This window comes from Cucumis sativus, chromosome 6 (assembly GCF_000004075.3).
Source record: "Cucumis sativus cultivar 9930 chromosome 6, Cucumber_9930_V3, whole genome shotgun sequence".
Lineage (NCBI taxonomy): Eukaryota > Viridiplantae > Streptophyta > Magnoliopsida > Cucurbitales > Cucurbitaceae > Cucumis > Cucumis sativus.
The window spans coordinates 26,999,685-27,244,073 of record NC_026660.2 but is presented as its reverse complement, the minus strand read 5'-3'; the positions used below and the strand labels follow the sequence as shown (position 1 = coordinate 27,244,073).

At 33.9% G+C, this 244,389-nt stretch overlaps 41 protein-coding genes, 2 long non-coding RNA genes, 1 other non-coding gene and 2 pseudogenes across 72 annotated transcripts; 28 read left to right on the top strand and 18 right to left on the bottom strand.

Moving 5' to 3' along the window:
- The first annotated feature begins 968 nt into the window (after window positions 1–968).
- Window positions 969–4,665, top strand: LOC101216659 (probable NAD(P)H dehydrogenase (quinone) FQR1-like 2). 8 transcript variants are annotated; one of them, XM_031886669.1, is made up of 6 exons: window positions 969–1,717; window positions 2,531–2,557; window positions 2,676–3,524; window positions 3,662–3,736; window positions 3,806–3,965; window positions 4,060–4,665. In XM_031886669.1, exons 1-3 carry the CDS (start codon window positions 1,134–1,136, stop codon window positions 2,902–2,904), a joined length of 840 nt encoding a protein of 279 aa, XP_031742529.1. In that variant the 5' UTR covers window positions 969–1,133; the 3' UTR covers window positions 2,905–3,524; window positions 3,662–3,736; window positions 3,806–3,965; window positions 4,060–4,665. The 8 variants fall into 8 exon arrangements, with proteins under 8 accessions (XP_031742529.1, XP_031742530.1, XP_031742527.1 ...); XM_031886670.1 differs by lacking the exon at window positions 3,806–3,965; XM_031886667.1 differs by having other exon boundaries at window positions 3,662–3,965.
- Window positions 4,666–5,218: 553 nt separating this feature from the next.
- On the top strand, window positions 5,219–11,986 carry LOC101216415 (aminopeptidase P1). The gene is made up of 16 exons (XM_004143450.3): window positions 5,219–5,405; window positions 5,622–5,685; window positions 5,914–6,053; window positions 6,538–6,822; window positions 6,969–7,091; window positions 7,296–7,607; window positions 7,892–7,978; window positions 8,146–8,213; window positions 8,413–8,479; window positions 9,026–9,160; window positions 9,297–9,377; window positions 10,617–10,671; window positions 10,751–10,855; window positions 10,929–11,000; window positions 11,292–11,416; window positions 11,504–11,986. Exons 1-16 carry the CDS (start codon window positions 5,313–5,315, stop codon window positions 11,663–11,665), a joined length of 1,974 nt encoding a protein of 657 aa, XP_004143498.1. The 5' UTR covers window positions 5,219–5,312; the 3' UTR covers window positions 11,666–11,986.
- A 1,673-nt stretch (window positions 11,987–13,659) lies between these two features.
- On the top strand, window positions 13,660–17,343 carry LOC101216172 (glycerophosphodiester phosphodiesterase GDPDL6). The gene is made up of 10 exons (XM_004143530.3): window positions 13,660–13,954; window positions 14,042–14,164; window positions 14,277–14,573; window positions 14,665–14,774; window positions 14,851–15,352; window positions 15,435–15,476; window positions 15,658–15,945; window positions 16,039–16,181; window positions 16,303–16,789; window positions 16,891–17,343. The coding sequence occupies exons 2-10, from the start codon at window positions 14,065–14,067 to the stop codon at window positions 17,202–17,204; spliced, it is 2,283 nt and encodes a 760-aa protein (XP_004143578.1). The 5' UTR covers window positions 13,660–13,954; window positions 14,042–14,064; the 3' UTR covers window positions 17,205–17,343.
- Window positions 17,344–19,819: 2,476 nt separating this feature from the next.
- Window positions 19,820–21,211, bottom strand: LOC101215927 (UDP-glycosyltransferase 72E2). The gene has a single exon (XM_031887048.1). The coding sequence runs from the start codon at window positions 21,209–21,211 to the stop codon at window positions 19,820–19,822; it is 1,392 nt and encodes a 463-aa protein (XP_031742908.1).
- Window positions 21,212–29,842: 8,631 nt separating this feature from the next.
- LOC101216171 (BES1/BZR1 homolog protein 2) lies at window positions 29,843–32,535 on the bottom strand. 2 transcript variants are annotated; one of them, XR_004217468.1, is made up of 3 exons: window positions 32,049–32,535; window positions 30,714–31,500; window positions 29,843–30,615 (listed from the first exon to the last, which is right to left on the bottom strand). XR_004217468.1 is itself a non-coding variant. In XM_004143449.3 (2 exons), exons 1-2 carry the CDS (start codon window positions 32,271–32,273, stop codon window positions 30,766–30,768), a joined length of 960 nt encoding a protein of 319 aa, XP_004143497.1. In that variant the 5' UTR covers window positions 32,274–32,534; the 3' UTR covers window positions 29,869–30,765. The 2 variants fall into 2 exon arrangements, 1 of the variants encoding a protein (XP_004143497.1); XM_004143449.3 differs by having other exon boundaries at window positions 29,869–31,500; window positions 32,049–32,534.
- A 6,319-nt stretch (window positions 32,536–38,854) lies between these two features.
- LOC101215684 (protein HEAT INTOLERANT 4) lies at window positions 38,855–43,010 on the top strand. The gene is made up of 14 exons (XM_011659698.2): window positions 38,855–39,176; window positions 39,482–39,520; window positions 39,614–39,667; window positions 39,822–39,885; window positions 39,986–40,044; window positions 40,192–40,316; window positions 40,423–40,482; window positions 41,097–41,155; window positions 41,389–41,462; window positions 41,650–41,688; window positions 41,813–41,875; window positions 41,964–42,011; window positions 42,102–42,230; window positions 42,617–43,010. The coding sequence occupies exons 1-14, from the start codon at window positions 39,009–39,011 to the stop codon at window positions 42,662–42,664; spliced, it is 1,029 nt and encodes a 342-aa protein (XP_011658000.1). The 5' UTR covers window positions 38,855–39,008; the 3' UTR covers window positions 42,665–43,010.
- A 206-nt stretch (window positions 43,011–43,216) lies between these two features.
- On the bottom strand, window positions 43,217–47,086 carry LOC101215454 (protein CPR-5). Its single transcript, XM_004143527.3, has 5 exons — window positions 46,519–47,086; window positions 45,673–45,729; window positions 45,052–45,087; window positions 44,180–44,914; window positions 43,217–43,921 (listed from the first exon to the last, which is right to left on the bottom strand). Exons 1-5 carry the CDS (start codon window positions 46,897–46,899, stop codon window positions 43,388–43,390), a joined length of 1,743 nt encoding a protein of 580 aa, XP_004143575.2. The 5' UTR covers window positions 46,900–47,086; the 3' UTR covers window positions 43,217–43,387.
- Window positions 46,143–46,669, top strand: LOC116404637. The gene is made up of 2 exons (XR_004217607.1): window positions 46,143–46,344; window positions 46,503–46,669. It is a non-coding gene; the product is annotated as an uncharacterized LOC116404637 (long non-coding RNA).
- Window positions 47,087–47,930: 844 nt separating the features above from the next.
- Window positions 47,931–52,220, bottom strand: LOC105436029 (protein CPR-5). Its single transcript, XM_031887047.1, has 6 exons — window positions 51,974–52,220; window positions 50,979–51,303; window positions 49,779–49,835; window positions 49,443–49,478; window positions 48,571–49,318; window positions 47,931–48,403 (listed from the first exon to the last, which is right to left on the bottom strand). The coding sequence occupies exons 1-6, from the start codon at window positions 52,192–52,194 to the stop codon at window positions 47,931–47,933; spliced, it is 1,860 nt and encodes a 619-aa protein (XP_031742907.1). The 5' UTR covers window positions 52,195–52,220.
- A 70-nt stretch (window positions 52,221–52,290) lies between these two features.
- On the top strand, window positions 52,291–62,375 carry LOC101215926 (protein ACTIVITY OF BC1 COMPLEX KINASE 8, chloroplastic). Its single transcript, XM_004143448.3, has 21 exons — window positions 52,291–52,960; window positions 54,901–55,036; window positions 55,155–55,321; window positions 55,461–55,581; window positions 55,683–55,783; window positions 57,042–57,140; window positions 57,325–57,435; window positions 57,524–57,603; window positions 57,691–57,760; window positions 58,420–58,493; window positions 58,816–58,885; window positions 58,997–59,085; window positions 59,584–59,708; window positions 60,429–60,509; window positions 60,588–60,648; window positions 60,758–60,812; window positions 60,900–60,998; window positions 61,100–61,189; window positions 61,490–61,549; window positions 61,637–61,761; window positions 61,897–62,375. Exons 1-20 carry the CDS (start codon window positions 52,481–52,483, stop codon window positions 61,751–61,753), a joined length of 2,286 nt encoding a protein of 761 aa, XP_004143496.1. The 5' UTR covers window positions 52,291–52,480; the 3' UTR covers window positions 61,754–61,761; window positions 61,897–62,375.
- Window positions 62,376–62,500: 125 nt separating this feature from the next.
- On the bottom strand, window positions 62,501–63,928 carry LOC105435931. Its single transcript, XR_969887.2, has 2 exons — window positions 63,123–63,928; window positions 62,501–63,038 (listed from the first exon to the last, which is right to left on the bottom strand). It is a non-coding gene; the product is annotated as an uncharacterized LOC105435931 (long non-coding RNA).
- Window positions 63,929–68,031: 4,103 nt separating this feature from the next.
- LOC101215683 (probable inactive receptor kinase At5g10020) lies at window positions 68,032–74,768 on the top strand. The gene is made up of 3 exons (XM_004143447.3): window positions 68,032–69,634; window positions 70,176–71,774; window positions 73,925–74,768. The coding sequence occupies exons 1-3, from the start codon at window positions 68,692–68,694 to the stop codon at window positions 74,500–74,502; spliced, it is 3,120 nt and encodes a 1,039-aa protein (XP_004143495.1). The 5' UTR covers window positions 68,032–68,691; the 3' UTR covers window positions 74,503–74,768.
- A 375-nt stretch (window positions 74,769–75,143) lies between these two features.
- Window positions 75,144–81,983, top strand: LOC101215211 (pentatricopeptide repeat-containing protein At4g19191, mitochondrial). Of its 3 annotated transcripts, none has more exons than XM_031887859.1 (2): window positions 75,144–77,272; window positions 81,655–81,983. In XM_031887859.1, exon 1 carries the CDS (start codon window positions 75,268–75,270, stop codon window positions 77,221–77,223), a length of 1,956 nt encoding a protein of 651 aa, XP_031743719.1. In that variant the 5' UTR covers window positions 75,144–75,267; the 3' UTR covers window positions 77,224–77,272; window positions 81,655–81,983. The 3 variants fall into 3 exon arrangements, with proteins under 3 accessions (XP_031743719.1, XP_004143574.1, XP_031743718.1); XM_004143526.3 differs by having other exon boundaries at window positions 81,647–81,983; XM_031887858.1 differs by lacking the exon at window positions 81,655–81,983 and adding an exon at window positions 80,598–80,737 and having other exon boundaries at window positions 75,145–77,272.
- LOC101214731 (cytochrome P450 CYP736A12-like) lies at window positions 79,012–81,391 on the bottom strand. Its single transcript, XM_031887860.1, has 2 exons — window positions 80,200–81,391; window positions 79,012–79,951 (listed from the first exon to the last, which is right to left on the bottom strand). Exons 1-2 carry the CDS (start codon window positions 81,067–81,069, stop codon window positions 79,337–79,339), a joined length of 1,485 nt encoding a protein of 494 aa, XP_031743720.1. The 5' UTR covers window positions 81,070–81,391; the 3' UTR covers window positions 79,012–79,336.
- Window positions 81,984–82,036: 53 nt separating the features above from the next.
- On the bottom strand, window positions 82,037–84,217 carry LOC116404651 (annotated as a pseudogene).
- Window positions 84,218–86,673: 2,456 nt separating this feature from the next.
- LOC101214489 (cytochrome P450 CYP736A12) lies at window positions 86,674–88,636 on the bottom strand. Its single transcript, XM_011660185.2, has 2 exons — window positions 87,752–88,636; window positions 86,674–87,501 (listed from the first exon to the last, which is right to left on the bottom strand). Exons 1-2 carry the CDS (start codon window positions 88,619–88,621, stop codon window positions 86,887–86,889), a joined length of 1,485 nt encoding a protein of 494 aa, XP_011658487.2. The 5' UTR covers window positions 88,622–88,636; the 3' UTR covers window positions 86,674–86,886.
- Window positions 88,637–90,831: 2,195 nt separating this feature from the next.
- LOC101204260 (cytochrome P450 CYP736A12) lies at window positions 90,832–93,609 on the bottom strand. Its single transcript, XM_004153424.2, has 2 exons — window positions 92,690–93,609; window positions 90,832–92,219 (listed from the first exon to the last, which is right to left on the bottom strand). The coding sequence occupies exons 1-2, from the start codon at window positions 93,569–93,571 to the stop codon at window positions 91,605–91,607; spliced, it is 1,497 nt and encodes a 498-aa protein (XP_004153472.1). The 5' UTR covers window positions 93,572–93,609; the 3' UTR covers window positions 90,832–91,604.
- A 781-nt stretch (window positions 93,610–94,390) lies between these two features.
- LOC101204017 (cytochrome P450 CYP736A12) lies at window positions 94,391–96,521 on the bottom strand. The gene is made up of 2 exons (XM_011659696.2): window positions 95,521–96,521; window positions 94,391–95,059 (listed from the first exon to the last, which is right to left on the bottom strand). Exons 1-2 carry the CDS (start codon window positions 96,397–96,399, stop codon window positions 94,445–94,447), a joined length of 1,494 nt encoding a protein of 497 aa, XP_011657998.2. The 5' UTR covers window positions 96,400–96,521; the 3' UTR covers window positions 94,391–94,444.
- Window positions 96,522–99,195: 2,674 nt separating this feature from the next.
- LOC101213764 lies at window positions 99,196–101,185 on the top strand (annotated as a pseudogene).
- Window positions 101,186–101,577: 392 nt separating this feature from the next.
- On the bottom strand, window positions 101,578–104,438 carry LOC101213527 (cytochrome P450 CYP736A12). The gene is made up of 2 exons (XM_004143520.3): window positions 103,472–104,438; window positions 101,578–102,285 (listed from the first exon to the last, which is right to left on the bottom strand). Exons 1-2 carry the CDS (start codon window positions 104,357–104,359, stop codon window positions 101,644–101,646), a joined length of 1,530 nt encoding a protein of 509 aa, XP_004143568.3. The 5' UTR covers window positions 104,360–104,438; the 3' UTR covers window positions 101,578–101,643.
- A 1,911-nt stretch (window positions 104,439–106,349) lies between these two features.
- LOC101213285 (cytochrome P450 CYP736A12-like) lies at window positions 106,350–109,338 on the bottom strand. The gene is made up of 2 exons (XM_031886709.1): window positions 108,362–109,338; window positions 106,350–107,111 (listed from the first exon to the last, which is right to left on the bottom strand). Exons 1-2 carry the CDS (start codon window positions 109,247–109,249, stop codon window positions 106,470–106,472), a joined length of 1,530 nt encoding a protein of 509 aa, XP_031742569.1. The 5' UTR covers window positions 109,250–109,338; the 3' UTR covers window positions 106,350–106,469.
- A 2,497-nt stretch (window positions 109,339–111,835) lies between these two features.
- On the top strand, window positions 111,836–114,206 carry LOC101215453 (cytochrome P450 CYP736A12). Its single transcript, XM_004143446.3, has 2 exons — window positions 111,836–112,774; window positions 113,497–114,206. The coding sequence occupies exons 1-2, from the start codon at window positions 111,884–111,886 to the stop codon at window positions 114,109–114,111; spliced, it is 1,506 nt and encodes a 501-aa protein (XP_004143494.1). The 5' UTR covers window positions 111,836–111,883; the 3' UTR covers window positions 114,112–114,206.
- Window positions 114,207–114,355: 149 nt separating this feature from the next.
- On the bottom strand, window positions 114,356–116,785 carry LOC101213043 (cytochrome P450 CYP736A12). The gene is made up of 2 exons (XM_004143518.3): window positions 115,541–116,785; window positions 114,356–115,105 (listed from the first exon to the last, which is right to left on the bottom strand). Exons 1-2 carry the CDS (start codon window positions 116,447–116,449, stop codon window positions 114,491–114,493), a joined length of 1,524 nt encoding a protein of 507 aa, XP_004143566.2. The 5' UTR covers window positions 116,450–116,785; the 3' UTR covers window positions 114,356–114,490.
- An 803-nt stretch (window positions 116,786–117,588) lies between these two features.
- Window positions 117,589–117,660, top strand: TRNAW-CCA. Its single transcript has one exon. It is a non-coding gene; the product is annotated as a tRNA-Trp (tRNA).
- A 64-nt stretch (window positions 117,661–117,724) lies between these two features.
- Window positions 117,725–119,898, top strand: LOC101212802 (pentatricopeptide repeat-containing protein PPR5 homolog, chloroplastic). The gene is made up of 2 exons (XM_004143517.3): window positions 117,725–118,122; window positions 118,381–119,898. The coding sequence occupies exons 1-2, from the start codon at window positions 117,787–117,789 to the stop codon at window positions 119,629–119,631; spliced, it is 1,587 nt and encodes a 528-aa protein (XP_004143565.1). The 5' UTR covers window positions 117,725–117,786; the 3' UTR covers window positions 119,632–119,898.
- Window positions 119,899–120,005: 107 nt separating this feature from the next.
- Window positions 120,006–123,742, bottom strand: LOC101215210. Its single transcript, XM_004143445.3, has 6 exons — window positions 122,536–123,742; window positions 122,071–122,409; window positions 121,920–121,966; window positions 121,661–121,723; window positions 120,404–120,536; window positions 120,006–120,298 (listed from the first exon to the last, which is right to left on the bottom strand). The coding sequence occupies exons 1-6, from the start codon at window positions 122,624–122,626 to the stop codon at window positions 120,282–120,284; spliced, it is 690 nt and encodes a 229-aa protein (XP_004143493.2). The 5' UTR covers window positions 122,627–123,742; the 3' UTR covers window positions 120,006–120,281.
- A 371-nt stretch (window positions 123,743–124,113) lies between these two features.
- Window positions 124,114–129,337, top strand: LOC101214973 (glutathione hydrolase 1). 5 transcript variants are annotated; one of them, XM_004143444.3, is made up of 8 exons: window positions 124,114–124,513; window positions 124,714–124,818; window positions 126,510–126,829; window positions 127,238–127,753; window positions 127,830–128,065; window positions 128,227–128,491; window positions 128,600–128,737; window positions 128,887–129,126. In XM_004143444.3, the coding sequence occupies exons 3-8, from the start codon at window positions 126,512–126,514 to the stop codon at window positions 129,124–129,126; spliced, it is 1,713 nt and encodes a 570-aa protein (XP_004143492.1). In that variant the 5' UTR covers window positions 124,114–124,513; window positions 124,714–124,818; window positions 126,510–126,511. The 5 variants fall into 5 exon arrangements, with proteins under 5 accessions (XP_004143492.1, XP_011657996.1, XP_031743432.1 ...); XM_011659694.2 differs by lacking the exon at window positions 124,114–124,513 and having other exon boundaries at window positions 124,550–124,818; XM_031887572.1 differs by lacking the exons at window positions 124,114–124,513; window positions 124,714–124,818 and adding an exon at window positions 124,873–125,166.
- Window positions 129,338–130,670: 1,333 nt separating this feature from the next.
- On the top strand, window positions 130,671–134,279 carry LOC101214252 (prostatic spermine-binding protein). Of its 3 annotated transcripts, XM_011659693.2 has the most exons (4): window positions 130,671–131,176; window positions 131,577–131,660; window positions 131,781–131,918; window positions 133,520–134,279. In XM_011659693.2, the coding sequence occupies exons 3-4, from the start codon at window positions 131,799–131,801 to the stop codon at window positions 134,003–134,005; spliced, it is 606 nt and encodes a 201-aa protein (XP_011657995.1). In that variant the 5' UTR covers window positions 130,671–131,176; window positions 131,577–131,660; window positions 131,781–131,798; the 3' UTR covers window positions 134,006–134,279. The 3 variants fall into 3 exon arrangements, with proteins under 3 accessions (XP_011657995.1, XP_011657993.1, XP_031743433.1); XM_011659691.2 differs by lacking the exon at window positions 131,577–131,660 and having other exon boundaries at window positions 130,672–131,176; XM_031887573.1 differs by lacking the exons at window positions 130,671–131,176; window positions 131,577–131,660 and having other exon boundaries at window positions 131,762–131,918.
- Window positions 134,280–135,010: 731 nt separating this feature from the next.
- Window positions 135,011–139,938, top strand: LOC101214008. 3 transcript variants are annotated; one of them, XR_004217669.1, is made up of 8 exons: window positions 135,011–135,400; window positions 135,882–135,967; window positions 136,430–136,576; window positions 136,686–136,794; window positions 137,946–138,069; window positions 138,464–138,734; window positions 139,153–139,331; window positions 139,472–139,938. XR_004217669.1 is itself a non-coding variant. In XM_004143439.3 (7 exons), exons 1-7 carry the CDS (start codon window positions 135,274–135,276, stop codon window positions 139,577–139,579), a joined length of 972 nt encoding a protein of 323 aa, XP_004143487.1. In that variant the 5' UTR covers window positions 135,018–135,273; the 3' UTR covers window positions 139,580–139,938. The 3 variants fall into 3 exon arrangements, 2 of the variants coding, with proteins under 2 accessions (XP_004143487.1, XP_031743780.1); XM_004143439.3 differs by lacking the exon at window positions 139,153–139,331 and having other exon boundaries at window positions 135,018–135,400; XM_031887920.1 differs by lacking the exons at window positions 135,011–135,400; window positions 139,153–139,331 and having other exon boundaries at window positions 135,898–136,002; window positions 139,472–139,752.
- A 1,858-nt stretch (window positions 139,939–141,796) lies between these two features.
- On the top strand, window positions 141,797–142,799 carry LOC105435930. The gene has a single exon (XM_011659690.2). It carries the CDS (start codon window positions 142,116–142,118, stop codon window positions 142,383–142,385), a length of 270 nt encoding a protein of 89 aa, XP_011657992.1. The 5' UTR covers window positions 141,797–142,115; the 3' UTR covers window positions 142,386–142,799.
- A 13,920-nt stretch (window positions 142,800–156,719) lies between these two features.
- Window positions 156,720–160,253, top strand: LOC101213763 (short-chain dehydrogenase RED1). Its single transcript, XM_004143438.3, has 3 exons — window positions 156,720–157,149; window positions 157,970–158,129; window positions 159,734–160,253. Exons 1-3 carry the CDS (start codon window positions 156,813–156,815, stop codon window positions 160,086–160,088), a joined length of 852 nt encoding a protein of 283 aa, XP_004143486.1. The 5' UTR covers window positions 156,720–156,812; the 3' UTR covers window positions 160,089–160,253.
- Window positions 160,254–161,684: 1,431 nt separating this feature from the next.
- On the top strand, window positions 161,685–169,543 carry LOC101212567 (titin homolog). 5 transcript variants are annotated; one of them, XR_004217576.1, is made up of 14 exons: window positions 161,685–161,938; window positions 162,251–162,314; window positions 162,986–163,711; window positions 164,971–165,108; window positions 165,208–165,360; window positions 165,462–165,539; window positions 165,679–165,771; window positions 165,851–165,970; window positions 166,399–166,476; window positions 167,569–167,748; window positions 168,278–168,379; window positions 168,460–168,725; window positions 168,841–168,866; window positions 168,957–169,543. XR_004217576.1 is itself a non-coding variant. In XM_004143516.3 (14 exons), exons 1-12 carry the CDS (start codon window positions 161,928–161,930, stop codon window positions 168,691–168,693), a joined length of 1,977 nt encoding a protein of 658 aa, XP_004143564.1. In that variant the 5' UTR covers window positions 161,686–161,927; the 3' UTR covers window positions 168,694–168,702; window positions 168,841–168,866; window positions 168,957–169,543. The 5 variants fall into 5 exon arrangements, 4 of the variants coding, with proteins under 4 accessions (XP_011657990.1, XP_031743521.1, XP_004143564.1 ...); XM_004143516.3 differs by having other exon boundaries at window positions 161,686–161,938; window positions 168,460–168,702; XM_011659688.2 differs by lacking the exon at window positions 168,841–168,866 and having other exon boundaries at window positions 168,460–168,702.
- Window positions 169,544–171,393: 1,850 nt separating this feature from the next.
- Window positions 171,394–180,991, top strand: LOC101213526 (protein CELLULOSE SYNTHASE INTERACTIVE 1). Its single transcript, XM_004143437.3, has 8 exons — window positions 171,394–171,587; window positions 172,171–172,329; window positions 172,803–172,876; window positions 173,462–176,516; window positions 176,642–179,186; window positions 179,433–179,887; window positions 180,310–180,426; window positions 180,524–180,991. The coding sequence occupies exons 3-8, from the start codon at window positions 172,812–172,814 to the stop codon at window positions 180,659–180,661; spliced, it is 6,375 nt and encodes a 2,124-aa protein (XP_004143485.2). The 5' UTR covers window positions 171,394–171,587; window positions 172,171–172,329; window positions 172,803–172,811; the 3' UTR covers window positions 180,662–180,991.
- A 1,513-nt stretch (window positions 180,992–182,504) lies between these two features.
- Window positions 182,505–186,566, top strand: LOC101212322 (aspartic proteinase-like protein 1). 2 transcript variants are annotated; one of them, XM_004143515.3, is made up of 10 exons: window positions 182,505–183,129; window positions 183,387–183,525; window positions 183,902–184,143; window positions 184,255–184,482; window positions 184,575–184,713; window positions 184,790–184,863; window positions 184,962–185,061; window positions 185,512–185,572; window positions 185,684–185,755; window positions 186,023–186,566. In XM_004143515.3, the coding sequence occupies exons 1-10, from the start codon at window positions 182,828–182,830 to the stop codon at window positions 186,265–186,267; spliced, it is 1,602 nt and encodes a 533-aa protein (XP_004143563.2). In that variant the 5' UTR covers window positions 182,505–182,827; the 3' UTR covers window positions 186,268–186,566. The 2 variants fall into 2 exon arrangements, with proteins under 2 accessions (XP_004143563.2, XP_011657988.1); XM_011659686.2 differs by having other exon boundaries at window positions 182,524–183,129; window positions 183,859–184,143.
- A 3,827-nt stretch (window positions 186,567–190,393) lies between these two features.
- Window positions 190,394–191,472, top strand: LOC101213284 (heavy metal-associated isoprenylated plant protein 23). The gene is made up of 2 exons (XM_004143436.3): window positions 190,394–190,814; window positions 190,910–191,472. Exons 1-2 carry the CDS (start codon window positions 190,658–190,660, stop codon window positions 191,206–191,208), a joined length of 456 nt encoding a protein of 151 aa, XP_004143484.1. The 5' UTR covers window positions 190,394–190,657; the 3' UTR covers window positions 191,209–191,472.
- A 463-nt stretch (window positions 191,473–191,935) lies between these two features.
- On the bottom strand, window positions 191,936–194,773 carry LOC101213042 (photosynthetic NDH subunit of lumenal location 4, chloroplastic). Of its 2 annotated transcripts, none has more exons than XM_011659682.2 (6): window positions 194,324–194,773; window positions 193,897–193,989; window positions 193,042–193,102; window positions 192,881–192,949; window positions 192,510–192,640; window positions 191,936–192,378 (listed from the first exon to the last, which is right to left on the bottom strand). In XM_011659682.2, exons 1-5 carry the CDS (start codon window positions 194,666–194,668, stop codon window positions 192,561–192,563), a joined length of 648 nt encoding a protein of 215 aa, XP_011657984.2. In that variant the 5' UTR covers window positions 194,669–194,773; the 3' UTR covers window positions 191,936–192,378; window positions 192,510–192,560. The 2 variants fall into 2 exon arrangements, with proteins under 2 accessions (XP_011657984.2, XP_004143483.3); XM_004143435.3 differs by having other exon boundaries at window positions 191,936–192,278; window positions 194,324–194,772.
- Window positions 194,774–196,779: 2,006 nt separating this feature from the next.
- LOC101212801 (L-ascorbate oxidase) lies at window positions 196,780–199,293 on the bottom strand. Its single transcript, XM_004143434.3, has 4 exons — window positions 198,776–199,293; window positions 198,600–198,692; window positions 198,106–198,504; window positions 196,780–198,013 (listed from the first exon to the last, which is right to left on the bottom strand). Exons 1-4 carry the CDS (start codon window positions 199,055–199,057, stop codon window positions 197,057–197,059), a joined length of 1,731 nt encoding a protein of 576 aa, XP_004143482.1. The 5' UTR covers window positions 199,058–199,293; the 3' UTR covers window positions 196,780–197,056.
- A 1,073-nt stretch (window positions 199,294–200,366) lies between these two features.
- On the bottom strand, window positions 200,367–201,296 carry LOC116404329 (uncharacterized protein At1g05835-like). The gene is made up of 2 exons (XM_031886510.1): window positions 201,150–201,296; window positions 200,367–200,756 (listed from the first exon to the last, which is right to left on the bottom strand). Exons 1-2 carry the CDS (start codon window positions 201,205–201,207, stop codon window positions 200,446–200,448), a joined length of 369 nt encoding a protein of 122 aa, XP_031742370.1. The 5' UTR covers window positions 201,208–201,296; the 3' UTR covers window positions 200,367–200,445.
- A 1,860-nt stretch (window positions 201,297–203,156) lies between these two features.
- Window positions 203,157–204,720, top strand: LOC101212566 (trafficking protein particle complex subunit 12). Its single transcript, XM_004143433.3, has one exon. It carries the CDS (start codon window positions 203,253–203,255, stop codon window positions 204,414–204,416), a length of 1,164 nt encoding a protein of 387 aa, XP_004143481.1. The 5' UTR covers window positions 203,157–203,252; the 3' UTR covers window positions 204,417–204,720.
- A 206-nt stretch (window positions 204,721–204,926) lies between these two features.
- On the top strand, window positions 204,927–207,392 carry LOC101212075 (protein NEN4). Of its 2 annotated transcripts, none has more exons than XM_004143431.3 (5): window positions 204,927–206,409; window positions 206,509–206,555; window positions 206,644–206,707; window positions 206,785–206,967; window positions 207,087–207,392. In XM_004143431.3, exons 1-5 carry the CDS (start codon window positions 205,948–205,950, stop codon window positions 207,138–207,140), a joined length of 810 nt encoding a protein of 269 aa, XP_004143479.1. In that variant the 5' UTR covers window positions 204,927–205,947; the 3' UTR covers window positions 207,141–207,392. The 2 variants fall into 2 exon arrangements, with proteins under 2 accessions (XP_004143479.1, XP_011657983.1); XM_011659681.2 differs by having other exon boundaries at window positions 207,048–207,392.
- Window positions 207,393–210,355: 2,963 nt separating this feature from the next.
- LOC101211833 (inositol-3-phosphate synthase) lies at window positions 210,356–213,222 on the top strand. Its single transcript, XM_004143430.3, has 10 exons — window positions 210,356–210,674; window positions 210,762–210,830; window positions 210,983–211,118; window positions 211,207–211,454; window positions 211,547–211,773; window positions 211,875–211,990; window positions 212,072–212,248; window positions 212,335–212,523; window positions 212,611–212,673; window positions 212,768–213,222. The coding sequence occupies exons 1-10, from the start codon at window positions 210,487–210,489 to the stop codon at window positions 212,885–212,887; spliced, it is 1,533 nt and encodes a 510-aa protein (XP_004143478.1). The 5' UTR covers window positions 210,356–210,486; the 3' UTR covers window positions 212,888–213,222.
- A 1,491-nt stretch (window positions 213,223–214,713) lies between these two features.
- LOC101212321 (FCS-Like Zinc finger 5) lies at window positions 214,714–215,866 on the bottom strand. Its single transcript, XM_004143432.3, has 2 exons — window positions 215,441–215,866; window positions 214,714–215,340 (listed from the first exon to the last, which is right to left on the bottom strand). The coding sequence occupies exons 1-2, from the start codon at window positions 215,755–215,757 to the stop codon at window positions 215,184–215,186; spliced, it is 474 nt and encodes a 157-aa protein (XP_004143480.1). The 5' UTR covers window positions 215,758–215,866; the 3' UTR covers window positions 214,714–215,183.
- A 4,296-nt stretch (window positions 215,867–220,162) lies between these two features.
- Window positions 220,163–223,285, top strand: LOC101211596 (2,3-bisphosphoglycerate-dependent phosphoglycerate mutase). 4 transcript variants are annotated; one of them, XM_011659677.2, is made up of 9 exons: window positions 220,163–220,450; window positions 220,662–220,933; window positions 221,040–221,263; window positions 221,613–221,749; window positions 221,842–221,998; window positions 222,065–222,166; window positions 222,270–222,389; window positions 222,767–222,827; window positions 222,932–223,285. In XM_011659677.2, the coding sequence occupies exons 2-8, from the start codon at window positions 220,663–220,665 to the stop codon at window positions 222,809–222,811; spliced, it is 1,056 nt and encodes a 351-aa protein (XP_011657979.1). In that variant the 5' UTR covers window positions 220,163–220,450; window position 220,662; the 3' UTR covers window positions 222,812–222,827; window positions 222,932–223,285. The 4 variants fall into 4 exon arrangements, with proteins under 4 accessions (XP_011657979.1, XP_031743847.1, XP_031743845.1 ...); XM_031887985.1 differs by having other exon boundaries at window positions 220,248–220,933; XM_031887986.1 differs by having other exon boundaries at window positions 220,249–220,933; window positions 221,631–221,749.
- A 931-nt stretch (window positions 223,286–224,216) lies between these two features.
- On the top strand, window positions 224,217–228,331 carry LOC101212076 (type I inositol polyphosphate 5-phosphatase 5). Its single transcript, XM_004143514.3, has 10 exons — window positions 224,217–224,814; window positions 224,931–225,030; window positions 225,132–225,200; window positions 226,134–226,221; window positions 226,318–226,422; window positions 226,527–227,112; window positions 227,212–227,405; window positions 227,500–227,608; window positions 227,689–227,837; window positions 227,939–228,331. The coding sequence occupies exons 1-10, from the start codon at window positions 224,722–224,724 to the stop codon at window positions 228,159–228,161; spliced, it is 1,716 nt and encodes a 571-aa protein (XP_004143562.1). The 5' UTR covers window positions 224,217–224,721; the 3' UTR covers window positions 228,162–228,331.
- Window positions 228,332–229,224: 893 nt separating this feature from the next.
- On the top strand, window positions 229,225–232,243 carry LOC101211834. Its single transcript, XM_011659675.2, has 6 exons — window positions 229,225–229,510; window positions 229,784–230,567; window positions 230,671–230,724; window positions 230,814–230,992; window positions 231,332–231,466; window positions 231,851–232,243. The coding sequence occupies exons 2-5, from the start codon at window positions 229,865–229,867 to the stop codon at window positions 231,419–231,421; spliced, it is 1,026 nt and encodes a 341-aa protein (XP_011657977.1). The 5' UTR covers window positions 229,225–229,510; window positions 229,784–229,864; the 3' UTR covers window positions 231,422–231,466; window positions 231,851–232,243.
- Window positions 232,244–238,396: 6,153 nt separating this feature from the next.
- Window positions 238,397–240,249, top strand: LOC101211347 (ethylene-responsive transcription factor ERF056). The gene has a single exon (XM_004143428.3). It carries the CDS (start codon window positions 238,908–238,910, stop codon window positions 239,946–239,948), a length of 1,041 nt encoding a protein of 346 aa, XP_004143476.1. The 5' UTR covers window positions 238,397–238,907; the 3' UTR covers window positions 239,949–240,249.
- Window positions 240,250–244,389: the final 4,140 nt, after the last annotated feature.

The following is a 244,389-nucleotide window of genomic DNA, read 5'->3' as shown; positions in this document are numbered from 1 at the left end:
ATGAGCATATTAGAAAACAAAACCAAATTCTAATCTTCAAAATTTTACATGATATGTATACAAAAGTTTGAAGTTTATGTATAAAAAAGATGGTATATAAACTTAATTTTGAAATATAAAAAATAAAGAATAGAAACAAGTATGGAAGCAATAGGAACACAGTGCCCTATATATTTTAAAACTAAATTCACGTCAACGGAAGCATGTGCTCTAACTAATAATAAAAATGGTTATCATCCGCTAAAGACAACTCAATGGAAGAAAAAAAAATAAATAAAAAGACTTATCTTTAATTTTAAATACAAAAAAATCAGTTGCGAACAAAAATAAAAGACAATACTTAATTTAAGAATAATTAGTCTCTGAATGATTAAAATTAAGATGGTATTAAACATCTACTTGTTTGATTTTCTTTAATTAAACTGTGTGTTACAAGTTACATAATTTTCCTTTTCCCAGTTTTCTGTTTTCCCTTATAACTAAAATTTGTTGCTTCCTTAAGGAAGAAAAAAAAGAGAGAAACAATATTTTGTTGTAGAAGAATGAAATTACGAAAAACACCATATGTATGCATAGCTGGCAACACACACAAGAAGAAAAAACTAAACCCCGGAAGTGTCTGCCATTAATTCCTACCATTTTTTCTCCATCTGCCACGTGTTATTTATTTAATCATTTTTTACTGTTATTTTTGTCAAATTACCTAATTCTTCAACTATTTTCATAATTTTTTACTTGTTTGATAAAGGATGATAAGAAAGTTATATTAAGGTAAAGATAGTTTTGAAAGATTAATATGGAAGTTTGGATGATTTTTATAAAAAAAGGTTAAAAGGGTTATTGGTTAGATAATATAAAAATATAAGGTGACGTAAATAATCCAAATTGTTAGCACCCGAAGTCAAAAGAAGAAATTTGGATGGGCAAAGCCTCCAAGTAGGACTGGTTTGGAGGCTTTTGGAAATTCGGATTCCACTGTGGGTCCTGAGGTTGAAAATTCATCCCTTTCCCCTTTACAGATACGAACGAACTCATCCAACTCATCTTCTTTCCCTTCTTCAATTCCTCCATTTCCTCCTTCCCCTTACCATTTTTACTTACCCCCATCATTCCGTAATTTCCTCTTCTTCTTCATGGGGAAGGGAGGAGGTTGTGTTCCCAGCAAGAAGAAGGTTCCTTCTTCTATTGCCGACGCCGACGCCGACGCCACCGATGATGTAAGGCCACGCGACACTGGAACAGCACCCCCGATCTCTATTGAAGAAGATCACCCACAAATTGCTTCATCCGGCAATGCCACTTCCGAGGCCTCTCTCTCCGTGTCGCATCCAGTTGAGAAATTGAAGATATTCATCGTGTTCTACTCCATGTATGGTCATGTCGAAAGCTTGGCCAAGAGGATGAAGAAAGGGGTTGATGGGGTTGATGGTTTTGAGGGGATTTTGTATCGGGTCCCGGAAACCTTGCCGGTGGAGGTTCTCGACCAGATGAAAGCGCCACCCAAGGACCCGTCTATCCCCGAGATTTCTGCTGCTGAATTAGTGGCTGCTGATGCCATTTTGTTTGGCTTTCCCACTAGGTTTGGGTGTATGGCAGCGCAAATGAAGGCGTTCTTTGATTCGACAGGGCAGCTCTGGAAGGAGCAGAAGCTTGCAGGGAAGCCTGCTGGGTTCTTTGTTAGCACAGGAACTCAAGGGGGCGGCCAAGAGACAACTGCGTAAGCCAATTCTTTACAACCCATTTTTATCTTGCCCGTGTAGCAATTGGAAATGCGAAGGCTAATTTCGTTTGTGGTTTTCATTGGATTGGATACCTATCAATTTGATTTGGCCTAGGGGTATATGGATGAGTTAATTATGGTTTCACATATAATGTAATGATCAATTCAAAGTGGAACTTCCAGCTTGTTTGCTTCATTAGGACTCTTAATGCACTAAACATTAGGTAAACGATGGAATTACCCTTCATTGTTGTTCCACACATTGCCATTCATTCGGTCTCTGACTCATAAAGAGGAATTTTGAGTGGAGGTAATCAAACTCTTTGAGTGTTATACATTTGTTAATCGTGATTTATTAAAGTTGAGATTTCAACTTATTGGATCACGAGATTACGAAGAAGCTTTGATGAAAGATAAGTGAGAAACCAGATATTCATGGCCAATCCTCCGAGTTGACTTCTGAATTAGGATGGATATAAGTACCGAATCACTAGTTTGTCTTCCTTTGACCAATAGAATCCCCTAGCCTTAGGTTTAACCTCTTGACCTGGATAAATTGTAGGCAGCTATGCTTTCATTAAATGATTTAGTTGTCCATGAGGCTTGTTTTGAAAAGTTCTGGAATGTCCTCAATTCATAACTTGATGCATTTCTTGTCCAATTTGAAGTCTGTTAGCACTTAGCAGCGAATCTCTTATATAGATTTTGACTTTTGAGATGCTATAAAATATTATATCCTATTTATTGTATATAGTTATCTCGATCATCATTTTAGGTCCTCTTGTAAAAGTGAAATACACTTCTTCTCAGGTCAAAGGATTATTTAACTCTTCTCAGGTCAGGTCTGTTAGCAATTGCACGACTTTAAGAAATGATTAGTTGGTTCAATTGACCATGGATTGATCCTAAATGATTCTTGCAGTCACTTTCTTTCTCTCTCTTTTTTCTGTTGCAGATGGACTGCAATTACCCAGTTAGCACACCATGGAATGCTGTTTGTTCCCATCGGCTACACTTTTGGTGCTGGTATGTTTACGATAGACACAATACGAGGGGGGTCTCCTTATGGTGCAGGAGCTTTTGCTGGTGATGGCTCGAGACAGCCAAGTGAAACAGAGTTGGCGCTTGCAGAGCATCAGGGCAAATACATGGCTGCTACAGTCAAAAAACTTTTTCCGGCTTGATGAAATGTCTTGTTTCTGTTTTTTTTTCCTTTAAAAAAAAATGAATTCATTCAAATTGCTGCGTCCCTCATCTATGATTGTTTCTTCCTTGTCCTGTCTCCATTCAAAGTACAGTTGTCTTGTGTTTGTTTGGTCATTCTTTTTTACGTTACGTGATTGTGCAAAATATACAATGCCCTGTGTGGGATTGTTTTTCTGTCGTCTCTCTGTACATGGTTTATGATTCATGGTTATGGTGTTTGTCAAATAATGTTGTGAAATGTGGAAATTTTTCTTACTAAACCTTCTTCTTTTGCTGGGAATGTATTTCAGTCGGAGGTTCAAATGGCATTATTGTTCTCGACTGTTCATATCTTGATTTTTCTTTATGGCATTTCACTGTTCCTATTACGTATCAAACAATTTTGTGGTACTTAGCTACGTCTATTGATCATTCGAGGTAAGAATATCCAATTTTTAGAGGGTTCGGATTGAAATGGTCACAGCTTCACAGGTCGGAGTTTCATGTTCCTTTCTTCAATTTCATAGAAACTTATCCAATTTCGACCATTCTGTTTCATAAAAGCAGCTTCAGATTTCATTACTCCATCTACTAATTCAAGTAGGGCAGTCATAATTTGGTAACATAAAAAGCAACCTTAATTATTGTCAACTACTTTCAATTTTCATAATTGTACATCTCCCTCTTCGCCAAAGACTAGCCATTATACAGATGTTTCTGATGAACTTTTCATTCACCTATCCCTCTTTCTTGCAGTGGTTCATCTATGATCCAAACATCAACTGTAGCAGCTTCAACATCCTCTAATTTTCCATCTGTCCCACATTTGAGGTCGGTGCTTTTTCTTTTTTCTTTTCCTCTTTCCTCTTCTCATATCTTAAATATGTTTTCTTGGATCAGATCTGATTGCAGCAAACTTTGAGAAATCATCAATTTTCTCTGTTTTCCTGTTGCCTGTTTGGGTGTGATTTTGTTGGCATTGTTCTTGCAAACTGTATTTGACCTTTGAACAGTCAGTGAATCTGATGAAACCGTGTTATACAATTATACTGCAAATTATGTAAGAAGAAGGTATCATTACTTTAGTAATACTTGTAACATCATAGGATACTTCTTCAAGTCCTAAAGTTTGAATATTTCAAATGTGAAAATAGTGTTACGTGAATGGACTCCAACGATCTCGGAGATGCAGCTGGCACATTATGACCATGACATCAACAACCAGGCTGAGCACGACTAGGACATCCAAAAATAGCAAGAGGAACAGGGCTAGTAATATTGATGCTGCTCTAAACCGTATTGTCAATGCCATGGAAAAGATGCCAAAAGGCAAAAACAGTGTTTGGCTACTGAATAGCTATAGTAAAAACTGATTCATGAATCCGAGGTTGGCGCTTAGGAGGAAGATAACCACCACAGCCCGTGTTGGATGAGGTATTGAAAGCTGGAAGCTCATGGTTTGACTACTAGCCAAAAGGTAGATGTTGGTGAGATGGGATGTCGTTCATCGATCGACTCGAGATGGATTATTTTCTGATGTTGCCCGACTACATAGAGGGTTTTTGCACGTCGCTGGATCATAAGTAATAGAGTCATGTTTCATCATGTTGATGATATGATTGTAGTTCCTATTTTCTTCAAGTTATAGATTTTTGTTTAGAGTGATTTAATTTTTTTGTTTGGTTGAACAAGCTTGTTAAGACGATCACTTGATTGATTGCATCTATTTGGCTTAATCCAAGGTGATTAGTTTTGTGAAACATGTTACTAGAAATCAATGCTGAACAATTAAACCTAAGTAGTCAGAGTAGAAGAATTGATTACCATATAGCACATCAATCTAGTTTAAAATTAATCAACTATAAACAAGGAAGACCGATCATTATGTTTTCGCCATAGAATGACTCTTTTCACGGATGACAGAATAGCGAAGTTATTTACCGAAATAACAAAAAGATAACATTTTGACATTTTTTTTCAAATAATAAGATGCTGGTTTTCTTTTTAATACGTTTACAGCTAACTTGGTTAAGTTATATGATAATTAACTTATAAATTTACCTTTCATAACTTTTCAATAGGTACATTTATTGTATTCAATCTAAATAAATTAGTCGGGTCTATAATCCGACTGGTACACTCACAAATATTAAAAAAAATCATAACATCAACGTTGAGAAAGCCAAGCCCGTTTGTGCAGTTTAACCCTTTTTTTCTTTTGTTTGAAAAGTTATTTGCACCTTTTTGCTTTGATATTCGTAACAGCCGTTCTGTTTTTTTTTTCTTCTGTTCAAATATTCGATTTAATTGAAAACAATTTGTTTATAAATGATATTTGAGAAATACGACTTGGAACAAACAAATAAACTGAGAGTTAGAGAGACGAGCGAACTACAGAGAGAGAAAAATGGCGGATACTCTAAGCGCTTTGAGAATTCTAATGGCTTCTCATACTCCTCCTCTTGACGCCTTGGTTGTCCCTTCTGAAGATTATCACCAGGTTTAATCAACTACCTATGCTATGCTGAATTCCCAATTTTGTTTCTCTTTTTCTTTATCATCATCGGTTTATTTAAAGGAGGATCTGAATTCAGCCATTTGTTGTTCTACTTCTCTAGATTAATCCGAAACGAATTATGTCTTTCTAATTCGACATTTCGCTACTTTCTTTCATTTAATTTCGTGGTTAATAATCGTTGTCTGCATGTTGTTGCAGAGTGAATATGTATCTGCGAGAGATAAACGCCGTGAATTTGTTTCAGGTTTCACCGGGAGTACTGGTAAATATTGTCTCTTTTCTTTTTGTTGCTACAGTGGAGTTCATGATATGGTCCCTAACCTTATTTTATCTTTAGTCCGTTCCAATTTAGCTAGAATTTTACTTGGCACGTTTAATATATAGAAGAAAATTATTTCTGAGTAGCGTAGTTACCATGTTTGATCACTGTTCATGGTCACTTTGATCCTTGTCAACCGCTGATCTTTTGGATCCTATTTCTTTCCTGAAGGTCTGGCACTTGTAACTCAGACAGAAGCATTATTGTGGACCGATGGGCGTTATTTTCTGCAGGCAATTCAACAGCTTAGTGATCCGTGGAAACTTATGCGGATGGGGGAGGATCCTCCTGTAGATCTCTGGATGGCAGATGTATGTGAAACTGTAACCATTTTTTGACGATTTCACTTCACATTAAAATAAAGGGAAAGTTTAAATATGCTGGAATTAATGAAAGTGAAGATGAACTCTTCAATCCTTCTATCTAGGTCGCTACTAGAAACTTCCCAAACTAGTTACACCAGAAATGTCTTTGCATTTTCTGTTTATTGTTTAAATTATTCTCAGTTGCGCCAACAAATGCAATATCTGACGCTCTTTTTGAACTTACTTACAATTAATCTGATCTACTGTGCTGTTATTTTGATGGTTGTTATGGTTGTTGTTCTATGTTTCTATACATGAGCACCTATGTCTGGTTAAATCTTGTTTTACTAGTCTTAAGTAGACTTTCGTGGTTTTAATGAGATTGTACAAGCTTTTATGATCCTTGTTGCAACCTTGACTTTTTCTTGATGAGTTTCATAATCTCCCGTTCTGTGTTAGGCTAAGTTAGTTCTTTTAAATCTTGTATCAGAATCTGCCAGCTGATGCAGCTGTTGGAGTAGATCCGTGGTGTGTGTCCGTGAACACATCACAAATCTGGATTCGTGCATTTTCCAAGAAGGAGCAAAAGCTGGTTCAAACCACCACAAACTTAGTTGATGAAGTTTGGAAGAACCGACCACCACCAGAAATAAATCCTGTTATGATACACCCACTGGAATATACTGGCCGCTCTGTTGAAGATAAGTTGAAGACTTTGAGAACAAAACTGTCACAGGAGAAAGCTCATGGTTTAATTGTGACTGGACTTGATGAAGTGAATTTCTCTCTTTCCAGATTGCCTTCTTATTAAAATAGTATTGTGCTTTTGTGTTGGTTTGTCTGATTTGACCACGGGATATCTACTTCTTACAAATAAATCCTCCTGTTTACTAACATGATCATAAAAATTGAAATGTGCAGGTAGCTTGGTTGTACAACATCCGTGGGAGTGATGTGTCATACTCTCCGGTTGTACATGCATTTGCAATAGTGACACTCAATTCAGCATTCTTTTATGTGGACAAGAGGAAGGTGTCTGATGAGGTGTGCCAAGCAAATGTACCATGTTTTTTATCTTTATCGAATTTGAGAGAATCACATTTGGATACCATTCTATATTTGATTTCAGTAGATATTCTCTTCAATTTAAGTTCAGTATTCAGTTTTAAGCTTTGTTTTTTTTTTTTATAGTCAAACCTCTTTGTTGGGGTTTAGACCTCATCCAAAAAGTGAATTTCTCATCTTCAGGTGCGCTTGTACATGGAGCGAAATGGAATTGAAGTTCGGGATTATAGTGCAGTAATAACAGATGTGTCCTTACTTGCATCTAATCAACTTAACTTGTCATCTTTTGTGAAAGGATCTGAAGTTAAGGCTAATGTGGAAGTAGAACTTAGTTCGATTGACATAGCCGGATCTAATGGAACTAAAGTAGAAAGCCAGAGTTCTGACCTCATATGGGTTGATCCTGCCCAATGCTGCTATGCTTTGTATTCTAAACTGAACTCTGATAAGGTTCTCCTACAGCAGTCACCATTGGCCCTTGAAAAAGCACTAAAGGTAGCATTTTGAGCTCTATTAACTAATTTTTCCTTTTCCTTTCCCCCCTTCAAATAATGGTGTGGTGGTGCTTGTTAACTTTCTTATCACATGCAAGCATTAAGCCATTGCACTGGTGTATGATGAATTTAATAAAACCCGAGCTTGTTTTCTGTTCCTGGCTGTCAACTTTCAATTTATTCAATCATCCTCTTGAAACTTGAACATGGTTAAAAGGAAATTCCTTTTCGAAGTCTTTTTCTTTTCTCCTTGCTTACTAATTCAATTGACCAATTATTGTATAGAACTCTGTTGAGTTGGACGGACTAAAGAAAGCGCACATTCGGGATGGTGTAGCTGTTGTACAATATCTTGTGTGGTTGGACAAGCAGGTATGTGAAACCTATAGCATTAAGCATCTAAAGTTTGCATCATGCTGATTGACAAAACGTTTACATTCACTTCAATTGACATTTTAGCCTTTTACAGAGCCCCAAAAAACAGATACAGATGTTTCATATTACGTTTTCTGATTCCTAGCTTGGTTTAAAAATTGCAGCTGCAAGAGACTTATGGGGCATCTGGTTACTTTCTGGAAGGGGATGGAGTGAGGAAGCCCAAACCATCGTGAGTTCTAAACTCATTTTTATGATTAAGCCATCAGCACTGTTGCAATTCATTGAATAAAATGTTCTTTTTCCCCATGAATACCAACTTAAACATGCTCACATTTTTTACATTTTGGAATGTTATTTTTTAATCATATTTGTCGTTCCTTCAAGTACATCCAAGTAATCATATTTTAATGTCAAACAAACATTGTTAGGGACTCAAAGAAACTGACAGAAGTTAGTGTAAGCGATAAGCTTGAGGCTTTCCGAGCATCAAAGGAGGTCAGCTTCCTTGTCAATATGCTTCACTCTGTGCACCTATGGATCTTTTTTCCCTTCTCTTCTTTAAAATAAATATGTACAATATGAACCAAGAATGTTGGGTGATTAGATTTATTCTGGACCCCAGGTCTAGGAGAAACAAGCATATCTATAAGTGCAAAATAAGTCATTGAAATGTAGCCCATTCAAGATTCAGCTTCATTGTCTATATGTTTCACTCTGCATATTGTTAATTTTGGAAATGATAGGGATTGACTATGATGAGCCATGATAACTGAAAAGTTTATCTCTCCAAGATCCAGAAACTATTCTAGCTTCTATTCCCTAGCAGCCTAACCCTTTCCCTTTTGCCTTCCCTATTGATACAGTTTCCAGCATGTGACATCAGCCACTTAACTTCACATTCTTTTGCTGACTTCACTAACAACTGACTGAATAGCAAAAGGACAATTCTTCCATAATTAACGACACATACTCTGCACATAATACATATACGTTCCCCCCTCACTTTAACATTTCTTCCTTCATTTTGTTTTTACTTTCCAGCATTTTAGGGGCCTAAGTTTCCCTACTATTTCATCTGTTGGTTCAAATGCTGCAATTATACATTATGGACCAAAAACAGAGACATGTGCTGAGTTGGATCCTGAAAGCATCTATCTTTTTGACTCGGGAGCTCAGGTTAGATGTGCATGCAAGCCTGAAATGATGCTTATGATCTTTGCTTTCTGCTCTGACTCCCCCTAAATCTAATGGTCGTACTTTCCATTGATGAAATCTGTCTCACTTCTTGCCTTTTTGTTGGTGAATTTTCTAGTATTTGGACGGAACAACCGATATCACCCGGACAGTCCATTTTGGATTGCCTTCAGCACATGAAAAAGCCTGTTATACTGCTGTGAGTTACTAAAGTTCATTGCTCTATTTATTTGTTCTTTTTCTGTAGTTGACTCTATGCCAACTGACTTTACAAATTAATGAACCTCAGTATAATTTGGTGTGCTTTTGACGGTTATTAAAATCTAGTTAATATTTTTAAAAAAGAAATTTCCTTTTCATTGTTACATGCTATGATATTAAATTTGCCTTCACCATCAATTTAAACTTTTTGGTCAATTGGTGATTTAAGATTCATTTATGTATGAGGAGAACAAAAGTAGGCAGAATGCTCTACTGTCAAAGGAGATTACAAAATTAGCTACCCTAGTTGGTCAAGGTCAGAGAAGAACCATGCATTTAAGTAGATCAGATGGTAAAGCAATCAGAAGCCATGAGAATGATCATTGTAAGCTATCTTGAAGGCTCCCTTGTTCCTTCCTTACTTTCCTTTTGAGCTCGCAGAGTTGCGCATCCTTTCCTGAAATGAACATCTTCCAGATTTCATGTGCTATTGGAAGGAAAAGATACTCTAGTTCCAAAGAATGATGACATCATTAAGCCATGACATGCTCGTAAAGTTTTCTAATCCTACCGTGTACTGTGAGTTTTTGTTTGCTGGTGCTTTTCTAGCACTTCCTAACTGTCCATCATGGAGAACATCAGACTGAAACGATGGACGCGATCAAGTCCGTTCAGTTTGTATTGTGATTAGGAGAGTGGTTTTCTGGAGGCATATACCTTTCTTGTCAGGATTGTTACTTTCAGTTAGGCAGGTTTTGAGTCTTTGGATCTACCATTAAAAAATTGGTGTTGACTGGGGATGTATGGAGTTTTTTGTTTTGTTTTTAACTCAAGATTGCTTTTTTTTTTCTTAACACATTGAAGTGAGAAGGATATTCTTCTATTGGGAAGCATACTCAATTGTGTACGGCGCTAGAATATGCTGGAATACGTAATATACACCTACATATATAGTTTTTCTGAATCCAACATCAATATATGAAGTGAAGGAACTTGAACTTTGGTTGAGGAAATGGAATTTTTTTTGGATGATTTAATGAATTAACAAAGAAATTGAAACCTTATACTTGCTGCTGCCACATTAAAGGAACAATAATTCAAATGGGTTTGAATAATATAAATGAAATAGCTGTTGGCTTAGGCTCCGGTGTTTAGCAAACTGTCAAAGTCCTATATGAACTACCTAAATTTATACTACTATTTTGATTTGTCTAAACCGAAGCAACATCTTTGACAGGTTCTCAAAGGCCATATTGCTTTGGGAAATGCAAGATTTCCAAATGGCACAAACGGTAGGAGTTCTCACGTTTTCTACTTTGTATTTTGCTTCCCCAATAAACTGATCGAATATACATGGATTTCTATTTACAGGCCACTCATTGGACATTCTTGCTCGAGTTCCTTTGTGGAAGTATGGTCTGGATTATCGACATGGCACTGGCCATGGAATTGGTTCTTTCCTTAATGTTCATGAAGGTAAAAAAAAACTACTGAAACTTCCACAATTAGTTGTTATCGAAGTAATGATTTCTTAGTATATTTTCATCAGGACCCCATTTGATAAGTTTCAGACCACAGGCTCAAAATGTTCCACTTCAAGCTTCAATGACTGTTACGGACGGTAACTAATCATTACACTTACTATCTATCGATCCCTTCTGTAGCATGGTTTCACCTTCCATATATAGTTGTTTCCTGATATCTATCCCTTCCCTCCCCTTTTTCACGGGAGTTTGTTCGAGGGTTTTTTTCTTTCTTTCTTCAGTATGAGTATTTGTACAAAGAGCTAACCGGATCTATTTTGATCGTTTCTAAACTTGGACTTTAGTTGGATTTCAGAAACATACATAAATAGCTTAGATTTCTAGTCGTAGAACCATTTCTTGTTGATATCTTTAACTGCAAATCTCAGAGCCTGGCTATTACGAAGATGGTGCCTTTGGTATCAGATTGGAGAATGTACTTGTAGTAAAGGATGCCGATACAAAATTTAATTTTGGCGATAAAGGCTACCTATCATTCGAACACATAACATGGGTAAAGCTTCTATTTTCATCAATCTTTATTAAAATCAAGCAAGTAATTTTTTAATCAATGTTAAAAGTTTTTGTTGTTGTTGGTCAGGCACCATACCAAAGAAAGTTGATCAACATAAGTCTTCTCACATTTGAAGAATTGAATTGGGTGAACACTTATCATTCACAATGTAGAGATATTCTCGCTCCATATTTGGATGAATCCGAGAAGCTATGGCTAAATAAAGCCACTGAACCCATAACTGCCTGATCATCTCTCTGGGAAAGTATTATTGAAGAAGTAGTAGTTTCAGCCCTTATTGCTCTGCTGCCCACATCTCTTTTCTTTTAATAATGTCATCTTTGCTCGTCGCCTTCCGAGCATTTCAAGTAGTCTAGGATTATTGCTTTCCTCTCCTCAACTACGCTATTTGGTTCTAAGTTCCTAATACTGGTGATAGTTATTTTCTATCCAACTTATGCTTACATTGGTAAGAAGTGAGGTTTGGAAATTTGCTTGATCAGTTGTAAAATCTTTAGTCTCATCTTTCGTTTCGAAATGCATATCCCTTTTCAGTTCTTTCTCTTTCAAATTTTTTTACTTGGTGGTTTGATGAAGTCTTAGTGGATTATATATGCTCACAAGAAAATACAAAATTTTGCACTATTTTCAAGTTCTTTAATTAATATGAAATATGCCGATATTCTTACTCCATTTTATTGAATATGCCTATTTTCTTATTCTGCGATTCAAGGTTTTCAAGTTACCTTCACAACCGTTGTTTTAATTGGGAGACTTCGATTGAGAGTATTTAAATTGACTCTTCTTATGCGTTATGGTGGTTTCTTGTTCACTGTGTTTTTAACCATCTTTTTATGATTTGTTTGTGTCTTGATCTTAAGTCGTAGATCTCATCTTTTTCAATCACATTTCAATACCTTAAGAAAAAAGAGGTTAAAATCTTAGGAAACTAATAACCAATCAATAATTTGGCACACTTAACAACTGTGGTTGAATGTTGTACCATTTAATTGTCTAATTAAATTTAAGACAACGAAGAACTTAACAGAAGTGTTTAAGAAAAACACCTGAAATTTATTACACAACATGTTACATCTTTATGATATTTAAGTTAATTCATTGAAGAGGCAGAGACCCTTTTGCCCAACCAACAATGAAACCACAAGCATTTATTAAAGTGAATTAGAACAATGCAATAAATACTTCATAACTATTCTTTATACGCTAAAAGAGTTATTATATATATATATTTCACCATTCAAATTTTATAGAAATAAACAAAATCATAAAATAGACATCCCTTTATTTTAAGTGTAATTATAACGTGTTATATGATACTAGAGGGAGGTTATATTAATTAATAATAAATGTATTTTTTAAGTTTCTCAGGCTTCAATTAAATCACTATTAAACTTCAAACTTTAAGTTTATTCTAAAAAACAACCTATAAAACTTTAAATGGATAGGTTACAATAAATTTATGGTTTTAAGTTTGTAATGGCTTAAATGACAAATTGTAAAATCAAATGTCTATTAATTACTATCCTAACAATTTTTATTAGACGTCAAATAAAAAAATTAAATTTGTTAAATCAATTAGCATTTAAAATTTTGATTTAGTTTAAGATTATATATTTAATACAAAACGTTCCTAAGACTATTTTATTTTTCTCTCTTTAAAAGAGACAAAACTCGAATGACCAATAAGACAAAAAATAGAAAAGTGGAAGCTAAAGTTTGAAGGGCAAAGGTGTAGAGATTTAAAAACTTATAAAGATAAAATAGAGAGAGATAATAATAATAAATAATAAATAATAAATAATAAGCAAAAAAGGATTTTATTTTCTCTTCTCATCTTTTCTTTTTTTTAGGAAACATTCCTATTTAGGAGAGTTGAAAAAAGTCGTTGAAAAAGGCGTTTAAGTTTGAAAGGTTGAGAAAGGTTCTGTTTTCCCTCCCAATAAACACACTCTCATAACAAAAAACTTGAGGATGAAAGATAATTAGAAACAACAATTAAATTCCTAAAATGACCTAATCTTTAATTAGTAAACCATTAGGGACCTATTAATTGTTCCAAATCTCTTTCATTGAGCTATTGGAGAGGGACAACCTTGAAGAACAGACATACCCCCCCCTCACCCCACCCCCCACCCCCCAAATAAAAAAACACACCTTTTTTTAGGAGTGTTTGTTTTACCTAAACCCCTTTATTATCTCACACACTAATTTTTTTCTTTTCTTCATATTTTCTCTCTTTGTTTTTTTTTTTTTTTATAAAGAAATTATCTTTCTGATAATTTTTCACCATTCCCTTGAGAGTTTTTTGTTCTAAAAACTTGACAGGGAATGCTCTTTCTGAGTTCCTTCTCTCTTTGTCTGATCTCTCCCTCTTCCATTTTCTTTTCGTTTTCTCCTCATTTTCATTTTTCCATGTCTTCAACTTGATTTTTTCTTCTTCTTTTTTTCTTTTTTCTTTTTCTTTTTTGTTCAATTTTGGTATTTGAAATCAGTTTTGTAGTAATCAAGAGATCAAAGGTAAACAAAACAAACCCATTAATTTATTTTTGTTTTTTTTTCATAAATTTCTTTCCTTTGAGTGATTGTTGTTTTGTGATTTTGCAGTTAAAACAGCGTTGGGACTCACAATGCTAAAGTGTTTTTTGGTCATAGCTTCGTTGATCTTCATCTCCTCCACATTTGCACAACACAATCTTCGTCCTAAAGAAAAATGGCTCACTTTGAAAGGTGATCCCTTTTATGAATTTTTGTTTAAGATTAGGAAATCAATACGAAAAAATCAAAAGAAAAATGATTGAATGAGACGGCCACTGACATGACAAATAAAATTTGAATGCAGGGGATCATCCACTCGTAATAGCAAGAGGAGGATTATCTGGAGTGTTTCCAGAAGCAAGCCCTTTTGCAAATCAAATGGCTGTGGTTACAGGTTTACATAACACAGCTTTGTATTGTAATCTTCAACTCACCAAAGATGGGATTGGCTTTTGCTTAACTGATCTTAGGCTTCAAAATTCAACCAATATTGAAGATGCCTTTCCTCGTGATCGCAAGTCTTATACTATCAATGGAAAGATTCTCAAGGGATGGTTCTCTGTTGATATCATGTCTAATGATCTCTTTGACAGAGTCAACTGTATGTTCAACTTCCTTCATTTCATTGCCTTTTCATATTCAGCATTTTGCCCATTTCTTTTAACTTGTTGGAATTGGATTTTCATCATCAGTGATTCAAAGTGTCCTCTCTCGACCTAGTCTCTACGACGGTACTTTGCCAATCGCGGCTGTTGAAGATGTCTTTAAAATGAATCCGAGTCAATTCTGGTTGAATGCCGAGGTATTTATAACTACCCTCTTCTGAAAGACTATCTTTCGTGTTGTCAAGGTCTCATTTGATAACGTTGTTATCACAGTACGAAGCGTTCTATGCAGAACACGGTCTGAGTGTAATATCGTACCTTCAAAAGGCATTGAGATTGATGCGAATAAACTTTGTGTCGTCTTCAGAGATTGGGATATTGAAAGGGATAAGTGGGAGTGTGAATAAAGCTAGAACAAAGCTGATATTCAGATTCTTAGAAGCTAATGAAATAGAGCCAACAACAAAGAAAACATATGGTGCCTTGGCTCATGAACTTCCTATGATTAAGACATTTGCCTCAGGAATTCTGATCAGAAAAGAATATATTTGGCCAATCGGTCCAGACAAGTATGTGCAGCCTGCAACAAACATTGTCATTGATGCTCATAAGCTTGGCTTGGAAGTTTATGCTTCTGGCTTTGCAAATGATGCCATTGTTGGTTACAATTATAGTTATGATCCAATCCGTGAGTACCTTCAGTTTTTTGATAATGGCCATTTTGCTGTTGATGGAGTCCTTTCTGATTTCTCTCCCGCTGCGTCTCAAGCCATTGGTTAGCATTTTCCCTATATATATACCTTATTTCTCATTCATTCTATATCAACTTACTCTATTCTTACCTTTTGTCCTTGCAGCCTGCTATTCGAGTTTTCATAACGATGGAAAACCTCAGCCTGGTAACGATCATTCTCTTTTATAACTCTTTTGTGTTTTGGCTTTGTAAAGATCCAGTCCCAGGATTCAGATTATGAATCATGGATGTGGGGGTGGGGGTGTTAAAGGCTTGAAGATTGTTTAGAGAGGAAGAAAACTAGTAATTATAAATGGTTTTTTCTTGTAATCGTACCAAAAAAACAGGATTAGAGCAAGCATTGGTGATAAGCAGCAATGGAGCAAGTGGGGATTTCCCAGGCTCAACTGACCTTGCTTACCAAAAAGCAATTGATGAAGGAGCTGATGTCATTGATTGTTCAGTTCAATTATCCAAAGATGGAGTTCCTTTCTGTATGGAAATGGCAGATCTTTTGACAGGTACAACTGTTATCACTGCTTTCTCAGCAAAAACTACAAGTATCCCTGAAGTTCAAGCTGAACCTGGAATCTTCTCTTTTGATCTTACTTGGGCTGAGATTCTTACTCTCAAACGTAAGCCCCCCCTTCTTTCTTTTTTAGTATTCACTTCAATAACTCTTCACATTCTGTTTCTAATTTAATTCTGTCTCTGTCTCTCTGTTTCAGCTCAAATTTCAAACCCTTTCATGGCCTCTTCTGGTCTTGCTCGTAATCCAGCCTTTAAGAACAAGGGCAAGTTCATGACACTGCCTGAGTTTCTTGAGTTTTCTAAAGCCAAAGCTGTTTCTGGGATTATGATCAACATCCAAGTAAACCCCTTTGTTTCTCTTTTATTATGATGATGATTTTCAATTTCGTATATTTTTAAAAAGGTCATTTCAAACGGACTCTAGTACTCTCTTCTAATAACCAATAGCCTTCGTATGTCAGAACGCTGCGTATTTGGCTTCAAGGAAAGGTCTGGACATGGTGGGAACTGTAGCAACAGCCTTAGTCAATGCCACTTTTGACAAACAATCAACACAACAAGTTTTCATTAGATCAGATGATACTTCTGTGCTGTCCGTTTTCAAGACTAAGTACCCAAATTTCATTAGAGTTTTAACTGTTGATTCAAAGATTGGAGATGCCCCAAAAGAAGCTCTTGAAGAAATCAAACACTATGCTGAAGTTGTGGCCATTCCTCGTGGCTCTGTCATTGAAATTACAAACTATTTCACTACTGGCCTCACTAAAGTTGTTGCTGAAATGAAGGCTTCCAATCTCTCTGTCTTTGTTTATGTCATGAGAAATGAATATGTTTCCTTGCCCTTTGATTACTACTCAGAAGCCTCCATGGAGGTTTCTACTTTTGTCGACTACTTCCACGTTGATGGCATCATTACCGAATTCCCTAATACTGCAAAACGATACATGAGTAAGCTATCGAGCTATTAGGGGCATAATTTAACTCAAATGGTTAAAACATATATTGACAATAACTTCTTTTGTTTGTTTGTTTCTTCTCGGTGATTGTAGCATGTCCATGCCGACCAACTCAGCTGAACCCGGATACTGCTCCATATATAATACTACCACCTGATATTGGTATGATGATGAATATGGTAGACCCAGAGGCCAAACCACCTACTGATCCTCCAATGCCCCCGTTGGATGCTAATGACATTGTCGATCCACCGCTCCCCGGGGTGAACAAAATGGCGACAACGACTCCTTCAGATGCTGCAGACATGCCTGCCGCGCCAGCCCCATCAGGCAGTGTATCAAATGTTGCTAACTTGTTTGTTTCTCTAGTCTCAGTTGTTGTGCTTACCTTCTTCATATCACTGTAATAATCAACACTCAATAATCTCCTCCATAATCATATGAATATTTAAACTCTCAAGGCCACCCATTTTCACATGTATTTATGTAGTTAATACACTTTATATATATATATATAAAAGTTATCCTTTTGTTTCTTTTTAAAAAGTGTTTTTTGAAGTATTGAAATAACAAAATATTCTATAAAGAATTTATTGGTGGTTCAAATCCTATTATGAAGATGTTGAAAGAGCAAGGCTAATCTTTTTTTTCTCCTCTTTTTGTTGTTTGTTTTTTTTAACCGAGTAAGGTAGTTCTTTTTATTGTTTTTTTTAAGAATAATGTAATCGTGAAAATTTTCGGAAGCAATTTTTAAAATAATAAAATAAATTAAAATATTTACAAATTATATAAAATTTTTGAATTCTATCAATAATAGAAACTAATAGACTTCTATCACTTTCTAAATGTTATATGATTAGTGTCTATGTATATTATTATAAAATCTGAAAAAAATATTTTGTCAAATTTGTTATACTTTTTGTACGATTCTTCAAGTTTTTATCTTTATTTCCTAATTATATAAAAAAAATAGACAGAATTCAACATGATAATTAGATAACTACATTAATAAATAATGTCAATACTATTAAAACAAATTCTTGCTTTGACTACATTATAATTCACTTTTAAACTATTCAATATATGACAATTATATATATTATTCATTCTTCCTGTATATTCTAACTCTTCATTTTCGACTCTCTCCATTAAAACAAAATCCTTATAGGGTTTCTCTCTCAACATTTTCTAAATGACCACAAAAATTGATAGAACAATAACAAAAAGACAAGAACACATAAATTGAGAAAATAAAAAAGAATTCATTACATTCAATTTTTCAACGAAGCCTAAATATTTTATCAAATCTTATATTTTTACCATTAAAAAAAATACGATTTTCCATATATGAAAATTTGATATTTTCTTAAAAACAATTATATTATTTTAACAGTTTACCATTTCGCTTAGGTTATTACATCTAAGAGTATTTGGTAAATGAAAATCGTAAGCATAATTCCTAAAAAAATATATCTATTTCTTTTTATTGATGAATGACTTGGAAAAAAGGATGAAAATGGAATGCACAAATAGAGGAATAATTTGAAAAAAAGAAACCAAAACGAGTTTAACCCAACTGCATATTAGCATGATCTTCTATTGCTACAATTTCAATCTCCCATGATTATGGTTGTACTAAAAAAGTATTAACTAAATTTGAAAAGAAAAAAAATTAGAGAGAATAATGGTCGTTCTTTCGTAATTCGAAATCTAGGGTTGATATGTATCATTATTATTGTGTCAAGAAATGTATTGTTGTTATTGTTATATTGTCTTGTGAAGGCATATGTTTTCTATTAATTTAAATGTGTCATTTTTATTTTCATTTCATTTTCAAGTAAGTAAGTGCAAATATCAATTTCAGTACATTTTAAGTTTAGGGTTTTACTTAAGTTGAATCTATTTTTTTAATCTCGTTTCAATAAAAAAAAAAAAAATAACAATTGAGTGAGTGGTAAAATATGAGTAGATGCATATATGAAGATTATCAATACTAATAACAAATAAAATATAAATATACGTAAAAAAATTAAAGTATAGGATCAGAGGTCAAACAGATAATAACCCTAGAGGGAAGCTATATTGTTTAATCTATAATTTTAAATGGGTTTAACGTTGAAAATTCTAATCCAACCTTTGTTTTATAAAAGTACTAATCATGCATGCTTTGACTAATTAATTATATTAGGATAAAAATATATCGAAATAATGGCCTAATTAGACACAGTTGTCATTTTGAGTCCTTAAAAGAATCTCAATTTAGTAATTAATGACCTAATTTTGACAATTTTCATTTTGAATACATATAATTGGGATTCATTTTCTGACTGATCAGGTGACGAAATGGACATGCATGCATTCACTCTCCCTTCATATCCTACAGAATTTATGTTGTACTAAGATGACTATATATTAATTATTCCTGACGAAATGTCGTTAACTTTTCAATTTAAATCTCCCATTTTTCATGGCCAATCAACTATATATATATGTGTGTGTGTGTGTGAATAACAAATTGTCAACTTGCAGCATAAATAGAGAGAGAGATTAGGGTGAGGAAGAGAAGGCAGTAACATGGGGTCTCATTGAACTTATTAAGATATAAAATTTGAGCATCACACAGATAGAAAGGTTCCAATATGATTCACTATTATACACTTATAATATGATCATATACGAGCTATTATGTTTGAAGTTAAATGATTTGTAGTAGTGACCCATAGGGGAAGTTCAAGTTATTATTAGAATCGCACAGTATTTAGATGCCAAATTTAATTTATAAGAAGTAAAAACATCAATATATAGTAATACATTTGTCTTATTGATATATATTAGTGTGACCATCCTCAGTAAAGATAGAAAGTTAAATTCCTTATCCAATAATTATCGTACGTACGTGCTTGAAAATATATATATCAGTACGATAATTATGAGAAGACGACTGAAAAAGGTCACACCAATTAGTAGTGCATGTAACGACTTTGGTTTTGAGATAACACTTAAAAAGCTTTCATGATGACGACTAATACCCTCCGTCTCTACGGCGCCGGAAAATATCGCATTCCGAAGCCACACGAGCCAAGGAATTGTACGAAGACCCACCCTTGGTGACGGCTTTTCCCCCACTAATTTTAAGCTCTTTAACCCTCTCTCTAATTCCCTCACCTTCTTTGCCTTCCATTATCATCCTCACCTTCTTCTCGATCTCCTTCCTCTCCACCACTCCCTGACCCTCCGCCCTCAACCTAACCGCCACACCCATTTCCTCAGTCAGCAACGCTGCGTTCATCTTCTGCTCTGCATACAACGGCCACGTCACCATCGCCACTCCGTTCACTATGCTCTCTAATGACGAGTTCCACCCGCAGTGTGTCACAAATCCCCTCACCGATCTGTGACTCAAAATCTCCGCCTGTGGGCCCCACATGGGAATCACTAAACCCACCTCTTTCGTTCTTTTTATGAACCCTTCCGGCAAGTATTTTGACGCCCAATAGTCCCTTGATGATCCTCTTCCCGCCGTGAAAAACGCTCCCGTGGATTCCGTCCCTTCCGGCGGGCGTATGACCCAAACAAAGCGCTGCTGGCTCAGCTCCAACCCCCACGCCAATTCCGTGATTTGTTCTTCACATAATGTCCCTCCACTCCCAAAGGACACGTATATCACTGACTCATCCGGTTGGCGATCAAGCCATTTCAACACCTCACTCTCTAAAGTGGGCTCGCCATTCCTAGTCAACGGCCCAATTGGATAAATCGGGACTTCGTTGACTTTCCCATAACCGAGGGTCCCAGCTTCGGAGAGTGCTTTTAGAGTTGTGGGCTCAAGATCCTGCCACGTGTTTGACAAGATCCCATCGGCCGTTCCAAGTTCCCTTGCGTAACGACCGAATCCCACGTAAACTTCCTCCTGGTTCAATTCGAACACTTCGATGGTATCTTCGAACCGGACGGGGGTGCAACCCGGGATCACGAGAGGATCGTGGTTGTACACGTGGGCGTCAACCATTGATTTCTCAAAGGAAGGGTAAAGATACGAGACAGAGAGGTACCAAGCATTAGTGGTCATGAAAACCAAGCCCAGCATGCCGAGTTCATGGGCTATTGACAGAGCTGGGGTTCCGAAAAGGTCTACGATGAGGGCCGCCGGACGAGGGTTGACGGCAGCGATGGAGGAGCGAAGGAAGGGGAAAGAGGCGGTCATCATGGAGATGATTATGTCGCAGATGGGGGCGTTTGGGTCCAGGGAGGATAAGGAGTGAGGAAGAGAGACGATGTTGACGAGGGAGGGTTTTTGGAGGAGGGTGGATTCTGCGGAGGAGGAGCCGGTACCGACGACGAAGAGGGTGGCTTGGAGGTTGTGGTGGAGGACGAGACGGTTGGCGAGTTCGAGGAAGGGGATGAGATGACCCATTCCGGGGCTGACTAGCAAAGCCACGTGGGTTTTGGATTCTTGGCCAGGCATGGGAATGACTGAAAAAACGAAACCAAGAAAGAAGGAGGAGGTAGGAATTGTGAGTGTTGAGATTTGGGGGTTTTGTAGGTCAAATGGTAATCATATATTTATATCATTTTAAAACCATCAATTTTATAACATCTCTTGCATTCCTATTGGCAGTGCCTTGTTGCTTGAAGATCACGCTCCAAAATTTTGGTTGTTTCCATCCTTTCTTAAATTACATACCCAGCAGCTGTTTACACCAACAATTGAAAATGTTTATTACCTTCTTATTCATGTTATCTTATATTTTTCACTTTGCTATTTGGGTGAATATGTATATTTCTTACCTTATTATTTGCTTCAACTATCTAATTACTCTATTTTATAATCATTACCAACTTAACTCAACTCTACTCTATAAAATAACTACAACCAAACACCCTTAATTTTCAATGGATTAAAGAAAGCAATGAAGTGATGGTAAACATTTGTTAAATAAAATCTGTATATACATGATAGATAAAAAATTTGGGCTCAAAAATCAAAGGTTGTAGGTTAAATATAAGGAGTAACTCTGAGAAAAATCCAAATTGACAATATATTAAAAAGATTTGAAAAGCTTCATGAAGGAGAGAATTGCTGGGATAGGGTCGTGAGATATGCAAAACACATGTAAAATGAAAGAATACAAAGAATTGAGTTGACAAACAATGTGTAAATTAAAGGAGTTGTTTAATTGTAAATAAGAGATGTGATGGTGTTGGCCACAGAAATGATTCTTTCAAGTAAATTGTGTAACCCAACTTTAATAAATTTTATTAGAATTTTTGGGATCTAAATCTAAAAACAAACGATCAGTAAACTTCAAGAACACAAAAAGAAAATTATAGGAATGTAATATTGAGTTGGGGTGACATTCAAGAAAGTAAATTGAGGTGCTACAGTGAATAAAATTTTCACTTCAGAAAATTGAATTCAACAAAGTACAAGGATTCTTCGAGAATTAAAGAAGCAAAGAACATTGGACACATTTTTTTTTCATCCATTCTCAACATAGGGTTGAAAAATGGTGGAACTGTAAAATCATGATTCTTGAGGTCAATTAATTCAACAATCAATAGCTTTAATTAATTTTTGAATTAATGAATCAATTTCCATGATTAATTTTTCAAAAAAAAAATCAATACTTTATTTAGAGTAAGCATTTAGTGTTTCCAACATTGCATTTTACACATAAAATTTCTTACAATGCACTAACATCAATGAGTTTCAAACCAAAACTTAATTACTTAAAATTGTCATGAAATTACAATCAATTTAACAATCAAATGCAATATTCAAACCTTGGAAAGAAAATTGCATGCATGAAATTGCTTAACCCCTATTTTATCAATTGTGGATACTAAAATTATTCTTGAGTTCCAAAGGTTAAATTGGCCAAATTTAAATGTAGATTGATCGGAGAAATCAAGTAATCACAAGATCATAATCATAATTGAACAATCAAAATTAAGGAAGAACCCTCAAAGAATAGAATCAATTGAAAGTAAGCTGACTGTCCTTTTTCTTAGTTTAGCCTACAAATTCCTTAGAGAAAAATCAGCAGGATTTTGATAAATAAAAGAGGTAGAAGCGAGATCAAACTTCCCATTTTATTGAATTGAAGGGAGTTCTTGGCAGAATTAAAGTGAAAAATGATGAAAGAATGAAATTGGGATGAATTTGATATGGTTTTGGAGGGAAAAGTGTTAATTTAAAGAAAATGAATGAAATAACCGCTCATGGGATTCGAACCGGCAACCTGAAAGTGCGCGCGGAAGAAGAAAGACGAGAACGACGCTGAGCTACGGAAAGTTGCATTTTTATTTGTCGAGCTGAATCGTAGCCCTTTTCAGACGGAGACGGAGGCGCGAAATTTCAAAAAGTTCAATTTATTTACAAGGTTTTGGTGTTTTTGTTGCGTTGTTCTGGTCTTGGAGTCTAGTTTCATCATCTCTATAAAATTACTAAAAATAATAAACATTTGTATGCATAAGGATCAATCAGGTGTTAATTGTTTGATCTATTCTAGTTCTAACATCTAAACCGATTAATACCAATCAATCGATCGACTGACCATTTGAACTTCTTTATAATCAGAGTAATTTTGAATATTCATCAAACCAATCATAATCGATACAGTGATAGTTTAACCGAAAAATCAACTTCAATCCAACGATGCTTAGTCCTAATATGCATAGTTATAATAATTTAGCATATTAAATGTCTTTAAAGTGTTTGAGATATAGACTATTTTAATATGAGTAGAAATAGTAATTAGTGTAACAAAAAAATAGAAATAGTAAATATTTGTAGGATTGCTTTCAAATATATAAATAAAACCAATTTATTTGCAATGTAGATATTCATAGACGAATGACGAATGACGATATCTTGATATATTTTAAAATATTTTCAACAATTTTATTATTTATAATAACATTTGATTAAATTTTATAATTATTGAACATATGAGTTGTTGAATAGCCAGTCATTTGATGTGAGGCCCCAGACACGTTGTGAAGGTTTAATATATGTTTACTCTAATCATGTTCTAATCTACATCTTTAACAACTTAGTCCTAAAAACTTGATAATATTTATAAAAGAGATAACACAGTAAATGTTTGCTCCTATGTATTTTTCTTTTTTGGCATAGAAACTAAAGTAACCTTTTTCTTTCTTAAGATAAACATTGTAGAATTGAAGAGATGGAACCTAAATTCTTAACTTTTATTTATTTATTTTTGGTGGAAAGATAATATATATACCTCAATAATTGCCTATGCTTTGATTTGCGGAAACTTAAAAGTCTAAGGAAGAGTTGAAACTTAGAGATGTATACAGAAGAGTTGAAAATCAACATATATATTCAACCATTAACACGTAAATTATTTGTTATTTTATTTATAATGTTTTCTAAGGTGACATTCAAATATAAATAATTAAAAAAACGTATAATGAGAATCAAACAGAAGATTTTCAACATAACATATTATATTATGGATTTTTGTCTTTTATAAAATATATATATATACTCCAACCTGATAATTCACATGACATATTTCTTTCAAAACCATTTATTAATCCATTTATATAATTATTATATTAAACACAAAAATTATATTAAATTAAATTGATTGATTAGCCAATATGGATTTGAAGTTAGTTATAGTTAATTAATTGTATATTAGGGTAGACGACATAATTATATTACAACTTAAAATAAAATCATTGACTTTGAGATATAGCTTATAGTGGTACATGCATAGACAACAATAATGACAAACCAATATATATATATATATATATATATATATATATATATATATATATATATATATATATATATATATATATATATATATATATATATATATATATAAGATGAAGGGAATGTGTATTAATTAAAGAGGACTCTTAAAGTCCACCAAAGATTCAAAGAGAGAGAAAAGAGATTTAACAAAACCAAGGACGTACGATATTTGCTCAATTCTGGACAAAATGAGAGCAAGATGGATTCTTATTCTTTTGCATGTCTTTTTATTTTGGTAACATTTATCAACAAATTATAAAGTTTCTGAGAGATGGTGATAATTTTCCACAAGGTCAGGTAGACACTTGAACCCACTTAGCTTTCCTAATTAATAAACTCTATGTTAATAATCTTGTTAAACTAGAAGAAAACATAATTTGAATTAACTGTTTTGTTGGTTAATGATGATTAATTAAGCTGATTTTTATACCATCAAAATAAATATTAAATAATTAAAATTATCTTTTAATATAGATGCATCAAAAGTTAAATTTAATCCATTAAATTTAATTTAAATGTAGGTTAATTATACAATTTTCTTTCTTAAGGATAAAAGATTAAAGTATGGTATTGATGGAGGGAAGAGAAAAGGACAAAGTTCAATGTAAATTTGCATTTATGGGAAAAAAAATTCAACACTATACTTACATCAATTGATTGTTATGTAAGCTAAGGATTGGCTATATAATAAATATTACTGGGGACTAGTAGAATTAAATAGTTTTTGTGAAAGAGAAATGGTGTTTATCACTTGATGGGTTTTCATCAATGCATGTGCTACAAATGCATGCAATGCAGAAATGATTGTTTTTCATCTAATAACAATTTTAATTTTTGTAAATTATTATCGTCACGCACCACGAGGCAGCCATTTCTTTGTTTTCTTTTCTTGAAATTTTGAAACAACGTCCCTATTTTATGTTAAAAGTACTTTTTTCAAAAGTAAAAAACGTCCAAAAGAGTCGTCTGGTTGTGTTGTTAAAGTCTACTATAAATGGGATGAAACGACTATATTCATGTATCTTTCTCTTTCAAGGTTTTTGCATGTTCACTTTAATATTTCTTATATGAATGTTTATCTCCTAGACGTTCTACCACTAAAGACAAAGTTTCTTTTGTCCTAAATTTGAGTATGACTGCATTTATTTCAGTGTTTATCTCTAACTGTATACCAATTTTTACCATGTTGAAAGAATATGATAGCGTGATTGAATACAACAATGAGATTCAGATAATTGTTACTCTTTTGTGCATATATATGGATAGAATATTACAATCAACATGCAGCAGAGAGACAGAATTAGACGCAGTGAGGTTGAGAAAGTACTCAAGTTTGGACCAAAAATAATAAAATAGATTCAGAATGAGCATAAATGAGATCCAAATCAATGATCTTAACCTCGACCAAGGTCAAGGTTAATTAAGTCTCTACATAATGAGACATGTCTCACGCATGTTCTAGTTCAAAATATCGTTGTAAGATTGAGTAATGAGATTTTTCACCTCGTTAAATCAAAGAATTACTTCAAACTGACTCCCAAAACTCTAAGTGACAACCTTATGCCAACCACTCCAATAAATAACTGCATCTATCTCGTGGAAGAGTGCCTTTCTTTTGGACTCCTTTTGATCCTAAAACAATATTATTAATTAGTTTGGCACGTCCCATTTAGGTATTTTGTTACATCGGTCGAGAGAGAGCATATAATTGATTTGGGTCAAGGCCAAAAGGAAAGGTACTAATAACTTTGACTCAATCTTATTATTTTCTTTATCATGTTGCTTATGTTTCTATAGTTCATATATACTCAAAATCATCCCTAACATAGATATTGCCAAAAATTTCTCTTAAAAGACTATTACTCTAATTTAGAGTTCTGAAGATATAAAATCAAAATAAAGAGTTTTTGTACAGACAAAAAGTCAAATTCATCAAAATATTTATTCATGATCAGTTGAAAATGAGTTTTCAACTTGTCTCTTATTTATTGTTTAAAAAATCCGGCCTAAAATTTAATGAAATAGTTTAAAATTGTTTGAACATCACAGTTTAACTAATTACACTGAGAGAGAACAATTCATAACTAAAACAACACTAATTAATTAATTGTTTATATGGGTTTAGGGTTTATTAATTAGTAGTGGGGTATGTATCTCTCTACTCATTTAGAAGTTATAAGATAAGAAAGGGAGAATAATGTAAAGCTATTTTTTATTTCATTTCCCGTAAAGCATATAATTATATTCTTGATTTTTTAACGTATATATTTTTTTTAACTTTAATAATAATAATAATAAATTCTTTAGCCAATTGTCTAATTTTCGTCCATATTCTTTCCATAAATTTCAAAAATCCTTCTATTACCTATCAGTATATTTTATATGTTAGTTAACTTCACATAATTAATATTAAAAATATATAAGCAAAAGGTAAATATTTAAAAAGTAAAATAATAGAATAAACTTCAAAAAATACAAAATCAATTTTTTAACTTTGTTTATCTTTTTTTCGAGTTTTGGATTTGTATGTTATCATTTTGTAAAATTGAATCTAGTTAAAAAATAATTAGTATATAATGGGTTGAAAGTTATTTTTGTTTATAAAAATTTGTCAAAAGAAGAAAACAAAATGCAATTTTTAACAGATTCAAACACAAATTTATTCATCACTGCATACTAGTTGAGTTATTATACTTCATTGTTTTCCTTATTAATTAATACATGAAAGTTCAAGTAGAAATATTTATATAATAATAATAATAATAATACAGTATGAAATTATTATAAGTAAATAAAAAAAAAAGAGCTAACATGTGGAAACAATTGAAGAGGCTATATAGAATGAGAAAATAGTCTAAAATGGTTTTCTTTCTATTTGCTCTTTTTCATTCGGCCTCATCGAAAGTCGTTGCTTCATTGTGGGCAAGTATTAAGGCATGGACATCTTTAATCATAGACATATGGGTAAAACAACTCTACATGACAAATTAAAATTCAATAATATGGTCAATTTGAACCTACTTGGATTATTTTACTTATCTATTTTCAAAACTAAATACTTAAATGTTGATTGATATGGTTATGAAAGCCAAAACATTTAAAATGAGTTATCGTATAAAATTTAAGGTAGTTGAATAGGTTTTTGTGATTAAATTTGGTATTAAAGAAAAGTATGGATCAATTAGGTGACAACGGGCAACACCACATATATGAGAGTTAAAGAATTGGTTGGTTTTCCATGTTAATTTTGTATGATTAAATTTCTGAACATATACTAAAATACTTCATTAGACATATGTTCATGTTCGAATACTTTTAAAACTAAGATACATTAATTTAATCATATTATTCCATTCATAGAATGAATGTCAAATGCCAGTGAATGTAATTAAAAACTAATGAGAATATTCATTGGATTGATAAAATATTTAAGGAAGGTTTGGATTAACTCGAAAATGACTAAAGTTATACCAACCACATACTTACGCTATTCAATTTAATGTTGGGATTCTTAGCATTTGGCCACAACCAACGATTACTTTGACCAATCTTTTTTTATTTTTTTTATACCAATGGTTAGCATTTGATTTTCTATACTATTTAAAGTACTCCTTCATCTTTTGTTTTTGTTTTATTCTTTCTAAACTAAGTCTATTCGTTTTTCCATTTCTTTTAATAGTTTTTATTTTTCTTTAATACTAATTAATTGTGCTAGAAAAAGAAATAAACTGTAGTTTGTCTTATATGGTAAAAACAATTCAATTTTTTTTTGCAAGATAATAGAAATTTAGCATAAGTATAATATCAAACCACATACTCCTCAATTCAACTTATTCAAGTAAGTCTTGAGTTTGTGAGCAACTTTAATTAGGAATAATGGATCACGATTCACTCAATTCTTAGTTAATCTTTGACGGGGTCATCCTTTAAGATGATTATTTTTAATTCAAAAATTTGAATGTATGAAGATAGAGGAATCAAACCTCTAATTTTTTGGGTCGGTTGAGCTATAAATCTATCATAAACATAGTATAATTAGAGTTCAATGAATAAAATAGATGACCTTAATAACTATTTTTTTATTATTATTTTTTAATAAATAAATAACTCACACACAAAGTTTGTTTTTTCTATGAACTACTTGGGCTTTATTGGGCCTATAGAGTTAGGCCCATATCTATTTTCCCTTTTCTTTTTTCGAATTTGTAGTTCACTAATATTTAACCTACATCCAACGGGTTATTGAAAGGTAAATACATTGGTGCGGCTTCTATAAATACATTGCATTGGCCCTTAAGAGATAAATTTTCACAACTTTCAATAATTCAGTCAAAAAAACTTTATTTCTTTTACAAAAATGTACTCGTGGGGTGTACTATTTTTTAAGATTAGCAAATTGCTAACATACAAAACGAGTTTCAGCTTTCAAAGCCATTACTATCTGTCAATGGCCAATTGAGGCTGAGAGAGAACCTTCATCTGAAAAACTCACGAGGGAGAGAGGACTGAGTTGAACAAATGTGGACCATCAAATCCTTTCTACCTTCTTAACCAAAATATGGCAGAAACAACGAAAAAATCCGTGAAACTCAACACCGTCTTCTTCAATATTCACTTCATATGAAGAACTAAAGAAAAGTTTAAAGTTTAGTAAGTGTTACTTCAAACATGAGAGCAACCAATGCCTTGGAAATTTCTTCCCTTTGATACGAGTGGTCAATGTCAAACCTATTCCAATACTTCACTGTATATAGTTAGTTTTGCCAAATTTCTGCATTGGATTGGACTTGCTTTTGTTAGAGTTTTGAGGAGAGTGATGCATTTGTATGTAGGCTTTTTGAATTTGCAGAAGATGACCCAGTTGTAGTAATGTATACATTTGCTCAAGTGCACCAGTAATTTGCTATAGTTACTTTCTATCCTCTGCCTAAAGTATCTGATATATTCCTCAAAAGAACTTGTTGTGCATAGTAATTGTAAGAACTGAAACCCTGTAAATAGAAGAAGTCACTGAAGCCTCACAATTGAAGTGTTCTTTTCCTCCACCTCGAGCACTTACTATGATATCGTTTTAAATCAAACTATCCAAAAACTTAAGATGATAGGTGAAAATAAATTTACTATCGAAAAACTTAAGAAGATAAGTGAATATAAATTTAATATTATATAATCAACTATTGAATTGAATGATGTCAGATACAAGGAGTGTCTAAGCAAACCATTGCCTGCATTGGGACGAGACCAGCTTTATCAGTAATCAAGGAAGAAGCATCGTGTTTGAATTGGCAAAAACGGCTCTGTTCAATTTGACAAAACGGATTGTTAAGAATTATGAGAGGGAAGTCATTGAATTAATTGGTCGGTACGTAAACAACCTGCCAAAAAAGAGCAACACGCAAAGATGCACCGGCCAGAAACACAGACTTCTCATCTTGCGGCCCTTCTAATGAGGCCCCTCCTGCCCTTGGATTCTTACCTCACCTGACACTGTGACCCACACCACTACAGGAAGGCAAAGCTCAGTCCCATATACATTGTATTTCAAGATCGTTCTTCAGAATTTCCCTTCCCCTATTCCCACATCTTCTTGCAATCTAATATTTACTTGATTATAGTCACAGTTCGATAGGTATTACGTCTAGCTCGGGAAAAAAACAGGGAGGCTATTGAAGTGATAGAAAATTGAATGAACCATAACTGATCAGGAAGAAAATGGGTAATGTTCATTTCACGTTCTGCAAAGGGAATTCTTATCAATAATGCCAAACAAGATGAATTAGAGATTCTATATACAAGAAATTTCTGGTACAGGTGGACTATCTCTAAGGATCATAAGATCCTGAAAAAATTGAAAGCGCTCCAATGGAAGGAAAAATATATAACCATCACAATTGAGTTTGTTCTTCTCATTTTTCAGCACCAAATGTTATCCTTTTCCTGGGCCTTGACTCAAATATTGATTTGCTCTTCCAGAATAAGATGTAACAAGTTCAGATTTTTGCAAGGGCTCCAAGGGAAAGGAACTGTTCAAATGAAGGCAAACCAGGATCGGTCTAATGGTAGCAGAAGAGCAAGACCAAGCTAAGAAAGTAAACATATTTTGTGAACATAAACCAATAACCTTTGAAGAGCAGGCACTTAAGTTCTTCAAGTAAATATCTTCAAGAGGATGCTTAACCACGGGCCTTCCCACCTCCAAGAGTAAGCTCCAAATCATCAACCCCAACTTCATGAATTCTCTCACCCTCCCATGGCTTCACCGTGCCACTCTCAAATTTCTCAAATTCAAACTCAGAGCCTCGTCCCCTATCAGATGTAGCACCCCAGCCCATTGCTCCATGTCTGTCAACTGCATCTTGGAGAGAGTTTTGCTGGCTAACTGGTTTCATCAGGTTAAATGTAGGCGAAGGAGGAGCCACAGAAGGTGCCACGGTCTGGAAACTGACCCAGCGGCCAGAATCTACAGTTGAAGCATCAGACTCATCACATTCTGGAATTGTTGCCGGTGTAAGATGGTGGCATCTTGTAGGACTTGAAGGAGCAGAGACAGCAAAAAGTGGATGACGGAAAGAGGTTACATAGCTATTTGGAATGGACTCCCAATCTGGCTTTCGCTTCGAACCCCTTGAAGTTGGGGAAGAAAGAGGTGGCGTGACAGGTGCACTGTTGGATATCCTAAGAGGAGGTAGATTAGCAGGAATAGAGGATATATTTTGAAGAAATGGCAGAAGATAAGAAGATGGATTCCCATCAAATCGAGTTGGGCTTGGAAAAGAGGATGAAGAAGGACTGGCATGGTAGGATGGTACAGGACTTGGGAAACATGAAGACTGTGGGCTTGGTTGAAGCGAAGAACAGGCGCTCATATTCGCAGATGTGCCTATATCAATCGGAGGTGGCTTGCATCCCTGTACAAGGTAACAACAATAGATAAGAAACATAGACAAGACACATCGAACATATTGCTGAAATCATAAAAAACTGATAACACGTTTCACTCCAACTGGTGCTACCATAAACCTTTAGCAGCAGACGAGCTACATTTAAATAATTAAAAATGGAACAATACAAATGAAAAACCTAATTAATGATCAAAAAATTGGGGATAAATGAACTGGTACGCCTTTCTTACGTACTACAAAACTTCGCAGATTTAGACAGATCAACCGCTTAAGAATTCTGGATCTAAAAAAGGAAATTACAACACTACTCTCACATATAGGCCTCCGTCACTTACTCATTTCATCAAAACAATAAAATCATAAATTCTCGATTCCCCATATATCCAGATCTAAGAAAATAGTACCACAGAACCAAAGACGAAACGCGCAAGTACTAACAAAAGGCCTAAAATAAAGACGGATCTGAAGGAGAGACCACGATCAACACATTTCAAAATCAAATAAACAGTAGGAAAAATCAAAAGCTAGTAATTTAAAGAGAGAAACCATATAACCTTGCGATAGGTTGTGCCATCTTCCTCAACCACCCAACCAGCTTCATTACAGAGTGCCTTTAAGACCTCGTTGTTGTCACAGTGCTTAGGAAGCTTATAGTTCCCTTGAGCTCTAAGGCCAGTGTAGATCTTGGCAGCAATGGCCCTCCGTCGCCTCTCTCTCCTCTTATTGTTCTCCCTTTCTTTCCATGTCGGCGTCCTTCCCGATGATCCTCGGCCCGTCATGACTTACTGAAACAACAACAACTCCCTGCGTTGCAGCTTCCGATTCTTCAGTTCCGACAATCCAGCTCCGGCGTGGAACTTCTGCTCATTCTCTCTCACCTACTAGGGTTTATTCTCGATCGGAGAGGGAATTTTCGATTGGGAAAGAGAGAGAGAGAAAGAGAAACAGAGCGTGTGAAAAAAGTACTGCAACGCACCACCAAGCTAACTTCACGAGAAGAGCGCGTTCTTTGTTGAACTTCTTCACAAGGAACCGCACTTTTAGATTCTTCTTTTCGGGGTAATCTTGTTATTGCCATCAATATTTAGAGGCATTTCCGTGAATTTACACAGCCGAAATTTTTTAAAAATTATTTTTAGTATATGTTTTGATTTTTTTTATTATTGAAAAAAATAAAAATAGTTGTCTCATTGGTGGGCCTACGTATAAACTCCTGTCACGGCACGTGGATCGGTTGGTTCTGCCCCCCCCCTTCACATTTCTTTCTTCCTTAATCATTTAACACATTCTCAAATTAACACTGACTTACCAAACACCTATTTACAAAATATTTGGGTAAGTATCTTTTTAATAATCATCATGCCTATTCACCTTATTTTACGTTAATTTGATAATTTTCATATTTATGTAACCTTTTTTAATTAATTTATAAAAATAGCTAAAAACACATTTAGTCGAGCAATGAAAGAGAGATATACAACTACCATCCTACTACTCTAAAGACTGTTTTTGCAATTTACCCATATTTTTATCTTGAGATTAGGGACAAAATAAACATAGGAGAATTTTAAAATACAAATAATTAATTGACAGAATCTCACTTAGGAATTTCTTTGAAAGTTACAAAAATATGTGTGTCTAAATGTTATATTTTAATGGGATAAAAGGAAAACCTTTTGAAAGAAAAATAAAATAAAATATAAATAATAAGAAGAAGGAAGAAATAAATAAATAGGAATAATTGGAATCTCCTCAAAATTGGAGCGTGAGAAATTTCGAGGCAAAGGCCAAAGCTGACATTGAAGTTTTCGGTTTTTTTTCCTTTTCGAAAATCACGTAAGATAATAACAATTGGACCGGTCAAAGGCATTCTATTTATTTTGTTGGATTTTAGCTTATTTCTCACTCTAAATTTCATTGTCACCCTTCAATTTTTCTTCTTATTACATTTCAACACCTACATCTTTAAATATTATGTCTAAATCCTTAAATTATAAGCTATTTCAAAATCCTTTTTTCTTTTATCTACAACTTCAAGTTTTTAACGTGATTATAGGCTAAACAAAAATACTTCTCAAAATGTATTTTTGAAGATACCTTACAATGCTTTTGTTTTTTTTAATACATATATATATATGTGACACGAACAATCATTCACCAATTTTTAGCTATTGTTGTAGTCACCTTCGACCGCTTCATTTGACACTCATCAAACGTCAATTTTTATATAATTAATTTTTTAATATAAAATAAAATTTTAACATCAGCCCTTGATTAAAGATATCTGAAACTAAAATTATATTAATTGTGTAATAAAGGGTTCTTAATATATTTTTTTTTAAAAGAAAAAGACACAGTAGAAGTGAGTGTGAACAGAAGATAATAAAATGATTCTCAAACTTTCTTAACATTATGTGAACCAAAGGGGTGATGACACATGAAATTAGTAAAAGTTGAAAGTGAGTTAGAGAGTTGTGTGGTGCAATTAGTTGATATGGGAGTGTAGAAACAATGATGGTTTGGGAGTGTTGAGGAGGTGGAGGTGTATGATTGACCAAAAGTCTGAATCAAAAGAAGAGGCCAACCTAAGGTATAGGCTGTAGTGGATGAGGCGCCACCGCTTGTGCGGTCCTACAAAATTTCCACCTTTTCTTTTTCTTATTTATCTTTTAAATCTATATCTAATACATTTTGGCTGGAAAGTTTGGGTTTCAACTCAATCCTATTGCATCTCCAACTTAGATCTATAATCTAATGATGAACTAAACATATCATATATGTTCCATTGTCATCTTCTTAACTCTTCTTTTATTATTTGGAATTTAGTTCCTATACCTATAAAAATATATATATATATATATAAATAATTCTACTAAAATCCCCTGAGATTAATTATTAGACAACTTATATAATATATATGTTCTATAATTAATAGCATGCTATATATATAGTTATTTACTACTATACTAATTGTGTAGTTACTCCTACTATTATTTGTTTCATTGTCATATTTAATGAGTCCATTGTCGTTAAGGATAACTAAAATAGTTGAGATTAAATGGTAGCGTAGGTTTAAAAACTCTCTATATGGATCATTTTAGTGATGTTAAATATATTTTTCATGATTAATATACCCATGTGTGTTAATGGGGGACCACTATCATCCATGTGTTGTATATGTTCTAGCTAATTACACGCGTGGATATGTGTAGTCCTTTCATTTTCGATATTTATTTTCAATGAATAGTTAATGTAGGAAGAATAACGTAATATCGACATTGTGTGGATTTTGGCTAAGTGTGTCCAACCAATAGTTCCTAAGCATGATTATGATTTTTAGCATCGACTTAAACATCTCACAGTGTATCACAGCTTAGCACTTAATAATGGTAGCTTGACAGTGAATCCTATAATTATTTTCAAAGTGTAATTAATAGAGAAATCATGTTTGCGGTTAATCAATTGCTTTCTTAACATAATATGGCTATACATATGTATTTTTTATGAAAGATCATAAGTTTGTTTTTTAAGAAAGCAATGGATCAACCAACAACATGAATATCAAATGATTCTATTGACGATAACTCTAATAACAATCTTGCTATATTTTATATATTAACTAAAAAAATATAACTAATTTGAATCATATGTGATTTCAGGGAGTATTATTAACATTTAGACTATGGGAAAAAATCTGAAGTTTTTATTAATTTTTTTCATCCAAGTGTAATATTCTAACGTAAAATAAATTTTCTTTTACAAAGTTTTGATTATAGTAAAGGGAGATGATTTATTAATTATGTAGATAGTGATTTAAAAATGATTTAGAGGATGGTTGCACATGTGGTGCAATCTGATCAATGGGAACACCGAAGATTTGCCTAGTTGCTAATTTGTATTAAAATATTTATATAAATATAAGATTATAAGGCACCCAAATCCAACAATGAAAATACTAATTAATTTCCTGGTGATTAATTGCGATTAATAACTTGTAATCCAAATATAAACATAAAACATGATAAAATAACCATTTATATCATATTTAAATTCAGTTTGAAATGCACATTTAATCCCTCGTAATTAATTCCATGTTTAATTTTGCAATTTAATTATATTTTCCGTACAATAAAAACTAACTATAATGATTAAAAGCATTTTACCAATTTTATACTCGCACCAACCATGCCATGTAGCTAAGTAACAAAAAAATTACTTGTGCTTTTCTAAAGAAGAAAGGTTCAAAATATTCTCTCAATTGCATTACTTGTTAAAAACGATACATATTATTGATTGTGAAGATGTGTGTTCAAATTTTTATACCTCATATTTATTTATATTAAAAAATGATGGTAGACATTTATATAAAAACCATATATTAATATCGATTTTGTATTTTATAAAAGTGTTAAAGCTGAGTTATTATTATTAAGTTGAGCTAAAGTTGTCAAAATAATAAAAATAATTTACATTTAAAATAACCTAAAACATGTTTAAAATATTAAGAAAAGGTTTCAAATATTAATCTTAATTATTTTTTAAGTTGTAACAAATTTCACTTTAAACTTTCTAACCTCATTTGTAACCGTTGGACTCATTTTTTTAATAGTTAAATTTATGCTAATTGATCACCAATTAGTTTTATTAGAAGAAAATACAAAAATATTCATAACTTACTGCATTTCAATAATGTCACAAGTTGGTGTTAGTTTGATTCCTAGTAAAAATCTTACCAATTTTGTATTATATGTGTGTGCTTACGATAATGAATGCATATAAGATTAGACTTTATTTTCCATCCTATTTTAAACAAGCATTTATAAAATAAAAAAGAAAGATAGACTCAATATTTTCAATAATACTTTTATTAAAAATTGAGATGTAATTTGAAGAGATTGAAAATTTAGTATAAAAGTATTTTTTTTCTTCAAAAGTTGAGTGTCGGTTAGTTATAAATTTTAATAAAATAGATTTAAAAAATCAATAGTAAAATATAATAAGCTCAAATTAGATAGCATATAAAAATTTAAAAAGCTGGTATACTAAAAGTCAAAAATTGAATTTTGTAAAGAAAATGTTTTGAAAACTATGAGTGCAAAAGTAAACAAATATCAAGTTGAGTGTCGGTTAGTTATAAATTTTAATAAAATAGATTTAAAAAATCAATAGTAAAATATAATAAGCTCAAATTAGATAGCATATAAAAATTTAAAAAGCTGGTATACTAAAAGTCAAAAATTGAATTTTGTAAAGAAAATGTTTTGAAAACTATGAGTGCAAAAGTAAACAAATATCACTTTGACAAGAACAATAATAAAATACAGGTGAAATGATAAGTCTACAAATTACAATAAGTTAACAACTATATATATTGATACGTGTAATAAATAAATGAAGCTCGCATAAAATAATGAGAGGGGGGGGTGGGAGAAGCGTGTGGAAGAAGGAAAAGGGCACGTGCGGGTATGAAAAGAAAAGTGAGGAGTGAAAGGGGAGGCGCACGTGGAAGGAGACAGAGAGGGGAAGCGTGCTTTATTTGTCGTGTTGGGGACCACATCTCCGTGTCTTGTCGCTTCTCTTCCCTTTTTCCCTTCCCTTCCCCTTGGTCGACCTTACGTTAACCACGTGGGGGACCTCTTTTCTCAATCCTCAATCTTCATTCTTCATTACTCATTGCTCCCACCACCACCCCCACCCCCACCAATAATTCATTCATATACCATACACCATACACCCTTCTCTTTTCTTCTCTTCTCTCTTACTATCCTCACGATTGCATTCATAAAATCATACATATTTAATTGTTTCGATTTCAATCTGATTTAACCCATGCCCAGAACTTATCTTACCTGGGTTATAATGAAGTTTTTATATATATGGATACAGAAAATGACCTTCGTCTTCTTTTTGGAGTAATAATGGTTTTATAATTTAATCTTTATTTTTCTTCATCTTTGAGACGGAGGCTAAGCGAAAGGTTGGGTCAAGGGCCCAACTCAAACCCAATAGTTGACTGATCCACCGTCAAAATGCGAGTTGGGCCTCTGAGGTCCAATTATCCTCATTTAGTCCGTTCAAAACCTTGTGTTAGTTTTCATGTCGTTTTGGTCTTTTACCTTTATGGTTCGAATTTATCAATCATCCATATACGATAATCAATATCCAATCTATTGAACTTAGGTTCAAATTGACACAATTTATTGTTTTTTAGTTGACTAACTTCATTGATTTAAGTTTAGTTTATGTATTTTTCGATTTGTGTTTTATTTTAGTTAAGGAAGATGTTGGGTTAATGGATTTAAATGTGGTATAATCTATTGGTTTAAGTTATGTCTAAGTAAACTAAAATTATTCTATACACTTGGTGTTACTATTATTTCTCTAAAATTCAAGAAAGGTTAATTTCAAATTATCGATGGGATTAAGCTCGTGACTCTTTAAAAAACTCACAACGAATAATAATAGCAATTGACTCTTTAGTTATAGTTAAATTTAATGAAATCCGTAATAATGATTTTAAAAACAATTAATTATATGGTCAAATTCGTCCGGAAAAATGAGCAAATTCTTAGAAATTTAGGTTATAACTCTAAATTTTCCTAAAAGTATGTTATGTAATAGAAGGCTAAGCCCATGGGCGAGGAAAAGAGAGGTAAAGTCCCAATATGTAACGTGGCTCAGGTCAATAGCCCAACCATTAGATTTCAAATTTGACTTTCAACACTAACAACTAATTAAATTGGTTGAATTTAAATAATAACTTAAATGGACTATTTTTTTTTTCTTTTTAATGAAACAGTCTACAATACAAATCATACCTTAAACTCATACTTCCCCATTAATTTATAGCCTTTATATATATATATATAAACCATTAAATTCTGGAGTACAAGTTATTTACACTTTATGGTGAAAGAAAAAGAAAAAAAACTAATTACACCCGATTTTACCATAAAATTGTAAATAATTTGTTCATTTGGACACTTTTGACAATTATTCTATAATAATATAGAACAGTAGCAAATAAGTATATTTGAAATGAGTATTATATATATTCGAAAAAAACTTGATATATACTTGAAAACAAAGATTTGTCAATAAAGAAAATAAGAAACAATTAATTGAAAAATAATCTTTAAATAATTAAATATAAATTTGTATAAAATATAATGTACTAGAAAGTTAAATTATCAAAATAAAATCTACAAAAATTTAGTTTGCTATAAAATATGATTATACTACAAATTTAAATAAGTTTATAAAAAAAAAAATGCTAATATTTATTTATGAAATATATTTTCTTTAGATTGTTTAAATAAAAAGAAAAACATTTCCTTCAAAATTTGATCATTCGCTCAGTTAGCCCCAACCGCCAACGGCCTCTCTCTCTCTCTCTCTCTTTCAAATTGGAACCGTTTTGCGTTAACTTTACGCTCATTGACACTTCTAAAATCTGCCGCATTGCATCTGTTTCTATGTATCTATCTTATCACCTTACTTCTTAGTCTTACGCCATGTCGAAAGGAACTATGGGGATAGCTGCTGAGAACGAAAATGTTCAATTTCTGGAGAATGAGAACCGTAAAGAATACACCTCCAGAACTGCACCCACTCGAGCCAAGCGAGTCGAGGCTTCCAAACCTCTTTCAGTACCGGAATACTTCCAGGATAAGCGCAATTTGGTTATTATTTTTATTCTGCATTCGTTACATTTTATCCCAATCTCGAGGGGTTTTCTTTTCGTTATTTTGGTTTTAGTAGCATAACTTTGTAAAGCTTATAGAACAGTAGTGTAGCAAGCAACTTTCTGGAATGTGCTTCCTCATTTTGCTTATTTGTTGTAGTAATTGAATGTTTTTGGTTTTTGAGGAGTTTGTTGCTCGTTGTAAACGTGGTAGATATGTGTGCGCTATTTTGATTTTAGTGCTTCGGGATGTTATTTGTACTGGATAATGTCTGATCGAGTTTACTTACTTGTCTTATTCAGGAAGACTTGTGGAAGGAGGTATTCCCCGTGGGAACAGAGGTTTGTGTCTTATTTATAATGTTGGGTTTTTGTTCTCTTCTGGGTGAGCAATTGAATTTTGTCTCTAACGCTTTATTGGTTTTATATTATCAGTGGGATCTACTAGATTCTGTTTATCAGTACAATTGGAATTTCTCAAATCTTGAGGTGAGTTATTATTCTATTGTCTTTCATTTCTTATTTGACTATGATGGTGGGTGTATTATTCTGAAGTATTATTCTATTGTCTTTGCAATTCTTATTTGATGATGATGGTGGATGTATATTTCTGCTAAGTAAAGTTCTGACAATTAATGTTCAGGAGGCATTTGAAGCAGGTGGAAAACTGTACGGGGAGAAAGTCTATCTATTTGGGTCTACAGAACGTAAGCAATTTAAAATTGGAGCCTTCCTTTTGTTTTTCATCTCTCAGAGAATCTGAACAATTCTATGCATCTATTCTCATGTGGTTTTTTATTACTGCAGCACAATTTGTTCCCTTCAGGGGAGAATACAAAGTTATCTACATTCCTGTGGTTGTGGCTGTAAGTTGTTCGGTATATTGATTGTCTTATAGTTATAGTGAATTAACATGTCTGCTTTTCTCTTTGGGTAACTGGCTGTGGTTTCTGTAAATTTTGAACTGTTAATGTTTATGTTACAGCAATTGTTAGTTGATTTATGCCATACAGGTTGTCTCACCTTTCCCACCTTCTGATAAAATTGGGATCAACTCTGTTCAACGGGAGGTTGAAGAGATCATACCCATGAAACTGATGAAAATGGATTGGGTGCCCTACATTCCCCTTGAGGACAGGTAGGTACTCTATTGCCTAGGAATTTCTTGTGTTTTTTTGTGATTGGTCACCTTTGGGATTCCATCCATAACTTTTGTTTCATGCCTTAATGCAATTCTTTTACAGGAATAGCCAAGTTGATAAGCTGAAATTTCAAATATTTATATTAAGTTGCACTCAACGAAGGTAAATGTTTTTTCCAAGAACTATCGTATTCCATCACATTGTAAATCTCCTCGTAAGAAGAAAAAAATAATGTTAAATTATAAGTCTAGCGCAAACGTTATTTTATATGTTAAATAGGTCTTTAGACTTTCAATTCTGTGTTATAGGTTTTTGATCACTTTCTACCTGCAAAATTGAATGTTTATACCCTATTAAACATAATGTTGAATTTTATATCTAAATTTAATTTTCTTATAAAAAAAAATTAAGATCAGTTGGACCCAAAGTTAAAGGACCTAGTTACATTTTTTAAGTCAGGGGCTCGTTGAATTCAAAGTTGAACATTCAAGGGATGGCTAGAAACTTTTTAAATTATTAAGAGCTTTTAGATACAAACTTCAAAGTTGAAAGTTTAAAGAAAAGCTAATACATAAAGAAGTGATGACTAGAAATAAAACAAAAAAGCTATCAAGTATTGTGACAAGTAGTTTGTCAATGCTAATTCTCAATCATATGTCAAACCTTTATTAGTCGATTGCAGATATAAGTTGGCAGCTACTGGTTCCGTCTATTTGCTGTAGTAGTATTAACTCTTAAATTTATTTTCTAATCTATGTCAATCGATGCTATTACAGGGCTGCTCTGAACCGTTTGAAGATAGTTCGTATAAAGAAATACGAATATTGTTTGCCTCGTAAGTTACTCACGCCTTCCTTTGCTTTCTGTCGGGAGTTCGCATACCAATTAGTACCTGTTTGAATCTTCTTGAAGGAAAACTTAGTTCCATTTACTTCTATGAGGAGGAAGCCCAATTAGGAGAATCGGCTAAATAGAGCAACTAGCTCGGACTTGAATCATTGATCTCTTCTGATTCTTCGGGCATTCTAGCTTTTGGATATGTTAGACCAATGCTTTTTTCTGTTGCAAATTTCTGCAATCCCCTTAAGAAACCAGAGCAAAGCACCGAGGTTCAAATAATATTTCCAGCAGAACCCAAGCCAGTAAGATTTTAGCATGCTAACTTTGCTAGTGTGCTGTTATTTTGGTGTTTTTACCCTTACCCACTAAATGATGACTTGATTCAAATGATTGAGAGGGTTCTGCCTTTTTGTGTGTGTATATAATGTTATATAATATATAATGTAAGATGTCCTTTGCTGATTCGAACCTTCTTGTCACGTACTGCAGATTTTCTGTGAATTTGATTGGAAGGAACATAAACTTCAGGTACTTGAAGTGGCCTTCTGGTTTAGGTTTTTAAGAGAGCTTTTCTTAATCTTTTTTCTTTTCAAATTTATTAGCGATGATAGCTGTTCAAATTTTACCATTAACATTTTCAAATCTTTTGTAGGAGTTAACAGATGATCTGATTGAGGAGGAAGAATTGTCTGTAGATCAGAAGGATGCCTTCAAGGTAGTATTTGATGGGAAAAGAAAGCACGCACTAGTTTAAGTTTAAACCTTATGACTAAATGATAACATTTGAGATTTGTATTCCTTAGGAGTTTGTGAAGGAGAAAGTTAGGGAGGCAATGAAAGCTAATCGAGAGGCAAGTTGTAATGAATATTCTATTTCAGTTCGATTTTACTTATTTTTTACAACTCTTTTAATGGAGTCTTGATGATTGTACCTCTTTCAGGAAGAGGAAGCTCGTGTAAAGGCGTGCCTAGAAATGAGTGAGGAAAGAAAAGCAGCATTTGAGAAAATGAGGTTCTATAAGTTCTACCCAGTTCAAACACAAGACAGCCCTAATGTTTCCCAAGTTAAGGTAACACAACACATTTTTAACGTTGGTTTTAATGGTCTGGTCTCACAAGGAAATCTGAAAAAATGTTCAACGCTCTTGATCCGTTCCTTGAGATAAACCATATCTAGTGTTTAAATTTGAAATCAAGATTTAAAATGTTCATACATGATTGAAGACTTGGGCCACTTGGAAGAAGGAATTAATGACTTACTGTTTGTCATGACTTTTAACCATTTACTTTGTGCTGTCTCTTGTATTGAGTCCATCGGCCCATAGTTGGTAAAAAACCTTTAACCAATAATTTAATCATTACTCTACGTGTTTTGCTCTCCGACTGTGAATATCTTATTTCAAATGCTAATACTAATCCTTTGCGTTAATTTTGTTTCCTCCGGTGTTACCTTCAGACTAGATATATAAACAGGTATTATGGAAAGGCTGATGAGGTTTTTTGATTTGCGGATCAGAAGGAAGGAAAGAAGTTTCGTAGGTTTGCTTGATGGTCATCCAACCAACAGTTCAAATATTCAAGTAGTACATAGTTCTCATTAAGAAAGTCTAGGAGGGAACTCATGTGCCCACCCATCTCATTATAACTCCATCGTAGGATCTTATTGCTGGTTTACACTGTAAAGCCCTTCCAACGATCAACCTCTTCAATTATTTATTTATTTATTTATTTTTAAGAGTCAGCCTTTCAATTCTTGTGATATAACACTGGAATAATCAATAATTGATGTTTGCAACAGATTGGTGAAGTTTCTGTAGTTCTTTAATGTTATATCTATGCTTTTCTTGATATAAATTTTTATTCATACATTGCTTAACACAGTGTAGACATCCTCTTACTATTCAAAGATTGATAATTTAACCTCATTATGCCATTCTCAACCCTTGAAAAAGATTAAAGAAAGTTTAGAAACTTCAGTTTTCAAAATCATAATTAATGCGAAACAAAGTAATATTCACCAAATTTTGACAGCCCAAGTGTTAGTATCAAGAGAGAATGAAGCAAGATAATGACTCAACGTACTGTTATCATTATTATTCATACATTAATAACAACAATAATGATAATGATAATAATAATAAATTAGCACTTTAACTCCAAAGCCATATTCTTTTGGGGTCTCCTATAGATACTAATACAAAATGCAATTCAGCTCGAACTCAATGCTTCAGTAGCTGTCTGCTGCAATCATTCCACTCACTAAAAGACAAAAATGGTCTTTCCATTCACTAATACCTGCAAATGGAATTAGCCCACACAACAATGGCATAAACACAAGTAGAAGGGTGTAGAATACAACACGGCGAAACCAATATGGCAAGATCATGTGACGATTTTTGGCCTGAGAAACCTCAATCGGACCATGTAGGATCAAAAACAGTGCAGACGTAAAAATGTTTGCAAATAAGTGCAATAAGCACAATGTTTCCCAAATCATAAGCCAATGATATCCGCTTCCTCCCAGTGTGTCAATGCACAACTTCCCAACTAAACCGCAAGCACCTCCCAGCAACAAGACGATGAAAGTAATTGGCATTGCCTGGTTTGAAGTTGCTGAGCGTTGGAGAAGCAAGTAAGCAATTGCAAGAATCATAATCACACCAAACGCCATCCGACTCACAACTTGAACTTGACACCTTAATACATGCCACCCGGAGTTCAAAGATGCCATAGGATTTAGCATCCACCAAGATTTTGAACCCTGTAATGAGCAAAGAATCTAAAATAAGTTCGTTGCATGAATGCTTTTAATCTGAAAAACATGAGATAGAAAACACATCTACAAAGAATCATAGAGGATGGTTCTCCAAAATTTTTAGTAGAAATGATCTGAACTTGGTTTCTGGAAAATTGAACGTGGACAAAACAATCAAATTCGTCATAACATATGCAGTTTTCAAGTTGCATATCTACAAGTATACGAAACGAACCATAACAGGAGGAAGGGTGCTAAACTTGCCTGGGTTGAAGGTGTACAAACTGCAGTAGCTTCAGAAATTCTATGGTATGAATAAACATATGCTCCGTAAGAGAGGGCCACGGACATTATAAGCAAACCAGCAACAAGACAGTCTATGCACTTTTTAAGCAGTTCTGAATGTCTTGTGTCTTCTACCTGATTCTTGAACTTCTTGGCCTTAAAAGAGGCTTTTGATATGCCCATTGCCAATTTTGACCTCTCAAGATTGTTTGAGTCACAGTTGATTGCGATCTCTCTCTCCTTCAATTTTATTTTCTTCATTTCAAGGCTAAGCTCCACTGTCTTAAGATCGTTTGCACGTGCCTGTTCGGCAACAGATCTTTCAAAAGTGCCAACTGCTAGCTCTTTTCTGTAAAAACCAACTGCCCGTGGGGAAACAGAAACCTCATCATTTCTCAGTATACTCAAAGCTAACTGATGAACAAATGAATCAGAAACGCTTTCCTTTACGTCTTCAATTAAACTTAATTGATCAACAGGTGTGTCGCTCCTAGAAAATTCTTCCAAGATACATTTTTCCAAACTAGAGCTACTTGTCACATCCCTTTTCCTATCAAGGGTCGAATCTACTGCGATTTTTTCTTCCTTGCGTTTGCTGCCAGAATACACTCCAGTTCTTGCAGATGCTTCACTGATTGATCTAAGAGTTCTTAATGTGCTGCTAAATGAACTCTCAAATTTCTTTAGAAACCAATCAAGCTTGTCCCCAAAAACCTGTTTCCATATAACCGGTCAAAGAACATGCATGTTGAAGAGACTTCAGCATCGAACTCTGGGCAATGCTGAATGAATAACACAGAACATGTAAAACTTGAATAGTTGGGAAGAGCTGTAGTTAGAGATCAACTTACATTGACCAGAGATTCTCTTATACCTGAAGTGCATATCTGCAGGTAGAAAAGATGATGTTCATCATATGGCTCAATGCATACAGTAATTTCAACACAAGGGAATAAAGATTAACATCACACTAATGGCTATATTGTGGAAATTAAGAAGCAAAACAATTAAGAATTCATAATAAACACGAAAATTTGAATGAGAATGGATTAGGATGGGCCATCTGCTGCTTCAAAATAATTCCAAGGAGTTGTGTGAATATTGAAGTCCTGTTTGATAACTTTTTGGTTTTTGAAATTGATCTTTCACTTGTTGATTTCTTTGCTTTGTTAAACTAACAAATTACTTTTTAGAAACTTGTTTTGTTTTCTGAAAATTGGCAAAGGATTTAAATGTTTATTTAGAAAAGATGAGAACCATGGTAAGGAAATTGAGAGAAAGCAACAAAAAATTATAAAAATCAAATGAATATCAAACAAGCGCTATTTGTTTTTTGTGTTTATTTGTAAATTTCAACAAGTTGCAAAACATTTCTCAGTTCACTTCTTTAACATAGCAAAAAAAAAAAAGAAGAAGAAGAAGAAGCTAAGTTAGTTTCAAAGCCATTCATATTATAGAGAATAGTAGCATACCACTGAGAGATGATCAACAGGCATCCTTTCACCAGACATGTCCTGCCTCTCAAGCACCTAAAGTCAGAATAAAATAGGAAAAAACAAACACTGAAATATCAGCAAGCAACTAAAATTAGTAGTTCTTAGAAGCACACAAACACGTAGTGGTTAGCCCTAAAAAACATAACATAATAATATGCCATGAAAGAGTCCATGAAATTCATAATTTTTAGTTTTAAAACATTTGCAGACAACTCCATTTATATCAAAAAGTGCATTACACCTAAAGCTATGTGATCATCAAAGTTCTACGATTTCAAACCATACTAGGAAGCCACTAGAATCGCTTTCCCACTTGAATCAAAGTTGGCAATCAGAGATAATGTTCAAAACAAAAGGCTCCCATATCAATGTTAACTTCCACCTATATCTTCTAACATGGAGCAATGTTAACTTCCACCATTATCTTCTAACATTAATATGGATGGTTGAATAGACTTGGGAACCCAAAAAGAATGCGCCTTTACTTCGTGTGCTACTCAAATTTGTAGAAATTTCACATTACTCCTAACAAATTGATGAGCAAGATAAACGCCACACGGAGGACTTAAGTTCCAGAATCTCTCTCATAAAATAGGTCAAAGACTCAAAGACACCCATCGGCGATTCGGCCATCACTATGTGATTCAGGTGACACTCAACTTTGTCTGAATACGGTAATCAAATTTGCAATATAAATAAACTTCTTTTTTCAATTAATTTGAAGAAGAAAAATCATAAATGATGCATAAGATTGAATATGAGAATGAAGCAAAATTTCCCCAAGCCTGAGAAACCCCATGAAACAGGAAAAGAAGAAGGAACCTGGGCAACAAAAGCTGCGAACGACATTCCCAATAAAAGCGCCACATTTTCAAAATCTCCATCAATACGCCGCGATTGAGCAATTATAACTTTGGGCCGTCGGCGTTTGCAATTGACGCCTCTCTGCAACAATCTGGCGGGCGAAGAACAAGAAGAAGACGAAGAAGACGAAGAAGGCAGTACTTGGACGTTATCAATGACAACCCTTTTCTTCTTCTTCTTCTTCTTCCTATTGCGATTTGAGCACGGGGGAGGGTCGTACAGCGTCCGGGTTGAGTTCCCCGGAGATGAATCAACCGCGGCAATATCTTCGCGGTCGTCGTCGGTGGTTTCATCAACAAAGGGGCTGTAAGTAGTTGCACAAGTAGGGGGTTCGTCCATGGCAGAATGCAGAGGCTGCTGGGCTACCAACTAGTCATGGACTGCGTCGATACGAATCCGACGGGGAGAGGAAGCGTATGATTTGAACTTTCCCTATTTTCCCTTTTCTCTTTGTCTTGAAGATACCTTTCGTTTCAAAATATTTTAAGAAAACACAAAATATCACATCCAAAGGTAAACGATACATACATAGATTATCTGAATATTAGTGTGATAGAAAGATCCAAAATATAAAATTTACAAAATATTTACAGTTCAATGTTTCTTATGATTTTTCGTATGGAATTTAAATAGTTTGATGTTTTTTTCCATATCTATAATTCTTTTTCATAATTTTTGTAATTTAAAATCATTTTTCTTTTTCTGACGTGATAATTTACTCTTCAATTCTCTTCCCAAACACACATACATAAAAAGCCCATCTCAAAGGTAGTGCAACCCCTCCCAATCGATTAAAAGTTGTTTTCTTTTTTTAAAAGAAATAAACTTGTAACAACATAAACTACTGCAGTGTTTTGTAAAAAAAAAAAAAGATGGTTCAATTGTAATTCACATGACTTTTGATTGGATGTTTTAGGTGTAGACAATAAACATATACAATAGTAATGGATAGATATGTTTTTCCTTTCTACAAGTTTTGTTTTAGTAAGACATAGGAGTGTGATTTTCTTGTAGTATTTCTTTTTACTCCTACAAAATGCATTTGAAGAGTTGGCAACAATTACGTAACAAAGTAATATTCACCTGATTTTTGACAATTGAAGCGTGAGTATCATCAAGAAAGAATGAAACAAAACAGTGGCTCAATTATTGTTATCATTGTTATTCATGGATTACTGATAACATCAATATGTTAGCAATTGAACTCTAAAGCCATCTCCTTTTGGGGTTCCTATAGATACCAATACAAAATAACCAATCTAAGAAATTGGATTCATAAAAGAACACATTTTGGCTAAAACTCAAAGTTTCAGTAGCCATTTTCTGCCATCATTTCACTTACCAAAAGATAAAAATGGTTTTTCCATTCACTAATACTTGCAAATGGAATTAGCCCACATAACAATGGCATAAACACAAGCAAAACAGTGTAGAATACAACACGGCGAAACCAATACGGCAAGATTGTGTGGTGATTTTTTCCCTGAGAAACGTCCATCGGGCCATTTAGGATCAGACACAGTGTAGACGTAAAAACGTTTGAAAATAAGTGCATCAAGCACAAGGTCTCCCAAATCATGAGCCAATGCAACCCGTTTCCTCCCAGTGTGTCTACGCATAACTTTCCAACTAAACCGCAGGCAACTCCGAGCAGCAAGACGGTGAAAGTAACTGGCATTGCCCTGGTTGAAGTTGCGGAGCGTCGGAGAAGCAAGTAAATAATTACAAGAATCATAATCACACCAAACGCCATCCGACTCACAACTTGAACTTGACACTTCAACATATGCAGCCTTGAGTTCAAAGATGCCAAAGGATTTGGCATCCACCATGGTTTTGAACCCTGCAGCAAGCAAAGAGTGTCAAATAAGTTCATTAAATGAATGCTTTTAATTGGAACAAAATGAGATGGAAAAACACATCTACAAAGAATCATAGAAGATGGTTCTCCAAAATATTTGGTAGAAATGATCTGAAGTTGGATTAACAATTAATCAATTTTAACATAACATATGTAGCCGAAACTATGAAAATTGTCGTATATACAAGTAGCAGATCTAAGGCTGTACAAAACAAACAATAAAAAGAAAAAAAGGACAACACTTGCCTGGGCTGAAGAAGTACAGATTGCAGTAGCTTCAAAAATGTTGTGATATGAATAAACATATGCACCATAAGAGAGGGCCACACACATTATAATTAAACCAGCAACAAGACAATCTATGCACGTTTCAAGTAGTTCCGAATGTCTTCTGTTTTCTAACTTATTCTTCAACTTCTCAGCCTTAAGATTGTTTGACTCACAATTGAGTTGCATTTGTGTTTCTTTCAACTTTAAATTCTTCATTTTAAGGTCAATCTCTTTTTCCTTGAGATTGTTGGAACGTACATTCTCAACGACAAATCTTTCAAAAGTCTCAACCGCTAACTCGTTGCCACGGGAACCAACTAGCCATGGAACAACAGAAACCATGTCATTTCTCAGTTTACACAAAGGTAACTCTTGAGTATACGAATCAGAAACGCTTTCTTGTATTTCTTCAATTAAACTTAATTGATCATCAACATGTGTGTCTGTCTTAAAAGGTTCTTTCTTATCAAGTGTCAGATCTACTGTGTTTTTTTCTTCCTTGCATTTGCTAGAGGAATGCACTTCAGTTTTGGCAGATGCTTTAGTGGTTGATAGTGGAGTTCTTAGCGTGCTAACAAATGAACTCTCAAAATTCTTTAAAAAGCAATCAAGCTTCACTCCAAAAACCTGTTTCCATGTGACCAGTCAGATAACAGACATGTTAAAGGGACTTCATCAATCCTAGATGAATAACATATAAAATGTAAAAACGAAATAGTCGGCAAGAGTCGTAGTTAGAGATCAGACTTACATTGACCAAAGATTCTCTTATAGCCGAAGTGCATATCTGCAGTAGAAAATATGAAAACAGATACAATAAATAAGCCAAAACACAACCAAACAAAGAATAAAGGTTAGCACCATATGTATGGTTACATCAAACTTTATTAAAACCAAATGGTTATCAAACAACACCTAAATCTTTTTTTAGATCTCAACAACACGTTTTCTGATTTACTTTAACATAAGCAACACAGAACATTAAGATCCAATTACTTTGTAAAGATTATTCTTATATTAATGAACATTGCATTAACATGCAAAAAAGACCTTTTAGTCATTCATATTATAGAGAACAGTAGCATACCGTTGATAGATGATCAACAAACATTTTTCCATCAGACACGTCCTGCTTCTCAAGCACCTAAAGTCACAGTAAAAATAAAAAAGAAAACACTGAATGTCAGCAAGCAACTAATTCTCAAAAGTCAAAAGCACAAAAACACATAAGTTGGTTAACCCCAAGAAACATAATATGATACTATGCCATGAAATTCATAACTTTAACTTTTAACTCATTTACAGATAACTCCATTCATATCCAAAAAAGTGCATTGCATCTAAAGCTTTGTAATAATCGAAGTTCTACAACTTTAAACCATATGAGGAAGCCACCAGAATTCACTTTATCCCACTTGAACCAAAGTTTGTAGTCAGATATAAAGTTCAAAACAAAAAACTCCGTCAAATTAGTTATTGAAATGTCTCTTACGAATTAGATTCGTAATCGTCACCAATCATCTTTGGAGTGTAATTAGTCACCTTAAAAAAAACTGTTTACAATGCATACATCTTTGGAGTGTAAGAGAGGACTACTTTTTACTTCCTTGATTTTGAAAATAAACTTCAATCAAACCTTAATTCGAGGAGTTCTTGTTTCATAAATCTGTTTCAATCGTTAAAACTCGGTTACGAAAAGTTATAATTTTAGAAATTCAATTTTAAAATCCTGATATTTTGTTTTATTTCAATCTTCATTGCCAAAATAATAATGCAAAAATAGTAAAATATATATAAATATAAACAAAGCCAGATAACATTTGACTTATTCAACCTGAAGACAAGTTTGCAGTGTTATTTTGCGTCCAACTTAAATACATTGGGATATACAAAAATGATCCTTCTTACCTTGAAAACCAAAATTACACTTTAGTATACTAAGAGAAAAAAATGTCTAAATTAAAATTCGAAGTTAAAATCATTTCCAACTCCAAATTAACCATCAAATTTAATTTAGAAATATTTAAAAATAAAGCTGAATTAAATTATATTAAAAAATCCACAATTAGAAATGGTGGGACCCGCCAATAAACTTTGATCTATTCTGCCATCACTCTGCTTTGCTACTTAGTACTAATCGTTACTCAACTTCTCTGTTTCAACCTCCCCTGTACTGTGTTCTCCCCTTCTTTCCCTAATTAAATCTCAACTTTTGAACTTATTTTTCTTAACAAATCATAAATTATCAACCTGGAAAATCCACGAAACAGGAAAAGATAAACGAGACCTGGCCAACGAAAGCTGCTAACGAAGTTCCCAGTAAAAACCCCGCATTTTCAATATCGCCATTGATGCGCCGCGATTGAGCCATTGCAACCTTGGGGCGTCGGCGTTTGCAATTCACTCCTCCTTGCCTCCATCTTACCGGCGAAGAAGGCAATACTTGAACTATATCGATAACAAGTCTCTTCTTCTTCTTCTTCGTCTTCTTCTTCTTACTAGACTTTGAGCCCGGCGGAGTGTCGTCATGATTCCGGCTTGAGTTTTCCGGAAATGAATCAACCCCTGTGATTTCTTTGAAGTCGTTGTCGAATGTTTCGTCAACGACAGTGCTGTTTGTACAAGAAGAAGAGCTTTCGTTCATAATAGAATCGTATGATTTGAATCTTTTTCTCTTCATTCTCCCTTCTTCTCTTAAGCCCCTCTTGAAATTATTATTTATATTAAACTTTGATCGGATCACTATAATTTAACTATAATCGTATGGGAAAACTATAACTTAAATGCAAGCATTACATAGATGCATTTATCATTTTGACTAAAATGAACGTTGACTTGAAATATAAAATATTTTCCTTTGATGAAGTTTCTATCTTTACATCTCATATATTATATAATATATATATAAAAAAAATTAACACATGTGATTTACTCTATACTTATTCCGCCACTAGCATGTAAATGAAATAAAATAATCATTAATAACAACAATATCATCACATACAAGAAAGCGTTCATACATATAAACCAAGGTTCTTACATTATGCAAAGTTACATGTGAACTTATGAAATTTTCAATTGATAAAACTTTGCCAACTCAGTAGATCACATGCCATTAATTTTTCTAGTTCACGTGCTAATTTTAACAAAAGCAACGTATAAGTGTTGATAAATAAATAAATAAATTTAAATGAAATAAAGCAGTGCAAGAAAAATGTAGTCACAAAATAAAAGATAAAAAAAAAAGAAGGGGAAAAGAGAAAGAGAGCAGCAAGGGATGACCTGGATTCACGCACGTGCATTGCACGATCCCAGGGGAACCGCGAACAAAAACCAAAGAGTAGAGGAAAAGGCTTAAGACTGCGAACCACAAGATTATTAGGGGGTCCAACGCCAACACGTAAGCCGAAAAGCGTCCAAAATTTTATGAAACGAAACGAGGGACACATGTTTTGCGGCGCCCACACGAACTCTTCCGTCCAATAAGAATCTCCACTACTCATCTTCACAAGCCACGTGGCACTTTTACCTCCACCCCTTCAATTCTCAATTCTCAATTTCCTTTTTTCTTTTTTTCTTAATTTTTCATTCCTTGAAACAAAAATAATTTGTAATTCTTCTGGTTCGCTGTCCACTTCTCCACTTCTCCTTCTTCCTTCCACTTCTTCGCTCTTTCCACCATTGCAGTCCCTTTCTTTCTCCCGTGCTTCGAATCTAGGGTTACGTCTTATGATTCACTGACCTTCAATTTCGGTTTCGGGTGGAAGGATCTTATTATTCTTCTTCTCTATGGCTACTTCATTGCCTTTACCCGAACTTGTTTTTGTCTCACCGAAGCGTCTTTTCTCTTCTTCCAGTCCCGGATGTTTTCTCTATAGGGTTCCTTTCTCTAGAACTTGTAGGTTTAGGGTTCTTCGTCGCACGAAGCTACGGGCTGTCAGAGAAGACGGTGTGGTTGCTGAAGAAAGGGAGAATGAGCTAATCAAGGAAGTTAATGGATATGGACTTGGAAGTAATGGAGCTGCTTACAATGGGAATGGTGATTACAGGTATAATGGTTGGGTTAATGGCGGAGTTACGACTGTGGAGAGTGAGACTGGTGGAACCAATGGGAACTTGGTGAAGTATGTTAATGGAAATGGTGTTGCTGCGGCCGTGGTGGGAGAAATTCAAGCTTCGGAGTCAGTGGAGGAGGATAGGAAGAAGAGGATAGAGGAGATTGGTAAAGAAGAGGCTTGGTTTAAGCGGAGTGATCAGCAACAGGTCGAGGTTTGTTTTTCTGCTTGTTGCTCGTTATTGACTTATTATTCTTTTGATTTCATTGGCGGCGAGATTAAATGTAGTTTGGAGGTTTTATTTTCATCTGCCATACAAGCAGTATATGCGCAAGTGCAATGTCTGATCAGGAATTGCCTGAACTGCTGATTTGGGATGTCTCAAATCCTAGATTCGAGCTCATTTGGGTGTACCATTGATTTTACGTGATACTGAACTAGGAGATAATGTTTTCAACCATTTCCATTTTAATCTCTCCATTAATTTTGATAGTTCAAGTTTTGGGTGTGGTTAATCAAAATTACTAACTAAATCCACAAATAGGGGTGGTAACTGGTAATGCATGAATTGGGTCGGTATTAAATTTTTGGGTCTAATTATGATTTAGTAAGCCGTAAAAACTACAAATTCATATTACCTTCTATTACCTGCTCCTTTAGCAGTGTCAAGTGTGTAGTCACAATTCACTGGTTGGAAAATGGAAGTATTTCACATTAATAATCAAATGCAATCTTTACTACTGGGGTAGAAAAATCTCAGATTAAGCATTATAGTTTTAAAGTAAAATTACACCAATCGTGGTAATGTCCTCATGACATAAGTTGCAAATTCCAATGCTTCTTGATGAAAAGCTGCAAGTTTTGGGACAAGAAAAGCTGCAAGTTTTGGGACTTGTTCTTTAATTATGTAATTACAAAAAATCTGTTAGTGTAGGTATGGCACATCAATAATGCTTGCACCTTCCCCCATGTTGTAGCATAGGTGTGTGTACACACATTCTTTGTGGTGTAGGATCATTGCTAGTAAACATGGACCTATCTTTTCGAGTGGTTGGCTAGAGGGACTAAAGTTACTCCCTGAAATTTATGGAAAGATATTTCGAAAGAGCTCTCTTCTTTTGTTCTCTTGGTTAGGTGTGTGGTGGGGGGAGGGGAGGGATACATATTTTTGGGAAGATCGTTGATTGGGGGAGAACCTCTTTGTGTGTTGTTTTCTCTGTGCTCTCTCAAAAATCTGATTTTTTAGTTTGGTATGGGAGCTCTTGCTCCTTTTTGGGTTCCATCGTTCTCTTACCGACAGGAAAACAACAGATGTAGATACTCTTCCTTCTCGAACTCCAGGGTCATCCCTTTAGAATTGGGAGAAGAGACGTTAGACTTTGGAGCCCTAGTCTTTTGGAAGGATTCTCGTACAAGTTTTCTTTTCATTGATTGGTTGACCCTTCTTCCTTAGGTGTGTCAATTTTTCGTTGCTTAGGAGGATTAAGGTCCATAGAAATGTATGATTCTTTACTCTGCAGGTTCTTCACGACCATGTTTATATGTTAGATAGACTTGTTAAAGTTGTTAGGAACTTGCCTTTGCTAGTTGGGTCTTTTTGTTGTTCTTTGTTGGAAGGTGACAGGATGCTTGGAGCATATTCTTTGACACTGACTTTTTAAGTGGTGTATGAGATTCTTTTTTCCCAGACGTTTTGGCATGATGTGTGTTTGTCATAGAGATGTCAATGCTACCGTCGGGGAGTTCCTCCTCAATCCACCTTTGGGGAGAAAGACCGTTTTTTGGCTTGCTAGTGTGTGTGCAGTATTATGGGTTTTGTGGGGGTGAGCGGAAAGTAGGGTTTTTAGAGGTTTGGAGAGGGATCCTAGGAAGTTATGGTCTCTTGTTCGCTTTCATGTTTCCCTGTGGACTTATTTCATATAGTTGGGCTCCCTTCTTGTAAAGGGAATCCCGTCTATTTTTGTTGGCTTGGTTTTTTGTATGCCGGTGTGTTCTTTCATTTTTTCCTTGAAGAAAGTTGTTTTCACAAAAAAAAAAATAATAATCATGCTGGCAACTCCCCCAATATTTATTCCATGCTTTTTAGTCATTCTAAAGGTCCCTTATATTTCATTTCTATGCTTGTTTTCTATGCACACAAAATGGGATTTTCAGGTTTCTGTGGCACCTGGTGGACGCTGGAATAGATTTAAAACATATTCAACAATTCAGAGAACCTTGGAGATATGGGGATTTGTTTTTAGTTTTGTCCTCAAGGCTTGGCTTAACAATCAGAAATTTACTTATCGAGGTGAGCCCTTCTGCAACATCAATGCCAAACACACTCCAAAGATTTGCCTTGTAGATTCGATAGAACAATTGGATGAAATGAATTTTTGCTTTATTTCATGGTTTATAATTTCTTTTAGGAGGAATGACTGAGGAGAAGAAGGTCGCTAGAAGAAAGATTGTAGCTAAGTGGTTGAAAGAAAGTATTTTAAGATTAGGTCCAACTTTTATTAAAATTGGTCAGCAATTTTCTACTAGAGTGGACATTCTACCACAAGAATATGTTGACCAGTTGTCAGAGCTTCAGGTTATTATCTCTCTTACCTATGCTTTTACCATTCTGTGGTTAGGGCTGTTGCATATGAAATATGTATGTTTTCAATTGAAACAATGTAATATTTCAATTAATTGTTGCTTAGGCTGATGGATGTTCATTTTCAATTCAGGATCAAGTTCCTCCTTTCCCATCTGAGACAGCAGTATCTATAGTTGAGGAAGAGCTTGGAGGTCCTGTGGCTGGTATATTTGATCGGTTTGATCGGGAGCCAATAGCTGCTGCTAGTCTTGGTTAGCTCAATTAACATTTTCAGGATTCAGTTTAGCTAGCATTTTGAAATTCTGTTTGGTGGTTGATTAGAATACTTAATATCACAAGTCTCTTTGTTCAGGTCAGGTTCATCGTGCAAGATTGAAGGGGCAGGAAGTCGTGGTGAAAGTACAAAGGCCAAGTCTGAAGGAACTCTTTGATATCGATCTCAAGAACCTAAGGGTTAGTTTTCAAAATTGGCTAAAATTTGTACTTTTGTTTCTCTGTGGGTGTTCAGAGATCAGAATCGTAGTGATTTGTCTTGTAACACTGCATTTATTTATTTTATTTTTTAATGTTTTTATCTCATGCCCTGGTTGGGAGGTGTTGCATCAGATACTTTTTTCTGGCGAAGCTAATTTTCTTATATCTTCCAGTTTCCAAATTTTAACCAAGGCACCTACGGGTATTAAAATTTCATGGGTTGAGTCAGTCTTGAACAGGGTGGATTCCTTTTTCCTGCAGCCTTTTTTTAGTTGTCAAATTATTGTTAAAGTATTTCAGGAAATAGAAAATATAAATATATTTTGAGATAAAGAAAACTGTGCTAGACATGAAAGAATATACACAAATCCCAAAACTCATCCAAAAGAATGAGGACGAGTCCGATTAGTGAAGTTCCTCACCAAACCTCTTAGACTCTCTAAAGCTCTACTGTTCATTTCAATCCACCCTACAAAATATTAAAAAACAAGCCTATCATAAAACTCTTCCTTTGTCCTGAGGAGGGCTCAAGAGTACCTCTTCAATCATGGAGCTAGGAGCAATACCTCCTGTTATGAGCGAACAACCTTGAAGATCCTATAAAACCGACTCTAAAGGGAGGGAAGAAAAGGGAAACCCCATAGAAGATGGTTTAGATCCTCCTACTTCTTCCTACAAAAAACACACTATTGTGGGTGCAACACAGAATAAGAGTCTCTGGAGGGGATCCTGAGTGTCCACTTTCTTATGCAAAATTTTTTAGGCAAAGAATTTCGTTTCTTAGGAATTCTAACCTTCCAAAGTGAGTAGAATGCGTAGGCTTCTTAGGAGGGAGAAAGGGTGCAAAAGAACATAAAAGAAACTACATGAGAAACTTTCTGACAGCTTTGGAATCTCAAGCATAGAATCTTTTTCCCGTAATGGGTGACTTGGTCACATAGGATAGAAAGAAGAAGGTATCATCAGTACACTGAAGGTGTGACATGTGCAGAACCATCTGATCCCACCTTAAAATCCTTCATCACTCTGGCTTACCTAATAATGCAAAAATCTTACCTTTTGGTTTTCCATGAACAAAAATAGAGAGTTCACCGTTGTACAATTCCAAATCCAACCTCTCCACACGGACCAAAATCTCTCTATATTGGAGTCTATGAACTTTATGATTATTGAACTTGGATAGTAGAAGGGAATTTCAGTTTGCATCTAAACATTTATTATTTGAATTTAATTACAGGTTATCGCAGAATACCTTCAGAAACTTGACCCAAAGTCTGATGGTGCAAAGAGAGATTGGGTTGCTATATATGATGAATGTGCAAATGTCCTGTATCAGGTATCAATATTCCCTCAATTATTACTCTGAGACATGACTACTGGTTTATTAATTTGGATATAATATTTTATTACTACCTTGCAGTTTTTGTTTGATAGAAGCATTGAATCCTTTGCATATTTCTTTTTAATTCTGAGCCAGCATGTTTAAATTTTCATTATATCAAATCTAATGGTAATTTCAGGAGATAGATTACACCAAGGAAGCAGCTAATGCTGAGCTGTTTGCTACCAACTTTAAAAACTTGGACTATGTGAAAGTTCCATCAATATTCTGGGACTATACTACTCCACAGGTTTTATCACCTAATTTGTACAATGAAACAATTATTCCGTTTGAAACATTGTCCTTACGTCTAATGTTTCATTTTGAAATGACTGTAGGTTCTGACTATGGAGTATGTTCCTGGAATTAAAATAAATAAGATTAAAGCTCTGGATCAACTAGGCCTTGATCGTAAACGGTTAATATCATCTTGAATTTTTTATTTCATTCATGAGAATTGCAGGATTTGAACTCATTCTTACCATTGGCTTCTTATGTGATATAGGCTAGGTCGTTATGCTGTTGAATCTTACCTGGAGCAAATTCTGTCACATGGATTCTTCCATGCAGATCCTGTGAGCTCTAATAACTCTTTGTTTAAGTTACCCTAGTCTTAAAATATGGGGGATTTTCTAGTGATTTGATTACAGATAAGAAGGTTTATTGAACTTCATTCAAAGTATTCCTTGAATTATGTAAAATTTAAAATATGATATGTATGTAACCTTAAATCTGCGATGAAGCTTCTCATTGACCTTGCCTCCTTTTGCTGTTGCACATTGAAAGAACCTACATTACTGGTAGTGCATTGAAGTAATACTCTTCCATCTGTATCTACCCATAAACCATCAAATCATTGCTTTGGGTAGCTTCCGCGCAGCTTATCTATTGCAGTTATATATAACCGACTATTAAAAGAATGGGGTTTAAGAATGTCATTTGAAAATTGTTTGAAATGTTATAAAAAGGTACATGAATGGATATAACCAGTCAGTTCAGTTGGAAAAAGATGTTAAAAAACTTATGATAAAATCCAAATTTTCAATTCATCTGCTCTGAAAAGATAATATTGAATCTGAAGATAAAATATCTTTATGGACAAACTTCCAAGACCTAGCCCTGCTTACAACATTCTTCTAGACATTTGTGAATGTGGGTTATTGGGATGAGGCGTGCTCCTTGCTTTTTTTCTGTTCTCTTAGAATTGAATACAGAAATTTTGTAACCTTTTCAGCATCCTGGGAATATTGCTGTTGATGATGTCAATGGAGGAAGGTTGATCTTTTATGATTTTGGAATGATGGGAAGGTACTAGCCTGTCCTTGGTCCTCTTTCTATGATATTACACCCTATTAACTAAAAATAAAGGAAAGAAAAAAAAATCAACCTTAAATGGCAAGATGTTTTTGCACTAATTCCATGGAAGTGAGGTCATTAATTAGGTTCTAGTTCATGGTTTTTCTCTTTATGGGCGTATTTATTGTTTTTAAGTTTCTTTCTAAGGGACTCTGTATCCTTGAACTTGTAATCCTTCTTCTTATGTCAATGACAAGTTGGTTCTTGTTTATAAAAAAATGGCCACGATATTTTGCTAAACATATTGTTGTGTATTGTTGCTGGTGCCTTGCAGTATCAGTTCAAATATTAGAGAAGGTTTGCTGGAAACGTTCTATGGAGTGTATGAGAAAGATCCAGATAAGGTACTGAATTATGAAATTAATTTCTATTTCTGCCAACTTAAGGTGATGTAACAGTACCATCATGTATACCTTCAATGTTCAATTGTTTATAAGAATTCTTCATTAGTGCAGGTTCTTCAGGCAATGATTCAAATGGGAGTTCTTGTGCCTACTGGAGATATGACAGCTGTTAGACGAACAGCTCAATTCTTCCTGAACAGGTTCATTGAAGAGACTTAAAATAAACTAACGTTGCCGATTGATTCATTTTCTTTGTCCTCTTTCGGGGTGGTAATTTTTAGATGTGGTAAATAATAATAATAATAATAATAAAGAAGAAGAAGAAGAGAGAGAGATTCGATTTATGTTTGGTTTAAAATGCTGTTCGCGAGGATTTTAATTTAATATTTTAACAAACTCATCAATCCTGCGATGTTATTATACAGACCATATTAGGAATCAATCTGAGAGTTAAATGAGACAAGAAGGTCCTGTTCACTTGTTTGGGAGATTGACTCTGCTTCCTATAGTTTAGCTCCCGGTTAAATGTCTACTGTAGTGAGCTTTCGTCATGCTTAATCTGAATGCTTGATTTATTTTGATTATCATCGACAGAATGTTTAATGGTGATTTGCTTGAACTAAAGGAAGCAACTGTGATCAAATTATAATAAATTCTGCTAGAATTTTCTGACTGAAATTTTGAATTTGAACTCCCAGTTTTGAAGAACGTCTGGCTGCACAGAGAAGGGAAAGAGAGATGGCAACTGCAGAACTTGGGTTTAAGAAACCATTGACAAAGGAGGAAAAGTTGATGAAAAAAAAGGAACGCCTAGCTGCAATTGGTATGTAACCCTGTTGAGCAGCTCAGTGTGCAATTATGCTTTAATTGTCTGTTCTTTTATATTATAATAGTTATTTTTACGAGAAAAAACTTCCGTATGTTTCCCCCAGAGAATACAAGAGTCTGTATTAATATCTAATCTAAGTGATTATCAGTTGGTTACAAAGTTTCTCCTCTCAACCTATGTGATAAAAATACTTCTCAGTTCTCAACAAGAAAAAGAAACCTATATGATAAAATGTTAAATTGCATGTTGAGCCTTTCCTTGTTTAATGAATCACTGGTTGGTCCATAACTTTTAGAACTGTTTAATAGTTTTTTAATGAATCACTAGTTGCATGAAATTTTGAAACTGTCTAATAGATTTTTGAACTTTCAAATTTGTGTCCAATAAGCTATGATGTAGCAATTTTTTTTTAAAATTAACTTATTGAATATATAATTAAATGTTGTCTCTTAGGGAGCCCTAACTTTCAATTAATTTTGTATCTAGCCAGTATATGAATTTTAAAAAAGAATTCAAAATTTAGGGATCTATATGTGACAAAATTGAAAATTCATGAACTTATTAAACACTTTTACCTTTTAAAGTTTAAAGTTCAACTAAACTTGTAATTCAACCATGACAAAAACAATGTTTTGAAATGTTGGATGCTACAAAAAACCGACTATGAAACTGTATATGCTGTTCCTCTCATGGTTGTTGCACTCTCCTAAACAGGGGAAGATTTATTAGCCATTGCAGCAGATCAACCGTTTCGGTTTCCTGCCACGTTCACATTTGTCGTTAGAGCATTTTCAGGTAGTTTACAAGAAAAACCAACTGTTACTAAATCTCTTGTATAACGTTAACCGCTGAAAAATGCAATATTGTCTGCAGTATTAGATGGCATTGGGAAAGGCCTTGACCCACGATTTGATATCACTGAAATTGCCAAGCCGTGAGTTCTTTGTCAACGCTTAAGCTTTCTTTAACCTCCTTTCATCCCGACATTTTAGGATGCGTAAGTTTTTCTGTTTACCTTACACAGTCTAATTTTCGTCTTTTAGATATGCTCTGGAATTATTGAAGTTTCGGGAAGCAGGAGTTGAGGTCGCCTTGAAGGTAAACACGATTATCCATTTTACATGTTGGCTTATTTAATATAGTTCTTTTATTCTTATGTTGAGCGTCAATTTTACAAATGTTTAGGATTTCAGAAAGAGATGGGACAGGCAGTCTCGTGCATTCTATAACTTATTTAGACAGGCCGAAAGAGTCGAAAAACTTGCTGAAATTATCCAAAGACTGGTAATGATTTCAAACCTTTCCGCAAATGAATGAGCATGTCAAACTTCTGTTTTACTTTTTCAAGTTTCCAATATTGGACCTCAATTTTATTTAATCAACAGGAGCAAGGTGATCTCAAGCTTAGAGTTCGGGCTTTGGAATCTGAAAGATCATTCCAACGAGTTGCAACAGTTCAGAAGACGCTAGGAAATGTGAGTTTTTCAAGTTGGTTCTCATTCTTTCCTGCTGTCCTTGTTTGCATGTCAACATATTTCGACCACATTATCTGTTCGGATTGTTGGAGATCTTACAGACCTCCCATCCCTGTTGTACGTTGCACACATGTAGGATGGGAGGTCTATCAAGATCCCAATGGAATTGTTTTGGGGAAGTTAAAGGATGAAAATTTTCGAGAGCTTTAGAAAATCAGCACATCTTTCTGTGTATGTTGGATTGATAATGTTCTGGCCAGTTCAATATCTCTCTAATTTCCACCTTTTGACCATTAACAGGCAATAGCTGCAGGAAGCCTAATCAACCTTGCAACTATATTACATATCAACTCCATTCGGGTAAGATGTACTTTTATTTTCTCTGACCTTGCTGTGCTTCCATCATTATTGCCTGGTAATTATTGATTAGTTGTTATACCTTTTCAGATGCCTGCCACTATTGCCTACATCTTTTGTGCCTTTTTTGGGTTTCAAGTACTCATCGGTCTTATCAAAGTCAAAAGATTAGATGAACGGGAGAGGTTGATAACAGGAACCGCTTGAAAAAATAGGTAAGTAATTCCTGCCCGTCTTTGGAGCCCCCTCGTGACATGGCATTGTCCTCGCACGTGGATCTAATTCCTACAAAATTATAAGTCGAATTTCAAGTGATCCTGATCACGACCTTCTAAATAAACACGTTTCAGGTTTCAGAGTCATGATTTGCAGCAAATGAATCTACTTACAATCCATCAACAAATAGTAGATAGAAAGCACTAGTCTGGCCTTGAGCCTGAGCCTGAGCCTGGCCTGAGGTATATGTCATCTAAAGATTACACTAAAGATGATATGGGTTGAAAACGTGAGCACTTCTTCCAAGCTTGCCGAAATTACGAATTAGTTTTCGCCATATGGTTGGTTAGCAGCTCTGTTTTCGTAGTATTTTGAGATCGCCTCATTGCACTCCTCAGGTGTGTCGTCAAAGTCGCAGCAGTTATATTTAAAATTTAAACTAGTATAGAAATTGGAATGATGTATGTACCGTTTTTATTAGACATTGAAAAATGTCAATATATTATGCAGAATGCTGCAGCATAGAGTTAATTTTCCTTCCTTCGTTAATGTACATATGTAGATGCAAGATATACATAATTCGATTCCAGTCCCATTACCGGGTTTTCTTTCTTTTTTCCTTTCTTTTTTGTTTTTTGGACTTTTTCATTATCTCGTCTCTCTTTCGTGCGACAACTGGACCGCGTAAGGTACCACGAAGACTGAAACAAGTTCTTCGCTGTATTTTTTTGGAGCATATGAAACAAGTTCTTCGTAGTGAACTACCATTACTTATAAAAGGTATATCCTTGCTGTTTGCAGTGTAACATTTCTCGTCAAAATAGATCATTTACAAGGCATGAGTTATGAGACTATCCACAACTGAAGAGAATTGCTGACTATAGACAGCCTTCTTCATGTTTGAAACATGTTATTTTAAACCATCCTTCTTTGCACTTTAACATCTACCATTTTCACACCAAGTCCTTCCCTTTATTCTTGCAAATACAAAGGCAAAATTTATTACTCAGCCAGAAACGTCATCTTCAGAGGACTTGCAGTTTCCTCGAAGGAAAGAAGTTCGGAGCTTCAAATTGACTTGTAAATTGCTGCAGGTACTTGAATAACTAGCTATAGAGACAGGTTTTGATTTCCCCTTTATCTCAGGCATTTGAAGTAGGAAACATATTTAAGGAAGAGATTGAGTGTAGACATAGTCTTCATGTTCGAAAACATTCTCTTTTCTGCCGTCCCCTTTTTCGCATTCTACGTTAACTTTTTGACACCCGGATCTCCCCTGTTTGACCCCAAATGTAAGAATCGTCATTTAACAGAGTATGAGCTCATGGAGAGAGAAAGAGGAATAGGAAGAGAGGCTTACCAAATTGAAGGATTTAATGGAACCCACCACTATTCCATTGGATGTTGCACGTCCATGCGCTACTAGAGCAAAGTAGAAGAAGAAAACCAGAAAGATAACATATCGTAGGGATCTCATTGAGTGGAGAAAGTTTAGCTGTTAGCTGTCAACTAGGTTGGATGAAGTAAGTAGTAGAGTTTTATAACATGAAGAAGCTTCAAATCATGGGATTCAGAACTAGACAGGCACCGACAAGACAAGATCTTGAAAGCTTCTTCAGACAAAAATATTATACTGGTACAACTAATCTCTAATCTTTTTTATGCATGTGCTTTTGTGAAATTGAGCTTGCTTTTGACCTGTCGCCTGATTCCTTGGCAGCGAAGCTCGACCCTCAAGGGAATGGGTTGGCTTTCTTGGTGTCTTTGTCTCATGCATCCACATAAACAAAATGAAGTGAGCTGATGTGCTTGGAAAGTTGTCATTAATTTGGTTTTATCTTCAAGATTCTCCGAGCTGTCACTTTTCTTTTGGTGTCTTGTTGCTGATCCACGCTCCCGTTGCTAGCCACTCACTCGTCCCCCACCGCCAGCCTACGGGTTCGAGTTTTATTTTCTTAATTATTTTGCAATCTTATTGAATGAATCTCAAATGAGCCCTTCAGGAGCATCAGATTGTGAACAGGCAGTGGCTGCTGCTTATTAAGATGCAATTCTCCGTCCTTTGAATCCCTCAGTTCAGATCTTATGTGGAAAATTATGAATAATATAACAGAATAATTTGATCAATATCTAGGAAAGTCGTCTAAGATTCCATTTTCTATCATTCAAATCACGTAGTGAAAATCTTATTTAGAAAATCACGAACTATTCAACAGATTGATTTTGTCAATATATCCTGCATAATGCGATCGTTCCTCTGATTTAAAAGGAACCATTTTTTAATATGTTTGAGTGCGTGTTAGGTAATGTGCTGCCATAAAATATTGCAAGTTGTCTTTAAGGCTATACTGTATTTGAGTTTAAATAAGCATTTAAATAATGAATGGGTTTTAAACTAAATCATGATAATGTATTTCATTTGGCTCATTAGCTATACAGACGCTTGTTTATATATTCTGACATGACATTGAAATTCTCATTGCTTTAAATTATTGATGTTTTTGCTTAAAGGCATTTAGTTACACGTTCTCGGAATTCTATTAGACCTTGGTTAGAGCTTTTCCATTTCTCCAAAATTTGGTCTACTTTATTATTAATTGCAAATGACTTCTTGGTAGAGTGCAGAAACCTTAATTTTTGTTTGAACTGCCTAAAAGGTTCACAATATGAAATGTCTTTATTTATTTATTATTATTATTCTATGATTTTCTTATGGATATGCTATAAGCCAATAACAACGGAAGAATCAAACTCTTTTAAAAAATATGAAAGAGTTTTTTTTTTCTCTTTTTCTATTATCGAATCTTTCGAATAGAGGATCATGCTAATTACTATTAAGATAAGTTCATTTTGACATATCAAGGTTTATACTAAACCTGTACCATGGTCATGTTCTTTTCACCTTGTTTCATCTTGATATGTATACTTTTAAAATGTCTATTTTGATATCAATATTTTTAAAATATGATACTTTTCAACTATTCATTTCATTTAAATGTGATACTTTTCCACTATTCATTTCATTTTAGATCAAAATTATATCCTTTTAAAATACAAGTGTTTAAATCTAAACAGACATTTTGAGAGTAGATAGAATAAAAACAATATTAATACTAATTATACACTGAACCCTTAGGGACCAGACTTTCCATAGTTGGCTTGGGCCATACTTATTGTGGAAAAAAAAAAGTCAATAATGAACACGAAGAGTGTTTATTCAGATAAAATTGTGTATTTGTTTAATGTTTAAGTCAAGGTTGTTGTTGTGTGCAGGTAAAAAGGGTTGGATGGAAGCCAGGGGGAGGGGGGGCACCATTTACCCCTCAAGAAGCCACAAAGTTGCCACTTGCCACTTGCCAGGGGTCTGGTGGATGGCTGTGTTGTGTGTGTGTGTTCGTTCAAGTGAGAATATGGCCACCTATAAGTCCAAAAATGTCAGGTCCTCTAGCTGTTGCATTTTCACAAATGCCAATCTGGAAAATGCATATGAGATAAATTTTTAGTGTTTTTATGTGGACATTTTCTTAATTTTTAAAATTACTGACATTTTTACAAAATATATTTCTCAACGTCTTTCTTTTGCTAGAAAAAAAAAACTAGAAAGTGTCTTTTCGTAAAGTTTTGATTGAAATTAGGCGTTAGTTATTTAATTCTTTAAATACGTAATATATTATTGAAAATTATGTTCGCAATAAAGTGGGAGATCCATAATCAATATAAAATTATGTAGAACTCACTAAAAGATATCGTTATTATAAATACTTTTATCACTATAGTAGGAAAATTATAAATTTGTCGAAGCTAGTATTATTTGGAGAAAATAATAAGGTGACTAATATATAGAGTATCAAGTAAATAACTTAAAAATCTCAACGTATGTTTGCAAAATGTTAAGTAGTGAACAAGATTAATTAGATGGAACCCATTAAAGTATATCAATTAAGGATTAATTAGATGGAACCCATTAAAGTATATCAATTAAGTACTAGTTGTAGTGTAATATGGATTAAACTTGCTAAGTACTTAATTTTAATAATTTTCTTAAATTCAAATAACTTATTTTCAACCATTTTCTTTTATTAACTTTTTTACACATATTTAAAATAAAAAAGATAACATAAGATTAAGCTTCATCAAACCATAGTGGACAACAACATTTATTTGCTTTAAGCATATTTTGTTAAAAAAAAAGGATAATGAGAGAAAATGTTGTTAATTGGTCAATGCTGAAATATATTCTTTGTTCCAAATCAACATCCACCCTTCTGTTAAATGAAGATTATATGCCATTTTGTATTCCAAAATGTCTCTTTAACATTTATTAATGATATTTTCAAATATAACTGAAGTTGTATTGTTGTTGTTTAAATAATTTCAGTAGCAACAAAAAATGAGTAAACGAAAAGAAGAAGAAGAAGAAGAAGAGAGGTTGAAAGTTGTTTGTTTTGGGAGAAAGGGAGGAATTAGTGAGAATCATAGCATACCCATATCTCACTATTTCATTTTATTTCAATTCCATTCCACGTCTCGTTGTCTCAAAAGAAAAAAAAGAAAAGAGGGAAAAATCCACGTCGTCTCACACCACTTTTGGCCTTTTTTTCTTCTTCTCTTTTTGGAGCAAAATAAAAATATTAGTTTGAAATAATCAACAATGACGTGAATGTTTTGAAATTACTTTTAGTTCTTTCACAATTACAGATTATGAACTCCCTAACTTTCTTGGTAGAGATCATTTATTTATATACATTGGTTAAATTTATATTTATACTTTTTCTTCATATGAAAATTAATATTTCATCAAATTTGAAAATTTATTGAAAATATGATGATTAGAAGTTCGTTTTTGTTTTTAAAAGATACGTTACATTTAGATGTTGGAAAGTGCATCTCATTGTTAAAAGTATATATATTAGAATGATGATTTTTGGTAAAAATACGTCGATAATTTTAAGCGTAGATAATATTGTAAAAACTTTAAATGCTATTATTTTATTACAACACTAAATAAGAAATCGGTCCTACTATAATGAGGATTGTTTGAACCATATAATTAAGTGTATAAAACATTTATTGTTATTTACAGTAGAACGTGACATCTTTGTCGTTTGATGACTTCTTATGTTGCAAGTGAATATTTTCACCACGGTGAAGATTTTACAAGTATATTTATGTAGATAATTAAGGTGAAGCTTTATCTAAAGCTAATAACCATGATGATTAAACTAACTAATTTGATATTGATTTAGAAAAACAATAATTCTGGATACAAAATATGTAATATGAATTCTGATGATTCATAAATAAACCACTAGATGACTTCTAAACTTTTCTGAAAGTAGTAATTCTTTTTCTTTTCCAATCTCATCAAAGGGCAAATACACATTAATTACACCAATATCTTCACAAAAATGAAAGAGGTAATACAATTGGAAGAAAAAAAAGCCCTATTTTAAAACAGAAGGATCACTTAAATGGGGTACTAAAACAACAATGAAATTTGATTCACCCTGAATGAAATGGAGGGACTACAACTTTTGACTTCTTGGTGAAATGATATAGATGAGTTATATATTTTTTAAAAAAAATCTTATACAAACATAGAAATATGGAATTGTTAGGATGTTTGTAATAATTAAAGAAAATAGACAGATAGTAACTATAAATACAGTTTTGGCTGCATTGCATTAACTCAATTATTGAGCATAATTTTTGTCTGAAGCTGTAGCCTAAAGGAGACATCATGGTATCATAAAAAAAGATTCAACATAAATTTACAACAACACACTTATTTTGGTAAATTTCCATTTTCATCATTAGGAAGTGGGAATAACAATACAAAAGGGTGAGAGGAATTTGGTTGGTTCTTAATTCCAAATTGGAAGAAAATAAATAAAAAGAAAAAAGTTTTCCCTTTACATTTGGTCTACACATTTCAAATCTTACCCATCTTTTAATCCAATTTTAATTTACTATTACTTCTCAAAAATTGACTTTCCCTATTGTATAGTTCTTATTTTATTAATCAATAGAAACCAATGTGTATATATATTTATTTGTATAAAATGTGTTTATCTTTTTAAAAATAAAAAAAGAAAAGTTAATTTTCCTTAAATGGAAAAGAGAGGAAAAAAAGAGAAATACTATTTTAGATAAGAAGAAGAAAAGAAGGGAAAAGAAATAAGAATATAAAAAAAGAAAATTAAAAATGTTGAAAAAATTGCTTAGCTGTTATCCACCTCCATTAGGATCAAAAACTCCATTATTATCTGCGTAACTGAAGGAAGGATTCACAAAAGAAAAAGAAGAAAAGAGAATAGGAATACTCATAGAAACACACCAAAGCTCAACCAACGCATTCTCCTTCCTTCTTCCTCATTCATCGAAACCCTAACATCAAACAACAACAACAACAACAACAAGTCGTCTCTCTCTCTCTCTCTCTCTACATTTTTGACCTAAAATTCCTGTTAGCTTTACTCTTTCTTCAAGCTGACGGCGTTAATTCGGCGTTACTGTGAAAAAGAGAGAGAGAAAGAGTGAGTGAAGATGTGGGGCGAGGGAGATGAGAGTATGGGACAGAGAAGAGAGATGAAGAGAGAGGAATGGAGATGGCTTCGGAGCCGGAGAGTAGTTTTGGAGCATTGTCCTTTTATTTGACTGTGGTTTACTTGGGGCTTTCACTCTCTCAACCTGACCAAAACCGCCATTTTTAACGCTTTCTCTTTCTCCTATTCTTTGTCTGGATTCTCATGTACATACATATATTCACTCCTCTCTCTATCTTTCCCTCTTCTCTCTCTCTCTCTCTCTCTTATTTGCTTTTTCTTCTCATTCAGTCTGGTTCTAGGGTTTCAAGTACTCTTCTCTTCTAGCGTGGGCACACACTCCGTCGATGAATTATTAGGGTTTTTTCCCCCACATTGTCACCAATGAATCTCGTTGCTTATTTATATCACGCAGCTCTCTCTCTTAACTTCATTTATCTGCTTATCGTCTTGGTTTCTTCAGCTTCTGATTCTGAACTAAACTGTCTGCTTGAATTCAAGAAGGGGATTCTGAAAGATCCGCACAACTCGGTCAACGGGAAGTGGGATTTGGCTTCCGTTTCGAACTTTGATGGTTGTCCTTCGTCCTGGACTGGTGTGTCTTGTGATGAGAACGGTAATGTGTCTGCAATTGTGCTGGACCGGCTTGGCTTGGGAGGGGAGTTGAAGTTTCAGACTCTGATTGGGCTTAAGAGTCTTAAGAATTTGAGTCTTTTTGGAAATGATTTTACTGGACGGCTTGTTCCGGCTCTTGGGACATTATCTAATCTGCAGCATTTGGATCTGTCCTCGAATAGATTTTATGGGCCGATCCCGGAGCGGATCAATGATCTTTACAATCTGAACTATCTTAATTTCTCAGCAAACGAGTTCAATGGTGGGTTTCCAGTTGGTAGATTGAATCTTAATCAGCTCAAGGTGTTGGATTTGCACTCTAATCGACTTTATGGGAACATTGGCCTGCTGGTTTCCCAGCTGCGGAATGTGGAATATGTTGATTTAAGCCACAATGAATTCTACGGCGGACTTTCAATTGGCCCTGATAACGTCTCAAGTCTGGCTAATACATTGAAAAGTTTCAACTTAAGTTACAATAGATTGAATGGTGGATTCTTTGACGTTGACTCTCTCATGTTATTTCGAAATTTGGTAGTCTTGGATATGGGTCATAACCAGATTATAGGGGAATTGCCTTCATTTGGGTCCTTGCCTAATTTGCGCGTTTTGAGGCTTGGTTATAATCTTTTATCTGGCTCGGTGCCTGGGGAACTGTTAAACAGGTCCTTGCAATTGGAGGAATTGGATCTTAGTGGTAATGCATTTACAGGTAAAGAATCACTTGACTTATTATTTCACTATTTATGACTTACCGGAAATTTATTGACCGTGAGAAGATGCTTTTAAGTTTCAAATTTATGTTCTCCGAACTTAGATCTCTCATCTCTCTGGGATTTTCCCAAGGCATGCATATAAGGGGTTTTCTTTCTTCTGCTTCTTCTCCTTTTCTTCTTTTGCGAGGTTTGGAAATGCAATTAATGGTTGGAAATTTAACCAATAATTTCTCTTGTTTGATTATATTTGCAAGACCATTATTTGCTAGTCTATATACGAAATCACTAAATCACATTTATGGAGATGTCGTGTTCATAGACTAATAATCTATTCAGTTCAACTGGTTTCAAGAAAGGTCCATTTATTGTATTTTTCTGTACTACATGAAGACTTGTCACCATTTCAATAATGAACTTTTAAGAAGATTTATCCACTACATGTGCAAATAAACTTCGTTTTTATGAACCTATACGGTCATTCGTGTGGCTAGGTCGATATTATACTTTGCTGAACATAATTCATTATTTGCCTTGCAGGTTCAAATCTTCGGGTTGACTCCTCTACTTTGAAATTTTTGGACCTCTCTTCAAATAATTTGTCGGGAGACATATCAGTTTTGCAATCTTGGGAAGCCAATTTTGAAGTTCTTGATTTAAGTTCAAATAAGTTCTCGGGAAGCTTCCCAAACATAACTTCCTTCTTTCAGGGATTGAAGGTGCTTAATGTCAGAAATAATTCCTTAGAAGGCCCTTTGCCGTTTACATTGGTGAACTATCCTAGCATGTCTGCAGTTGACTTCAGTTTAAATGGTTTTAGCGGTACTGTCCCTGCTAGTTTCTTTACATCTGTTACCTTGATCAGCCTCAATCTGTCCGGAAACCGGCTAACCGGTCCCATTCCCCTTCAAGGCTCAAGTGTTAGCGAGTTGTTAGTTAAACCATCAGATCTGCCATTGGAATATCTTGATCTATCCAATAACTCGTTGATTGGTGGGTTGCCTTCTGAAATAGATAAACTGGCGAGGCTCAAATTGCTAAATCTTGCTAAGAATGAATTATCAGGGCCACTTCCAGATCAATTGACCAGATTGAGTAACTTGGAGTACCTTGATTTATCAAACAACAAATTTACAGGTGAAATTCCTGGTATGCTTCCCGACCTACATGTTTTTAATGTATCCTACAATGATCTCTCAGGTGACGTTCCAGATAATTTAAGGAACTTCCCCATCTCATCATTTCGTCCAGGAAATGATAAGCTTAACTTACCAAAAGAGATAGGTTCAGAGAACTCGATTCCAAATAATTTCCCTGAGCATGGAAGACGTCGTACTTCTAAAGCTAATATCCAAATAGCTATTATTCTTGCCTCAGTTGGAGCAGTTGTGATGATTGTTTTTCTTCTACTTGCTTATCATAGAGCACAACTTAAAGAGTTCCATGGAAGAAGTATATTTAGCGGCCAAGGTACTGAAAGGAACATTAAGATAGAACGTTTCAGGCCTTCCATTTTCAAGTTCCAACCAAACAATCAGCCTCCACCAACCTCTTCAAGTTTTTCAAATGACCATTTACTAACCTCCACTTCAAGGACATTATCTGGGCAGGCAGAATTCTCTTCTGAGATTTCTGAACATGTTTTACCTGGAGGTGCTGCAGCGAGTTCATCAATGATTATTCCTAATTTACTCGACGATCCTGTTACTTCTGGGAAAAATTCCTCCCCAGGTTCCCCATTATCTTCCTCACACCAGTTTGTTGACGGGCGTGAACAACCTGTGACACTAGATGTGTATTCACCAGATCGTTTAGCTGGAGAATTGTTTTTTCTGGACAATTCACTGCTATTCACTGCTGAGGAACTATCCAGAGCCCCAGCTGAAGTTCTCGGTAGAAGCAGCCATGGAACACTATATAAAGCTACTCTGGATAGTGGACATATGCTGGCTGTTAAGTGGTTACGTGTGGGGCTGGTCAAACATAAGAAGGAATTTGCCAAGGAAGTTAAAAGAATAGGATCAATGAGGCATAAAAGCATTGTTCCTTTACGAGCATATTATTGGGGTCCAAGAGAACAAGAAAGACTTCTTTTAGCTGACTATATTTTGGGAGATAGCTTAGCTCTACATCTTTACGGTAAGATTGTTAGAAACATCCTTTTTATGTTCAGATATTTCTTTGCTTATATTCTACTGTCGCTAGCCATATGGACCTGCACATTCCCTTTTTGGTGTCCTGTCACTGATTCAATTATTATCTGGATTTTTAACCCTTGGAGTAATTGCTCTGAAAAGAAATTTGTGATTTTGACTTTGGTTTTGTTAGTGTTCAAATGTACATGCCAAGAACAGTTCCTTTTAAATTTAGCTGCTGAATTTTATGGGTCAAAATGGACATCTAATTATATTACTTTTTTTAGAAAGTTTCTGTGGCTCCACCTGTTGTGTAGTTGACACATTGGCAAACATTGTAGAGAAAAATTATGAAATTACCCTTTTTGTCACAGCATCAACATCTAAATGCCAATAGCTTATAGGGGGTATCTAAATTCGTGGACATGCTCTTGCATTTTGTGTACATAAGGGTCGGCAAATGGAATATAAATCTTTGACAAATAGTTTTCTCTTGATAAGCTGAAGCCAAACCTCTTGTTGCTGTTGTGTATCATTGAAGCCTGGAATGAGACCTTTTCCATAACACTTTTGAGAGCCTCTATTATTATCAATAGGTCAAATTTCCAAGAAGGATGTGTACTAATTCAACACTCTTGCGTTCGTGGCTCTCTTTTCTTTGACATAATTATTCTTATCCAAAAATTTGTTTAATCCAAATGTTTTTGAACTGTTGATTTTGATTTTGCTCATTCCATTTCATTTCAAGGTCAATACACGATCAAACTTTATTTGTATTGGCATAGCTTGAGTAACATTTTTCATGGATTTATTTTACTTGATTGGAGTCTTCTCTTTCTTTAGACTGTGTGTGTCACGTTTTGGTATGCCCTTATATGACTAATATAATGATGATTTGATAGAGTTTGAAGTCCGTCCAACATGTATGTCTGGATTATCATTGTAGAAATAACAAGATAAGTTGTGAGTTGCAACAAGGGGTATCGCTGCGTTCCTTTTTTCTTACCTAATTATGTTCATAGCCAGCCTTCCCACAGACGTAGGGATCTAAAAATCTCCTTGTCTGTCCATACTGTAGAAAGCTGTACTCGCATTAAGTATATTTCTACAGGCAGTCTCCTATAGAATCCGTTAGCCTGAAAAACAGCCATAAGAAGAAGCCTGTTCTTACAAAGCTGTACATTAGGCTGACTTCCAAACAAGTAAATTCTGTGTATTGTTTATACAAAACAATGAAAAATTTAAATGTAGTGTTAGTTTGAGAGAAAGCAGAAGGTGGATCTCATATTTTTTTTACTTGCTGTTAACGTACCAAAACTTTTGATACATAACATTTCTGAAAAATTTAGGGAAGTTCAAAAGGATGCAAGTCTTATGCTTTCATTGTGGTGTTAAGATCTTCCAGCAATTTTTTTTGGATTTGTGAAAAAATTTATTTGTCCATTTTGCCATGTTAACACTTGATTGTCAGTTAGTTCTGATGATCCGTGCCGTAGTCTTAGACCTCATGTAATAACTGCTAGTCTCATCCTCAAAAGTATATCACGTAGTTCGTGCCCTTAAATTGCCATTGCCATTTAAATCTTAAAATTTATTTATAAATCGTTATTATTATTATTTTGTGTATTTGACATGATTTTGTTCTCTTTTTTTTTTTTGAATAAATTATGATTCTTGATTCTGTTATTTGTTAATTTTAGTACTTTCTACATGGAAAGTTAAAGTAGCACCTGTTGGTTTCATTCCACGTTAAATTCATTTTCCTTTTCTTTCTCCCAAGCCTTGTACAAAAGAGTTTGAATGGCATATTTAGGATTCTTATTTCTTTGAATGAGTGGCCGCACTACAATCGAAAATGGTGGCCAGTTTCCAGCGATGCAATTTCTGTGTCCTTGTTATATTTCTTATCTTGTTACAACCGCCACGGCCGAAGATATCTCTGGAATGTGAATTAAGAATGTCCGGCCTCTTGTTGGCATCATGAGTTTCTCCTTCTGAATAATTACGAATTGATTTTGCATAATCACTAGAATAACATCATCCTTCACATGCTTGTATTCTTCTTGCAGAAGTATTTTCACGTGCAATCTGACTCTCTCTAAGATTACTACCATGTGTTCTAGTAATTGATTGTATTATATCCTTTTCTTGCAGAAACTACACCACGAAGGTATTCTCGGTTATCGTTCAGTCAACGACTTAAAATTGCAGTGGAAGTTGCTCGCTGTCTGTTATACCTTCATGATAGGGGCCTCCCTCATGGAAACTTAAAGCCAACAAATATTATCTTGGCAGGCCATGATTCCGATGCCCGGCTCACTGACTACGGACTTCACCGCTTGATGACACCAGCAGGCATTGCGGAGCAGATATTGAATCTAGGGGCACTTGGATATTGCGCTCCAGAACTCGCTTGTGCAGCAAAACCTGGTCCATCTTTCAAGGCTGACATTTATTCATTTGGGGTAATTTTAATGGAGCTTTTAACCAAAAGAAGTGCAGGCGACATAATATCGGGTCAATCGGGGGCCGTCGATCTCACAGATTGGGTGCGTTTATGCGATCAAGAAGGACGAAGAATGGACTGTATAGACCGAGATATCGTAGTTGGAGAAGAGCCTTCGAAAGCTATGGATGAACTGTTGGGTGTATCTCTCAAGTGCATTCGTCCTGTAAATGAGAGGCCTAACATCAGACAAGTGTTTGATGATTTATGTGCTATATGTGTTTGATTTTCATCCTCATCCTTCCAACCCCCCGTGTACATGCGTCTTGGAATTAGTTTTTTTCCAGTGTTCCTCGACCCCAATTGTTTTTGTTTCTTATTTTTCGCTTCGTATTGGTTTCAGCCTACTGATTTTGGGCTAATTGTCACCATTTTTTTCTCCGTGAAATTTTCTTGTAAATGGACAACCACCACCCCCATCCATTGATTTTTTTTCTCCCCCTACAAGAGTTTCAGTTTGATGTTAATGGAAGAAAAATGTTGCTCACTTTTCATTGTCTGCCCTCTCATTTTCTCTTCTTCTTATCAAACAAACAACTCCTAACTGTGCTACAAAATGAATTCTCATTTGTTTTTTCAGTTTATAGATATTAATAGCATGTTTGAATTGACTTTGCAAGCAAAATCAATTTGAACATACTTCAAAACAAAATTCAAAAATAGAAAATTCAAATGTGAAAAGTAGAAAAAGCATTCACTTATAAAAAGTTGGGGTGAAACAAACTCTTTACGAATAAAATTGTTTGACAATTTGTTTGAAATAAAACAAATTATTCAATTTAAAATTATAATATTTTGAAATTTAAGAATTAAAATTGAAAATTATTTTCCTAAAAAAAAAAAAAAACAAAACTTGAGGTATACGTTATACGTTGGAGCTTCTTGGTTTAATTTTGGAAGACTAAAAATCAAGAGTCATATTTCAATTCTATTTTACCTCGTCATGGCCGTCCGGCTGTTTGACGCCCGCCAAACACCATGAGAAGTGGAGATGTCTACGTTGACTCAACATCTCAACTGCTTTTCAAAGCTATCAACTCTCACTTGGTGGAACTCCAGCATACGAGGCGCTGTAAATCAAGGCAATGCGAGCAAAGCTCTCGCTCTTTTCCATCAATTGAAGTTAAATGGTCTACAACCAAACAATTTTACATTTCCCTTCTTATCAAAAGCTTGCGCCAAGCTCTCCCATCTTACTAACTCCCAAATCATCCATACCCATGTTGTCAAATCCCCATTTTACTCTGATATCTATGTCCAGACGGCCATGGTTGATATGTATGTCAAGTGTGGTAAAGTGGATGATGCATATAACTTGTTTGATAAAATGCCTGTTAGGAATATTGCATCATGGAACGCTATGATTATTGGTTTTTCTCAGATCGGCTCACTTGATAGAGTGTTCAATCTGTTTATGGGGATGAGATTAGTGGGAACTCGGCCAGATGCAGCTACTGTCATTGGATTGACTCGAGCAGTTATATCTGCCAAAAGTTTAAGGTTTTTAAAAGCTGTTCATGCTATTGGGATTGAAACAGGATTAGATGCTGACACCTCAGTTTCTAACACTTGGATTGCTGCCTATTCCAAATGCGGTGAACTGCAGCTTGCAAAGATGGTGTTCCATGGGATTCAAAAGACTGCAAGATCTTCTGTCTCGTGGAATTCACTGATTGCATGCTATGCTCACTTTGGGAAATATGTAGATGCTGTAAAATCTTACAAAGGATTGCTCTGTGATGGTTTTAAGCCTGATGCAAGTACGATTATTAGTTTGCTTTCTTCTTGCCAGCAACCTGAAGCACTAATTTATGGTTTCCTTATTCATGGCCATGGTTTCCAATTAGGATGCGATTCAGATATTTCTTTAATTAACACCCTTATATCAATGTATTCAAGGTGTGGAGATATTAGCTCTGCTACAATTTTGTTTGATGGTATGTCTATTAGAACTTGTGTTTCATGGACGGCCATGATTAGTGGGTATAGTGAGGTGGGGCGAGTTGATGATGCCTTGGTATTATTTAATGCTATGGAAGAAACTGGAGAAAAACCTGATATAGTTACTGTTCTTTCCCTGATATCAGGTTGCGGTAAAACAGGGGCACTTGGGCTTGGACATTGGATTGACAACTATGCATCTTTACATGAATTGAAAAAAGATGTGGTAGTTTGTAATGCATTGATAGACATGTATGCAAAATGTGGGAGTTTGAATGATGCTCGAGAGATATTCTACAGTTTGCCTAATAGAACTGTTGTCTCTTGGACAGCCATGATTGCAGCTTGTGCTCTGAATGGGGAATTTAGAGAAGCTTTAGATCTCTTCTCACTGTTGTCAGAGTCAGGAATAGAGCCAAATAATATCACGTTTCTAGCTGTTCTTCAAGCTTGCTGTCATGGAGGCTATCTCGAGAAAGGAAGGGAATGTTTTATGATGATGACTGAAAGATATGGTATAAATCCTGGTTTGGATCATTATTCTTGCATGATCGATCTTCTTGGACGGAAAGGGAAGCTAATTGAAGCATTGGAGGTTATTCAAGATATGCCTATGAAGCCTGACGAGGGCATATGGGGTGCATTGCTTGGTGCTTGTAAGATTCACAACAACATGGAAATCGGTGAGTATGTGTCTCGTTATCTCTTTGAATTACAGCCTCGGGTTGCAGTTTCGTTCGTCGAGATGGCAAATATATATGCATCAGTTGGAAGATGGGATGAAGTTGCAGCTATGAGAAAAACGATGAGATCAAACCAAATGAGGAAATCCCCTGGGAAAAGCGTTGTTCAAGTGAATGGAATGTCTCACGTGTTTTTTGTTGAGGACAGAAGCCATCACGACAGTTTGCTTATTTATGAAGCGTTGGGAAATTTAGCAATGCAGATGAAACAAAAAGAATTCTCGTCACATGCTCAGAGGTGGGTTGAGCTTGATACGATATGAAGCTGCGTTTACCAATAATCTTCAACCGTGACAAGGGAACTATTTCTCTGTAAGTGTGATCTTTAACAAATTTGTTTTTACTTTCCAGCATTTTTATATACCACAAGATCCTGTCAACTTATCAAAATAGGGTAAATTACAATTAGAGATTGTTTCATAAGCTTCAATCTGATTGTTAATAGTAAAATTCTTCATTGCACAAGGGTAGAATAGAATGCCAAGTTTCTCGAAGTTAGTTGAAATACACGTAAGCTGGTCCGAATACTCACAGATATTAAGGAAATAAAAGAATAGAATGTCAAGTTTCTGAAGGTGATAGTCATTTTCACGTCCATTTTCTTTTCATACCCGTGTTCCCTTTAGCATTTACTCAAAGATACGCAGGAAAGCCTACTGCTTTGAAAACCTCATACGTGCCTCAAATTCCAATTTCTTGCTTAAATCTCCTTATGACGTTACTCCTATGATCCCATAAAATGCCAGATAAGTATGTTCTTGATATCTGAGTCTGACTGTGCACAAGACACTACGGCAAATAATCCATAGAGATCTCAATGATAATCACTTCAAAAAAAAAAGTGAGCTAAAAATTATCAACCACTTAAACAATGCTGCTAGTTTCTGAAAAGGTATTAGCATAGCTTAAGGATGATCAAAGACAGTGTGACCAGGCGATGAAAATAACAGAAAGGCTTCTCTTTGTGGAAATGAAAATACAAATCATTGATTCAATGATTGTTCTTCGTTGTGTACTTGTCTTCACCAAAGATAGAACTTTACTATCTGTATAGCTACTAAATTGAAAGGTATGCTCCTTTGACACCAAAATGTTGTAGGGTCATGCAGGTGTCCCATGAGATTAGTCGAGATGCGCGTAAGCTGGCCCGAATACTCACTGATATAAAAAAAATAATAAATTGAAAGGTCATGTTTCTCCAGACAAGAAGAAACTTTGGATTATTACAACTTACTGACGAAACCTTATATTCTACACTATCGAACCCAACAACATTCCAAGCTCTTTAGTTAGTTATGAAAATGATAAATATGAATAACCGTAAAGATGTTGAGCTTTAGGACAGGTTAATCTAAACTCTGCTTTCAAATCCGATTTGATTATCAACATTTATATCCTTTTGATTCTCACAATTAATGCAATGCAGAGACTTAGCTAGTTGGACCCATTTGCATTCTTGGGTAGCCTCTTCAACTAAGTCCCAACAGGATTAGTTAAATTTCTTCTCACATCCACTTGGCATCTAACGTAACTCGCTGAAAACAACTTCACTTGATCAATCTGGACAGTTGAGTTTCGTCCACTCACCCATTTATTTAATATTATGTGCACTTTCCTAAGAGTATAGGAAGCGATTGATTTTACAACCTACGATATAACAATCAAATGGTAGATGCAACTTGAGTCGAGCATTTTCTGGGTGACCACTTACCGATACTTTGAAGTGACTCAACTATCATTTGTCCACCATCTTGTGTCCTAATCCACCCTTTTCTCGAACTTTTCTTGCATTCTCTTCCCAAGCAAATATATTGAACTTGGTATGTATTTTATCTTGAGAGTGTGTTTTCAGTACGCAACCCTGAAGTTCATTGTGTATTAATAATTAAGTTGGGGAATCTCCACCAACCTTTTGTCTTCAATTCATTTTCCTGAATTACGAAGCATTTTGAGCGTCGTTGAATGTACGTCACCATTAATGAAATATAATAGAGTAATAACAATCAATTTGTGTACCGTGAGTTACTCTAGAATATTACTAAGACTTGGTATTTATTTGCGAACGTTGTTTATTAGTTCATATAACATGTCTTTAATGCAATTATGGCTAATGGTTACCTTCTTGGACAACACAGAGAGGGTTTGAGTCTATAACATACACAGTTTTCATTTGGCGGATGGCCCATTCATTGAGACCCAACAAAAGCAGACCTACTTGCTAAGCATACAAGCACAAATTTATTAACTTCTCTTCTTATGACAGGAATTCTGAATCTTGCAAACCATGCACATCTTTCACTTGATTTCACACGTACAATCTGATAATATATTGAACTCTTTATTTATTTGAAAGTTATGTGCAACTGTTTGGCTTGTTTAGTTGTTAAGGCGATAAATAGGAGTAACCATTAGATCTTGAGCTCTGGGACAAGTTAATCCAAATTCTTCTGTCATATCCAATTCAACTGGTAACGTGCCATTTGGAAGCTCCCAATCAAAGCAATGGACAAGCTGTGCTATCACTAGACGAACTACTGTTAGACCCATTTGCATGCCAGGACAACCTCTTCGGCCGGATCCAAAGGGAATCAATTGAAAATCCTTCCCTCTCACATCCACTTGACTACCAATAAACCTTTCAGGAAAGAATTTTTCTGGGTCAATCCAAAAGTTTGGGTCTCTTCCAATTGCCCATCCATTTACTATTATACGTGATTTCTTAGGAATATAGAAACCATCAACAATGCAATCTTCAAGAGCCTCATGTGGAACTAATAATGGAGCTGGTGGATGTAGCCTGAGAATTTCCTTAACGACCATGTCCAAATATTGCAAGTGATCCAAGTCAGTTTCTTCCACCTTTCTATCCAAACCCACCACTTTTTGTAATTCGTCTTGCATTTTCTTCATCACATGTGGATGTTTGATGAGCTCAGGTATTGCCCATCCGATTGTGGTGGCAGAAGTGTCCATTGCGGCCACTAGCATATCCTAAAATTGGGGTCAAGCTAATTAGAACCAATAACTGAAATTTCTTTTACTTAAGCCGATGAGTTACTAAAATTTAGGAGCAATTAGCTTTATGCATACTTTTTGGTGACAGTATTCAGAGATATATTATATTTTTTCAAAAAAAAAAAAAAAAAAGGAAACATCAGAAAAGCATGCTATTGTATCATGACCACAGTAAGCCATATCCTTCTCGACTCCTTTATTTAATACGTAGGAAGTTTACTTACAAGGATTATAGCTTTGATGTTAGACCGTTCAATCTGATACTCGGTTCCATGAGAGTCCATGATTTCCAACATGACATCCACAAAATCCTTAGTCTTATTCTCATACCTGGATTCAAGATGTTCATCAATAATTCTCTCAAAGAACTCATCAAATATCTTACTAACAGCTTTTGAGCGACGGTCCAACCCTTGAAGATCAAGTACTGCAATTTGAGGAATAAAATCTCCCAAGTTAGGACTAGCCACTATCTGCATGGCCTCTTGTATCACAGATTTGAAACCCCTCTCGTCAAACTCTTGGTCTTTATATTTCTTTCCAAACACCATCAAACATGTCATATCTGTGTTGAGAGAACAGATTTTGGAGCTAAGATTTACAATGACACGTTTTTTTGCAGCATCTCGAAGATAGTCAACGAACAAACCGAGCTCTTCCATTCTCATTGATCTGAAAGATTCAACTTTCACACTGCTCAGCAATTCGAGTCTGCACATTTTACGCATATTACGCCAATAAGGACCATACTGAGCAAACCCCAAGTTCTTTTGACCGTATGACATGTACTTGGAAGCCTGAACAAATGGGCGACTTGCAAAAACAGAATCATGGGTTTTGAGGAAGAGCTCAGCTGCTTGAGGAGAAGAGACGATGATAGTGGGTACAAGGCCGAGTCTCATGTACATAATGGATCCATATTTTTTAGATAAACTTCGAAGATCTCTATGAGGAAGCTTTCCTAGCAAATGAAGGCAACCAAAAACAGGGAACCCTCTAGGACCAGGAGGCAATTTGTTCGGACTTCTGTATAGCCTTGTTCTCAATAGAAGAGCAAGACCAACCAATGCAACAGCGAGAAAAATCCAAGCCATAAGGAGACTCAGATTTTGTGGTGGGGCAAAATTTCACACATACAAGGCTTTTGGAGATTGGGTTCTTTTATAAAAGCAGAATGACGGTCCAAGTGATGAATTCAAGGATCAAAGCCTGCCACGTCTTCCATACTATGATATCAAATGTGATGGTTTCAGTGAACAATAAAAGAAGGAAAAGTTAACTCAATGATATAATACCTCGATATGTTGTTGGATGGGAAATTCTAATCAATAATGTTTTCTTCTTGGAATGCTGTATCGTGATATATCATATATATTTAACAAATATGGTATTGTAATATATGGAACCATTACTTATTATTCCCTTGCCATTAATTAACTCTTCACTAAATGATTTATTCATGTATTTTGTAGTCTTTACACAACTCTTTTATACTACTTCTGTTACTATAGATTTTTTTAAAAATAATATGTTTGGGTTTTTTTTATAGAGCAATTTTGCTTTTTCATTATTTTTTATTAAAAAACTTTAAACTTACTGTTTGTAATTTATTGGTCTCTTATTTAATCAATGTATCTCACCTTGTTTTTGTTTTGTTCTTTTTCCTACAAGATGAAAAGGTAGGAGCCAAGGAAGTTGTCTTTTGAACTAACCACGTGGGAAGTAGCTGATATCGACGTTCGACAAACTTAATTGAATGAAAAGATAGACGAAAGGCAATTTTTGAGCCACACTCACATATATAGTTTTAAAATAATTGTTGTTAGTTATACATTAGGGTCCTTAGTTGTAATATTACCCTTTCTCCTCATCTTAATTATCATTAAACAACCTATATATTATCACAAGCATAAGCTCTTTCTTGTCTTTTCTTTATTTTCTTTGCATTCACTTTGTAAGAATCTAACATAAGTTATTAGACCTTTGATAAAAGAGGATTTTTTTTTTATTACTTACCTTTCAACTCTATTTTGCATGGTTTTTTCCATGTTAACAACACAGTTACTAGCATATACATGAATACACATTATTCATTTCATTATATTACATAATGTTACATATATAGTGCCCTACAATGTTACATATATATAGTGCCCTAATGCACATTGGAGGGTTCATGCATACAAGTCATACTAGAGCGAGGATATCACAACGACAACAAACATTCATCACATATGGAAATTTTCTAACTTCACGAGAGTGTGTATACACATACTCTTTCTTAATTCATATAAATTAAAAATCTATAACTTCATAAACATTCTTCAAGTATTAATGTCTTTTGTACAACTTTTAAAAGCATGTTGATGTGACAAGTAATATATTGAAGTACTACTCATATAATTAGTTCTTTAAGCGATAAATAGGAGTAACCATAACATCATGAGCTAAAGGGCAACTTATACCAAACTCTTCTGTCGTATCCAAATCAACAGGCAACATACCATTTGGGAGCTTCCAATCAAAACAATGGAGAAGTTAAGCTAAAACAAAGTGAACCTTGAGTAAACCCATTTGTATTCCAACACAACCTCTTCTTCCAGATCCAAATGGAATTAGTTCAAAATGGTTTCCTTTTACATCCACTTTACTACCGATGAATCTTTCTGGAAAGAATCTATGTGCATCGGTCCAAGCACATGGGTCTCGTCCAATTGCCCATGCATTCACAATTACACGTGACATTTTAGGAATATGGAAATTATTAACTATGCAATCTTTGAGGGGTTGATGTGGAATCAGTAACGGAGCTGGAGGATGCAACCTGAAAACCTCTTTAACAACCATTTCTAAGTATTTCAAATGAGACAGTTCTGATTCTTGCACCATTCGTTTCAAACCTACAACTTCTTCTAATTCATTTTGCACTTTCTTCATTATCTCTGGATGTCTAATGAGCTCAGCTATTGCCCATCCGATGGTAGTCGTTGTAGTGTCCATTCCGGCAAAAAGAAGATCCTAACACACACAAAAAACAGAAAAGCAGACATTGGTGTACTTTTAATTTGTTGTATGATAATTAATTGCAATAGGTGGCCCTTTAAATTACTTTGATAGTTAAGTGTGTAATAGAACTCTTTTACATTATTGCAAATATAGAAAAATCTACTACGATTGTGTGATTGTTACCTACAAAATAATGTTTGCTTACCAGCATGATGGCTTTGATGGTGGATCGATCAATTTGGTAGTCAGTTTGTTGAGATTCCATAATTTCCAACATGACATCAACAAAATCTTTGGTACTATTATTGTTCTTGGATTCAAGATGTTCATCAATGATCCGTTCAAGAAACCTATCAAATACTTTGTGAACAGATTTTGCACGACGGATTAATCCTTGTAGATCAAGAGGTGCAATAAAAGGAATGAAATCGCCCACATTAACAGCTCCAATTACTTTGAGGGCCTCTCCTACCATTCTCTTAAAACCCTTTGCATCAAGTTCTTTATCTTTATATTTCCTCCCAAATACCGTCAAACATATCATATTTGCACCGAGAGAAGAGAGTTTAGAAGTAAGATTTACAAGCAACCCGCTTCTTGCAGCCTCACGAAGCTCTTGAATAAACAACCCAACTTCTTCCATTCTCATTGATTTGAAAGAATTGAGTTTGTGGCTGTTAAGCAACTTCTGAGTGCACATTTTGCGCACGCTGCGTACATAAGGCCCATCTTTTGCAACCACCATGCTGCTTTGACCAAAAGAAATGTGCTTCAAAGCATCATTAGGTGGGTGATTTGCAAAGTCAAGATCATGGGTTTTGAGAAACAGCTCCGCGGCTTCAGAGGAAGACACAACAATGGTGTTTACAAGGCCTAGTTTTATGTGCATTATGGCTCCATATTTTTTAGACAAGCGGTGAAAATCTCTGTGAGGAAACTTCCCTAAAATATGAAGGCTACCAAAAACGGGGAACCCTTTAGGACCAGGAGGCAGTAATTTCTTGGTTTTGTTATTCATGTGCAACCATTTCCAAAGGATAAGTAGAAGAGCAAGCAGATGGATGATGATAAGAATGATCCAAATGAAACCCATTTTTTGTGTTGACTTTGAGCTAAGCAAAGTTTAGCTCATGAAAGGTAAATGTGGAGGAGGAAAGTATAAGTTTGGCATAGTATTCCCATAACACACAATTTATATAACGACAACAATTGTTATAATTATTATTGTTAGGGTGGGTCTGCTGTATCTAAACTCTAGCCCTAAACTGTTTGTATTTATCCTTTGTGCTGAATAAATATTCCTTGAAAGATGATGAGAGGGCTAAAGGTATCTATTTTGTGCACCCTGAACCACCATACCCTCTGTGTCAATAGATTTACATAAGTTTGAGGTTAAGTTGATAAACTTGTAAAAATTTAGAGTCTAAAACTGATACAATTGTTAGTTTGATTGATACAACACACTCTCAATTATTTAATTCTATACAATTGTTAGTTTGATTGATACAACACACTCTCAATTATTTAATTCTCATCTTCTTCTTCCACTCTTATGGTGCTCCAACAACTGATTTCCCCATTCACTTCCTCTTCTTCTCTAGAAAGACGTACGAGATTTAAGATCTACTAACTCGAAAAGCCTTTTATATATATATTGACAGTTACACACGTTTTGGACGACAATGATTTATAAAATCTTTCTCCCACATACGCATTACTTGAATAACATTTTCAATAGTTGAGCTAATCCTCAAATTAAACCTTTCTAAATAAGATATTTTACACATGTATAACAAGTAGTTACTCGCATGCATAGAAAAATATAATATTCATTTCATTAACTTACATCATGTTGCACACAGTAATCAAATTAAGACATGCAGGGGAGGGTTCATGATATAGGTCTTACTAGAGCTAGAGATTCACAAAGACAAACACCATAATTTTCTAGTTTCATAAGAGTGGCTACTCTTTTACTCACATTAAAATCTATATATAACTTCACTTCATAAATATTATTTTTAAGTATTGATTGCTCTATACTATTTTTCAAAAGCATACTAACATAGTAAGTGATAAATAGAAGCGTTAGTGTGTTATTCGTTTTAACTCTGTAGATAGTAAATTGGAGTAAGCATTAAATCATGAGCTAAAGGACAAGTTAACGTAGGAAACATACAATTTGGAAGATTTGAAAGCCTTTGATTCGATCAAAACTACGTAGAAGTTGAGATAAAACAAATCGAATTGTAAGGTAAACCGAATTGTATTACAACACAACTTCTTCCATATCCAAATGGAATATTTACTTTAAAGTCACTTCCTTTTAGGTCTATTTCACTACCGATGAGTCCTTTTGGAAAAAATTTATTTGCGTCGGCCAATATCACCTTTTGTGTAATCTAATTGTACTTAAATTTCTATTAATTATATGTAAAGTCAAAATAAGACAATATTAACAATTTCATTTAATTGAAGTTTATAAAAAGTTGACTCACTGAATTTGCTATTATTTCGTATATTTATAACAAATATAATAATTAAATTTAAAATATTAGTCTATAACCATATTTTATAAGAATTGTAAAAATAAGAAAATCTGTCAACTATACGTGATATGTGACGTAGATTTTGCTATTTGTAAGTTCAGTAATATACGTCTATCATTTACAGATTTTGTTACATTCACATTTTTTTAAAAGATGTTTATATACTTTATTATTATTCTTAAAATTATTGTCCATGGATTACTCAATATTTTTTTTTAAATAACGATCTGAACGTTTGACTAACTGAATTGATAATAATTATATGAATTAAATTTATACATTTGACTTAAAATTGTCATCTTACTCTATATATATATATTTAAAATAAAAAATTGTATGATTTAATAAATTTTAATTTTTTTGAAGAGTAGAATTTTATAATTGAAAATTGAAACCGTAAATAACCTTCTGAAAATTAAGAAAACATACTTCAAAGATCCTAAAAACTGAGCATGTTCTCCAGAAGTGATTTCAGTAGATTTACAAACAAACAGTTTTACCAAACATTAAAAAGAGAGTCAATATTTTTCAAAGATCACTTTTAACTCACCCATTTGTTTAATATTTACGTGCACTTTCTGGGAGTATGGGAAGCGATTGATTTTACTACCTACGATAGACTAAAGTAGTACTAACAATAGAATGGTAGATGCAACGACTTGAGTCGAGCATTTTCTGGGTGACCACTTCCCGATACTTTGAAGTAACCCAACTCTCATTTGTCCACCGTCTTGTGTCCTAATCCACCATTTTCTCGAACTTTTCTTGTATTCTCTTCCAAAGAAAATATATTGAACTTGGGATGTATTTTATCTTGAGAGCGTGTTTTGATCAGTACGCAACCCTGAAGTTTATTGTGTATTGATAATTAAGATGGAGAATCTCCACCAACCTTCTGTCTTCAATTCATTTTTTTGAAGTACGAAGCATTTTGAGCGTCGTTGCATGTACGTCACCATTAATGAAATATAATAGAGTAACAATCATTTTGTGTACCGTGAGTTACTCTAGAATATTACTTAGACTTAGTTTTCATTTGCGAACGTTGTTTATTAGTTCATGTAACATGTCTTTAATGCAATTATGGCTTATGGTTACCTTCCGGGACAACACAGATAGGGTTTGAGTCTATAAAATACACAGTTTTCATTTGGCGGATGGCCCATTCATTGAGACCCAACAAAAGCAGACCTACTTGCTAAGCATACAAGCACAAATTTATTAACTTCTCTTCTTATGACAGGAATTCTGAATCTTGCAAACCATGCACATCTTTCACTTGATTTCACACGTACAATCTGATAATATATTGAACTCTTTATTTATTTGAAAGTTATGTGCAACTGTTTGGCTTGTTTAGTTGTTAAGGCGATAAATAGGAGTAACCATTAGATCTTGAGCTCTGGGACAAGTTAATCCAAATTCTTCTGTCATATCCAATTCAACTGGTAACGTGCCATTTGGAAGCTCCCAATCAAAGCAATGGACAAGCTGTGCTATCACTAGACGAACTACTGTTAGACCCATTTGCATGCCAGGACAACCTCTTCGGCCGGATCCAAAGGGAATCAATTGAAAATCCTTCCCTCTCACATCCACTTGACTACCAATAAACCTTTCAGGAAAGAATTTTTCTGGGTCAATCCAAAAGTTTGGGTCTCTTCCAATTGCCCATCCATTTACTATTATACGTGATTTCTTAGGAATATAGAAACCATCAACAATGCAATCTTCAAGAGCCTCATGTGGAACTAATAATGGAGCTGGTGGATGTAGCCTGAGAATTTCCTTAACGACCATGTCCAAATATTGCAAGTGATCCAAGTCAGTTTCTTCCACCTTTCTATCCAAACCCACCACTTTTTGTAATTCGTCTTGCATTTTCTTCATCACATGTGGATGTTTGATGAGCTCAGGTATTGCCCATCCGATTGTGGTGGCAGAAGTGTCCATTGCGGCCACTAGCATATCCTAAAATTGGGGTCAAGCTAATTAGAACCAATAACTGAAATTTCTTTTACTTAAGCCGATGAGTTACTAAAATTTAGGAGCAATTAGCTTTATGCATACTTTTTGGTGACAGTATTCAGAGATATATTATATTTTTTCAAAAAAAAAAAAAAAAAGAAGGAAACATCAGAAAAGCATGCTATTGTATCATGACCACAGTAAGCCATATCCTTCTCGACTCCTTTATTTAATACGTAGGAAGTTTACTTACAAGGATTATAGCTTTGATGTTAGACCGTTCAATCTGATACTCGGTTCCTTGAGAGTCCATGATTTCCAACATGACATCCACAAAATCCTTAGTCTTATTCTCATACCTGGATTCAAGATGTTCATCAATAATTCTCTCAAAGAACTCATCAAATATCTTACTAACAGCTTTTGAGCGACGGTCCAACCCTTGAAGGTCAAGTACTGCAATTTGAGGAATAAAATCTCCCAAGTTAGGACTAGCCACTATCTGCATGGCCTCTTGTATCACAGATTTGAAACCCCTCTCGTCAAACTCTTGGTCTTTATATTTCTTTCCAAAAACCATCAAACATGTCATATCTGTGTTGAGAGAACAGATTTTGGAGCTGAGATTTACAATGACACGTTTTCTTGCAGCATCTCGAAGATAGTCAACGAACAAACCTAGCTCTTCCATTCTCATTGATCTGAAAGATTTAACTTTCACGCTGCTCAGCAATTCGAGTGTGCACATTTTACGCAGATTACGCCAATAAGGGCCATACTGAGAAAACGCCAAGTTCTTTTGACCGTATGCCATGTACTTGGAAGCCTGAACAAATGGGCGACTTGCAAAAACAGTATCATGGGTTTTGAGAAAGAGCTCAGCTGCATGAGGAGAAGAGACGATGATAGTGGGTACAAGGCCGAGTCTCATGTACATAATGGATCCATATTTTTCAGATAAACTTTGAAGATCTCTATGAGGAAGCTTTCCTAGCAAATGAAGGCAACCAAAAACAGGGAACCCTCTAGGACCAGGAGGCAATTTGTTAGGACTTCTATATAGCCTTGTTCTCAACAGAAGAGCAAGACCAACTAATGCAACAGCGAGAAAATACCAAGCCATAAGGAGATTGGAAAAATTTATTCCTCAAACCCTATCTGTGGTGAGGTAAAATTTCACACATACAAGGCTTTTGGAGATTGGGTTCTTTTAAAAGCAGAATGGCCGCCCAAGTGATGAGTACAAGGATCAGAGTTTGTCACGTCTTCCATATTCTGATATCAGATTTGATGGTTTCAATGCACAATAAAAGAAGGAAAAGTTAACTAAATGATATTAATACCTCTGTGATCGATATGTTGTTGGATGCATGGGAAATTCTAATCAAGAATGTTTCCTTATTGGGATGGTTTATCGTGATATATGGTATATATTTGACAAATACATTAGTATACTATAACTTTTATAAGTAATATATATGAGGCTTTTATAGTGCAATTTTGCCTTTTCATTATATTTTATTAAAAAACTTTAAACTTACTGTTTGTAATTATTTGTTTCTTATTTAATCAATGTATCTCACCTAGTTTTTGTTTTGTACTTTTTCCTACAAGATGAAGAGCAAGGAGCCAAGGAGGTTGTCTTTAATGTATGTTGTTTAGTTCCATATGATGTCAAGAGATGATAATGATAGGCTTTACCTCAATTAATAATGATACACAAACGCATTGTTGGGAACTTCAGTCATCCATTTTTAGCAGACATCACGAACTTTGTTTTTGCAAACTGTTCTTTAGATTCTATGGTTTAAACACTTCAAATTCCGTAAGGAACAGTTTTGTCAACGCTTTCATTGAATTCATATATATTTTAAATTTTAAATTTTAAACTGCAGATTTATATAAAATAAATAAATATATACAAACATTTAAAAACATAATATATCATGTTACAAATTCAATCTATTTTCAAAAGTTAAAATATGTATTATAAATTATATAACATTATATTATGTAATAATTATATAAATCTTTTTACGAAATCTATCATTTTTTCCAAAACTTATTAAGTTTTTTTGCTTTATTTTTTAAATATAATTTTTTTTTCTGTCATCCATGAGAATTTCTCCATCTTTTAACATAAATGTTACTAAATAAACTAATAACAATTTATTGTCAAACAACTATAACTAGTTTATGATTTATAAATATAGACACAAACACATATTAAACAATTGTTTGAATTAAAATTTAATTTCTAAATCTAGAACGAAACACATATACAAAAATATAAAATACAACTTTTGTTTTTATCAAATATATCTTAATTCCAAATTTATGTTTTGAAATTAAACTTCTAAATCGCTACACCCAATTCTAAATTTGAATGAACTTTTAAAAAGTTACATAAATGAGGTCTTAAATGGTTGAAATTTGAATATAGTATTGATTGCATCCTTGAAGTTTTAAAAGTTGGGTTATTAATTCTGTAGCACATTTATAAAGCTCAAAAGGAAATTCGAAATCGACGGCGGTGAGAGATAAAATCATCCTGTCTTAAATTTATATTAATTATATCAAATATCAAAATAAGATAATATTGGTAATTTCATCTAATTCAAGTAGTCTACCCACTTTAAAACACATGAATTTGCTATTATTTGGTAGTAACTACACAAATTTATAAATATAGTAAAATCGAGAGAAAAAAGGTTTATTGTTATTGGTGGTATTACTATTAAGAGTCTGAAAGTTATTATTATTATTAAGTAGTTACTCGCAAAAAAAAATATAATATTAATTTCATTAAATTACATTATGTTACACGTAACAATCAAATTAATATATGCAAGGAGGGTCCATGATATGAGTTTTACTAGAGCTAGGGTACACAAAGGCAACGAAGCCCATAACACACGGTAATTTTCTGGTATCACAAGAGTATACCTACTCTTTCTATTCACATAAAAACCTAACTTCACTTCGTAAATATTATTTTCTAAGTATTGATTGACTCTGTGCTGTTGTTAAAAGCATACTAACATAGTAAGTGATAATTAATACGATCGTTAGTGTTATTCATTTTAATTTTGTAGATGGTAAATTGAAGTAACTGTCAAATCTTGAGCTAAAGGACAAGTTAACTAACAACATACAATTTGGAAGATTTGAAAGCTACTTCCAATCAAAACAATGTAAAAGTTGAGCTAATCCAAATAATAAACTTGTTAAAATAATAAAACTAGACATGTGATAAATTTTGGCATTTTTTTTTTTAAAATCTGAGTAGTGATAAGGAGTTTTGTTGGAAATTACATTTTCATATGTCTAATCATATATTTTAGCAATTGAAAAGTGAATATATTAGTGGAAACTAAACAGTCATGTTTAATTACTTACCAGCAGGATAGCTTTGATGGTGGATCATATCGATCAATAGGGTAGTCTCGGTTTCTTGAGATTCCATGATGTCCAACATGGCATCTACGTCTTCTTTGTTATCAATTGTTATTATTATTCTTGGATTATTCAAGGATGTTCGTCTATGATCCTTCCAAGAAAACTATCAAATACTTTATGAACAGATTTTGCACCGACGGCTCAATCCTTGGAGATCAGGAGCAGCAATAAAAGGAATGAAATCCCCCCAAGTTAAAAGCTCCAGTTACTTTGAAGGCCTCTTCTACCATCGATCTACTTTAAACCCTTTTCATCAAGTTCTTTATCTTCATATGTCTTTCTAAAAACCATTAACATGTGCACTTCTTGCAGCCTCACGTAGCTCCTTAATCAACAATAACTCCACTTTCTTTCCCTCTCATTGATTTGAAAGAATTAACTTTGTGGCTGCTAAGCAACTCCAGAATGCATATTTTGTGCAGGTTTACGTTGCCTAAAAAGGTCCATAGTTTTCAATAGTTATGCTATTTTGAGCAAATATACATGTGCTTGAAAGTATATATAAGAATAATTATTAGACATAAAATAGAAAAATAGCATAAAAATTCACGACTAAACATCCAATAATACTTAAACCAAATCCAACTTTTTGTTCGTATATAATGGATGTGTGCAGCACTCCAACAATCACGTTTAACTTCAACTTGTTAGTTGCGAAGACGGTAAGTAGGAATGAGCATAAGCTCCTGAGCTCTAGGACAGGTTAAACCAAATTCTTCCTCCATATCCAAATCAGTTGCCAACATACAATTTGGAAGCTCCCAATCAAAACAATGCACAAGATTAGCCACCACAAGTGAAACTATAAGTAATCCTAAATGTATTCCAGGACAACTTCGACGACCTGATCCAAACGGAATCAAATGAAAGTCTCTCCCTTTCACATCAGCTAAGCTATGGATGAATCTTTCCGGAAAGAATTTTTGTGGGTCAATCCATACATTTGGGTCTTGCCCAATTGACCAAGCGTTGACAAATATACGCGATTTCTTAGGAATATGAAAACCATCAACCGTACAATCTTCAAGAGACTCGTGTGGAACTAACAAGGGAGCAGGTGGATGCAGCCTTAAAACCTCTTTAATGACCATTCCCAAATATTGTAAGTGTTCTAAATGAGATTCTTCAACCATTCTATTTAAACCAACCACTTTCTCTAATTCCACTTGTAATTCCTTCATTGCTTGTGGATGTTTGATGAGCTCCGCTAGTGCCCAATCAATTGCTGTGGCTGAAGTGTCCATTGCTGCCGACAGCACATCCTAAATATATACATATTTATTTAGTAATAATTAATGGTGAGGTTTTTAATATGAGATCAAAAATGGGGGAAAATTCGAAATGAGACAGATGCATTCCACTACTTTTATTTTTTTAATTATAGTTCTTGTTTAATATTAAAATGCCTCTTTTGGATACATTAAAGAAACATGTTAATCGTATTTGCAAAAATTTTGTACTTTATAAATATTTATCTTCCTCATAGACAAGTCCTATGGCATAAGAGAATTTCAACTTTCAAATTATGTCCCATGAGGGCTCTCTACAATGAGGTTGCTATATATCAACATTATAAAAGAAGAAAATTATGAAAATGTTATAGAAATGCATCAACAAGTCTAAAACGAAAAATATTTTGGAATAAATTAGATTTTTAATTGAGGGGTTTACGCAATACAAATTCATTTTTACCCAAAAAAAAAAAAGTATAGATGGAAAGAAATGTACTTACAAGAGCAATAGCTTTAATATTAGAGCGATCAATTTGATATCCATCAGGGTCTTGTGAGGACATCATGATATCCAACAAATGGTCCATAAAATCTTTGTTTCTATTTCCATCTTTGGACTCAATATGTTCTTCAATAATCCTCTCAAAAAACCCATCAAATTCCTTCAGAACAAAAGTAGCACGACGATTCAAGCCTTGAATATCAAATGGAGCAACAAAAGGAATATAATCCGCCAAATTAGGAGCAATTACTAATTGCATACCTTCTTGTATCACTGCCTTAAACCCTCTCTCACCAAATTCCTCATCTCTATATTTCTTCCCAAACGCCATCAAACAAGTCATGTCAGCAATCAAAGAAGTCACTTTCGAACTCAATCTCACAACCATGCGGTCTGTCGAAGCTGTTTTAAGATACTCAATCAACTCCCGAACCTCCTTCTTCCTCATGGATTTAAATGAGTTGATTTTGAGAGAGCTGAACAATTCGAGCGTGCACATTTTGCGGATGTTGCGCCAATACGAACCGTATGGAGCAAATACCAAATCTTTTTTACCATATGTCATAATGCTGGAAGTGTGGATTAGGGGCCGGCTTGCAAATACGTGGTCGTGGGTCTTGAGGAACAGCTTGGCTGCGTGAGGAGATGAGACTATGATGGTGTGAACCAGGCCTAATTTCATGTGCATTATGGGTCCATATTTCTGGGATAAACGATGAAGATCTCTATGAGGAAGCTTTCCTATCAAATGAAGGCTTCCAAAAATGGGAAACCCTTTTGGACCAGGAGGCAAATTCTTGCCTTTGAACTCCCACGAGTACTGTAGGAGAAACGCAAGAACAATTATTGTAATAGCGACGATCACCCAAATCCAAGCCATGCTTTCCGTCTAAAACAAGCTCCATTATTTTTCATTTGAGAATTATATATAAGAAAATTATTATAAATAACAAAAATGCAGAAAATATACACAATATATAGCTAAATTTTGAATTTTATTTATGGTAGACAAGGATAGATTTCTATCAATTTTATAAATATTAGAGGTCTTACATACTTTGGCTACATTTTTTGTTTGGATGTTTAATAAAATCTCTGATTTCGATCACAAGTTTTTATACATTTTTGTATTAGCTAGATGTTTATATCCTATCTCCATGATATATATTAATTTCTTTTCTAAGATGTGGCTTCAAATGAAACATGTTAAAGCAATTATATGGGTTGAGAATCTTAATTGTGAATTTTATTTTATATCACTAGTTTGTGTTTATAATATGTGTGTAAATTATCGTTCTAGAATAGTTCGTACCCTATTATGTTATATGTGGTCATGAACAGAGATTGAAACAAATGGAGGTAGAAAATCACGTTGCATTTTAGGACCTTGTGGTTCTCGTCATTCTTACAATCTCAAGGTATCTTCATAAGCACTGCCAACAATTACATTTGATCACACACACTCATATGATTTTTTGTCTTCTCCCTTCATCGATTGTGACCTTTATTTTTTAAAAAAGTCACGTAATTAAAGATTGTGGTTTGCTATTTTCTTTGTTTTTTGTTTTATTTTTAATTGAGATACAACAACTTGTGAAACCATCCGATATTCTTTTGTTACGTTGCATCTTTCACCTGTAAATGGGGAGATTCAATTTTGAAAGTTTTTTTTGATTGAAAGAGGAAAGAAACTGAATAATTGGAACATACACAACTTTAAAAGTTAAAAGCTATCATTATTGAAAAAAGCATATTAAATTCGAAGACGGTATCTTGGAATGACTATAAGGTCATGAAGTCTAGGACAAGTTAAACCGAATTCTTCAGTCATATCCAATTGAGAAGCTGGCATACCATTTGAAAGCATCCAATCAAAACAATGTACAAGTTGAGCCAACACAAATTGAACCAAAGTTAAGCCTAATTGCATTCCAGGACAGCCTCTTCGACCAGATCCAAACGGAATCAATTGGAAATCTCTTCCTTTCACATCCACTTGACTATCTATGAACCTTTCAGGATCAAACTTATGAGGATCAATCCACGAATTTCGGTCTCTTCCAATGGCCCATACATTGATTATTATACGTGATTTCTTAGGTATATGAAAGCCATCAACAATACAGTCTTGAAGTGATTCGTGGGGTAATAATAATGGGGCTGGTGGATATAGTCTGAAAATTTCTTTAACCACCATTTTCAAATACTCTAATCTTTCTAAATCTGATTCTTCCACAATCTTATCCAAACCAATTTCATTTTCTAATTCCTCTTGTAGTTTCTTCATTATATGTGGATGTTTAATTAGCTCTGACATTGCCCATCCTATCACAGTTGCTGATGTATCCATTCCTGCACTTAGCATATCCTATACATAATACAAAAATATTATATATTCAACATAATTATACACTATATATATGTATGTGTATATATATATATAATGTTTACCTTTTTTCAGAAAAAAAAAGAGAGAAAAGATTTTGAGCTTTTACATATATCATTCCTGCTCTGCTTTTCCTACAATGTAATATTTAACGAAACTACCTGAAATTTGTTTTCTCTTCCTTTATCCAAGCAACCATCGTTTAATTAAACACAATAAAACAAAGTAGATTAAATTAAGAGAGCACACCAAGTCAATACATTATGCTAATTGAGTTCTAATTTTTTAAAATTTCAAATATATTAAGGAGTTGTTGGAGTTGTTGAACACAAAATTAGAATTATTTCACGTACTATCATAACATTTGTTTGTAAGTTAGGGAGTAAATGTGTATTAAAATGAATGAATATATGTATATATATATATATAGCATGGATCCATACCAGCATTATAGCTTTAATAGCAGAGCGATCAATCTGATAATCAGTTTCTTCTTGGAAATTCATAAGCTCCAACATAACATCCACAAGATCTTTAGTCTTCTTGTCACCCTTAGCCTCAAGATGTTCGTTAACAATCCTCTCAAGAAACCCATCCAACACTTTATGAACACATTGCATTCGATTATTCAATCTTTGAACATCAAACCTTGCAATAAAAGGAAAAAAATCCCCCAAATTAGGAGTAGCAGCTAATTGTGAACCTTCTTGTATCGTAGCTTTAAAACCCCTTTCATCAATCTCTTCATCTCCATATTTCTTCCCAAATGCCATCAAACAAATAAGGTCAGTTGTAAGTGACGTAACTTTAGCACTCAGATTCACAACAGCTTTGTTGTGAGCAACTTCTTTTAAGTACTCAATCAACAAACCAAGCTCGTGTTTTCTCATAGGCATGAAAGAGTTGATTTTAAGGTTACTAAGCAATTCAAGAGTGCACATTTTACGCATGTTGCGCCAATAAGGACCATATGGGGCAAAAACTAAGTTCTTTTGCCCATAATTCATTTGCTTTGAGGCTTCTAAAAGGGGCCTGCTTGCAAAAACAAGGTCATGAGTTTTGAGGAAGAGTTCAGCAGCTTTAGGAGAAGAGACTATGATTGTGGGAACAAGACCTAATTTTATGTGCATAATGGGTCCATATTTTTGGGATAATATATGAAAATCTCTATGAGGGAGCTTTCCTAATAAATGGAGACTACCAACAAAGGGAAATCCTATAGGACCAGGAGGCAATTTTTGGGCTTTGAAGGGGTAGAATTTGAAGAGAAGAGTGAGAGCAAGAAGAGCTAATGTAGAAATAATGGCAAAAATCAAAGCCATATGAACCAAATTTTGGAGACTTCAGTGTTTGGGGGATTTGGTGTTGGAATGGAAGAAGGATATAGAGATGAAAGTTAGGTTGGGCTAATTGTCAAGATAAACATCTTTTTGGTTTAGGCCCTACTTGATTTATTGATACTGATCTGTTGTTTTTGTTTTTTCTTTGGCAGAGTGGATGAATTTGAACCGCAACTATTTTCCAAATACCCAATTGATCGTACTACGTAGCTGATCTGCAAAGAACAAAATCTTGGGAAAATACAATCAAGGTTGCTAGAAACAAAGTCTTTTTTGTTTCAATTTAATTTTAGTTCAGCTTTCCATTCAAATACAAGATTTCAAGAGGCAACTTAAGCAAAAGACTAAAGTGCGTTCCCATACCTTTTAAGGTAATTTAGATTGTGGGTTTGGATCGTCTTTTCCAAATGTTTAAATTAAAAAATAAGTTGTTTTAAAGAAAAAAAAAATTCATGTATTTGACAATTATCTAAAATAAATTTTGAAAAATCAAGTTTATAAAATAAGTTATTTTAGGGTAAATGTTTACAAACCAACTTTTAGAAAAATAAACTTGGAATGTTTTAACGGTTTTAATCTCTTCTAATTTGTGTAAAAAAATTTAGTCACCACTTTCGTTGATCCCCACTAGCCAACCTCCAACCACTATTCATGCCACAACCGTTGACAATCATTTTTCAATAACCACTGCTGATAGCCTTTCAAACCATCATTTTTGATAGACTGTTTTGAAAGCTAAATCTAAATTTTGTTATATTTATCAACTTTGTATCGTAATATCTAAAGTTAAAACTTTGTAAAGAAAAAAAAGGTAAACTTAACCGTTAATCACGGAGATAAACATCACATTAACTGAGCTAAAAGTATGATAATATGAATCTTTAAAAAATTATTGAATGAAAATGGGAGAAAAAAAGGTGGGTATGAAAAGTAAAGAAATATAATTTCATGAAATTGAATGGTGTTTGTATTATTAAGGGAATTAGTTAGAGGTTGAATGCACCAACACCACATGTTAGTAAAAGTAGAGCTATATATTCAAAGGGCAATCATAATTTGTAAAACCCCACCAATAATTAATCGATGAAATGAAACTCCATCAATCATTTTTGTACAAAAACTCGTGAATCATAATTAAGTGCATACCTAATTATTAATTATATGATATTAGATTTTAAGTTATTAAATTTCCAAATAAGGACCATAAATACGAAATCGCCGTAGTCAATTAGTTAAATGACCTCATTAATTTCAATATTTTAGCAAAAGAATTCCGAACCATTTTAAAATATAACAAAATTGAATCTAAAAACTAAATTTTTACAAATATATAACAAAATTTTATATTATAAAATTTAAATATTTTTGGACAATTTTTCTATAATTTTCAAATCATAATTAATATTTTTTAAAGGAAAGTTTAAGTATATTTTTTCATTTAACATGTAAGGTAAACATTCAAGCATATATATCCATAGAAAATATTTTATAGTACTTTTTAATCTTGTTAAGTCTTTAATTAATTTTTTCTTCTAACTATTTCAGAGTTTTTCTTTCAATTTAATTCCTACTGTTCCAAGTTAGTTTTAATTTGGTAAAATATATTTTATATATATTTTGATTTATAAAGTTTCGACTCAAAACTTTAAGTTTAGTCAATAATTAAAACTAATATAATATCTAACTTTCCTTCTCATTTATGAGCTTAAAATTTGAAGTGAAAATTAATAATGATCGGAGAAGAAACTACACATGGACTTGAAAACATAACTTTCCTAGACCACATGTTCTAATTATCCATCTAAATCACCAATTGACCTAAATATTTAAACTTATGGATAAAGACAAATTTAACATAATATCTAACAATTTGGTTATTATGGTTTTAACTCATAAGTAATCTACCTGAAAAATTTACTACATATGAAAACTCACTTTTTTTAAGACATATTGCAAGAGAGGCAAAAGCTCCACGAGAAACGGTTAAACATCACAAGACATAAGCAAAAAAATCATCCAGGGTAACAAAAATGGGGATGTAAATCCAACCTCAAACTTTGCACTCAACATTGTGAGCAAGGGTATATATACTTATTACGACAAATATAGTTATAAATGATAATCTTGTGATGACCACAATTATATTTTAATTTAAGAAAATTGTCAAATTTCAATATATATCAATAATAGACATTTATATGTGTTTATGAGTGACATTAATAACGAATATAAAAAATCTAAAATTTTATTATAATTTGTAAATATTTTAATTTATAAGCCGTTATTAGAGTAATTAATTAGCTTATTAATAGAAACTAGTAGGTCAGTTACCATATTTAATGTAGAAATTAAAAATATGTGCGGCATAATCAATATGATAATGTTTTGTGAAGGCGAAAATTATAACGCGAGCTATAGATCAATTAACATGAACCAACTTTTTTAGTTTTCAACTTTTTGGTTTTGATTTTGAAAATAGTCATAAAATATAGACAACAATTCCTAGAAAACTTTGATTTTCAAAAATCAAACGGTAATTATTTAATGTAGCCTTAAAAACTAATTTTAAAAAATGTAAAAAAGTTAGATCTTACTTTAATTTTTTTAAAAAAAAAGAAAGTGTTTTTGTTCTAACTAAAGAAAAACCAAAACGATTTTTAAAAAATTGGGATAAAACAATCATAAATTTCAAAACCAAAAACTAAAAACGGTCAGTTAACGATGAAAAACGTTTTATAAATAGAAATATATCAATATATTATAAACCCTACACATAACCTCACAAATACATCTCTAATATAATTGCCATGACTTGGATTATTTTGACCACAATTACACTCATCTTCCTTCTCCCTTACCTCTTTCAACAATGGCTTCTCAAGACCAAGTCCTTATGCAACAAACTCCCTCCTGGCCCAAAAGGGTTTCCAATTATTGGAAGCCTTCATCTATTAGGCAAACTCATTCACAGAGACCTTCATTACTTATCCCAAATATACGGTCCCATAATGCACATCCAATTAGGTTTTCTCCCCGCCATTATCGTCTCCTCCCCTAGAGCAACCGAGCTCTTCCTTAAAACTCACGACCTTCATTTTGCGAGCCGACCTCTTACCATCACTTCCAACCATATTTCTTACGGTAGAAAGGGCGTAGCTTTTGCTCAATATGGTCCTTATTGGCGCAATATTCGCAAGATGTGCACTCTTGAATTGCTTAGCTCCTTAAAAATCAACTCTTTTTCCTCAATGAGAAAGCAAGAGGTTGGTTCGTTGATTGAGGTCTTGAAGTGGCTGCTACAGATGGCGTGGCTGTGGATCTTACTTCTAAAATTTCTTGTGTTATTGGAGATATGATATGTGTAATGGTGTTGGGGAGAAAATATGAAGATAATGAGTTGGATGAAAAGGGGTTTAAGGGTTTGATACGAGAGGCTACACAATTAGCGGCAGCTCCTAATTTGGGAGATTTTATTCCTTTAATTGCAAGGTTTGATGTTCAAGGATTTGGGGGTCGTGCAAAAGCTGTTGGGAAAATATTTGATGGGTTCTTAGAGAGGATTGTTGAAGAACATGTTGTGTTCCAGAGGGATAATAAAGACAAGGATTTTGTGGATGTTTTGTTGGATTTGATGGGATCTCGAGAGTACCAAATTGATCGATCAAATATCAAAGCTATAATCCTGGTAAGTGAATTGATTGATTGAGAGTGTATCTTGGATTTCTTTTTTCTTTAGTGTTTAATTTGAAAGAGCTTGTTTTTAAATACAGCAAAAAGAAATTATTGTTTATTAGTGATAAGCCAAAAAATGGATAGATCTCTATAATAGATGAAATTTTGCTAAACTCTCATTTTAAATTATTTTAAAGAATGTATAACTAAACCTGAGAATATTTCTTAATTTTTTTGCAGGATTTCCTTATTGCAGCCGTGGATAGTACAACAACAACAATCAATTGGATGTTATCAGAACTTATTAAGAATCCACACATAATGAAAAAGTTGCAAGAAGAATTAGAAAAAGTGGTAGGACTGAATAGAATGGTGGAAGAATCAGACTTAAGTAACTTGAAATACTTGGAGATGGTAATAAAAGAGAGTTTGAGAATGCATCCACCAGTTCCATTAATTCCAAGAGAATGCATACAAGATTGCAATATAAATGGGTATCATATCCCTGAGAAATCAAGAATAGTAATAAATGCATGGGCCATTGGAAGAGATCCAAATACTTGGGTTGATCCTCACAAGTTTGATCCGGAGAGATTTTTGGAAAGTGAAGTGGATGTGAAAGGAAGAGATTTTGAACTAATTCCATTTGGATCGGGTCGAAGAGGCTGTGTTGGAATACAATTAGCTTTGGTTGTGGTTCGTCTTGTAGTGGCTCAATTAGTACACTGTTTTGATTTGAAGCCTCCCAATGGTATGTCACCCCTTGAATTGGACATGACAGAAATTTTGGGGTTGATCTGTCCTAGAGCCCAAAATCTTAAGGTGGTTCCCATTTTTCGTCTTTGTCGTAATTATTTATAAATCTACACTCAATGTCATCTCAAATCAAACTAATAGTTCAACCCAAGTAAATGGACACTTGAGAGAGAAAAAAAATTACCCATTTTGGATGTTGGAGTCGTCATCTTTCTTAAGGTAAGTATTTAAATTCACAGTAAGTATGAAGTTAGGTTGAAGTTAGAAAATCATTTTCCTTAATACATGTGAAGTGTAAAAGAAAACAAGTTATCCAAATAAATATAAGCAAGTTGAGTTATTTATACAAACTAAATATAAGCAAGTTGAGTTATTTATACAAACTAAAAACAAATGTGGACTATAACTAAAAATAAATGTGAACAGAATAGTCCAGTATCTCTTTCTATAAGTTTTTGAAACTATAACTAAAAATAAATGTGAACAGAATAGTCCAGTATCTCTTTCTATAAGTTTTTGAAACTAGATAACTTCATGTTTAAACAAATGATTAAAAGTGGATTATGAAATAAATAAACTTATAGATAAAATTATCGTTTTACAAGCTTCATTTTCAATTTAAAAAATCAAATAAAATGATTATTATTATCCATTTATTTCAATTAACGACCAGATGTGGCAAGAAAGATAAAATTTTCTATGTGTATTATCATTCATATATATGGAGAGCTTTTCAACCACTCTTTATCTTAATCATTATTATAATATCAACCATTACCTAGATATAATCTACATCATTCAAGAAGACGAATCCTTAGTACTAATTGAATCATTAAGACGAAAGGTAGGAATAACCATAAGATCTTCTGCTCTAGGACAAGTCAATCCAAACTCTTCGGTCATATCCAATTCAGATGGCAACATACCATTTGGAAGCTCCCAATCAAAACAATGCACAAGTTGAGCCAACAATAACCGAACCATAGTTAAGCCCAATTGCATTCCAGGACATCCTCTACGCCCACCACCAAATGGAATCAATTCAAAATCATTACCCTTCAAATCTATTTGGCTACCAATAAACCTCTCAGGAAAGAACTTGTGTGGATCATTCCAAACACTCGGGTCTCGCCCAATAGCCCATACATTCACTATTACTCTTGATTTCTTGGGAATATGGAACCCATCGACAGTGCAGTCTTCAAGAGACTCGCGTGGAATGGATAATGGACCTGCTGGATATAGCCTCATAATCTCTTTCACTACCATTTCCAAGTATTCTAAGTTTACTAAGTCAGATTCTTGAACCATTCTGTGTAAACCAACAACCTCTTGTAATTCATCTTGCATTTTCTTCATTACATCTGGATGTCTAATCAGCTCTGACATTGCCCATCCTATTGTTGTTGATGATGTATCCATTGCTCCTGCAAGCATATCCTAAAAGAACCCAACCAAAAACAGAAATACGTAATTAAGTAAAACTATTAATAACAATTGATTTCATTACTTCTAATTTATTATTGTGGGTCTCTCTACTTTTAAATTAAATCTTTCATACTATTAATTAAAAAATAGAAACCCAAGTATTATTTTTCAATAAGTGTGGAATATTCTTTTGTGTTCTTCCATAAACAAAGTTAAATAATAAAATTAACTAATTATAATAATTTGGATGCCGGCCTTCACAAGTATGTTTACCCTTTTTTTTTCTTTTTTCACATTATGAATATCAATAAATTTTACATCAATGTAAACAAGTTGATGTGGAACAAAGAAAAATAATAATTAAATAACCAGTTTTCAAACAAAAAAAAGTTATAAAAGTATAAAATAAATATAAATTAACTATGTTATATTTATAATTTTAAAATACTATAATACACTTAATTATTGTTTCTAAAACATCACCTCATCAATATCTAAAAGTTTTCGATGAAATCAACAAAATATTTATCTAAAATTGTAAAGAAAAATGGTTTGTAAATAACTTTTGAATTTGTGATGTTTTTTTGGGTAAATATTTCTGTGATTTCTTCTATATTTCAAAGATATCTGTCCACATGTTTTCTCTCTCTTCAGCCACCCCCATAATTGCACCGATAAGCAATAAATATAGTGTTCATTAAATAGGGGATAAGATAATTTAATTTAAAGTAAGTGTCACCATGATGTTTTCTCTTTTCTTTTTTTTTCTTTTTTTTTTTTGAGAAAATGTAAGATAGGTTAATGACCTATATTAAATAATTAAAACAAATCAGTAATCAATTGACAAAAAATTATTTTAAAGATTTATTAAACAACAATAACCAGTATTAAACTCAAAATTCATAACACCCTCATTTCCTTCAGTTCATTTGTTAAAAGAACCTTCCCACCACATTTGTTTTAAGAAAAAACACAAAGATTATATTTGTTTTGGTACACCAAATTATCCAATTATAACATATAATAACGTAGCAACTTAGTTCATTTTTGAAATATTTTAATTTTTTTAAGGTATGTGTTGGACAAAAATAAATATGCATCCAAATATTACCCTAAATATAATATATTTTTCTTTTAATCTAAAAAAGTTTGAGAAAACGTAGGATTAAAAAAAGTAGAAATAGAAGAATTGGCATACCAGCATTATAGCTTTAATAGCAGAACGATCAATTTGATACTCAGTTTGTTGAGAATCAATAAGATCCAACATAACATCAACAAAATCCCTAGTCTTCTTCCCACCTCTAGCCACAAGATGTTCATTAATAATCTTTTCAAGAAATTCATCATACACCTTATGAACACGTTTCATTTTACGAGTAAATCCTTGAAGATCAAGCCAAGCAATTGCCGGAATAAAATCCCCCAAATTAGGCGCAGCAGCAAACTGCATACCTTCTTGTATTACAGCCTTAAACCCTCTTTCATCAAAATCTTCATCTCCATATTTCTTCCCAAATTCCATCAAACAAATAATGTCAGTTGTAAGTGACGTAACTTTAGCACTCAGATTCACAACAGCTTTGTTATGAGCAGCTTCTTTTAAGTACTCAATCAACAAACCAAGCTCGTGTTTTCTCATAGGCATGAAAGAGTTGATTTTAAGGTTACTAAGCAATTCAAGAGTGCACATTTTACGCATGTTGCGCCAATAAGGACCATATGGAGCAAAGACTAAATTTTTTTGTTGATAAGAGATGTGTTTTGAAGCTTGTGAAGAGGGGCGGCTTGCAAAAATGAGGTCGTAGGTTTTGAGGAAGAGTTTGGCGGCTTGAGGGGATGAGACTATGATGGTGGGAACAAGCCCTAGTTTCATGCTCATTATGGGTCCATATTTTTGGGATAATTCGTGGAGATTTCTGTGAGGGAGTTTTCCTAGTAAATGGAGGCAACCAAAAATGGGAAACCCTTTTGGCCCTGGAGGGAATTTTTTGGGTTTGATTTGGGTTTTGAATAGCCATGAATGTGAGATTAGAAGAGCAAGGAGGAGAGTGATGACGACGACGACGACCAAAATCAAAGCCATAGGCTCTTTTTTAGTGTCTCTCTACTGTTGGGACGGCTTAGATTTTGTTCAAATGAGATGATAGTGTTGGGGTCTTGGATATGTAGTTGAGATTATAAATAGATGGGTTGGGTTGTGTGAAAAAGGATAAAACAATGATAAAGATATGCATCAAATATCAACTAAGATTGAGAGTGGTTTTGAAAATAAGAAAAAGTATTAGTTCAATTTTAATTATATTAGTATGAAAATTTTGGTTTAAGACGGTAAAATTCAACGTGAAATTTTTAAAAAAAAATGTGTTTTAGAATAATTTTAGATAAACAAGTGCTTTAAATTATTTTAAAATCGATCTCAAACCTACACTTTCTTTGATCTCTACCTTTATTTTATCAATATAACTATAAAATTAAAATTTCAATATAGACATATTTTAATTTTAACCTTTGGAGTGTCTTTAGGTGATGATTGGTGAATGGTGAGCGTATTTTTGGGTTTTAATTTCTTTTAAAGAAATTGATTATTATTATTTTTTACTATGTTAAAAAAGATTATACATGATATAAATGCAACCTATTTTGCACATAATTATTGTCGATTTTCTTTTATCTTGGTTTTCTCATACTTACTTTTTGTTGCAACCACTAAATAAATAACTTTTTATTCATGAAATTTTATGGTTTCATGCCAAGCTACAATACAGCATAATCCAATCAAAATTAAAATTAAATTAAAGTTAACAATATCTCAAAACATAATAGACATTATTGGTCCTCCGACATTGTTGCTTATTTTAATAGTTCTAACATCCATCCGGATTTATGTCCAAACAAACATGTCGACCAATATTTAGTAACTTAATTATTGATGTCGATATTTTATTAATAGAACTTAAAAAATTAGAATTTCACTAACAACATCGACATATTTTATATTCGATGACATAGAGGAGTGAAGTGACGAGAATATCTTTTTTTTTTGTGTATTCTTTTATCATCAAATGTTGACAACATGGAATATGAATACGATCTCTTTCTTCACCATAAAAAAAGATTCTTTTTTTTAATGTTAATTTTTTTATAATGAAAATAGTAATTATTCATGTAATCTTAAATAAATATATAATGTATAGTTTAAAATTAGAGGTTGATCTAGTTACAAGGAGACTATAAGATTATATTTAACATTTATTAAAGTACATATATTTTGTTTTGAATAAAATGAAGAAAAAATTATGTGAGTTGAAAATGAAAAATTGTTGTGGTTTTATCCAACTGTTCTGAACTTCAACACACCCATTCCCTATCAAAATTAAATGTTCAAAGTAAAGTCCATCCCACATTCTCTCACTCTAGTTCAAACACCCATGGTGGACGTTGTTCCAATTGTTTATCGCTTTGAATTTATTTACCATGTAACAGTTTGGGTACATAATTTTAACCAAAAACAGAAGAGATGAGTTTATTTTAAATTTGTTAAAAATGTAATATTTAAAAGTATAGGAATCGAAATAATATTTTATTTAAAATATTAAACCCATAAAAATTTGATGTGATGGTCGTGATAATTATGATGAATGGTCAATATGATTTGTGTAAAGTTGGTACACTCTTGTTCACGTCTTTGTGAGATATAAATTACAAAAACAAATTCTTTGTACTGATAGATCACTGCCAAATACTTTCTTTGTCCATGCTTACAAATGTATCATTGATTGGGCATGGCTTGGAGTTTTGGCCACTCTTATACTCATCCCCCTTTTTAATTTCCTTACCTTTTTCCTGTTTCCATTTATTTTTTTAATAAAAATAAATCAAAATTCAATAACAAAATTCCAAAGTAATTTGTATAAAAAATTTGTGAACAAAAAGACCATGTATATTTTTAAAAAGTTTTCAAAACTATATACGTAAAATATCATTTTACGAGCTTCATTTTTAATTTAAATAATCAAATAATTATCAAATAAGACGAATGTTATTCATTTATTTCAACTAACGGGAAGAAGTGGTAAAGGATGATAAAAGTTTCTATGTATATTATTATTTATATAAAGAGAGTATTTCAATCACTCTTTATCTTGACCATTATTATATATTATCAATCATTACTTATATATTATCTAGGTTATTCAAGAAGACAAATTCTTAGTACTAATTGAATCATTAAGACGAAAGGTAGGAATAACCATGAGATCTTTTGCTCTAGGACAAGTCAATCCAAATTCTTCGGTCATATCTAATTCAGATGGCAACATACCATTTGGAAGCTTCCAATCAAAACAATGCACAAGTTGAGCCAACAATAACCGAACCATAGTTAAGCCCAATTGTATTCCAGGGCATCCTCTACGCCCACCACCAAATGGAATCAATTCAAAATCATTACCCTTCAAATCTATTTTGCTACCAATAAACCTCTCAGGAAAGAACTTGTGTGGATCATTCCAAACACTCGGGTCTCGCCCAATAGTCCATACATTTACCATTACTCTTGATTTCTTGGGAATATGGAACCCATCGACAGTGCAGTCTTCAAGAGACTCGCGTGGAATCAATAATGGACCTGCTGGATATAGCCTCATAATCTCTTTCACTACCATTTCTAAGTACTCTAAGCTTACTAAGTCAGATTCTTGAACCATTCTGTGTAAACCAACAACTTCTTGTAATTCATCTTGCATTTTCTTCATTACATCTGGATGTCTTATTAGCTCTGACATTGCCCATCCTATTGTTGTTGATGATGTGTCCATTGCTGCTGCAAGCATATCCTACAAGAAGTACCCAACACAATAAATATAAACTAAAGGGATAGAGTATGGGGATGACAATGCATTTAATAGTACAAACAACCAAATAAATAAATAAGATAAACCAAGTTTTTTTTCCCTATATTTGTGGAATATTCTTTTGTGTTGTTCAATAAAGGTAAATAATAAAGATAATTTGAATGCCGACCTTCACAAGTATGGTTACCATATATTTTTCTTTCACATTATATATTTCATTACATAAATATCAATAAATTTTAAATCAATGTTAGTGGATCTCATATAATAGACAAGTTAATGTAGAACAAGGAAAAAAGTTTACAACAACCAGTTTTCAAAATCTAAATCATATCATAAGTACAAGTTTATTGAAAAATAGCAGTGAAAATCTAGGGATAAATCACAAACTCCATTATATTTTAAATTTTTTAGTAATGTTATTATACACCTTTATTATTTCTAAAAATAGTATCCAATAATTGACAAAATATTTATCCAAAAGCAAAAAATGGTTTGTAAATCACTTTTGAATTTTAGTGATATATTTATTCTTGGGTAAATATTTAGTGATTTCTTTTATATTTCAAAGATATCTGTCCACTTCTGTTCTATCGCTCTTCAGCCATCCTCATAATTGCACCGATAAAAAGTAAATATACTGTTTTTCTTAGTTCATTAATTAGGGGATAATATAATTTAATGTAAAGTAAGTGTCTCCATGATAATTTTTTTTTGTTTTTTGTTTTTTTTTTTTTACATTAAATGTAAGATTAAATGTCTTTAACCAACATGGACAGGTAAAAATTTTCAAAATGAGTTGTTCAATCGACACTAATTTAAATTTCATGTTTAATATAACTATAAACTAAATTAGAACTTTAAAAATGTTGAATATGATAGGTTAATGACCTATATTAAATACATAAATAAAAATTTTAATAATCAATAATTGACACAAAATTATTTTAAAGATTTATTAAACAATAATCATCAAAATCAAACACAAAATTCATAACAATCTCCTTTCTTCAGCACATATGTTAAAGAACCTTCCCACCACATTTGTTAGGTTAATAAAAAAATATAAGAAAAAACACAAAAAAAAACGTTTGTTTTTTTAACCTTTCATTATAATTGGATAGCAATTTATTATTCTTTTTAAGGTAAGTGATGTACAAAAATAAAAATATAAAAAGTTTGAGAAGACGTAGGATTGAAAAGATAGAAATAGAAGAAAGAGGTAGGCATACCAGCATTATAGCTTTAATAGCAGAACGATCAATTTGATACTCAGTTTGTTGAGAACCAATAAGATCCAACATAACATCAACAAAATCCCTAGTCTTCTTCCCACCTCTAGCCACAAGATGTTCATTAATAATCTTTTCAAGAAATTCATCATACACCTTATGAACACGTTTCATTTTACGAGTAAATCCTTGAAGATCAAGCCAAGCAATTGCCGGAATAAAATCCCCCAAATTAGGCGCAGCAGACAACTGCATACCTTCTTGTATTACAGCCTTAAAACCCCTTTCATCAATTTCTTCATCTCCATATTTCTTTCCAAATGCCATCAAACAAATAATGTCAGTTGTAAGTGACGTAACTTTAGCACTCAGATTCACAACAGCTTTGTTATGAGCAGCTTCTTTTAAGTACTCAATCAACAAACCAAGCTCGTGTTTTCTCATAGGCATGAAAGAATTGATTTTAAGGTTACTAAGCAATTCAAGAGTGCACATTTTACGCATGTTGCGCCAATAAGGACCATATGGAGCAAAGACTAAATTTTTTTGTTGATAAGAGATGTGTTTTGAAGCTTGTGAAGAGGGGCGGCTTGCAAAAATGAGGTCGTGGGTTTTGAGGAAGAGTTGGGCGGCGTGAGGGGATGAGACTATGATGGTGGGAACAAGCCCTAGTTTCATGCTCATTATGGGTCCATACTTTTGGGATAATTCGTGGAGATTTCTGTGAGGGAGTTTTCCTAGTAAATGAAGGCAACCAAAAATGGGAAACCCTTTTGGCCCTGGAGGGGATTTTTTGGGTTTGATTTGGGATTTGAATAGCCATGAGTGTGAGATTAGAAGAGCAAGGAGGAGAGTGATGAGGACGACGACGACCAAAATCAAAGCCATAGGCTTTTTCTTAGTTTCTCTCTACTGTTGGAACGGCTTAGATTTTGTTCAAATGAGATGAGAGTGTTGGGGTTTTGGATATGTTGTTGAGATTATAAATAGGTGGGTTGGGTTGTGCGAAAAAAGGATAAATGTTAAATAATAAAGGTATGGATCAAATATCAACCATGTTTGAAAATAAGAAAAAGTATTTTAGTTGAATTTTAATTTTGTTAGTGTGAAAATTTTGGATTAAGACGGTAAAATTCAACCTGAAATTGTAAAATTGTGTTCTAGAATAATTTAAAATAAACTAGATTACAGTGTGATTTAAATTATTTTAAATCAATCTCAAATGGTCTATCTTTATTCTTATGAAAAATAATAAAATAAATTAAAATATTTAATGTTTCTCTTTTTTTAAGAAAATAAAATTTAAAGCATGTAAGATATTTTGTGATATAACTATGAAACTAAAAAATCAATATATTTATTTAAATTTGCGTTGGACGTTAGCAATAATGGAAGAGTTGAGTGGTGACTGGTGAGGGTATTTTTGGGTTTTAATTTTTACTTGAGAAATGGCTGATGGGTATTTTTCGTTTGGTATAGACATTGATAACAATGGATGCATGTCCTTTTCTTGGATTAATTGTTTGTGACCTAACTTTAATTACGGCCATCAAAACACAGATTAAACAAAATTAATCATTTTGCATCCCAAAAAATAATTTAATAAAGATAGATGTAATTTTAAAAAATATTATACATGATATAAATTATCATGCAACTTATGCTATACCTACGTCTAATTATTGTCAACTTTCATTTATCTTATTTTTTTTTATACTTACTTTTTTGTAGTGGTCACTAAATAACTTTCTATTCTTGAAATTTGATAGTTGTATAGGAAACTATAATCTAATCTAATCCAATCAAATTTTTAATTAAATTAAAGTTAATAACATCCCATAACATAATAGCCATGGGTCCTCCCACATTGCTTTAACAATGTTGCTTATTTTAATAGTTCAACATCAATCTATATTTATGTCTAAACAAATAAAAACATCATCAACCAATATTTAGTAACTTAATTATTGACGTCAATATTTTACCAACATGCCTTTATGAATGTAACTTAAAAAATTAGAATTTCACTAACAGCTACATATTTTATATGAATGAGTAAAGTGACTAGAGTATTTTTTTTATTTTTTATGATTGAATATGTAATTTGTTATAATGAAAATAGTAATTATTCATCTAACCTCAAATAAATGTAATGTATAGTTTAAAATTAGATGTTGATCTAGTTAGAAGGAGAGTATAAGATTATATTTAACATTTATATGAAAAATTGTCTTGGGTTTTATTCAACTGTTCTGGAGTTGACTTGGACGACGTAAACAACTTTTGAGCCATCATAATTGAGATGCTAAACTCCAACACACCCAATCACTATCAAAATAATATCTATCTCAGATTTGCTAGATCTAGTTGGAAGTCTCGAGTGGGATGTAATTTCAATTGTCTATCACTTCAATAATTTTTACCACAACTACATTTAAACTTTTTATTCATTTTCATTTTATTTTTATTGAATTTAGTTAGTAGACATTTTCATTATGAATGAAAACAGTGTCTTCAATTATGTATTGCTTGTTTTGAATTCATGTACCATGTAAATTTAGTAAAAAAAAATTGGAGACGTCATTTTAATTAACAATGTACAATAATAATTCAATATTTAAAAGTACTGGAATTGAAATAAATCGATAAAGATTTGACTTGATGCTCGGGGCTAAAATAAATGATTGATATATTTTGTGTAAAGTATGTTCGTGAGATATATATTAATTACAAAGCTACACTCTTTTGTGATATATAGACTACTGCCAAATACTTTCTTTGTCCAAGCATAATTACAAATGTATCATTAGATTGGGCATGGCTTGGACTTTTGGCCACTCTTATACTCATCTCCCTTTTTTAATTTCATTACCTCTTTCCTGTTTCCATTTATTTTTATAATAACAAAACTCCAAAGTAATTTGTCTACTTTCTAGAAAAAAATCCAGTTGAGCAGTTGTCCCTCTCTCCCATTAGTATCTTGTAGATAATAAATAATAATAATTAGAATGAATAGTTTGAACTCAACTGTCTTATTTAAAAGGAAGTTTAGTTTATTTTTGCATCTTCAAACTTATACTGGCCGCACCCCAATCTTGACATTCCAAAATTATTACAAATACACACCATGCATGTATGATCTATTGAAGAAAACAATCCAAAATTATATTTTGAAAATCATTCTACTTCTAATATAATATCGTACATCTTTGGAGAAAAAATTAACAAGGAGAATTTTTTTAATTTTACATGATCTCCGATATCGTTGAAAACCATCCTACCCACACCTCCACTAGTTGAATTTCCCTAGAGTATATAGCAAAAGTTGAATTTGAAATTTTGAAAATTTTCTTGGTGGCTTTAAAATATTAACAAAACAAAACCATCTAACAACTATGCCTATCATTTAAAAAGGGTTGGAGATAGTTCAATTAATTATAACAATCAAAGCTTATTATTAAATCCCATTTTTATTTCAATATCATCATCATTAATTAGCTGGGACAAATAAAACTCCATGCCATGGCTTGGATTTGGGCTACAATAATTGCATTACTTTTTCTTCTTTCAAATTACATCTTCGAAACGTGGCTATTCAAGAAGAAGAGTAAGGGCAAGAAATTACCTCCTGGCCCAAAAGGGTTTCCCATTTTTGGTAGTCTCAATTTGCTCAAAGAGTTTCCTCATAGAGATCTTCATCGCTTATCTCAAAAATATGGTCCCATTATGCACATCAAATTGGGACTTGTAAACACAATTATTGTCTCTTCCCCGCCAGCTGCTGAGCTTTTTCTCAAAACCCATGATCTTATTTTTGCAAGTAGGCCTCTCACTATGGTCTCCAAATTCTTGTCTTATGGCCAAAAGAATTTGGTTTTTGCTCAATATGGATCTTATTGGAGGAATGTACGTAAAATGTGTACACTTGAATTGCTTAGTAATCACAAGATCAATTCTTTCAAATCCATGAGAAAGGAAGAGGTTGGGTTGTTGATTGAGTATCTCAAAGAGGCTGCAAATGATGGTGTTTCTGTTAATATTAGTTCAAAAGTTGTGTCACTCAGCACAGACATGACTTGCTTGATGGTTTTTGGGAGGAAATTTGGGGATGAGGAGTTGGATGATAGAGGTTTCAAGGCTATGATACAAGAGGTGATGCAATTAGTTGCTGCTCCTAATTTGGGAGATCTTATTCCTTTTATTGCAATGTTTGATCTTCAAGGGTTGACACGTCGGATGAAAAATATTAACAAAGTGTTTGATAGGTTTTTTGAGAGGATTATTGATGAACATCTTAAGTCCATGGGTGAAAAAAAAACTAAAGATTTTTTAGATGTCATGTTGGATCTAATGAAGTCTGAAGATACTCATGAGTATCGAATTGATCGTTCCAGTGTTAAAGCAATAATATTGGTAAGAATTTAAATCCTTTGATCTCTAGTTAAAGACATTTAATTAAATGTTTTAATCATCAAACTAGGTCAAAAATTGAGTTAGTTCTTGTCTGAAGAATTATTTATTTTCGTGCATAAAATTACTTCTTTTTAAATGACTTATAAAGTAATTTCAGATGAGCTCATAGTTTTGTAGATGAAAATCTATTATTATTATTGTTTAGGTTTGAATGCCTCTTCACGTCCCGTATTTTTTATTTAGTGGTCATATTTATTTTTATACTTCAAATTATGTTAGTTCAATTGGTAATTTAAGAATATGGGATTATTTGGTTCAAAATATTTATTTTGGTCATTGGAATTATTAATAATGTCCATTTTTGTCTTATGTTAATTAAAATATTGTATTTAAATATTTTTAAATTGATAGACTTTTACCACTATCTATTAATGTCGCTAATAGATGCATATAAATGTTTATTAATGTCTACTATTGATAAAATCTGAAAATTTTGCTATACGTTATAAATATTATGTTAAATTTGTTATTTTTTACAATTTTCTTTAATAGAATTTAAATTTTGTTATATTTTTGTAAATATTTTGGTTCATTTTGTTATATTTAAAAATGTGATTTGATCGGTACCTATATTTGATATATCTAAAATTTCGTTATATTTTGTAGTTTTGTAATTTTTTGTGTTTTAAAATACACTTATTACATTCCATATACATGAATAGGATGTACTTGGTGCTGCAATGGACACATCAGCCACAGTAATTGGATGGGCACTAGCAGAGCTCATAAGACATCCAGATGTGATGAAGAAAGTGCAAGATGAAGTTGAGAATGTGGTGGGGTTAGATAGAATGGTGGAAGAATTAGATTTAATTCACTTGGAATATTTGGATATGGTCATTAAGGAGATTCTTAGGCTCTATCCACCACTTCCATTGCTAGTCCCACATGAATCTCTTCAAGACTGCATTGTTGAAGACTTTTTCATTCCAAAAAATTCACGTGTAATAGTGAATGCATGGGCAATTGGTCGAAATCCAAGTGCTTGGATTCATCCTCTAAAGTTTTGTCCCGAAAGATTTATGGGAAGTCATTTGGATGTAAGGGGAAGGGATTTTCAATTAATTCCATTTGGAGCTGGTCGAAGAGGATGTCCTGGAATTCAATTGGGTATGACTGTGATTCGTTTGGTGTTGGCTCAACTTCTACATTGTTTTGATTGGAAGCTTCCCAATGGTACGTCAATAGATGAGTTGGATATGACCGAAGAATTTGGATTGACTTGTCCAAGAGCTCAAGACCTTATTGTCATTCCTATTTATCGACTTCATATTTGAATTTAATTACCCTTTTCATTGTGCCAAGTTGAGTTTAATAATAAGTAAAAGAATTATATAGTCATTTCAATAAAAAGAAATACTGAAAAAAATTACATATAGATCCTTCCTCTAAATTAATAATATGTAAAAGAATTTCATTTTGAACTGTATAAAACACAATTTACAAAATTCATTTCATGATTTTCCAATTTATAAATTTCAAGAATTTTAAATTTTACAATAAATCATTTGATTCCTCCCATTTGAAATTTAAACTCAAAATTTGGGATTAAGTTAACCAATCATTACATGGTACACGTGATATTTTATTGAACGACTATGATTCTTTTACATATTATTAAACTTTCAAATTGACATGAGAGAAGAATAATTAAATTCAAATATGAAGTCGATAAACAGGAATGAGAATAAGATCTTGAGCTCTAGGACAAGTCAAACCAAAATTTTCGGTCATATCCAATTCATCTATTGACATACCACCAAGGAGCTTCCAATCAAAGCAATGTAGAAGTTGAGCCAATACCAAACGAACTACAGTCAAACCCAAATGAATTCCTGGACACCCTCTTCTACCAGCTCCAAATGGAATTAACTGAAAATCTCTTCCTTTTACATCCAATTGGCTATCCATGAATCTCTCTGGATGAAACTTTAGTGGATGAATCCAAGCAGTTGGATCTCGTCCAATTGCCCATGCATTTACTATTACACGAGACTTTCTTGGAATGAAAAAACCATCAACAACGCAATCTTGAAGAGATTCGTGTGGAACTAACAATGGAACGGGAGGATAGAGCCTAAGAATCTCCTTAATGACCATGTCTAAATATTGCAAGTGAATTAAATGTGATTCTTCCACAATTGTATCTAAGCCCACCACATTTTCAAGTTCATCTTTCACTTTCTTCATTACCTGTGGATGTCTTATGAGCTCAGGTAGTGCCCACCCAATTACTGTGGCTGATGTGTCCATTGCAGCACCAAGCATATCCTTCAACAAAATCAAACTCAGTATATATATATTGAACCAATTCATCTTTTATGTCATATTTAAATTATTGCACTACTTTTACATACTTTTCATTTCCTTTTGATCTTTTATACTTCATTAAAAGAAATGATTCATTTAGTTGTCCTCATTTTTATTGGATGGAAATGGATTTTTTCTTTAAAATTCAATAATCTCAAAATGAACAAAAAGTTAATAATATAGATCTAATAATTAGAATGAATTTGTTAAAAATAGATAGAAACTAAAATAATAATATTAATATTTCAATTCATAATTTACGTGCTCATTTGAAATTACTTTATAAATTATTTTTTAAAAAAAGTTATAAATTTATGAAACTTTGTTCAATAATGAAGTAACTCAATTCTAATTATGGCATTTTTTTTACTGGATTAAGAGGATTGGAATTCTCACTAGTATTATTGCTTTGACGTTGGATCGATCAATTCGGTACTCATAACTAAGACATTCAGTATTCATTAGATCCAACATGACATCTAGAAAGTCTTTTGTCTTCTTTTCGCCCATAGACTTGAGATGTTCATCAATAATCCTCTCAAAGAACCCATCAAACACTTTGCTAACATTTATCATCCGACGATTCAGGCCTTGAAGATCAAATCTTTCGATAAAGGGAATAAAATCTCCCAAATTAGGAGCAGCAATTAATTGCATCACCTCTTGCATCATAGCCTTGAAACCTCTATCATCCAACTCTTCATCGCCAAATTTCCTCCCAAAAACCATCAAGCAAGTCATGTCTGTAATGAGTGACGCAGCTTTTGAACTAATATTAATAGAAACACCATCACTTGCAGCCTCTTTGAGATACTCAATCAACAGCCCAACCTCTTCCTTTCTCATGGATTTGAAAGAATTGATCTTGTGATTACTAAGCAATTCAAGTGTACACATTTTACGTACATTCCTCCAATAAGATCCATATTGAGCAAAAACCAAATTCTTTTGGCCATAAGACAAGAATTTAGAGACCATAGTGAGAGGCCTACTTGCAAAAATAAGATCATGGGTTTTGAGAAAAAGCTCAGCAGCTTGTGGGGAAGAAACAACAATCGTGTTTACAAGTCCCAATTTGATGTGCATAATAGGACCATATTTTTGAGACAGGCGATGAAGATCTCTATGAGGAAACTCTTTGAGCAAACTGAGACTGCCAAAAATGGGAAACCCTTTCGGGCCAGGAGGTAATTTCTTGCCCTTACTCTTATTCTTGAATAGCCATATTTCAAAGAGGTAATTTGAAAGAAGAAGAAGAAGAAGAAGAAGCAGTAACCCAATTATTGTAGCCGAAACCCAAGCCATGGTATGCAATAAGTGATGAAAGGTTACGTATATTATAGTTTTATTAATAATTTTCAAGGCTTGAAAAAAGAAGACTTAACCTGTGGTTAAATATTTGTCGATGAACTTTCCTCCGGTGACATGCGTCCATCTTTTTGGCGAATCTCCGGCCAGTCTCCCATGCATATGTGCTAACTCATTTTTCTCACACTTTTTTTTATTTTATATGATGTTTCTCTCTATAACTTTATCCAAAAAGAAAAGAAAAATCTATGTTTATTTTCAAAATCTTCTCTGCTTTTGTTTTCTATTTTATGGATAGAAAAGCTAACATTTCTTGCACGTCTTTTCTTTCTTCTAATCTTCTCTCTTTTAATAAAGAAAAAAGGTAAGAGGACAATAAGAATAACCTTGCAACTACGAAAATTAATTTCTCTTCTGTCACGGCCTTTACTCGATAATTCAATTTTACTTTTGTTTTTTGAAAGAATTTCCTTCCTTTAACAATAAATGGAAAAAGAAAAATAGAAACGAGAAATGGATCGTTTTTTTTTTTGAAACAACAATGAAAATTATTTTTTCTTCTTTCACCTATACATAGCTTTCTAAAGTTGCACACATTAAGGAAAAAAAAAAAAGCAATGGATTGTTGCACTTAATTTCATGGGCTACACACAGAAAAATTTTAAAATGTTATTAAAAAAAAAAAAGAGAATACAAAACTACCATTTTTTCAATGGCAAATCCTTAGGAGATGCATTAATTTCAAAGAAGGCTTAGGTTGTAATGGTCAAACATTATTGGTTTGGTGCAGGAAGAAACCGCCACACACGTCTTTTTCTATTTCTCCTTGTGGTAGAGGCAATCCAACCCACAGTTTTACATTTTTTATTAACAATGACACCCTCCTTTTACTCATAACCTCCAATTTTTTTTGTTAAATTTCGAGGAAATTAGATGATAGTTGTGGAGAATAAAATTATTTATTGAAGATGTTACAATGTAGCTTAATGATTTTTCAAGAATCGTGTTAATTGTACAAAGAGAACATTTTCAAAAAAATTATCCAAACTTTAGTCTTAATGTTTAGATCATTTTTATTTCTTACAATGAAAATATTATTGGTTTAATTCTTTTACTTAATTATGAAATCAACAAGTGGATCCGTGGCGCAATGGTAGCGCGTCTGACTCCAGATCAGAAGGTTGCGTGTTCGATTCACGTCGGGTTCAATTCCCTCTTTTGTTTTTTTTTTGTTTTTTTCTCCAACGCGAGGAATTTACAAAATCAACCATTTACTTCATCGGATTTTGCTATCCTCTCTCCCTGTCGAACTCCAAGGTACTTCAAATTCTCCAATGCCTCTTTCATTTTCTCTGCAATTTTCTCCCACATTCACTCCATCTTATTCTTCTTCCCAACTCTCCCGGCTATGGCTTCCACTCCCTTCATCTATAAAGAAAGCCGTTTCGACTCGAGTGGTCTGCATTTCGACTCGACCCAGTAGGAAATTTGGGGTTAAAACCGACAGATCCGAGGCTGAAGAACTGGTTCGAGGTATAATTAGAAATTTCAGCGACAAAGAACCATTGCTCAAGACACTGGACAAATACGTTCGTGTTATGAGAACTGAGCACTGTTTTCTTCTATTTGAGGAATTGGGGAAAAGAGATAAATGGCTTGAATGTCTCGAGGTTCGCTTCTCTTCTTTTGAACTCTGAATTTGAGCCTATGGGTATTGACTTTTGGAACTTGGATTGATGGGTAGTGGTGAAAATGCTCAAAGACGGTTGATTGAATTTGAAATCGAGGATATGAATTTTCAATTTGTGAACATTACACAGAATTAATTGAATTTTCACTGTAGTTCAAGCTCTATTTAGGCATAGATGAAGAAGGGAGAGTCTACATTTTTCTGCTATTATGTTTTATTGATGTGTTTTCATCTCCAGGTCTTCAGATGGATGCAGAAACAACGTTGGTATATTGCTGACAATGGGGTTTATTCTAAACTAATATCTATTATGGGAAAGAAGGGTCAAATTCGGATGGCTATGTGGTTGTTTTCTGAGATGCGAAATAGTGGGTGTCGACCTGATACTTCTGTGTACAATGCACTTATCACAGCACATCTTCATTCTAAGGACAAAGCTAAAGCTTTAGTTAAAGTCCTTTCGTACTTCGAGAAGATGAAAGGAATGGAACGATGTAAGCCAAACATTGTTACTTACAACATTCTTACCAGAGCTTTTGCTCAAGCTGCAAAAGTGGATCAAGTTAATACATTGTTTAAAGATCTCGATGAGAGTGTTGTTTCAGCTGATATATATACGTATAATGGAGTGATGGATGCATATGGGAAAAATGGGAACATTAAAGAGATGGAATTGATGCTTGCTCGCATGAAAAGCAATCAAATTAAACCAGATATCATATCCTTTAACTTGTTGATTGATTCATATGGGAAGAAACAGTTATTTGACAAGATGGAACAGGTGTTTAAGAGCTTACTACGATCGAAGGAGAGGCCAACACTGCCTACTTTCAATTCAATGATCACAAACTACGGGAAGGCACGGCTTAGAGAGAAAGCTGAAGAGGTTTTTAGGAAGATGAAGGATATGGGATATGACCCCAGCTATGTTACTTGTGAAAGCCTGATCATGATGTATGGTCATTGTGACTGTGTTTCTAAGGCTAGAGAAATCTTTGATGGAATGGTTAATTCTGGGAAGGAGGTGAGAGTCTCAACCCTCAATGCCATGCTTGATGTTTACTGCATCAATGGTTTACCCTTGGAAGCCGATTTGCTTTTTGAGAGTGCAGGTAATATGAGGGTATTTCCAGATTCAACAACATACAAGCTTCTTTATAAAGCTTACACCAAAGCTGATAAGAAGGAACTTCTGGAGAAGCTCTTGAAGAATATGGACAAAGCTGGCATCATTCCAAATAAGAGATTCTTCCTCGATGCTTTGGGAACCATTGGATCGTCACAAGAAAAACCAGAACCTGCAAGAACTAGAACAGGTTCAAGAAACTCAGATAGTAGTGTGGAAAAACAGTCATCTTCAAGAACTAGATCAGGTCCAAGAAACTTAGAAAGTAATGTGCAAAAACCAAGATCTTCAAGAACTAGAACAGGTTCACGAAACTCAGAAAGTGGTGTGGAAAACCATGCTCCAGAGCTAGGGTTAGCTTAAGAATTTCCTTTTTGTGGTCAATCTACATTCTTTAGAAGCTTCTTGACTTCTCCTCTTAAAATTTGGAGAATGGTACGGCAGTTTTACAAAAATTACAGGAATGTTGAGTTTTGAAAAGAAACCAAAATTTTGTATATATGCTCATTTATTTTCCCATGAAATTTTATGATTTGATGAGGTCCGACTCCTCACAAAATTGGGATGTACAGACAAACTAAGTGTGCTTTGTATTTGTGGATTATATAAATTGATTCAATTGTCATCGGAGAGCCTAAGCAACCGTCTGAACCATTTTTCTGCCTCATTAGCGATCTGAGACTGTGTTGGTAATCACAAAAAACATGTTGGAAATAAAGACAAAGCAACAATCCAGATTTACCTTTAATCCAACGTCAACTTTCGTAACAAATAACAATGAACAATAATCTAGTGGAGCAATTGCGTGTTTGTACATGCTCGTTCCTTGGAGTTAAAACACACTAGTTTATAGTTATACACGTAAGAGTAACTTTTAAGAAGTAATCAAAAGGTTAGATTACAAGACAAGAAGGTTGAAAGTACATCAGGTAAAAGTAAAACGATGGTCGAGATGATCGCATTTGGAGTATCACTTCTATTGACAAGCAGTCAAGTCGCGTTGAATCAGCAAATCAACCCTCTTCCGATTCTGCACAATATCAATTTACCCATTAGAAAAATGTAGAAGCACGATTTATATAAACCCACCAAAATACTCCATGTCTAGAAATGGAAATGACCTAAATGAGCATACCATGGATTGCTTCCATGTTGTCTTCCTTGTAAACACCCAAGGGGGATCCATGGATGGACACAAGCATCTCGCCTGGTTTTGGCAGTCTTCGGGTTTTCGGAGTCATCCCAATGGATAATCGTTGGTTACTCACCTGTAGAAGGAAGGCTAGTTAGCTTATAGTTATAGTATAATACACTAAATAGAGGCAACAATGACAAAAACAGCCTTAAGCAAGTTCTGTTAGGGATAATCCCTCGAACAAGCCTGAGATGTTATTAAAATATAATCTTTACATGTATTTTTTAGTAAGAACCATGCCGATCTTTGTACTTAGAATTCATCTTTGCAGCTTCCTTCATGGGTTCAAGATTTTCCCTGTCTTAACAAATAAATTATTTAATTACTAGAAATGAAGCCGTGTTCCATCATTCCCTCTACGATCTAGTCATGATTGATTTTTGAAATGATCGACTATTGCCTCCCGGCTCCCAATAACTTTTTTGCAACTTAGCTCGGAACTTAATTTATCTCCCCTAGTTGGTTGGCAGAAAACATATATAAATATGAACTTTTATCATGGTATTGATATCCATAGGAACATTTACACTGAAGTTTCGGAGTAGAAATATTCAAATCCAAAATGAACCATTAAAAGAGAGAAGAAAAAACAAAACTATAGTCCAACGTTCCAAAATTTCAAATAGCATCCGATTGCAAGACAAATACTAGGTTCAAAGTTCATTTCCGATTTACTAATGAGTATATGAAGGCCATGTTTTCTTTAAGGTCAGCTTGTTAGCCTCAACTATCCTCACAGAAAAAACTATCATAATGTGATTCTACTTTGATTTTCAAATATTTGGTAGTGGGATGGCCACTATGTGCTGAACTTATTCCCTACATTTAGACTTCATTAACCACAAAGTTTAACTGATGGTGGGCAACAAGATCCCAACTTATAACCAAGAAGTCACAACTCAAACTTATTGACAGATTGAGGCAATAAATCCCTACTTATAGACATGAATTAGCTTAGACACCCTTAAATATTTAAACAAAACACCGTTAATTATTGAAAATAAAACATTAATAATTGATTGCAGCCACCCATCTATCACTACAGTAATTCCATTCCTTAGACCCCGACAATCAATGTGCCTAGATAATTTAAGTGAAAACACCGCCTAAAAAAATGGCAATAACAGACAGCTATAGAATATTAACATGAAAAGGCCAATGCAATAAGCGATGTGCAAAAACCATAAAGATACAAACCCCAGGAGTTTGGTGTATGTCTGGCATGCCGAGCACCAAATTATCCGAGGGCTCCTCCAAAACCTAAAATCAAGAATTGTTAACAAATCTATGAGTCAATACCAAATTGTTCACGGTTTTATTTCTAGTAGCGTTCTTCCACAAATCAACAACATGAAACAAAAGATATAGACAAACTACATCGTATGTTGTGTGCTCGCACCATATAACTCATTCTACTACTGTACGATTTAAGATATCATATGCAAATATTACTTACAAAGTTTGGAATTTGCAGGTTCTCGACAATGAAAGGATTCGTTTTCACTGCCATCAGTAGAGAAAAGAAGGTGAGTTGCAGCAAAGAAGCGTCGTATAAGGGGGCACTTACTAAATGATTTTGCGCTCCAAAATCCAAAATCTACAGATACCTGATTTACTGGAAAATTCGAATCCATTGAAAGATCGCATTCCGGCAGAGCAGTTAGGATAAGCTATCGACAGGCGGTGAAGGAGAGACGCATGTATATCTATTCCATCAGCTGGATTGGTGCGTAGTTCATCCTCTGTATCCTTCCATTGTACTTCAATTTCTCCTTGTTCGCCTGTTCTCGAAATAGACAACCTAGGAAGTTTTTCTTCGAAGAATTGCAATAAAGGAGTTTGCAATTGCTCCTTGTTGAAATACGAACGAAGCAACCGCAATTCAGTAATCAAACGCCCGATCTCCACATCCCGAATGGCACGGATTGCAGCAGCATGCCGTTCAACTAAACACGAGTAAAAGGGAAAACAGAGGAACAATTATGTTAACGGGAAGAGAAACAAAACAATTTTCTTTCAATTAAATTCCGGCTTCAGTAAAAGAATCGAAATCACCACGAATTTCAACATACCATCCTCGTCATTCGCTGCTTCATCCTTTGCTTCTAGTATAGGTGAAGGGCTGGACTTCTTAACCGTTTTCTTCGCCTTTCGCCTTGCCATTCTCAGCTACCAGTCTTTCTTGGCTTTACTGGACTACTCAGATTGCAGCATTCTGAGATGAATCCGTACTTCGTCACTGGATTTTCAACTGTACAAAAACTTTCAAACCCTAATGTAGTGCACAGTGAAATTAATTGAAGTTCGCAGTGGGATTCTAAAACATGAAGAAATGTAGCTGCCGGAGACGGAAAAAAATGGATTAATTTACACCGGTAAATCTCTCTCTTCCTCTTTTTGAGCTCTGCCGAAGAACCGATGTTGAGACGTGGGCAAGAAGATTGGGCGGGAGAAAGATGGTGGTTTGAAATTGAATAATAGCAATGTTGACGGGATGCGAACAACGCGGGTCGGATATTATATATGGGCCTATAATGGGCCTCCAGCCCAGAAGGTGATGAAATTCAGCCCAACTTCTTTATTCAACACTTGATAACGCTGTCTCGCTGACTGTGGGAAAAGGCCATTATCATCCATGTCTCCTACTATCTCCTAAAGGTGTTCTTTTCATTCTAATTTCTTAACTTGAATTTCAAAATGTTACTACCTTTATAGGTGTCTTGTAATTGAAGATTTCTTTGAACTTAATTTCATCTACAAGATGGTCAACTAAAAGCTGTGGTTGGTGCAAGTGGAGGAGCCTTCATCATTGCTGGAGTAGCAGAGGTTTTGTTGAATCATTTTGTGATGACTCCTTAAGTTTATCATCCGGTTAATGCGCTCCTTCTCCGATCCGTCTTGTAATACTTCTATATCGATTCATCCGATCTAAACCTTCTTGCACTACTAGATGTTAGTCATTTGGGAACTAATACATTTTTTGTTGAATTGAAGCAAACAAACAGCTGATTCCAAACATTTTGAACTATGCGGAATTGGACCAATGTGTTTGGGGGTCATTTTGAAGTGCCTGCTAAAACAAGGGCAGACCTTGATAAGAAGGGTCGTGTCTTAGAAGAGACAGTTCGTCGGTTCATTGTTCAAAGTTTTGGGTGAGTGAGACAAGGTGGTGGCGTGGATAAACTTGTGGTAGTAAGTGATCCAAGGAAAGGTGGGGCTCCGGCTGGCTTTGAGATTGTGAATTCTTGGATCTCTTCAATAGCTTCCATTGTTAAAAGACATGTTAGCAGAATGAATTTAAATCAGTGGAAAGAAATAAAATAATAATGTTTATAAGGAGAGAAAAGGTTCATTTTGAGATTGTAAAGTAGGATTGTAGATTTTTCTTGGACGGAGGGGATACTCGTTTTGGCATAGGATTAACCCAAATAAAGTTAGGCAGAAGATGTACTTTTAGGTTGTGGTTGCAATGAACATGTCTTTTCGAATTTCATAATTAACTAAGAACGAAGTATTTGAATGCTAACAAATAGTTCATTAATGTGTCTTTTTCTTTTTCAAATGGCATTTTAGAACCACTTTTTCATCACCTTTTATTCAAAACTTTCAGAGTGTTTTCACAAAGGATGGTTGATTGTATCTTGTAGACGGGGTTTGCTGAGTTACTCATGAAATTCAAGCATAGAATAAGTAAAATTATCAAGTCACTGACTTAGATTCTTTTACTTTTAGATTACAAGATTTTGTATCTTAGTATTATCCACGAAATATCGCACGATGGAAATAAAGTTCTAACAAAGAAAGTTTCAAACTTTTTCAAAGGTCCATGGAAAAAAGGTTCACATGGTGGAAGATTCCTAGAGTAACTATCGCACTATGCGACCTCTTTTGATTCTTCTCTAATCTCTCATCAATCCGCCAAGTTGGGTCGAATCGGATGATCAACGGCTCTTTTCCTCTGGATAATCAGGACGTAGTTTTAGCCCTTGAAAATTCGGAAAATTATCTGAAACGAACGACTCGAGAAATGTGGAGTGCAGAATTTACAAGGTAAAGTGAACTTCGACGAAACCGCAAAAGATGAAAACTAGACCCTAAATCCTAATTTATCCGATTCATAAAAAAACAACGCCCAAAAATTGTCACGAAAGTCGTCGATTATGATAACGATATATCGCCTTCTTTCCTGTTTTTCACCCATTGTCAATGCAACTTCCTTATTGCGATTGCTTTTCTTCTTTAATTCCCAGGAAAGAACAAGGCTGCTGCCAAATAAATCGACTACGGAAAGAAGAAGACGACAAGAAAGGGCGGATTCGAGCTGATTCTCTTACTTAGCCAATAAATCATCCCAAGTGAGTCACTGTTTGAATGAGTAATTTCAATCTTGCTTCAACGTGATCCATTCTCGCCTTTTGGTTTCTGGGTTTTTGTTTGTGGTTATAAATTGGTGATTTGAGTCAGAACTCTCCATTTTATTTCGTCGTTCTGAAATCATTCATGGCAGAATCTTGGGGAAAGGTTTTTCCTCAAATTGAACTCATTTCAATCTTCCATGGAAAATTGAAGTAATATTAGTGGGGAGAATGATTATACATTTGGGGGTGCGAAGAGTGAGAATAGTAATTTGAGGACCAACGTAACGACGATGGCGTAGATCGTCCGGAAAGCTCTTTGCAAATGTTTGGTCAAACTTCTACAAGGTTACAACGCCAATTTTAACAACTATACAAATTGGGAGATATTTTTAGAAAATTGGATTGGATGATAAAAATATTTAGTAAAAAACAGCTAATAAAAAATTGAGTAAAAAACAGTTAATAACATATTTTTTATTTTTATATATATATATTTTATATCTAAATTTGTTATTTTTACAATTTTAAAAAGATAAGTGACATGAACTCTATTATCATAATTTTTTTACTATTTTTACAAACTTTGTACTTATAATCACCGTCACTTTGTGGTGGCTTACTTTTTTGACATTTTTTTAGGAAGGATATTCACATTTAAATGATAATTGGTGTTTTGAATTAGATTTGGACGGTGGTATAGGTTTTATGGATTTTGTTATTTTCAAAATTATTTTAGAAAAAAGGTTTTTAATTATTTAAAATTAATTTTAACAAAATGATAAAATTAAACATTGAGTTATTTTAGTTTTAGTAATAATATAACATTATAGTTTGGAATGGTTTTAAATATAGCATATCTAACAAAATTTTACTTCTTTAAAAAAAACATTTTCAATAGCATTGCCATCTAAAACATTTTCACTCAAAATTTTCTAGAAGAAATAACACGGCCACCCTTTTTCCCTCCATAGGCATGAGCTTGTACACTATTTGTTCATTTTCTCTATTGTTCTAATCATTCTTTCTTCATCCGCTTACCGTCTCTCTTAGAAAATCTTTTCCAATTTGTCAACTTCTAGCAGTTAGATTCTGCCACAGATTCTTTTCATTCCAAGTACCAAACAGAAATTTCCACATAAACATCCACTTGGCAAATTTTACTGCCAAATGAACTTCTAAGGCCAACAAACGCACTAAATTCAATCTTATCTTTTGTGGCGTGTTCTATTTTCAAAATCTTGTTCTCATCAATACAGGAACAAAACATGGTCTAAGGAATTGTTTTGCACCTTAAAGATACTGAAATCATTTTACTTGTGCTGCTTCTGGCATTATTTTCAAATTCCACATGGGCTGATTTAGAAAACTGTATAAAAGATCAAAGCCATTTTGCTCTTTTTAAACATGGTTTGGCCTTCAAAAGTCAATGAATGCGCCCCTGATCGTAATCACGGTTTTAGTTACGTTGCTTTTAATATAATTATAAATCCTCGGCAAATGGGCTGATTTGAAAAACTTTAAAAATTAATTAAAACCTTTATTCTGTATCATATCTTTAAACATAGTTTGGCCAGCAAGAATATATCAATGTATGCTCTCCTGATAGTGATTTACATTTTTTTTTCCCAATTAAACTGATCAGTATTATTTACTGAGTAATCTATAATGGTTTGCATGTGTGGCTGCAGCAATGTTGATACGGTGGCTTGTGATTGTTCTTGTTTCTATTGGGTTACTGACTCCGACCTCCATAGCTCGACCTGAAGTTGTTGTAGCAAGCCATGGTGCCGTTGCCGCAGATGATCGCCGTTGCTCCAAAATTGGTATGGATGTTCTACGCGAAGGAGGACATGCTGTTGATGCATCAGTGGCTGCTGCTCTTTGCCTGGGGGTTGTTAGTCCTGCATCAAGTGGCATTGGTGGAGGAGCCTTTATGCTGATCAGATCAGCCAGTGGAAAAGCTCAGGCTTTCGATATGAGGGAGACCGCACCTTTGCTAGCTTCTGAGGTAAATGGTACTCCGCTTTTTTCTTCTTCTTTGTTAGATTTCCAACTTAATCATTTTTCATGAAGAAAAAAAGAAGCACAATGGTCATATAGTCTTCTTGCTCATTTTATTGTTGTTGGAAAGCTCATGTTGTTCATTCATGTCTGAAATTCAAATGTTGTATAGTGATTGATAGTTTGATGGCATTGAATAGTGTTATTTAAGTAGTTCATATCTTTCATCATCATTGTGTTGAACTTTACACGAGCATATGCTTAAAAGTCTTTTGGGTGTAACTTTTGAGTTTTAACATTTGGAAACTGATGAATAATGAGTTGTTATCAATTGGCTATACACAACCTGATAACTTCACTCATCCAAAATTTCTCATTGAATCAGTTTCTTAAATTTTTTTGCATTCATATACAGAATATGTATGCTGGCAATGTTGCATCAAAAGCATCCGGAGCCCTTTCCATTGCCGTTCCAGGAGAACTTGCAGGGCTTCATGAGGCTTGGAAACAACATGGAAAGCTTCCATGGGCAAGGCTTGTTCAACCAGCTGAACGTCTTGCTCGCTTGGGGTTTAAAATATCTCCATACCTTCATATGCAGATGGTTAGAACAGAATCAGGGATCTTAGGGGATGAAGGGCTCAGGAACTTGTTAACATCAGGTGGAAAATTGTTGAAACAGGGAGATATTGTCCGCAACCAGAAACTGGCAGAAACTCTAAGAACTATTTCTAGATTTGGTGTCAGTGCCTTCTATAATGGTTCGATCGGAATTAACTTGATAAGAGACATCAGGAAGCTTGGAGGGTTACTGTCAATGAAGGACTTGCAGAGTTATCAAGTTAAAACTAGAGTCCCCATCTTATCTCGTACAATGGATCTCGAGATAACCACCATGCCTCCTCCTTCAGGAGGCTCTGGAGTGATCCTTGTAAGTTTGTTGTCTTGTCTTTATGAGCAGTTTTGTTAAAAGTTCATTTTGTTAGTAACACCACGTTCTACTGCAGATGCTTAATATTCTGGCTCAATATAAACTGCCTTCAGGGCTTTTGGGCCCTCTTGGTATCCATCGGGAGATTGAAGCATTGAAACATGTGGTTGCAGTAAGGACGAACCTCGGTGACCCTGATTTCTACAATGTTACCGAAGTTCTTTCTGATATGCTCTCACCCAAATTTGCTGAACAATTGAAGAAAACCATCAATGACAACAAAACTTTTCATCCAAGCCATTATGGTGGCAGGTCAGTGCTCCTACATGGATTCGCCGTTAGTATTTCCTTTATATCCTCATATAAATGTAAGCATTTCCAAGTGCTTCCTCGTCGTTCCAAGCAAGACCTTCTATCTCTACTTTCTTCCTTTGAGTTGAGCCTGTTGGTAACATATATTCTGTTTGTAACAGATGGAATCCAATCAATGACCATGGAACCAGTCATTTGTCTGTAGTCGATGGAGAACGAAATGCCGTCTCCATGACTACCACTGTGAACTACTATTTTGGAGCACATATACTGTCCCCAAGTACAGGAATAGTCTTGAACAATGAAATGGACGATTTTGCTATCCCGGCTAATGTTTCTGCTAATCAACTTCCACCAGCACCAGCCAATTTCATTAGGCCAGGAAAAAGGCCATTGTCATCCATGTCTCCTACTATTGTTCTAAAGGTCCCTTTTCATTCTAATTTCCTCCAATCACAAATGAACTTGAATTCCAAATTTCACTCTCTCTATAAATATGTTATAATCGAAGATTTTCGTAAAACTCATCCACAGAATGGTCAACTGAAAGCTGTGGTCGGTGCAAGTGGAGGAGGCTTCATCATTGCTGGAACAGCAGAGGTTTTGTTGAATCATTTTGCAAAAGGAATGAGTCCTTTCTCATCTGTGATGGCTCCCAGAGTTTACCATCAGGTTCGTTTCATCATCTAGCTTCCCTTCACCAACCCATCTCATAATATTCCTCCATTTGTTCATCTGATCCAAACATTCTTACACTAAAATATTAGTCACTGAAGTGCAATTTGAAGTTTGGGAATTAATATAATTTGGTAAACGAACAGCTGGTTCCAAACATTTTGAACTATGAGAACTGGACCACTGTGCTGGGGGATCATTTTGAAGTTCCGGCTGAAACAAGGGCAGTCCTTGCGAAGAAAGGTCACGTCTTAGAAGGGCTTGCCGGAGGAACAATTTGTCAGTTCATTGTTCAAGGTTCTAGCTCATTGAGACAAGGTGATGGCTTCGGGAAGCTTGTTGCTGTAAGTGACCCCAGAAAGGGTGGGGCTCCTGCTGGCTTTTGAAGACTTTGATTTCTTTGGATCTCTTTTACAACTTCCATTTTTATAAACTGCCGTGATAAATGGTGAGTTTATAACGTTTTAGTCTATTTAACGATCTCTCCAATGTATTAGTGACAAGTTGACACCTCAATTCATTGTGGAAATAATAACTATGTCACTGTATTATATAAAAAACAGAAATAAAAGTAATGTTTGTTTTGAGTTAGTTTAATATCTATTTTGATCTTTAGATTTCAAAAGGTTATATTTTTACTTTTGAATTTTGAGTTCTTCCATCAGTTTGATATCTATTTTGATTCTTAGGTTTCAAAATCTACTAGTTCAACTATAGTTTGCTACATAGAAACCTATTTTTTTGTTATGAGATTTAGGTGTACACCAAAAAGATGGTGTATGAGAAGCATCCAAGTTTTGCTATACCAATTAGTATATTATGTAATCACTTGGTGGTGGGAGCATATAGTTTGGTCCACTAATCAAACAAGAACATTTCTTTCTTTCTTTTTTCTTTTACAGCATTCCTATGTTTGACTACTGCAGAATATGTATTAGATAGATGCCAGTGGTGGTTCATTTCAAAAGACAGCTCCCAAATTTATGCCCAAAAGCACATAAACAATAAAATCCATATTGTTTGTGGTTTATTGAACTTATATCCTTTCTTTCATAATTTGCTCCTCCAATTTTATGTTATATCTAATTTTTAACTTCCTTACAAGTTTGTCCTTTTAACTTTTAAATTTTGAATCACACCTCACCTAACATTTATTCTACATTTATAAATACATTGAATCGTTGTCTCGAGATAAGTTTTTATTGGTTTTTTTAGTATAATAACGAAAATGAATCAAATCTTCATTCTCTTAAGAAAGGAAATGCAAGTTGAGCTAAGTTTGCTTCAACCTATTGATTTATAACAAAATAAGAACCGAGGCTTCCCGTGTGATATTTATTTTGTAGTTTCTATTATTCTTTTATCCGAACCTTTTCCAGAGAAGGCGTTCTCTGCTTTGCCAAAGAACCTACCATGACTGCATTTAGTTCATAGATTATAACTACGGGTAATGACATATTTCAAAAGGTAATTGTTTTGAAAATTTAAAATATAAGCCATCTGTGTCCCCATTCCTGAAAATACATGGATTAGGGTTATTAAACATCTTCCATGGTTTTAAAGTGGAGGAGCTTTTGATCCTTCCAGAAGAAGATGGTTAATTGGACCAAGAATGGGCCTGGGCCTGGTTGTTAAAACAGGCCCATACCTCCCTCTTGCTTAAAATCTAAGCTCTATCGGTTTATTCTTAAATTAACAATATCCTTTCATTGATATTAATTTATAATCAAGGATGTGGAGTTCCTGGTGGACTGAGTCTGGTCTGACGATACTGTTCTTATTTAGGAATAATAATAATTTGAATACTATACTTTTAGTCTGAAGATAAAGAGTTGTTCAGATGCTTAAAGTTGAAGCCATATTAAATTTAAATAAGAATGATTTAAAAGAGGAAGAGGAAGAAGAAGAAGAAGAAGAGGGGGGGAAGGAAAAAAGAAAAAAAGGGGGGGGACGAAGACTTTATGAAAAAGACAGTTTTCGTTGGAGGAAGGTTTGTGTAATAAATGGAAAAACTGGTTGCTGAAAAAGTAAAAAGGAAAAAAAGAAAGGACCAAAGGGAAAAATAGAAGAGAAAAGTTTATCCGAACCCACACCTGTCCATCGAGGCTCATTGGGCAGCTTAAAACGCGGTCTTTTTTACAAGATTACGACGCTGCCCGATCTGCCCGATACCGGACTGGAAAATTACGGGCAGTCGGTCTCCAGTAATCGCACTCGCTTCTCTCACTTCCCCTCTCTCACCTCTTTCCCTCTCAACCCCCCCCCCCCCCCCCTTCTCTGAGTGCCGCCGATAATTCTATATCTTCGTTTCTCTTTTGTCTTTTCGATCTCGATCCGACGGTCCACAATGAACCTCCCTTCTCCTCCTTCTTTTCTGTGGTTTTAGATCTCCATACCTCCAGATCTACCATCTCTCTGCTCTGATCTCTCTTCTCGGTATGCTTTTTCTCTTAATTCCTTTTTTTTCTTCCTTCTATCTGTTTCTGTTTTGTTTCCCCTATTTGAGCTTCATCTTTTCTTGTTTTCTGCTTTTTTTGCTTCACCTTCTTTGCTGTTCTTCACTTTACTAGTGTTTCGGGGTCGTTTCTGAACGACTTAACTGAATTTCTGTGCTGTGTGGAGTTTAATTTCTCGTATATCTACGCTTTTTGTAACTTTTGGGATGGATTTACCGTTGACTTTATGAACACTGGAATTTTTTGCTTCACTGAAAGTTTAGGTCCCTCTGCTTGTTAGAGGATGCGTCAGAAAACTTCTTATGCTCTTTTTAAAAAAGGTATTTGAATATGTCTTAGAATGAGTCTTTTTGGATTTATTGTCTGCGGTCAAACCTCAGGATAGGCGGTAGAAACTACCAAATCAACACGGTAGGGGAAGGGGCTGACTGAGAGACTGAGAGACTGAGAGAATTTCCGGTGGAGTTATGTTTTGTTATAATTTTTAGGTTTTCATTTTTTCATTTTTTAACGGCTGTTGAATTTTTGGAGACAGATCTGACGGCGACCACATCTCTCATCAGTGTTTTTTGATCCATTTGCAGGGAACAGTCGCCGCGCGAATGGAGATAGCAAATGCTTCATTAGGTGTCACGCTCGGTGATGGCTCACTGGCATGCGCCAGTAATTGCTTAGCTGCTTTACTAGCTTCGGCTCTGGTCAACACCCAGCGCCTGGCTCAGGCAAGGCCCCTCTCTGTCTCTAACCTTTTTAATTACCACCTTATCTGTAATTTCTGAGTTCTATCTGCCCAGTTAATGAATGTTTCTAGTTGATATGCTTTTCATATCGAGGAAAAATTATGTTTCAAATGGGTTTTTACTGGATGGTTTTTTGTGTGTTTTTTTATGGAAGTCCCCCGGCTTCGGCCAACCGTTTTGATGTTTGCCGATTTCGGCTGAGCCTTAGTCGATAAAGTAAGCTGTAGGATAGGTGAGAAAAATATCCAACAGATCCATTCACTGCCACTCCTTCCGTTTGGCTAACTGATTCCCATCGTACGGCTTCCATTAGATTATTTTGGTTGATCTTTTCAAACCCAAAAAACAAAAACTTTTTCTACAAATTAATAAAATAAAAAGTTGAAAACTTTTCATTTTTATTTTTTCAAGGAAATTACTGTAATCACGCGTCATGGGATTGATTCTTTTGGATTTATCTTTCTCCCTTTGTTTTTTTGCTATTGGGCCATCATTTTCTTGACCCCACTTGATGGGTTCGTTGAGGTTTGATGCTGAATTTACGGAAATGACCCTCAACCGACAACTTGAATGACACGCCATATCCCTCTTTTAATTCACTTCATTTCAGTGGTTGAAGATACTATTGATGATTGACACGGAATTTCATTTTATTTCCATTTAAGAATAAAATAAATAAAGCTATGCTCCAAAGTTTATTCGTTTCATGTGAAATATTTCACTAAACAATTGTTAAGATAGGGAGATGTCACCTTTTTCTTTTGTTGTTGGAATATTATGCTTTGGACTCGGTGTCGAATAATTCTTGGAGTACTTTGCGACTTTTTTGAGAATTGTTGGATTAGGAATCAATCTTAATACGTGGTTTCTAGTGCCCAAAAGATTATCTTTTCATCTTCCTGTATCTATTTCTAGCTTATGATAGTGCCCGCCCGATTGTGATTGGGAAGTTTATTCCCTTCCCACCATCCTCTGCCTTTCTGCTTCTTAATGGATGCCATTTATGACATTCAATTGAAGTAGCTGATTAAAATTAGTGGGTAATTTAAACGTTAAAGTGGGTTCTTTATCACTTTGGTTGGTGACCAGATCCCGACAAGAAAAGACATGGGGAAAAAATAAAATAAAAAGGGGAGGAGGTTAAAGTAAAAACAGAGATTGTCAAATTGGAGGACTGAGACGGGGGGGAATAAACAAATGTACGCCTGCCATACTATTCATTTCTGTTAATATGTCCCATCATATTCTGTTAAATATTTTAATATGTCCTTATCGTTACTAATCATCATGTTTTGAAATTGTAAAACAAAAGAAATTCTGAGGCATTACTATCAATTTGACTTTTTAAAAGGAAATTCAGGTGAACTGGTAGCGGCTACGTTGTTTTAGCATTAATGTTTTCATTAAAATCTATTGCCTACTATGTTGAGTTCAAGTGTATAAGGAACATAGAAATTGATAGTCCTTGTGTGGTTTCTCTGTCTGTTTTTCTTTGATTGCAACGACCATTTTTGAAGTGATGTTTTTGGTCGCTGACATGCTTAACCTTATGGACCATTGTACTCTTGGGAATTTTGTTGCAGGATTCTCTTGGTGCATTTCTGATCAATCCTGAAATGAAAGGAGATAGTTCCACCCTGTGCCCCTCGTCCACACCGCTCGATGCTGGAGGAGATGTTGATGATGACGATGAAGGTGATGGGGATGGCGACTTGAGTGAAGGTGAAGGTGAAGAGGATTTATCATCTGAAGATGGAGATGACTACACCAACAACCTCAACGATAATAACAAAAGTAATTCTAAGAAGAATCCAGAGGGTGGAGCTGGTGGGGCGGAAGAGAATGGAGAGGAAGAAGAAGAGTTTGACGGGGAGGAGGATCAAGACGATGATGGTGATGATGATGATGATAACGATGATGGCGATGAGGATGACGACGACGAAGATGGTGATGACGACGACGATGATGATGGTGGAGAGGATGAAGACGAAGTAGCAGATGACGAGGACGAAGAGGACGAGGACGAAGACGAGGAAGCACTCCAGCCTCCCAAGAAGAGGAAGAAGTAAAAAAAAATAGGGAGATGAAAAAGCGGACATAGACACTTTTCATATGTAGCTTTGTTCCCCCGACTTTTGGGTTTTTTTTTTTTTCTTTTAAAAATTTTTATTTTAGCTTCTTGAGAACGTTTGTTAGGATGTGTTCCAAATTAGTAATTATGTCTCCGCTGCATAATTTTAGAGTACCTTTGAACTTTTTTAGCTGCAGCAGTGATAAACGGCGATTAGTTTCAATGCTTTAATTAATTTGATAATGGAAGGAGTTCACTTTTCGCTGCCCAAATCACATTGTTTAAACTATTCTCTCCCTATTTTTCATATAAAGGGTAAAGGGCAACAAAGGAAATAAAAGAGTAATATGAGTTCAGATTTTTTTATATTTCTTTTTGATAATGAAAGGAGATCACATTTTATTAATAAATAATTATCATTGGAGAAAAACCAAAGTAATGTTAAATAATAAGTAATAAGGACAACATTATAAAAATAACCAAAGAAATGTTAAATAATAATGATAATATTATAAATATTACGTAAATAGATTTTTATTATTCTTATACCAAGTAATAAACTAAGGTATTGTAAATTTATCATATAAACCCAACTAACTGCAAATTACGTGTAACGTATAGATAATTTGTTTTTCTTATAAAAAAGATTTCTTATAGAAGTTACAACACATTTATCATTTTTACGTTGGAATTGTTGTGGATAGAAAAAGAAAACTTAAATTTAATGAAAAAAGTTGTGAGGATTTGGTATTTTTGAAAAGGCATCGAATCAATACTTAAATTAAAAATTAAAAAAAAACAAACAATAATTCAAATTTCAATTTATATATAGTAGTTATGATTGTGACTGTTTATAAGCCAATTTGTTGGCAAACAAAACTTCATACTCCAGCTTCATAGTATTAAAATATTTATGAACTAAATTGATATAAAATTTTGTAATTGAAAAAAAAAAAAAAAAAAGAATGAGTTATAAAATTTGATGTGATAGAAATAGAAAAGAGTTTTAAGGGATTGAAGGATAAGTTGGTCAAAAAATGGTGAAGGCTGTGGCCATTTTGGGAAGAAAGACATTCAACCACTTTCTGCTCTACACTTCTACACAATCTCTTGCTTTCTTCCTGCTTCACCATTATTATTCTCTCTGGGCTTACAACTCTTTTACATGGAGATCCCTTATTTCTTCTTCATGCTATCCTAATTCTCCTCCACTTTTTTCCCACCATTTTTTTTTTTTTTTTGTGTTTTTCCGCTTCTTAACTCCTTATGGCGGGTCAACCGTCAGATTCTTCCCCTCTTATTCCTCCGGCGCCGATCACCGACCCTAGTGAGATCGACCTTGAAGCTGGTCAAGGGGAACAAATTCAGTGTAGAATTTGCCTTGAGACCGATGGTAATTCCTCGTTCCTATGTTTTTCAGTTTTTGTTAGGTTTCGACTGTTTTCGTACGGTTGGTGGGGTTGTTTTCGTTTGGGTATGTTCCACATTTTCCTTCCGGGAAATCATTGTGGAACCTAATTTCTTCTGCTTGCTTTATAATCAATGGCTCAGTGCAGCGTTTTAGGCGAAGTTCTTTGGACCCTAGAATCTTAATTTTCCGAAATTACGATGTGTTTTCTTATGATCATTGTTTCTTTCAATACCGTGAGACTTGAAGTCTAATTAATTAGGTTCTTCGGTGTTAAAAATTCGTTAATTTGATCGTTTGACAAGCGATGTTAACATTCCCCATCCACTTGGCCATTCGTGCTTTAGAATTCTTTGGAGTTGACTGTTCACTTGAAAGTTTGTATAACGGTAGGAGAGGGGGGTATCACACTGAGACTATGGGAGTATTTAAATTAACCAATGTGCGTGTTTCATTACATGATCAGGTAGGGATTTTATTGCTCCTTGCAAATGCAAAGGGACATCCAAATATGTTCATCGAGAATGTCTGGATCATTGGCGAGCCGTGAAGGTATGAATGCTATCTTGAATGCTGGTGGTTTCAATGTAAGTTTAGTTATTGTGATTGAATTTTCAAATGAAGTTGCTGATAATACACCCATGATTCCCTGAATTTGCATGGTTATATTTTCCTCACCTTAATGACTAAGTTCAGCCTTAACAAGTGATTGTTACGATACCTTTTATTGCTTAAGAAATTAACTCGTATTTTGCCATTATTAACTCTGTTCTCCTTGCACCAGCATTTTTTAAGTTTCAATTTTTATCACACGATTGACTCTAATTTAGGGTAATTAACAAAATAAAGAATATCACTACTCTTGGGCGGTATTTGTATCCGCCCGCACCAGTCATATTTACAGTCTCGTTTTTGTCTTCTTAGACTGGTTCTATGTTTATTTAGGAAAATAAATAAGGAAATTTCTATAGCCATCATTTAGTTACATTTGGTCATCCGTGATTAAAATTGCAGGAAGGGTTTGCTTTTGCTCACTGTACCACATGTAAGGCCCCTTACCATTTGAGAGTACATGCTGTTGCTGACAGAAAATGGCGAACCCTGAAATTTCGATTTTTTGTGACTAGAGACATTATATTTATATTTTTGGCGGTTCAGCTTGTAAGTTTTATTTTGTTTCTATTTAATTTATTGCCAAACCAAGTTATGTTGTAGCATGAGATTATTTTTCTGTAGAATAGTTTATATTCCTTTGTTTATCTTTGTGCAGGTAATTGCTTCTCTGGGATATTTGACATACTTAATAGATGGTTGTCAACATTACTGGCTTCGTCTTACTTGGGGTTTTGATAGCAAAATTAGTTTTTATTACATATGCGGTAAAATCTCAATTGGCTGATTCAAGCTTTGCATGCACAATTTATGTTATAGCATTAGGGCATAATCTTGTTTGGCCCATAGCTTCAAGCAGTTTGTCTTAGTGACCTTGTTTGCTGGTCTGCTTAGAGCGCTTCTGACTTTTATGGGTTCACATCCAAAGAACTTTTAACATAAGAACTTTGATGATAAGTAATAATATATCGTTTGCTTATTTAATTCTAACTTTTTAAGTACTTTTGCGGTGTGCTTTAGTTAGAAAGGAGTGTCTTTTAAGTTTTAATTAAAAGTATATTAAGAATTGGTAAGCTACTAGTCGGGGTGTATCTAAAATTGTAAAAGTTGTGATAGTGAGAAGAATTGTTGAGAGGTTGTTTTTACTTTTTAGAAAGAAGTTGATGATGAGAGGAACTGTGTAGTAGAGGAGTGTAGAGACTAGAGAGACCAGGGTGAGATTATGTATGGAAAAAAAGCCTGTGAGATAAAGTGTGTAGAGAGATGGGAAATCTTTTGTGCTTCATAGAAATTAATGAAAACTAATGAAAGTTTGAGGGCAAAGAACAACAGCTGAAAAAAATGTGCTTATTACATTATCGCAATATTTTATTCATATTGTTGTTGAACCTCATAAGGAGGAAGTAGTTAATGGATTATGGTCCTTCACTGTATGAGTATTATATTGAGTCAACTTGAAATATGCAATATCAATTTGGTCCCTATAATTTAAATTTGGTTCAATTTTAGTCCTTGTACTTTTAAATGATCAATTTTTGTCTCAACTTTTTCAAGTAATCTATAATTTAGTCCCTCCTGCATGCTTATTAATGTTTTTTTAAAATAATTTTTTGATATTTCTTAGCATTTTCACTATAAATTTTGAAAATATATTCACATATCATATTTCTTTACGTGAAAGTTATTGTTATTATTTAGCCAATTTTGATTTTTTTAGAAAAATATTAAGCTTTGTACATGGGCAAAAATTGAATATTTGAAAGTATGTGGATTAAAGTTGAACAAACCTCAAAGTAGAGAGACAATTTTAATTTATTTTATTTCTTTATGTTAGATGCTATTCTGTTCTACAAAATCGAAAGACATATTTCAGTTCTTTCAATTCTGTTTTTACTAGTTTGCGTTATTTCCTATGCAGGGGCTTTATTATTTTTTGCATTGCTCGGCGTATCTGGCTGCTTCATCACTTGTTATGATCGAAGAGTTAGGAGTGATTTGGCTCAACCATGTAGAGAATTGTGTCTATGTTGTTGCCACCCTGGGTATAAATCCATATTTTGCAGTTTCTTTTTTAATTATGTTAAAATTTTATTGTTTTCAAATTTTAACAATGCTTGTTGAGGAGCGTAGGCTCATTCTTTGGCATAACTGCTGCCATGCAGTGATGATTCTCTAACACGACTGATCTTTCTCTATTCTGCTTCCCGTCCCATTGTAGTGAAAGAATGTTGCTGGAAATATAGAATATTCAATATTTAGCCAAGCTAAGAATTCGTTCAAGCTATTTTAGATTGATGACTAAAATCCTTATCAAAGCTCGTTATATCTATCTTCATCAAATTATAATATATAAATGCTGGAAATATTTTCCAAACAATAGTATTTTTAGTTTATTCACCAGCATCATATTTTTATGTGTTTCTTGCATCTTTCCAGACTATGTGCAGACTGTCATTTACCTGGTACTCTTTGTATGTGGACCGACTGTACCACTTGCTTCGAAAGTTGTGGAAGCATTGCAACTGAATGTGGATGCCTAGGAGGTGCTGGTGAAGCAGGACTGCCATTATTACTTATAATGGCCTTGATTGTTCTTGGTTTGTTCACAGTGATTGGTATATTCTATAGTGTCTTGGTGGCTACCATGGTTGGCCAACGAATATGGCAACGACACTATCACATACTTGCGAAAAGAATGCTAACAAAGGTGAGTTGATTGATCTCTTTTGAGATTTATTTGTGCATAACTTTCAAACTCTGAGCTAGGAGTGTAAATACTTGAATATGGTTTCTTTTTCTGTACACTAGACTGGCTATTGAAATAAACAGAACCAACTAAATTTGGGCGAGTCTGAGATTTCATTTTGAAAAATGTGTTCTTAAGTGAAGCATTTATTTTGTAAGCAAAACTAATGAAATGTTTCATCTAAAAGTACTTTTTTAAGTGCCTTTTATCTACTTTTACAAATTTTCAAACTGCGTGTGATTAAAGAAAAGTGTTTTAGATTAGAAGTACTCTTAAAAAATTTCAGTAAATCCCATGATTTAAAAGAGAGCAAAATTACTAGTCGTCCAAACACACCCCGTTAGAAAATGAAAATAAAAGCCAAACATCATGGATGAAGGTGGATGCCCAGCTGGCCGAGCACATCCATTCACGAGGGCTGTCTTATTGGTCTTTGGGATGAGAAAGATAACAGGAGTGGGGGACACTAAAACCAAATGACATATTCCCATGGATGGATTGATTGTGAATCGACCATTTTTGTAGGAGGTTGGAGGATCAACCAGCAATTTTCGGATGGTAATTGTGCAATTTGTGCTATTCTTGAATTGGCAAGAATGGACTAATTACGACTAGAAAGTTTCACTTGTGAATAATATGTTGGTTGGTTAGGTTTTTGATTGATTACTATATTTTTGGGATGTTTTGATTTCTCACAGGAATATGTTGTGGAAGATGTAGATGGGGAGATGACAGGATCTGACTGGTTGCCTCCACCACTTCCTGCAGAGCACGTTCAACAGCTCAAAACTCTTGGCCTTTTATGAGATGAAATGTGTCAGTTTTTCACTTTGCCCAGAAGAGCACCTGTTGAAGCTTGAACTCACCATATGCTTTTGCTGCTCAGTTGCACTTACTACAAGTTACTTTGGACCAAGAAAGTCCTATACATATGCTCTCAGATGTGTGACACCCTCAGCCTTTTCTTCTGTATTCTTAGAATGGCTAGCTTGATGAAGCTCGTGATCTTTCTTACTTTCTTTCGTCTTATCCGTTTGAGGAAAGGGAATGGGAACGAATTTGAATACCTACAATCAAAACTGACAAATGTCTCCAAATTAATATGCTTTTAACGTTTCTCTTACTGAGTATAAAGTATATTATATTTGTGAGTTTTCTACTATCACTTCCGTCTTCCTCTTTCTTAGGCACATTTTTATCATTCTTTTTAAAAATAACTAAACCTCCCTTGGCCTGCAGGTATATATATATATATATATATATATATATTTCTCATTCTTATCTCCCATTTGTCAAGAACTGGATGGTGATAAGTATGAGATTCTTGCTGATGAGTCGATAGATAATTCAATTCTTTTAAAACGACACTTTTGTAAATATTAAGCACATCTTAGCATTTTAAAAGTGGACTTTCCTTAGGATTTTTATTATAAAAAGATCAAGTTTTGACTGGAATATGTTCGCCTAAATTGGTTATTGTAATCGAGATGTAAAGAAAGTTGTTATAACATTAGAGTTATGTTTACCAAACCATAATAAAAAAAGTTTTATTATTTTTTAAAAATGAAATTTTATTAATGAATCAATTGAAATGAGTTTCAATTACGAGTTATCGCATCTATAGTTACAATCTTGCTATACATAATTTATCACTAGTTATTGTTACCGAATAACAATAACTAAGAATATAACATTTATCATAATTCTAATTAATATCGTGATAGTAACAATAACGAAAGTGAGTTTCACATAAATCTCAAATGCAGTCCAATTGAGTACTCTCAATTTTTCAATTCAAGGTGAACTCATTATTTTCATAGGATTACGAAATATAGATTAAAAAAAAGTGTAATAAAATGAAATACACTAACTAAAATTACCATCGATTTATAAACAAGTGGGTAAGTTGCAGCCTAATTACTAAGTACTAACTATGACTACATTAGTTTACTTTCCATTAAGAATAACCTAATTATAAAATATGTGCTTCTAAATATCACAAGGATAGAATAATGCACTAGAAAAACTCCAATCAAATTCATTATTAATAGGTATATATTGGAAGAGTGAAATTTATTTGCCAAACACTGAAATTGATTACATTAATAAAATTTATTGAAATGTGTGTATAATTTATGACATTATTATGATTACTATGGTTAAATTATGAATTATTTAGAAGCTAATTAATAAGATGCATGAATGATTTAAAAGAGTAAACAAAAGAAAATGCGTGGACTGTGGACTTGTCACCGCCCACAACCAGTAATATGATGCCACGTATTGTGTACTACGAAATATATAATTAATTTGAAGAACAAATAGTAATTAGACACGTATTAGTTACATGAATCTGATGTGTTATGCGTTTGTCGGTGATGGTTTTGGTTTTTGAGATCAAAACCATTTGCTCAGTTTCGCTGTTTTCCGATTCTCAAAAACCACTTTCCTTTTGCTTTTCCGTTTCCATATTTTTTACACTAAGAAATATATAAAATTTGACTATATTTATCAATATTTTTTTCAACAATTTTGCTAGTTTGCTTCAAAAGAAAGATATGTTTTTTTTATTATTATTATTGAAAAGCAAAGAAGAGTTACCCTCTCTTCATTGTTTGAAGGAGAAGGTTGAATAGGACAGACATTTATTAAGAAAGAGTTTGAGATAATTAACATTGTGGAGTTGGTTTCTTTTTTTTTTTCTTTATCATTTACAAGTCCTGAACTATTGGTATTGCCTTTTACCATTCCTCCCCCCCACCAAACCCACTAGAATATTGCCTACAAAATTTCCACCACCAACTTCATTGAAAACACCACAAGACATCCATTATAATGGATAGGTTTTCTATCCTATCTATCACAATATACATAATCTCATTGTTCTCAATTAACAATTCTTGTATCATTTAACAATCTGTAAATTCTTTATAAGTTTATTAAGAATACGTGTTCCATTAGAATTTTGAAATACTGATATATTCTATTATAATTCACACAACTATCCCAACTTTGTTGCCAAGAAACCCCTTTATTTGGGTATTGGCACAATCAAAGAAGACCCTTCAATGAAATACAATATACATGTGTATATTTTATAGATATACAATATAATACAATCAAATTTCTCCACAAAGGGTCCACCCATAGAAAAAGTAAAACCAAAATGCCCAAAAAACCAGACTAAGTCATCAAAGGTCACTTTTTTTTATTTCTTTTATACACTACACCGACTTGTCAGCCTTATCCACAATCATACCTCAATCTGAATATAAATTATGTCATCCTCCTAAAGGGGTCTCCTCAAAATCAACTAAGAGGGAGAGTTGAAAAATCACAGCCATGGCGGATATTGCAATTCTTGTAGCAGAGGAATACGAGAGGAGGACGAAGAATCCAAGGCGAGGTCAAGAGATGATCAGGCAAGAGCTTCAAGAGTTGGGTTCTTCTGGGGTTTCCATATCTGCAACTGCTACTTCAATTAGGATGAAGAAGATGATGGAAATGGCAAAAAAGCATAATTACTCTGCTGAGATGTCGGAATTCAATTGGGTTTTTGAACCCAAATCTCAAATTGGTCGAGCTGCTTCCACTGGGTTCTTCTCAGCTTGAGTTCCTCTATTGGGTTTATATATATATATATATATTGTAAATGTTTCTCGTCTCTCTCTCTCTCTCTCTCAAATCTGTACATTTTTTTTTTCTTTTTTCCTTTTTTGGATTCTATTAGTTTTGAAATGCTTTTGAATTCGAGAGAAGAAGGGTGGGATTGTATTATGATTTGATGATTATTATAGGGTTTGAATTAACCATATGAATGTTGGGAAAAGATGGATGATTTGGTTTTCAAGAAATCATCGAGAGTTGGCCACTTAGTTGGTGCTTTTAAATATGTGATATGGTGGATGGATGAGGCTGTTCAGATCCCATATTGAAAAATCAATGAATTTAGTTGTTCATAGTTATGATTTGGGATCAATCCACCATCTAAGATGGTATCAATAATAATTTGATATTTATATTTGATATTAAATCGTAGACAAAATTTTAAATAAATTACCTTGTGAGCTTTTCAACTCGTAATTATAATTATGGTCGTGATATCTCTTTATGTAATTGATATATAGTTATGAAATTTTGGTGGCATTCAAAGAAAGTGAAAGTGAAATTAAGAGTGTAAATCAAATGATGGTAAAGGTTGTTATGGTGACACATTTGTGTCTTATCTGAGAGGCCATTTTGGTTTAATTTATTCAAAATTTCGTCAATTTAGGTTTGGTTTTTTTGTAAGAAGGAAAAGTTACTTTTTAAAGTACTTTTCAAATTCATTGTTTTCAAGTCCAAGCTGTTAAAAGTTAGGTTTTGAACATCCAAAGTCTATTTCTACATTAAATCTCATATAAAGTGTAAATTTGATCATCTAATGGGGATATATACGGATGTATATAAAAATAATTTACTAAGAAGTTCATCTAATGAATTATGAATTTTGTTTTGGTTTGGTTTTGTTTCCAAAGTTGTAGTTGTAGTTGATTCCAAGTTCTATCCATGGTTGCCATAATAACTATCCATATCACCATATTTAGATATATACTTTTTTGTGTTTGTCCAAAATCACTTTTTCTTGTTTGACATGAACTAAAATAAATATAAAATCGTTTAAAAAACGAATTAGGTTATTGGTAATTTTTGTTGGGTGATTTTCAATCAACCACTCCCAAAATGGATGTCTAATTCAGTTTTCTTTTTATAAAATATTGGAATAAAAGAATGTACATCATTAAATTATTTATAAAACAAACAATTATATACTAACATAACTATTTCTCAAATCAAAAAATATAATAACAATAATGATTCAAAATCTAAACAATAATGATTCAAAATCATTTCTAAATATATAAAAATTTTGTTTACAAGTTTCATATCAATTTTATAAAAGAAAAATTGTACTTAAATTTGTTTTTCTAAAATCAATACGCAACTATAAATCTCAAACACCCTTGCTAATTTAATAGTTATTTTATTTAGACAAATATTATAAATACATACTCCCACACAAATTACAATTATAAAAGTTGACGAAGACTTTGTTTTTCCTTCAAATTTATTGATTAAGACTTTTTTTTCCTTCAAATTTATTGATTAAGACTTTTTTTTCCTTCAAATTTATTGATTATTTAATGTGATAGTGGTTGATTTGATGTGCAAAAATAATGATTAGTTTTAATTCATTTATTTAACTATCTTATTGTAGAAAGAAAGATTTAATCGACTTATAATCATTTGTATTTATTGAGAGAGATGATGTTGATCATCCTGAATGTCTCTAATTTTGAGCCCTGAACCAAACTTACAGATAGGAGTTGGTGGTGGCCATGTGTTTTTAAAAGATTACTTCTTTGTATAATGTATATTTAATGACTTCAATAAACCAACCTATATATAATGTAGCTTTCAATCAATTCATTAAATTATTTCTTTCTTCACAATTCAAACTCAACTCACCAGGTGAGACGCATTTCAAATGTTTAATTACAAGTTTATCGTGTATAAATGTATGTATACATATACTTGTTTTCTTCCATCACAAACAAAAAGAGGCTTAAAATAATTTTTTAAGCAAAAATAAAGAAACTTTATTACATGACAACTTTTGATGGATCAATTGAAGGAACTACACAACTAGATGCAACACTTGACCCTAACATTACTCTTTTTCAACGAGATCAATTGCACTTTACTAACCAAACTCATGACCGATGACCTAAACAGACAGGGCTCACTTTAACATTTTCACGATGTATTCCACGATTGAAGAAAGGAATAACAACAATACGTAGCATATTCCATGATTGGACACTTAGATGAATATATATGTGTTGCTTAGGATACCCCATGTTGTTTTAATTTTGTTTGAATCATTCTTTGTTTTGTAATTGAAAGAGATACATAGAAATGGGCGCACATCTTCAATCAAATATTACTCTTACCCAAACGAATCTGTTGCATCTTAATTTCTTACCAACTCATGACCTAAACAGAGTCATATTTTTTATTTTCAGCAATATATTCCATGGTTAAAAAGGGAAACGGATATGCACCAAATAAAATTCAACCCTGAAAAATTGAAAAAGGAATGAATCAAACCAACAACAAACCCCATTTCCAAAATAGATAAGGATTCATCTCCCCCATATGCGTTACTTCTGGTTTGTGGTACTATTACTTTACTATTGAAGTTGTTCATCCACTTTTTTGAATCTGACATTAAATGTCAAATCTTATGAATTACCCTCCGCTGCTCCACCACGAGATTTTGCCTGTTTAACATTTCAACTTATTGCTATTGTCCGACATACAGAACAATTCAGTACATCATGCGAACTACTGTAGCTCCCACAACCCCATTTAGGACAAACTTATTCTCACCAACAGTAAATAGGTATTTGGCTTCATCATCTAAAACCTGTTTTTGCTTTGCTTCTTCTCCTCTTTCACCCATCCCCTGATTCTGGTAATGCTAAAAAGTTAAACACACTGACTTCAATAATGCAACTCATCTCACCTAATCACTGTTCTTTAAAGACCGTGTCCTCAGTTGCCCTCATCTTTTGGTGGGTGTTCAAAAGTGGAAGAAAACAAACTCCAAACTGTTTCAAAAGCTTCGAGGAAGTAACGAGATCCAAACATTAAAAAAAAAGGGAGGGGGGCTTGTGGCTTTAGTTTCAGATCATCCCAATGAGAAACATTTCAAGTTTGTTTAAGTATAGAGTTAATATGTTGTGTTTAGTAAGTTTGTCTTTAGGTTGTAGTGGTGTAAAATGAAGTTTTTCGATTAACGTGCAAACCTATTCTTCGATAAATGTGCTGGTGAGCTAAACACAATCCATTAGTTTTCACTTTCGCCATCGGGGTTTAACTATAGAGAAAATGAGCTCAATCAGTTTGTTGTGCATTTAGATACAGAGCATTAAGTCCTTCTCCTACCATCTCCACCTAAATCCCCATGAAAATATCAAGGGAGAATCCATCAAATTTTGAATGCTTCTCCTTTCACTCAATGTTCTTAATAAATGCCATCACATACCATGTTCTATTTACATTGTAAGAGAACCATAAATTAGATCACCAACTCGCATCCACTAAAATTATAGAATTAAGTTCGCACCATAACTCCTGGTCCTACGGAGACAACAAGCCCACATCAAGAGAGACTAATAGACGATCATCCAATATCTTAAAGATCTCAATAGATCATTTGGATTAGTTTAACCTGATGGAAAAAAGTTGTTGTGATTTGGATGATTTTAGTGAGGATTTCAGTGCGTTATTGGGTTAAAAAAAAAAAAAGGGTCTCCGTCAAGATGTAAATTGGGTGTCTCCAAAATTAATGATTCGTTGACGAATGACCAAGAAGAGTAGGAAGCAATCATGCAAACAACACATCTAACAGTTGGGTTGCGTAATTGCAAGTAAAGAGAAACATACACGATTTAGATTTATCTCGATCTAGCTAGAGAGATCGATCGAACCAGAAACGAGCTGTTCCCTTAACGTTATTGCTCGTCAATGAAGGGGAGAAAAACAATATTTCCCTAGTTAATCTACAGAAAATCAACATTCTATGTTGTTTAATTCTATTCTGTGATTAAAAACAAAATAAAATTGGTGTTTCGCCCTAGAAAAATCTATATATACTGTTACCATGTAATGCCGATAACAAAAAGATGAGCTCCTCGTCACTGCCGTCGTACTCTACACGGTCTCGAAGCCTATGGTAGCCGGCGACGATATCGTCCGGCAAAACCTTACTCCGGCAAAGCGGACAGGTAGCGAAACAGAGTTTCAACCAATTATCGAGACAATCCTTGTGAAAAGTGTGGTTGCATTGCAATTTCCGTACCTTCTCTCCTTCCTCGAATTCAGAGAGGCAAACGGCACACTGATCGGCGATACTTGGGGTGACCTTATTTGAGAAACGGATGGTGGGATTCTTGTCTTCGATGAGTTTGAAAAACTGAGCGGTCGTGATTACGCGCTTGTCGGAGTTAGGTCTTAAGCCGAAGATGGTACGAATGAGAATAACGAATTCGAGAAGTAAGAGGGTGAAGAAGACTGCGGTCATTGTGTGGAGGTGGGAGAAGAACTCGGAGAGAGCTCCCATAGCTTCGTCCGGATAGAGATGGGGGGAAGGGGAAGGGGAAGGGGAAGGAGAAGGAGAAGGAGGAGGCAGAGATAGATACCCAATAATTCAATTCTTTTTAATTTTATAAGCTTTGTGAAAATTTCATCCTACACTATATTCTCTCTTTTCCTTTCAATTCTTTCATTTTCCTTTTCCTTTTCTTTAGTTACAAAAATGTTCAAACTCCGGGATTTATAGAATTTCTATACAACCAACCTCACTTCGGTACACGTGGAATTCCTCAAACCCCGTTTTAGGATACCCCACCCCCACCCAACGTTTATATTATTATTTTCTTTCCCTAATCATACTTTTATTATTTTATTTTACATTCAATTATTGATTATGTGTTACTTTCATATATACCAAAATATCATACTCTTTCTCTCCTCTCCTCTCTCTCTCTCTCTCTCTCTGTATATATATATATATGAACATAGATTAATTGATTATAAGCTCAAAATGGGTTTTAATGTATTCATTTTGATGTCATACTTAAATTCCAACCTCTAATTTCGTTCCAATTACTCTGCAAAGCCTTTGAGTTCATCAATTCTCTATCTTTTTTGGTAGAAAAACTAATATAAGAAATTATATCAAACTTTGTAATTAAAACTTAACGATAAACCATATATGCTACGATCAATAGACCTCTTACTTTTACATACTCATTAAATTTTTTTGGTTTTCTACTAGTTAAGACAATATAATAGTTTATCAAAATATTAATACGGTTGTTTATTTTTTTCCTTTTGGAAGTACATGTAACAGTAATCTTAGATATATATCTGAAAGAAATTATAAATAACGTCGATCTCATTATATGGTATGATTTATACTAAAGAATATCTTAAATTTACAAAACGTTTCGATATGTGTTTCAATGTTTGCAACTATTTATTAATTTGTGTAATTTAAAAAAAAATGATCAATATAGTTGACCATTTATTTTATTTATATAAATATGGATAAGATCACACACACATTTGATTAAAATATGGATTTCATATTCTTTAAACTACATTAGATAAAGTTCATACCTAAGTTGAACATCATCCTATACAATAATTAAAACAAGATTCCAATATGTGTTTAACTTTCCAAAAGATATCAATACAAAAATTTCTAAGAAGTTTTCTTCCAAACAATAATCATGGTTTAAATTCATTAATGTTCTTAGTCGATTTAAGACGTGGGCTTTAATTGGTTGACGTAGATGAGGATGCAATATGATGTCTTAATTAATCTCATTCAAGTGGACAATTAAATCAAACTATATTGTTATAATTTCAATCTTCTATTTTGACTGTTTCAAAGATAAGTTTTTTCTTTTCTTTTCTTTTAGTTTGGTTTGTGTGACGCATTGATTTCTTAACCTAAAGGTGTCGTGAAATTGACAAATTAAAGAAAGCAAAAAACTGCACAAATAAAACATATATGAATACAAATTTGAAGATATGAATATACAGTTCATATACTGTCACACACACACACACTCTAAACTTTAGAACAAAAATAATAAATATGATAATGGTTTTGTGTTTTGAGTTTGGATCAACTTGGAAATTGGGACGTTAAATAATAATTGATTGGGGAAAAGAATGAGTTGGTTTTGAACTTACCCAATTTCCAAGAAAATCAATCCCTTTGCCTCTCCTTTGTTTATTTATTTATCTCTTGTTGGATTGGCCAACTCATAGACCATCCATACTTAATTATCTTTTCTTAATATGAAATTATGAATATCGTTTTTATTCTTCTTTCTTTTTTTTAATTTCTACAAACTTGAGATGTTTTTCAGGCTGCTTCAAACTCTATAGCCATTTTTATTATATACAAGAATGGTTTTATATATCTATTAACTTGTCTGTTAATGATTGGAATAATTAATACATTAACAAATATATCCAAATACACAAAGTTGGTGTAATAAAAAAGCATCTCTACATATAAGGGAAATGAGAAGGAAGAAAGAGAGTTGAAATATTTCCTAATAAGCCCATGTTTTCTAACAATTAATTTTCCCCATAAATGGCTTTTTCTAAACAATATACCAAAACCAGACCACCACCACCACCCCCCATTAATCTTTAAATTATTGACATTTTGTTGATATTTGTTTCTACAAATAATAATTTTGTTCTATCATGATTTTAAATTTTGAACTTTATAAACTCAATATATATTCTTTTCAATTAAAATATAAATACCATGTATTATAAATTATATGATATTACAAAAATTACTTAACGTGGCTGGTAAATAAATTAATAATACATTATTATTTATAAATATCAATATTTATTGAGTAACTATGACAGTCACTTTTTTAAATATCAAAATATTAATAAGATATAGCAAAATTTTGGATTATATCCAAGATAAAAATTTATATAATTGTTTATCAATATCACTAATAGAATCATATCAGTGTCTATTAATGTTTATTATTAGTAGAATTTGAAATTTTGTTATATGTTGTAAATATTTTGTCAAATTTGCTATTTTTGACAATTCTCACAATTATAACTTATTTATTTATTTATAAATATAGTATAAATGCATCTAAACACCATTATTTAAATGATTACAAAATAAATAAACTATTCACAATCCATAGCACAAGGAAACGACAAAAACTTACTACACTTGATTTTGTACAATTTGGTCGCTTTGTTATTTTTTACGATACATCTTGTTTATATTATAATTCGATTTTTTAATTTGTTACCAAATATATATGTGTGTGAAATAGAAGTTTGTTTCCACTAAATTCTTTATTTTCATATTTACCATTTACAAGATGGAAAGAACAGATAGATAATTAATGTCACCTTTCAAATCTCAGTACAATTAGTCTTAATTGATTCAACATTGAAATCTCTCATGTTTTAGTAAATCAATTATAAAATTGACATAATTAGTGAGTGTTAATTGAAGTTTTAGAAAGAGACGTAAAATTGGATGGAATTAATAAACAGCAACAAAACAACCCTAATTTTACTGTGGACGTACGGCTGCTCTAATCAAATAATATAAATTATTATTATTATTATTATTGTTAAGAGTATTGTGGGCCGACAAAGTTGAAGGAGACTGGATCCATTGGACCCATTCCGAAGTCCACAACCAACACGTCAGCCCATCTCTTTCCGTCCCGCCACAACTTTACAATTTTACTCAAATTACCCTTTCCATCAATAATAACTCCAAACCCTCCCGCCCAAACGAACAAAATCTCTCCATCGCAAAATTTCACTTTATATTCCTTCTTTTTGTCTAATCGGATGAACGGTTTAAATTGTTGATGTCAATGTTTGAAGATTTGAAAAAGATAATAGAATATGATATTAATTTATTTCTTTCGTATTAAACTTTCGAAATTATTAGAAATGGGTACGGAAACAATGGATTTAATCAAAATGTGGAATTTTTGACTTTTGAACAACTTTGGTGGAATTCAATTTGATATTATGTTGGTAATTAATGGCAACTGTTACCACGCGTGTCTTGGCATTTTCTTGATAAAGTATTGAAGAAATAAGACTACGAAAATCACAATTGTTTTCTGTCACACACAACAATTTTTTTCATTGTTCATTCATTACTAACTATATGTTGTTATGAAATCAACTATCATGCCTAACATTTTATTAACACACGCATGGCCCATTTTTGTTTTTAATAGTTATCACGAACAACTAACCTTTGTAAGTTTGAGAGGATGATGAATTAAGTTTAAAGTTTTAGGTGTGTAATTTTAACTTGTATTGTTGAAAGGCCATCATTGTAATTTTTCAAATCGATAATATACATAGATAAAATAGATGTCACTTTACCTGAGAATCAATCATTTCAAAAAAAATTCCTCAAGTCTTTCACCAGGGAAAGGAACCTAGACCTTTACTAATGTAAAGGCATGAACATATGTATGGCAAGTCTTAATTAGTAGGATACATGCTTGAGGAAGGGAAGAAGAATGTCATTAGCAACCTTCAACTATTTAGATAAACAACACATATACTCTTAGTTTAAAAGACACGATTCATATACGAAATCATTTGGAGTTGAAGAACGAAATGTATGCCTGTGCGTACCAAGCATCCAAAACTACATACAGAAATGTCCTTCTTCTACCAAAAGGAAGTAATTAGTTAATGACATACACAAAATTGTTTGTGCACTTTCAATGCATCTAAATTACTCTTATTGTTTTTGTTGATTTATCTTTTAAAAAAATGTTATTTATTATTTTCTCGAGAAAATATTTTTATTATTATTTTACAAATTTTGTTAAAGCATTAACATATATAAAAACATTTTTAAAAATAAAAATATAACAAAATTTGTCGAACATATTATATTTATGTTAAACACTTTTATCACCAAAATTGTTCTGTATTTGTTTAGAGAGTTTGGTGTCAGAAGTGGAAAAATGGGTGCGGCCCAAGCGAGAAAGACAAAAACCAATGGGCCTTTCGGCCGAAGACGGTTTTAGTGGGACGTAAGAGATAACCTTTTTTAAACCTAACCTTTAGGAATTTTCTTCCAAAAAAGAATTAAAAAAGAAAAAGGAATTAAAAAGTGAGGACAAACATCAAAGCAAAAAACGATACGAAACAGTAGAAAAAGGCAGACAACCTAATCTCAATCTCCGATTCTTCTCACCTTAATGGAATTTCCGTACTCCGTAACCACCGTACCCTTCATCATCCATCCCTTCCATTTCATTCAGTATCTTCACATAATGCCAATTCCTTTTCATTCTTAAATTAATTCTTTTTTTCAATTATTAAATTATATTATTTTCGTCATTACCATTCAATCTTTACTTTAATTTGACTTTCCCCTTTATAATTGTGAATCATTATCATATTATAATCTTTCTCCTCCTTCCATTCATAACTCAACCATATAACCTTCTAACTCCTATAAAAATCAGCACTTGAACAAATGGTGAATTGAAATATTATAGTGGGATTTAACATCAAATTGTACCCACAGTATCTAACGTCAAATGGGGGAAAAAGTTCAGTACTTGGATAATGTTGAATTTGAATAATAAAGAAAATCTTTGATGATATATCTAGAATGGTGATGTTAATTAGCCCGTCGGCACAACGCATTTGAGTGGGTGCATAATGAAGAAATAGACTTAGGTACTTTTGTAAGTGCAAGGTAATAATGACAAATGAAATAATTCAAAGTAAATAAAGAAAGAGAGAAAAAGAAAGAAAAAAGGTGCCTTCACGGTCCACGACTCAGATTGTGACCTCAATCAAACTCTTATCTCTCCAACATTTAATTTCCATAATTTTAAAAAAATATATATTAAGAAAAAAGAAGAGCACTTTTTTGTTATGTTGGAAATTTCGGGCGAATAATCAACAGACACGTAAGCAGAACCTTTGGCCGCCTCCATCTATAATATCTTTAGCTGACGTGGGGCGACCTCACAGTTGGAGTGGTGTGAGTGCCGCATCTAATACAAGCCATTGTTTCTTTTTTTATTTTCCTCAGAGCTTGGGGTTTCCCACCGTTTTATTCGTTTCTGTGTACTTTGTGTTTTTAAAAACCATCCCGGTAAACGGTGTTAGTTGTCTTTCAACCGTTTTCTCCATCTTGGTGATTCCAATTAAATATTCCATTATTGAGCGTCTATTACTCAATTCTTTTCTCTCTCTCTCTCTCTTTTTTCTTCCCATTTTTAAATACCTCTTTAAAATTTAGTGTAAATTCATTTGTATTGTTGTGATTAATTAATTGGTTAATTTGAAATTCAGCTTCATTTAATTAATCATAATTCATGTGATCTTTTTCCATAAAGACAATAATCTTTTATCAAGTATCATACTAAACAAAATTGAACATTGAATTTAGTGAAATCATAAACTAATAATTAACTTTTTTATTACTGTATCAAACTTTGTAGATTTTTTTAAAAAGATAATTGATCTATGTATGATTACATTTGAAAATCATCGATCCATTAGTTTGAAGATGATTAAAGTAGATATTGACGATTCTAAAAGGAAACTCTAATTAAAATTATAAACCGATTCGTTTATGAATTCAAACATTAATTATACTGTTGTAGTTTTTATATAGTGTGTTTTTCATAATGTAAATGGAAAGATTGTAGTTTTTATATAGTGTGTTTTTCATAATGTAAATGGAAAGATTCAAATTAGTTGTAGATTTAAATTTATACAATGTTATGCTTGTATCATTTAAATTAGGAGAATTTAGATCTTGTAATGGTTAATTAGAGTTGTATTAAGTCAACTGCTTATCCATTTGTGTTCTCAATTGCTTTATTAATCTTTTGTCTTGTAGTATAAATTTAGATACAAACTTCTAACTACAGTTGAACAGTAAAACACATCTAAACACATCTCAACTATGCAAGTGTATTATTGGAGTCAAAACAAATAAATAAAAAAGTTTAATTTTAAGTTGAGTTCATAACAAATTTAACCAAGTTCACATGACTTTTACTTCACAAACTATGCACATGATTGCAACATGACATATCTATTTAAGTAATGAAGTGATATAAGTTTAATAAAGAAACAAACCATATCAAATTAAAACTACGCTAGCATTTTGAAAGAAGCTTAAATTGTAGAAAATTAAATAAAAACTATAAAATTAAACTAAAAATCAGATCAAATTAAAAACAAAACTTATCCTTTGTAAATTAGAATGGAAGAAACAATGAATTTGCAGATCTCAACTTTTGAACAATACATTGATTAAGTTAAACGCAAAATTGTATAAATAACAAAAATGCAAATTTAATTTAATTTAAATTTGATTGAAATAAAAAGAAATTGTCCAATCCAAATAAGGTACAGAAAATGGGGGTTATGGTTATCTGACCCCTACGCTAGGGGCCAACGAAACACCAAGGCCACCAAACACGTTTTCCACTATAAATACAACAAGGGTTTAAGCCATTCAATACCCACCGATTGAACAAATTAAAAGCCCACTGAAACATTTGTAGAAATTTCTTCATTTCATTTCCTTTTCTTCTGTATAAACCATGTCCTCCATGGGAGCTAGCTGCGCTAGGGTTTATGTAATGAAAAAGAAAGCAGAGGAAAAACTGCAGAGGATGGAGCAGGAGAGATCTGGCAGGAGAGAAGATTCCGTCAAACCTCCAAAAACTTCCCATCACGCCGCCGGCGGAATTGCCGGAAAATCCAGTAAAAAAGTCCATCCGGGTACCCTATTTGGGCTTCAGGCCACCTCTAATTCCTGAAAACAGGCCTCCTCTGGCTTTTACTTTCTCAATAGAAATTTCATGCCAGAGTCGAAGCTTTTAGTGCTTTTTTTCTTTTCTTTTCTTTTTCTACGTCTTGTGTAAATTTTTGAACTTCCTTCGGTGATGTGATCTGGCTAGAAATCAAACTAAGGAAGGTACAAATTATGGGTTATATCTTCTTCTTTCTCTCTTCGTCTCCATTTTTGGTGTGAATTTTGGAGCGTTGTTGAAATATAGTTCTAGTTCATTAAAACACGTTAACAAGTCAAAAAATGATTCTGATACTTCTGAACATGGGAGAACTGGTTAATTAATTCGTAGTAATTATGCATTCAATTGTAGAATTTGTCCCTATATCTTGAAAACAAAGTTGTAATTTTTTAGTACAACCATGGTGTAATGAGATCCAACATTCTAATCCTATTCTAAATTGTAAAACTGGTCACTTTAACTTAAGAAAACTATAATTTAGTCTCAATAACAAGGATTATTTGTGATAGCTTCATTCAATTATAAGGATTTCTCTTAGACTTTCTGCACTTAAAAGAGACTAAATCTAAACTTATGAAACAATAGAAACTAAATTAATTTCCCTTCAATTATAGTGATAAATTTCGTCTTTTTATCTTCAATTCACGTTTAGGGAAGACTTTAGACAATATCGACAATATCTTTTTTTTTTTCTCGAAATAAGGAGACAGCATCTTCTTGTTGGTACCAGTGTTTAGATAGAAATAAGAGGGTTTAGAATTAAATACTATCTATCTATATCTATATAGGTCAATTTATGGGGGGAATAGCATTGTCATTTCCTAAAGTCTTGAAAAAAATGGAGATTAAATATGGATTTGTTCGATGTAATTTTCGATGTAATTGTTTGTCGGGGAAACTTTGTATTTGAAGTATTGTTTTGAAGAGGTAGGCCATTATTTGTTGTGGTCAATAATGATATATTACTCAATTATTGACTAATAAACTACTAAATTTAGTTTGTCAGTTTAGATGTATGCTGTCCCAAAATGTAATAACCTAATCAATATTTTTTTGAGAACCAACAAACAATATGGAAAATAGTTCTTTGGATAATTTCTAACTTTTCGTTTTTTTGTTCCTAGGGATGATTTCTAAACTTATGGCCTTCTTGAGCAAGTAAATGCAAACAAATTATCAATTAGTAAAACCATTTAGGTTATGTTTGGATTATGTTGTTTTAAGACTAATTTTGAGTGTTTGTCAAATATTATATATTTTTTAATAACATTCTTTTCAATTAAATATTTGTGAATGTATCATGAACACATTCTCTAAACTATATATAAACTATGCATAGTATTATGAAATTTAAAACAATTTTATACAAAGTGAACTTTTATTTCTATTATAATGATGTATACTTATTTAATCTATAAAAGTGATTGATATGATCGAGGGCATAATAATATTAGAGATGGTATACAATTGTATAATAATATTTTTAAAAAATAGAAAATATAACAAAATCTATCAACGAAAAATTTATATTATTGATATGAACGATATAGAGTATGATGTGACATGAGAATCTATCCACTAATGAAAATCTATCAACATTTACGTTTAAAAAATGTATTATTTTTTGTACTCATGTAATTGAATTATTTAGATAAATGAATGCATGCATTGTGCCACGGCTTTTAATTCTATAAAATTTGCTATGGTTTCATTTCAATTACCTCTTGCCATAGTTTTATTCACAATTTACAAATAAAACAAACAATGGATACTGAAAAATAAAATAAAAGGATGCAATAAATGTTGTAGTTAAACATTTACTCGTCCTTCCAACGGTGAGCCAATGCCAACTATGGTTTGAATTTAAGAAACCAAAATTGCAATTTAAATAAAATCAAGTGTTAAACTTTGTTACCAAAAGACTTCTACCATATCTACTACTTATAGATACTCCTCACTAAAATAGTCTATTATCGATGGACTTCAACAAAGGAATCTAATTTTTACTTTTAGTAAAGGTTTAAAATTTATTAGGATTTTATATATCAACAGATACTTTCAAATCAAAACTCACATATGCTCACTCATTCAACTCCTATAAACCAGCACGTAACTCGTAGAAACTTCAACCACTTATATCAACAATTCATAAACAATTTAACACAAGTTAACGAAAATGAATTAGCAACATAAATAAAAAAACATGGTAAGAATAATTTCAATTTTTTAAAAATATTACTTTTTAATTGATTAATTAAAAATAAAGAGTGTTGTATAAATGAGAGAAGAGATTGAGCATATATATATGTATAAATTTAAAACCAAAATCCCAATTTTTTTTTAAAATCACCCAAGAAATACAATAACCGTAAATGAAGGAGGGAAAAAAGGGAAAGCGTCCATGTGGGGTTGCCAAGTGGCACCACAAAGACCGGCCATGTGGAAGTCTTCAGGGCCTAGGTGCAGACGAGTGAGCAATTGCTCTTATTGATGTACTTGGAGCTACCCAACACTTCAATCTCCGATTTATCAATCGGTTTAATTTGGAGGAGGGCGGGGTTCGTTCACTTTTCAAGAAGATAAAAAGGATATGGAATTTGCCGGAAAAGAAGTAGTTGTCATCTCCGGCTGTTCCGACGGAGGCATAGGCCACTCTCTCGCCCGAGCCTTCGCCGACCAGGGCTGTTTGGTAGTCGCAACCAGCAGGTCCCGCTCCTCAATGGCGGACCTGGAGCACGATCCCAGATTTTTCTTACAAGAACTCGATGTCCTGTCCGACCAAAGCGTCGAGCGATTAACGTCTCTTGTCATCGAAAAATTCGGTCGAATCGATATTTTGGTGAACAACGCTGGCGTTCAATGTATTGGACCTATTGCCGAGGTTCAACTTTCCGCTATGCAGAACGCCTTCAATACCAATGTTTTCGGTGAGCTTCGGTCTCTAACAAATTATCCATCAGCGAAATTAATTGTATTTCAATATTCAGATTCGCCATTTCATTTTTCTTCCTTCAGAATTGAATGATATCGAATCTAGGGATTAGAAACTGTGAATTGACTGAGCCGCTTATTTAGATTTCGAATTGATTTGAGTTTGATATTGTTTTGTGATTAACATTTGATCCAGTGGTCGGTTAGAAATAAACGCTGAAGACTTTATCATCCTATCTTCTGCTCTACTGTGTTCGTCAGCTTCTGCTACTGTATATAATTGTATTCCTGGCAAACACGGGTGGATTTAGCATAGGTACAGGAGCTCGAGTCCCATCAACTTAAGATCTTTATATTACAATATATATATATAGAAAACTGAAATAGTACCAATTTAAGAAGTTAGTGAACAATGAAATTATTTAGTCCCTCTATACTCAAGTTCAAGTCCTATTAGTTATATTTTCTTCCATCAACTTAAGATCTTTATATTACAATATATATATATAGAAAACTGAAATAGTACCAATTTAAGAAGTTGGTGAACAATGAAATTATTTAGTCCCTCTATACTCAGGTTCAAGTCCTATTAGTTATATTTTCTTCCAAATTATTTTTAATAGTCTATAAAGCCTTAGTCAATAAAATTTCTGATTCGCCACTGGTTAGAAACAAAGCTGTTTGTTTGGTATGTGAAATGTAGAAAGCAGAGTTAGAGGTGGGGAAAATTTGAACATGAACACTCCAATATGGAAAGGAGTGGATTATTGTATTATGTTAAATTAGTATTTATGAATTGGAGAATTGCATTTGCAGGGACTATGAGATTGATTCAAACCGTGGTTCCTCACATGGCATCACGAAGAAAGGGGAAGATTGTGAATTTGGGAAGTGTCACCGTATTGGCGCCTCTTCCATGGGCTGGTGCTTATACTGCATCCAAAGCTGCTATTCATTCCATTTCTGACTGTCTGAGGTTCGTATATACCTCTCTGATTCTCATCTAATGGTATAATTAACAATTGTTTTGTGTTCCTGATCATGCACGAAATGTTTTGCCTTGCCTTAGTTAATTATCTCGATCTTCCAGACCCTCGCTAGTGATAGTTTATTAAGTTAATTTGAACCTCACTAGTCTTTTTCTGGGATGAAAGTTGACTACTAAAGCTATTTGATAGCAATTTGCTTTTTAAAAATTAAGTTTACAAACTCTCTACTTTTCATCTATTGGTTTTTTTATTTAGTTATCCACCTTTTATCATTAATTCTAAAATCCAATACTAAGTTTTGAAAGGTAGAGAAAGTTTTTGCAATTTGCAATTCTAAAAACCAAGACTAAATTTTGAAAAGTAAAGAAAGATAGTTTTTGCAATTTGAAAATTTACTAAGAAAATTTGGTCTTTCTTGATAAATAGTATGACAGGGAAGTTGTTAAAAGAACAAATCCATTGTTCGAGGACCAAAAACAAAAGAACTAAAAAGTTTTCAGACATACTTTAAAACTATTTTTTTGGTTTTTGAGTGGTTTAGATTTTTTAGAAACGAGTTAGGAAGAAAATTAGAGGTGAAAATAGGGTTTATAAATATTAATTTTTAAAAATAAAGAACCAAAATTCAAATAAAGCTCGTTGGTGGAGTTTAACTTTCAACCGCAATTCTTACCTTAAATCAAGGGATTAAATTAATATTTCTATGGATTTGAGTTCCGATTCTTGTAGCCATTCTTGTGAGTGGATGAGCATCATTCCACTTTGTTTATCTATCTTTGAATAATTTTTAGTTGGATTTGAAATTTTGATGTTTTTGCTTGTTTGATTATGTAGTGGGTTCGAGACCTTTATGCTTAAAGTTTAAATTGAGTATTCATATGAGAAAAATAAGTGCCGGGGTCCTATTGAATTTCTAGTGTATCTTTTTAGCAGCTCAAAGATCTCAAAGATATGTATAGAATATATTAAGTTACAATGCACTGAAGTAGAACTGTAGAAACAGAAACAACCCACAAAAGTCTGATGGGTAAGCAAATATTTCTTTTTCTGCTGGGTTTATTTTTATGGGTTACTTATTGTTGATTCAAGACAACTTATTTCTTCATGAAAGTCGGTTTGAAATGACTTTATAGAACATTGTTTTATAAGACGATCTTTGAGGCAAAGAGTGAAGTTGTGAGTTATGAAAACTAGAAACTTGTAAACTGATGGGAGTAAAATGTACGGGTTATTGATGTTTTTTAGTTGTGAAAGCCTACAAATTTTTTAGTTTAAATAAAGAGGGGAAGTTTACCATTCCACACTTCTACTTCTGTTTCTATGTTGTTACTCTCAACTCTTGTGCAAAAAAATACCCCTCCAAAAAAACTTTCTTTTTTTCAATGCTTAGAAAAGTTATTCCAAGACATTAAAGTTCAAAATCTAAAACTTTCTTTTTTCTTTTTGCTTTTTAGGGGGCCACGGCCCATGATAGAAACTTGAATAAACGCAATGAATATCCAATTCAATTTGCTGACATATTTCATTTGATTTTCGCATTTATTTCACACTGTGATGTTGGTTGACTTGATCGATATTTTCATCATTGAAGGATGGAGCTGAAGCCCTTTGGAATCGACGTTATCAACGTTGTCCCTGGAGCCATTAAATCAAACATTGGAAACTCTGCCATTGCCAACTTTAATCAGATGCCTGAGTTGAAGCTATTCAAGCCCTTTGAAGCTGCAATGTTAGCCAGGGCCAATGCCTCGCAGGGCTCTAACGCCACCCCTACTGCCGAGTTTGCCGAGAAGACAGTCGCCGCTGTTCTTAAAACGAAGCCATCGCCTTGGTTCTCATATGGAAGCTATTCCACCCTCATGGCTGTTATGTACCATTTGCCGATTTTCCTCAAGGACTTAATTGTGCAATTTCTCTCTAAACGATTTTTGAATAGCAAAAAATAGTTGGGTTATAGATTCTATATTTGGTGAAAAATATGGTAATTTGTAATAAAGAATTAGAAAAATGTCAAGATTAGTCTTTGATTGATGCATCTCTAGCTCTGAGAAAGTGTTTAGATTTCTAAATTGAAGGATTGCTGAAAGAATGAAATAAGTATGTCAAAGAAATTCACCCATTAGAGACAGACAACCTCAGTAATGTTCAAAAGAAATTTTAGTATAAAAACGTGAGTAGATTTTTTCTATATGTTTAGAAACATTTTGATAATTGTGTGTGTGTGCGTTTTGAAAACTAATAATTGAGTTTTTGGATATGATAGTGAAATTCATTAGATATCACTTTTGTGGGATTTTATCTCAAATATCTCTTTTTAACTAAAAACAGGAAACAAAATATTATAAAAGAAAATTAATGCTTTATGTGACATGACATGCATGGTTCACTCTTTGAATTTGGGATGCCTCTTTGTTCTTCCCATGTGACATGGCCCCTACCACTCCACTTTGATGCTTTTAAGTGTATGTATATATATATATAACCACTTCCTATAAAGTGATATGAACCAAAAAAAAATTATAAATATAGTAAAATATCAATAATAAATGTTGATAGATTATTATCATTTATCTAATAAATGTCAAATGGATGCGGATAAATTTATAAACTATTAAATTTTGTTATGTTTGTAAATATTTCAATCGTTTTATCATTTAAACAAATTTTTACACCCTTGTATATGTTTTCAACATTCATAGAATGAAAAATCAAATCATTGACTGTTAGAGAGAAATGATTGGTCAATTATAGTTTAACTAAGTCGAATCTATTTTAGACATAAAGATGCTTGAACACATGGGCAATCCACACAATCTTTAAAGGTTGTGAAATAATTTCGAATATTATTAGAGAAAAATATTTATTATTGTTACTTTTGAAAAAGGATAAAGTGTTTTTAATGCACGTTTTTTTTATAATATTTATGAATATAAAAAAATATAACTGTTTACATGTGATATACCAAGATAAACTGCTATCATGATAAATACAAAATAGTAATTTGTGTTGGTGTAATATATATGTTTATTCATTATGCTATGTTTAAAAATAGCCTAAAACGGTATCGGTCACTTGAAATACTATTACAGAAGAATTATCCCAAATTTTATTTTTTTACAGTTATTAAATTCATTATCAGTTCTTGTGGTGGGAGAAACCTAACTAGCAACAACAGTATTATTAGTTGGGGAAACTTTGAGTTGAAGAAAATACAATCTCTTTAGTTTTTTCCCCTAATTTTTTGTTTGTTTCTTTAATCAAGTCTACACGTATGTTATATCATAAAAGATTACCTTGCTTCAATTGAGATTTAAAAAGAAGGCTGTATTTGTTGTTGCAAAAAAAACTAGCTCGTCTATCAAATTTACATCTACAAAGTATTGATCGAGTCATACCTTTAGAATCACAATGGACCCGAATAAGGGCAGTCTTGTCAGATTCGTTCAGCCCAGCTCATCAACCTCCTACAAATCTATTGGGCTCAAGGCCCAACTTTATAAATGGGCCTTGTAGAATCTATTGCAACTCGCGGAATAATTCCTTGCGGATGGTCGGACACATCTAATTAGGCGGTAAAATTCCGGTGTCATCGGATGTTTTCCTTCGTCTCCGGCGATCTTCCTCCGGTAAACCGATTGTTAATTTGAGTTTTCGAACCCGTTGTTCCACCCTCCTACCAGGCCGGACTTTCCATCACCCACTGCCCAACTTGCATTTAATCGCTTACTTGGTTATTCGCTCAAATATCTTCGTCGCTCGCCGTTTTCACTGAATAGGTATACGCTATGTGGCGGAGGTACGGAAATGTTCTTGAACTATGTTTCAACTATGTTTTATTTTGCTCGTGATGTTGATGTTCTTCGTTAATTAGTCATTTCGATTGTCCTTCGAGTGCAGTGTTTTCTTGAATGGTTGAAAATTGCCAGATTCTTATTCTTTAATCTCCCGAGGGTTAATTTGGCATTCTCAGCAATAGGAATTTTCTACTAATAAATGATAATAAATCTCAATGTCAATGGCCATGTTATGTATGAATTTGGATCTCGCTGGGTTCGGTTACAGCGGGTGATGCTTATAGATAGTATTTTTATCGCATTGTTGTCTGCAGGTCAATTCTGAAATTATCATCTCGTCAATCTGGTGGAAGGACTCCGAGGCAGAGTTCACCCCAGGCAAGTAGAATTTCGTAAATAAGACTTTCCCATTTTTGCGATCAGAATTCGTTTTGTACAATCCAAACGCTGAGATAATTTACAAACAGATATTTGGAGAAGTGTGTATTCGACTTATAAGCATATAAATCCACATGCTTGGTTCTTCACATATGTTATCGTAGATGCAGTTGGGTGGAAATGTACAACATTGGGATCTTTTAACATACACTAAATTGCTATTTATGCTATTCTTTCTTGGTAGTACGAGCATCTGCAAAATAAATGCTTGGAAATTTATTTTTGACTTGGGAGCAAAGACATGCATATAGTTTTTCATCTGCCTGCTACGTGCTTGTGATGCAGTTGTGCTGTCTTTATTAACTGACTACTTGAAGCCTTCTCATATAACATACACGAACTTTCTATTTATACCATTCTTTCTTCTGCTGTTGTAATTAATTGACAGTGTTAAGAAATGTTAAACCCATTGACATGTTTCTATTCTTATGTTTAATTTTACTGTGCCCAAAAGCTGTGAGACAAATGAAATGGGAGGACGAACAGAGTGTGTTGCAAAACTAGTCTATAATAAAATATAGGGACCAAACTATGCAATCCTGATATTTTTTGTGGTTTAATGGTGTACTTTTTCAAATATTTTCTGATTCTTTGACAGGTTTTTGTTGCAGGTGCAATGTTGGCATACACCCCAATGTATTTCTAAGATAAGGGAATTTTCATCTGCGCCCAAACAAAATCTGAAACCACAACCTACAAATGTGCCACCTAATTCTGGAAATTCCATCCCAAAAGTTGTCTTTGGCAGTGTTGTTATTGGTGCTGCTGTTTTTGCAGCTTACCAAGCCGGCTATCTAGACCAACGAACTGTTGATATAGAGCAGAATTCTTCTGTAGAGTCAACTAAAACAGTTCAGAAAAGTGATTCAGACAATGTCCAACCTTTGGTGGTGCAGAAATTTGATTTACCGAGTAGTGAGGAAACCGAAAAATCGAATAGTGTTAGAGAAGAAACCGAGAGCTCAAATCCCATTGTGGAGTCTACTGAGCAGAAAGTTGAGACAGATACCCACCTTCCTCATCTTGAAGATTGGGGAAAAGAGAAAGATGATGGTCAGTTTGAAGACAGTTCCAGGACACTGCCACATGAAAAGATCGAGGAGGAAAACTTGCCAGAATTTACTCAAAGTGGCAGTCAAGTAGAGGATGAGAATCTTGGATCTAAAATATCCACAGATGAAAACTTGAACATGCAAAGCGCAGAGTCTTGTACTAGGGATTGGCCTCACGATGAAGTTCAAACTTCACCAATATCTAGCAAGACAGATGCAGAACCCGCACAGATTGATATCAGAATACCACCACAAGAAGATACAGTTGCAGAAGAGAAACTGAAGGTAACTTCAATTTATCCATTCAGATCAAATGTTGATGTAATGGTAGCTTGAAGGTTTAAGTCATACAATACAATGCACGTGCTCAATGCAAATTCTTTTTAATAGTGAACCAGCTTATATTAAGAGGCAGGGAAGAAAGTAAACAGAGGCTGTATATAAAAAAGCCCACGCCAAGATAAAAGGGTTATGAGAAGGAAAACAGTTAGAAAAAATTGGTATAATTATTGGTAATTGAAATGAGAGTAAAATCACTAAAAATGTTTCAACAAAAAATCCTCTATGAGGAACTTAATTTTGAGTCTGGCTACACTTTATCTGAGGACCCTTAATTGAAACATCCTCACGTTTCTCTCTACCAAATATATCTTATGTTGATTAAAAACCTGCCACCACAATTGTCTATTTCTCTTTCCTGAACTGAAGGATCTACTAGAACTTCTTCAATCATAGAATGAAAATTACAAAATGGGGCCAAAATAATGCCAAACAATTGCAAAACCTAAACCAAATCATTATGGGAAAAGGGAAAAGTAAAAAAATGTGTAGATCCTCTTAATCTTCAATTAACTGGTAAAATAGGAACACCTGTGGAGATTTGGGATTAATCCTCCTATAAATCACCAGGCATCAAGCGTGCAAAATTTAGTTTTCTTCATGAGTGTAACCTTCCAGAAACCAGCTCACAAGAGAAAGACTTGGAACAATCAAATGTCCAAACCCCCTTATCTTTGATACGTGGGTGAAACTGAAACACGTGTTAGCAAGATAGTGGCAAAACCAAGTCATCATCTCTCATGATAAAAATCTTCTCAAATATGATGAGGACTTTGCAGAAGGAGAGACCAGATTATAGGTCTATAATCCTTATGGATTAATAAGAAGGTTAAAATTTGTAAATATTGCATAGGGTGTTGAAGAAGATGACTAGCCTCTCATCATACAGCAGACGAACCTATTTGGTCTATTCCAACTTATTATTCGTCCACTCCAGTGTCAGAAAGGGATTACTGAAACGTTTATTACAGGAGGCAAGTTAGAAAAAATACCAGGTACCTAGAATCCCTTGCCTAATAGTATTCGGGCCAGAAATGAAGTTTGATGAGGATGATTGGTTCATTAGAATTAGACATTCTAGATTCACAGGATATCATCTCTGAACTTTTGTTTCTTAAATATATTAATCTCTTATCCAAATATATTCATTTCTAGTAAAGATGTGTAACTTAAAGTGAATCTGTCTCTGCTCGTATTCTATCCAGGAGTTGAATGATACAAGTGAAGATACAGGGGAGCCAAGTTCTCTTCTCGAGGCCTACCATTTGAAGGGTGAGGCTGGCATGACTTCCTTGGGTGGTGGTAGCAAAGATGGAACTGACAAGTTTTACAAAGGAACAGAGGTCATTTACTTTTTCCTTCTTCTTGATGGATGTCCATTTTTCTGGAATTGAGTAAAGGAGTCTTAGACAAGATCTAAAGTTTTGTTTCCAAGATGCCAGGCTTTAATTGCTGAAATTGAGGAGTTGAATGATGGCTTCATATCCAAGGATGGGAAATTGGTCATTGATTTCTTAGAAGCTATTCATGCTGCTGAAAAGCGGCAAGCTGAGCTGGATTATCGTCGTTTTGCTGATGAAAAGACAGCACTGTGGGTATGGATCGATAGATATTTTTTATATCGTACGTGAAACGATTGTAATTTTTATGAAATGCGACTATTATTGACTGTGATTTATGTTTCTGTTCTGTACAGAACAAGATGGACGAAGCATTGAGGGATGCTCGGGTTAGGGAATTTATGCATGCAGAAAAGGCTGCTATGTTGGACAAGGTTGAATTCTCAATTTTTGAATTACGCACGTGGAGTCTCTTATAGATGTATCATCTGAACAGAGAGCGTACATCTGTACACTGTTGTTGTGTTTCTCTCATTCTTATAATTGGCTTCTTGGGATTTTAACTATTTTCAGGAGTTAAAACGAGAGAAAACAAAAGCAGCTGCTGCTCTGATGTCACTACAAGAGAATTTGGAAGATAAATTTCAGAAGGAACTTGAACAGAAGGTAGGAGTGTTTCTTAAATGACAAACAAGCTCAAGTTGCTGACCCTTTACCAATACTTTTAAAAATGATTTCATTGCAGGAAAATGAGTTAGAATCAAAGTTGAGAAAACTTCAAGATCTGGCAAAAGCAGAGTTAGCTGCAGCAATTGCAAGTGAGAAGGCTGCCCAGATAGAAAAAATGGCTGAAGCAAATCTTCATGTAAGCAATATAGCACAAGCTATTGATTTACCTGAGCTAAAAACATCATGCATATTCAAAGTGGAAGTTATAGATAATATTAGGACCTAACATGCCTCCTTAAAAAATGACATTCATAACAAGAAAAAAAAAGTTGAAAAAAAATGTTTAGTTCTTCATTTACGATATCACCATTCGGGGGGAAGTTTTTCCTTCATAGGATGAAAGATGCTCACCGATTTTTATGGACATTGCTTGATGAAAATTTTACACTATAATGAAGAAACACGTCAACTGTACATCAATTTGGCAATTCTTTTGTTGCTATAATAGTTTATTTTCTTGTCAATGATGTGCATGTTCCAATATAGCTCCATGTCCTTTGGCCTGAATCCAGGCAATCAATCTACCACCAATAATCTGTTTATGTGTGAAACTTCTTTTTGCAGATTAATGCCCTTTGCATGGCATTCTATGCAAGGTCTGAAGAAGCTCGTCAAAGTCACTCTGCTCAGAAACTTGCATTGGTAAGTTCGCACTTCTACTTATTGATGTTTTCATTTCTTACTTGTAGTATAGAAGAAACTGAAGTTAAACTTACTTTTGGAGAAAGATTTGTCTTCCTACATACTGGTGCACGTTTGTGCATCTAATATTAGTAGTTTGGGTACTATTGAAGGTGATCATTCTTCTATCAGATTTACATCATTTGCATGTGAACAGGGAAACTGATGAACATTGGGATTAAACTACGTTTAAAATCTTCCAGGTTAAAATAGTTCTAGGTCTCTCCGCAACAACATACATATTTGTAGGCATTTTAGAAAGTTTGAAACCAGTATGTTTCCATAAAAAACATAAAATTAGGGTGTACGCTGAAATTTGGAAACGGTATTTGTTTTTTTTTTTTTAGTTACGTTTTGTGAGGCTTCTTTTGAAAATAAGATCCGAGGTTGTTCTTAGAATGAAGACAGGTTTTGACATTGTAAAATTGCTTGTCATAGTATTCTTGCTTGAATAATCTCATTCTCTTCTTTTGTCAAGGGTGGATGTTCTAGCCTGTAAGATTCAATTGGAGATTCCTTAGTCGAGGTTTCTGTAATTAGCCTCTTTTGGTTATTTGTGCTGACTATGAGTCTATGATAGACCCCCCCATTAAGCATGTGTATAAGTGTAGGCAGTTGAGGAATATTAAATTGTTATTAGTTAGTTAGAGGGATGGGCCCCTGAGAATATAGTGAGAATGAGCTTTGGTTTGAGCAATATATAGTCTGTAAGTAAGAAAGTGCCAGGGAAGTACGTTTTTGCTCAGTTATCTTGTGAGAGAATTGTACTTAAGAGTGAGGAAATTCTCCAAAACTTCCCTTGAATCTGCAGTAGAGTATTTTTTATAAACTTGGCATTTTCTAAGGATTTTTAAACCCTTGCTTTTGTATTTCATTTGTCAAGAAAGTTTATATATGTATAAATCCATCAACGAGCATTGTGCTCAAGTACAAGGTGTCTCAGGAACTTTCATGGTTGTAAATCATATTTTTTCCTTTTTATATTTTGCTAGCGCATAGCCAATCCAATTTATCTCAAAGTGTTTAATCAACTATAAGTCATCGATCTTATAGGGGGCACTGGCACTTGAAGATGCTCTTTCCAGAGGGTTACCGATCCAGGCTGAAATAAAAGCATTACGTGTTAATCTTCAAGGCATTGACAAAGATTCTAACTTAGAGCTGATCCTTTCATCCATTCCTAAAGAAATATTGAATCATGGCTCAGATACGTTGTTACAGATGACACAAAAGGTACATTAAGTTCTCCCTGGTTTGAAGATAAATTGTAGCATACTTCTCTCTCAAAAGGTTACCTAATTATAATCAGTGTCATTTCCTTTACTGAAAAACCGTGGGGCTGTTTGGCATTGGTAAGAGTTATTATTTGTTTTTTTAAAACAAAAGTTTAGTGAAAACGTGATTGAATAGCTGTTTAAGTTTGGTGTAGGTCAGATGGAATTTGGAAGTACGAGAAAAGGCAACTAAAGAAAAAAAAAAGTTCTTGAATAGCAATGTTGTTGATTTCGAAGAAATTCTTACTACTTTCAACCATATCTGTCAACATGAATTACTTTATGGGGAGGAAATCAGATATTATCTTTTACCTTTGTTCTTTCCCCCAAAAATGTATTGAATGTTATCAAACCGTCGTAATTCTTTGATTTTATCAAATCTGACTCGTTCTGGAATATTGTTGTACAATATTGACTGTTTGGTAGTCTAGTTCATCTTTGATGGTGAAAGTATCTGGCTTATAACTTATTCATCTCCTTGCATGCAGTTTGATGCATTAAAAGCACCGTTACGGCACTTGAGCTTTATCCCACCAGGCGGTGGTGGCATTTTGGCACATTCTTTAGCTCGTGTAGCATCCTGGATTAAGGTAAATTAGAGAGAACTTTAAATCTCCCATTTACTCTCCCCTATTGCTGTAGTTTCTGAAATTTCCTTGACCTTCTTTAGGTGAAGGAGGCTGACCAATCTGGTACTGGGATCGAATCTATCATCAACCGAGTGGAGTCCTGCCTGGCTGAAGGAAACTTGGCTGAAGCAGCACATTCTCTTGAAGAAGGTGTTAAAGGCACAAAAGCAGAAGAGGTAGTTCATGATTGGGTAAGGCAAGCAAGAAATCGAGCCATTACGGAGCAAGCCCTGACCCTGCTTCAACTATATGCCTCATCAATAAGCCTTACCTAACACCTCAAAGTAATTTGCCATCTCTGTCTCCGGTATACAGGCACTGGTTGTGTGCTTTTTTTTGTAGTACATATTTATTAGCTTCATGTCGCACCTCTTAGTTGAGGGTTCTATCTACAGAGCATCTAAAATTCTATGTTTACCCAGGGAACAGAAAGATCACAAGTTTTCAGGCAAGAGGAACGCACGATTCTTGGATAGCACCATTCTTTCTGTATTGACCTTGATAAAAAATTTTGTAACGGATTTTACTTCTGCTGCAGCGCCAAGAACAGCAACTGCAGCCATTCGGGCACTTCTCAGGCCAATGCCAAACTCATATTGCAACCTTTTGTCAAAGTGGGTTAGTTGCAAATACCTGGTTCTTGTTTTCACTTGAGAGGCACTTTTATTACTTTGCTTCGAAAGGCATTGCTTTTCATTAACATGTTTGATTATAAGCATGTTTGGTGGTTATCCCAGATCTGGTTGAAGGGACCTTGGCGGTAGTATTTTGCTTTCAGCACTTACGTTTATGAATAGTTATTCTCAAAGGATATACATTTCTCATGTCGGAGATCTGCTATTAGAAATTGTTGAAGAAATCGTTGAAGAAATCGTCTTACTTAGAAATAGATGATTCTTGTCGGACCCTTTTTTTCAAAATTAGGGGGAGGAAAATATTCTTAATATAGGATACTATTTGAGGGGCCCTTTGAGGCATGAGTTTGGCATCAAGTCTAGTATGTTGTGGGGTTTAAATAGTGAATCTAGAAAACCTCAGTTATAATAACACTTTGGAGCTTGTTAACAGTAATTTTGATGTGGTAGGAAACCTATGGATATTTCCAATAAATTCGGACTTCATAAATCCATGTTGCTTCTGTTCAACATCTTTAGTCAAATCCACCCTTACCTAAAAATCCTCATCCAAGATAACCTTCTGAGAGTGCTATAACAACCTACTTTATATATAAAAATGAAATGTGACAAAATTGTGCTAGGATGATTAAGTTTGTTAGTTAATTACTCATAATTTTTATTTGATATCTAATTAGTACTAATACTAGTAGGTGTGTAATCTCTCCATTTTGGCCCAATCTAATTTGTATGGTGGAAATGATGGGATTGGGCAAGACCAAGTTTTTTCTTTTTTCTGTTCTTTTTTTCTCTCTTTTTAAAAGGGTAAGGTGAAGTTGAAGTTGTGATTTTCTAAAATTCGATATTGCTTTAAAAGTACTGCAAAAAATTCTAAACATACCAACCAAAGCCGGCCCCTTTAGCTGGCAATTTCATCCATATTTGCACCAATAGAAGATGACCAATTAATAAAGTGTCCTTTCGGATTCTTCAAATCCAAGTTTGATGGATTAAGAATTAATAAATATCTTTTTTCTCCCATCGTGGTTTGTAATTAATCATGAAATTACCGTCATCAGCTTTAGGCAGTCCTTGGATTGTGTTGTTTTTGTTTTTATTATTACTATTACTTTTCAAATAAGATTGCCCGTTGATGTGCAAAAAGAGTGCACATTTCTTTGGATATAATAATATAAAAAGTGACAGCGAACCAAATCATCGTGTAATTGCTTTAGTTGGCTCCAAATTACAGTCTTAATCAACTGTTATCACATAATGGAGGTCTTATATCCCTAATCACAATTGTTGCCAAATCAACAGCTATATAATGTATTATATAAAGAGAGAGATTAGACATAGAAGAGATTAGATGACGGAACATGGGGCATGGCTATGGAGAGGGAGAGAGAGTTTTAGTTTTAGCTGAATGAAGAGAAAGAACGTGGGAGGTGACAGCACAGCTAAATACAAAACTACAAATAATGTCGCTATAAATCACCAGAGAATATTGTTCATAACATCATACCGGCTGCTACACAGTCCCAATCATTTCATTCTCATCACAATTACCAACAAACTCTCCTCCCTCAAGTCTTTTCTATTTCTTATCTGCCTCCCAAATTTCTCATTCTTCCCCAATAATCTTACTCACAATTTCATTAAACTCATGTGCTTCACCAATATGTAAAACTAAAAATTGACTTATCATCGAGGGTAAAATATTTCAGACGTATAACCTTTAATTACAAAAGGGGAATTCTATATATATATATATTTTCTGGGTTCAATTTTGGGATGCGTAATGCATTTTGATTAGGGAGTGAAAATCAAATTCAGTTAAGTGAGAGGGACTATTAGACAAATCTTATATAATCTATTTTAGCTTTATTAGGTGTATCTCACTGTCCACAATACCTGTCTATTATATGATAAAATAATAATAAAACATTTCTAGAGAGAGATAAGGTATCATTTCATTTCAATTCATCCTCTTGATTTTAATTTTCTTTTTCTACTTTTTAATAATTCAAGCCAAATTTTTTTTTAAAGAAGAAATTCTCAACTCAATTAATTGTAAAGTCACCACGAGATAAATTGTAGACAGAGAAAGAGAGTTATATAATAATAATAATAATTAATAATTAGTATTATTATATATTATTTTTAAGACGAGAGAGAGTTAGAAAAATTAATTAATGGTTGACAATTATAATTTGTAAAATAAATGAAGAAAAAAATGGAGGAATATGTGAGCCGAGCCGAGGTTAGCCGGGAAAGCGGCGGCTTAGCTTGTCGGTGGTGTATTAGTGAGAGTGTGGATGTGGAAAAAGCTCATAAAGCTTCATCGCTGTCTCCTGCTTGGTTCCGTTCCAATCTCTGTATATTCGGAGACGTAATTCCCATTTTTTAGAGAGAGAAAGAGGAAAAAAGAGGAGAGAGAGAGAGCAACAGCACCAGAAAGAAAAAAAGGAAAATCAGAGGCTAAGCTCTCTCACTCTCTCTTTATGCTCGCTTCTCTTGTAAGAAACTTGCTCTTCATTCCAGTCTCTTCTTAGGTTGGTTTTTTCTCTCTATCATTTTCTTTCTGATGCATGAAATGGATTTGAGCTGCTTGCATTGGCCACGATGTAAAAAATTCACTGAAATTCCTGTTTTCGATTTGTCGATTTTGCCTTAGCCAAATGCTATTATAATTTACTTTATTTGTGTTGTGCATTTATAGACTTGTTTGACTGATCACTAAATCAGTTGTACTTTGATTCTTTGTTGCTGGATCTGCGTCATTTTTATTTTAGTTGGTCGGTGTTTATGTAAATCTGTGGATTTTCGTTGCTTGGTTTGATTTCATTTCCGTCTTTAATTGTTGATGGAATTTGATTTACTGGAGAGAGGCGGTGTCGGGAGTATAGACAGTTTATATGTGTCCTTGCGTGATGTGAAATTAATTTCACATTAGTCCTGAAGAACTTTAATTGGCTCAATTAGTCTTAGAACCGCTACTTCAGCAGCATCGCTGTTTTTCTGGTTTTGTTATTTATTTGTTAGTTGTATGGAAACGGTTCAAGTGTTATAAAATATTTGGATTCGCGGCATTTTAATCATTGTCTCTGATCTGGTTTTTTCATGATTGTTTTGCAGGAGAATGCTATGCTATTAATTGCCTTTCTTTCATAGATCTGTAGAATTCTGACGTTCTGTTTCATCTTCATTGTAACTTAAAAGGAAGAGAAACTGGCGGCGACACTAACTTGGAGACTAGCTGCCAGCAACGGTAGCAGTCATCCTACTAATGATCTGGTATTTTGTGGCCTCTATTTAAATGTTGTCATTAGATTTGTAAATTAATTTTCCCTTTACCAATTCTTGCATGGAGTGCTTATGAAAACAATAGTTGTTTTAAATGTGAGCATGTGTGAGTGTGATTCTGATGCATATCAAGAAAATTGGGTTATGGACTCATGAGTATGCTTATTTTAATTATTTGGTTGTCTAAGCTCAATATTGTTTGAGGTTTAAGAGGGGACAGACGGATGGACTGGTTAACTGAATTTCAAAGATAATCTTAGTCAATGCAGTTTTCTTTGGGATGTCATCTTCAATTTGATACGAGTGGTTTAGTATGTACCCTGTTTAGTGTTTATGTATTGGGAAAAACAAAATAAGCTGCTTAAGATAGTTCTATGCTTTCTTTAAAGTATTCTACTTTCTCGATTTTGTGGTACATGTTATGTTAGTTATGTACTAATCATTTCTGTGTTCAATTGTTGTAGGAGAAAAACATGGATGGAAAAATTCAAGATTCAGAGCCTCCTACTCCGCATTCTATTATGAAGATGGGCTCCAGGTAAAATCAAAGTTGAATGTTTATTTATTTCATTTTTTTTAACAAGTTCATGTTATATTTGGAAGATGTGTATTCTGACTTCTAAGGATAATCCATATGGTTTTATTTATTGGCTGTCCTTGTATGTATAATTTTTGTTCCTTTTGTCATTTCATGGCATTTATGAAAGACTCATTTTTGTTTGATAACCAATATGCTTTTATGTATACACTTCACTTGCATGCATTATTTTATTTTAGAGGTTTTACCATATCCACATTTTTTTCATTTAATTTTTGACATAGGTATGTGTGTGTGTTGTCTTGTTTTAAGAACACGGATGTGAATGGACCTAATAAATTTTAGTTGGCTGTCCACTTCTCCTTCAGTTTGAACTTCATTTTCCCCATCTTTCCAGAGCCCAAGCCTCCTTAAAGGACAGCATATGATGAATGAGTCCAATAGTAAATGAGGATAGCATATAATTCAGTCTTGTTTTGTGTGAGTCGATCCAAGTAGTAAAATACAAGTGTTATTGTTCAATTTGTGTATCGCTGAACAATAATACCCAGATCAGATGACTTACTTTGATCATATGTCTTGCAGAGATCGCAATAGCATGGAAGATCCAGATGGGACACTCGCAAGTGTTGCTCAATGCATTGAGCAGCTGCGGCAGAGTTCCTCCTCTGTGCAGGAGAAAGAATTTTCTTTGAGGCAATTGCTGGAACTTATTGATACACGTGAGAGTGCATTCAGTGCTGTTGGATCTCACTCTCAAGCAGTTCCAGTACTAGTTTCTCTTCTCCGTTCAGGTTCCCTTGGGGTGAAAATACAAGCTGCTACTGTTTTAGGTTCCTTGTGCAAGGAAAATGAATTAAGGGTAAAGGTTCTACTTGGAGGATGCATCCCCCCATTGCTTGGTCTCCTCAAATCAAGTTCGTCAGAGGGTCAAATTGCTGCTGCAAAGACCATTTATGCTGTTTCCCAAGGTGGTGCTAGGGATCACGTTGGATCCAAAATATTTTCTACTGAGGGAGTTGTTCCGGTACTTTGGGAGCAGCTACACAATGGGCTCAAATCTGGAAATGTTGTTGGCTTACTGACTGGAGCTTTAAGAAACCTCTCAAGCAGCACTGAGGGATTTTGGTCTGCAACTATAAATGCAGGCGGTGTAGACATACTTGTGAATTTATTGGCAACAGGAGAGCCAAATACACAAGCAAATGTGTGCTTTCTCCTGGCACATGTGATGATGGAAGATGCATCTTTTTGCTCCAAGGTTTTGGCTGCAGAGGCTACGAAAAAGCTCCTCAAATTAATAGGACCTGGAAATGAAGCCTCTGTTAGAGCAGAAGCTGCAGGTGCTCTTAAATCTCTTTCTGCTCAGTGCAAAGAAGCACGGCGTGAGGTAGCAAGTTCAAATGGTATCCCTGCCTTGATAAATGCAACAATAGCTCCCTCGAAAGAGTTCATGCAAGGTGAGTATGCTCAGGCATTGCAGGAGAATGCTATGTGTGCTTTAGCAAACATTTCAGGTGGTTTGTCTTATGTTATCTCAAGCCTTGGACAAAGCCTTGAGGCATGCTCATCAGCTGCTCAAACTGCCGACACATTAGGGGCTTTAGCATCAGCTCTTATGATATATGATAGCAAAGAAGAAGCCACCAGAGCATCAGATCCTATAATTATTGAACAGACTTTAGTAAAGCAGTTTGGATCCCGTGTAACCTTTCTTGTGCAGGAACGAACTATAGAAGCATTAGCTAGTTTGTATGGTAATCCCATACTTGCTGTCAAACTTGCAAATTCTGATGCAAAACGTTTACTAGTTGGTTTGATCACAATGGCAACCAATGAAGTTCAGGAAGAGCTTGTAAGAGCCCTTCTTACCCTTTGCAACAATGAAGGTAGTCTATGGCGTGCCCTGCAAGGTCGTGAGGGGGTTCAGCTGTTGATTTCACTTCTTGGACTCTCATCAGAGCAGCAACAGGAATGTGCGGTTGCATTGCTTTGTCTTTTATCGAACGAAAATGATGAGAGTAAATGGGCTATAACGGCTGCTGGTGGCATACCTCCACTAGTTCAAATTCTAGAGACTGGTTCTGCAAAGGCAAAAGAAGATTCTGCAACAATTCTTAGAAACTTATGCAATCACAGTGAAGACATACGTGCATGTGTTGAAAGCGCTGATGCTGTCCCTGCACTGCTGTGGTTGCTTAAGAATGGAAGCTCTAATGGAAAAGAAATTGCAGCAAAGACTTTGAATCATTTGATTCATAAATCTGATACAGCAACCATCAGCCAACTTACTGCATTATTAACCAGTGATTTACCAGAATCCAAAGTCTATGTTTTGGATGCTCTTAGAAGTATGCTTTCTGTGGTCCCCCTCAATGATATTGTGCGTGAAGGTACTGCTGCTAATGATGCAATTGAGACCATGATTAAAATATTGAATTCTACTAGAGAAGAGACCCAAGCCAAATCTGCATCAGCTTTAGCTGGAATATTTGAAATCCGCAAAGACTTGCGTGAAAGTAGCATTGCTATTCAGACTCTCTTATCAGTCATAAAACTACTTAAAGTTGAATCCGACAGTATTCTGGCAGAGGCTTCCCGGTGCCTTGCTGCCATATTTCTGTCAATCAAGGAGAACAGGGACGTGGCTGCTGCTGCTAGAGATGTATTATCTCCCTTAGTTGTGCTTGCAAAGTCTGCAGTTCTGGAAGTTACAGAACTGTCAACCTGTGCTCTGGCAAATCTTCTACTTGATAGTGAAGTCCAAGAGAAGGCTGTTACTGAAGAAATTATTTTGCCTGCCACTAGGGTTTTGCGTGAAGGCACAATGTCTGGAAAGACACATGCAGCAGCAGGAATTGCTCGCTTGCTTCGCTCTCGGAAAATTGACCATAGCATCACTGATTGTGTGAATAGTGCAGGAACTGTTCTCGCATTAGTCTCATTTCTAGGATCTGCAGACACCAGAACTGTTTCCACATCTGAAGCACTAGATGCTCTTGCTATTTTATCTAGATCTGAAGGGGTTAGCGGGACCATGAAGCCTGCATGGGCAGTCTTAGCTGAATTCCCCCAAAGCATTTCCCCAATAGTTGCATCCATTACTGACGCAACTCCTATACTACAGGACAAGGCTATTGAGGTATTAGCACGACTTTGCCGGGATCAACCTGGTGTTATAGGAGAAGAAGTAGTTACTGCATCTGGATGCATAGCTTCTGTTTCTACGAGGGTGATCAATTCCACAAACATTAAGGTCAAAATTGGTGGAACTGCCCTTCTCGTATGTGCCGCTAATGTTAATCACCACAGGCTGTTGGAAGATCTTCACGCATCAAGTTCATGTAGTCTACTGATTCAATCTCTTGTTGCAATGTTAAGCTCTTCGCAGAGTTCTGTACTGGATAATCAGAGTGATACTGATAAGGAATTTATCAGCATATATAGACTTCCCAAAGAAGGCAGCTGTGGTACAGAATGCAATAAAGCTACTGCTGTTGTTTATGGTGTCAACCTCGCAATATGGCTACTCTGTCTTCTTGCCTGCCACGACGGAAGAAGTAAGACTGTGATCATGGAGGCTGGAGCAGTTGAAGTTCTCACAGAGGGAATATCCAATTATTCCTCACAGTATGCTCAGGTGCTCAACTTCTTACCTTCCTTTAGTTTTTCCATGATTTATGGTCCTTTGTTTGATATTTTACTCATTGTGGTTTCATAACTAATTGCATTTAATTTTCTTTTGCTTATTCAATTTTTACACAGATTGATTTTAAAGAAGACAGCAGCATATGGATATCTTCTCTATTGCTTGCAATTCTATTTCAAGACAGGGATATAATACGAGCACATGCAACCATGAAATCTATACCAGTGATTGCAAATTTACTGAAAGCAGAGGAGCCAGCAAATAGATATTTTGCAGCCCAGGCCATTGCAAGTTTAGTTTGTAATGGTAGCAGGGGTACCCTGCTGTCAGTTGCAAACTCTGGTGCAGCAGGGGGATTAATATCTTTACTTGGGTGTGCAGATGCTGACATATATGATCTTCTTGAACTGTCAGAAGAATTCATGCTGGTTCGCTACCCTGAGCAAGTTGCTTTGGAGAGATTGTTTCGGGTAGATGACATAAGGACTGGTGCTACTTCTCGGAAAGCAATTCCAGCTCTTGTTGATTTATTAAAACCAATTCCTGATCGCCCAGGAGCACCTTTTCTAGCTCTTGGAATTTTGACCCAGCTAGCGAAAGACTGCCCATCAAATAAGATTGTTATGGTAGAATCAGGGGCTTTGGAAGCATTGACCAAATATCTTTCACTTGGACCACAAGATGCAACTGAAGAAGCTGCTACTGATTTGTTAGGAATTCTTTTCAGCAGTTCTGAGATACGTAGGCATGAATCCGCATTTGGTGCTGTCAGTCAGCTTGTAGCAGTTCTGCGTTTGGGTGGAAGGGGTGCAAGGTATAGTGCTGCTAAAGCATTGGAGAGCCTCTTTTCTGCTGACCATATTAGGAATGCTGAATCGTCCAGACAAGCTGTGCAACCCTTAGTTGAGATTCTCAGTACTGGCTCAGAGAGGGAGCAACATGCTGCCATTGCTGCTTTAGTTCGTTTATTAAGTGAAAACCCATCAAGAGCCCTTGCAGTTGCAGATGTTGAAATGAATGCAGTTGATGTCCTTTGCAAAATTCTGTCAACAAATTGTACAATGGACTTGAAGGGAGATGCTGCTGAGTTGTGCTGTGTACTTTTTGGAAATACAAGAATCAGATCTACAATGGCTGCTGCGAGATGTGTCGAGCCTTTGGTATCGCTTCTTGTGACTGAATTTAGTCCTGCTCAACAATCAGTTGTCCGTGCATTGGATAAACTAGTTGATGATGAACAACTAGCAGAACTAGTTGCTGCACATGGAGCTGTTATCCCTCTTGTAGGCCTCCTCTATGGTAGAAATTTCATGCTTCACGAAGCAGTGTCTAGAGCACTTGTAAAGTTAGGAAAAGATAGACCTGCTTGTAAGATGGAAATGGTAAAAGCTGGAGTAATTGAAAGCATTTTGGATATCCTCCTTGAAGCACCTGATTTTCTTTGTTCAGCCTTTGCAGAATTGCTACGTATACTGACTAATAATGCTAACATTGCTAAGGGATCATCTGCTGCAAAAGTGGTTGAACCTCTTTTCCTATTGTTGACAAGACCAGAATTTGGACCTGATGGACAGCATAGTGCACTGCAGGTTCTTGTTAATATATTAGAGCATCCTCAGTGTCGTGCTGACTATACATTGACCTGTCACCAAGCAATTGAACCCCTCATTCCTTTACTTGATTCCCCTGCTCCAGCTGTGCAACAATTGGCAGCTGAGCTCCTATCACACCTACTTGTGGAAGAACATTTGCAAAAGGACTCAGTTACGCAGCAAGTGATTGGTCCTCTAATACGAGTACTTGGTTCTGGTATTCAAATCTTGCAGCAGAGAGCTGTCAAGGCTCTTGTTAGTATTGCACTAACGTGGCCAAATGAAATAGCAAAAGAAGGTGGTGTCAGTGAGTTATCCAAAGTCATTCTGCAAGCTGATCCTTCACTTCCTCATTCATTGTGGGAATCTGCTGCCACTGTATTAGCGAGTATTCTACAGTTCAGTTCTGAATTTTATCTGGAAGTCCCAGTTGCGGTGTTGGTCAGGTTGCTTCGTTCTGGATTGGAAAGCACAGTGGTTGGTGCACTGAATGCTTTACTTGTACTTGAAAGTGATGATGCAACGAGTGCTGAAGCAATGGCGGAAAGTGGAGCAATTGAGGCACTGTTGGAACTTCTGAGAAGCCATCAATGTGAGGAAACTGCAGCTAGACTACTGGAAGTACTTCTTAATAATGTGAAGATCAGAGAAACCAAGGTTACTAAATCTGCAATTGTACCATTATCCCAGTATCTCTTGGATCCTCAAACTCAAGCTCAACAGCCAAGGTTGCTGGCAACTTTGGCACTTGGTGATTTGTTCCAGAATGAAGCTCTTGCTAGAAGCACGGATGCTGTTTCAGCTTGCCGTGCTCTGGTCAATGTGCTTGAGGACCAACCAACAGAAGAAATGAAAGTGGTAGCAATATGTGCCTTGCAAAATCTTGTTATGTACAGTCGATCAAACAAAAGAGCAGTTGCAGAGGCTGGTGGTGTTCAGGTGGTATTGGACCTAATTGGATCCAGTGATCCAGATACATCTGTGCAGGCTGCAATGTTTATTAAACTCCTTTTCTCAAATCATACCATTCAGGAATACGCATCCAGTGAGACAGTTAGGGCCATCACTGGTAATTTCCCTAAACCCTCCACATGCATAATAACATTGATAGAATTGGGTTTTCCTTTTCAATCATCTCCGCACATCTGCTACACGATTGAATATATTTTTGAATGTTTTCCTTTATTTTTTCCCCTTGGGAGACTGCATTCTAGAATTAATCATCTGCTTTTACAACAATTTCTTAGACGCTTGCCTAATAAACTTTACTTACCTGCCTCGGAAGATATAGTGTCATAACAATTTGGTCTTGCAGCTGCCATTGAAAAGGACTTGTGGGCCACTGGAACCGTGAATGAGGAATACCTGAAAGCCCTAAATTCTCTTTTCAGCAACTTCCCACGATTGAGAGCTACTGAGCCTGCTACACTCAGCATTCCTCATCTAGTAACATCCTTAAAGACTGGTACTGAGGCAACTCAAGAAGCTGCGTTAGATTCCCTGTTTCTTTTGAGGCAAGCTTGGTCAGCTTGTCCAGCGGAGGTTTCAAGAGCTCAGTCTGTTGCTGCTGCAGATGCCATTCCTTTGCTTCAGTATCTAATTCAGTCAGGTCCTCCTCGTTTCCAGGAGAAGGCTGAATTTTTGTTACAGTGCTTGCCAGGAACATTATTAGTTATAATCAAACGTGGCAACAACATGAAGCAGTCAGTAGGAAACCCCAGCGTGTTTTGTAAGCTCACCCTTGGCAATACTCCACCGAGGCAAACAAAGGTAATGTACTCCATCTCTGCATCTTCCTTTTATTCATAGTTTTTACACTTGTAAATATTCCATGGAAGATAATTTATATATTAGTCAATTATAGTGGCTATGTTTAACTAATTATCGGAACTATAGTCTGTTGTGTGCTGGAGTAGTGTGGTTCCTTTCTCTTGTCGCATGTGTGGTCCATCTCCATATATCATTTTTCATCTGCATATGCACCATGTTTGAATAATTCTTTTGTACAGTTCATGGACGAAATGCCCCCGTATCTTATTAAAATTTTACTGGCAGAACGGTTTTAGGAGAAAATTTGTGGTCCTATTTTATTCCATCATAACCAATATTATCATCGCTTCTTTTGTTCTTTGATCCTTTTCCCAATTTGTCTCAGATTTCTAAACTGTAACTTCTCTTTAAATTTTGGTCAGGTTGTATCAACCGGTCCAAATCCAGAATGGGATGAGAATTTTGCATGGTCCTTTGAGAGTCCACCGAAAGGCCAGAAGCTTCATATTTCTTGCAAGAACAAAAGCAAAATGGGGAAGGCGAGTTTCATTTAAGTTTCCTTTGTTTCTCTTCATTTGTTTCCATATGAAAGCTTCACAACTAATTTTCTTTTCATGTACTCTAAAACAAAAACAGAGCTCTTTCGGGAAAGTAACAATTCAAATTGACAAAGTTGTAATGTTGGGAGCGGTTGCCGGCGAGTACACCCTGTTGCCTGAAAGCAAAAGCGGTCCTCGGAATTTGGAAATAGAATTTCAGTGGTCTAACAAGTAAGCTACACCATTGCATTAGTAGGAGACCATCCCCTTCCCCTTGCGGAATTATTTTTTCAATTTTGAGCATTTATCATGATAGTGTATATAATATACTTTCCAGATTTCTCTTTTTTTTTTTTTTTTTTTTTTAGTTTATAAATAGAAAATTGGAAATTTCCTTTCACTAGTTTTTCTGGGTTTGGTCTTGTTTGTATTTCATTGATTTCAATTGCTTGTCAATTTTGAGGAAAAGTAATGTATAATGTAATTATGTAACTTCTCATTGTGTGAATTTATTATTATAAAAAGAATGTATGCATAGGAACCTCTTATAAACACATGTTCTGGACGTTCTCTCTGTTTTCTTAGTTTTTCTCTCGTTTCAGAACTTGTGAATTATATATTAGGATACCCTGAAATAAATAATTTTTCTTTCTAGTAATGGTTTGGTTTGGTTTGGAGTTTTCATATTCAGAAATCAGAAGTGAAAAGTGCTGCAGGTGAATGACAATGAGTGGGTTGCCACTGCCAGCAGTTGGTAGTATTTAGAGGATAGGTTTGAAATTTGAAACGTAATGCGATGAATTATTTAAAAGAATTTTATCATTTAAATTCGCAAGTGAAGGGCCGCCGCCCAATGAGAATGAATGCGCTTTTTTAGTTTTAATCGACACGTAAGTAATTCTTGGACCACCTTCTTGGTGTGGTGCCTCCACAAAGTTCATCTTTCAATTTCTTTGTTTCCCTTCAATTAGGTCTCCTCACTTTTAATTCACATATCATTTCTTTTCTTATAAAAATATATATATTTTTTAATGTCAAAAGTTTTGAAACTATTTACATATAGGGTAAAATGTTCGAACCAAGGTGGAATATAAATACTAAATGAACATGAGTATGTGGCTAACCTTACTCACACCTACAAAAATAGATGTTAAGTGCCAGTCACTTAAGCTGAACATTTTAGCTAGTTAGGAGTAGGAGCAATGCATATTTGGGTAAACATTTTAATTTGGACCAATTGAATTAAGAAGAGTGGAGATTTTGTACCTACCAAAAGTTTACATTTTGACCAAATACAATTTTAGTAAGTCTTGGTCTCTCTACCTAAGAGTCCTATCTTCAATAGAACTTTATCCCCAACTACATTTCTTATGCAAGACCACCAATAATCATGAAAGGGATTTATTGGGATACCTTTTTTATTTTCTTGATTTTGTCAATAATTGAGGCATACATTTTCTATCTGAATGTTTGCTTTAGGAAACTTTTCTTACCAATAAATGTAAATGTAGAAAATTCAACTTTTTTTTTTTTTTTACTCTTAAAAATAACAAATACTTTAATCACTAGATTATGTTGTTATTATCTATTAACTTTCTAATAATGTATTAATAAATTTTAAAAATTAAATCTAAATTATGTTATGTTTGTAATTTTTATTATATTGGAAAGGGTTAATTCGAACACAGAAATCAAATAAATCTGAACTTATTTTTTTTATAAAATCTCCAAATAATTTATTTCGTTTATTTATCCTTTATTTTGAATTTTAATTTATTTCATTTGAAAAGTCCAAATATCCGAAACTAAAAGTAGTAGCTCACATTTAATCTTTATTTAAATAAAAAATTTACAAAAGCATCGATATATTTTGAAAAATAAAATACGAAAACGAAAAAATAAGAAAAGTAAAGAGGCAGAAGAAATGTATCCAACGGTGATTAAGAAAACGACAACCTCTCTTACGGGCGCGCACACACTGAAAAGGAATTATTTTATAACACGCGCTATTTTCCCCGTGTATTACAAATCCCTTCTGTCCTCCTCCTCCCCTTCCTTTTCTTCTTTTGCCCTCTTCTATCTCTCTCTCTCTCTCTCTCTCTCTCCCCCTCCCTCCCTCTGCTTCTTCTTTACACTTCACTTCACTTCACTTCACTTCGCTTCTTCTTTACACTTCACTTCATTTCTTCTTTCCTACTTCCGTCGTAACTCGTTCGCCTTCTTCTCCGATCTCTGTCCCGTAACTTGGGTTTCTTCATACCCCTCAGATTCTTTCTGTTTCTGTTTTTCATTTTGGTTCACCGGCGGGTAACTAAAGCTCCGAATTGTTCGTGGGTTTCTTCTGAACCTCCAGATCTCGTCTTCGAGCTACTTCCTTCGTCCTTTCAAGGACTGAGTTGCAATGTCGCTTCGGAATCTGCTTTTGTTGCTGCTGATGGTGATTTTTGTTCACCAGGTGGTGTCTATTACGTTCACATCAAGGATACTTCACAGGTTCTCTGAGGAGATGAAGGCCCTTAGGGCTTCAGGGAGTACGAATACGAGTGTACGAGTATCATGGCCTGAGAAGGGGAGTATGGAGTATTATCAGGAGCTTGTTAGTGGTGACTTTCGGAGGCAGAAGATGAAGCTTGGTTCTCGGTTTCAGTTGCTTTTCCCGTCTGAAGGCAGTAAAACCATTGCGCTCGGAAATGATTTTGGCTGGTCACCGTTACTCTTCCTTCCTTCTCCTTTTTGTTCTTGCTATTTTTTGTTCTTCCGTTTTGCATTACTTTTCTGTTTGTTTGTTTGTTTTTTTTTTTTTTTTTTTTTTTAGTAATCTCTCTCCCCCACACACCAAAAAAGGAAAAAAAACCATCTTCTAATAGCTTTTTGCATAGTGGCACCTTTATGAGAAAATTTTGTGTTATAAAATGTTATCTTATGCACTTGTAAATCATCTTGTTGTTTACGTATTATAGGTTGCATTACACCTGGATTGATATCGGGACACCGAGTGTTTCTTTTCTGGTTGCATTGGATGCTGGGAGTGATCTACTTTGGGTTCCTTGTAATTGCATACAATGTGCTCCCTTGTCTGCAAGTTACTATGGCAGTCTGGTAGGCCTGCTTTTCAGAATCTGTTCTTTCCACATAAACATTAATTACTTCTAATCCACGACTTATGCTTTATACCCAAGCATATTGCCTTTTTATTTCCGTTAGATCAAGGGTTATGCTTGGACAAATTGTGTTCTGGAATTCGAAGTCTTGTAGTGATTTTTGGCGGAAAAGAAAGGCATGGCCAGTTCCAATGGGAAATAAAAAATGCCCGAGGGGAGACGGAGATGAAAGATTGGCTAACTCATTTTTGGCGCGAATGTATTAGTGGATTATGAAGTCTTTTTAATAAGACAGCAAGTTTAGCACTTATTTCCGATGATTGATTGGCAGGTGCTCCTGCTCCCTCATGTTTGGGGCATTATTTATAATGCAGGATAAAGATCTCAATGAATACCGTCCATCCAGTTCAAGCACGAGCAAGCATATATCTTGCAGCCATAATTTGTGCGACTCAGGCCAAAGCTGCCAAAGTCCGAAGCAGTCATGTCCTTATGTTATTGACTACATTACTGAAAATACTTCAAGTTCAGGACTACTAATTCAGGATGTGTTGCATCTTTCATCCGGTTGTGAGAATTCATCTAATTGTACGATTCAGGCTCCTGTCATTTTAGGGTATGATCCATTGTTCCTACATTTTGTTCCTCCAATTGTTTGCTGTGTGTAAACTGCAGCAATAAGGAAGGATACTGTATTTATATTACCCATTTTTGCTCTCTAATACAGGTGTGGTATGAAACAAAGCGGCGGTTATCTAAGTGGAGTCGCTCCAGATGGTCTTTTTGGATTAGGGTTAGGAGAAATTTCTGTTCTTAGTTCCCTTGCGAAAGAAGAATTGGTGCAGAATTCCTTCTCGCTGTGTTTTAATGAGGATGGATCTGGAAGAATCTTTTTTGGGGACGAGGGACCTGCAAGTCAGCAAACAACTTCATTTGTGCCATTAGACGGGAAATAGTAATTACCATAATGAATTATCTCCATGTTTATGATGATCATGTTTTGTTATATATGCCGACTGAAGTCCTTGTGATACCTGAATCTTTCAGTGAAACCTACATTGTTGGGGTGGAAGCATGTTGTATTGAGAATTCGTGCCTCAAGCAGACAAGTTTTAAAGCATTGATAGATAGTGGGACATCGTTTACATATCTTCCAGAGGAAGCTTATGAAAATATTGTGATTGAGGTACATTCATTTTGTAGTTCAGCTTTGTACTTAATTTATCGTTCGTTTGTCCTTTAACCAGTTCCCCTTTTCATAGTTTGATAAAAGGTTAAACACTACAAGCGCCGTCTCCTTTAAAGGATATCCATGGAAGTATTGCTATAAGATCAGGTGATATCGATGAGATGGATAACCAGTAAAATCCTTTTCCCTTCATAAACCCCACCCTTGTGCATGTCTAACTTTAATGTTATCGTTTTTTCCAACAGTGCAGACGCAATGCCAAAGGTTCCATCTGTGACATTGTTGTTTCCACTAAACAATAGTTTTGTGGTTCATGATCCTGTATTCCCTATCTATGGCGATCAGGTAGATGGAAGTTTCCTTCTAAGAATGTTTAAGTGTGCATGATTTGATTTGGTGAATATGGGTGAAGATGTGGACTTGATCTTTGAAATTTGTCATAATTAGCCATTAATGGAATAGCTTTGACTTTTAGTGGGCATAAAAGTACTTAAAAATCGAACTGTGAAACATAGTAGTGAAGTTGATAGCTTTAGATACTCCAGAAACTAGAGACTACAAGGAAACGAAGAATAAGAACTAAAACAATAAAAGAAAAAAAATAAGGTGTGCTTAAACTATCAAGCTGAGGTAGGGCCCTCTTCTTTGATACAGCCTAGCAGTTAGTCTCTAGTTCTAACTATCCAATAGATGATATAATTGTTTTAAGTATCCTGAAGAAGTCACATGCTATGCATCACTTCTAATACAAGAAAATAATGCCTGTGTTAATACTAAACAGTACTATGCATACAGGGGTTAGCTGGATTTTGTTTTGCTATACTACCTGCTGATGGAGATATCGGAATATTGGGACGTAAGCTCACAATGTCTCCTCAAATTTAGATTGCTAATATGATATATGCGATATGTGCAGTAAATCGTACGTCTAATGAAAATGGTAATTTTGTATTGCTGTCTTGTGCAGAAAATTACATGACTGGATACCGGATGGTATTTGATAGGGATAATTTGAAGTTGGGTTGGTCACACGCAAATTGTAAGATTTCCATCTCCTAGTAGTTACTTGTCATGATTTTGCAGCTTCTTAACTGATGCCCACATCTTGTGCATGATAAAACCGAAAGAAAATGTTTGAACTGTCTTAACCATCATTTTTTTTCTTGCTTCGTTTCATATGGGTTGGTTTTTTGTATTGTTCATTGTATATTATTTTCGTTTGTTAAATGAAAGTATGGCTTTTCCATTGTTTTATAAACTCGTTTCATGAACTTCCATTCATATTTCTACCATGTTCATGTCGAAGGTCAAGATCTCAGTAACGAAAAGAAAATGCCTCTTACTCCTGCAAAAGAGACACCGCCAAACCCATTACCAGCCGATGAACAGCAGAGCGCTTCAGGGGGGCACGCGGTGGCTCCTGCCGTAGCTGGAAGGGCCCCTTCTAAACCATCAGCTGCTACCCCATGCTTCATCCCATCCAGATTTTATTCAATCAGATTGCCGCACCTGCTTCTTCTAGCACTCTGCCTTGTTTCTTCTTGCGTGTGATGTAGATTCTGAGCTTTATCTAAGTAAGTTTTACATGTAAATGGAGGTAGTCTCTTTACATCTATCTTCCCCCCAGCAAGGACGACATGTAGATCTTGTGTCCTTGCAAGTTCCATCAATGGCATTTTCCTTCTTTTCTTTCTTTTTTCTTAGTTTTTTTTTTTTTTTGGGGCATTATATGAGCCATCCAATGGGGGTCGATGATAGTCGTTGCATTTTTGGTTATGTAGCTATACATTCTTCTATCTATATGTTTTCCTCTTCTGATATATATTACCGTTAGTTTACTACCTTCTTAATCTTTACTCTTTATTTCTCCTAACCTTATTATTTGTTATTTATTTTAATTTCACTTCGTAACCATTTCTTCTTTCGGCTTTGCTTTATATATATATAATTATACCTATTTCCTTTTCCTATCTTACAATAATTTGCATTCTTTCTCAAATACAAAGATTAAAATTCTTAGTCAAATTTGAAGAACAGAAAACATTTTTTTTGTCAGTTATTTTTTCTTTTTAATTTTCAAATTTTGGTTTGATTTTTAATCCATAGATAAAATGTAGATAAGAAAGTAATAAAGTTTGAGTATAGTTATCATAGGGGCCTAATTTTTTTAATAAAGGTAGATAACAATGCCTAAAAAATCAAATAGATATTTTAGATTTTCAATGTTAAAGACTTATTATAAATTTTTAAAGTTGAGGAACCCAATAATACAAACTAATTTTAGAACTAACCAATATTTCATTTTAATATATATATATAGATTATGGTTCCTTCGTGTGCGTGAAGGCCACATCGTTTCCAAATTTCAATTATTGTTTGAAATTGTAGGGAAGAGGACTCATCTTATTATTATATATATCAATGAGTGAACTTCATTACCTGACACCGCGTACACCAAAGTACTTCTAATTATTTCATTCACACAACAATTCCTTCTCTATTCATTTCCCCAACACACCACTTTTTAATTCATTTCTACATCCATATTACTAATCCCCTTTTTGTTATCTTCTAACTTAATTATTTTTTTTACAATTTCTTTATATATTAATTTAAATCAAGTAAGAACAATTAAGCATTTTAGATGAATACCCAAACTGTTCACCATACAATAATTGATTGCATGTGTTATACAGCTATCTTCTTTTTCAATATCAAATATATTTGTTTATTAATTCACTTAATCTTCTTCTTTTCTTTTCTTTTTTTTTAAGAAAAAGACAATCTAGCAAAACAATAGCTTTCAATTTCTTTTTAAATTTTGACTTTCTGCATCAAATATAAATTCTAATCTTTTTTTGAAAAAGTAAAAACATAAATCAAGAAATCAAGGGCAGAAAAAAAGCCCAATCCCTTAAAGTACAAAAAAGTTATAACCAAAACGTTATAAAAAGGAGTCGTGTGCTGTTCTTATTCATGAGGTCAAAACAAACATTAGAAACAAAACTTTCTTTTTTCATGAAATAATGTCCAAAGCCAACTTTGGTTATTGTGTTTAAGCCATTGCTAAAAGTTAATATAATTCTAGCTATGCCATGTTATGTTGTAAAATCATAATTATAAAATCTCCTTTAAACTATATAAATTTTTATAATATAATCTCACAAATCAATTTAGACCTTTAAACTATATAAATTTTTATAATATAATCTCACAAATCAATTTAGACTACATAAATTCGGTTCTATAATTATTCTAAAGTACAAATGAACAATTCCAAAGAAAAAAAACAAGGCCATGGAATGATTTTGTTACTAATTTAAGCTTCATAAGAATAGATACATTTAAATTATGTCGTCATCTTAAAAAGAAATCATTAGAAAAGACTAGTACAATGTGATACTTACCTCATACACTAAAGGGTTTTTCCTTTATATTTAATTTCTTTTACAAATTTAACCCTCCATTTTCATTATCTTTTACGCGTTTTAAGTGAAAAAAGTACACCAGAACGAAAAATGAAAAAACTATCGAATGAGATTGTGAGATCGTCAAATTTGTGTAAATTCAAATATTACAAAAGAAAAAGGAAAGTGAGAAGGTTGAATAATTAATCATAGTATAGATAGGAATAGGAATGAGAGCTAAAATGTATAGCAATAATTGTGTTTGGGAGGTAGAGGTGGTGGTGGTGGTGAAGAAGAAAGTCACCTTTATTTTCCCAATTCTAAAAAGTTGTTGTTCCATTGAAAAGAATAAATAAAAAAGACAATGCTCTTTGTCTAACAAAACCAAACCTCCAAAATAAAAAAGCTACAAGAAGATGGATTGTTTGTGAATCCCCTTTTTCCTCTTTCTTTTTTTCTTTATTAAACATATGCATTAATAATAACTTGTAACCAATAATTTAAATCTCTGTCTTTGGTTACTAAATATTTTGAAGAATAAGAATGGTGGTTAGTTTAATGAGAAATAATATTCTTATCTTCACATTGAAGGTCCCAGTTTTGTGTAAGAGTTGGAACAGTTTTTCCTTTGCACAGGCCTTTGTCCTATCCCATCTCATGTCTACCTTTTTGGACAAATTATTATTCTAAGTTAATTAAACACCAAATTATAATTACCATCATTTTTAGTTTTATTAGATTTTATGAGATGTAAAGTTAGATCTCTAGTGTCGGTTTATGTTTTAAAGATCATGACAATTTTCTTATCTTTTTTCATGGATAGATATAATCTAATACCGTTTTTATTTTTAATTTGATAGAAAGCTAATTAATTAATTATAAGTTGGGGGTCCCGTCAAAGTTATTAATGTAGCTATAATTACTATATATAAAAAAAGAGGTTGCATGATGAAATGAAAAATATTCGTGGCCAAAAAAAGTACATAGTGTGATAGAGTGACTTTATTAAATGTGTGCTTATTAGGGGAGAAGTTTGAAGACAAAATAGAAAGTGGAGGAAAAGGAATAGAGGAAGAAATGGTAAGATTAGCCACACCCATTTTACTTCCTTCCTCTATTAGAATAAAGAATCAGCATCATGATCTTTTTACACACATCCCAAACCACATTTCTGGATTCACAAATTAAGTCAAAATTAATTTGACTTAATTTTTGAAAAATCTTGATCATCTAAATCACTCAAGTAATCAACATTTGTGGCTCCAATCAGTGATTAGTAGTAGTATTAAAGATTTAATCAAAGCCAATTAACCTGTCCATGTGAAAAACCAATAAATATACACAATAAAAACAGAAATGAAAAGGGAAAGATTATTATAAAACTTTTAGAAGAATACAATTGAAAAAGACTTAAGTTTTGCAATTGCATACAAGGAAGGAGGCTGCTGCCCACTTTCCTTCCTTCGGGTTCTCTCCACCCCCAAGTCCCCAACACAACACTTTTCAAACAAACACTAAAATTATTGTTTATGAAAACTAAAATAATCCCAAGTCTTTATTTTTTTATATATATGTTTAGTGTTATGTTGTTCAGAAAACGACATGACCACTACTTTTTCTTTTCAACTATTATAACATAACATACTTCTCTTCCTAACAACATATCTGTCTGTTGTTACTACTTGTTGTTTAAGCCAGCCAAACCCATTTAATTAAAAACTAAGGTTAAAATTGAAATTGATCTAATCACCTACCGACCACCATGCACCTTCAAGCTTCTTATAATGGAGTTTAAGATGAAATAGTTTTAAAAAGTTACGTGAAAAAATTGAGATTAAATTAAAATTATGCAAACCACTAAATTAAGAAGACTCCTCATGCATTAAGGTAAAGATGGCGGTGACATTTTTGGTATAGCGTTGGTTTTTAAAACTTGTTGAATTCAGCTTCACTCCATAAATGACAGCCCAATTGGTTTTAGTTTTAGGTTAAATTGCAAATTTGTTTTCTATATTTTTGTTTTGGTATTTGTAAATTAAACTTAATTTTATTACTGGAATAAAGGCGATCAATCTTCCAAAGGATAGAGCCAAAAGTACCTCTTCATTAAGAAAAGCATATAGATTTGTTTTAATATATTCATAATCTTAAAAGAATTGCCATTTTAAAGTAAAAATGCAACGTCCACAGCAACAAAAAAGAACCAAGCTTCCTAAGCCAAATTATTTTTGGTGATTGGGGGGCCACAACCAAAACACAACCCTTTTTCCTTTAGTTTTAAAATGTAACCCAGATGGCTATATAACGAGCTCTGTTTCCTTTCATATAACCATCTCAAAACCAGAGAAAGCAGCCTTTGTTTCTAATGCCCTTTTCTTTGCTTGTTTGCTTGAAGAGAAGGTAAAGACTAAAGAGAAAGATCCATCATTCTACCCAAACTTACGTTTCCATTTCTTTCTACAACTCTGGTTTTTGCTTCTGTGAGCTTCTGTTGTCCCTTTCCCTTTTCAACTACATCGATTAAAGAGTGAAAAATGGGTGTTGGTGGGACTTTGGAGTACTTGTCAGATTTGGTGGGTAACACCCATAAACACAAGAAGAAGAAACAGCTTCAAACCGTGGAGTTGAAAGTCAGAATGGACTGTGATGGCTGTGAACTTAAGGTCAAGAATGCCCTCTCTTCACTCAGTGGTATGTTATGTCTAAAGAAACTCAACCCTTTTGTGTTTTTACTTCTTCCTTTTCTCTCTATCTAACAAAATGCAGTTGCTTTTGAACTTTGGAAGGGGTAAAATCTGTGGAGATAAACAGGAAGCAGCAGAAAGTGACAGTTACGGGGTATGTTGAAGCAAGCAAGATACTGAAGAAGGCGAAGTCTACAGGGAAAAAGGCTGAGATATGGCCATATGTTCCCTACAGCTTAGTGTCACAGCCTTACATTGCTCAGGCTTATGATAAGAAGGCACCACCGGGGTATGTAAGAAATGTGGAGCAAACTGCCACTACTGCTTCTGTTACCAAATATGAAGATCCTTACATCAACATGTTCAGTGATGACAACCCAAATGCTTGCTCTGTCATGTAATTCTTTGCAGCTAAAACAAGTCTCCTGTTTTGTACCTCTCTCTATATATCTCTCTTCTGCTAAATTTTTGTCAAACACCTCAATAATTATGGTAATGATATATATTACTGTGTGTTCAATCATTTGTGAAGAAGAAATGGTCAACTAGATGGATGAGTAATTAGAATATTTGGGGTTGTTAGTTGTTACTAGCTGATGTAAGAGATTACTTTATTTCATGATGTTGTAATTTTCTGTTTGTGAGACGACTTTGGCTTCCCCACAGCTGTTCTTTCACCTAAAGAAAACAAGATTCCAACCTGGTTATTAACTGTTAGAGGAAAGGAAAAAAGAAGAAAACCAAAGTCGCTTTATTTTAAAGGACTGGAAATTATTAAGTTAATGAATTGTGAAGGAGCAGTATGGCTATACATTTGCACTTACTTTCGGTTTGGAAAAGAGCCTAAAAATTTGAACACAAAATTCAAATTATTTCAAACGGCATTTGGTCCCAGCAAACGAAGAAAAAGGCCAAGCCAAGGCTTCCTTTCCGGTTCTCTCTCTTCACCAAACGTGAGGAAAGAATCCTGCTTTCTTTGCTTTTGGCTTTCGGAACATTTTTTTTCCGTTAACCTTTTTCTCATATCCAAAGGTAGCATAAAGAAAAATCGCGGTGAGAAAAAATTAGGGTGATCTATGTTTAATAATTTTGTGTTCATTGACAATTCGATCATATTAAAAAAGAATGTGTTCAAAGAAAATGCGGTCATTAGATTCCATTTGCATAAAGTTACTGAAGTACTCAGAAACAAGACGTGCTTTTACAAAGTATAATAGTATCCGTGCATAGAAATACAGTCATAATCTTGTAAAACAACCAAATACATAGTTTTGGTCAATTACGTTTGAATTGAGCAATTTCAACCATGCCTAGCTGGATTTTCACCTAAAAAGGATTGCCAGTCCTGCTGGTGGTTAGTTGGAGAAAACCAAGTATTCTGCCTTAAGAGTCAAGCTTGAGTTCCACATACTTGGAAAATCCAGAGAGAAATGCACTTCTTTTGGCTCGTGGTTTAGCTTCAACTTAAGTTCTGGGAAACCAAGAGGGAAAAAGTGTATGATGAACAATAGATGAAGCAGGAAGCATGAAATGGAATCTGAGACACTACTGAGATAATTGTTGTGATTCTACTGTATGAGATGGACCAAAAAACAAATGGGTGTGTTAAGATAGCTGAGCTGTGAACACAACTTAAAAGAGAAACCAAACAAAGGATAGGTTGATATGATTGAACATTTAGAAAAGTCAGAAAATCACTTACTCTGTGTTGTCTATCTACAAGAATTTTGTAGGAAATTGGGTATTGTTTCCATCACTTCCTATTTCCTGAGTAGACTCCAACGAAATTTATATCATACACAAGAGTTGCATTTCCAGGTATATTGCAATCACCTGTAAAGGCAACACAAATGGCATTAACAGAGTCCATTAGTTAATTGGTACTTGGGTTTCACCAGTATCAAAAAGAGATATCTGGAGCAAAGCAACTACACACTAACATATAATGCATTTGCACAAAATAAACTACCGTTAACTTGCCAACAGAAGCAACTACAGACAGCTTGCAACATTGTCACGAAAATTTAGATAGCCAACACGCAAAACAAAGCAGTTCAGTTCAAAGAATTCAACCTGAAAAACAGCCTGCTGGTTCTGGTCCATACGCTAAATGTGGAGGAATCTGAAGCTTACGTTTGCCACCTAGGCAAAATCAGAGGGGCAATAATTTCTTAGAAGCAAACCAGCAAAAAAAGAAAACCACAAAATTCTACTCATTGCGTCAGTAGACATACCTACTAGCATTGGTGGTACTCCTTCACCCCCTAATATTCCCTGATCCAATCCTCTTATTACCTGGCAACAATCTTATCAACTTTAGTCCCTTTCCGATGAGTCAATGTGGTAAGTAACTACACCCACCCAGTTACCCACGGTCCCACACTCACCACAAGGTGAAATGAATGTAGTTATAGTTAGTGGCTAAGGTAATGAATTATTTATCCATATAATGGCTATTGATTGGTTGCAAGTAAATTAAAAGTTTGTTTTACAAATAGTATCTTGCTCCTAATCTAGGCATGAGAAGGAAAATTCTCAGTACCCTGATCCTCCCATGTTGGTAACAGACTTGCCTCCACTCTCATCCAGCTCTTTCCTTGTCAAATCGTTAAAGAAACCCACCACTTTCTTTCTACATCCTCGTCAACAAACAATTGGGATTTGTAGGAGAACTAACTCCACACAAGGTCTCTTAGAAGATAGTTGCATATAGGGAGGTGATTGTCAACCAAGTTGATGCAGCAAGGTGCGTATTTTATTAAGATGGGACAAAGAGAGATGTTCCTCAATCCTAGAAAAGCTATTCTGCTGACCGTTTTACTCTAATTAAATTTGCTTTTTTTTTTTCTCATAGTTATAAGTACAATTGAATTCTGCTCAACTACGTTTTCCTAAAGAAACGACATGATCTGGAAAGTGCAGAAATGGACTAAGTTACCAATGACCTAAAATACATATATTTTCATCACTTTTCTCTTAAACAGTATCATTACTCTCAAAGCCTGTAGCCGCTCGCACTTAAACAAATTGGCCAAACTTTTCAAGCCCATATGCACCTTAAGAAGCTGTACAAAACACTTGATCAATACCTTGCCAACACCAATACGCATGGTGAGATATCTACCACGCTTGTAGCTACTGTCAAACACTATCCCATCAGCAAACCTTGCAGTGTAGTGAACCTGCATTTGAACGGTAAAATAACGCAAAAACATATCATAAAATCCCTTATGCGTGGAATGGGGAAATTAAACGTAGTGAATTGCAGTTCATTGCAACACGTGACACAACATATACATATTAAGAAAAATAACCCACATGCAAACTCAGCAAAAAACGAGAGACACATATTAGATTGATATACTATTGGCGGGAATTGCACATTCCACTGCAACGAAGCAATGCAGGAGAAGTTGGACGGAAACAAGCAGTCATATAAAAGCAGGGTAGAATTTGATGATGCGAAGAAAAGTAAAATGAGAAACAAGAAGTGGATGATTGAAGATCGGAACTGACATTGATAAGCTCACCATAAGGAACTTCCTCACCGGATCCGACGGCGATGTCGCAATAGCCAAGCCCGGAAGGCACATAGTTGAACTCGCAAAGGGGTTCTCCAACAGTGGCATAGTATTCAATTCTGGTAGCGTTTGCATCCAAGGGCGAAAGAGCCAAAACCGAAGCAGCAAGAAGGCCAATGCCCATGTTAGATATTGCCTTCTTAGTAGCAGAAACTGAAGAAGAAGAAGAAGAAGAAGAAGAAGAAGTAGATGTGGGTTTAACAGTGGAAGATAACTTGGGGGAGAAAATTTGGGAAGCTTGAGGTCTTGGGGTTGTGAAGGTTAATGGGGAAAGTGCCATTTTAGTATGATCAGATTGAGGTGTATGTGAAGCTTGAATAAAGTGAAGGTGGCAATGGTAAGTTGTAACAGTGTGATGTTTGTTTGAGGCAGTGGTTTGAATGAATGCGCACTTAGGATAGATATGGCGAACTGTAGGGCCCCACAAGTGCAAAATATGGGCCATTGGATTTGGATAAGAGCCTCCACCTATTGAGAAGATTGCCTTTGAGATTTTGGGCTTTTGGGCTTTTGGGCTTTTGGGCTTTTGGGCCAACAGACTCATACTTATTCTCTATAATATAAATTAATTAATCAGATATTTTACCTAAAAATCCAAAAATCTCATTTTAAGTTTCAAAATCTTCGAGGAAGGATTTTATAGTTTCACAATAACTTTATTAATATATGTTTTCCTATTTTCAATGTTTATTTAGTGATGAGACACAAATTACATTTATAAGGGTTTATTAAAAAGAGAGTAAATGTATTTAGTATAATATTTTCTTATTTTGAGTGAAAAGGCATTTAATATAATTTTTTTTCTATTTTCATTTGAAGAGATAAGATGACATTTAACATGATTTTATTTTCCATTTCATTTTTTATGTTGACTCTAAAATGTTTGATTGTTTATTTAAAAATATTTAAATAAATATATATTTTTCATTTCTTAAGTTGACTATAAAATATTTTATTGTTTATTTAAAAATATACGCAAATGTTAACGACAATAACCATTATCGTTTATATAAAATAAACGATTATACATATGTACATTTATTCATTGGTTTTATATCTAGAACTCTCTCAATCTTTATCTCATCTAAAACTTATGTTGTCAACTGGATGAATGACCAATAAAAAAATAACGTTGAAAGCTTCATCTCATACCCGATACTAGAAGCTTTGCCCTATTCTTCGTCGTATGCTTGCAACCACAATCAACAAGAAGAAAAAAGAGAGGAGGAAGAAGAAAGAAAAGGGTTTTCTTTATTTAAATCAACCTCAAAATTGAATTTATAGATGGTCATGTTAGATGTTAGACTAAGTTAAAAATATAAGAAGGAAAAAAAAACAAATAATGGTTTAGGATTAAATTGATAATACACTATGGATATACGACTAACATACTTAAAGATTGTTTAGCAAGACTAACATTATTGAAATATCCATAATCGAAAATATGTAAATGTGAGAAGATAAAAAGAAAATGAAAAAATAAAATAACAAATTTGTGGCGAAAATGAAAGAAATTGAAGTGGAAATAAAATTAGAAGAAGAGAAAAATCATAATTAAGAAAAATAAAAGAGAGAATTGTGAGAGTGGAATATTAAAGGTTGATATTTAGATATATCAATTAATTGGTAGAGTTACTACACTTTGGACCAAATGATATACTGAAAAGGGATGAATATTAGTGATCTAATACTACAAAAACTTGAGGATAAAAAAATAGGAAAAGAGTGTCCCTTACTGTAAAGGATAAAGTTGAAATAAACAATAAATAAAACATTTGGTCACTACTGTTGCCTTTCATCTCTAGTTTATAAATATTAAACATTTGGTCATTCCTGTGGGCTGTGATTGTCACCCTCCTTAAAACCTACTACTTTCCATCTTTTAGAAGCAAAAAACCTGTTTAAGTTACGTTTTGCAAATTGCACTTCAATATGAAAATACATATAAATTAAACATCCAATTGTTTTCTTCTACTTCTTTTAAATTAGTCATATTCTTTTGGTCAACTTTTTTATTTTAAAAAAGGCTTCCAACATTGAACTCATAATTTAGTATGTGAAGTTTAAGCCTTAACGCTTTTTAGGCTCAAATTTTAATTATGGCATTAAATACATAAAAATTTCTTTTCAAAATTAAGTGAAATCTTAAACGTATGAATGTGTAGTCTTTATAGTTTATAAAAACAAAAATTTGGTTTTCAATGCACTTGTTAACTATAACTACAGGTCAAAAGTTCTATTAACATTTAATAATATATTTAGTAAAAAGAACAAAATAATGAACTAAATTGATAAATCATTGTTCACAAATCAAAGGTGAATTGTAAAACTTTTTCTTTAGTGGAATGAGATGTGATATCTAAACCTCTAAAATGATAAACTTTATTGTCATAATTGAATGAATAACTGAAATTTTATATAAAAGGAGCAGTTGATATCAACAAAAGTCACACACACACAACATCCCAATAGTAGTCCAAATAAACAACATAACAATGGTATTGTTATTTAAATCATTTAAGAAACTATTACGATTTCTTCTTATTAAGTAGCAATAACATTTACCTATACACTCATAGTGACTCTCAATCAGCACAAAAAATTTGGCTAAACATAAAAGAATATTCTTTGTGTTTTTCTAAAGAATAGTAATCGGAATGGAAATGAGTTAAGGTCTCAAGAACCTCTTGCTCTCCCCGCATCCCATAATGGAAGTAGGCAATTTTCCAACCCTCTCGATCCCTTCTTCAAAAACTACACCCATTCCCATAAAGAAATGCGCGTCGATGTGACAGTGGAAAGCCCAGACACCAGGATTATCCGCCACAAATCTCAAAGCGGTCCATCCATATGGATGCAACGGCACCGTGTTCTTCATGATCGGGTTCTCCAAATTGTACTTGCTTGGATCCTTATAAAGATCGAATTTCCCTTCTCCGTACCCCAAAACCCAGAAATCGTGTCCGTGCAAATGCCAAGGATGTGTTTCGCTGTTGTTTGGGCTCATCATATTGGCGTTCTGTAGTATGATGTCCACAGTTGAATTGAAGTCCAACCGGTATATGGCGTCGCTTACCGTCGCTTCAGGGTTGGGCGCCGGATTAAAAATGTCGTAGTTCTTGAAATCGTATCCAGTGGGTGGTTTTTCCTGGCTGAATGTATGGAGAAGATTGTGCTTTAGAGCAATAAGATATGGGGTATGAGGCATATTGAAGGAAACGTTATTTAACGACCACCGGCGACGGCCATTCACGGTGTTTTGGGTGTTGAGAAGCACGATCACTTTATCGGCGGCTTTGGGCGGCGTGTGGATAAAACCTTGCCGGGCTTTGATGGCTTGACTTTGAGCCAATCGGGGAGTAACATCGTTCCAAGCAGGTGGTGCTGGAGGAGTTGTCGGAGGGAGTCTACTCTGGTGATTTGGGTAGTAATTGAAAATGGCTAATCCAGGGGGGGTGGTTCTTGATCGGCTCACCACATTGGTTGTGATCCAGTAGTTTCTAGAAGGGTCTTGATCGGCTTTTATCAAAACGGAATATGTTTCTCCTGAGTAAATGAACAAATTGTTTACTTGAAATGGCTCAACGTAATGCCCATCAGCTTCAACCACAGTCATGGTGTGACCCTGTTTCCAAAACAGAGAGTTTATCAGTTTAAGCCATTTAAGAAGAATTTCAAGGAGAGTACATGAAATCAAGTAGATGAACTTGTAATTACCTCAATTTGGAAACTGAGAGCTGAAAGAGAAGTGAGACTGGAGACCCTTAATCGGTAAGTTTTTCCCGGTACGACTGTTAATGGATGAAGAACACATTCTGTGCTCGATGAATTGCAGGTACCACTGGAAGATCCCAGAATAGAGCAGTTGAATCTCCCTCTTCCTTGAATCAACAGTGAATCAGGCTCTCCCACCCAGTTGAATCCAGAGCCAGGGGTAGCCAATCCAGTGGCGTGTTCGTGGCTGCTTTTATGATACCAATCTGTGAGGATGAGGTTACGATCAAGATCATAGGAAAAAGGCTCTGTTTGTCCTTCTGGAACCCAAACCACAATGGATCCATAGAGACCATCTTCTCTCTGCATACCATAATGGGCATGGTATAGATAAGTTCCTGGCTGCAGATTTCAAATTTCACAAAGGTCAAACTCAAATTAAAGCATGGAGTTTTTGAGAGACACAAAACAAAACGAGTAAGTCAAGTATCTCTTACTCTGTCTACAACAAACTGATATCTGAAGGTTTCACCAGGCAAAATAGGGCATTGAGTGACACCTTCTGTTCCATCGCTCCATGGTGTTCCGATCTTCAAATGTACGAGCACGTCAGAAAGAAGAACTATAAAACTAACGAAGAAAAATATGGAGAGAAATGAAAATTTAGGGGTACCTGTCGAATTCCATGCCAGTGGATAGCCACGTTTTCGGTAAAGAGGCTGTTCTTGAGCTCAACGATGACGGTGTCACCTTGGTGGGCGTAGATAGTGGGACCTGGAGATCGGCCATTAATGGTCAAGGTAACTTTTTTAAAGCAATCGGGGGACTTCAATTCAGATTTCACTTCCCATTTATAGTTCAGAGTTCTTGATTCTGCAGTTTGAGATTGTAGTAAGAAGAAGACAAAGGAGAGAAGAATTAAGAGGTATCGTGTACTTTGTAACGGCGAAGCCATTGTTAGAATCGTTTGAGTGCTTCTTCTAAAACCCAAAAGGCTTAAAAATCATTGAGGTTGATGCTTTGGGGAAAGCATTGGTTCTATATAAATATCCTGCATGACTTTGACCCAATCAAATCTTGGTCCAAGGCAGCGGCTGCGACATTTTCATTTGAACTTTTTTACATTTTCTACTTACCTCGATAGTGCCAAAAACAAACATAACTGATATATATAAACTATAAAATAATGGCTCATTCTCGATTAATCTACTAAATAATATTAATTGTTCATTAAAGAAAATTCAATCCGCCATACAAAAAAAAAAAAAAAAAAAAAAAAAAAAACTTTGTTAACTTAATCGAGAAGTGTAGCATTATTTTATTGTATTGAACAAATTAGCATATGTATCTTTTTTTTCAAAGAAAGAAAAAGGTGTTCTTACGTTGAATCCAGCAAATATGACGATGGCTTGATAAAAGACGTTAGGTAGAGCTCTTTCAACAATAAATTAACATTTTTACCACATGTTTAAACATACAATAACAATATTAGGAGTTCCAAGTATGTTATTATAGTCATATATAAAATTTTATTTTCATCATCAAGTTATAACAATTAATAATAGTCAACATCAGCCAAACTAATTAATTGGCTTGTAATACAATGCATTTAGAAAAAAATAATAATAATAAGAACAAATTTTTTTCTTAGAAACATGGTATTAACACGTTGTGTGTAAATGATTATTAAATGAGATGATAAGTCAAAACATTTTTTCATGTAGGGTGGACATTCAACTTCTTCTACAACCTCATGGGTACACAAAATCTGATATAATTCTAATTTAGGTACAATTAACCAAATCAAATGATAATTAAAAAGTAATGGAAAATTATTCCCGTTTTGGATTAAGAAATTCTTATATCCCATTTTGAAAAAAAGGGAGTGTCCATTTCATCGTGATAAACCCTTTTTCGTCCCATACGCGTAAAACCATTTTAGATAATATCGAAGTTAATATAATAATAATAATAATAGTCAATTGAAAAGTTAATGAAACTTTCAAGTCCACTGTGCTTTTTTCATTATTTCTTCGAAATTTCTTAGAAACGATCCTTCCGAATTTTCGTATATTTCATTATCTTGACGAATACAAGTTGGAAAAAATTATGGATTTAGATTATTCTTCTTCCTTCTGTATTATATTCAAAGGTATTTTAATTTGCAAGTCATGGTCTAATCTAACGTGGTTCAAGCAACGTCATATGCGCAAATTGGGAATTCGTGAAACAATTGTAATAATGGATAACTTAACAAAACAAAATAAATAAAGATAAGTTTTTATTATTATAAAAGTGTCTAAAGACACTAATTTTGAACCGAGTAAAAAATGAATAAGATTTTTAAGAACAAGATATCTGGGAGGAGAGAGGCTTGAAATTGAATTTGGGGCTTTGTGCATACTTGAAGGTGATGGGTCTGGAATTGAAAATAGGTTGGCCATTGTTGACTAAACACTCGCTATCAGAGATGGCTAAGATGGAAGGATCGATGCTTAGAGTAGTTGCAAAGCCTTTGCAGTCTAGTTTCAAATCAGATTGAGAACATATGCAGTTGTTGGTTATTGTTACTTTCCATTCTGTCATTCCATGGATCTGAAATCCTGTCATGCTTTGGCTGATTTTTATGTTGTTCAAAAAACATTGGCAGTTTCCTGAAACCAATCATAAGCTCTCAGTATCTCAATCTTCAGTTACTTAAACACAATTATATTTGAATGTTTAACCATACTCTAATGAGTTAATTGCTGATTTAACATGATACAAGTTTTTGTTGTTTAACGATCCATCTTTCAGAAAAGACACTAAAGAGTTTCTCTTTTCAATGATAAGGGGAAAAATGATTTTTTTAAAACATTATTTAGGAGTACTATAAGCGAAATTATTTTTAAGAAAAGAAGAATATAGAAAAGGTATGTTCACACCTAATCATAAAACTGCTTTTATAGGAAAGGAAAAAGAAAAAAGTGGAATGACTTGGAAGAGAATAATGGTTAGGATAAATAAAGAAAAGGACAAAATGGAGTTGAAATGCCATATAGTTATACCTGTGGAAATGAGAGAGAGGACAAGAAGGGCAGCAAGAAGCTTGGGGAAGATAGGCATTGTGATTGTGTTCTACAGATTACTATTTTCCTTTTCTTTTTTTATTCCGAGGTTTTTGTGTTGGTGAGGAAAATGAAATTGGGGACTGTCCAATTTAAAGGGAATTTTGTAAATTGTAAAGATGGAAATTAATTCGTAATAAATACATTCATTTCATAAAATGAAAAATACGATTTATTTCCATTACCATTTCCATTTGAGAGGACTTTGATCTTTAAGAAATAATTAAGATTTTAATTAATCGCATATATCATAAAACTTTTTAGCTACCTTTTACAATCGGACGTTGGGTATTTATGTAAAAAGAAAAAAGAAAGAGAACATTTATGAAGATTTAATTTTTCTTACTAATATTCATCTACCTCCCTAAGCCTTTAATTTCAATTCCTTAACGGACATCGGGTATCAAATGAAAAAGGTAAAAGTATTCATTTCCCTTTTTCACTCTTTTGGCAAATTGGACATTGTACTATTTATTCCATTTTCATTTATACCCACTAAATTAGTCTTGAAGGTGGGGATTCTTTTACATTTCTTTTTTTCCTTTCTCTCAATAATTTATTTTTAAAATTTGGAACAAGTCTGCGATGTAAGAATCTACTTAAACTCATTAATTTCAAAGTTTTTGACAAATTTAAGAGATTGGACGATGATGTAGTTCCTATTCTATTAACTTCAAAATCAAAGTCCACAAATCCAGATTTGATCGATGATGTCCTATAACAGTGATATATAACTTGCTCTTCTACAAATACATTTGAATCTCATTTTTCATACTTCTCAAAATACTCATTTTCCAGATTTGGAATGTGTGATTTTTTTTTAATTTCAACCCAAATTACCAAATAATTGTATTTTAATTTAGGTTCAAACACTATTGGAAAGTTATTCAATTATAATCTATACCATTTCAATCGTCCATTTTTAATTATTGTAATTTTAAACCAATTTTAAATTTTGTCTTAATTGGTGTTTTCGGGTGGATCGTGGATTTTCAAATTCTTGTTCGTATCTATTAGCATTTTAATATACAATTTGAAAACATATTACATATTATATGAAAGTTATTGTTATTATTTAACAGGTTTTAATAATTTTTCGAAGGTTTTAATATAATATTGATGGTAAGTACAAGTATTAATATTAGACATTTAAAGGTATAATTAACTCATATTGAAAAAGGTTCAAATTACAATGAATAAAATGATATTTCAACCTATACTTTATTAATTTTTGTTTTGGGTAAATTTGTAGTCTTTGAAAGAATAATTATTTTTATAACACCTACGTGACTGGTAAACTTTATAATTTGTTTATCTATTCTGTGTCAGACGTGTTTAAATAGTATGTTTATAATTATATAATTATATAATTAAAGTGAATTATATACGTGAATTAATAATTTATTAAATTTGGTTAGTTTATTAAATTAGGTACGATCTATTTAATTAAGGTCAAAAGATCTCTAACTTGACTATGTTTCTATATTGATTATGATTTAGTGAAAATGATAATTGATATTCCATAAAGATAAAAATCAGATTTTAGTTGAAAAAGCCAATAGTCATTTTATAGCCATCATTAATTATTGGAGATGAAATTTGATACATAATTTATTCTTCATGCTCTATTGTATATATTTAAAGTATTTATCCTAACATTTTGCACAACTTTTATTTAGAAACTTCATCCCCAACCCCAAATACATATTGAGAAACCCCAACGTATTAATAAAACCCAATGTCCTAAGAGCCCCCATGTGGTGGGTATATTTGAAAATTATTTTTATTCTTTTTCTTTTTCAAATTGTCAGGAAGATTTTCATAGTAAATTCATGAAATGGCCCATGATGTATAATAGGCCCAATACGAAGCTCATTTGGTTTTGGGCCTGAGCCTGGATCCTTTCGGTCCAATGTACAGCACGGTTGATCGATGTAACAAGAAAATAGGAAACTGTTGTCGAAGAAGAAGAAGAAGAAGACCCCAAGGAGGAGGAGGTAGGAAACTGGATCCTCTCGGTCCAACGACTCATCATCGCTCGAGATGGAAACTGAGTCACCGTCACCGTCACCTGACTCTCACTCTCACAGCACTTCCGATCCCGAAACCCTAACAACTGGATTCGAAAATTTGGCAATTTCCTCGGACCCTTTAACCACTCAGTTTGGATCCCTCAACGATCTTGCTCACGATCTTTTCTCTCTTCAAGATCTCGCCACTCGCGGTTCATGGCGTTCAATTTTAGATAAGGTTGCCCGAGCCCGAGCTCTCACCCTGCTTCAGAAGCCCCATGACCACCTCACTTACCTATCCTACAATGTCCTTGCCCTTGTCAAACTCCGACGTTTCGCCGAAGCCCTGGCAGAACTTGATTCTCTTGAAGATCTCAATAGCTCTCAATACAGGTATGAATCGTACCCTAGCGTGTACCCTAATCGAACCGGCTCCATGGTCCCCTTTTCACTTCGGTGGCTGCAAGCGCTAATCCCCATCAAAATGGGCGAGCGTCAACATGGGTTGGACCGGTTCTACGAACTTCTGGATTTTGTACAGTCAAAATTGAAGGATAAAGAGGAGAAAAAGCTCGATGTCTCTGTGAACTTGTGGAAGAAAAGGGTAGTGTTTGTGATTAATTGTATTATTGGCCATCATTTAAGTAACAAGGAGTTTGGGGTTTGTTTAACCTTGATTAATAATTTGTTAAGTGAGGATTTCTCAGATCCTGCTCTGATTTCGAAACTTGGGTATATACAAATGCACGCTGGAGATATTGAAGGAGCTAAACGTTCGTTTAATCGGATTGAGGAGTTGGTTAAAGAGGGGAAAAGTAGTGGGTCGTTAAGCGAAGTAGAGATGAAGAACCTTGTGAATAGGAACAAGGCGTTGGTGTTTTTGGTGGGCAAGGACTATCTATCAGCTGTGAGGGAATATGAGGAGTGTATTGAGAGGGATAATTCGGACATGGTGGCTATTAACAATAAGGCTCTTTGCTTGATGTACTTGCGGGATTTAGCAGATTCGATTAAGGTGCTTGAAAATGCACTGGAAAGAGTTCCGACTGTGGCTCTCAATGAAACAGTGATCGTGAATCTGTGTAGTATGTATGAATTGGCTTATGTTAATCACTCTGAGATTAAGAGAACGCTCAATAACTGGATTGCTCGTGTTGCTCCTGATGATTTTGATTCTTCGAGTACTAGAATTTAAGTTTGTGTGTATGATTTTGGTATTACAATACCTTGTGCATCCGTGCCCCCACATTTTTAACCGGTGTGGGTTTCGAGTTCTATCCCTTGTATCAAAATCTATTCCTCTTTATTGGGTGTCACGTTCATCATTCTACTGGTGGTCATTCAAATGCCTCTTTATTCTACCGTGTTATATTAGTTGTTGTAGCTTATGAGTTACCTTTTAGAATGGTCTGGTAAATTGTTAGTGCCATGAAAATGGTAAATTGTTTTGATTGGATAAACGCAGAACTTTGCAATTGGCATCATTCCCTTTAACCAAATTGCGGGTGATGTTTCTTGTTGTCTAAAGCTTCTAAGGGATTGAACTTGTCTGCACTTCTAATGATTTTATTGCCTGCTCTTAGTTGTTATATTAGGTATATCAAAATCTAATATCCAATTCTATTCGTAAAAATGCATCATAACCGGTCAAATCCTTTATCTGTTATCTTCATGCTTACTGATCAGGAACAGGGTGAACTGCTTGAGGAAATAGATAAAAGGAAAGTGTGGGGTCATCAAAAACAAAAACTGGTTCAACCCCTTTGATGTTTCTCCTTTCCTTCCTGAATTTGCATCTATGGTCCATTCTTGAATTTTTATTCCACAACTAGGATGGGGAAGTTTTAAACTTTTGATGAATTCTCTCTACTCAGAAGGTTTTTATTTCTGCTAGTGTAATTTTTTGTTACATTTCTTCTGGGCCAAAGTTAAAATTAGAGGGATGATACAATTGAATCGAACCCAATGCCAAAATCGAACCCAATCCGTGAATCAAATCAAAAACTCAAACTTTACTGCTGTGTCTGTTCAGTTTGATTTAAAATTACCAAGTAAATCAAAATTTCTTAGTTTGTTTTGGTTTCGGATTTGTAAACTGAATTGTTTGTATTGTTCCTATTATACAATTGAATCGAATAGTTTATATTAGCTAAATTGAGAAAGTTAACTCTGATTGCAAGTTTTATAGCAAAGGGAAAATATTCATGTAATTTTATTTTAGTCTGTTTTTCCTATTAAACAGAGATTGAGGAAATAATTCTCGTCTAACTTACACAACTGTATAAACAAACTTTTATTTTATGTTTTGGTTGATTAATTAAGAGTAGAGTAATAAAATATGGAAGGCAAAACAAGGGATGAGACGGAATAATTTTTGGTTAAGAAGACCTGGCTTGAAAGGTTCCATCAATATTCCAAAACGATGCTGCATGAACTGTATTTGATTGCAGAAAGCAATAGGAAAGTGACAACAAAAGTCATTCTTAACGTTTCTTGATGATCAATTTACCGTTCAATTTGAGCTGGTTTTGCAATTGACACCCTCCAGAAGCTAAGGACTTCTTCATCCACGGACCAAGCTCTTGACTTTAATTTCAAGACAACCAATCAAACCCTCAACACCAAGAATAATCCTCTCTTTTCTTCGCCCATTTATAACCTCTTCAATCTCCCATGTCATTGAACATTAAGAAAACAAAACTTTATCTTGAAACTATTTGACATAAATGCCAATGGATATGGAGGCTTCAAGTTCATTCAAAGAAGGTGCAGCTGAGATTGTATTTTTCGACTTGGAAACTACCGTACCCAAAAGAGTTGGGCAACGGTTTCGAGTATTGGAATTTGGTGCTATTGTTGTCTGCCCAATGAAACTTGTAGAGCTCGAGAGCTTTACTACTCTCATTAGGCCAACGGATTTATCTGCTGTTGCGTTGAGGTCTAGCCGACCTGACGGAATAACTAGAGCAGCTGTTGCAACTGCACCATTGTTTGAGGAAGTGGCTGACAAGATATTCAGCATTTTGAATGGAAGGATATGGGCAGGTCACAACATTCGAAGATTCGACTGTGTTCGTATTAAGGAGGCATTTGCAGAGATTGGCAGGCCTGCTCCTATCCCAGTTGGGATGGTTGATTCTTTAGGAGTCTTAACGAACAAATTTGGCAAGAGAGCCGGGAACATGAAGGTGAGAAATAACGAACTTTTGAACCTTGAAAACCATAACATATAGCATACAACGTTTGGCAAAATAGTTCTCATATATTTTGAACTGTTTTATATTTAGATGGCATCATTGGCTTCTTACTTTCAGTTGGGACAGCAAAAGCACAGGTATCAATACAATTGATCGACTCCCTTCTTTGTATGTGTTAACTTGTATCATCTTAGTTCACAAACTGACAAAAGTATTTTTGTGCAGGAGCCTCGACGATGTTCGTATGAACTTGGAGGTTCTCAAACATTGTGCTACTGTTCTATTTCTGGTATGTATACAAAAATTTCTACCACATATGCCGCTCTTCTTGGACAAATGAGTTATCTAAAACAATTTCTCCACCAGGAATCGACCCTCCCAAGCATATTGCAAGAGAAGTGGAAGACTTCATCCACCAAAACAACTCGAAGCAGAGCCAATGGGAAGCTGAATTGCAGAGAGGAAAGTAGTCGAAAATCTCCTCCATCATCACCGGGATATCAACTGAGATCAGTTCCTTATTCAAGGGAAGGATTAGGCATTGGAAAGGTTTAGTCATAGGTCTTTCTTTATATTTCAATGAAATGTTTTCCCCAACCAGTTTATGAAAATATGCTGAATTGAAACAGATGACAGCTAAGGTAAAGAATTTATTCTACATGGCTCAGGGAAAACAGCATCTCAACGTCTTACTTAAACATTCTCGACTGCTATTACGGTGACTTGAAACCACATGGTTGTCCTTTGCACTCCAAATTGTCATTGTTTTGTAATAAGCTGGAAAGGAAGACAACAATATATTTTCTATGAAGGACAGGAAGTGTGGACGTAAAAGAGCGGTATGTCATCTTCTTGATGAAAGTACCTTGTGCTTTTGGAGAGTGATTCTTGTTTGTTCTTGGGAGGGATTCTTTCATGTACATATATGAAAATATATAACCAGAAATCCATTGGTTTATTCTTTCATTACTTCATCCTGTTTTGTTTTTAAGTTATGAGTACATCTTCAAATTTTATGCAAAATGAACCAAGTCCATTTCCTATACCCTTTTCCCTTTCAAATGGAACCTTTCTTTCAAAACAACACATGGCTGAAATCATCTCTCACCAACCATCTGGATTTTGAACAGCACAGTTAAATATATACAAATACACACATAAAGCTTTAAATCTCAGTTTCATGGCTCTGCCATGAATTCTTTAAATCAATTTGTTACCAAGAGAAAATTTAAACTTGGAACAGACCACATTTATAATTTTGTCCATTAAACTTGTTCGATAAAAATAAAAAATCAACTTTTAAATCTAACTGAAATTAGGTTAATTAATTAACATAATCTGGAGGTGGAAGATTTGATCATTCATCCTACAATTAATTAGTAAATATATGAAAAAAAATTTGTAACTCTCCTAGTCAATTTGTAAGTATTTATCCCTCCCACAAGTTTTCTTTCTTCAATTCTTTCTTAAGTTTTTATTCTAAACTTCAAGTGGTGGAGTGGCAACCCTACTACACCTTTTAGATTTAATTATAATGTTTTCAACTAACTATAACCTATAAATTAACTATAGTATAATAATTTAAAAATCATCTTCCTCAAAAATACTTTGTGACGAGACACAAATTACTATAATCTACGAGCTATTATAATTGACAAACCATAATAATCACTAACCAACTTAGCACTTCAAACAATCTCCTCTATTTAAAAATTAACAAAATATTTTATTGGATTTGACATAGTTAGGTATGGTTGATAAATTGTGATGTTATGTTATATTTATAAATAAGATTAGAAAATGTTGTAATTTTGAGGGAAACAAATAAACGTCAAATCAGGAAGCTACAATTGGATTCCAACTAAAGTTTGATAGCAAAAATCCAAAAGGGATGGTGTATGTTTCAGAGCCCCACTTTTGAATTAATTCACATCCTCATTATTCATACATATATTGTAATAATTGAACACACCCTTAAAAAACTATAACGTGTAAGTACTCCTTTTGTAATGTTTTATTTATTTATCTCATAAGTAATCTACCATACCCTTACCCCCTCAAATATCACAATGACATGGACGACAAGGGGCCTCCAAACAAGGGGCCTTCAATGGCTTATAAACAGCAATTTTTTTAATTTTTTAGCTAAAAAAGTAGATCAAATTTCACGAGATCTCTTCTTTATCACATTCACAACTACCAGACTCTTCGGAAAAGTTGGATAAAAAGGAAAAGCAAACAGAGCTTTTGGTAAAGAAAAAGGGCCACACCAATTTTTAACCCCAAACAAAATAGTAGTGGGGATGTATATGAAGTTTCAGAAATGCATTGGTTTGGGATCAGTTGTTGGAATTTACAAAGAATTGAATTGACAAGTTTCCAACCAACTCTGTTCTATATTGTGATACAATTCTACTGTTTCATGCCTCTGTTTCAGCTTTTGCACAATTTCCTGTTTATAGTTATACAAACCCATGTGACACCTCTAGTTTTCTTTCGTTTCATTTTGGACTTTATGGCACCCACCCACCTTCCATTCATTTACTTATTTACTTTATTCTTCTTTAACCGATTAAAACTACCGTTTTATTGAATTGAGAAAAATAAACAGAAATCATACATAATATATTATCACGTGAATAAATGGGGTGGGTTTCCTGCACATTGATGGGGATGAGGATGGGACCTCCATCGCCACCTATTGGATACAAGGGAACATTCTAGATTACCCTTTACAATTTCATATCTAATTTCATCGAATTATTAAACAAAAAAATTGAAAGTTCTTTTGTTAGAAGGTAAATAATGTCTTTTCAATTAAACTATTCTGGATTATAAGCTAAGAAAAACAATGGATTGATTGATTGATTGATATATATGGATGTATGCATTAATTAAGAACAATGAAGAAGGGGGAATGGTATTGCTGGGTGATGAGAGCCACAAAGGTGATACAAGGTCACGAGCCTCCCTCTGCATGGCATTAGAAGACCCACCTTTTCCTACACCGCCACATAGGCTGCTCTTGCTTTATCGTGATCTGATCTATGCCCCCAGCAACCCCATATTCTTCTCTCTTCCTTTTTCTTTCTCATTATTTTAGAAGAATGTTCACAACCACCCACTAAACCACCAAATATAATAAGGGCCCATTGTACACTCTTGATGATGAGTTTGATTGAACATCTTCCATGTAATTTATAGTATCATATTCATTTATTTTTTATTACTTATGCTTTCTTAGAAGAGTATTGATATTTTTTTGTAGTTCTAAAGAAATTATATAGTGCATGCATTCATATTTGTCCTATAAAAAAAAAAAAACAACTAAATCAAAATAGGAAGTTACATAAGAAAAAAGTTTGATAAAAATGCAAAGACATAAAAGTAAGTTTGAAGAAGCAAGTATGTTTCGTCTTAAAATAATGATGATGGATTGTGTATATATATATAGCTTGCATTATTTAAATTATGGTCACATCAACTTTGGACAGAGACCATAATTGACCACGTGTCGGAATATTACGCCCTCCCCTCTCTCCTTTTCCATCAAATTCACACATTTCCATATATCAAATCAATTTCTCATCAACTATATATAAAGCCAATAGCTTTAGTGGGCCATACACCCCTCTCCTCTGAATTACCTCATAGTATATATATATATATATATTATTGATAATTTGATGTCTTCCAATGTAGAATAAATGGGTTAGAATACAATTGATATATTATTGATAATTGGGTTAGAATAGTGAATAGAAGGTAATTGTAGACGAAACGGAAGAATAAGAAAGAAAAAAAACTAATTACCAAAATTAAGGAATGAAATAGGGAACGAAATCTGCTAATCTACAAAGTAGTATGTATATATGGTAATCCATGCATGTCATGCCACGTGTTAACTATTTGAGTGCATTTTCGTCTATAAATGAAACCATCAGCAGAAGGCAATGGATCACATACATTACAGCAGCCTGAGCTACAAAAAAAATTCAGCCTTTGTTTGGTTCATTGTAAAATTCTCACTACTTTTTCTTCTTGCATTTCTAAAACAGAAAAAGGAAAATGTTCATTGAGAGCTTTAAGGTTGAGAGTCCAAATGTGGAGTACACTGCGAATGAGATTCTTTCTGTGTACAACTATGAAACAACAGAACTTGTTCATGAGCTTAAGAATGGTAGCTATCAATGGACGGTGAAGCCCAAGACTGTCAAATACCAATTCAAAACTCAAACTCATGTCCCAAAGCTAGGGTTTGTTGTTTATGATTGTTTTACAATTTTTTATTTTGACAATTTCTTTTATGAGAAGAAAATTTCTTATGACTTTGTGTTGTGCAGGGTTATGCTTGTTGGATGGGGTGGGAATAATGGTTGTACTCTTACAGGGGGGGTTATTGCCAATCGAGAGTAAGATTTCTTAGAAAAGTATTTTTGTTGCAAATTTTGAGATGGGTGTTGTTCCTTTTGGGCACCAACATCTTTTGTTCTTTTGTATTTGAGTTTCTGCTGAAGTAACTTCTTTACTTTTTTTTAACGTGGATTTATTTAAATATTCTCAGAGGGATTTCCTGGGCAACTAAGGATAAAGTACAACAAGCCAATTATTTTGGGTCATTGACTCAGGCTTCGTCCATCCGGGTGGGTTCTTACAATGGAGAGGAGATCTATGCCCCATTTAAAAGCCTGCTTCCTATGGTAGTGACCTTTTAGTTTAAAGGAGGAGGAGGGCTATGTTAATTACATCTCTGTTTTTTTAACCTCCATTATATTGTTTAATCTACAGGTTAATCCAGATGACATTGTGTTTGGAGGTTGGGACATTAGTGACATGAACTTGGCAGATGCCATGGCAAGGGCCAAGGTGTTTGATATTGACCTACAAAAGCAGTTGAGACCCTACATGGAATCCATGGTCCCACTTCCTGGGATCTACGACCCTGATTTCATTGCTGCTAATCAAGGTTCTCGAGCTAACAATGTGATTAAAGGAACCAAGAGAGAACAAGTCCAACAAATCATAAGTGATATCAAGTAATATGTTACTCTAGTTCTGTTTTGTTTGTTGCAATTGTTTAGAAGCCCATGCCCTTTTTTTTCTTGTAATTAATTCTCTGAATCCTTAGGGAGTTTAAGGAGAAGAGTAAAGTGGATGAAGTTGTTGTGCTTTGGACCGCCAACACAGAGAGATACAGCAATGTAGTTGTGGGACTGAATGACACAATGGAGAGCCTTTTAGCTTCTTTGGACAAGAATGAGGCTGAAATATCTCCTTCTACCCTGTATGCCATAGCCTGTGTTCTTGAGAATGTTCCTTTTATCAATGGAAGCCCACAAAACACCTTCGTCCCAGGTATGATATAAGCTTAACATTTTTAGCTCTCTTGCTTGTATGTTCCTAAGCATCAAACATTTTGATGATGAGTTCTTTGGGTTAAAATCTTCCAATTTCAGGGTTGATTGATTTGGCTATTAGGAGAAACAGTTTGATAGGAGGAGATGACTTTAAGAGTGGTCAAACCAAGATGAAATCTGTCCTAGTAGATTTTCTAGTTGGTGCTGGTATTAAGGTAAAACTCTGACACAAAAATGGCTTGGTATTCAACTAACTCAGGAAACTAGTGAAATCAAATCATTATCTCTGATTTCAGCCAACTTCAATTGTGAGCTACAATCATCTTGGAAACAATGATGGAATGAATCTCTCTGCTCCACAAACCTTCCGCTCGAAAGAAATATCAAAGAGCAATGTGGTCGACGACATGGTCTCGAGCAATGGCATCTTGTACGAACCAGGGGAGCATCCAGACCATGTTGTAGTGATCAAGGTGCTTTCTCTTTTGGCTTTGCTTCTCTGTTGAAGTTTTTGTTTTGTTTGTTTTTTCCCTGATTTGAAAGTGTTTGGCTCTTTTAGTATGTGCCATATGTTGGAGATAGCAAGAGAGCCATGGATGAGTACACGTCAGAGATATTCATGGGCGGAAAGAGCACCATTGTACTGCACAACACATGCGAGGACTCCCTCTTGGCTGCTCCCATTATCCTTGATTTGGTTCTACTTGCTGAGCTAAGCACTCGCATCCAACTCAAGGCTGAAGGAGAGGTGGGTTGAAATTTAAGAATTGATTGCATCTTTTTCAAACTTACAAAAGATGAAGATTGAAGATCAGTTGGTTGTTCCTTTTTGCAGGGGAAGTTTCATTCTTTCCACCCAGTGGCTACAATACTGAGCTACCTTACCAAGGCACCTCTTGTAAGTACAAATTCGATCTTCTTTAAGTTGTGAGCTCTAACTTGAACTTAAAGAAAAAGAACTCCTAACAAATTTGAGAGTAATGGAAAAACAGGTTCCCCCAGGCACACCAGTTGTGAATGCACTATCAAAGCAAAGGGCAATGTTAGAGAACATTCTGAGGGCCTGTGTTGGGCTTGCTCCTGAGAATAATATGATATTGGAATACAAGTGATCGAAGGAGGAAGACTGATCTTGAGAGATTCTGCCTTTTTCTGCTTTACAAGTTTGAGTTTGATGTAATTGTTCTTTGGAGAACCTCTCAGCTATGTTCATTTCTTTTTCTTTCTTATGGGTGTTTCTAGAGAAGTAAGCTTTTGTGAAGGCTGTTGTGTTGACTGATTCAACAGCATCCCTCAATGGGAGTAGATAATCAGTGGGTTAAGGGTAAGCCACTGTTCAGTTTGCAAATTAATGGTATATATTTTCAATCTGAATTTCTGGACATTTCAATACAACTAAAACAATATTGTAGTTATAAGTTGAAGATATTGGTAAACTTTGACATGAGCCATAATCTTTGATAAACACTATATACCAGTTGCTCTGCTGTTTACGTTATCTCTAAACACCAAAAAATTACGTATGTTTAGCATTTAGTTTGGTAAATTCTTAATGAATGGTTGAAGTTAATGAAATGTGATGGACCATTTTGCACCACATGAAATAATTGTTCAATATATTTTTCTAAAGGTGTGGTTCCAGGGTGAATTATACTCATGCTGGCAACTATTTACTAAATGAAAAATCTTATAGAAAGTGATAGAATTAAAGTTTGATTATCATACTTTAGTTAACAAATATAAGGGCGTATAACACATATAAATGATAACGTAAATGAGCCAAGTCTTCCATAGTAATTGACATGCACTTGAAATTAAAGCTAAGTTGAAAGGTTGAAAGCTAATGTGAAAGGTCTGGTTGTTGTTTTTGGATATTGTATAATTGCCAACACATCTAGTTATACTCAGCTTCGATTGGATCATGGTATTAAACAATGATGTAGTTATTCATATGTTTAGATGTACCACAGAGATAATTTCCAATACTTTTATCAATTAAAATTACTGAAATGGGCTTGTAGTTTGCTACAAATGATTTTTCTTTTAAAGTTACTACGCTCACAATTTTTACGGTGTAAACACACATTTCCAAAAAGCAAGTGATGTGGAATAACTAATGTTATTAAACTGAAATAACATTCAAGCTCAATAGGCTATGGAGACACTCTCTTGATAAACACTGTTCTATATATAAATATTCACCTCATAAAAGTTACAAGCAGATTGCATCGATTGTTTCAGCATAATAAAAGGAATAATTTCGATAGTTGGGTTTTGTAAGTACAAATCAGCCAGCTCTAGCCAAGTGGGATAATGGGCCTATTCGGGCTAATGTTTGAAGTGGCAGCTTTCAAGAATTTGTAGTTACATCTTAAATAAATGGTATCTCTATCTATATTGGGTATCATTTGTAGAGATAGTAATCGTGGTTAGCAGACTTGGAAAGCTTAAATTTGAGATACTTTTATCTTCTAGACTAGTTACTTTAAAGTTTTATTAAAATTAGCGGTGGAAAAAAGTAAGATTGACGTTTGGTAAATTTTAATTTGTAATTTTTTTAAATCGATATTATTTAATTATATGAAGCTAAATTAAGCTTATAATTTTAATTATTTTCAGTGGATTTATATTCAGCATAATATATTTTTCTTTAAAATTTTATATGATTAGTTTTAATTAACTTTGTTTGAAAGAGGTTTAAGAAATGTAAACTCATAAAAAGATACATTTAAAAATATATGAAAAGAGTATATTTATATGAAAGATATTTTTGATCTAAAAACTACTATTACTAGTTAGAATTTAAAAGGTACTGAATCTATTTTCAATTCTCGAACGACCATTCCTTGAAATTCACATATATCATAATTTGATACCAAATTCATATGTCTCATCTCATAATTTGATACCAAATACATTTAATTCATGTTTTAAATAATTAAAAAAGAAAAACAATAATTTTCTAATGGGTGTTGTAGAGCTAGGTAGTTAGAACTTAGAAGTGTTCCAGATCATAAAATTACAATATATCTAATACAAAATCGACATCAAATAAATAATACTTCCCCTCCCCCTCCCCCTCTCCCCACAGCATTTTTCCTTTCCCTTTAGTTTTTTTGTTTTCATTTTCCCTTTTTACTTTTTTCAAGATTTTCCAAATATTCCATTTGTACAAAGTTACCAAAATATACCCATCATCATATAGTAACCTCATACTCCAACACCCCACCCAGCTGGCGTGTGACCAACCACCGCCCCAGCCGGAATCGGAGTCGGTACTGGAATTACATTCATATATTATGTAATTATAAAATACATATAAACCCCTCCGCTCTACTTCTACCCACAATAATATTTTTTTTTTTTTTACTTTTATATTTCCACTCTAATCGATCGTTACTTAATTAATTACCTCCCTCCACCCTCTGCTTCCTTCTTCCTCGACCCCCTTACCCCCATCCCCGCCGCTTGCCGCTCCTCTTTCTTCTTCCCTCCGTACTCTTTTCTCTCATCTTCTTTTATTTGCTTCTCTCTACACTCCGAACTGCAAAACGCGGTGTCCCCTCTGCACATACGCGTCACATCTCCCAAATTAAATTACAAATTCTAATTTTCTTAAGATATTGGGAAAGAAAAAGAAATCGAGAGAGAGGAGGGTACTGTACCTGTACATGTAGATATCACGGCCCGGAGCGAGGCGGCGTTTGCAGAGACCGCACGTGCGGAGGAAGTGATCGTTAGGTGGGGACTGATCTCTTAAATTTCGAGGAGAAACCAAGGCGGAGTAATTAATGGCGGTGGTATTATGAGGAAGTGAAACCGGGGGGATGGGGTGGTGAAGATCGTAGCCGCCGCCGGGGTTGTTGATGATCTGATCGGATGAGGGTTGTTCTTCAAATTCGACGTCGGGGATATCCCCTCTGATTCCGGTCATACTGGTAGTTCTCTTGATGGGAAGACGAGGGCGTTTGCCAAGCAGCATATTAAAAGAAGAAGAAGCGGAAAAATGAAGGTGGAGGCGGGAGGAAGAAGAGAGAGTGGGGGAAGTTGGAGGAGTGTGAGAAACTACGCCAATTGGGCAAATAAAGAAATATATAGGAAGAGTGTTTTTGAGTTAGAGAGAGAAAGAGAGACTGAGATTGATTAATTAGTATTTTGATGATGAGTGAGAGGGAATCTTGGCCGTTGCTTGCGGGCACCACGTAGCCCAAGAGATCCCACGTCACGCTTTTTTAGTTTTTCTTTTTCTCCAATAACTGTAAAGTTAAAATTGTTATTTCAATTATTTGACGTTTACGGAAAAGGATGTAAAGTGGGTTATACTCTATTTTCTTTTCACAGCCCCCATGCTTAATTAATCACACACTACTTATGTTAATCTTATTAACATTAATCAGGTGCAAATCTTGTGCCATTTATCGTTATCCATTTCTCATTTTTCATTCATTTCCAAACCTTATCTTACATATTTTCCTTTTCTTTTTAATTAAATGCTAAAAATGGTATACATACTTAATTATCCTTTCTTCTTCTTAATCTTCTCGTTCATTTGCCCACTTATCTTACATGTTTTCTTTTAATTAAATGCTAAAAATACTATAAACAAGAAAATTATATTATGTAGTAAAATTAATAGTTTAACTTAACGAGGGATATTTATCGAGTAAAAATCAACATTAAATAAAAATAAAATAACATACAACATTGAAGTACTTGAGTTTCGGACCTACAAATTTGATATAGCATCTAAGTCTATAAATGAAGAAGAAAAAGAATGAGATCTTGTGTATGTGTTAGGAGATTAAAAGGAAATAATGAGATGTGTAGTGGAAGAAGGATTAGGCGATGAGAGGGAAACATCATAATGAGATGAGTGAAATTATATTTAGAAAAATGAAAAATTAAGGAAAAGGGATGGACAAAAACGTCATATTCCCACTTACTAATACTAAAGAGACAATGGGACAGCAATGGCACATCCCCATCTTTTCCTTCGTCCCCCTTTTAACCATTGTTTGCCTTTCCCTTCATTCATTCATTCATTCATTCATCCCCTTTTTTTCCCCCTTCTATCACATCTCCCCTTTCTCACTAAACCCACTTTCCCAACACACACACACACACACATTTTTAATCCTTTTTACTGCACAATGACACGCACCCGAAAGATTTCTTAATTTCTCCACTTTGAATGGAAGGAAATGAGGACACAGCAACCTCTTACCTTTTTAGTCTACTATTTTCCTATGCTTTTCTTGCCTAAAACTAACTTCAAAACATCCCTTCTTCATTTACATGTCTCCTACTCATACCTTCACCAATAATATAACAATATAGGAAAATAAAATCTCATGTCGATGGAGATAGTTGATTATCTGATTATCTAATCCATGTGAAACTTTAATATTTTTGTTTTTGTTTGTTTAATTAACCAATTCGGAAGTGTTCGTAATTTCCCACGGCTCCTTCTTCTTCAAAAACAAAATCCAATTTTGTGCATTATGCCATTTTCCGCAATTAGGACCACTAGGTGTCGTTTTGGTTTAAAACGACAACTACATGACTCATCTTCTAAATTCCATTTACGCTACCTCATGGATATATATACGGTGGATAATAACATTAATTACACCCAATTACTAATTATATCATCAGTCTTAAATTATTATTATTAATTTTAAGGAATGGGAAATCATAAAAGTGGAGAGAAAAGGAATGACGAAGACATAAACAGACGAATCAATGAATTTAATTTTGGACCCATGAGACACACATCACCCTTGGGCCTTGTTGATAAAATATCAACAAGATTCCACGTGGCAATTGTTGATTCCGCCGAAGGTAAGATTTTCCTTTTTAATTAGACCATAGATTTTCATATAGGATTACATCACAATCACTAATGATATCAGTTTTCACTAACCCTATTATTTTAATCCCCCTTCAACAAAGCACACCCACCAAAGTTATTGCAATTACTTTACTCCAAATATACAAAACAACTCCTCTTCCAATATTTCAATAAGTTTAGCTCCATACATGATAATTGACATGATCTTCTTCGATGTATAATTAGTTTAAAAATTGGTACAAGATATATACAACTGGAGTCTAATTAATATAAAAGTGGTGACATCATACCAATTATTTTGGATATATATATTATGTTGTGAACTATCACATAATGGATTATATAACATATAATATAGCATTGATCAGCGTAATAATGCGGTGTTTGAGAAAATAATTTGAATTAATTATGTTGTAGTAATTGTTAATTAACCTAGTTTTTGGGGGTTAGGGAGATCCTAAGTTAAGGCATGCATGTGGCCACAGAAAAGAAAAATAAAAAGGAAAGTTGGGGAACTGCAGTGCACTCAGCTGCTGCCTCATTGGGGAGCTGAAAAAGGACTTTACCCACTAATTATTGCTCTCCACTTTTTCATTATAATTTTTTCCACTTACCTTTCCATCTTCCCAAACACATTTTCTTTTTCTTTTTATTAAACAAAATATTTACTTCATATAATATGTCATCTCATTTTTCAGCAAACAAAATCAATTTACACAAATCTTTCATTTTTTCAGGGTGTATTCCTTTGTAAGCTATTTATTAAACAAGTGTAGCTTATATTTACCCACACTTTACACAAGCAAAAGAAAAAAACATATTAAAGAATGTCACTATGCCATATTTTAATAGTGCTAATCCGATTTTACCGTAAGATTATGGGTGCATCTCAACACCCACATTTTTTTTCTTATTAAAAACCAAACCTACAACAAATAAATATTTTTTAGGTAAATCAAGTGCAATCTAATATTTCCTTTTAACTTTTATTTTCTTTTAGGAATTAGACACGTAGATTTAGTATCGCTAATTTACTATCATGATGTCACGTACAAGTCAACATTTTTGAAAGAAAACATCTTAAAATTATTGAAGAATTAAAATATTTGATGATAAGATTCGTGCATATATTAATTAGTAGTGTTGTTACTAAAGAATAATGTTGTCATCAATGTTATATGAACTTTTTCTAATTCAAATAATTTTTTTGATACTAATTTAGCAGATTTTGAACATATTTCACAAAAAGTATTGATTCATACGACTATAGAAGCATTTTTATATATGTTTATGGTGATAAAAGAAGAAAAAAGAACCAAAGAGGGGGTTTAGGAAAAATAACAAAAAGATAGCAAAATAATGAATATTTAGATACTCCCAAATAATTAAATGAGAGAAGGAAAGATACCTAAGGTAAGCATCGTTTCAAATTAAAAGGAAAAGAAAGAAAGAAAGAAAGAAAGAAAGTAAGTTTGAAGAATAAGAAAATATATAAGTCCACAACTCGCCCACGTGAAAGAATAAAAATACACACATATAGCGTCATTCCTACTCCCTGCAATTGCAAATGATAAAAATAAATAAATAGAAAAGATATTTAACCAAGATTGAGTACTAACTTAACTCTGATTAATTCGTTTGTATACATGCTTTTATTGATTTACAGTTCAATTATACGAAATAAAGTTAATACCTGTTTGATTATATAACCAGTAAACCCTAAATAGTGTCTCTATTTGGTTTAAAGTTTATATACCAAATACAGTACTTAGTACATATAACTATGTTTGTTATATCTCATAAATTTACGGGACTGTTTGAAACGTTTAGCCATAGTAAATACTATATAAAAGATTTTAATCGAGATTATTTGACAAATATGAATTTTTTTTATTTAAATAAAAAAAATATATATTCCTTATATTTAGGACCATTTACAAATAAGGAGTCAAAAGTTCTTCTTTGAAGAAGATAAAAGATATTCTTATGGTATAATTATTTCTTGGTTTCTTAAAGAGCAGAAGTTCTAAATGTAAATGTTAGGAAACGTTATGGAATATCGTCCTACGAGATTGAAGGTTGAATTCTTATGGTGATAGCTTGTTAACGTAACTTTAAACTTAAGTTAATCTCAATAATATTTTTTATCTAAGTAAAGAAGCTTCTCAAATATAGATCGTATTTATCAAATCCCATTGTGCCACAGACTTTAACAGTCTCTCGTTTTAAAAACTCCTAGGTTGTTAGAGTTTTTACTATTAGATATTTATTATTTTTTAGTTATTTGATCGTCATAGTTGTTTTTATTATTTGGTATAGTAAATTTTCAAACTAAAAGGAATGTAGTCATAGATACATATTTTTAAAATCAAAACTAAAATGATATATATATAATAAATTAATAGGGTGTGCTTAAAATCTTGGTAAGCGTCAAGTATCATTATTTAAACGATTTTTTTTTTTATAAATATTTTGAAAGTAGGTTAGATTTAAAAAGAAATTAATTTTAAAATTTAACCTATTTAATTGGGTGAGTAACATAGAAAGAAAGCCCTAAAAATAATTTTAGAGATAATGGTTTGATTAATTTTGATCTTATTTAAAATAAGAAGAGGAAGAAGAAGAAGACAATACACCAAAAGAAGGAAAAAGAATAAAGATAGCGCATCCTCCGTTCCGGTGTTCTCGGTTGCCCGACTATGTAAAAAAATGTCCTTCTACGCTGTTCAGAATCTGCAAAACTTGGTGCCCTCTCATTTTGGATCAAATCTATTTTCCATCTCCTTGCTTCTCTACTCCCACTAAATCGGACTGCCAGCTCAACGTAACCCTACTCTTCCCTCTCTTTGATTTTGGATGTTTACTACGCTCTTATGCCTATTCTTGGTGTCCTTCTATCAATTTCGCATATTTTTCGTTTTTCATCTCTTACGTACCGATTTCCAATTGTATTGTGCTGCCTGTTCCTGTACTATCAAATTTCTCTCATGTCATTTCTAATAATATTCTGTCATTGATATGTGCTGTGTTATCAGCATGATTTCTCCTGGATTTCACGACTTCAATGGATCACTGCAGCTTTGTAATCACGCCAATGATTCAAATCCTCATAACATCTATGCATTTTCTCCACCCTTTGTCCGGAGGGGTAATGATAATGACATTCCTTTCTTTAGAAGAGGGTTTTGTCGTGTAAGAAATTACAAGCTTTCTGTTGTTTGTGCCACCACCCCACAAGCTTCAATTAAGGACCATTTTGCACCTATTTCTCGTTTGAATATCGATGATTCTAAGAACCCTTCTTCAAGTAAGTCTGGTCACCTATCAGGAACAATGGCATCTAATATTTTGTTAGTTGCCTAGCTAGGAGATTGAATTTCTTTGTGCTGTCCATTAAATGTCCCATTTTAAAGTTGAAACAGCTCTGATATTAATTCGACATGGTGAGTCAATGTGGAATGAGAAGAATTTATTCACTGGCTCTGTTGATGTACCTTTAACAAGGAGAGGTGTAGACGAAGCAATTGAAGCTGGTAAGAGGATTTGCAACATACCACTAGACTTTGTGTATACTTCTGCTTTAATTCGCTCGCAAATGACAGCTGTGCTTGCTTTGACTCAACATCGCTGCAAAAAGGTATCTATATTATGTCGTGTTCTTTACATCTTGAAAAGTGGATAATTTTTTATTAGCCTAGACCTGATTTTCATGAATTCAGAACTTCATACTTGTTGCCCAAGACGGTCGTAAGATATAATTATAGGAGGAAAGAAAGCTTATGAAATTTTCTTTTCTTCCACAAAGACATTTTTATCATTGTATGAAAATACTTTCCATTTTAGAATTCATAGTTCATTTAGGGGAAGAATACTTTCTAGTACTGATTCTGAGGAGAACAATAACAAGGGACTTAACCTCTATAGCTACATTTAAAGTTTTGATTATTATTATGTTTTATTATTCAGAAAAGACGTTTCAAATTTAGACAAACTTATGCTTTCAGGTGCCTATCATTATGCATGATTGTAGTAAACAGGCAGAGGCATGGAGTCAAATTTACAGTGATGAGGCTAAAATGCAATCATTTCCTGTTATTAGAGCGTGGCAATTGAATGAAAGAATGTACTCTCTCTTTTCATTGGGATTTATACTTTCCTTCTATCTGAAGTCCGAATATTAGATTAATTATTTTGATACGCATATGTATAATACAGGTACGGTGAGCTACAGGGATTAAATAAACAGGAGATTTCCGAAAGATACGGTGAAGAGCAAGTGCATGAATGGCGTCGGAGCTATGATATTCCTCCGCCTGAGGGTGAGAGCTTGGAGATGTGCTCACAGAGAGCAGTCGGATATTTTAAGGAACATGTAAGCACTTTCAAATTATTGCTCTGATTATTTTAATGATTCTCACAAAGCAAGAAGGAATTGTAGATTGAACCACGGCTGCAATCTGGGAAGCATGTTATGGTTGCAGCCCATGCTAATTCGCTAAGGTGTATTATCATGTATCTAGAAAAATTGACTACCTGCGAGGTATAGAAACCATTTCCTATACGTTATTCTTGTGTTCATGTGGTTAGTTATTACCTTCTAGTATAGTTTTTCGATGGTGAATGATTAATATGCTGGGAGACAGGTAATTAACTTGGAACTATCAACTGGGGTACCATTACTTTACATATACAAGGAGGGATCGTTTATGAAGCGAGGAAGTCCTGTAGGTCCTTCAGAAGCTGGTGTATATGCATTAACAAAGGCAAGAATCTTCTACCTCTCCATTGACCTCATGTCGTTTAATAATTGACGTCTTGATATTTGCTTGCAAAACTTCAGTATTCATTTCAAATATTGCTATGCTAATCATTGATTAAAATTGACCAAAGTGGAAAAAAGAACAAATTAGTTGCTGTTGTGGTATATATTGATATGGAAAATGTCCATGGAATAACTGGGGATCCTTAATCAAATGCTGACATTCATATTGGTGCTTTAGGAAGCATAGACAAACGTCTTATGTGTCAACTCAAGTAAATTAAAAGGAAAAAGGCAGAGAACTGCTACATTTTTCTGTCTGTTTTGCTCCATCCCATCACTTGATTGATAAACATCTGTCTCTTGGTATATTTTGTGCAGAGTCTAGCACTTTACAGGCAAGAGTTGGACGAAATGTCTTGCTGAACTCCCTAAAATTCAGGTATGAAAGTTTGACTTGTTAGATTACAACTACTCAAGTAATAGTTTTCCAGCTTTTTTGAAATAAACAAGATATCTGCTTATTTGTTGTTGCTAATGAAATAGGAAACCAGTGGACTCACAGGGGCTTGCTTCTTCTTCTTGTTCTAAAACCATACGGTTGATACTAATTACAAAGTGTTTGTTGCTCGTATGTGGAGAAGTGATCTCTGTTTCTGGAGTGTTATTGAGGTTATCTGCAGCTGGCTCAAGCACTTCCTGAAAGGACTAGGTGCATTTGAACAGGAAAAATAGGTATTTCACAGAAGCCACAGATACAAAATTTCTTCTTCATTCATCTGGAACGCCGTGCACTTGATTGTAATTGTTCATATCTGTTTAGTTGTAGAGAAACCGAAGTATAATTATGATAGTTACTACCCAATTTGCTAATTATTTAATGTTGTGGATTAAAATATCTGACTCTTATATTCGTAGTTTCTGCCCGATATTCTAATCAGGATTAGTGCCAATATTCGTTCAATTAAAAACTACAAAACTATTATTAACGATGACACAATTGACAAAATCTAATTGATTTAAATATCAACCAAGTCTAAATCTTTTGCTCCGGACAATCTTAACAAAGCCTATTCATTGAAGTGAAGGTTTGAATCATTTGATACTTCAACAAAAAAGGAAAATATATATATATATATTCTCTCCCTGCATTTTATTCTATCACAAAGAAAAAAAAAACAAAAAACAAAATTTATTTTTTAAAAGAAAAGTTTGTCATGTGATTGGACACATAGATAAGCTATTGATGTACATATATATTGCATTATATTATTATTATTGTTTTTTTGAATAACATATTTTCTTCGTTGCAGCCTCATGAATGAAAATCTCCAAAGTGAGTGATTGTTTAATCAATTTTGTACATTTTTAGAATTTCTAGTCAATTTTATTTTGTCACATTTGGATGAGGGTTTAAGAATTTATCCAGACAAGAAAAGAAATAAAATTGATGTAAAAAGAATGAGGAAATGGGGTTGAAAATAGGTCTATCAAATTTAATTATTCTCTTCGTTCATCTAACAGAGATGGTAGTCGTAGTACATCTAAAAAGATACACCAATTAGATACACGATCACTTTCATTCAGACACTATCTAGATCCTAACCAACAACACATACATTCAAATAATCAGATACCATTTTGAAGTGATTGTGTCTAATTCAAAAAGAGTAAAATAGGAATATACTAAAAAGGTGGGGGTAAAAAGGAAACAAAATAATCTCCTTTAATTTGCATATTATAGACTAGGCATGCCAAAATTTATTTTATTCACTAGTGTTGCAGAAATGCAACCGAATTAAAGGTTGATTAGGATGGGATCGTATTAGTGAATTTATGAATCTTCTTCGACATTATACTAATTTCAAAAAAAGTGGTTCCAAAAAGACAGACTTGTATATTTTGTTTAGGTGTAAATATATTGATGGAGAGTTTGAGATTAGCGGATGATCAGGACTTATGCTACGAACTGTAACTTCTAACCATTTTCATCCCTTCAATCCTAATTATATTCTCCGAAAGCTTTGCCCCCATTTTCTCACCCCCACAATACACAAACTCATAACCAATTTCCTCAAACACACAATCACTTCTCAAACACACACCCTCCAAAAAGAAAAAATATATATTCTCTTTTTATTTATATTATATATATATATATATGAATAAACAGCCACAGATTAAAAAAAAGATAACAATAATAACCCATCTTGGAGTTATTAAGATTTTCCGGCTGGTTAATTCCAGTCCGTTACTTCGCCGGCCATTTTCTGGTGCCTTCTTTCGCGATTCTGTTCGCGAGTTGAATGCATTGGAATTTCGGGTTCTATGAATGAATGTCGAACTATGCCACCACTTCCAAGAACCCCGGCCCCCTTTCTCCCGCTCTTTCACCGGACAACTCCGTCAAGAACGAAAAGAAAAAACGGGTATTTTTATTCATTTCTTTTTCTTTTAAATTTCTCACCAAATACACCTTTTTTTTCATTGATTGGATGTGTTCTGTTTGTTCTTTCTCCCTTCCCCTGCATTTATGCACCATCAGTCTATTATTCCAAAGATCTTCAGTTCAAAGAAGAGCGAAAGGGTAAATTCGGAGGAGGAAATGTTTAAGTTAGATTATGGGGATGGCGCCATTGATATTGGTACGTATATATAATAATAATAATACTAATAAATCTCTTCTTCTTTTGTTATGTTTTGTTCCCTTTTGGTAATTAAAATGCGTTTCATTTTTGTTTTAAAGGGAAAGGAATTGCTTCAAGAAGACAAGCTTTCATGGAGTCAACTCCCACAATCAAGAAAAGTTTTTCAGGTACCATTTGAAATATATGAAAATAATGTGTGTTGTGGTTTTTAAGACACGTTGCGATGAGTTAAAGACTTGAGAGAGATTAATGTTAATACTATTTTGGTAGCTTACCGAACAATATGATTATTTTGATCAGTATGAAGAATTTTGCTTCCAATCAGACAGTGTTTTAATTAATTATTGAAAACGATGTTTTACATCCTTTGTGGTGTGTGTAGGGCAGAACGATTGTCTCTATATAAATGTGAGCCACATTCTCTCCAATTCATCCTACAATGAACATCTGTTACCACCCAAAACAAAAACAAAAACATTTCTTATGATATTAAGATCAAAATTAAAAACTCTTATCAGCACATTGAACTACTAACTTTTTGGATTTTCTTGGGTATCTCATCCAAGATGAGGATCTGACTGAGTAACAACGGAGAGAAAAAGAAGTATATGTTTAGGTCAATTTTTCTCTGAAATAATTGATTCGTTTCATCACTTATCTTATATTCCCTAGTTTTAAATTTGAGAAGGAAAGGAAACAATCAAATTTTAAAAATTTATATTTCATAAGCCAAATTTAGTCCTCATCCGTATTGTTTGGATCGATACAACACTTTATAATTAGCTAAAAAGAGTGCCATTTGTGAAAGATGGAAACTCATCGAATACCATTTTTAACTACTGCTCTTGAACTTTCTAGAGTGTTACTCTTGTTCATAATTAAACATGTTTGATGTAAATGTTACTTTTGTCTTTTTCTGAATAGGAGAACTAAGTGAAAGAAATTTGTATTGCAATGTACTTAAATGTTATGAAGAAAGGAAAGTCTACATCTTCACCTAACTTCAAATTACCAAAGGGTTTGATTTGATTACTATTAATAATTTTCATGGTATGTATTAAAGAGCTAAACTTTTACCACTTTTGTTTATTAATCTTCAGAAAGACACACAAGTTCAGATATCCAAAGCTTAAACCTCTCCAACTTTGAACCACCCATGACTCTACCAAATGAGACCAAGAATTTCCGGTACGTGCAAGCCTATGGTAGTCGTATTCAAATTGATCTAATCATTTATTTTTTCTTTTGAAAATTTATAATTAAAAAGATGGGTTTGGGGTTCAGGATTTTCACAGCGACATGGAATGTAGGAGGAAAAACTCCTAACAATGGCATCAACCTCGAAGATTTCTTACTGGTAGAAGACTCAGCAGACATTTATGTGATTGGGTGCGTAAAATATTTAAAAATGAATTGGTTTTTCTCTCTTATTAATTATAAAAGTTAAATTTTTTAACAGATTAGTTTTGGTAATGTGGGGGAAAAATTTATAGGTTTCAAGAAATTGTTCCACTAAATGCTGGGAACGTGCTTGTTATAGAAGACAACGAACCGGCAGTAAAATGGCTAACACTGATAAACCAAGCTATAAACAAACCATCCAGGAACAACAGCGACTCCATGTTTGGTGGTGGGTCAGATCATGGGTCAACAAAAGGATCATCAAAAGATTCGAAGACTCTTCCTTTTTTTCAAAAGCCCTCTTTAAAAATGCTTAGCAGGAACCTGAGGCCACTTGACAGTAGTCTACTGAAGGCTTGTAATTGCCCAATTGAATTAGGATCGAGAGAGAGAAGGCTAAGGAAATTGAATGAAGGAGCGACATCGGATTTAGAGAATATGATTATTTCAACAAATGAGCAATATGGGAGGTTGATGATGGAGGAATTCGTTTCGATCTCAGAGCTTGCTTCGTCAAAAGCAGAGAATGGGGATATGATGAAATTCAAGCTTATTTCAAGCAAACAGATGGTGGGTTTGTTTCTTTCAGTTTGGGCAAGACAGGAATTGGTTCCACATATTGGTCATCTTAGAGTTTCAACAGTTGGAAGAGGGATAATGGGTCGACTTGGAAACAAGGTTGTTTGGTTTTTTTTTTTTTTAAAAAATGGTAATTTGTTTATGAAAATGAAAAAACAGGGGAAGAATTTATAATTGGGTATTGGTTTTCTTTTTCAGGGATGCATATCAATTAGCATGTCAGTGCATGAGACAAGTTTCTGCTTTGTTTGCAGTCATTTGGCATCTGGTGAGAAAGAAGGAGATGAAATCAAAAGAAATGCTGATGCTGCTGAGATTATCAAAAGCACACAGTTCAGCAAGATTTGTAAGAAGCCCAATAAAAGAGCCCCTGAGAGAATTATGGACCATGAGTAATTACAACTATTATGATTACTTTTCAAAATAATAACGTTTTTGCTATGGACTTTGTGATGATTAATTTAATTCGTGATTGTGAAAATGCAGTCGGATAATATGGTTGGGAGACTTGAACTACCGGGTGTCATTGAGCTACGAGGATACCAAAATGTTATTAGAGGACGGTGATTGGGATAAATTGCTAGAGAAGGATCAGGTACGTAACTTAAGTACTACGACGACTTTGTGTTTCTGTGTGTTTTGCTTCTTGTTTTACTTAAGCGGGAGTATTTACAGTTGAATGTAGAAAGAGAAGCAGGAAGAGTGTTCAGTGGGTTCAATGAAGGGAGGATTCAATTTGCACCCACTTACAAGTACACTCATAATTCAGATTCATACACGGGGGAGACGGTGAAATCGAAGAAGAAACGACGAACACCAGCTTGGTAAGTAGTGAGAATTAAGTGATTGACATGTAATATGTGATATGTGATATGCGTGTGTATTGAAATTGTAAGTAGTATATTTGTGTGGGTGTTTGGTTCAGGTGTGATAGAATATTGTGGCGAGGGAATGGGATAGAGCAGCTGTGTTATATTCGAAGGGAATCGAGGCTTTCAGATCACAGGCCAGTTTGTGGAGAGTTTAGGGTGGCGGTTGAGTTGAGAAATAGAAGCAGTAAGTTCAGAAAAGGCTACTCATGTGCGGCTCCAAGAGGACAGTTTGAGGATTGTGTAATACCCAAAAGACATAGCTTCTACGACCTCTAAATACATATTCTATAGTTTTTTTTTTTCTTTTGTATATTTCCCTTTTCTTTTACTTATTTTAGATGAAAGGCTAACGCTATTCATATACATACATACATACCACCGAGCTATATAAAATCCTAACTTCTCCTCCTACGTTGAGGAAAATAAAAATATAACTTTTAGTCTCACACCCTTGTTTTTACATTTCTGTTATCGCTCATGACTTGAGATGATTCCAATGTTCATGACCACATATAGGTTTTTGACCAAGTGAAATTGAATGACCTCATTTGTTCTTCAACAATACTTATTGCTATTGAATAAACTTGAACGACCTCATTTTTAAAGGGTGATAGTTTGATGTTTAAAATTTAGTAGGCATGTATGATATCATTTACAATTATATATTGGGTAGATTTGACAATAGATCACGGACTCATTCCCCTCTCAAATGATATACATTTTATTAAATACTATAACATTGCTTTATGGCTCAATAAATCTAACAGTAGTCTTGCTTAAACATTTTCTTTAAAAGAAATTCAAACCTATTATATATTTTTTTAAAATGTAATGACTATGCATATTGACATACACACCTAAGTTAATCAAATAAACTTATAGCATTATATACATTTGCGTCCCTTTTCACATAAAATTGCAATTACGTCACTTAATATACATAAATCATTAATATTAGAATGTACCATTTTGTTTTATGTGAAAATGTTGCATAATATTTGTTTCACATCAAGTTACAAAAAAGACAGACTTGCAAATGTCTTCAAATTTATGATCAAATATGTTTGACCTTTTTTACACATTAGTTGGTATGCCAAAATATTTTTTATTGGAACAAAAACTCTTCAAACAATGTTTTTAAAAATTTAGACGATCGAATATAAAAATAGAAAATTTTAAAATGTAGGACATAATTGAAAAGAAATTTAAAATTGTAAGGATTTATATACATGAATAAATAAAAAAAGATGGGTATGATTGTTTAGAATTGAAGAGAAAAATAGAGAAATAGAGGAGGCAAAGGGAAAGGGAAAGGGAAAGGGAAAAGAAAAGATGTTTGAAGGGAGCGGGAGGGGGGGATGAAGAGATGCCGGGAAAGCGCGCCACCGAGAATGCGGCAACATTTTGAATGGGAAGCGCGGGCCCTGCCTCCACATTTACACCATTCGCGCTTCTTCTTTCTCTCTCTATATATAAATTAATCCTCTAAAACAAACAATAATAAATTAAAACCCAAAGCATTATCATTTCCTCCGTTTCCCCCGAGACCTCCTCTTCCCTTCTTCTTACTTCCCCATTTTCCCCTCTCCTCACTCAAATCAAATCTACCTCCAATCCTTTTCAAGGTTACTCTCGCAATCTCTGCCTCTCTCACTTTTACATTACAATGCTTTTCTTTCCCCTCACCCATCCGATTCTATACTTACGATTTTGCCCATGAATCTCGATTTTTCTAGGGTTACTGTGTTATTTATGTTTTTATTCATTTATTTTTCGCTCTTGCTTGTCTTTCTTTTGTTATATTCATAATCTTGCAAAATTGGGGTTTCTCTATGTGTGTGTGTGTGTTTGTGTTTTTCGCTCAGCACACTGAATAGGATTTGAACCTGATGATTTAGGATTTTTTCTGCCCGAGAGATTAAAGTTCTAGAAGATAGATTGGTTGATCAGATTTGCGTCCCCCCTTCCTGTGTGTGATAATGCGGGAGGATAACATTGATGGTGTGTTAGGCCACAATCGTCTGGCCCTTGGAAACCTAACCAATCGTCCGCTCAAACGAAAGCTTTCCTCCATTTTGAGTCATTCAGGTGCTAAACCAAGGGATGTATGTGGGAAAACTGTGGATGGGGAAGACGAATATGTCAAGGAGAACTGTAAACGCTCGAGCGGAGAACAATGTTATTCAATGGCGCTGTCTAGATTTAGCAAGGAGCAGCAGGAATCTGATTGCTCACTGGCTTCGAGTGAAGCTGATACTGCTTTTTCTGAGATGCCAAAACAATCTGTGCAGTGTAATTTGCCGATTGACGAACCACATCTTGTGCATGAGGGTGAACACAGAATTACAGATAGTGAAGCTTTGGGAGTTCCTTGCTTGCCCACATCTGTAGTCCCTACTTGCTCTGAGGATAACAAGAAAGAGTGTCCTGGAATTATGCTAAACAATGATAATAACGAGGAAGCAGTTGATCCTGTTTTAAGTAATGACGAAAAGGATATTGACGTTGGGATAATTGGCTCAAGCAACCATGACTCCTCGGAATGGTCGAGGATGCCTATTTCAGAGGGTTCCAAGTCTCTGGGATTGGATAGGTGCTCAGGACTTAAGACTAGTAACTGTGCTAATGCAGACATGTATGACGACTTGCTTAAAACATGTTCTTGTTCGTTCTGCTTGAAAGGTAATTAGAATGCAAGTTTATTTAGTTCATTAGTTATGTATGTAACTAGGGGTTCTTTAAAATTTGTGTTCAGAAAATCTAAATTGGTCTGTTTTGTAATCAGCATCATACATTTGGTCAGATCTCCATTACCAGGACATTAAAGGACGTATTTCAGGTAAAATTGTTCTTCCTTGTGTGGTCATAATACCATGCTTCTTGGGTTATTCCTTCTTATTGATTATCATGGTATTTTCATTCTTTTAGCACTTAAGAAAAGCCAGAAAGATGCAAGCATCTTGGCTCAGAAAAGCAGCAAAGAGAAAGAGACTTATCATGGTCAAGGAAATTCTTCCAGCTCAAAGCTAGAACTTGATCTTTGTGGTCAATGGATGTCTCTGTTCCGTCATATGGAAGATACGTTTGCTCATGAAGGAAACCAACTTGTAAGTACGGATCTTTTATACTTGTATGGACTATTTCCCATCAGAAATGTACATCTACCTTTGAACTTTGATCTTTTCAAGTACCCTGTCTACGAAAGAATGAAGTTATTGTAGATCTCTTGAAATGTTCAATTTAAGGAGGAGGAACCTTGTTGGAAATCTGAAAGAGTTTAGTTAACGAAATTAATAACAATTTTATGCCATTGTTGGTATGGAGGGATTCACTAGTGTAGGCCTGAAAGTACAGTCTTTTACATTCTTGAATATCTACTTCACTTTCATTTACTTGAATCTCGGAAAGACATAGCAGTGGTAATTCTCGTTTCACTTGGTCTACAGCAAAGCAGTTTTGTTAGCCTGAAAGATCTGAGAGAGGATTGCAAGATGAATTTGGAAATGTTTAATGCCATGCCCATGGAGAAGCATTAGCGTGCTGTTGTTTTTCCTCCCAGTCTGATGGTTTTGGGCCGTGTGGTTAGTCACTTGTGCTGTCCATATCTGTACTTTTGAACTTCTTGCTATGGATAGGGTAGGTGTATTATAGATTTGGAATACATGTAAAATCATCCATTCTATTTTTTAATAACCATGTCATGTCTTCATCCTTCTTTCCTACTCGGTTTTCCTGTATATTTTTAACTTTGGTCTTTGAATGATGTTAGACTTTAATGGCTTATCAAATTCTGTTGGATTAGGTGATTTGATAAATGTTCAAGGGTTGACATCTTTTAAATAGAATCATATTTCATAATATCAAATCATCCCACCTCCTAATAAGGAATGACAAGTTCTTTAAAAAATTACGAATTACTAGGACTAATATCTGTTAATAAACGTTTATTTATATTTTATTTACAGAATGCATGACAGCCTTGAATTAGATTGAGATATTTGATACATCTGCTATGAAGACAGGTAACTTGTTTGAACTTGCTCTTTTAAGATTGCTATTCCATAGTTGAGATTTGAGAAAATGCATTTTAGGGGGGTCATGAGTGTTTAAAAAGTGACTTGTAGGTTTTGACTGGGTGAGAAGAACAGGCTGAACTTAGCAGATTGGTTTATAAGGTCTTGAAATCAATCAATCTGTCTAGAGTTTACTGTAACAATCTTTAGAAATTAATTCTTTAAGCCTTCGAAATATAATTGTTTATAAAATAAAATTTGATTTCCAGTTGTCGTAATGTTTAAATAGATAGATGCTCAAGAAACCAATCTTTTCACTATTATTTAACAAATTTAATTAACCTATGCCTAATGTTTGTTCATGGTCTAATCGTGATTGTTCGTACTTGCCGTTTGTGTAATTGGCATAGGTTAAAAGGATCATTTGACCTAATTCAATTTAATACACAACGAGCATGTTTGGAGTTATTTTAGAATGGTTGAACTTATTTGTAAGGTTCAAAATTAGTTTCTTTTAGATGGTAATGTTTGTTTACAGTTATCATTTTGAGAGGGTACAGGATTATTTTAAACTGCTGTTGGTCATTACTCAGGTGATTCTCAATGAATTGGTTGAGATTTTGTTTTTTTTTTATTTGGAAAGGCAAATATCAGTTTCAACTATTTTGAGGTTTTATTATAGAGTTTAAAAGTTTAATCTTCAAAATTGATATAAACTTTAAAAACTTTAAAAGTTTAGAGTTGTAATTTTTTTTTTCTTTTCAAAATGACTAATCTTTAAATAAAGAAAATTCCTCTCTTTATTTATTCTTAAATTATGTGAAAAACTTTTTTTTTTTTCATTCCATTTTTTTACTAATGTTTTTTTTTTTTTTGAACTTTTATATTTCTACTTCTAACTTTAGTCTCGCATATATTCCCTTTTCACACGTTTTGTCTAAATATTTTATAAATCTCACTTAACATTATCTCTAGAATAACTTTTTGGTTCCTCTCTAATCTTATCTCATTTTTTCAAGTGCTACAAATTTATCGTCTCCCTCTAAGTCTTTGCCCCTCCCTTTTAAATTTCTTACCTAACTGCCCTCTCTCTCTCTTCTTCTTCTTTTTCTTCTTCTTCTTCCTTTTTTTTTTTTGCCTTTTTTATTTTTAATTTCTTTTCCTGTCAATAGTTTTTGTTTGTAATTTCATGATTCCAAAACCACTTTTGTAAACAAGCATTAATCGTGACAAAGGATTTTTAATTGTACACTTCTTAGTAAAAGAATCAACAAATCATTTATGCCTAAAACACTCATTCTAAATCCATTTACAAACATGCTCTCAATCATTTAATTCATTTATGATTGTCTAAAAATAAAAAATGTATAACCCAAACATTGAGCAAATCATTTTTGCTATAGACATTATCCGTAAAATCACTCCTGTTTTTCTTTTTTTTTTATTTTTATTGAGAATTAAGAAATTCAAGATCATCTCCCAACTGTTTTGGATACTAATGGCTAAAATTCAAATCTTCTACAAAAAAAAAAAAGAAAAGAAAAGAAAGAAAGACTTGCTGGAAGGAATGTAGTTCAAAAGGGACATATATAATTATTTTTATTTCATTTTATCTCATGATAAGTTATATGGTCAAATACAGTTACATGGCTGACTGAAATGAATTGTCTGTTCAAAAAAGTTATTTCTTTCGAACTCTTTTTTATTAAACTTTTTCACAGTAGTTTTTGCAAGCGTTTCAAAACATAAAAAGAACTTATCGTTTCAATCCATGCTTGAACTATATATATAAGTTATATGTAAATATTTTACATTATCAAATAAATAATGAAATGTTGTGGCTGTGGTTGTGGTTGTGGAAGCCTTGAGAAAGAGATGCGAAGCAGAGTAAGCCGGCATTTGCATCTTCTTAATTATATGTGCTCCACAATCCACATTCTTTTTTTTTTTATCAACCACATAGTGGTTGGTTGATGCCTCGTTATTATTGCAATACATCAGGTTGACCTTTTTTTTAATCAATGTCAACTTAGGAATTCTTTATGTTATCCTCTTCCATTCTCTTCTCCAATTCCATGACTTCTTTAGCACAAAAACCTTCATCATGTTTAATACTTTAATTACCCTTAACGCTCATTGCGAGTGCTTCGTTGGTGCTTCATATGTTCAGGTGCACCTCTATTTTTAATTGCCTTTTGGTTTTGTTCATTCCCTTTTGTTTAATATCTTTAATTTGACTGAATCCTAATATCCACCAATTTTATTAGCTTCATTTTTTGTCCTGTACTCTCTAATCCCTTTTTCTATTCAATTAATCCAGCTATTTTGTATATTAACAAGACCTTTTGAAACTTTTTTGCATTTTCTAGTTTGAAGTTTGAAATTGAGCAATTTCTTTCCTCAATTTATGTATTATCAATCAGTTGGAATCTTTTGAATCTTTTTTCTTATATTCATCTAAGTTCTAAAAAAATCCTTTAGTTATTTTGGTCATTAGTTTTGATTTTTTTTAAAAAAATAAAATATATTGTGTGCACCATTTTCAACCACTACTTGATCTTTTAGAGTAAGTCTAAAGTTATTTAATGTGTTTGGTGGGTGTCATTATTTTGAGTAGTAGTAGGTTAAATTAGAAGTTTAGCCTCAACTTTTAGATTTGTATCCTTAATCTCTAAAAATGTTTGAAGTAGTTAGAGCTTTCAATTTTGTATTTAATAAAAGTTAAAATTTGATTTATTAGTTATGAAATTGAAATTTGTCTTGTTGAACTTTAAATTGTGTTTCATAGGGTTTGTGAATGTTCAAAACATCAAGTTGTTCAATAATTTGTTAGTATTTAAAGTTAAAGAACCTACTTGACACACAATTAAAAGTTCATGAATATATTGGACACTTCTTAAATTGTAAAACCACAAAATAAAAACTTTTAAAAAATTAAATAGATACAAACACAAAAGAGGGAGTAATGAACCCTCCTCTCTTTATATTTAAATTTGGCAATGAATGTTTATTTATATTTTGTGTTTTTCTAACGATAATGTTGCTTCTTTAACAGATTTAAGTTTGATTATTTTAATAACCTCTTTGTAGTTGTTACTAACACAATGAAAAGAAAGTTGGGAATAATTTATTGTTTATTGTATATGGGAAATCCAATTAATTAGTGCATTCCATTAATTACTTAGTTCACCAGTTTCCCACTGTTTTGGTGGAAAATTTATAAAAGAAGAGAAGAAATTTGTGCATAATATAATAAAGAAAGTCAATATGAATGAGTTGTGTACATTTTGATTATAAAAGTCCTAATGTCAAAGAGGAGGAAGTTTCCTTTCACCCTCCAACTCATGTAAAATATATAATACGATCTAATTTAAGTTTTATGTCAGTTAAATTTTCTTAATTTTGATTTCAATTTCGTGTTAACTCAATAATCATATTTTTCTTTTCTTTTTCACGGATTGCATTGTGACAATAAGAAAGTACGAAAATAGGGGGAGTTTTGATGCATGTAAGTTAATATTAGTGAACTTAGACATCAAGGACATTTTTTCCCTTTTCCATTTTCCATTAAGAAAAAAAAAATATTGAAAAGTTAATTTTTGTTTAATGTTTTCCAATAAAAATAGATATTGTAATGCTGATAGTCGTTGCATGCAAAAAGAGGCATTGGTAGTGGGTTTATAATGGTTGGACCCCTCTTTTAGGTTGACAATGTGTGTATTCCTTTTTTGAGATAAAGGTCAAACCATCTCTCTTCTTGTGGCATACCAAATACCAATTATTAAATATTACCAATAATGCTTGGTTTAGGGTTTAATTTAAACTTTAAAGACAAGAAAAACTATTAAATTTGTATTTTCAAACACTTGTTACTTATAATCTAAGCATTGGATCTTAGTTAGTCTATAAATGTCTATTTTCAAACACTATACTCTATTTTCATAATGAGCTCCACTAAATATATGTTCTATGATTTAATAGTTAGTTATTTTTCAGTTTACTTTGTATTTTTTTTTTCTTCAAAATTTTACAATGTAAACTTTGTAATTCCTTTTTTTCTCATGAATGCTAAAATAGATGGATGATAATCTTATATGGCATGCATCATGCCTAAAGAGATTTAGAACAGAAGGAGCGAGAGAAAAAAAAGGTAATTTGTAAGTAAAACAAATTGAATGTTAAAATACTAAAAGAAAGAATCTTAAAATAGAGTGATATTTTAATTCCTATACTTATGTACTGTGTATATTCACATATTTATATTTTGGTTTTATGAATTTAATAGTTATAAACATGGAGAGATTTATATATATATATATATATATATAGGAAGTAGGAGTATAATGGTATAGATGGAATGGAATCATATGTTGGAAAGAAAATATGTAAAGCAAATTGGAATTATTTAGAGTTAAGAATTGATGGGTGAAAATGAAATCAAATATAATGAGAAGCTTAAGTTAATATAGATTTGTAAAAATGAAAAGAAAAAGGAAAGAATCGGAGAATGGAAAGGGAAGGGAAGGGAAGGAAAGCGCGTTTGAGTTGGCAAATCCCACGTAGGAATGGGAGGCCCCACTTGCCATTTGGCATATGGTGATGTGTGTTTTTGTGTTTTGGCATTCGCTTCGTCTTTACGCCAACAGTTGAGACAAAAGGCAACGCTCCGTGGTAACTGCATGCTCTCCACGCGTTTGGATTCCGATTCCTCTCTCTCTCTCTCTAAACCCACGATATTTAACCATGGTTAAGAAGTGGGAAAGGTCATTGGTTTGCGTGAACATCCCAACTTGGCTCTTGGTGAATGCGTAGGAGCCCCCCACCCCTTTCCCCTTCAATATTCACTCTTTCATTCACCAATTTACTAATTCTTAATTGCATTCAACTATCATAATTCCTCCCTTTTTATTTTTTTATTATTCTATTATTCTATTTTCTTTTTCTTTTATTTTTTTTGAAGCTTTACTTTCTTTTAAAATAAATATAAAAAAAATGATAAAAGAAGAAAAAAGAAAAAAGCATTCATCCCCCAACTCTTACTTTGAAATGTATGGCGCCGCAATTGACCATTCTGTCACTTTCTCCTTTGTTTTTATTCACATCCCCACCATTCCACCAATGCTATTTGTTACTTATGTTTATATGAATCTCTCATTTTCATTTATGTATGTAACGTGATAGTGTTACCAAAATGTAATGAAAAAGTAGTATAATCCTAATAATTTTTTTTGAAAAATCAATCGTAAATTTATCACATTTATTGTTATCATTATCATTGTTATTGTTGTTAATTATAATCTATCATATTTATCCATTGTTATTGTTATCGATAATGTAGGATAATGGTAACAATGACAATAACAATAAATAAGATTGATTCATAATTCTAACATGCTAATACCGATAACAAAGATTTCAAATTCAATTCCTCAATTAAATTATATTTCAATATTAGGTTTAGGGTGAGTAATATCGTCAGTTTCTTCCAAGAAAATTAAAAGGAAATGAACTTTTGGGGAAAATATTTTCCATCTCAGATATTAATGGTTTAATATATTGCTTTTATAAGAGTGGACTTAAAAAATAGAGTTTAGTGAATGTATTCCTATTGAATGTTTGAATCTTTTATACGACATAATTCTAAAGTGATATTCCTAAAATAAATAAAATATTTAACCTTTTTATAATTAAATTGAAATGGAAGGATTAGTTATATGTGATATTTTACAAGAATAGTTTGTGGAATATAATATAGAATCAAATACCAAATATATATATATATATATACAGACATATATGATCATGCTAAGAATGCAGTAAAATGGTCCTATTTATTTATTAGTGACCCATTTGTGTTTACTTTATAGCTTTGGATTCTGAATTCATCGTTTAACTTGTAAGTGAATATTATTTTAATCAGAGTGAATAATCACACGCGTATACAATATATTCTATTTTAAACACATCTGCTCCTTAATTAAATATATTAGAGTGGAACATCATTTTGGATTTATTAGTTTTATATCTGAAAACTTCATTATTTATTCTGGAAAACCAAGCCTTTGGTCACTTGATTTTAGGTCAACACCTGTAGTTTGTCTTCAATCAATAAATATCAAAATTGTAAAAATGTTATAGGTGTAGTAGAGAAATTGGGATATATATTATGATTATAAAATAGAAATTGGAAGGAGAGGAGGGGCGATGTATGGTGGGATGATCAAAATTGATTCGAAAGGATAAGGAATAAAGAAAAAGACATGGCTGCGCGTGCCAAACCAAACCAAACCAAACCAAACCACTATGGTCTGTACAAAATGCAATTAAACTGAATATTTCACGAAGTGGGCCAATGCTATTCCCCCACCTCCACGTGTTAAGTTGCTTACGTGGCATCACTTCATTGGGAATCCCACCTCGAATTATGTTATCTTGAAGTTGACGAGATAACTTCCCGGAGCAAAATGCGGTCTTTGAGTCACAAAACTGGTGGCTCTTTTGTGAGAGAGACGGCCATTTTTGGTCTTATATATACACTCTCAAACCTACCTCTCTTTTCAAGCCCAGATTTCATTCTACGCTCATACACCCAAAACAGGGATTACTATTTTCTCTCCTCTTTTTCTTTCTTTTTACTCTGCAATTATTCTCTTCTTTTCAACTTCTTCCATTTCCCCCCCTTCTCTGATTTCCCCGTTTCTTTGAGTTCCCTTTCTGTCATCATCCTCTGTCTTTGTAATTTTTCAATTTTGCATTTTCTGTTGTTCTACACCCAGAAGGCTGCTTCTTTGAACTCAGGTGATTCTGAATAGAGATCCAGATTTCTCTGTTTCTTTGGTGAATATTTTCTGTTTTTATCGGCTTTGAGGGTGTTTTTTTTTAAGTCCCTCAAGTTGATTGTAGAAACAAACTTGTTTTTCTTCTCCTTCTCTTGAACTATAATTTTGTTTTCTTGGGATCTTTTAACACTTTGTTTTGCTAGTTTTGTAAGTTTCTTTTCACAATTCACATGGCAGCAGTTATAGATGTTTACGGTGGAACCTCAACGCCGGTTTACTATTCGGATCCTTTTAGCGAAGAATTAATGAAAGCACTTCAACCTTTTATGAAAAGTGCTATTTCAACCTCCTCCTCCTTTTCTCCTTCTTCTTCTCCTTCTCCTCCTCATCCTTCTGTTTCTTCTCAGCCTAGATTAATCCCTGATTTTTGCTCCCCGTCGAGTACCCGCTTGTTTTCTCAAGGGTTCTCGGGAATTGAACAAATGGGTTTTGAGCAATCAGGTCCAATCGGGCTAAACAATCCCACCCCTTCTCAAATTCTCCAAATTCAAGCCCAAATTCAACTGCCCTCACCAACTATGTCTTCTTTCTCTTCTTCTTCTTCATTCCAATCCCAATACCATAACTTCCTTACCCCCAAATCCTTTCCCATGAAGCACATGGGCTCTCCACCTAAACCTAATAAACTCTACAGGGGAGTCCGGCAGCGGCACTGGGGGAAATGGGTGGCTGAAATTAGACTCCCCAAGAACCGAACTAGACTCTGGCTTGGGACCTTCGATACGGCCGAGGAGGCTGCTTTGGCCTATGATCAAGCTGCTTATAAGCTCCGTGGGGACTTTGCTAGGCTCAATTTTCCACATCTCAAACACCAATTCGGAGACTTCAAACCTCTTCATCCTTCTGTGGACGCGAAACTTCAATCGATTTGTCAGAGCTTGAAACAGGGGAAAACAGAGGTCTGTTCTGTTGAGGATGAAAAACCAACGACCATTCCACTTCCATCCGAATCAAACTCAGCAGTTAACAATTTCTGCGAGCTAGAATTGAAGAGCGAAGTGGAAACCTCATCTTCATCTTCATCCTCATCTCCTTCACGGTCTGAAGATTATTCCACTTCCACCGGATCTTCCCCTGATTCAAGTATCAGTTTCTTGGATTTTTCAGATTCTCAATGGGGTGAAGGAGTAGAAGCATTCTGTTTGGAAAAGTTTCCTTCTATCGAGATTGATTGGGCAGCCCTGAGTCAGCTGGCCGAATCAGAGTGTTAATTAGTAATGTTTTCAATGTAATTTGTGCTTTTTGATAATGTTGTCAACTTTGTTACAAAGATTCTGCAGTGAAATTTTAGGCATTTGCAGAGTTCTTGTGTTAAAATGAAAGTTTAGGAGTCGGTCCATGAAAAAAGAATCCTCTTTAAAGAGATTTGTGGTTCGTCTTTAATGGGTTGTATTCCATTTTGGTCTGCAGGTTGTTTTTTCTTCTCTTGCATGGCCATTTTGGACGTCAAAAAAAAATGTAATTATGTGCACTTCGTGTTTTTAATATACACATGTTGGTCTCTTGTAGTCTCTTCTTCTTCTTCTTCTTGTTTCATGGTTGTGTAAAGTTCTGGAGAGTGTTAGTTGGATTCAAATTAAATTAAGGGTCCAATCCCGTTTGGATTTGGTGGGTAAGGCCAAGGAATTATGAAGTAGGGAAGCGAAGGAAGATGTAGAGGAGCATCATATTCCCGTTCTTTAGGTGACGCCAAAGACAAAGTTTTTGAGTCACAAACAAAAAGGAAAAAGTCTTACAATACATTTGTTGTTTTAGTAATAAAAAGAAAAAAAGAGTGGGCTCTCTCAAGTCACCGTTTCATATTTGGAGAATCCCCGGGTTGAAACTTGACAATAAACTGAATCCTGGCCATTCCTTGTCACTTTTTTTTCTTCTTCTTTTTGTTCGGATCAATATATATTTGTGTGGAAAAGAAAACAATATCTTAAAATTTGATCATATTCTTCGTCACCCCTTGGTTTTGGAATTTTAAAAGTAATGTGAAACATAGACAGTAAAGTCATATATGGATGGTGGGTTTAAGGGTAGAAAAAGGGTTTGGAGGCATCCTAGTTTGCTTTACAGGTCCTAGTGATGTGGCATTTGCGATTTCATTGCCTTTATTTAGTTCAAATGCTAAATTAGGACTAAGTTAAGCATCTAATTTCCATCTAATCTTTTTTCAAAAGAAGAAAAGAATCCCTTCTCATCTAATCTAAATCTATAAAGAAGCTTCTTGGTAGGTCAAACCAACCCAAAATTACCATTCATCACTCATTATGATTTCTTCTCTTTCTAAACATCCTTACAATTCAAATTTTTTCTAAATATATCTCAACTTTGCAAGTATTTTGTAAAGTTACGTTAGAGAAACAAATATTTTTTTCTTCAATTATTCTTTAAAAATATAAAAATTAGTCGAACTCTTTATAACTTATAACAATTTTTTTACTTTCTTTACACTCCAAAAAAATCTACTAGTGATTAAAACTAATAGAAGTTTAATAGAGTGTTAAAGTAATTGATATAAATCTATAAATAATCCAATTGATAGAAATGTATGAGTGTATAGTCTGACATATTTTCAATCCATGAGAAGATTTCATTCATTTATTTATCAAGTTTGAAAATCATATATATTTGCTTGTACATGTTCAATAATGGTGTACTTTTCAGATAACAAAGAGGTTAGTAGCTTGACGAAAGGCTGATTTCATCTGTTTGAAATTAATTTTGTATCTTAATGTCCATATTCATTCATGAAAAAAAAAAGAAGTTTTAATTTCTGCTACCTTCCCCCACTAACAACTTGACCTCTCCTTCCGATTTCAATTATGTCCATAAACTTTTAAAATCAATCTGAAGTTGATGAGTATTATATATAACATTTATTGATTCACCTTAATAACTAATTTTGATCCATTGGGTGCATCCATCAAATTGGGGCTGGAGATCCGTAGGCCCGGAATGTCAAACTCGTGGACTTTAGCCATCGTTTGGGCCCAACAAAAAGCAAATCAATCAAGTCCAACAGACTGGAGCCCAAAACATATTTAGACGTCAAATAAGCAAAATATTGGAACCCTTGCAAACAATGCCATTAGATTTAAAATAGTTATCTATATAACAACTTTATAAAAAATATTTATATATAAATATAGTACAAATATATCAAAGTTTACGAGCATATTCCAAATATTGATTTATTAGTTTTGCTAAGATTTACCAAATACTTAGTTATTATTTATAAAATTGCTACTTATTACGATGATTCAAATATATTTTGGACACGTTATAGTGACGATTGAGTATTGAGAGACTTTATTATACCAACATTCACGATTATTACAATAGAAAGATAATAATCATTATGTTGCCTAAACAAACAACTAAATTTCTAAATTTTAACCATTAGGTTTTTGTTGCTGAACTAATTTTTAAACAGTACATGTAGGTATGGTAAGAATTATTTTAGAGCTACTAGCATGGTTTGTAACAAATTTCTTAACTATTTTTTCTTTTTAATAAAATACCAATTGTTAATAGCACGATGGAACTTCATATATCTCCGTGATAATATAATATTGTCTACTTTGAGCATACATGTCTTTCGTTATTTTGCTTCTGTTTCATCCAAAAGTTCTCATATCCTTAAAGATGACTGTCTTCATTTATAAATGCACGAACATCTCCTTATTTAATTGATGCTAAACTTTTATTTATTGTTTTTTAAAAAAAAAGAAAAAAAAGAAAAAGTGTATGAATTCTCCTAGCTCAATACTAATTAAAAACAATTGTTTACTTCCAATAGGATATATAACTACTAATTATGTAACAACAACTGCGAACTATCCAAGCTTGTTCGTGAATTTTAATACTCCACCAAGATTAACTATGTTGTTCATCAACGTAGAGCCATCTCTAATAGACTCCACCAAGATTAACTCCCATGGTACCGCGCTGGTCTATATATATATATATATATAAATTCCCACAATTCATGTAGTTGATTCGAGAATGTATTTGGACTTCAGTTTGGACTTAAGTTAATTGTTCTTGAAAAAGGTGAACAATTTGGACTTCTGTTTCCATAATTCAATATATATATATCAACTAATGCAATAATTCATAAATATCTTAGAAGAATTATTTACAATAAAATGAAGGCTTTACTTTTAGTAGATAGCTAAAGTAATCCTTACATTTAAGATACGTTTGGATTGAGTTTCTAAGAATTTATAAACACGTTTTTTTCATTTATAAATAATCAGAATACGTTTGGAGCGTAGGTGGTCCAATAATAATTAAACCAATTTGAATGGACTTTTTCGGTAAGGAAAGGATTAAAAAGATGAGTGAGTTGAAAGAAAAGAGATTCCATGTAATTTGGATATTTAAGGCTGTCTGTTTTGGAGAGGTCTCTTTTTGCCATATTTGAGCAATGTGTGTGGATGCATGAACATGACTCTGCTATTAGTTTTTGGTTAGACCGTGTCTCTTTCACCGGCTAGCTATTACAAAAGTATTTCCATTCTTAATAACTATATCATATTTTAATACCCTCATTTCAAAGGATAAGGGAATGGCATCCATTATTTGACCACAGTTTTTTACTATTCTAAACTCTACACCATAATTTTAGAACGTTCATGAACAGTCCAAATTTAGATAAAAGCAACCACTGGAATATATTGCAGCAAATAAAGGAACAAATTATTTTGACTTTGACTGTAATTGTTGGTTGGTGTTATATACTTCCTATTAATTAGATTTGTAATTTTCCCAATTGGGTATAAATTAACACATATTATCTCATTCAAATTTTATTTTATTCTGTCATATTCATTTTTTTAAAATCAATTTGGATGTTTGCAACCCTTTATGTTTAAAGTTATGAATATGTGCAAGATAAAGTAATGAAGGATTGATGTTTTTGTTTTTTTCTTCCCATTTATGAAGAAATGAGAGAAGCGAATACATCTTATCATATGTCACTTGTATGTGCATCGATCATTTTAATTTAATTATTGTGGGAAAATATATATATATATATATATAGGCATATATATGTGTGCGTGTGTATATTGAGAGAATAATGTAACACATTATAGAAATAAGTGTGAGGTAACTACTTGTTTTGAGCCCACTAATTAAATCATTATCTTATAAAAGTAATTTGATATTCAGACTTTAAAGTTATTATATTCTCACAATCAAAATTGACAAGTTACCTCTTCCAATGGCTGAAATGAAAAGCATCAAAAATCCATGGCTGAGAAAATACCAAGGCAATAATGAAAATCTAGGGTTTCAACATATATATATATATAGCTAGGCAAAGAGTCCCATTTTAAAATTGTCAACGGAAGAAAGGAACATTTTTTGTTCAAAAGAAAGAGAGATTTATGTGAGGGTTGGGTTCCAATGTGAATCATAAATAGACATATTTTCAAAAATTCCATATTCTATTTCTTAACAGAAGTAAAAATAATGCCAAATGAATAAATTACAACCATTGAAATGGGTTAATGAAATGAAATGTTGTACCTTGCCCTTGAGGACTCCCACCATCATTTTAATTACAAAACTTTCATTTCAGTCATCAATATTCGTCTCACTTCAAACCAACATAAATCAATCACTTCCCCCAAACACAAAAAAGAAAAAGGAACA

Coding starts and splice junctions, on each gene's coding strand:
- LOC101216659 (XM_031886670.1), top strand. CDS start 1,134: ATGGGGAAGGGAGGAGGTTGTGTTCCCAGCAAGAAGAAGGTTCCTTCT. Junction 1,718..2,530: donor GGCGGCCAAGAGACAACTGC/GTAAGCCAATTC, acceptor ACTTCTTCTCAG/GTCAAAGGATTATTTAACTC. Junction 2,558..2,675: donor GATTATTTAACTCTTCTCAG/GTCAGGTCTGTT, acceptor TTTCTGTTGCAG/ATGGACTGCAATTACCCAGT.
- LOC101216415 (XM_004143450.3), top strand. CDS start 5,313: ATGGCGGATACTCTAAGCGCTTTGAGAATTCTAATGGCTTCTCATACT. Junction 5,406..5,621: donor CTTCTGAAGATTATCACCAG/GTTTAATCAACT, acceptor ATGTTGTTGCAG/AGTGAATATGTATCTGCGAG. Junction 8,214..8,412: donor GTGAGGAAGCCCAAACCATC/GTGAGTTCTAAA, acceptor AAACATTGTTAG/GGACTCAAAGAAACTGACAG.
- LOC101216172 (XM_004143530.3), top strand. CDS start 14,065: ATGCTAAAGTGTTTTTTGGTCATAGCTTCGTTGATCTTCATCTCCTCC. Junction 14,165..14,276: donor AAAATGGCTCACTTTGAAAG/GTGATCCCTTTT, acceptor ATTTGAATGCAG/GGGATCATCCACTCGTAATA. Junction 15,353..15,434: donor CGCTGCGTCTCAAGCCATTG/GTTAGCATTTTC, acceptor TTGTCCTTGCAG/CCTGCTATTCGAGTTTTCAT.
- LOC101215927 (XM_031887048.1), bottom strand. CDS start 21,211: ATGGGTCATCTCATCCCCTTCCTCGAACTCGCCAACCGTCTCGTCCTC.
- LOC101216171 (XM_004143449.3), bottom strand. CDS start 32,273: ATGACGGGCCGAGGATCATCGGGAAGGACGCCGACATGGAAAGAAAGG. Junction 31,501..32,048: donor ATGGCACAACCTATCGCAAG/GTTATATGGTTT, acceptor TACCTTGTACAG/GGATGCAAGCCACCTCCGAT.
- LOC101215684 (XM_011659698.2), top strand. CDS start 39,009: ATGTCGAAAGGAACTATGGGGATAGCTGCTGAGAACGAAAATGTTCAA. Junction 39,886..39,985: donor TCTATTTGGGTCTACAGAAC/GTAAGCAATTTA, acceptor TTATTACTGCAG/CACAATTTGTTCCCTTCAGG. Junction 42,231..42,616: donor CTAATGTTTCCCAAGTTAAG/GTAACACAACAC, acceptor TGTTACCTTCAG/ACTAGATATATAAACAGGTA.
- LOC101215454 (XM_004143527.3), bottom strand. CDS start 46,899: ATGGACGAACCCCCTACTTGTGCAACTACTTACAGCCCCTTTGTTGAT. Junction 45,730..46,518: donor TCGCAGCTTTTGTTGCCCAG/GTTCCTTCTTCT, acceptor TTCTGACTTTAG/GTGCTTGAGAGGCAGGACAT. Junction 43,922..44,179: donor TTTGTACACCTTCAACCCAG/GCAAGTTTAGCA, acceptor TGCTCATTACAG/GGTTCAAAATCTTGGTGGAT.
- LOC105436029 (XM_031887047.1), bottom strand. CDS start 52,194: ATGAGTAGTGGAGATTCTTATTGGACGGAAGAGTTCGTGTGGGCGCCG. Junction 49,479..49,778: donor TTGTTGATCATCTATCAACG/GTATGCTACTGT, acceptor TTTCTACTGCAG/ATATGCACTTCGGCTATAAG. Junction 48,404..48,570: donor TCATAGTTTCGGCTACATAT/GTTATGTTAAAA, acceptor TGCTTGCTGCAG/GGTTCAAAACCATGGTGGAT.
- LOC101215926 (XM_004143448.3), top strand. CDS start 52,481: ATGGCTACTTCATTGCCTTTACCCGAACTTGTTTTTGTCTCACCGAAG. Junction 52,961..54,900: donor GTGATCAGCAACAGGTCGAG/GTTTGTTTTTCT, acceptor TGGGATTTTCAG/GTTTCTGTGGCACCTGGTGG. Junction 58,886..58,996: donor ATGAGAAAGATCCAGATAAG/GTACTGAATTAT, acceptor TCATTAGTGCAG/GTTCTTCAGGCAATGATTCA.
- LOC101215683 (XM_004143447.3), top strand. CDS start 68,692: ATGAATCTCGTTGCTTATTTATATCACGCAGCTCTCTCTCTTAACTTC. Junction 69,635..70,175: donor TAGTGGTAATGCATTTACAG/GTAAAGAATCAC, acceptor TTTGCCTTGCAG/GTTCAAATCTTCGGGTTGAC. Junction 71,775..73,924: donor CTTAGCTCTACATCTTTACG/GTAAGATTGTTA, acceptor CTTTTCTTGCAG/AAACTACACCACGAAGGTAT.
- LOC101215211 (XM_031887859.1), top strand. CDS start 75,268: ATGTCTACGTTGACTCAACATCTCAACTGCTTTTCAAAGCTATCAACT.
- LOC101214731 (XM_031887860.1), bottom strand. CDS start 81,069: ATGGCTTGGATTTTTCTCGCTGTTGCATTGGTTGGTCTTGCTCTTCTA. Junction 79,952..80,199: donor ACATCAAAGCTATAATCCTT/GTAAGTAAACTT, acceptor CCCCAATTTTAG/GATATGCTAGTGGCCGCAAT.
- LOC101214489 (XM_011660185.2), bottom strand. CDS start 88,621: ATGGCTTGGTATTTTCTCGCTGTTGCATTAGTTGGTCTTGCTCTTCTG. Junction 87,502..87,751: donor ACATCAAAGCTATAATCCTT/GTAAGTAAACTT, acceptor CCCCAATTTTAG/GATATGCTAGTGGCCGCAAT.
- LOC101204260 (XM_004153424.2), bottom strand. CDS start 93,571: ATGGCTTGGATTTGGGTGATCGTCGCTATTACAATAATTGTTCTTGCG. Junction 92,220..92,689: donor ATATTAAAGCTATTGCTCTT/GTAAGTACATTT, acceptor GTATATATTTAG/GATGTGCTGTCGGCAGCAAT.
- LOC101204017 (XM_011659696.2), bottom strand. CDS start 96,399: ATGGCTTTGATTTTTGCCATTATTTCTACATTAGCTCTTCTTGCTCTC. Junction 95,060..95,520: donor CTATTAAAGCTATAATGCTG/GTATGGATCCAT, acceptor TATTATGTATAG/GATATGCTAAGTGCAGGAAT.
- LOC101213527 (XM_004143520.3), bottom strand. CDS start 104,359: ATGGCTTTGATTTTGGTCGTCGTCGTCGTCATCACTCTCCTCCTTGCT. Junction 102,286..103,471: donor CTATTAAAGCTATAATGCTG/GTATGCCAATTC, acceptor GGGTTCTTTTAG/GATATGCTTGCAGGAGCAAT.
- LOC101213285 (XM_031886709.1), bottom strand. CDS start 109,249: ATGGCTTTGATTTTGGTCGTCGTCGTCCTCATCACTCTCCTCCTTGCT. Junction 107,112..108,361: donor CTATTAAAGCTATAATGCTG/GTATGCCTACCT, acceptor TACTTCTTGTAG/GATATGCTTGCAGCAGCAAT.
- LOC101215453 (XM_004143446.3), top strand. CDS start 111,884: ATGGCTTGGATTTGGGCTACAATAATTGCATTACTTTTTCTTCTTTCA. Junction 112,775..113,496: donor GTGTTAAAGCAATAATATTG/GTAAGAATTTAA, acceptor ATACATGAATAG/GATGTACTTGGTGCTGCAAT.
- LOC101213043 (XM_004143518.3), bottom strand. CDS start 116,449: ATGGCTTGGGTTTCGGCTACAATAATTGGGTTACTGCTTCTTCTTCTT. Junction 115,106..115,540: donor ACGTCAAAGCAATAATACTA/GTGAGAATTCCA, acceptor ATTTTGTTGAAG/GATATGCTTGGTGCTGCAAT.
- LOC101212802 (XM_004143517.3), top strand. CDS start 117,787: ATGCCTCTTTCATTTTCTCTGCAATTTTCTCCCACATTCACTCCATCT. Junction 118,123..118,380: donor AATGGCTTGAATGTCTCGAG/GTTCGCTTCTCT, acceptor TTTCATCTCCAG/GTCTTCAGATGGATGCAGAA.
- LOC101215210 (XM_004143445.3), bottom strand. CDS start 122,626: ATGGCAAGGCGAAAGGCGAAGAAAACGGTTAAGAAGTCCAGCCCTTCA. Junction 122,410..122,535: donor AGCAGCGAATGACGAGGATG/GTATGTTGAAAT, acceptor ACTCGTGTTTAG/TTGAACGGCATGCTGCTGCA. Junction 121,967..122,070: donor CGAATTTTCCAGTAAATCAG/GTATCTGTAGAT, acceptor TACTGATGGCAG/TGAAAACGAATCCTTTCATT.
- LOC101214973 (XM_031887571.1), top strand. CDS start 126,226: ATGGTTTGGCCTTCAAAAGTCAATGAATGCGCCCCTGATCGTAATCAC. Junction 126,281..126,509: donor TGATCGTAATCACGGTTTTA/GTTACGTTGCTT, acceptor GTGTGGCTGCAG/CAATGTTGATACGGTGGCTT. Junction 128,738..128,886: donor CTCCCAGAGTTTACCATCAG/GTTCGTTTCATC, acceptor GTAAACGAACAG/CTGGTTCCAAACATTTTGAA.
- LOC101214252 (XM_011659693.2), top strand. CDS start 131,799: ATGGAGATAGCAAATGCTTCATTAGGTGTCACGCTCGGTGATGGCTCA. Junction 131,919..133,519: donor ACACCCAGCGCCTGGCTCAG/GCAAGGCCCCTC, acceptor ATTTTGTTGCAG/GATTCTCTTGGTGCATTTCT.
- LOC101214008 (XM_004143439.3), top strand. CDS start 135,274: ATGGCGGGTCAACCGTCAGATTCTTCCCCTCTTATTCCTCCGGCGCCG. Junction 135,968..136,429: donor ATCATTGGCGAGCCGTGAAG/GTATGAATGCTA, acceptor TTAAAATTGCAG/GAAGGGTTTGCTTTTGCTCA. Junction 138,070..138,463: donor CTATGTTGTTGCCACCCTGG/GTATAAATCCAT, acceptor GCATCTTTCCAG/ACTATGTGCAGACTGTCATT.
- LOC105435930 (XM_011659690.2), top strand. CDS start 142,116: ATGGCGGATATTGCAATTCTTGTAGCAGAGGAATACGAGAGGAGGACG.
- LOC101213763 (XM_004143438.3), top strand. CDS start 156,813: ATGGAATTTGCCGGAAAAGAAGTAGTTGTCATCTCCGGCTGTTCCGAC. Junction 157,150..157,969: donor CTTCAATACCAATGTTTTCG/GTGAGCTTCGGT, acceptor TTGCATTTGCAG/GGACTATGAGATTGATTCAA. Junction 158,130..159,733: donor TCCATTTCTGACTGTCTGAG/GTTCGTATATAC, acceptor TCATCATTGAAG/GATGGAGCTGAAGCCCTTTG.
- LOC101212567 (XM_011659688.2), top strand. Junction 165,772..165,850: donor AGAAGGAACTTGAACAGAAG/GTAGGAGTGTTT, acceptor ATTTCATTGCAG/GAAAATGAGTTAGAATCAAA. Junction 166,477..167,568: donor CTGCTCAGAAACTTGCATTG/GTAAGTTCGCAC, acceptor TCGATCTTATAG/GGGGCACTGGCACTTGAAGA.
- LOC101213526 (XM_004143437.3), top strand. CDS start 172,812: ATGGATGGAAAAATTCAAGATTCAGAGCCTCCTACTCCGCATTCTATT. Junction 176,517..176,641: donor ATTCCTCACAGTATGCTCAG/GTGCTCAACTTC, acceptor ATTTTTACACAG/ATTGATTTTAAAGAAGACAG. Junction 179,187..179,432: donor GACAGTTAGGGCCATCACTG/GTAATTTCCCTA, acceptor TTGGTCTTGCAG/CTGCCATTGAAAAGGACTTG.
- LOC101212322 (XM_004143515.3), top strand. CDS start 182,828: ATGTCGCTTCGGAATCTGCTTTTGTTGCTGCTGATGGTGATTTTTGTT. Junction 185,062..185,511: donor TCCCTATCTATGGCGATCAG/GTAGATGGAAGT, acceptor CTATGCATACAG/GGGTTAGCTGGATTTTGTTT. Junction 185,756..186,022: donor GGGTTGGTCACACGCAAATT/GTAAGATTTCCA, acceptor TTCATGTCGAAG/GTCAAGATCTCAGTAACGAA.
- LOC101213284 (XM_004143436.3), top strand. CDS start 190,658: ATGGGTGTTGGTGGGACTTTGGAGTACTTGTCAGATTTGGTGGGTAAC. Junction 190,815..190,909: donor TGCCCTCTCTTCACTCAGTG/GTATGTTATGTC, acceptor GAACTTTGGAAG/GGGTAAAATCTGTGGAGATA.
- LOC101213042 (XM_011659682.2), bottom strand. CDS start 194,668: ATGGCACTTTCCCCATTAACCTTCACAACCCCAAGACCTCAAGCTTCC. Junction 193,103..193,896: donor TGCGTATTGGTGTTGGCAAG/GTATTGATCAAG, acceptor GATTGTTGCCAG/GTAATAAGAGGATTGGATCA. Junction 192,950..193,041: donor AGTACCACCAATGCTAGTAG/GTATGTCTACTG, acceptor GATTTTGCCTAG/GTGGCAAACGTAAGCTTCAG.
- LOC101212801 (XM_004143434.3), bottom strand. CDS start 199,057: ATGGCTTCGCCGTTACAAAGTACACGATACCTCTTAATTCTTCTCTCC. Junction 198,693..198,775: donor ACTGGCATGGAATTCGACAG/GTACCCCTAAAT, acceptor GTACATTTGAAG/ATCGGAACACCATGGAGCGA. Junction 198,014..198,105: donor CTCTCAGTTTCCAAATTGAG/GTAATTACAAGT, acceptor TTTTGGAAACAG/GGTCACACCATGACTGTGGT.
- LOC116404329 (XM_031886510.1), bottom strand. CDS start 201,207: ATGCCTATCTTCCCCAAGCTTCTTGCTGCCCTTCTTGTCCTCTCTCTC. Junction 200,757..201,149: donor CCTCTCTCTCATTTCCACAG/GTATAACTATAT, acceptor GATTGGTTTCAG/GAAACTGCCAATGTTTTTTG.
- LOC101212566 (XM_004143433.3), top strand. CDS start 203,253: ATGGAAACTGAGTCACCGTCACCGTCACCTGACTCTCACTCTCACAGC.
- LOC101212075 (XM_011659681.2), top strand. CDS start 205,948: ATGCCAATGGATATGGAGGCTTCAAGTTCATTCAAAGAAGGTGCAGCT. Junction 206,410..206,508: donor AGAGAGCCGGGAACATGAAG/GTGAGAAATAAC, acceptor TTTTATATTTAG/ATGGCATCATTGGCTTCTTA. Junction 206,708..206,784: donor GTGCTACTGTTCTATTTCTG/GTATGTATACAA, acceptor TTTCTCCACCAG/GAATCGACCCTCCCAAGCAT.
- LOC101211833 (XM_004143430.3), top strand. CDS start 210,487: ATGTTCATTGAGAGCTTTAAGGTTGAGAGTCCAAATGTGGAGTACACT. Junction 211,455..211,546: donor CAAATCATAAGTGATATCAA/GTAATATGTTAC, acceptor CTGAATCCTTAG/GGAGTTTAAGGAGAAGAGTA. Junction 212,524..212,610: donor AACTCAAGGCTGAAGGAGAG/GTGGGTTGAAAT, acceptor TCCTTTTTGCAG/GGGAAGTTTCATTCTTTCCA.
- LOC101212321 (XM_004143432.3), bottom strand. CDS start 215,757: ATGCTGCTTGGCAAACGCCCTCGTCTTCCCATCAAGAGAACTACCAGT. Junction 215,341..215,440: donor CGTGATATCTACATGTACAG/GTACAGTACCCT, acceptor GCGTATGTGCAG/AGGGGACACCGCGTTTTGCA.
- LOC101211596 (XM_031887985.1), top strand. CDS start 220,645: ATGTGCTGTGTTATCAGCATGATTTCTCCTGGATTTCACGACTTCAAT. Junction 221,750..221,841: donor TGGCAATTGAATGAAAGAAT/GTACTCTCTCTT, acceptor TGTATAATACAG/GTACGGTGAGCTACAGGGAT. Junction 222,167..222,269: donor AAAAATTGACTACCTGCGAG/GTATAGAAACCA, acceptor GCTGGGAGACAG/GTAATTAACTTGGAACTATC.
- LOC101212076 (XM_004143514.3), top strand. CDS start 224,722: ATGTCGAACTATGCCACCACTTCCAAGAACCCCGGCCCCCTTTCTCCC. Junction 226,423..226,526: donor GCAGACATTTATGTGATTGG/GTGCGTAAAATA, acceptor AAAAATTTATAG/GTTTCAAGAAATTGTTCCAC. Junction 227,838..227,938: donor AAACGACGAACACCAGCTTG/GTAAGTAGTGAG, acceptor TGTTTGGTTCAG/GTGTGATAGAATATTGTGGC.
- LOC101211834 (XM_011659675.2), top strand. CDS start 229,865: ATGCGGGAGGATAACATTGATGGTGTGTTAGGCCACAATCGTCTGGCC. Junction 230,568..230,670: donor TTGTTCGTTCTGCTTGAAAG/GTAATTAGAATG, acceptor TTTTGTAATCAG/CATCATACATTTGGTCAGAT. Junction 230,993..231,331: donor CTCATGAAGGAAACCAACTT/GTAAGTACGGAT, acceptor CTTGGTCTACAG/CAAAGCAGTTTTGTTAGCCT.
- LOC101211347 (XM_004143428.3), top strand. CDS start 238,908: ATGGCAGCAGTTATAGATGTTTACGGTGGAACCTCAACGCCGGTTTAC.